Source organism: Wyeomyia smithii, chromosome 3 (genome assembly GCF_029784165.1).
Source record: "Wyeomyia smithii strain HCP4-BCI-WySm-NY-G18 chromosome 3, ASM2978416v1, whole genome shotgun sequence".
NCBI classification, from domain to species: domain Eukaryota; kingdom Metazoa; phylum Arthropoda; class Insecta; order Diptera; family Culicidae; genus Wyeomyia; species Wyeomyia smithii.
The window spans coordinates 269,316,319-269,548,284 of NC_073696.1; the positions used below are offsets into that span (position 1 = coordinate 269,316,319).

A 231,966-nucleotide genomic window follows, 5' to 3' on the forward strand; every position below is an offset into this window, starting at 1 on the left:
CAATAGGGTCTTATGGGGCAACTAGACCTTCCATTTGACACTGATTTTATGAAAATCGGTACAGCCATCTCGAGAAACATGAGTGAGATTAAACAGTCTTCAGAACACGTTTCTTTTCATAAGGGTTTTTCAGGTAGTCCGTTCTTTTGAGACCAACTTTGTTCAAATCGGCTGTGTAGTTTCTGAGATATTGTTGTTTTGTGATTTTCACATTTTTAAACATAACCTCTAAACTAAAAATCCGATTACAATGAAATTCAATAGGGTCTTATGGGGCAACAAGACCTTTCATTTGCAATTAATTTCATGAAAATCGGTCCAGCCATCTCTGAGAAAAGTGAGTGAGAATAAAAATCTGCACATACACACACACATACAGAAAATGCTCAGCTCGTCGAGCTGAGTCGAGTGATATATGCCATTCGGCCCCTTTGAGCACTTTTATACTTTCGGTTTTGCAAGTGATTGCTATACCTTTCTAGGAGAAAGGCAAAACGCAATTTGCTTAGAGAAGTACACATTATGAGTGGTTTTTGGACAGTACAACAATTTTGAAATAGGTAAACCTATTTTTATTCGAAGTTATTTGAAATTTCGATTCTTAAATTATATAGTTTGTTTCTGGAATCAACCCTACCTCAATAAGGCACATCAGCAATCCTCGCATGCGTTCCCCTCCCTAGGCAACCTAAACCGAGATCAAAATCTCTCTTTCTCATCACCCAAAGGCGCCCGGTTGCTCATTCTCTGAGTGATCGAAGCGCACCGTGCTGCTGCTGCTCCACAGCAGTTGGAGCATCAGACTGGAGCCTCCGGTGCGGAGCTCTGCTGAAGTAAGCTGGCGGTAGCGCACAGGTCCGGCTGTCAGTTAGTCATCGACTACGACCAGTGACAGGTGTGCAGTTCGATTGTCCTCGAAGCTTTGTTTCTTCACCGGTAGGCTATCAATATTCCTTTCGCGGCAATACTGTGGTCTGTTTGTTTTTTTTTTTGTTTCTGCTGTAAACGTGCGCCGGACGCTGGCGCGGCTTACAGCGAAACTCGAAACCAGTTCAAGCGCGATCGCGCGGTGGCAGTTTCACTTCCCCAAATCGGCTGTTGGGCCATGTGTGAAGAGTTGTTCCTACTCCGTTGTTGTAGCGGCTAGCACGCGTGTCTTCGAGTGGAGCGGAGCGGAGATTGTTGTTGCATTCCAATTTGACTGCGTCGAGGCGGATTTGTTTTTTTTTGTTTCTCCTACACAACCGCATGTCACCATCGAAGTCGAATTTTGTGTAAGGGAGAAACCCAAATATTTCGAGAAGTTTGCCGCGTATTGGAGAAGTGAAAGAATCGCAAACTCGTATCACCACCGACGGCGGTGTGTTCGACATACGGGATGAGATATTGAGGTGTTAAGTTAGCTTTGGGAAAGTGCTGTTTAGGTGCCACCTAGCCGAGATATTGCGAATGTTGGAAAAGAATTTCTTTTTTTTGTGTGTGCTGCACTGCCTTTACGTCTAAGGAAAGCGAGCCGAGCTGAAGTGGTTCACCTTAGAGCTAGCGACCGAGTGCGAGTGATATCAGAAAAAATAGCAAAACATTCAAGACCGAGCAATAGGGAAGATAGCGAATTTGAATTTGAACTTTGGGCAGAAAAACGTGTAGCTGTAGAATCCTCTCGAAGAGAGGGAGACTCAGCGAGATTGGATTTCAATTCAATTACGTTAATTGCTATTGAGATTCAATCAATTGGATGCCTAACAAAGTTCAATTTTGAATTTTGCTTCCTTTGTAACCAAGCTGGCGACTTGTGCGACGACCGAATGGGAAGAAGTGAAGCGAAAGGTACTACAATTGATCGCAAATTTAATTTGTTGCCGGTGATTAAAATTTCACCCGTTCGCCAGCCAGCATCCAGACTCCTGCTAGCTCGTAGTAGCTTCTAATCAATTCAGCTGCTCCCGGTAAGTTGGTTCTTCGGATACCTTTGTACGGTTCCTGTTGCGGGACTGAGTGGTTGCTGTTGTGCGGATATGGTTGTGAACATTTGAGAAACCAGCCGGTCACGTTTAAGTGCTGCAGCATTGTAATCTCTTGCTGGTCGACGTGTACGATAGAAGGGCTGCTAATTTAATTTAATCCTGGAATGCCAACTAACATTGGTACAATTGAATTGGGCCGACTAATTCCGTACTAGAAAGTAGTAAGCTGTGGTGAAGTGTTTTCCTTTTCTACATTGGAGGAATATTTAGTGGAGAGGGATTTTACGCAAACTTGGCCAGGGGGTTCAGTGAGCGATTTCAAGCATCGAACTCCCAGTTTACTTGCATCCTGAAAGGCCCTATGAATTGGCGTAAAATCCTTCAATAATTTTTAATAAATGAGTTCGTCAGTTATTGCTCACTGGCTTACGTCACTGGAGTTCAAAGTTTCAAAAACAGTTAAATTCGTCTGTTAGTTGTAATTTTTTCCATCAAATTGCGCATTCACTTCCTGATTATATCTTTTTAATATCTTTTAATATCCTTTTTCCTGCTTCTCAATTGCGAGTAAATTTGTTCTTCATCCGTGTATTGAATACATGGAATATCGTACAATATAAATGTCGCTTGTGATTGTTCATCGCGAGAGTAGCTGACAACAGAATATAGGTGTGATTGAGAAAAAGAGGGTATATTTTATTTGTACCACTGGGAATATCATTCCTCCGGCAACACGAATGACCCAGTTGGGATGGCTCCAACCATTGTTGTTTCCGGATCATCTCTTTGTAATTGTGTCGATGCCAATTTTATTTCCTGCCTCCTCCTTCCCGCTTCGATGGTTCAACCGAAAGTCGACGGAAGAATGCTCAATGCAGCATATTTTATGTCCGATGTTTAATTTTTAATTGGTTGCCATGAACAGCGATACTGATCGGGGTAACACAATTCCAGCGTTCTTCACTCTGAATGCCTTCATGCATCAACCGTAAATCTTGTTCCGTCGAACATGTTATTAGCTGCTCGAGAATTTCTGAAGATACTCTTTCTGTGAAAATCCTATCAACCCAAATTTCTTCCATCGATTTGCGATTTTTTTTCGCCTCTTCTTGCACTGTATTATTGCCGATTGCGAAAGCGAAGGAGAACCGTTTTTCGCAGAATCGAGCACAATGAGCTGCAATCGAGCGCTGATTGAGAATGCGATTTATACTACGAACTGGAACATACATATTTTGTGCTATTTTGAAGCTTTCGTGCTACCTTGTGCTAGATGGCGCATGCATGAACTACGACCGGTTTGAACGTTCTTTTTCAGGGTTCCAATTGAAAATGTTAATAACGTTAAAAATTAACATTACAAATGTCACAAGTATTAAAAATGTCTAAATTGTCAAAAATTCAAAGAAGATTTAGCTAGAGTAGGAAATTTCATTGGTTTGAGCTATTAGAGGACCTCCCACCAGGGTTGATATTTGTTGACACTCTTGAGTGAAAGTGAAAAAAATAGCATACATAAACGTTATTTTTCACAATCCTTTCAGAATTCTCCCTTCCCGCTTTTTGCATGGAAGTGAACTGTCAAAACACCTCATTCTATTTCATGCGATGAAAGCAAGACAACAAAATCAGTTTATCAGTTAACGAAGATTGACAAGACTTCGGTCAGTGCCAGTGAAAAAATGTTTCGGTGAGGTTCATTTTGGCTGAGTGGACTGTTTGTTTTTCTTTTTCGCTTTGAAGTGAAGATCATTTGGTTGGATTTGTCGTCAAATTTTATTCCGTAACCGTGAACGATGCGCGCGATCTATTTCATCTGAGTATAACAGCACGTTACTAGGACGAAAATCTAGTGTATCTGAAAGAATGCTGCGATCATTGGAAGTGAAAATTGAAAATGATTGGCTGTAGTTTTCGAAGAATTTTGCTGGGGAAAATGACTTTTATCAGCACTGCCTCCCACCCATTAACAAAAGTTCCAGCTTAGGAGGAAGATTTTTTTCACGAGATAAGAAAGCGATCAGCAACTCGCCAAATTCGGAAATTATTCCCCTAGATTGATCCAGCGCAAACTCCCATTTCCGCGGAAAAGCAATGCAAGTTAATAGACGCAATAACCGTTTCCAATAAGTCCACGTCGAATGGTCACGCGAACGATATCAAAAAAAGAAAATCTTCTTAGGTTTTCATTTAGCTGTGCCCTCTTATTTCGCTCTATCACAACCACAACCAATCGACAGTTCAGAGACGATTTGCAATGAATTGAGGTTTTTTTCTTATTTCCCACCCACAGCCAACGCGCGTCCAAACAAACCGTCGAAAAGTCATGTCAGCCTGTTTATCTTCGCCGCTTTTTTTTTGTTTATGTTCATTCCGATCGACCGCCCCATAATCCCGCTTTTCCGTTCTCAATCGACGAGTTTGCAATTGTCGTTTTGGCCGTCGTTACTGTTGTGTTGTGTTGTTATTATTGTTTCCCTCGTCACCGGCGCTATCGGAAAATGGTTTACCGTGTCTCTATTCCATAAGCTGTCTCTCTCTTTAGTCTCTTCAGCTGAATAAAAGCAGCTTAACGAGCTATCGATGTTCCGTTCCGTGTGGAAGGCATCCCGAAGGCAGCGCACCGTCGGGAATAAAAGGATTCCAAACGACCAACCAAGTAGAGAAGAGGACCCGCCGCCGTTCGGTCTGGCACACGATCGGATGACGTGCGTCCAGCCGGAAGAAATAAAAGCGGCAATCGCCTCGAATGCTTTATCGTAAAGTGGATGATGACGTTATGCAGTGGATGGGATGATGCCTTCCGAATCCTGTTCGTTTCAAAGCGGTGAACCGGTCAGAAATGATGTGAAGTTTTTATTTTATTTTTTTCTTGTTTCCTATTTGTTCCGTTCGTGCTCGCTTGTGTGTGCCTGAAAAGGTGGGCAGTGACGGAAGTGAGCTCCACGATACGACGGATGCTGCATGATGGGGGAGATTACTTGGCAGTTTGCCGATGGGTTTGATTTTGCCTATTATTGTGCTACGGAAAATGGCTATCTGAAATGGAGATCTTAATTTGCGTGAAATGGCTTAGTTGGCTGTTGGCTTTTCTTCTATGTTAGGAACATACCTGCTTAGAATGGTTTAAGGTGTGTTAAACGCAAAAGTCACATTTTCGGGTTCGCCGCTTATCAGCAACGTCACAATCTCCAGTTATTAAAATAAAATCAAAGTAATGCAGTATTGCCATTAACTTGGTGCACATAGCGAAAGCAATATCGTTCAATTCATCCGTCCCATCGTTACAGGACACCGTGCAGCGAATTTTCAATTTCGCAGCTGATCAGTTCGTCGAAATACTTCTACGAATTGGCCAGATTAATCCCGCGAACGAAAAATGACTCATTTTCGATTCCATTTTAATTTCGTTCGATAAATATTCCGCACCAGTGCGGCCAATTTTTCTCTATAGGTGCACTCCCGATCCCATCAAAATGCCGCAATGTAACTGAGGTGTTACCGGTTGGAAATTAAATCCGCTTCCGGATTATCGGGCTTATCGTTGTCGTATTTGTGATGCGCTGTTCCACAGCGACCCCAAATGGACTGCAAATTCAGTGTCAACAATGCTCTTTTGGCCCCGTTTTCCGCTGCGTAAATCCAAATGCTTCATATTTATAACACCTCCTCCTCCTCCAATGGCGGTAGAGCAGAGGTCAACACGCAAGCTTTACTCCAAATGCATTAGTTCCAGTTTCTCTCTAGACACCAACTTGTGCCGGTCGGTAGCAGGGTAGTGCATAGACCTGTTATTCGATTGTGCTACCGCCAGTTCACTCGTAAGGGTGCAGCAAACTCTTAATTTGAAAGAAAAAAAGTTAAACCACGCTACGATTATGACTGCTAATCTGATGCTTAGAGATTGGAAGATTTCTGTAAAAGTTTCTTTCAATTGATTGTAAAAACCTGCTCTCGAACATAACACGGACTAAAACATTTCGCAATATGATTTTGAAACATAAGTGACACCCTACTCAGTCTATGTGTTGATGTATTTAAGTGTAGTCAGTTCTGTATACATTCTAAAGCCGATCGAGTCTCTCGGTCTCGATGTAGGGAAAACCTTCGATATAAACAGCCTTGTCAATGCTGCGAAGTTTCATTAGGAATTTATAATGCTTTTTTGCTTGATCCAACCGATTAGTTGCAACGGTTTTGTTTGTTTTTTAGTTGCGGTTATGATGTAGAAGTGCAGAAAATTTATTAAAATTTATAGCTTTCATAACAATCAACGTACAAATGTTCTTCACGATTACAGAAAATTGTGATTTTTCATGTTTAGATACTACATACAATATTTCCGCTTGCAGTAATGATAGTAATATTCTATAGATCCAAGGTAAAACTGGCCTTCGAATATATCCTGCGTTATTTTTTCCCAGCACTGCATGTGCGTACAAGTTACTAAGATTATGTTTTGCATAATTAAATCATTTTATTCAGTTTGTTGTTATTTGTTGCGATAGGAAGGAATACGTTGGTCTGAAACTTGTTCTTATAATAATCCTTACGATGAGACAATGTGAATAAGTTGATTTATAAGATAATATACAAGTAGGGAAACTGCTCCATTATTCATCTCATTAAGCCGATATTCATGAAGAATGCACGGATTAAACACCAAATTTTTACGGAATCAATGAACAAATAAACAAAATACGCTTACGTTCTCTTATGGAACCGTTAAGCCTTGTCTATTTAGCAAACTTCGCTAGATTCATCCTGAATTTTGTAAAACAAACCATTTGTCACAACGCTTCCATATCCATCTTAAAACTTGAGCCACTGCTCAATTATCCATCTCATGACGCCCCCATATTCATCACACTGTTAATCATGAATGAATCACATTATCATGAATGAACGTAGCCACAGCCCGTCGTAGTAGGATATCCGCTGTAGTTGGTAACCTACACGCAAAACTTTTCCTTATTACTTTAGAAGCAATAGCGCAAAATTGCCTTTTAGGTAACAAATCCATTACTTAAAAGACTATAAAGTTCTTCCCCAGTCAAGTAACAACACATACTGTCATATATTTAGCACGTGTAACGGGAGTACGACTATCTAATAATGGTCGTTTCAACCACATGCAAATTTTTTTCTGTCGAAAAATGCCTCAAGTCAAAAAAAAAAAAATCACACACGCATTTCCCCGTCATAGAGTATGCAAACGTTGATGATTTCAAAGACTTGAAATGCGCCTTAAAATTACATCACGATCTGTAAACTGCGTTAGAGAAAAACAAAAACATTCGCTTTCTTGCAAGCTATCTACTGCACATAATCATTGGCTCATGAAAACTCATTTGGACCTGTTTAAAAATACAAAACTTGTGCCCATCCAGAACAATATTCGCAACTTCAGCAACTCTGGTCAGACAGTATTACATATTTCCATTTCATGTAAACACTGGGGGACGAAACGAAAGTGTTTCTAAGTAGACTTTTGAGGTTGAGATTCAGATTATGTGTGGATGAAGGGTGGCCGTCATAATTTTTATTACTTTTTGTGTATAATGCGCAGTCATAAGACACAAAAAGTAATAAAAAATTGCCCTAAAGTAATAAAATGTTCCCCGTTTGCGTTGGATTTAGGTAACCACTGCAGTGCTGTCGATTTATGTCAATTATGTCGGAATAATTTAACATTTTCAGTATGATTTTTTCGTATTAACAGAAACTGATTTGTCAGCTTTTAATTTTCTTAAACGCAGTTAAAACGGATTAAAATACATACAGTTAAAATTTAAGACTTGAAAAATTTTTCTCATATATTTCTGCTAATTTAAGCTTGTTTTTGGAAATTTGAGGTGAACATTTCATAGATAAAAGTATTCTTAGTGTAGTGAGTGATTCTGTTTAGTGATTAAAACATAAAGTGGTCCGCAAGTGATGAAAAAAACTTGGTTTGCTGCTGAACGAGTCCCGTTGTAGCCGTATAGAGCAACGCGCGGATTTTGTTTTCTGAGGTAGGTGATTGAATTAAATGAGTTTTCGAGAGCAAATGCCCGACTGTAATATCAAATTGTCAAATCAAATTGTTTCAATTGTGTTCTCATGTTGTATGAGATGAATATATGGGCTGAGATGAATAATGGAGCAGTTCCCCAATACAAGAAATAACAGACTTGATACAAATAAAAAAAAATAAAAAACTTGTTCTACATTCAAATTCATTAAGGCAAACAATGTGTGCAGCAGGGGAAGTGAAAATAAGCGAACTGGAAATACGATACTGACTTATTCTATTGCTCATCCCTAACTACACACACTGCTGGGCAAGCGTTATTCATACGACTGAAAGGAATGTCTCATCACACACAGAGTAGTCAGCTGACGCTTGACGGCTTGTTCTACATTATCATAAAATTAAAACTAACATGACATAAATAAAACAAAACACAAAATATGTTCAAAATTCGTGAAATTTACAAAAACTGACACGATGAAGGTCAGATTGACTTGTTGAAAGTTGACACAAATCAATAAAATTCGACCTGCTCAACATTGACACTACCGAGAAAACTTGAAAAAAGTTAAAGGGTATGTGCCTAAGTGCACAAACGTAGGCTTGACGTTGGACTATGGTCTCATGCGCTTTTATAGGCGATCAATATTTGCCACCACCCGCTTTCTGCTGCTCCAGAAAGAGCCGTCCGTTTTGCCGGTCAAAAAACGACCAATAATCGCCATTACTCGCTTTCTGCTGCTCCAGGAAGAACCGTCCGCTTTGTCTTTCGAATACGGAATGGGTGCATTGGAATAACGAGCATTCTTACATAGCTGCTGGATTCGCTTGCTTGCTTGATTTCATTTTGAAGCTGAAAAATGTAATCCTTACAACACTAAATGAAGGCTCGACTAATTGCTTTTGAAGTGAAACAGCAGCTAAACTAACAGAGCTAGATGCTTGATGTCAAAGAACAACTTGTAGAATGGATTTCAAATTTTAATTTAGTAAACAACAAAATCCATGTTTATCGAACATTTCAGAGAGAAAATTGCTGTCTAGTTCTCAAATAACATTTGATTTCACATTTGTTCCTTTCTAAGTGCTTCTCATTTTCTCTAGTTGGACTTTTTTAAGACGAAATTTTCTCTCCAACAAAATCAACAGGAATGAGCTAGCTATCACACTTCTTGTGATAGACCTCGTTCAAGGCAAACATAACCGAAAACTGATAAACTGAATAACTCTGCAGTAGATTTTTTTTCTATCAAATAGGGTTTTCTATCACCCCTTAAAGTATTTTAAGTTAGCTACCAAACACCCTGTATAAATACGACATCACTGAACAGGAATGAAACAAACACATATTAACTAATTTCAACAGTCAGCCCAAATTTCAACAGTCAGTATTCGAAGATATTAACTCTTCAATTGAATATTTATTTGTCTTCAAAAAGACAACTTGTTGTTCTATTTAACATCGGATATAATGCTGATCGCATTTATGCTATCTCCGATAGTTGGAATAAAGCATTCTTCTGAAACACTGTTTTCACACTGAAAGATTGACGGCCCTCATACGTTTGTGTGTTGTCAAAATATAGCAACTTTTCAATGCAGGAAATGCAGGAACCCACTACCAACTGATGTTACTGCTAAGTAAGGACTGTCGTAATTGCTGTCCAGCACAAATATGACTAGTTTATGCTGAAGCAAGCTCTCATTCCATCTCAAGTGTACACACCTTATGTGGTCGTTCTCAAATTTGGCTTAAATTTGTGGTATGGTTGATTTAAGGTCATTATGCAAAAATCCCAATTTTGGTGCCGATCTCGCCTGTGAGACTCTCCCCTTTTTTGGAAAAAATGAAATTTTTCGGCGAAAATTCTTGTTTTCTTTCAATAGCTTCAAAAGCATGATGTCTAGAAATAAATTGATACATTGATTTTGAAGAAAATTAGTTGACGACTCCAAAAAATTTTTTTTTTTGAACGACAGTGTTGCCAGATATATTATTTTTACATTTGAAAAATGAAATTCCATTTTTGGGCAAATTGAACAATCCCATCGTGTAACTGAGGAAATTTGACATAAAAACACTTATCATCCCAAGGTATTAAGAGAAAAACTCAAGTTATAGCATTTATTGTTATCATTCCGCCAATATCTCTGAAACTGGCTTGATTATGGCCATTATGAATAATGCAATTTTGAGAAAATTATTGAAGAAATCCAAAAAAATAACAGGCAGTGTTGCCAGATAAGTTATTTTACAGTTTTACAGATTAAATTGAAATTTTCATCCACTATACACTATGATCGCTTTTTACGCGGCTATTTTACGCGGATTCCGGAGTTCAGGCGGTTTTTTACGCGGATTCCGGAATTAACGCGTTTTTTCACACGGACTCCGGAATTTACGCGGTTTTTTTACGCGGGAGATACGTGCCGCGGCTTTAGTGTATTTTGATTTCAAATTCGACAATTGCATCGTGTTGCTGAGAAAATTTAACCCGAAAAACACGTCAAATAGAGGTATTATGAGAAAAGCTTAAGTTACAGCATTCTTAAGAAACTTTTAAATTGCAAAATTTAAAAAAGTAATATAGGGTAATCGTTCCATTGTTCATCTCAACAGCTAGGTGCACCTATATTCATCTTATTTCTCTCATTTGTCCAATTTACCGTCAAATTTCTAAAAATTTTGAAAGAAAAACTATTTGCTTCTCGATTTTGTCAATTGGTTGAAAATTTGGTGAAATTTGACGATAAATTGCTCGAAAAGGCGTGATAAGATGAATATAGGTACTGAGATTAATATAGGAGCGATTACCCTTCTTTTCGGATATCGCAATATAAGAACGGATTCAATATGATGAACCTGCTTTTTCATGAGCTTGATTTTGGTATGCCGGCCGAGTGGCACTTTTTGCCACATCACACGGCAAAGGACCCAGTGATGGACTAAGAGGAACGTTCAGAAGATTGGCGACAAATTTGGCAAGTCTTCAAGGTACATCCATTCAGTAACCAAAAGAGCTCTATGACTGGGCGCTGAAGAACTGTAACCTGAATGTTAAATTTGTGACTGCTGCCGAGTGCGTGGAGGAAAAGATGTTTTTACAAAGTAGGTTCAACGAAGCAGCATCGATCCGAGGTATCTGATTTATGCATGCTGCAATTCCTTCTGGTATCGACTCTATAATTATGAAAACAGTTTCCTGTCTATCAGAGAAGTTCATCTACAAAGTGTTATTGAAGCAGCGTACACAAAAGAAAAAACAAAATACTGAGAAACCATCACGCAAGTGTCGTAGCGCCAACAAATAAATATGCTTTTCTTATTTTTATGTGAACTTCAAAAATAAGAATTCAATTTTATAATTCTTAAGATTCTTATAAATGCTGTAATCCCAGTTTTTCTAATAATACCTTTACGTAATAGGTGTTTTTCGGGTAAAATTTTCTCAGCAACACGATGCAATTGTCAAATGTGAAATCAAAATATAATTATGAATCAAAAAAAGCAATTTAATTTTTCAACTGTAAAAATAACATATCTGACAGCAATGCCGGTCAAAATTATTATTTTTCTGGAATCCTCAACTAATTTTCTACCAAATTCATGTATCAATTTATTCTTAGACGTCATGTTTTGGAAGTTATAGTTGAAACAGACCAAGACTTTTTGACGAAAATTTCCGAAATTGGACGTATTTTCCACTTTTTTCCTTTTTAGATTTTCATTCTACACCCCTATGTAGCCGATCTTCTGAAAGACGTAGTTCTACGTCAAAAGGAATTTTTCGGTGCTAACTAACATTGAGTTGACACGAAAACTAACAAAATCGATGCAAAGTTGATATATGAGTGAATAAAAACAAAATGTTCTTTGTATGGAATAAATTATCATGAGATAAAATAAATTTGACAGATATTGGTGCTCATTACGGGAGTCACTTCACGGTGAAATCAGAGTGAAGTGAATGAAGTCCTATTACGGGACTCACGTATGCGAGAAAAATGTCGCAAAGTGACATCTGCCGTAGAATCTGGGTTATTCTGAGTGTCATATGAGTGAAGTGAAAACGGAAAAAGCGACGTTTCGCGTGGAATTATTTCACGACCATTTTGAACGGTGGAATGATTTCACGAATATAGGGAAGTTTAAAAATAGCGGTAATATGTATGGCATTTATTTTCCAGGAAAAGGCAAATGTTTTTTTTTTCATGAAAAAAAAAAATCGGCTTTCTGGGACTTACAAATTTTTGAGCTGCGGCTAATGGAACGTAAGGGAAAAATTGACCTTCGAATTCAGTTTAGCGGTAGGGCTCAAAAGTTTCCTCTTGTCGAAAAATGTCCTCTTACAAAATTTCAGCTCAATCGACTTTCCGGGACTTAGAAATTTTTGAGCTGGGAAACTCGCTCATTTCATTTGTCTTATTCTCATTTTCACTTCACTGCCAATCTCACTCCACGGAGGTGATTTTTGTCACCTCACTTGAGGTGGAATCGAGAACAGGTCTCAAAAAATGAAAGTGAAATATATTTCACCGTGAAGTGACTCCCGTAATAAGCACCATTGACAGAAAAATTGATAACAATTGAAAGATGTCGACAAAATTTAAACCAAATTGGAAACAGATAAAAACAATAATAAAAAATGAAAAAAAGAAAAACGTCAGAACTTTACGAAAAATAAAATAACTTTCCATGAGCTTAACACGAAAAAGAAGTTCAACACAACATACAAAATTAACAAATATGACAAAATTCATACAAATTAAAAAAAACTATGACATCAAAATAAATACATAAAATTGATGAAAGATTGGATAAAAAATGACAAGAATTGACAGAACTAGAATAAACTGATAAATGATTACTCGACCACACAAAAACACCCGAATAACAAAAATATTAAAAAGTCAGTTGGAATTGAACCTCAGAGAAGATAGGATCGTTGTTATGGGGCCGTTCCTTAACCACGTGGTCATAAAGAGGGGGACGGGGGGGTTTGTCAAAAGACCACGGAAGACCACGCACGGTGGGTTAACGAAATGACCACGTGGTCTTATTTGCTCAACTTATAATTTATGGTTGCCACCAAGTCAAGAATTAAGCTTTTGCATTTTAAAAATATAGAATGTACTGGAAGTTTAATAATAAAAATGTTAAAAATTTAAGCGAAATTTTGGCACTTGACAAATAAAAAGACCACGTGGTTAAAGTCGCAAGGGGGGGGGGGTTGATCAAAAGACCACGAAAGACCACGGGGAGGTACGGGGGTATAAAAAGTTATCAAAATATGACCACGTGGTTTAGGAACGGCCCCTATCTACTTTGCTGTTAAGTTGTCTGACTGTACAAAAGCAACCAGACGCGCATTTTCTATGTCCGCTTCAACGATCTTTTCTGCTATTATAATTAGCTACACAGGTTGTGTTCGGCGCGAGTTCTTTTGTTCGACTCTCTGCTGTTCGGTGCTGTGCTGTGGATAATTTTCAGCAGTGTTAAGTGCCGTTTGTACAACGTTTGCAGCATGGATTAGCAGTTGCTGGAACAATAGGCTGCAGAACAGCACAAGCATCAACCTCAGAGGGGTTATTAAAGGTTTTTTTTCTACAGTTTTGATTCTCTTGTCCAATACAGACGAAGAAGAAACCGACTCCTACGATTCCGGAGATGGGTTAAGCTATACCCGGCTTCTGGGTCGTATACTTCCGGCCCAAAGTAAAGGAGATCTGGCATGGTTTTCAGCCATTACCGAGATCACAAAAGTTCGCCCGATAAATTGCGTGTTTTAGTGTCAAGCCTCAAGCAAACAAACGGGATTGCTGTTTGTAAGCTTTTTACGCTGGAGTACCTCGTGTACATTTCAGCTCACGCAGTCGAGATTAACGGTGTGGTCAGTGATTCGACTCTGACCGTCGAGAACCTGTTGAAGACTGGAACAGGCCGTTTCAAGAATTCCAGTCTTCAATCGGTAAAGATACTGAATTGCAAGCATTTGCATTCAGTATCGCTCGACAAGGGTGTAGAAACTTACACCCAATTAGACTCTTTTCGCGGAATTGGTGTTCTTGGACATTAAGGGAGCTTTTGATTCCGGCTCTATTGATATCCTTCCGGGTGAACTTCACCAATAAGGATTTTGTCCAGTTTAGAACAACACAAATTTCTCACAGCAATGGTATGAAATTGGAACAAATTTTATGTAAAATTGATATTAATTTATTTATTCAAATTCATCTCTCGCTATAAGATGGTAATGCTGCAAAATATGTGGACTTTTTTCAATTTTATGTAATGTTTTTGTTATTTTTGAATGAGCTTCATAGAAAAATTGACAACAATCATAGCGAGTGACGATATGAATACGAGAAAAAAACAAATATTTTTAAAAAAATTTACATATATAACTCAGAAATAATACAGGGTAAAATCTAAACATACCAAAATTGATAAAAAGTCAATTCAGAACTCATACAAAATTGACAAAATATAAACATACATTTGTGGACTAAAAAAGTAAGATGAATAAGAGTTTAGGTTGGAACATGTATCGAGGAAGCTTGACGAAGAATTGCATTTTTACATAGAAATAAGAACTTTTGAGATGAATCTTAATTCTAGTTTTTCTTTAAAACAGTTATGCAACACTAAAACAGTTTCCTGCCAGCAAGAGAGAAAGTGAAGAAAAATCGAGAAAGCTTGACGAAGAATTGCATTTTTACCTAGAAATACGGACTTTCGAGATGAATTTTAATTTTAGTTTTTCATTGAGTACAGTTGTACAACACTAAAACAGTTTCCTGCCAGCCAGAGAGAAAGTGAAGAAGAATCTTTTCAATACATTATGAGTGAGTTATGGATTGAAATAAAATATCGTTCAACTTTTTTTATGTTCGTTTATTCGGCTTTGGCTACACAAATGAGAGGAACCGAAAGGTGCGTAAAATATATCCGAAACCAATCGAACTATAATAGCGTAAATTTCGCGCAGAGTTGAACGTGCGCGAAATGTCGACTGGCGCAAACCGGTTTGCGAAGACTTTCTAGCGCAAATTATTCGGTTTTTGATGGATGGTAAATTGTACTAATTTAGAGGCGACTTTTTTGGCAATTTTATTTCGAGTTTGGCGATACGCCTGATGAAATTCAGTAGATAATGGAAGTTTCTGTTCATACATACATCCTACATGGCCTTCGGGTTTATTTTCAACAATATATTGTGTAGCATGGTGATTAGTTAGTACGTTGCCTTTTGCTGATTTACATGAATCTACTTTCATAGGACAAAACCAAATTTTCTACTTGCGCTACTCAGCTGTGAAATTCATTCGAGCCTTTTGCCGTGATTTTAAATAGTATATGTAGCATTCCTTGCAGAAATTCCTTGCCACCCACAAACGTGTGTGTATGTGCGTGGGTGTAGTTTGGTAAGCTCACATAACAATAGTCCGACTATTCAACCGAATGTGGGTTGAAAATTCCTGTGATAACGTGTTGGGTGGGTGTACGCAACGCACCATTTTCGGATGCTCTGCTAGGGGCTTCAACTTTATTTTAGATTCCCCCAGCTGAACTTTCAAGTTATACTGCACTGTGTGCTAGTAGTGTCGCAGTTCCCGACTGGTTGAGGAAGTTACCTAATCTTCAGCTGCTGATGTGGCTGTTTGAACTTAATTAAGGCAGCACGTCGCTTTCAGTGACTCACCCTACATTTAGAGCATTTCTGATCCTGTAAGTTGTTTGAGGATTAGATTTGGATTTTCAATTTTCCAAACCATGTTTAGCGCTTCGCGCCCAGGGGCAAATAAGTTACGTTACATAAATAGAGCGCAAAAACTCGTACATTTTCATCCCACTTGAGCTTTCTTTGCCATTCATGAGATGCACGGTAGTTGAGCCTGTTTTTCACACTGTTGAACTTCCCTGAGTTAAACCCTTGCCCGTGCATCCCCTGCCACTAGTTTATGCTATCATCTTGTCAGGCTAATACAGGAAGCCCTTAAGTGGAATATTTTATACTCGCTTTTACCTGTCAACGTCGACATCATCATCATCATTATCATCATCATCACCATCATCACTTGTCTGGCATCGGAAAAGACCGGTGCACGGAAAGGCATTAGTGTAACCTTTTTTTTAGAAGCGCTACAAGCGAAGCCAAGCGGAACGGCGGTGACGGCGGTGGTTGCGGGGAAGGGTTCTTTCCTTTAAGGTGATAATTAGGAAGAAAGCTAGTGTCACCTAATCGGGACGTATTTAGTGATCGCTGAAGTGGTTAGCGGTGACGAGTTGTGTCGACTAAAATGAAATGCGACCTTTTTTTCCTAAACGTGAAGTAAAATATACTTGCCGGTTTGCTGGAAAGGTTCATTAGTATTTAATTTAGTTTCGGATTCCCGGTTGCGGAGAGTTTTTTTTTTATTTAGAAAAAGAGGTATTGTTGAATGATTATTTTTAGCGAGAAAATTAGTAGGGAAATAATAATACGACTGGAAGAAAAACAACGTTATATACTGATAGTAAAGACGTGCTTAGTTTTCTCCTCAGTCTTTGGTATGCTCGAGCCACGAAAAAAGGGAGGCATGATTTTTTTTTGTCAGAACAGAGTTGCCATATTCGCACTCTCGTGAAATACTGATAATTAGAATTTATTTTTTCGATTTACTATTTTCTAATTTATTCATTTTTAATTTGTTTGGTCTAGTATAACTTGCTTATTTGTTATGACTTTCTTAACTTTAAGTTTTCACGTTCTCTTTTTTTCAGTTTTCAAAATTTATTTTGCAATATTTACTGCTTTTTTGGTATTTAGTTTTCATGCCGCGTTTTTTGTTTGTTTATTTCAATGTTTTCTTTGATTTTTTGATTTCCCGGTTCGATAAGTTTTTTGCGCTCTCTAGTTTTTCAGTTTCCTGTAATTTATATAATCTCAGTTCCAAAAGAACGAAAATCTCAGACTTATGATATTCCAGGTTCTGAGTTTATTAGTTTAATTTTTTTTTTGTTTCTCAGTTTTTTCGACTCTCTGATCCTAGCCATCAAAATTAAAATGCAATATTCTTTTTCTCCCTCTTTATATTTTTAATTAACATTGTCCCATAGAGCTTTTGATCTTCTTCTTTTTTATTATTTGTCGAAATCGATTTTTCTAGAAAACAAATGTCTTAGAAGCGAAAAAAACTTGATTATCTCTTTCGAAAAAAAATCGACTTCCTGAGAAACTCACCCAGCTCATAAACTTTCCGACTCCCAGAAAGTCGATTTGAAAAAAATTTTTAGACACATTACCAAATCTCGAAGATTCATGCATTTTTAAAACATTTGGTCCAACAAAAAATTTTCAGATATTGAAAATTTCACGCAAAAAGTGAAACTTTGGCGGCTTTGAGGCACGACTTTCGAAAGTCGAATTTCAATTACAAGTTAATCTTTCCGACCTTAGCCAGAGATTTTCAATACATACCGTACATGCGGAGAAAACAATTGGCTGGCCATTCTTTCACGGGAAACAAGGTGTCTAGTATCAACATTCTATTCCGGCGAATGCCCATGCAATGAAAGGTTGCATCGAATGTATGACTGTCCGTGGAAATGAAACTTTTTGACAATATTTGATCCTGGGAACTCAGAAAGTTTCGCATGGAAACTTTTTTCTAGTAATCGAAACTTTTGCGACCTACTGCTGAACGAAATTTGAAAAGTCGATTTTCATTGGCATCCTACTGTTTATGTCATGCGATAAATAACAATTCGAATGTCGTTCTCAAATTGACAATTGACTGAATTACGCAACGGTTCATTTAAACAGCCCGTGCAATGCACGGTAAGAAGCGCCGTCAGGACAGCAGGAAAACAATTAATCCTCTACGCTGTTTCTCCTAGTTTTTCTCTTCAATGTTCTTCCCCAAGAAGGGAATCTTGGCTACGCCACGGCTGAGTTTTCGCGTTTTGCGTATTTTAGTTTTAGTTTATTTAGTTTTCCATTTTTTTTCAGTTTCATAATTTTTTTGTTCTCTCAGTTTTCTATTTTACTGAATCGGTTATTTCTTTGTTCTCTGTGTTTGAAACCGTTTTCAGTTTACTTTCTTTTACCTTTCAATTCCCTCGTCTGTTTCCAATTTGGGTAGCTCAGTTTCGTGCCTATTCAAGTTTTCCTTGTTCTTCGGCTGTCTTAGCTTTCTGTATTTTTTATTTATCAGAGCTTTCAGTTTTCTCAGTTTAAAGTTTTTTGCATGTTTAATTTTCTTAGTAAACTGTTTGTTTTCTGATATTTGAAGTTATTTATTTTTTATTTGATAAGTAAGCTTTTTTTGGTGCTTCAAATGCTTAGTGTACTAATCTCTTTCTTTTTGTTTATTTTCTATTCGCTCGAATTTTGCAGTATCAAACAATCTCAGTTTCCTCAATTTTTTTTTATCCATTGTAGTCTCGGTTATCTGCATTTTAATGTTCTAATCTGTCTCTAGTTAGTTATTTTGTTCTTTGTGTTTTATTTTGAAATATTTCATTTTTTGAGATTTTTCTAATTGGTTTTTTTCAGTTCATTTTGTTTTCTGTTTTATACTATTTTTTTTTTTTTCAAAAATTGCTCTATTTATAATTGAAAAAAGTCAGCTCCCAGCAAGCTCAGAAGTGTGTCAAAAGGCCGAAGAGTAAGTGCGGGAAAACTTCATTTAAGTCTCTAAAGACTTTACGCACTAGGTAAGCGCTCCAGGAATTAACCGGAACGCATAAAAAGCTATAATCTTGCTTTCTGTTGTTTCTCCGAGAATTGGAGGCAGGGGTTGGCCTAAACAAAAGTTTGAGTACGAAAGTTTACTTGATGCTCTGTTGGTGGAACTCAAATTGACGGCAATTAAACTTGTCGTCTGTCTCATTACCTGAAACAAAACTCACCTTTCCAAGAAGCAAATCTACGGATAATTTCTGATTCATACGACATTCACTTGACCCTCACTCGAAAGTTCCGGCTTTGTGTCGTCCGATGATGGAACGGAACACTTTCGAACGTCCAACAGTGCAATGCACAATGCATACTAACTCAGTCCGAGGTTAATCGGAATGTAAAACGTTAAAGGTGCATTGCTGTGCTGTGCATCCGACGGGAATGGCGAGCTGTAAACAGCAATGTGGGAGGGAATCAAATCACCTCAAAGGGAGTTCTGCAAACTCAATCGACGCAACGTATTTATGACACACCAAACGTTTTCTTACGTCCGGGAATCGGAGGCAGGAGTTACCAAGCCGATTAGTACGAGACAGTCGTCTTCGGTGCTATTACTTGCTTTGCACGGTCTCAAAATGGTGTGAATCATTTGATCATAAATTTATTTCTACGCTCCGGTCTGTGCACGGCAGTTAGGAAAATGGTGCGAAAGATGAGGCGATATTGAAAGTTGTTGCTGGAATTGATTTTTTTCCTTTCTTTCCTTATTTATAATGTTGATTTATGGTAATATCTGCGATGAAACTGTTTGCTGGTTCCGTCCGTCGTTTGCATTTTCCTTTTTCCCAACGTTTCCTATCTGCTGGAACGGAACGGAATGAAATGAGATAACTTTGAGTTGTGTTGCGTAAGGTATGGGATAACTTTGTTATCAAGTTGCCCGCATGGTGGGATACTGTCATAGCTCTTATACATTTCTCATTTAATATTGAAGCGAGATTCAGGCAAGCATAGCCATCCTTTATGGCTCGAAACCTACAAACAGAGGGCTACCGTCACTGACTGTAAGAAACTAACATTTCAGCATCTATCTCTGTGGCATGACAAATTTTCCCTGGAAATATCCCAATTTCCATCTCACTGCCTCCGTCAACGCGGGCTGATGAATGTTCCGAACCGTTCGGAAGCACTCTAACCGGATAGCCGGAGCCGATTTGTCATCGTAAATCACGTGGCGTGGCGGGTAAGGCGTACCTCAACTTTCACTCGTTCGTCTGGGGGTCTAGTCTGGCAGGCAAAACTTCGACCTGACAGCTTACAGTCTGCTAAACATTCACACCAACTCTGACGCAGCACGTGAGCAACAGGCAGTTTAGTTTGAGAAGTTTGAAGTCTGAACCTCACACGGATGCACACACTCGCATTAATGGGAAACACAATCATCGGCTTACGCCTTTGGAACTGACCATTGAAAGTACCTTTACTGGGGAGAGTTTGTTTGTTTGTTTATTTTGAAACATCTCCGGAGCGCAGTCGGCAAGAGGCAAATGTGTGAGTTTTTCTTCTGTTTGCTCGTCTCGTACGAGTTTCACTCTCGATACGTTGAGTATTTGTGTTGTTCTTAGCAATTGTGAAGATAACACAATCCATCGATCATCACTAGTTGATGATGTGATTTTTCTATAGTGGATGCAGTAGTCCTCCACTCGACTGGAGTATCTGTTTTTGAGTTAAAGTTACAAATTTCAGAGTAATTTTATAAGAAGTAGGAAAGACTCAACTCTTCGGAATATGGAAAAAGAACAAAGTTCAAAGTCTTCAAACTAGTAGACGGAAGTTGACATGACGTGATTTGATGCTTTATTTTTTGGCAGATTACTGAGGGATTAAATTCATGCCAATGATTCAAAATTTTATCCAAAATTACTGTTTATCAGATTATGCAAATAGCAAATGCTTCTGTTTAACATAAACTGTGCGGTTCTATAGGAGAAAATGAGCGGCAGTTCTTGCCACCGCTGGCTAACTGAATAATTCACGCGGAGAGCACGAATTTTAACGAAAGAATTCCCTCCAAGCTTCTGTTTGCTTGCGCGTGAAAGCGTCGGCAGAAAAAAAAAACACACCTCAGGACATTCTCTCTGGTCTGGGTTCGGTCCATTTACGACGCGGCTGGTTTTATTATTACTTGAAAGGTCCACCAATTCGTTGGTACCCACAACTCATCAGCCTGCACGTTCCAGCATGTCGTTTGTCCTTTCATCCCGACTGGCAATAGAATAGCGAAAAGCACTAAAGACAGGCCATAGTAAATACCGGAAACGTTCGAGTCAACGGCTGAGGCCGGCAGAAACCCGATGGAAAATGGCATTTCTAAACGAATGGGCGGAAAATAAACACTTTGTGAGCTCTTGGGGGCAAGAATATACAACTTAGCGTTGCCATTCCGTGTTCGATTTCTGGCACGTTTCCAGTGGACATTCACTTTCTGGCTTTATTCGTGACACTTGGCCCATAATAATCCTATCCCGGAGTGTTTTATGTACTGTTACTCGTCGTATGCTTGGACCAGAGTGTCTTTCCAGTTTCGTTTCCACTTCGGCTGTTCTATTAAGGACCATCTTATATTTACGTTGTACACGGTTCCTCCATCTAGAACCAGCTCGAAGCGGACGCACGGTTTCCTTGCGGAACTTCTTCCTATGGTTGTACCCGGGAGTATATTATTATTATTATTATTGCCATTCCGGAAATCGATGTTTGCTCTGGTTTTAGCATCTTCACTGGCACACTCAGCGATTTGTGATTTCCGTTTTTGCTGCTGGGCCGGGAATTCCATCGTGTTTGCTTCTGGTTCCGCGCTCGAGTTGCCGGCAATTTTCTGTTTTTTTTTATCATTATTATTTATTATTTATTTCATTTCTCTGTTTTGATTGCATTATTTGCAAACATGGAAACAGGAAGATCGTGAGTGCGAATATAGTGTAAGCGGAAAATGGATTTTTTTCGATTCCAAAGAAATTTTTCTTTTCTCGCTGTCTTCTGGTACGGGAAAATTTCCGGGTTTCGCTGTGCAGAGCACGTAGCTCGGGACGGGATGCAGTAAACAAGTTGGGTGAATGTTTTCCGGAGAATGTAATGTAATTTAATGATAAATTATTCGACGAGCGCAAGCAATATGATACGTAATATGATTTCTTTGGATAAAAAAAAAATTCATATTCGATAGATAAGATGCTAATGCTTTCGCATAACATGCATAAAAATACAACTATTTTTAATTCATTTTCAAATTGTTGTTGCAAATGTTTGCAGCAGCGTATTAAGATATACATAATGCTTTTCAAACAGCTTTTGAATCAATTTAGAATTATTTTGCAACCATTTCAGAATCCTTTTGGAATTGTTTTAGAAAATTATTAGAATCATTCATGAATTATTTTTGAATCATTTTAAATGTGTTTACGAATCACTTTAGAGTCATTTCGAAATAAGTTTCATTTTAGAATCATTTAAGTAACTTATTAGAATCATTTCAGAAACGTTTCTGATTTTTTTCAGAACCATTTTTGAATAATTTTGGAATCATTTTAGACACATTTTGGAATAGTTTTGAACTATTTTTAAATCGAAATAATTTGGAATCCTACTACAATTATCTTAGCATCATTTTAAAGTAGTTCTTGAATCACTTACAAATCTTTTTAGAATAATTAACGGAATCATTGAGGATCTTTTTAGAATCATTGAAGAAACTTCTCTGGAATCATTTTAGATTTATTTTAGAATCGCTTTAAAATCGTTTTTCAATTATCATTTGCAAATCATTTTAAAATATTTTTGAATTAGAATTTTTAGAATTTTCATTCGGAATAATTTAGGAGTCTTGCTTCAAGATCATTTTAAAGTAATTTTTGAATCATTTGAAAACCTTTTTTAAAAACTTTTTTTTTAAACGAAACTTTTTAAATCTTTTCGGATTCTGTTGAGAATCTTCTTAGAATTGTTCTAGAATAATTTTGAGATCATTTCAGAATCCGTTTATAACAAATTTAGAATCATTCTAGGATCACTTTAGGACCATGAGCAATTCTCGATGAAACCGTGACACGAGGTCTTTCAAAATCAGAAAAAACCGGTTTCAAATTTGACACCACCATTGGAAAGCTGATAAAATTGCGTCAACATTTATTCATAAAATTAGATGAGCAACGAGTTGCCACTCATATCACTTTTCGTTCGAAGTCGAGCTTTGCACAGTTTAACGCATGACGCACAATTTCAGGATCATCTTAGAATCATTTTAAAATAATTATTGGATTATTTGTAAAATCTTTTTGAAAATCATTGAAGAAACTTTCTAGAATCATTTTTTATTGCTTCAGGATCATTTGAGAATCATTTTAGAACCATTCTACAACCATTTTTAAGCATTTTAGAATCTTTAGAGAATCATTGAAAAATCTTTTTAGAATCTTTTTAGAATCATTTTAGAGTCTGTTTGGAAATATTTCGGAATCATTTTAAATCGTTTTAGAACCAATGTGAAATCATTTAAGGATAATTTTCGAATCATTTCAGAATCGGTTAAGAATTATTTTAGAATCATGTTTGAACCATTTTGAAATCATTTCTGGAGCATTTTATAAATTTTGAAGGATACTTAAAGCCATTTTGGAACTTTACAATCGATTGGTCGAGCCGTCATGCAAGCTGCGCCCCTCTATTTCTGGTGCTAGTAGGGTTGCTGAAGAGAGGGGTTCGGATAAGTTTCTCACAACGTGACGGACCCACCGCAGCCTATTGACTTTCGCCTGGTGTGACACAGGGTTCTTTCCAAGTAACGCGTGCAGCTCAGGATTAATGCTTCTTAGCCATTCTCCGACGTCTTTCTGTACTTCACCGTATATAGTCCGCAGGAGCTTCCGTTCGAAAACTCCGAGGGCGTTTGAGTCCCTCGAGAAGTGCTATAGTCTCGATTTCGTAGAGGACTATCGGTGTACAGAATCAACTTCGTGCGTATAGGCACGATTTTCAGCCTACAACACCAAAGGCGCAACCCAGGCTAGGAATTAGCCTCTTAGCGTCCCAAAACCATTTGATTGTGCAGCATTTAAAATTTTTCTGCCACTCGTGTACGTCTTCTTAGTGTTTGTTCTTCGATTGCGACTAGTACAATAGCTGAAAACATATGTTTCGTTTTATCTTTCTAAGTTGGTGTATACGAGGCTCCTTTTTATCTAAAAGTTTCTCACTAAAGCCTGTTACAAAAAGCAGCAAACGGAAATTTTAATTTCATTTCTAGTCCTAAGATAGTACCATACGGACGGTAAGATCTAACTGCAGCAAAGAAGAAAAAGGCAAAATCACGTTTTCTCGACGAGAAATGACGGCGAGAAATTAAACAATATTGCGACACACCAATGGTACTTCTTAGCACCCCAAAATCATTTGATATTCAAGTAGTTAAAAATTTTCTGCCATTCGCCAAAACATTGCGGATATTTGTAAAACTTAATTTGATCCACTGTGCTATAAAGGGAAATTTAATTTTTATCTATTTATTGCATGTTTTATGGTTTACCTTTTACGTGTTTTCAAAAGTCTTAATACTTAATAAACCCAACTAAATTCAATGAGAATAGAAAGTGATTGAAACCAATCACGGGTGCAGTATTTTCTTATTATTATGAAGCGAACAGCTCCCAACAGTAAATAGTACCCTGTTTCTTGACAATAAAGTCACGATTACTTTTGAACTCATGTGTCGATTAGTACTCGATACGATTTAGTACTCATTTCTACTACTTCAACTGAAAATATGTGGTCGTCCGGTTGCTCTTAGTTTTTTACAAAGGTCATGCCTGTATGACGGTACTTCCTACACAGACGGTAGACGCAAAATTTAGTGCTGAGGAAGGTGATCTACAATCAACAGTGCGTGGTCCACCGGTTTCCTCTGTTGTTTCTTCGGCAGAAGGAAGAGTGTGAGATATTTGAAGCTCCCGTGAATCAACAAGGCTCAACATTTTGAATAGTACAATAGTTAGCATGATATAATCACATGTTTCTGATTTAAAGGATGCATAGCTAATTTGTTAATCGATTGCTTTAAGAATGAAGGAAATTCTTTGGAACTGACTGAGTTATGAGCATTTGAAGGTGACGCTTCCGATGTTTTCGTTTTTTTTATTTGCACCCCTATGTTGCCGTAAGACGTAATTCTACGTCAAAAACGGCTCGGCTTAAGCCAAGGCTTTGAAATGCCCCGGTCGGAAATGGCGATGTACAACATAACCTTTTTTTTCAAACTTGTGCTTGAACTTGTATTCTTTGGTCATCCACCGACACCGTGTTTTAACCGTCTCAATCTGCTCCTCCGTGTACTCCGGCGACCTCGTTTTCTTCCTGTAGACGATTCCTTCCATCTTGAGGGTCCGATGGATCAATACGTGGGAGCAGCCATATTTCCGACCGGCGTCACGCAGGCTGGTTGCGTCCTTGTTGTCAAACAGCTTCTTTAACGATGTCTTCCTCTGCTTCCGACTTCTGACCTTCCGCTCTACGTTCAGGGAACCCAGAATACGATATACCGTACTGACAGGTACATTTTCTTCCTTAAAATGTGTCACCGTGAACTTTTTTCCTTGCTGGAAATGCGTTTCGTAGAACCGTACAATGCGTTCGCGGAGCACGTGCTGTTTCAACGCCATCTTTGCTTTGACTAAATTCAAACTAGCAAAACCATACACGCCTACTGTTTCTAGGGAGCCCAAAGAGCAATTTTCTTGGAGAAAGAAAATTTTACGCTCTGTATTTGAGTTACTGAAAGGTATTGAAAAAATTCTCATTTTTTATTTAACACCCGTTACATTAAAATATAATTTACACTGGGTATAATATCGTGTAAAAACCTGGTAAAAATACCGCTGTTTTAAAAGGTCGTCGTAAATAATACCGCGTTATTTGGAAAAAAGCGTCCTATCAAAACCGTGTTATTTGGAAAACTGTAGTAAAAAACAACCACGTAATTTGATTAAACCTGAGTGTACGTTGTCAACTTGTTCCTATGTTTTAACGTAGAATTACGTCTTACGGCAACATATATAGGGGTACGAAATGAAAAACTGAAAACATGAATTGACTGTAAAATAGTGCGTCAACAAAAATAGGGAAAATTGTTGTTCTGTGTTATTGTAAAACGCTCAATCGACCAATCAGAACTGAAAAGGCCTTCTTTCATCCAATGCTTAAGTCTACAAACCAGCGGCGTAGCCATATTTTACCGATGAAAAAATGTAAGTATGTAATGATAGTAGTTCATGAAAGTGTCGGAGTCGATTATTTTTAACCAAATGTCGCAGAAATGCAAAAGCTCGATATCTAGTGTTGTCTCGAAAATCAATTTTTTTTGGAAAAAAATCGACTTTTTGGGAAAGGCTTAGCCTCGAAAACTTTCTGACCTTTACCAGGGACTTGTGATACATGAGACTCGAACGTGCGGAGAAAATGACGACCAGCCGGAATTAAGTCTGTTATTTTAATTTTTAATACCAAAAATACCTATCGTACTAAACAGAAACAAGCCTTTTTTCCGATTCTTTCGCCATACCATTTTTAACTTTTTAATTATTGGCTTTGTCCCTGTCACTTATAGCTACTAATAATGGATAACTTTTCGCTTCTTTTTTCTCCCATGGGAAACAAGGTGTTTAGTATCACCACTTTATTGCGGCGAAGGAATATAGGGGTAAATATACTATTTCAGACTATGCAACGGAAGGTCTTCCTGCCTGCGGAATGAAAAATTGTGACTACAGCTGCTACTGGAAAGTGGCTGTTGCACAAGTTGCACAAGCTTGAGAACTTTTTTCGAGAAATATTTAAGACCTACCGCTGAACAAAAATCGGAAAGTCGGTTTCTTTTTGCATTTTACTCTTCATGTCATGCTATAAACAACAATACGAATGTTGCTGTCAAATTGACCATTGACTAAACTAAGCAACGGTTTACTTAAACAGCACGGGCGTTGCACGGTAAGCGGTATCATTAAATATAGAAGGAAAACATGGCATCTTTTAGGTTGTTCTTATCTATTCTATCTCTTCAATAGCCTCTCGCACTCATATCCCTATTACAAGGAAACCCGCATTGTGACGTGGGCGCGGTAAACTACTTTTGTCTTGTCCTGTTTGCTCTATGACAGTCATTGATTTGGGTTACTCTTCATTAAACTGCATCTCTCAACAGTATTCTCAAAATCCACTTTTTTGAGTAAGAGGAGGATATCCTCGATACGTGATACAAACGATTTGACTTTTGATGTTATTGTTTTACTCGTGGAGTAAAAGACACTTTAACTCTCAGTAGTCACGTATGAAAGCTAGTATGCAGAAATTTTGTTTTCATTGTATAAACGATTATAACAGCAAGAGAGAGGTTGACTTGCATCCGGCAGAGCAACAGTTGATTCTAGACCAGCAAGGCTGAGCAGGCGATTATTTCGATCGCAGCGTTCCACAGCAGACGAACCAACCGGCAGACCGCAGCACTGCGTAGTATTGCTGAACATGTCTAGATTTATTAGTGCTTTTAGCCATTAAGCCTACTGCTAATAGCTGTGAGTGTGATGGTAGCGTGTGTGTATTATCGTTACTATCGTTGCTTGCTTACAGTGTGTGCGGAGCGGGGAATAACAAGTGAATTAGAATCATCCCGTATCATCGGTAAATGACGATCCAAAATCAATGCTTCTCTTCAAGGTTACCAATCAATTAATAAAAAAGAGAGTTGAACGATTATCACTGAAATTCGTATTCGGCTGTCGTATTTCTACGTTAACTTACGGTCGTGTCTTATAAACAACTTCTTCAACTTTCTTGAAAAAAATCACCTTTTTTCCCTAAAGTACCAACAACTATTATTGTTTAGCTAATATTGTGTAGTTTTCGTGGGAAAGAAAGCAGGATTTTAAAAAGTCAGTTTCTTATAGTTTTGAATTATTCCAGAATAATTTTAGAAAAACTTTAGGATCATATGAAAGTCTTTTTTGAATCAGCACAGAATCTTTCAAAAATACGTGATTAATTGTTTCAGGAGTATTATAAAATTATGGTAGAATCATTGTAGAATAATTTCGGAACAATTTCAGATTCATTTTAAAACTATTTTGGAGCAATCTGAAGTCGTTTAGGTTTTAGACTCTTTTCGTAATCATTTTAAAATCGTTCAGGAATCGCTTATAAAACATTTTGAAATCATTTTAGAACAATATTAAAATCATTTTAGTTTAATTCATAAATTTTGTAAATTTTTTCTAGAACCAGTCTAGGGTTTAACTCGAAAAAGTTTAGGATTTTTGTAATTACGGTTTATAATCTCTTTAGCTATTTTAAAATCTCTTCAGAAAACATTTTGAAAATTAGATAGTAGACAACTTTTAAGAGAATGTTCGAACCGATTCAAAACTTTTGAACCTTTGCACAGATTCGAATGACACCCCCTCATTTGTGTTGATGATACTTCACAGCCAATTTACAGATTTCAGCATATTGTTCCAAATACCGCATGAAACATCTCTCGGTCTGAGCTCTGCTGTTCTTCGGCGCAACAACATTTAAACCGACTCATTTTCCGCCAATAAAAAAAGAAGACAGCCGAAAAGTACCACTGGCTGGCAGCTGCTCCCGACAGTGTCACCATGATTCCTGGGAACCGCTTCCAGCTGCCGGCAGAGGATCACATTAACTTCCGGCAGCTGGCTGTCACATAAATTCCAGATGTGCAAAGCGATCTCGGTTACAACGGTTTCTGTCTGTGCTTGCCTCCCCCCCGGACGACCGAACTCTGCTGCTGTCGTGATGTGCAGTAAGGCGAACCGAAAGAAACATGATTTCAGCGGAATCCAGCCCGTAACAACGACAAACCAGTTTTGCTGTGAGCAGAAATATTCGAATAAACAACACTTCCCGTTCCTGCAACTGACAGCAGGGTTGGATGCTTCCGACCGTTCGTTTCGGTTGCGACACAAAAAGCAGTGTAAGAAAGCAGACACCGAAAATGTGATATGCTTACAGTAAAAAAAAATCAGCTCCCTCTTCCTGTGTGGGTTTTCCGGGAAAAGGTGTGGGAGAAAACCACATCCTATTTTCATGTGTATGATGATAGTTACGGGATCGCTCCTGTGAACGTAATTTTAGGTAAAATAAATTGGCTTCAGCACCGAAGAAGATTTCAGTATATCGTCCTCCCAGCTTAGTCTATCTTTGGTTGGATGGTTCTTCTTTATATTCCGGTGGAGACGGCAAAGCCGTTAATTATGGTTTATAACAATGTTATCCTGCAGTTGCGAGCAAAGCGCCGGATCAGCTATTATGTGCCGGTTATGTGTACATGTGCTATCGCTGCTGGTGGCATCGAAGCCGAAGCTGAGCTGGTCCAGTTTCTACCGAAAATAAGCTCCGGCGCCGGCTTCCCATCAGGCATGGCGTAAATATTTTATGCAGATTTCACACAAAAACTAACTCCGCCCGGAAGAGAAAGTTCTCTCGGCAAACGATGCCAAAGTTTGTATCATGCGAATCGTACGTGAATATTGTATGATCTTTTTGCCCACAACTGCGATATTAGGTTCGGCTGGAGTACGGACCACTTGGTAATTTGGTTAACACACTAGAATATGTTCTTTATTTATTTCTTACTTTTGTACTGAGTTGAGTTTCGGAAAAACTAAAGTGAAACAATGGTCTGAACAGGCAACACAAACATACGAACATCTGTGACATTGAAATTCTGTATTTGAGTGGCTGCCCAGTATGGATCCAACCAAATTGTGGAGATTTTATGGTGGCAAGTTTTCCACATTTGCGTTGATGACACCATCAGATGTCAGGTTTTCCAAATGACACAAAAGATAGAGCATTATGTTGGTACGCTGAACGCTTGGGTTTCAATAATCTGACAGAATTAACTTAATTGTGGCCGGGTTTGTTTTGCACATTTTTATCAGTTTTTCGCCAACAAAGCATATTCTTCTCACCGCGCCGGTAATTGTGGAACAAAGTGCCGCAGGTAGCAGCTGTATAAACGCCCCGTGAATTAACACAGTGCTTTCTTCACCAAGCAGAGCAAGGAAAAAAAAGATGGCAAATGCGGTCCGGGAGAGAAGCGCCAACTTTTAATTAATGTAAATTAACTGTCGAAAAGTTTCCTCCTGGCACCTTTGCAGCATTTAGAAGAGAGCTGCATTCTGCTGTACCTGCTTGCCTGTAGTGCAACTATGGTATCACTTTTTCTACCGGTGCGAAGCTGAAGTAAAAGTTTTAATTTGAGCTTCCTGCTTTTACTGCTTATGGTTGCAGCTTTTTGCTGGGAAAAATCCAATCTGGGAAAAGATGCATTTCCCATTACTAGTGATTCCACACGAAAGCACACACGAGCTATTGGTCTCTGGCATTAGCCGATAGGATTGGTGATGCGGAAAATCGAATAAAAACTTTACCATCTTTCCCACCACCACCCGACCAACAGATGCAGTGGACCCAGATCAAACGAACGAAAATCTCGTTATCATTTGTTATGATAGGATTTATCCTGCTGCTGGTTGAAAATCGTATGGAGCATGCTTCACAGTCGGGCAAACATATTTTTACTTTTATCCTGTAGGATGATTTTAATTGCTTGATTGGACAGCTTGTTTAATTTTACTAATTTACAGTAAATGTTTTGTTACAATTATAATATGAATATTAATACTGGGTACAATACATTGTATAACAAAATTCATGAATTAATTACGCCATTTCGGTGAAAACCGACCGTTTTAATACTGCGTTAGAATATCACTTTTTTACGCCCGCGCTTGTCAAACTTCCAACCTAAACAGCATAATAAATTCTATTTTATCATCCATTAGAACTTTTAAAATTAAGTCCCGAAGTTGGCGAATACTTTCCCACGATATGGCTCACTTGTAGCGCGTGTTTCACCCAGAACTCTTCGGTGTTTTTTTTTCTCTCATTTCACTGTAAGCCATTCTGACAGCGAATTTTGCCGAAACGCTCGTTCGAAATTAATTACAGTTTGAGTTTATTTTTTAAGCCTGATGGCTGCAAACAAAGAGGGAAAGATACACGATCGTATTATTTTGCTTTATCCCCGCAATTTAGTGTCAAACTTTTACCAAGTGGGGAAGGGTCATAATAAAATGGAGCATCTTTAGTAGAAACTGTTAAACTTTCACGCATTGCACCAACTCAAAAATTGTTTCGAAGGTAGGAACACGGATTTGAACAAGCGACACTTTGGGATTGGGATTTTTTTCCAACTGTAAAATGGAAAATAACTCTGTTTGAAAACAAATAACTCCGGTGCGCACAGACAAACAATTCTAGCTGTTCCAAAACAATTTTTCATTTCGGAAGAATAGTGGCAATGCTGCTTGCTCGAATGGAACGGAATACATTCCCGTCCCCTCTCATCACTTGGCACTGGAGTGCGGAAGTCAAATGTTGCGGATTACAGCCGTCCTTTAAATATTTGTTTCCCGCAATTTTCCCAGCAGCGCGCGAACGTTTCGAGCGGTAATGGAAGATAAAATTGGTTCTTCCCGCCTGCCGTCGCGCGAAACGAATGACGAGTACCGCATCAACGGGAGGGCGACGATAAAAAGGCGACAGTTTCACAGTCAATTTACGATGGAAATGATATTGAAATGTAACGCAGACTCCGTAGTTTGGGTGCTTGGAGAGAAGTTTGGCAGCAGACGAAGGAGGTAAACTGAACGAAAATGTTATTGAATTTAGATGGGTAACTTTGCTCTGATTGTTGCTTCGATTATTAGCTTTGGTACGTTAAACAATTGAATTTTAAATACGTATCGGATTGAAACTGTTTGATATTCCATTTACCTCAAATAGCAGCATCACTTAGCATGAAGTGACCCTCGGATTCTATTTTATCAAACGCTCACCATCGTGGGACGACGAAGGGCTCTGTAAAACCCAAATTCATCTCAAACAGTGCCACGATTGTATCACACGATTGCACCATTATGATGCATTCCCCTGTGGTGGCCACGAACATGATTTCACCATTAATCGTCGGTGAGTCCTCGACTTGCGGGAAACTTTTGCAGTGCAGAGCAGAGTAATCGAAAGTATCTTTCTCCGGTGCTCTCTGCTTTAACGGCACGAGAAGCACGTCGCCCCGCTTCACGCATCCCACATTCCTGCCTGTAGCGCACGGACCCACGATGCGATGAGTTACTGCCGTTACGTGATCGAGTAAACTATCGCAAATCAGTTTGACCACCACCCAGCGGACCTCGTTGCCCAAATGTAACGGTGGCAACAAATTGCTGCTATTAAAAGTGACTACATCTTGTTTTGATTAGCTGATAAGCGATGGAAATTTCTTTGTGCGTGCGCGCGCAAAGCCGCTACACTATTAGCGCGGATGTTTTCCTCAATCAGCAAGCTTTCATCGCAAGCGGTTCCGGCAATCTTGGCCATTCGTCATCTGTTGCGAGAGTTTGCGTAGCATGGGAGGGGTGGTTTCTTTTAATATTTTCAAGATAAAAATAGCGACACAAAAAAAAAATGCGTTTATGCAAAGGAAAGTTTGGATGTGAGAATCGGTTATATTTGGCAAACCCCTTCTAAAAAATCTAACGCAGGCTCTGGGTGTCCGCTTTCAGACCGAGCGTTCGGCCTGGAGCCGCTCCACCCCACCAGGAGGCTAATTCACCTCAATTTACCTTGTTGAAATTTACGCCACTGCATTTGATCGTGTTCATACTGACTCGTAATTTGCCTGCTGCGCGAGGGAACAAAGAAAATCAGACGCATTTGGTTTCGCGCATTTGTACCACACAATGTTGCCTGCGGTGAGAAGATCACTATCGAAAAGAAAGTCGTCGGTCGCTGCGCTGGTCGGATTTCGAACAATATGATTCGCAAAATGCACTCAGAGCCAGCCACAAGCCGCTGCGGTCTGGGCTGGTGAACAACCTGTCAATCCTTCTGTCAGGTGGAAATAAAGTGGGTGTATAGTCCGATTCGAATCGCATCTCACTTTGTATTCGACTTGTGCGCTCGCCTTCACTTTGCGGGTACGTAGGTACTTTGACATACTTCTTGGCGAGCGAGCGAGCGAGCGATTGATCGAACCGACCGCAGACAGATTGAATCGTCACTCGAGGACAGGAGCACACTTCAATTATAATGCACTACAAAATCGCTGCCGCAAATTGGGTCGATCATCATCTGCATCTGCACTGGTTTCGATTTAACTCGAATCACATTATCCAATCAAATTTTTGACGCAAATGCCGTCAATTGGATGAGAGGAGCTTGGGGTATATCTTTTGAGGTAATCAGATCGCATTTTTCTAAACTTGAATTTGTTATTTTAAACTGAATTGTTATTTTATAACTGCTTCAATCACAGCCCTAGAGGAGTGAATTTTTGTGTCTCTAATGAGCCAATGCAGAAGCGACGAACCTCACGAGCACTTACTGTGCGGCATTTTGAAGCATTTATGCATACATTAGGGGCTCCAAAATTCACAGAAATGGGTAAAAAGCTATAATCTTTTTAGAGCAACTAGTTTGACTAGATACATAAATCGATCGGATCAAACCGATGTAGTTGTATGACGTGGGACCATCATCATCATATTTTACCAAGTTATCAATAAGTTTATGACTGATGGTTTTGGTTTTCGAACAATTTTAATTTCACATTGCAGCTGATAAGCGAAATGTAAAATTTGAAGGGAATTCTGCTTTGAAAATTCAAATGTCGAAGTCTCCACCAGTCGTAATGCATGCTATAACATGTTCATGAATGTGAGACCACTAACACTTACACTGAATTCTTTTTTTACGCGATTTGTTTTTACGTGATTTTATTTCACACGATTTTTATACATGTAGCGGAAGATTTTATCAGAACGACGCGATCTTTTTTTACACGATTTGTTCAGAACTACGCGAATTTTTTTGCGAGATTCTCTTTTTGTCTACCGAAGTCGTAGTTTATACTATGACAATTTCATGAATCGCTTTTTAAAGAGTGTTTTTTGTGTTCTTACTGCATTTTTGATGTTGTTTTTTTATTCCACCCTGGAAAACTTTAGGAGTTTCCGTCTTCTATAATTATATTAATTTTAATTTATGCCTTTTTCGCTTCAGTACCATTTTTCTTTAATTCCAAAAGTTTGAATAATAAAGTAACAAGTATAAGAAATGGATTTATGACCTATTAACAACTTAAAAAGCGCAATGGGCGGAGCCAACATAAAAAAAAATATTTTGCTTAAATGAATTGTTCACACAGCTTATTATGATCCAACCAATTTAGACTATTTTCAAGGTACAACGCTTTTCATGTCACATTTTTACCATTAATATTACATGTAATCATAAATAATATATATTTATCGAAAAGGTTTATCTGTCCAGTTTACAAAAATAACAATTTATAGCAAATCTGACGTAAATTCATTTGAATATATCGTTCAAATCGTAAAAAAAAATCATGATCGGACCAGGGTGAATCATAATCGGACCAAAAAATGTATCATAATCGGACCAGTGTGCTTCTGAGATTTCAAGCGATTTTCCGCTTCGCGTGCTGGGCTTTACATGCACGGTGTTTGGTTTGGGCTTGATAAATTAAATATTTTTTCGTGATTCTAAAATAATTTTCAAATATTTTTCAAATTATCGCGAAAACGTTATAAATTATATTTGAGCTTCCAATACGGCAAATTTGTCTATTCAATTTGTGGGTGTTTTTTCGGTTGCAGTTTCGTTTTACCGATAGCTCACTCCACCAGCACAATTTTGAGAAACAATGTATGACTAACTCGTAGTCCCCAAGTAGTACTACAAATTTCCGAATATTGCTATGCTCTAACTTTTATGCCTGAAGTGCGAGATTAGCCGAATGGTACTTGTTACGAGAGTTACCTCACGGTGAAATATATTTCACTCTCACGCTCACTTCATTTTTTGAGACCTATTTCCGATTCCATCTAAAGGGAAGTGACAAAATTAGCCCCGTGAAGTGAGATTGACAGTGAAGTGAAAATGAGAGTGTGACAAGTAAAATGAGTTTCCCAGCACAAAAATTTCGAAGTCCCAGAATGTCGAGTTTTTCTGATTATTTTTTCCGACCAGATCTCGGCGTTTTACGCAAGTCTAAGATATTTGGTATCAACAAAAATTTCCATATCGACAATTGCATGAACTGTGCTATTCGTCATCAGTCGAAAAAGTGAGACTCAAAACGGTCAATTTGAGACACTACTTCCTCAAGTTCGATTGAGTTGAAATTTTGTATGAGAACATTTTTCGGAGAGACGAATCTTTTGAGCCCTATTGCTAAACGAAATTCAAAGATTAGTTTTTTGCCTTACGTTTTCTTTTCAGCAGCTCAAAAATTAGTTAATTTTAAGGAGAGTCTTGTTACTGAAAAATAAATTCGATATACATATTATCATTAGATCACAAATCAATCAATTTTCAAACCTTTCTCACCTTCGTGAAATCATTTACCGTTCAAAATAATCGTAGAAAAAATCCACGCAAAACGTCACATATTATTTTTCATATATTTTAATAACACTCTCTCGTAAACTGTTCGAAAATTCGCGGGGAAAAGTGCTTCCTAAATAAGGATGACACTGAGTTATATTTTCCCTATTTGAAGCATAGTGGACTATTTATAGTGAAGTTTTATTCAATTTTGATTTAATTTGCGAACCTTACGTCGTTCCTGAGAGGTTTTATTCTATAAAAAATAAGCTTCACCATTTTTATTCTGTTCCAATGAAATAAACGTGAAATCCTTAATTGGGTATATCAAGCATAAGCAAAGCGAATTTATACATTTTTTCGATTTTACACACATTTTACCATATTTAAACACATTTTACACACATTTTACCTATTTCAAACACGTTTGTACTTTCAACATTTTCAACTCATTTGTTGCTCAGCAAAACCTTTATTTAGCTCAGTAATATTGTTGAGTAACAAACTTTTTCCACTAAATTTTATTATATGTACCACATAGAATGACAAGTGAGCTCACATTCCCTATGAAGTTTGCATTGAAAAACAAAAAAAAAGGGACAAAAATTGTCGGTTTTCAGAGATTTACGTTCACACACACTGACGAAACTACCCATGCAGCATCAATCATAATAACCCATGACTTCAGCAGGAAAAAATTGACAGCTCTATCAGTCGAACTCTAACCGTGCTGGTGGAAACAGTGAAGCTACTACGTTCAGAAGTATGCGCGTTTGAAGAACGATACTCCACCGTGCCTTTGTGTACGCCGGATACGTCCATTCCGGCATCTGCAACATCTTGGCACTATTGAACTACAATCAGAGCATCGAAAAAAAGCCCGGTTCTGGTGGGCCGACGATCCTGAGCGACAAGAAGGAGCAAGGGATGCTAAGGAGGAAGACCGGGGAAAGCTGGCTACATCGCTGCGTGCGCTTGGCCGGGAGGTTGGTGTAACCGGTCAATCAGTGCAAAAGTACCTAGCGAACATGGACGCACATGTTAAAAAGGCGGAGTCCCATCCACTGGTGTCGGAGGTGCAGGTAATGACGCAGCGACAGTGGCTGAATAAGATGGTCAAGTCGATTTTCCTGGCGAATTGGGACGTGGTGGTTGTGATGGACGACGAGACCTATTTTCACCTGAATGGTAACGACTGGCGGGGCACTGGAAAATTTATAATACAAAGTGCCTGCCGGAAGTTGTGTCATTTAACAAAAAATAATTTAGGGCGAAAACGTGGTGTTCTGGCCGGATCTGTTGTCGGCCCATTACTCGAAGCGATCGTTGGGGGAGAATAGAGGATAATATAATGTGTAAATATACATAGTACCCAGTTTACATACACGGATCCAAATGACGCTTAGCTTAAAGGTCCTTAGAATAAATAATGAAATAATTGCTTCAATTACACTGGTCAACACAGCCACCCACCAACCCAAAACCACCAACATTTTTTAAGAGACTTAAATGTGTTTTCTAGTAAACATAACGTTGAAGAGACGAACCCAGCGAGCAATTATTAGTTTTAGTAATGGCTAGGGGCACAAAATTTCACAGGAATGGTTAGAAAGCTATAATCTTTTTAGGGCAGCTGTTTAGAATTTTAGGGCTGCACTTTTTTGCTTTTGTCGACCAGTGCTATTTGCTAAAACAATTTTTTTGTATTTAATGAAAAATAAACAAATACAGTCATACCTCGATATAAGGCAACCTCGATTTAACGTAACGCGATATAACGTAACTTTTTTTAATTTCCCAAAATTAAAGTACAACAATTATTTTTGGGGTGTATAATGTTCCGAATAAATGTTTTACGTATGTTTTGAAACCAATAAGTATAGTAAAATGGGGAAAAATTGACATTTAGTTTTTCAATGTTTTGTGACTGGTATTAGGGTGTCCCAAAAAAATCGATGTTGAAAAAGTCAAGGGGCTCAGCCCTTAATTGAAAGATAATGTTATTTATAGCATTTTTGTAGAACATTTCGACTTTATAAAATGTCGTTTTCATGTTGCCCAAACGTGATTTATGAAAAAATGGCTTTTTTAAGCTACAAAACGACCCTTTTGCACTTTTTTCAAATCTGTTCGATTCCTTCATTTTTCCATACATTTTTTTTATTTTTGTGGTGTTGTTATTGAATATTTTGCATGGTTTGGTTCAGCATCGCATTCAATTATTTGACTCACAGAGTCCATTGAACATCATAAAAAAGTAAATTTTTCTCATAATTTTTAGATAAAACCCTTTAAAACACATATAAAAAATTTTTTTGATCAAGAACTGAAAATTTAACTACTAAGCGGGATTCAAGACGAAAATTTACATGACAAAGATCCTTGATATCTTATCGGGGGGCTGAGATATTGGTGATTTGACATGTGATGGAAAACTATGCATTTTGTCAAAAATGCAACTAAAGCTCAATATCTTCATTGCACATTGTTTTTGTTTTGCCGTTTGTGCGTATTATTTCCTAAATAGTGACTCAAATGTTGATTATAGCCATAAGGTATATTTGGAGAAGTTTCAGGATATTCAAAAATGCATCTTTTAATGTAGAAAGATGGGTGATCAATCCACCAATGAGTGAGATGAAAAATTTACTTTTTAATCAGAATAAGATAGACGCAAGGTGTCTTCGACAAAGTATTAGGTTATCTCAAAACAGGAAACTTTACCGAAGACACCATGTTTCTATCTCTTACATATTACGAGCAACATTGAATTTCAAATAGAAGGCAATAAAAATCACAATTTTCGTTCTAACTTTTTCCGCATATTTTTCCTAATTTTTAAACCTTCTTCTAAGTTATCTGCCATCCAAATACGCATTCAATTTCTGAACATTGTTATTTTCTATCTCTTAAAATAAAATAGTTATTTAATATATTTGTTAAAATGCATAGTTTTCCATCATATATAAAAATGCTCCCCGATAAGATATCAAGTATCTTTTTTCATGTAAACTTTCGTCGTAAATCCCACTTTACAATGAAAATTTCAGTTCTTGATCAACATTTTTTTTTATTTGTGTTTTGAAGGGTTTTATCTAAAAATTATTAGAAAAAATATTTTTTCTGTGATGTTTATTGGGATCTGGGAGTCAAAAAACTAAATGCAATGCTGAACTGTACCATGCAAAAAATTCAAAAACAATCCCAAAAAAATAAAAAAATATATGAAAAAAATTAGGAATCGAATAGAATTGAAAAAAGTGCAAAAGAGTGGGTTTGTAGCTTGAAAAAGCCTTTTTTTCATAAATCACGTTTGGGCAACCTGAAAACGACATTTTATAAAGTCGAAATGTTCTACAAAAAGCTATAAATTACATTATCTTTCAATTTAGGGCTGAGCACCTTGACTTTTTCAACATCGATTTTTTTTTGGGACACACTACTGGTTTTGTTTGTCTACGAAAATTGTCTTGAAGGGACATAAGACAGGTTTATATATACTTTTAGGTAAAGGGATATTTGTGCACTTTTGAGTAACCATAAAGAATTTTGCATCAATAAAAAAATATTTTTTTTCGTGCTTCGATACAACGTTACTCGATATAACGTAACGAAAATAGAAATAAAGTTGCCTTATATCGAGGTATGACTGTATTTCTAGAGAAACATTTCAAAATGTCCTATCGGACATTGATGCTAATCAGAGAAAAATGAATTTGAAGTTTTGTAAATCTTTTATAACTACCAATTCTAACAGAAACAAAATTTTATTACGTATTTGATCTTCATAGTAGTGAAACGCACTTCCAGTGCGTTTTTTAACGTTTTTAAGCTTTTTTCATGTTTTATTGATGTTTTTGTCACATAGGACCAATCTCATAGGTCTTGTAGTTAGAATTGGTAACACATTGAACCTTTGATTCAATGGCTACAAAGGCTTGACAAGAACCAATTTATTTTTATGATCAACGATAATCCGATAGGATTGTCATAGAATATTCGAATTCTAGATACATTTCTATAAAAATATTATCAATATTTTTTCCTGGAGGTTTATTTTTTTAACGAGCATTATTCTTGGATCAAATTCTTTTGTATATCAAAATAGGAGTCCATTAGCCACATGATGGCAGGTGGTGAGGGTTTAGTCGTCTGTGAAATGACCGTAGAAGATGAAGTAGGGGTCAAGAAGGAAAATGATAAGTGAAAGCTCATACAAGAGGATTAGAGATGTATAAATATCTGAAATAGTTAAATGATTAAAAAACCAAAGAAACGGTAACAAAACGGTGAATGTTCTATTTGTTTATTAATATAAAATATCGCGAGGGATCAGTGCGTAGTTTCCAATGCCAAATTTCCATCTAAAATCAAATTAAAAATAATAATGTAGTATCTAGTATCTAACAATAAACAAGAATAAACTAGATTTACCAAATTCGTCTAGGCGTTGCGTAATTCGCTATACTCGTGACTATATGAACAATCACAAAAACCAATCTTATGGAGGCAAGAAGCGGAACAGTTATATGTCCCTATACCGTCGTGCGGAACACCTCCATTAGTAGGACGGTAGTGACATGGCCGAAGTTGATACTGAGCCTCGAATGACGACGTTTTATTTATCGATTCCTTCTCAGTTTTCGCGACAAAATTGTTGGAGTAGATCTTACGCGTCAGGCTTGCTTAGAAATACTCGATGGGTCGCAACTTTGGGACGTTGGGTGGGTTCGCCAACTTGGGCACCACATCGATATTCAGCCGCTCCATCTCCTCCAACAAGCGCTTCGAGTAGTGTGTCGATGCTAGATTCGGCCACAACACCGCGTCTTCGGCCTTATGGTATTTCTTCATGTACGACGCAACTTCCGGCAGGCACTTCGTACTATAAATTTCCCCGTTCACAGCAAGTCCGGAGCGAAATAAGAGCAGCTTTGACATCCCCTTCTCGCTGATTGTCAGCTACAGCAGCACCTTTTTGGAGAACTTGGTCTGTGAAATAAACTTCACCTCGGTGCACACTTCCTTCGTGGAGGAAGTACAATACGAAGTGCCCTGCCAGTTGTTTTCATCCAGGGTGAGAGGTCTTGTCGTACATCACCACCGCCACGTCGTGATTTGCTGGGAAAACTGATTTGCCCATCTTATTCAGGCGTTGCTGCTGCGTCATTGCCTGCAGCTCCGCAACTAGTGGACGGGACTGCTGCTTTCTGACATGTATGTTCATCTTCGCCAGGCATTTTTCACTGTTTGGCCGGCAGTAGGGGAGAACCGTACAAGACGCACCAGTTGGGTAAGATGGCCCATGCTATTAATTCCCCAAAATACTTACACATGTGGCTTTTTATGACGAAATTCTTCGCTTTTCTCATAAAAACCCAGCTTCTCTACAGTTCTCATATAAAGACGTGTGCCATAATGACTAAAATACTCAAAAAACTGTGCAATTGGCTGTGGCTCTGTCCAACATGTAATTATTCATGAATTTTATTTAAGCTTTTATGAAACTGACTTGTAAATAATACGAAAAACTATGGTTCCCCTAACCTTTACACTTTTGGCGTTTATAATACTATGAGTATTTCAAATTATTTCACTAACTTTCGTCAACTTTTACCTAAAAACAATCAAAATTAAAATTGGGGCAGAATGCACTATGAAGAGCTTGCAGGAGATTGCTTGACAACTTAGAGCATGTTCCTTTATTTTTTATTTTACTTTCGAGACTTCAAGCGCTTCTTACTTCGCGTGCTGATTTCTGCTAGTGGCATATTAGCCAACTGCTTTGGAGCATACTGACCTTTGTTGTGGTGCGTTTTGGTCACGAGCTTGTTTGGCGGCAATGGTAATTTTTACCAAAAAAGACATTGAAATCAAGTATTTTATAATAAACTTCGTCATAAACATAAAATAAATATGTACTACAATCATCCTACATGTGCAATGTCGCTTTGAAATGATTTGAAGCGCTGTAAATGGCGCAAATGCTTAACTGGTGCGTTTTGTACAATCCTCCCCTACCGACCTCCCGGCCAAGCGCACACAGCGATGTACCCACTTTTCCATCGGTTTTCCTCTTCAGCATCCTTTGGAGCTTCTTGTCGCTCAGGGACCGGGCTTTCTTTCAATGCTCTGATTGTTGTCCAATAGTGCCAAGATGTCGTAGATGCCGGAACGTATCCGGCGTCCACGAACTGCTGCACGATGTCTTCTTTCGACGCGACGGGGTGCCGTTCTTCGAACGACCACACTTCTAAACGGAGTAGCTTCGTTGTTTTCACCATCACGGTTCAAATTTTTCGAGTTCGACTGATAGAGCTGTCAAATTTTTTCTGTTGACTCATGGGTTAATATAATTTATGCTGCATGCGTAGTTTCGTCAGTGCGTGTAAAGGTAAATCCATGAAAAATGGGCAATTTTTGTCCATTTTTTTAAGGCAAACGTTATGTATTTCTAAAGCAGGTATTAGACGAAGCAAATATTTGCTATTTGCCTCTCTCCTAGAAAGGTATAGCAATCACTGGAAAAACCAAAGGTATAAAAGTGGTCCCAATGGCCGAATGTCATATACCACTCGACTTCTTTCGACGAACTGAGCATTTTCTGTATGTATGTATGTATGTGTGTATGTGTGTGTGTGTGTGTGTGTGTGTGTGTGTGTGTGTGTGTGTGTGTGTGTGTGTGTGTGTGTGTGTGTGTGTGTGTGTGTGTGTATGTATGTGCAACTTTTTTTTCTCACTCACTTTTCTTAGAGATGGCTGGACCGATTTTCATAAAATTAATTGCAAATGAAAGGTCTAGTTGCGCCATAGGTTGCTATTGAATTTCATTGTAATCGGATTTTTAGTTTAGAGGTTATGTATCAAAATGTAAAAATCACGAAACATCAATATCTCAGAAACCATACAACCGATTTCAATAAAACTGGTTTCAAATGATAGGGCTGTCTCCAGAACTCTTAACTTTTGAACTTCGTTATGATTGAACATATGGTTCAAAAGTTATGTGAAAAAAAGTTATCCTGTGGTTGTTTAAACTTACTCATTTTTCTCAGTGATGGCTGAACCGATTTTGCAACTGTGTTCGTTGTTCATGAAAATGTGAAATCACATAATGAAAGTTAACATATTGACTTTCTCCTAACGATCACTGGCTAATTAAAAGGTAGAAAAGTGATCCAAATGGCCGAATGTCATATACTACTCGACTCAGTTCGACGAATCGAGCATTTTCTGCATATAAGCATGTATAGGTGTATATGTTTGTGTGTGGGTGTGTACGTGTGTATGTGCACCTTTTTTCGCACTCACTATTCTCAGAGATGGTCTGACCGAACAGATTTCAATGAAATTAATTGCAAATGAAGGTCTAGTTACCCTATAAGATCCTATTGAATTTTATTGTAATCTGATTTCTAGTTTAGAGGTTTTGTATCAAAGTGTAAAAATCACGAAACATCAATATCTCAGAAACCACACATCTAATTTGATTAAAATTAGTTTCAAATGAACGGGCTACCATAAAAACCCCTAACTTTTGAATTTTATGAAGATTGAACATGTGGTTCAGGAGTTATGGAAAGAAACGTGTTCTGGAGACTATTTAATCTCACTCATGTTTCTCAGAGATGGCTGGCCCGATTTTTATAAAATTAGTGTCATATGAAAGGTCTTGTTGCCCCATAAGACCCTAATGATTTTTTTTTTCAAACGGATTATTACTTTGCCTGTTATGTTTAAAAATGTGAAATCCAGCTATGAAAAGAAACATATTCCAAGACAACTTACTTGGACTCACTCATATTTCTCAGAGATGGTTGACCCGATTTCCACAGAATTAGTATCAAATGAAAGGTCTACCTACCTCATAACTCCCTATTGAATTTTGCAGTAATCGGACTGTAACTTCGTCTGTAATGTATCGAAATGTGAAAATCACGAAACTTCATTATCTTAGAAACTACAAAACCGATTTGAACAATATTGATATCAGATGAACGGGCTCGTTAAGGGTTAACTGATGAATTATGATTGAACACGTGGTTTCAAAGTTTGGCTGCCCCATACGTTACCTTTTCATTTGATTGTAATCAAGCTTAAGCAAGCGTTATGTTTTAATTTGTAAAGCAACGAAAGTCTATTATCTCAAGTACTGTACTACACGACTTATTTGAACATAACTAGTGTCATACAAATGAGTCATCTCTCAAACTTACAAATAACAAACTTCATAACAATTTGATATGCTGTTTAAAAGTTTTGAAAAGAACAGAAATTCAAAGACTATTCAACACTTTACCTGCTTCGATCAATATATATGGCCTCAACATGATTTAAATGTGGTATCGTACTATCTGAACGTTCCCGGCATCGCTCGTGATCAAATTGTTCGAAATTAAGAGTCATTGCTTTTATTTCGCTATTTTTTAAGTACTAACATTACGTCAAATTTCATATTTTATACTTTAATTACAACATCAATATTTTAGAACCCAAAGATTGGATAAACATTTATTGGATTTAAGCATTCATGTAAATCTATTCTTACAAATAATAAGTTTGAATGAGAAAGGCTGAGTCTGACCGCTAGGTGGATTAATTTAGGTTTTTTAATACAGATTTTATTTTGTGCAAATAAAAATCGTACCAAAAATAGCAAATGTTTGCGTCGTCCAATACCTGTTTAAGACACTGGGTGTCAAAAAAATCGATATCGAGCATTTCTTAAACTTGTGCTTTTTTCATCGATCAAGGTTGTGAAACTTTAACCGCTTTGAAAAACGACTTCCCGAAGTCTGATTGAGCTGAAATTTCGCATGAGGACTTCTTTTGAAAGTGAATCAAATATATCCTCTCGCTAACAGGAATTCTCAACTTTGTTTGAAGAATATACTTTTGATTTTCAAACAAATTTTTAGACCAGCAATGCTTTATGCTGTACCGATCAGGTCAAGTTGCTGTGTAACAAGGAAGAAAACGCTTCAAAGGATTCAGAATGAAATTCTGAAAACGATTTTTTTAAACGTTCTTTATGGTTTGATACACTCGCATTACATAGACTTACTGGTGTTGAGACATTACAAGCTATGTTAAATTATATTATGACCAATTTTCGACCAAAATCGTTGCAATCCTCAATTGCTACAATAAGCTTACTTTATAGCCAATAAGTGTTGAGAAGTCACCATTTGTGATTGGCCACGAAAACTCATTATTTACTAATATCTATCATAAATACTTAAGCTACTAACAAACCCCCATAAAAAAACCTTTGAACTCCATTTGAAATGGAAATCATCTCGAATCTATTGGAAATGTATCTGGCTCAGTTAAAATGTGTCGTGCCGTGCCAAATATACTATTATTGATTAAAAATCAATTGGGAAGGATCAGGAAAGATGCTATTACTTTTGTTGTTATAAATTGTTTTTCACTGTACATAAATAAAGTGACTTTAATTTGCGCGAAATTTCACCGTCATATTTTACATAAAATTAGTATTCATCGCGTACACCAGTGGGAACGTACCTTGCAATTTTCAAATTCAAATTCCCACGAAATCGAAAATGCTTCAACCTTTCCCCCCATGGCGAATTCAACCGAATCAGTCAATGTTCTTTGTACTTAATAATCTGCCATTTTCATTTCTCTTTCCGTTTTTTTTCTTTCTTCCAGGCGAAGAATTATATTCAAATTTAGCGCAGACTGCGGGACCTTTCACCGGCGTCGCCTCGGCGCATTGTTCGATATCGCGTGAGCTGGATGTTGATACCAGTGGAAATTGATTCGCACCCTAGAGTTGAACCATAATTCACCGAAGTGTATCTATTTATTCAAATATCTGTGTGTGTTTCTGAACGTGTTTGTGTTCATTTGTTTGTTATAGGTTGAGAAAAGAAATTGTGTCCCATTGGTGGAAGAAAAGTGAACTGGTGAATATTTAAATTCAGTATTTGTGTGTGTGTTTTTTTTGTTGGCTTCGCACGCACCATCCATCCAACTGAGAAGAAAGTGAAAACAAACTTGGGACGGCCGGTAGCACAGGTGTGGAGACGCCCTCCAGTGGCAACGATTTACCGGGCGAGGAAAGTTTAAACAACAAGTGAAATTCCAACCTTCATCATGAATCGGCTGCGAGTGTTCAACTTTATGCTGTTTGCATTCTGCTTTTTATGTAAGTCAAATAATCGCAATTATTGCACAAGTATTCCTCTACTACACCCCTGCTAAAAGCTATGTTCTTTCACTGTTGATTGTGTAGTATTTTTAGTGGCTCTCCCTCTTTATTGCTCTCTCACTCACCACGTAATCGTATTTTAATTGTTTTACTAACATTCACTTTCATTACTACATATTTCCCACCCACCCACCAATGCACCCCGGGTTTCACCAATTGCCCTCGCTGTTGGTTTATGGGTTCAGCTTAATCTCTCTCTCTCAGTGTGTGTGATTGACTGTGTGCGTTTTTTTTCATTTTTGCAGTTTAGTTGCACGTGCACGTATGGAAATTATACTAAATGGAATGAAAAATGCCGTAATTTTCATCATGGCTCATCGGGTTTTTCCTCCATTTGTGGCGGGGTGGAATTGGCATTTGAAAGTTTGTATCATTCAAACATCTTAGCACAACAACAAAAAAAAACCGCTCTACTCGGGTGAATGAATGAGCCTGGAGGCTGGGTTTACCATGGTACCTTCGCCGCACCCAACGGATGAGTTTCCATGAATTTTATGAATATGAAGTGGCAGCGTGGTTTCTAAGTTCAACCTAGGGAATATTTTTCTCGAGTGCTGCTGTTAGTTCTTTTCTAAGAATGCGTAAATGTGTAACTGACGAGCTTACTCCGGATGTGTTTTAACGAGACTAATTAGAGCGTTTTTTTTTTCATTTCTATTCTATTTAATAGAATAAAAGTTGCTTATTCGTTTCAGAAACAAGGTAGCTTATAAAGGAAATGTAAAGCTTGTAGTCGTCATCCACTATTGTGAGTCCTTTTTAAGTTCCCATTCGCTTAAAAGTAAATGAAAGAATTGGCATACTAATTAAATTGCTAGAATATCTGCTAAAAGGAAAACATCTTTGAGAATTCGAGCCCTTATGTCCGAAATTGAATTGAATATAAAGAGTTGTTTTTTTTTACTCTTCGCAACACTCATAACCGTTTCATTCCTCCGGTAGTGCTGAACAAGTGCAATCTACCGAAGACGTTTACGATCGCATAAATTCTGTCAAGCTCCTTTCGCAAAGCTTATAAGCCATCATCCACTTCCGTCTCTAATGCACCGACCCAGCCACCTTTTTTCAATGATATCACGAAAGCGTGTGTCCACCTCGGACAATCAATCAAACACATACACGGGAGGAAATCCACTTCGGTTGAAGGTCCGCAGCACCACAACAGTCGCCGTAAGACAGGGTACACGCAAACACCAGCTTTCCGTGGCTTTGCGCCTTTTGATTGATGCGAGATGGGTCGTAAATCAAATAAAATGACCCGAAATAAAATACGACACAGCATTCAATGTCATCGAATGGCATGACAAAAATAAAGCGAGAGAAACTGAAAGTGTCAATTACGGCAACATCCGAGCGGTCGTTTGGAGGATACATTTCCCTCCGGTCGCCGGGTGGCCCATTCCCAGGTGTGGAGGGAAGACGGGGGCTTTGATTCAATTTCATGAATTACTCACTTTGCCGGTGCGAGTCAACCTGAGGGGCGATCTTTCGATGGTGTAGGAATAACAACTCGTGAGTGTGAACCGTTGTTACCAATTCTCTATGGGAGCAATCAAAACTTTTTAATACCCTGGTCTATTAATGGCAAGAGTGTCTGTCTATGAAACTGTGCGCGACTTAAGGAGTTGTAAAAGTTCATGCCAATCTATCTAAATTGAGTTTAGCAAATTGTCTGCAGCGTTAGAAATACAGTAGAGATTCAATGATATTTAAAAAAAAAAGTGTGCTGAGATTGAATCATTTATGGGTCATTCTATGTCAAGTGGTCGAGGAAATGCATCGACCATCTCCGATATCGACCAAAACTTGTGAGTCGATGTATTTTGGGCCGGAACTTATAAGTACAAAGTGTTATACCGATTGGTGGACCCCTCGGCCAATGGGACTGCCTCCACTTTTTGCCAATTTAGCAAAACACCTTTTTTAATTTGTGAATGTCTCAGGACCCTGAAGAGCTACAGGTGATATTGAAATATCATTTTGAAGTTGATTCGATTTTGATTTTGACCACGCCAATGTGTTCAGCAGACGATTTCACATAGGAATCACTTATCAGCAAAAAACAAAACGTAGCGTTCCAGAGCTACAGCATTTTCAAAATTGCAAGATTTTGGATTTTGTCTATGCACGAAACTGCTTCTACATAAATTGCTGCTATCTTAATGGTATCCTAGCAGGCGTTTGTGTAATCGAAGAGATGTACCTTAGAGGAGCATCCGTTAATGATGTAACGCAAAAAATCCCGTTCTAGAATCATTTTAACGAAAGATTACAGGAGAGTCACGAAAGATTAGAGGAGAGAAATCGGAGATGGTCGATGGATTTCCTCGGACACTTGACATGGAATGACCCTTATATGAAACTGAATATTTAGAGTGAAAAAAAAAAAAAACTGAATATTTCGTGCAGTCGTTTCGATTCGAACACTTTCATTTTCACTTGATTCTGTTATCAGCAATCACGATGAACATTTTCGCTTTCAAATGGGTTTGATTACAAGTTACTTTTCCGTTGACAACTGGTCTATAAAAGCGAGAAAAATTGTCCTGCAGCTCAAACTGGAAAACAATAAAAGCCATTCCTGTGAATTTTAATGCTCTTAGCCTTTCAGTATTTGGATTCAAATCTCGAAATAAGTTGTATATTGTAGAGATAGAGGGAATTGAAGTAACAGATAGTGAAGCCGTTACTTTGGGTTATCATTGTTATTTTTTAAAGGCAAGATTAATGTTTGCACAACGGCTTGTGTAAAAAAGGGATTGATGATTGAAAATAGTTTTAGAGTCAGAACGGTTTGATTAATTGATGTGATATCTTCAAAATTGTAAATAGTAGTTCTATTCTAAAGAATATGTATTTGAAAATATGTTTTAAACAAAAAAAAAAAACACAAATTAAATATTTTAAAATCTATTTTGTGTTCAAAGTTTAGTTTATATGGCCTAAATAAGTCGCGCTTCAAAATGTTGTAACTTTCCTCCTGTTGCTCGGAACTTTATCAAAATTTAAAAAAATGATCTCAATGAGATGTATTTAATAATATTTTATTGCTGACGCTTTCATATTTCTCAGTTTTGGTGCATCTCAAGAGTTTTTAAATCATTCTATCTAAAATCGATTGTAAATTACATTTCGATATTTTTTACGAATTTATCAACCCTGATTTGTGCTTGATTCGGATCAGCGCTTTCACATTTTTTTCCAGAATGCTGGTTATTATTGCTTGAAGAGAATCATCTTGGTGTCGATTCGATATATGTTTGAAGAAAATAGCCTAAAGAAATCCAGAAAAATGGATGGATTGCCAAATGGATTATGGATTGCCAAATGGATTATTCTTGTATTTTTGCATTTCCGGCTAATGCAGCCATTTTTATTTAAATTTTATAATTTCATCGTGTTATTGAAAAAAATTACAACTATCACCCCAAGGTGATATGAGTCAGTCTCGAGATATACCATTTTTACAAAATCATCTTTGAATTTTGCCGCTTTATATTTTTTTCTCTCAATTTTTTCCAAACAATATTTTCATAGGGCATAAAAATAACTAATTTAATTTATTGAACAGAAGAAAATTTGGCAAAGGAAAAGGAGGATAATTTGGATTTCTTGCCAACAAGAAAAATCTTAAAAATAATTTGTTTTGTTGTGTAGATATTTTCCAAAACATATAATTAACCATGATATGGAGAAATTAAAAACTGGTTTCGTAAAAATGGTATATCTCGAGATTGGCTCATTTTACCAGAGGGTGATAGTTGTTTCTAACGTGAAATTTTCCAAGGTACACAGTGATGTTATTTAATTTAAAATAAAAATGGCTGCATTCGCCAAAAAATGTAAATTTAGTTTTGAAATACTAAAAAAGGATCTATCTGGGAACACTTACGATCGAATTTTTTTTCTGGACTTCTTGGTTCATTTTCTTTTTTACAATCATCTAATAGTATTTTTCAGACATCCTACGTCTATGACTTAAAAGAGAAAAGGAATTTTGAACAAAAAATGCGTTATTTCGCAGCAAAGAAGAGGGTCCCGGGGGTATTCCAATCGACATTAAAATGGGATTTTTTTAAAATGAACCTTAATGAATAATTTCTTCAAACTTGATGCAAATCCGTGATGGTCATGTGGACACTTCGTGTGGAACGACCCTACTACATATTCTTGCACAAAAAGGCCAATAGAAGAAAAAAAAATTCTTTATGCCAAGGCTTCGAGTTCGTGTCGGGTATGGGTTTAAAAAATTCTTAACTGGTCGGGTTCGGGTCGGGTACGGGTAATTCGATTTTCGTGCATTATGAGAATTTAATTATGGGGCCATCCACATACCACGTGGACAGATTTTTAACGACTTTGACCCCCCCCCTCCCCCTCCGTGAACAACTGCCCATATAAATTCTAAAAAAATTGTATGGACCGTAAACATTAGCCAACCCCCCCCCCCCCCAAAGCTGTCCACGTGATATGTGGATGGCCCCTATTAACTTTTCAAGCCTAGGTGTTTTAGTATAGTTCTGGTCTGGGAGGGAGAAACGGATACGAAGCTGTGGGAAAGTCAAATGAATCAGAATATGTAGCAGGTATTGTAACAACTTGAAGGTATCGCCTTACTTGATAAAATATTCAACGCAAGCATTTTTTTGTATTCAGTGAGGTTACCCAAAATATTTTGGTTTATTTTTACGTAAAATAATAAATTTCATAAACTAGGAGGACTGGGTGCACTGCTGAGCGAAACGGTGTTTTTTTTTTAATTGTGCGTGTTTAAAATATTAAAAACTTATTTTTGATGAGTTACAGAGCGGGTTAACGAGAATAATTGTGTTAAAAGTGAAGATTAGTGATGTAGTTTACTCAGCAAGTTGAAGTACTTGCCAAAGCTTTGCAATAAAGTGTAGAAAATACTATTTTATCCAGGTGCAAGGCAGCAAGACGCAATGGCGGCGGTAACGACAGATAAGTAAAACTGTATCTTACACAGTACAGAGAGGTGCTAGTTTTCTTCCCTACCAAAGGAGATTTTATAATCCATCGTTTACTTATATATTGTATAGTATTTTATATGTATTATTATAATTTTATCGACCTCGCGAAACCCATAAATGCTAAGGTGAGCCCAATTCTTTCCAACGTGACGGATGCTAGCGTTTTCCAATAAGATCCACCACTGTGAATTTTCCAATAAGATCATATTCATTATCTCACTCTCACGCGATGGCTATTCAAAAATGAGAAGACTGTATTATTTAGGTGACGACGGTGAAAGAGATCCTAGTGCAGTCTCTCCTTTTCCCACGTGGGCATGGACAACATAGCAACGAAGTTTGCTTCTTTTAACATTAGTGTGGCCTAGATCAGTTATTCAGGAATACCAGCAGCGATTCCAGATCTGCTGATTTTTTTTATTTCACTTTTACGAAATACCAACCCACATGAATAAGTTTAACTCGGTCGATAAATATCGCAATTGATCTAATTATTACGTGATGTATTCTTTTCAAAGTCCGCGTATGTCGAAAGACGTCTTCTGTTTTGAGAGGAAGGGGGATTTTAATCAGGAAAATATTGAAATGATTCTGGTGGTGGATGGATTTCACCTAACCTGAATCTTATGCTTTATTATTCGATTTTTCTAGCTTTTGAATAATCGTTTTAAATACTATTTCTTAATTATGACTAGTTTGGCGTTTTGTCCGCAAATTTGAGACTACGTTTTGGCAAATATGTGTACCTGCATTTTTTTTTTTAATTTTTGGGGCTCTTGATGCACGGAACTTTGCCAATTTTTGTATTCAATAGGCGACTCTTGCGTAGACAAATAAAATTAATCGACCTAAAACGCCGCGTCCCTACGCGTCCACATTGGTAGGAAGGAATAGAGCGGTCGTGCATGAATTGGTCTCAAATCAGGAAATCGCTTCTTAAGAACAAACGAACGTCGTTAGTCGATCTGTTAAGCAGAAAGCCAGATGTCTGGGTGACCGAGTATCTAGAGACTACGCGTCGATACCTTCCATGAGTTCGTGTTTTATTCAGATAGATTATCAACGCGATATAGTTGTCGGTATAATCTCACCGAGAAAACGAAAGTGGCGAGACGTTAACGTGGATAGAACTTTTGTAGCATTCGTAACATTGTGTAGTCGGCTGAGATAAATCAATGGGATATTCTTTTCGGTACTTACTAAATGATTTGCTAAGGAAATATTCGAATATTTTAGTCTGTCTTGATTTAGTCGCAGGTACGGATTCCTCGCATGCTTTTTTTTACCGTGGTATATCAAACAGAATGAGTTCGGATCGCGTAATAATTTTCGCGGAGGTTATTTTGTACTTATAGGCGCGATATTTGTTATTATGAACCCGGTACTCGTACTCAGCGCATCGTTTACCAAAACGAAACCTGCTGCAAACCCTACCCTTTTCTCCAACATCCCAGTGATTTCTCGTGGAAGTGCAGAGGTGTTCTCGGCTTCCAATAAAGCGAGTATCACGTCAACATATTCCTATACACATTCCTCCTTTGACCTGCATTCGGATGCGGCCGGCGCTGGTATTGCCTAATATAAAGATTAAGGTCACCAGTTTTTACACATCGAGGATGAATGATAGTCCCAAGCATCATCCGTTGGTTCTCTGTGTAATAACAGCTGATCTGGCAATAACGGAGTAGCAACCGCGGGCGGTCAATCATGCTCATGCTCATGCTCAAATAATAAATTTCATAAACTTTCAGTAATAATCCTGCCAGCGTATTTCGATTATTAAACTTGCGCGTTCTGGATTTACGGTGCAAGCCGGCTTTCTTTTGAAATTTGAGGAGTTGCTTAACCAACTTCTGTTTTATGTAGCGACAATTTTGTAGTTGCACCGGCAACGTCATCACTGTGGAAGGATGATTGCATTTTACTTGACCGTGGACTTATTCGAAAAATACTTATGATGATAACATCCATACACACAATAAAATTAATAATATTTTCTGAAACATAATTTTACTGTCCTTTGGCAAGCTACGAGATTTGAATGTTTGCCGATCTTTTAAGGCATTTTTGTGGTTAAAACGTGTAATATGTGGAATACCTCCTCCGTAATTAATACTCGGGTATCAAAAAACTGTCGTTTGGTAACAATTTCGAACTATATACTTCATCACGGTTGAATGTTGATTTTCGTTTCACAAAACAGTGAGGTATAAAATTGTAAAATTATTGCAACTCTGCGCAAGTCTGCGAAATCGTGTCAAATAAATGTGTGAACAAAAAAAAGTCTGTGTAAATATATATAAACTTAAAATCTGAAGAAACTGAAAAATCTGTGTTTTACAGACAAATTTGCACATTTAGTATTCCTGATGTTACTAAAAACTTAGGGATGCCGCATGTACAGAAATATTTGTGTTATACCGAATTTTAGATTCCAGGTTGCTACGATGTGCACATAGAATTCGTCGTTTATTTTAAACTCTACCAGACATGCATTTCTCATCATTCTCCGTGTTGTTCTAGTAGGGTAAATTAACATATATAGTGGATCCCGATCAGTCAAAAATATCAGGATTATAACCAATCTTGATATTTTGTTACGCACTATTTTGCATCAACTTGCGTTCTGAACTTGGTCTCTATACTAGTTAAAATATCAAAATTTCTATCAAAATTACTTACTGATTATAACAAATTATAGCAAGTTTTGTAAGGTTTTTGGCAGAAAAGGATCAGAATTAGTTAAAATGTACACTATTTTGTCAATTGAATAACAAGTTCTGTTATATATGCTTTAGAAAAACACACTTTTGAACATTCAAGTGTATGAAAACAGAATTTGATATAATTCTGTACTTTTTATTATTCTGGCATATCAAGAATATTGCAGGCTTTGTTATTTCTATCAATTTCAGATATATTTGTGATACCCGTTTGTTATAATCGTTTGATCGGGATCCCTTCCCTATAGTGGACCACCCGCCAGATTCGAGTGATTTTCAGAAAACTTCCATCTGGAAACATCTTGTCCAGCCAGTCTGCATCACAAACACAAATTAATAAAATAAAGGGGTCCACTAAAGGTTAATTTATCCTGATCTTCTAGTTGTTTCGATCTGGTTCATTATAAAGTTATTATGAATCTTTCAAAAAAATTCTATTGAATTTTTATTGATATCTCGAAAACAAAATAAAAATTTTTAGCATGCATATATACATCATACGTATACATACAAAATAAATAATTGAAATCCTTGATCGATTTTAATATGAAGTAACTATCACGAAAAATTGAACCCAAATTCTCCGTACACAATTATGCATAGATATTTTGCTGCGTGATAAATATGGTCAATTTTTTCAACATCAGATGAGCGGACGTTCTCAGTGACAAGTGCTACGCTGGATTCAAGGAGAACCAATATGTCGCCTGGAACTCTGGGTTCATTAACATTCGTTCACATGAACAATCGGTTCTAGCCTAACTCCGGCCATCATCTCGAGAAACCACATACGACAATCAGTGCATAAAATGTGCGAGGTAACCAGGTATTTTGAAAAAAAAAAAAAAATAAATAAATAAAAAAAATCCAGGGCGGGTCGGGTACGGGTCGGGTACCGGCAATTTCGGGGTGTTTTTCTTTCGGGTACGGGTTGGGTACGGGTAGTTGAAAAAAAAATTTTCGGGTTCGGGTCGGGTACGGGTATTCTAAACAAACCCGACTTCGAGTTCGGGTCGGGTACGGGCTTGAAAATTCTCGATTAGTCGTGTACAGGTCGGGTACGGGTAACAAATTTCCCATACTCGACCATCTCTACTACTCACATGGTACGGTAAACAATATTTAAAATCATAGCATTCTCAGCCAATTTTATCGTCTACAGTTCTTACTTCTGTAATTCAAATGCCTCCGTGCTAATGGGTAGTTTGACTGTAATGCCCGTAAATCCAGGTAGGTTGAAAATGACTCGTCTGGCGGTAACAAACAAGCGGTGGTGAACTCAGGTAGCATTGCTTCTTAGAGTTTATTTTTCAATATTAACTGCCTGGAGCCCGTTACAGCAGATAACCTTTTTGCGACAGTCGGGTTATAATAAAATTAAGTTATACTAAAAATTAATACCAATTTGTTAAAGAAAAAAACAACTTATTATACTTTGGGTAGCTCAAAAAATGCATGGTCTTTGCCGTGCCAGCATTTGCGAAACCTGTCATGAAACCCGCAACCATAATTCAAACAATAATTGATGTGTCACAATTTTATCTTCACGCGCACTACGGTCGAACCGAACCATACGCTTTAGACGGTCTGCTAAACCCTCATCGAATACAGCTGAGCATACTAAACGTCCTACAAACTACACTCATTGAGTTTAGTACATATACATAAGCACCGGTTACCGGTCGGTCCGTTCAAGGTAAGCCCCACTAGGATTCGGTACATTGGTTTCCTCTCTTTTTACTACTAGTGTACCACCCGAAGCAGCACGAGTACAATACAAACCCTGAGGCCTAGAGTCTCAGCCATTTTACTAAGCCAAGTCATTCACTGGATTACCTAACAGGAAATTTCATCTACGCTAAGATTCCAAACATAATCTAATTTTGGCATTTTTCAACTTGCATGAGATAACCTAAAAAAACGGCCACCCATCAGAGGGACCCTCAAGATGAAATTTGCTGATTCACCTGTGCACCTTAAGTACATGAACTTGAACGAATGACTTTACTGGCTTCAGGCTATTATACATACACTTTCCTACACGCAGCCAACCCCGCTGGGGTCAGTATGCTTTTTCGTCCACCTACCGGAGCCGAGTGGCAGTGGGGAGCAAAAAAAAAACAAAAAGTTGATACGCTCTTAATTGGATCTCGACAGTCTTGACAAGACTGGCTAGCACGGTCTATTATCTGTGTAGATAGCGTACATACTTTACAAGATGTTGTTACGAATAACTGCTATTAGGTAGCCTCCGGTGGAAACTGACCTCAGACGCAGAGGCTTAGGCTTCCGACGCACGACGACCGCTGCCGGTCAGCGTATGTGAGCGTAAGCGTTTTGTCGGTTTGCTTCTGTTTTGAAGCTCACCGCTGTTTCGCTTTATCATGTGGCGTATTCACGGAAACCAGCGCTTGGCTGCGAACTGAGGATGGTGGATTCGTAGTAGGTGTTGTTAAAGTGTAATTATGCATTGTGTAATGTAAGATATGGGACTGACTGAACTTGACCCTGGCGTGGTTCAGGAACGATGCGTGTTGCACGTTTGTACGTACGATATTGCACACGCACAAAAAAATGCACTTTGCTCGGCAGAGCCGACCGATTGACGCTAATTACGTAGTGGTGAGCAAAAGGTTGAGTAATTCAGTATAAATCACTCAATGAGTGTGGATACGCACACCACTTGAAGCGTTAGATCGTCACGACGAACAGCTATTATTTAATCACCAAACCATATCATTTCTCTATTATTTTGAGAGCGATACCTTATTCTACGAACCTATGAAAATATCACAGAACTAATCAATTAAGCTTTCACTGAATTTCGGTTTCATCGAACGTCACTAATTGGTGCAGTTCGGAAGTGCTTTCAAAATTCACAGAAAATCCGGCATTTAGTCGAATTCACAGAATAAAGCAGTAAAACGAACTAATGAACACTCAAATCGAAAGTAAGTGCGTAGGCTACGGAAGGGGGTTGAAGGGACGCGAATTGTGGTTGATTGAATTTTGCTCAACTTGTTGAGTTACATCTCAACTTTTCGCTTATTGTTTGCAAGTTTAGTGAACTTTTCAACTATCGATCGAGATACGAAATCCGTTCAGCGCTAGGAGGTTATATGTGTTATTGAATATTAATGATAATAATTGTTACCGTGATTGGGCGAATCATTTGATATTCCAAAACCTCTAGTCAGTGGTTGGGATGTTTTCGTAATCATTGATAATTCCAACTAGTCTTGGCTTAACTCCATCCCAATATTTCTGAGATTTACTGAGGTTAAATACCCGTTTTGGCTTTATGAGCAAGAGAACCTGGTGGCGCCCGTGCGTTGATTAACAGTTGTTTATTATTAGGATTTTAGCTGCGGTCGTCTCTCTCTTCGGGTATATATGAATGATTAAATAGCAGCGGAAAAGATAGGTTAATACAACCCAATGAATAACTCTTTAGTAATAATCTCATTTCGCTTTAAGGATAGATTACCAGTACCAATTTTACCAAAGACTGACTTCACTAAAACATTACGATTTAACTTTTGAAGTTGTATAGTTTCCATAGGTTAAATCATAACCCCATGCTTATTGAAAACCCATCAGTTGACATGGCAACGATAAACGCAAAACCGAATTCCGCTATCTACAAAACGACAAACTGTGTCTAGCTGTTCACATTTCCCCAAACACTTGCATGTAGCATTGGCCAAAAATTGCAGAAGTATCGATACTCGAGTATCGATAATTTTTTCTTGGTTGTATCGATACCTAGGTTGATATCGAGGGCGGAGCATCGATACCAGCTTTATCGATACTCTGCCTGCTACTTGAATTAGGTCTATGGAAAGCTACCATTTTTTCTTGATCTCTAATGCAGGAAATCAGACACCTGGCATGTTTTTTGAAAAATGTAAGCAACTAATCGGAAGACCGACAAAACTGCTTAAAATCTGAAAAAAAATGGTCTGTGATTTGAGAAAATTGCGTTCGCGCTGGCAAAAGTCTGCAAAAAGTTTCACAGATGTTGAGAAAGTCTGCGCAAATATAAAGAAACTCTGACAAAAACCTGCAGAAACTCTGGAAAAAATATAATTATCGGCGAATTAATAAAAATCTGCACACCGACTCTAAAAATCTGCGTTTTGGAGACAAATCTGCATATTTTGTACCCCTGCGGTTAATAGACCACGGTGGGACAGAATTATATGTCACACACACAAATCAATGCAATAGCATAAGCGCGTCTGCGGCCTTATTTGAAATATAGGGTAGCACGAAAAATCTGGCTTCTTATTCTTTATTGTCTGCCTTTTTGCAAAAACTCACTTCCGATTTTGTTCTGCACAGACAGTATCATCAAATGCGGCAAAATTTTTCTCGCAAGAGGCATGAAAAACCGCCTTGGAAATGAGCGGGTATATTCAATCCTGTTGGTATCTTTTACAAAAAGAGCACAAATCAAATTTCTGCACTGTTTGTAGAAGACTTCAACGCGATGGATCGTATCCGCACACTTCTACAAGTATTTTTCGTTGGACAATTTATAGCAATCAACAATATTTTCCGATTTTATAGTTTCCCTTCAGCATCGAAAAAATATCGACGCGAAAGTATCGATCCAGCTTGATACTAAAGTCGCCTGCATCGATAAAAAATCGCGATATTTAGACCCAAAGGTATCGATACCGTAAGTATCGATACGATATCGGCCAATGCTACTTGCATGCCACCCTCGCGTCCAGTCAGTGCCCTTCCAGTGCGCGGGTTTCATTTACCAAGTAGCTGCTATCAGCAGGGCTCCCGGTTTTCCGTCCGCATCTCGTTACAGAGCAGCGTGTGCAGTGAAGCATCAAAACGAGCAGCTATTAAAACAATTTGCACGCAAGCAGTCACATTCAGACCGATTGTTTACAAACCGGCACAAACAATCGACACTAATGAAACCGAATGAGCAAATGGGCGAAACGAAACGAAACGTAACGAAAACCACAGATCTATCGGTGCGTTCCAAACTAATTCTGCCTTTCCGCCCGGCGGTTTAGTAACGATGTGAACGTTCAAAGATGGGACCTTGGATTAAACTTTCATTGCCTCGACGGCACGGCACGGCCAGTGACGGGTAAGGCAGCAAGGTGCTTCAACAAACAACGGCGGATCACATGTCACCCGCTCGAAGCCGGGGATCGGCTTCTGAATTGAACCCTCCCGATGCATTGTGTCGCTCAATAGAGCGAACCTCACTTGGCTTGGCGTCAAGAACGCAGCCCCACTTTGGTTTGGAAGCTCATTCAAATTCGTGTCGTCCTGTCGAATGGTGCCACAACTCTGTAGTCTGTTTACTTCTTCCCGGGGAAAGTGTTCATCGGTGTGAAAATATTTGAGCACAGATTTCCCGGAAAACCTTTCACCGCACTGCACTCATGAGTTGTTTGAGTATCATAAATTATTTCACAATGCACTTCGGGTTGCGAAAGAGAAGGGAGAGGGGGTATCCAATGCTGGGAATACTCACTGTTTGTTGTTTACCAAGCTCTTATCGGGGTGTGCACTCTCTTTAAATTAATGGTTGAATTAATTGAGTGTGCATATTGAATCTGCCGACCGAGCCTGGATATGGTATTGAATTGAATATGTACACACCAATTTAATGGCACCATCCATCAACTACTGTCGAGATTAAACTCGAGTCCTTATTAGATGCTGCAGTTGCTGGCAGCCAGTAACGGATGCAGTTTCTAGAAACCAGAACTGAGCAATGAGCATATTGATGATTTCAAGCACCTCATCGGTGCGGTGGAAGTTCATGCAGTCCTCCTCTTCATTGTTGAAAAGTGATACCGGATCGTATGTTGACTGGCATACGAGCCGTAAGGATAGCACCATTTCTTATGCAAGCAAAATGCAGTTTAACACTTATCACCCTTTTCGCACCCAGAGGGTGAGAATGCATTATTCCGTCCCATAAATCAAGTACGCTTTTCAGGAAATTAAACCAACGCACCACCAACGTGAGTGAATGCACGAGGAGGACATCTGAGGTACGACCAACCGCAAAAAGTAACTTTTGTCACCTACTTACTGGTGATGATGTGTTAATGATGTCAGTAATGGCGTCGTTCAGTTATCGGAGCCGCGACTTTATGGCTTTCCGTTGCAGCTTGTGAATGTAAGTCCTGACGTTGCAACTAATTGAAACTAGCTGATGAAGTCGTTCTACATCAGGATATTAATATTAAGCGAACTTAGGTCTGGAGTAGTTTGATGTTATTGAATATTAACGATCAATGATTGAGAACATAATTTTCACCGTAATACGCTTTGTGGATAATTTGAGTCTTTACAACGAATAAACAAACGATTTACCTAATCGTTTTCTGAAATTTGATCATTTTTAACCTTACAAATAAAACAGCAACAAAATGTGACTGCTTGGTAGTCAGAAATTATCTTGAAATGTCAAAATGAGATGTCATTACACTTTTCGTTAATACTACCTCCATTCGAGACATAACCCTTGTCTCAATTTGATGTCTGTGCTAGAAAAAAAACTAAGATAATTCTATTTTTCTCATGTGACCGCTTGAAATTTACCAATCTATCAATAGTAAATGTCCACAAGTCTGTAACCCAATAATAATACATAGCTTTTTACCCGTTTTTGCGAATTGCCTCTGAGCGCATTGAAGGTACGTCGAAAGGCCGCAGAGAACCTAACTGCTCGCCAGGTTTGTCGTTTCTTCATTGAATACCAATATATATTTTCTGCAACGGGTTTGAGAATACGATCGATGTGTTTTTATGTTAACCCTTTTGAAAAAAATTAATAAAAAGGAATTGTGTATCATACTTCGTGAAGTCATTTGATTGTGAAGTATAGACCGTTCCGATAATTATAAATACACTTACGATCAACCGTCATTTCAAATAACGTGCAGTATTCAACCAAACGTTGGCTGCATCCTGTTGTCATTTGCTGTCATTTTTTCTAACATTTAGTGCAAAATTTTGAAAATGCGTGGCCTTTCTCCCGAGCAAAGAAAGCGAATTGTGCACAAATGGGGCACCGTGAGTGGTCTCTCTATAAGAAAATTAGCCAGAGAAGAAGGTATAAGTGTCGGAGCAGTTCAAACCGCATTGCGGAAGTACTGTGAAGAGTGCACATTTACTGATGCCCCAAGACGTGGTAGAAAACCCGGGCCTGTTGATCCCACAATGGACAAAAAGGTTAAGGAATACTACAAGCGGCATCCTTCAGTATCAGTACGAGATGTTGCGAGAAAGCTTGGAACCTCGGCGAGTAACGTTATGCGTGCCAAGGGAAGAATGGGTCTGCAGACCCGTCGGAAGCAGAAGCAGCCAAAACGAAATCCAAAACAAGCTGAATCTGTGAGAACGAGAGCTCGGAAGCTTTATGACAAACTTCTGACCAAAAAATGGGGTGTGTTATCATGAATGACGAAACCTACATAAAACTGGAATATAAGACTCTGCCAGGACCGCAATTTTATACATCACCGAAGGGAAAGGATGTCCCTGGACCAGTGAAAGCCATTTACACCGAAAAATTCGGCAAGAAGGTAATGGTTTGGCAGGCCATTTGTGAATGTGGGGAAATATCTCGTCCATTTATTACGAATGACACAATGAATGGTAAAATTTACGTGAAAGAGTGTTTGCAGAAAAGGTTGTTACCCATGGTTAAGCAGCATGACAATCCTCCAATCTTTTGGCCCGATCTTGCTTCTTGCCATTACACTAAGGATGCTCTAGGGTGGTATAAAACAAATAATGTCACATGTGTCCCAAAGGAGATGAATCCTCCAAACTGCCCTGAAATTCGCCATATTGAAACATTTTGGGCTTTGACCAAGGCAGAGCTGAGGAAATATGTCAAACCAGCGGACAATGTTGAAAAATTTAAAAAAGATTGGCTTAAAGTGGTAAAAATGGTCGAAGAACACACTGTGCAAAAGCTTATGAGTAGTGTTAAGAGAAAAGTTAGAGAACTCGCGTATCCTACGAAAAATAATCCCAACTTGAATTGAAACTGGAAAGAAAACACTTATTATCTATATTTCAGAATAAAATGACCCGAAAAATCCTGTATTTTTTGTTTTATTCAAGAAAGAAGATGTATTTATAATTTTCGGAACAGTCTATAGTTAAAGATTCGCGTTATGTTATTATGTTGTCTATCTGCCAGCTGTTATGGACAACTTAGTAGCTGATAAAATTCTGGATATTGTAGAGAATGCTACCGAGATAACAACAGAACGAGAAAGTAAAGAGCACCCCGTTTCTTCAGAGTAAACGCACGATTACTATAATACTCAGAAGTGGAAAACTCATTGTTACTACTTTAAATGAGAATATGTGGTCGTCCTTAACAGGACGGTTGAATTTAGTTTTCACAAAACTAGGAACATGTCTGCATGTCGACGGTACTTCCTATACAGAAGGGAGATCCAAAATACAACTCTGTGGAAGGTGCTGTTTACTCTGTTAGCCTGCTGAAGCTCTATTTGCTGCTAGTCGATTCAGTTCCCAGTAAATCATCCTCTTGCAACAGTATTCGGATATATCGCTGCCGTTGCTGACATTGCTACCCGCTGCTGCTATCAGTTGCTACTAAGTTGGGACCGTTCTTTCCACCACCCATTAGTAAAATGATTGGTTTGAGCAGAAGTAAGCTCATATGTAGCCCAAACAATGCGTTCCCGGCTAATTGGGTATAATATTCTGTCGACGGTGTTAGGGAAAGCAAGCATTAAGCGACCAATCAGAGGTCGAAATCTGCATTTCAACAAGGCTTGACCGTTTTTAATAGGGGAACATCCATAAATGACTTAGCTTTTTTGAGGGTTTTTTTGACACCCCCCTCCCCCATCGTAGCATTTTGTCACAAAATCAGGACCTCCCTCTAGATAATTACGTAGCTTTACAATAACCCCTCCCCCCCACATGATATTTTTTTTTGCAAATTTTATTATCAAAAACATACTTTGTGTCATAAATGAACAACAAAAGACAAGGAAGTAATAAAAACAACCCAAAACATACAAAACAGTGATGAAAAAGAACAATTAGAAAAAATCCAAATTTTTTCTTAATTTCATATATGCTACGTAGCTTGGCTTGACCCCCCATTCCCCCTCAGCGCCTTTCGTCACAAAACTGCAAACCCCCTCCTCCCCCCTCGAATGCTATGTCATTTATGAATGTTCCCTAGTACAATAGTTCGAATAATCAAGTTACAATTTTCTGACTTTGGGCGAGATGATTTTTCAATCGATTGCTGCAATCATAAAGGAATTCGGTTGGAAACAGGCTGAGCTTTAAATATTTGAGAGTACACTAAGGTCGCTTTTTACGCGTTTTTTTACAAGGCTTGTAGGCTTACAGATAATTTTCGTGACGCGATGTTATCGGTTTTCCAATTTGTACCCCTATATATGTTGCCGTAATTCTACGTCAAAAATAATTAAAAAAAAAAAACAAAAGGTGTCGATCATCACAGATTATTTCTAAGACTTTTCTTAAAAAATCAAAATGTGCACTCTGAAGGAAAAAAATATAATAAAAACTTTTTCATGCTCCTGAATCCCCATGAGTCTCATTCACGCATGGTAATGACAAAAAATGAAGAAAAGTTATCAAGAGATAACTTCTTAATTGTATGAACTTTTATTTAAAAAAGTTTGAAATTATTTTTGAGATTATGGATTTTTTAAGTACTTTTTGTTTCCAAAATGAATTTTTTCAGTCTATGGTTGCAAATTTCATTCTTTCAATATTTTGAATCTGAAGTTCAGATAATTGCCTAGAAGTCATCCATTGATCACTTTTCTCTGTCTTTCGTCAAACATTCAGATATCTCGATTATTAAGAGAAAGTTCAGCCCTTTTCAAATGTTAGTCACGATAAATTTTTGATAAATAAGTATGCAAAGTTGTTTGGTTTATACTCACAAAATCTCATTGAATTCTGAAGCAGTTGGCGCGAAATGCATCGATAACGGAAGGGTTTTCAAATTCTGATGTCTGTGTTAGAAAAAAAAAACACAATAAATCTAGTTTTCCCATGACTGCTTGAAACTTAGCCCTTAAATTCATTGGAAAACACACCTTTTTCTATCATTTATACACAAGCGCCTGGTGTGAAAATTAATTCCAAAACTTGATGTCACGGATTTTGTGCTGTCAAACGTCGAAACTATTTCCTGCGCTAAGTGCCTATTGATGATAAAATTTTTTGTTAGCATCTAAACGGTTTGTTAGATCCGTATAGTGTGCTCGGCAAAATTGTAGATAATAATTTTGTTCCTTCGAAAAAAATATATACTGCGAAAAATCTTTAAGAAAATTGTTTTGAAAAATTTCAATTTATTTTTTTTTCTCTTTACTTGTTAGCTTTTTTCCGCACGCTTAGCCCTGGGGCTAAAAGCGGTCTTGATCAACTAGATTAGTTGAGAGCATTCGTTATCGATATTGTTTTTGGCACTTTTTTATATGTAGGATAAGTACAACGATACACCGTGCCCCAGTGCTGAGTCGAGAAAATTTCCAGCTCGAAAAGATCCTCGACTCGATCGGAAATCGAACCCGATATCACAACCGTGTGGAAGAGCTAGCCGACCGACATCGCTAACCACAGAGCCACGGGGACCACGGTTAGCTTATAATGTGTATTTTTCATAGCAAAAATTGAGATTCATAAAAAGTGATTTATTTTTGAGATATCTGATTTATTATTATATTCTTGTGTTTGTTCTAGAAAAAATCTTTTTTGTTTCACGGTGTATATTTTTTCTGGAAGGACAGAATAACCACTTATACTTTTGTGCCACAAGAAAGCAACCTTGGTCCATTGCTTTTCTTGTTATTTTTCAATGATATTTGAATTGCTTTGCCGCTAGGATGCAGGCTGATTTATGCCGACTAAAAATGGTAAAATGTTGCTGTAAATGAGTTTAGTGTAATGCTAGACTCATTTCATGACCACCACGCACATATCATTAATAAAGCGAATGAAAACCTGAGATTTATTATGCGCCGGTGAGTTCAGAAGCCTTATCCTTGAGAGCCTAATATGTCTCGCTTGTGCGATTTGTTCTGGAATCATCTGTTGTTGTTTGGAGGCCGTACGCAAAAATTTGGAACAACAGGATTTAATCTGCGCAGTCGAGGTGCATACATTTCATAGTTGCTCCTCTGTAATGGATCTGAGTTAGTGTAGTTGCACAAAAAATCATGTAGATGGCTGTTTGGGATTAATTTATCATCTTCTATGTACAACAGGTAAGTAGTTCCTGCTAAATGTAGATCGATAACGGCGCCGGTTACATTTTTACGGTTCTTACGGTAATAGAAGGTTGTTAGTGCAACAGAGCAATTCCACAAAAAAACGGGCAACCAATTGAATCGACCATTTTTGATTTGGCTGAAACTTTGCATAGACGTTTTTATAGGCAAAATATAAACTACAATCTGCAACTTTGCTGAAGACACTATGCCAATCAAATAAGCCGTTTTGACTGTGAAAATATTTTTGATTACCCAGTGCTCTATTGGAAATTAAATATATTTACAGCCAAAACGATTTGTATGATTGGAACAGTGTCTTCAGAAAAGTTGAAGATATCTATTTTATCCTTCCAAAAAAAAAAAAAAAAAAAAATGGCCCAGAAAAAAATTAAAAACAAACTTTTTTTTTCAAAATATAACTTTTTTTTTCTTGATTTCTCCAACATCGGATTGCACTGTTTAGGTAATCTCTTGTAAGTTTCATATAAAAAAATTAGATTTTTGAAAATGAGCTTTTTTAGATAATTAATTTTTAATATTTCTTGTAACTTGTTTTCAAAAAATAGATAACTTTTTTAAGAGTGTATATTTTTTTCGGAAAGACAAAATTATTATCTATAACTTTGCGGAAGACGTCACAACCATCAAATAAACCGTTTTGACGCTAAATATATTTGTAATCATCAATACCTTCACAAAATAGCAACATTGAATAGCTTCTCAAAAACGAGTCGTGTTCCAAAACATTAAACCAATAGCACAAATGGTGCAAAGTGCATCTATGCAAAGTTTCAGCCAAATTTAAAAATGACAATTTAAAAAAATATTAAAACTGGGACATTTTTTGTGGAACCGCTTAACAGTCGTTGTTGTCCAAGAACGAGTTTACCCCTGCATCTCTACGACTGTGACGGATAGGATGATTTGTGTTATTATGTCACCGTGGTAAATGACGGAATCGAACAATGTTACGCCCGAAGTTAACTCATAACGAAAACGAACGATGAGTGCCATTCTCGTCGAACACCGCGATCCAGTATTTAAATATTTATCTACTACCAATCCCGAATACCTATGAGCGAGCAACGCACTTCGGCAGACTCCTAAAGTTTAGTTCAGACTAGCAAAAAACATATCTAAAAGCCAGAAAAATTCGACAATTGAAATGATCCCATGTTGCGTTCTAAATGGTGAATAGAGAACAAAAAATAAATAATTACTATTTCAAAAGTTAAAAGAGCAGAATAAATGGAACGTTTCTGTAGGGCAGCGAAAGTCTAAAGAGAAAACCAAATTAAGATCAGGTTAGCAAAGTGACGCTTTTATAGGCCAGATAAAGTATAAACCAATTATTTTCAACTAACTTTAGACTGGGGACATACCGCAGAAAACAACAATTTTCAATACTTTAGCTTTATTGGCATTTTGTGAATCGTTTTTCATATTGATTTTTCAAAAGTCCAAGGTTTGGCATTTTTATTGTGATTCATATCCTGGCCAATGTTGACGCAAATCGTGTTTCAAAATTTATCGATATAAATCAACTTGACCAAATAACTAATTTGAGACAATTAGAATCATTAGTCCAAACAACTTCCTTCCAAATAAGATTAAAATCTAGCATTCACTAGAACATCGAAATAGCCGCCAGTAATGGATTACTTCCCACTAAACCCAGCGAACAGAATTCCACCATCAACCTTGACCACGGCCTGCAAGCCGTTCAACCTCACTTGTCATAAAGAATGCGCGCCCGGCCGCTCGATGGATTGTAACTTTTAAACCATCAACCGAACCCGGTCGAAATACTCGGCGAAATCGATCGACTACAATCGGGTGTTTAATTTTTCAACACATTTCCGCTGCTGCAGTAGTGCTCTGCTGGACTACCTTGAGGTCCTCATCAACTTCAACGCCATCAATAGTGGCGATCTCAGCATTTGGATTCCGGCTGACAAACAAACAATTGAAAGAAAAAAAAACAACCAATGCGCTCAGGTCAATTGCTTTCGGTCGGATCGGGTGTCAAGAACAGCTGGCGAATCAAAGCGTGCAAGAACAACCTTGCCGACCGGTTTGATTCACTTCATCGAAGCCCAATTAGGAAGCAAAGACTGGATTTATAATCAATTTAAACCGATCTAATTAGATGTTATGGTTTAAATTGAATTCAGATTTCCAAACGGTCACAATCATTTAGCAGCCATGCTTCTTAGATAGCGGAACTTTGTCTGAGCGTCGTCTTCCCACTTTCCCATGTCTTCGAGCTCATAAATAGTGTCTCAATTGTTTAGTGACGAGCCGCTCTTTCCCCTTTAGAAAAATTCATGCAATAGCGGTTCGAGACCTCGTTAGCCGTAATAGTTATAATGCTGACTCGCTGTTGTACCATTACTTCACCTATTATATAGTTTATACTACACTCTATCCGGTTCCAGCAAGATTACCGGTTCTGCTGGCTGGAAAAGACCACAAACACTTTAATACGTATGTGTGTGCCGCAATAAGCGACCCGATTGAAGATTAGGTAATTATACGTCTCTTGCATCAATGGCTCTGCAAGTGCGCCATTCACTGTTCCCGAGAGAGCGCGATATTGAGAGAGGGGTTGAAATAACCGTTTCTGCAAAACTGCCCCAACTGCATCGGTCGTCGGACCAGGCTACTCACCTGAGTGCTGCGCTTCCCGCTAAGGCGCACCTTAGCTTAGATGGTAACCAGCAACGGTACAAAGGCCTGCTATCGGGTCACACCGATGAAACATCGGATGCCGGTTCAATGAACCGATGCAAATCTGAACACGAGAGACACTCTTCGGCACCTGCACACACCTGAGGAGCTGCAGGCGGCGGCGGCTCTACGCACGAATGATTTGCTTCGGTGAAATGATTGCTTGCAAATATATGGAGCATAGGTGGGTTTCGGTTTTCATCCGCTTAGCCAAGGAGACAACCAAAAAAAAAAAACAGCGGCTACCTTTGCACAAAACAGAAAAAAACGGAAAGCGAAAGCTCGTTTGGTTCAACAATTTGACCTTGATGATGGGGATTCAGTCGATTTGATTAGCATTCGAATAAACGGCCTAATGATTATTTCTGTGCATGCGAAACGTCGGCGCTGCGCTGGCTGGTAAAGGTTGCGTTTCGAAACAATCTACTTTCGATGGGGCGATAAGCTTACGACTTTATGGTGCACTCCGCAGGCTCAATTGTCCGTGACTGAAGTTTGGAAATACTTGTTTCTTGTTATTGTTAAGCTTTAGCTCTTTCATATTATGAATAGTTTTAAATCCATTGATTATGAATGTTTTTTGTGTTACTCGAGGTTTAATTTTTTCATAATTAACTGCAAAAAAATTTTTTTTTTGAGTCAGCGAATAGACGATACACCTTTGTTTAAATTTTGAAACAATTCGGAAAAATTGTTTGACAAATAGTGCGTATAGTAGAAATTTATGAGATTAATTATTTTTCAGTTTCCCAACAAATTTACTTTTCACATTTAAGGTTCCAGCAAAAGTCTGCCATCACATGGATATCCAATCTTCCTTGGTATCTATATTTCTTCACTTTGGTGTTCTGACGGAACCTTTCTCTTTAAATTTTCGGTCAGTTCTCCAAATTTTTTGGACCATAGTTCTGTCGCTGATTTTGTTACTATCGAGATTTGAATTTGCCTTCAGATTTTTTTAATTTGATGTCAATGGTAAGATTTTCAACAAATATTTTGTTCATCCTCAATGATTTTTTATTTGTTTCCGCAATGATTTTGAATTTGGTTTTCTATGAACATACTGATACAAGTTGCAAGAATAATCATTTATACTATTGATTTTTTCCAAAAATGCTTGAGTTATTATTATTTTCTATTCAATTAGAGTTAGTTTTACTCTGGATGGACCACGGCCCCAAGTGGACCATCGGTCAAATTAACTCAATTTATGCGAAAACTCGAGGGGTTTCCAAAAACTTTCCATTGGAAAACATCTTATCCAATTCACAAAAAAAACAACAGTTGATATCACAAGTTTTTCGCCAGGGTGGTCCACTGAAGGAATTGGTCCATCCAAGGGAGTTTCATCCTAATTCTTTTTCTTCATCATCTTTGCAAATCTACGCTGATAATTTGGTTTTCTATGAACATACTGATACAAGTTGCAAGAATAATCATTTATACTATTGATTTTTTCCAAAAATGCTTGAGTTATTATTATTTTCTATTCAATTAGAGTTAGTTTTACTCTGGATGGACCACGGCCCCAAGTGGACCATCGGTCAAATTAACTCAATTTATGCGAAAACTCGAGGGGTTTCCAAAAACTTTCCATTGGAAAACATCTTATCCAATTCACAAAAAAAAACAACAGTTGATATCACAAGTTTTTCGCCAGGGTGGTCCACTGAAGGAATTGGTCCATCCAAGGGAGTTTCATCCTAATTCTTTTTCTTCATCATCTTTGCAAATCTACGCTGATAATATACTTTGCACCCGTTTTTAATAAATATGCACATATAGTATGTTAAAAAGGACAACCGTGTTAATGATCTTTTTAAAGTTGGCTCAAAGCTTGGGGGTACATATAAGGTCACTATGCAAAAATCCCCGCTGTGTTGCCGATTGGACCTCTCGATTTGACCAAACGAGTTGCCAGTCGCTTGTATATCTATAAAAACCTAAATTAATCCACCTAGCGGTCAGACTCAGCCTTTCTCATTCAAACTTATTCTTTATAAAAATAGATTTACATGAATGCTTAAATCCAATAAAGGTACATTCACTCTTTGGGTTCTAAAATATTGATGTTGTAATTGAAGTATAAAATATGAAATTTGACGTAATGTTAGTGCTTAAGAAATAGCGAAATAAAAGAAATGACTCTCAATTTCGAACAATTTAATCACGAGCGATGACACTAGTTATGTTCAAATAAGTCGTGCAATACTTGAGATAATAGACTTTCGTTGTTTTACAAATTAAAACATAACGGTTGCTTAAGTTTGATTACAATCAAATGAGAAGGGCATGGCAGCCAAACTTTGAAACCACGCGTTCAATCATAATTCATCAGTTAACCCTTAACTAGCCCGTTCATCTGATATCAATATTGTTCAAATCGGTTGTGTAGTTTCTAAGATAATGAAGTTTCGTGATTTTCACATTTCGATACATTACAGACGAAGTTACAGTCCGATTACAGCAAAATTCAATAGGGTGTTATGAGTCAGCTAGACCTTTCATTTGATACTAATTCTGTGGAAATCGGTTCAGCCATCTCTGAGAAAAGTGAGTGAGTCCAAGTAGTCTTCGAATATGTTTCTTTTCATAGCAGGATTTCACATTTTTAAACATTACAGGCAAAGTAATAATCCGATTGCAAAATAAATCGATAAGGTCTTATGGGGCAAAAAGACCTTCCATTTTACCATTGATTTTATGAAAATCGGTCCAGCCATCTCTGAGAAACATGAGTGAGATTAAATAGTCTCCAGAACACGTTTCTTTCCATAACTTCTGAACCACATGTTCAATCTCCATAAAATGCAAAAGTTAAGGGTTGTTTAGGTAGCCCGTTCATTTGAAACCAATTTTGTACAAATCGGTTGTATAGTTTCTGAGATGTTTCGTGATTTTTACATTTTGATACATAACCTCTAAACTAGAAATCAGATTACAATAAAATTCAATAGGGTCTTATAGGGCAACTAGACCTTTCATTTGCAATTAATTTCATTTAAATCAGTTCAGCCATCTCTGAGAAAATCGAGTGAGATTGGGAAAGCGTTACACACACACATGCAGAAAATGCTCAGTTCGTCGAACTGAGTCGAGTGATTAACGACATTCGGCCCTTTTGAGCACTTTTATACCTTTAGTTTTTGCAGTGACTGCTATACCTTTCTAGGAGAAAGGCAAAAAGTGAAATGATAGAAATGACTTTTAATTTCAACTTCAATCCCGAGCAATGTTGAGGCCTTATATTTTGATCGTAGCTATAGTTTTAAACAGTCTGCGGGTGACGTTTCTTTCTATTTATAACTTTCAAACACATGTTAAAACTTTATGAAATTTTGTTTAAGGGTTTGAAAGCCCATTAATTTGAATACAACAATGTTCATAGCTTCTGAGATATAAGAGCGTTTTTCACATTCTGACGCAGCGCCAAAACTAAAAGTTTGATTACAATGAAATTCAATAGCAACCCTAACAATGTTGCGCGCGTAGTTCGTTTATTACGAAAACGTACAACGAGTAACTTTCTTGCGATTCTCTGCTTACAATGCGCGAAAAAGCATCTACCACTCGTAGCATCTAGCTGTTTGTCTTCTACCGAAACCCGAGTTTCTTCGCACGCACGTCAGCGGTTCTCTCGAAAATATATACATCGCGTTGCCGTTGATCACGATATTTATCAGCCGAAGGAAATCTTCGGCTAAACTGTCACAGTAAACAAATATCAAATATTCATATGAGCTGAACTCTCTCAGTCCAGAAACGCGTTCACACCGAAGCATTATGTACAACCGCTCTTTCATGTCGATTCTTGTGGACAATGCGAGTGTTACCTATCAAATAGAAAAATTGGCAAAGTTTCATGCATTCAAAGCCTCAATAATTAAAAAAAATACAACTATACACATTGGCCAAAATATCTTCTTAAGTTTATTGACAAAATGCCGAACTAGTCATAATTAGGACAGTATATAAAACCTCTGCTGAAAAATTAATAAAATCGTAAAAGTGTAGTATAAGATTTCAGCTATGATCAACGCTTTGCTGCTAACTTTCACAAACCACACCATTAGTCTTTGAGTGGAAACATCTCTTGCTAAAAAAAAAACCTGGCTTGACCGCGTACTACCGTAGACCGTACTACCGTGAAGTCGCTACACTCATTCCGCAAACTCTTATATAAGCAAACCTCACCCGAGTTGAAGACGCGTTCATATCAATACATTAGACAACTTTAGTTGTCATGTACTATACTAACTATAGTTACTGTCACTCCTAACACTAATAGTTTCAAAATTATTTAAATAAAAAATTTTTATATGTAGCAACTATCGTTCAAAAGCTAAGTCAATCATAAAGAAGAGTACAACATCGAGCAACATTGCTGCAAAAACCTGCAATAACCTGCAATAGATCCCCGCCTGAAATCCGAAAAAAAATGCATCCGGGATCCAAAAAATATATCGCTCACGCAGACAAACGTCTGCAAAAACTCGCACACACTCCGAGAAAATGCGCGCGAACACGAGAAAGTCCGCAAACATCTGCGAATCAACAAACATCTGCACACGGACTCGTGTCAGTGAAAGTCTGAATTTCAAACTGCCAATCACACAACTGCAAAGAGAAACGAAAACAAAAGGAATCATCAGCTCCCGACATTCCTCCAACCGCGCCCCTCAAACCTCAAACCGACGCCACACTGAAAAGGACGCGAGCTGCGTCCTTTCTCACATGAGAAATAAAATCAACAATGAAAACTGGCGCGCGTCAAAACACATCCCGAACTGTTTCGACGCAGCTCACGCCGCATCGTCTCCCGAACAGCATCGGTCTCAGCTCAGCACACACTCAATCGAAACAGTTCCAGAGTTGTGAGCATAATAAGAAAAGAAATTTTGAGTAATCAGGGCAAACCAGTAGAGATGGTAGGGTTTCTGGTTTTTAAACCCGAAACCCGAACCCGACCCGTACCTGCCGGGTTCGGGTTTGAGAGTTTTTGAAAGTGTCGGGTTCGGGTTCAAAAATTATTGAAGGTGTCGGGTACGGGTCGGGTTCGTGTTACGTGGAAAAAAAAATTTCGGGTGCGGGTTTGAAAATGTTGGGTTTAGGACCGAAAACCCGAAACCCGACTAAATCAAATGAGCATTTCTATAAGATAATGATGCCTAATTTCAAACAACTGTAAAAATCACTAACATTTCAATACCATTCGAGTCTCAAAGCTTCAGAGCAGCCTCGAATTGGTACAAAAAATCGACACAAAAAAAATCTCGGCTTCGGGTTTCACAGTTTCGGGATCGGGTTTCACAAAAATAAAATTTTCGGGTTCGGGTCGGGATGGGGTTTGATTGAAAAAAAAGTTTCGGGTTCGGGACGGGTTCGAGTTTAACCAAAAAAAAAACGGGTACGGGTTTGAAAAAAAAAGCCAAACCCGACCATCTCTACAAACCAGACCTTTTCTTGATAATGCTGTAACGTGAGCTTTGTTTATAATACCTCTGAGTTCTGAGAGTATTTCGTGTAAAATTTTTTTCGACAACCTAATAAAATAGTCGAAATTGTAATCAAAATACACTGAAGTCGCTTTTTAAGCGGGGGATTAGGGTTTGAAATATTCCCGGAAATTAGTTTCCCGGGAAACGGGAATGAAAAATTTCATTTCCCGGGAATTCTCGGGAACCGGGAATGAAAGAAAATTCTTAGCAAAAATGAGATATAAAAATTATTAATAAAAGGTATCAAAAAATCGTTTACAATTTCGTTATCAATTCGCATGAAACCGAATTGACAAACAAAACTTGTTCAAGTTCACATAAGAAATTCACGATCGATTTTCGTTGCAAATATTTGTAGAAGAGTAGGTTTCAGGGTTTTTATGTCGTAAAACAATCGTTTCAGATCCACTGACAATTTTCCGTTAAACCCAAATAATGTAATTTCCTACTGTAAAGTTTTGTTTAAGTCCGCTGAATCACCCTGTTGTTTTATTTCTATAATACTTCTAAATCACCAATTCCATCCTTGCTACATTTCATTAGAAACTGGAGTTTCCAATACTTTCAGTTTGTTGAAGAGTAAGCTGAGTGTTGCGCAGGCATTAAACGAGCCACATATTCGCTATATTCGGTATTGCATTTTTTGAGCATAATATTTCTTAGGATATTATGTATATGCTATAGTATTGCACTATAATCAATATTTGCTCAAAACTCTGTTTGCCTAAACAATAGCAAAGCCTATTCGCTCATATTTTACCGAATATATTTGCTATACCATCACACGATGCAATTTTTTTCATAAAATAAGCTGTGTAACAATAAAGTTTTAATTGGCTTAACAACATTTCAAACCCTTTTCATTTACCTGCCAAATTTTTCATTGACTTAATAAGACAGGAAATGTTTTTGACAAATAATTGAAGCAAATAATTTGATATTACACGGCCAGCGAATACTGACCGTCATTCCAAGCAAATATTTGCTCCCTATAATGCCCACTTCAAAGGTGCTATACACTGCTATTGCACAATTGTATGGGAAACTATATCGGAACTCGGGATTCCCGGGATCCCGGAAACCAATATTTCTGTTCCCGGGATCCGATTGCAAACCCTACGGGGGATACGTGCCGCGTAAAAAAATCCCACGTAAATTCCGGAATCCACGACAAAAACCCGCGTGAATTCCGGAATCCGAGTGAAGAAATTTTGGAATCCGCGTAAAAAAAACAAAATACCGCGTAAATTTTGGAATCCACGTAAAAAAGGGGGAAAATTCCAGAATCCGCGTAGAAAAACCGCGTAAATTCCGCAATCTGCGCGAAAAACCGTGTAAACTCCGGCATCCGCGACAAAATAACCGCGTAAAAAATCGTGAAATAGCGAAAAAGCGGCCTCAGTGTATGTTTAATTGCCGAATAATGCGTTTAAGTTTTCAAAACGTAAAAATAATATAGCTGGCAACACTTCCGCTCAAAATTCGTATTTTTCTGGATTCTTTGACCAGTTTTCTCAAAAATGTAACCTGCATTAGGCATACTCAAATTACATAACGCATAAAGGAAGCAGGGAGGGGGGAATAGTTGAGACAATTACGTACCTAACTGTGACATTTCATAACAACCAATGATTTGGGGTGGGGCGAAGGTTGTTCATCGTTACGTAATTTCAGGGGGAGGGGTCATATTAAACGTTACTCACTGTTATATAGAGAAAAAGGGGGTGAACGACGCCGAATAATATAAAAAAAAACTAGAAAAGAAAATTGTTCAAAACCAGAGAAAATTTGACTTTATTCCTTCAAACTGCTGTAATTAGAGTGATAAAGGTTTTTTAGGTAAAATTTCTCAGGAAAGAGATAAAATTATGAAGTTAGAAACCAAAGAGCACTCATTTTCAAAAAATGCAATATAATTTTTCAAGCGTAGCGTAAGCATGGCATATTTCGTAGATTGCAGACGGATGACTATCACTTCCACTTAGATTGCTTGTCACTTGAAGTTAACATGTTTTGGATTCTTTTACCAATTTTCTGCAAACAAAAATACTAAAGATACTTCAATATTAGATTTTTTGCGTTTATAGCTATAATTAATATCACGACGAAAAAGGTAGTTTAATCAAAAAGGGGATGGTCCCACGGAGTAAGGGGTGGTCTAATCGAATACACAGTTACCCAAACTTTAAGTCAAGTAAATGAGAAGTTCATTGACATGAGGTGTGCATACTTAAGATGGAATGACTCCGATTAAACCATACCCCGATATAACGTTACTTCAAGACAACGTATCTTTATACAACGTGAAAGTATTTGAATATTTTTTTTTTTTTTTACACAGTTTTGCAGAAACAAGTAGTCGCCAACTGAACTTCAAAATGACTTTAGGCGTCAATTCCTAGTTCCTTGGTGTCGGTTTCAGAAATACCAATATGCTTGGTATGCTCTTCAATATGTGAGAAGAGCAGAGTGAATATTCACCGTTTCACCGTCTTGGCCAGCATGAGAGCTGCATGTAGCATTTTTTTGCACTACACTTTTCTTTCTGTTCTGTGCTGTGTCTCTGTTGCCTGCAGAAAGACTAAAACACTTGTTGCTCACACAAGGGCAAACATGTAGACTTTTTTTCAGTTTCTAGATGCAAAGCAAACCACGCAATCTACTTTTCTACCTAGATGTTCCAGTTGTTCGATATGTGCTTCAAAGACACACAGTAAAAGCCCTGTTGTTTAGTTATTGTTATTGTAATGTCCTTTCGTGTGAGAACGCTCAAATTAGTTTATTATCTCACTGATTCCACAGCGGTGTTTTTTGCGAGCTCCTCAGATACACACGATTTGTTGCTCTCTTCAAACAAGTGCGTCGCTTTGCCCACCAGTGTGAGAGCAGTTGTTTTCGCTTTGAAAGATAATCTCCTAAACGCTAGTGTTTCTCTGAGGAGAAAATCAAGTCTGGACGCCGGTAAACCACTTTTCCTTTCTATTGATTTAATCAAAATAACAAAAAACGTTCATTGGTCTGAGGTAAATATATATGGCAGAATACTTTTATAGGCCATCAATTAATTGTTGTTCCGATTAGTACACTTCGAATGGTCTTTTAATGATATTTACTATAATTTTCTCCTAGTTGTTTTCAGATCGGTGTCTGTTGTGCGCTTATTTGCAACATGGTAGTGATCAAAGTCCATATTATTTACACCATTTTAGTTTTCTTGTGTTTTTTGAGAGCACTGGTAATGTGAAGAAGTTTCTAAGGTTTGTCTCAAAAGTGATGGAAAATCAAATGGGACTGTTATGCATTTATGAGCAGCGAATGTGTGAAGTAGTATTTGCAATCAGGTGGGAAGAGAAAAAAAGGAATGTCAACCGTGTTCGTTGCTGGTGGACTGGAGACTGTCTATCCTCTGGATCTTCACAAAGGTTACAGGAAGGAGATTTTTGTTAGCAGGGAAAGGTACGTTGGATCTGGATTCACCTTGATAAGTGATGCGTGACGGTTTAAGCTCTGTTCAGCTAGCTCAGTAGAAAAGCACAATTAGCTGATTTATGTTTGGTGCCAGTTTAGACCAACAGGCAGTAAGAATGCTGCTGGGGCCATGCACAATTGTGTGTGATATCTGAAGGCCAGCATGAAATTGCTAATATTTCCTTTATTTATTATTCGTTTATTTATTTCAACAAATCTAAAACACTATGATTGCTAATCTTTAACATGGAAAAATAATGAACATGAGGTCGATAGTCCTGAAAACAAAAACTCTAACTGTTATTAGATTCATAATGATTGCTCGATAAGGTGCATAACCTAATTCTGTTGAATTTATTATCTAGCATCTAGTATCACTACATTCTCCCTACATGTCATTGACAGCGCGATTTGCAACAGCAGAAGTTAGATCGTCAAAATCGATATCAGTGCTTGAAATGATGATGATTAATAATAGATGCAGTCGAAGTCAACATAATAACCAATATCAGGCAATAAATCAGCCATCCTTTTTTGAGACGATGCTGATTGGAATCAAACTCAGGACTGGTTGTATTCATCAACCAAAATGGTCAGATAAGTTCTACTTCTGTATTCTCAACAAGATTTCCTAAAAATCACTCGAGAAGTCATCATTAAAAATTTGTTTCAAAATTGTTTTAAAATGGATAAAGCAAGTCGATTATTTTCATTTTTAAAAACATTCTCCACTAAATAGAATGTAAAAAATACTGTTCTCTTTTCGTTGAGTCAGCTTAAAGCTTGATCAAAGATTTTGTTCCAAGCACGAGTGAAGAGAAAACAAACAATAGCTGTGGAACGGTGTTGCCAGAACTCTGGATTGCATCAATTTAAGTTTTTTTCCTTTGGAGTAATTCAATTTTTTCGGAACTGTGGAAATTTTAGTTGAAATAAATATTTCACGGATAGCTTTCTTATTTCAAAATATTTTGTAAGACAGAAAAGTAAAAATAAAAAAGCAATTCAAATAATAAGCTTTAAAACAAAAGTCTTTTGTTACAATTTTTACGCGGATTTCAGAATTTACGCTCATTTTGGAACTCCTTATTACGCGCTACGCATCTTCCGCTTAAAAATACTTTAATGTATTTCAAAACTCTGAATCCATGACGATTTTTTGGTTACTTCGTGGCATACGAAGACGTGTGTTTCGTGTTTTCGTAATGTTCAGCATTTTCTGATTAGTACTCGAGCTTATGCGTGATTTTTCGAAAGGACAGCAAAATTATTTTGTTCTGCATTTTGTTAAGTGGATAACGTTTCTAAAGTTGGAGACGATACTTTCGGTATCTATATAAGGATTTGTGAAAAGTGGGATTATTTTGAATCAACAACACATTTGATGAATCGCCTTCGGAAATAAATTGCCTAGACATAATAGCAACAAATAATAATTATATAGCACTACTTTCCCACGAGTCTTCTTTTACCAAACGTAATCGACCGGAGCAAAGCAGTTAGCTGGTGAAACCTCATTAAATCCAAAAATGGCCGACTTCGAGTCACCACTTCGAATTTTCGAAAGCACATGACTCGGAAATAATTAATGCGTTCCCTGTGAAAATGCTATTTTATGTTTGCTGTGGTGAAGCAAACATAAAATAGAATTTTCATAGGGAACGCAATGAGTATTTCCGAGTCTTGTGCTTTTGAAAATTCGAAAGGGTGACTCGAAGTCGGCCATTTTTGGATTCAATGCGGTTTCACCTTAATGATACCCACTCTGATCGTTCAGCAAGAAGAATAAAACATGGCAATGAACTTTCGTTGAGCCCTAACTCCTGATTTGAGATCGATTTAAACCAATAGAAGATTATATTACACGATGTGAATCCGATTTAAACCAACAGCCAATAGAATGCTAATAGGGCCACGCGCAATTAAGTGCTGTTTACTGGAAAGAAATATAAAACCAATTCTAATTTCGTTTTCGAAACCGGGTAAAACCAACAAACATTAAGAATGTTGTTGGGGTCACGCACAAGTGTGTGTGTGTGTGTGGTTTTATGCATTACGAAGTGAGTTTTAACCCCAGAAATGGCTTGAATTGGGGAAATTGCGAGAAAGACTAGAAAGTTGTGGATCTTATGTGTTACCCTGGTAAGATAAGTACTATTGGGAGCAATTTTCGCTTCAAAAATCAGTACAAAAAGGCAGTGTCATACAGAACAGGTAATTCTGCTGGACGAAATATGTAAAACTAACGTTATTCGAAAAACGGCGCTTGAACCAGAATAGTTTTGTTGCAAAACAAACAAAAATTTCATCAAAACCATATGTGGTCGTTTTGGATTCCAGCAACTTCAGGGCGATTTTCAGCATTTGATTTGAAAATTCATAACTCAGGTTTAGGAGCGGACGACCAAATGATAAAGGTCAACTTATTTTAATTACAAAAAACTAGAGAATCGCGTTATGCTTTTTTACCATTTTATTAATCTTTCGGAACTGGCTCATTTCGGTCCTTTTTTTTGTTCGGTTAAATCTCATGTGATTAAATATTTATGACCGAGAGGAAAAAAAAGGTGGATGCAGGGTCTTGTGAGATTTGCACCTGCCAGGGTAGACACTAGTCAATTCGTGTGATTTCTCTATAAGACAGCAAGCTTTCTGATTCGTTATGCCAAGTTTCGTTTTGATGCTACTCAAATATTTTAGATTTATGGAGCTGAGATGATTTTTGGTGAAAAATAAAACAATAAATTCACAATTTGCAAGTTAATTTATTGGTTCCCAACAATATCATACTATTTTTAGCAAACACGCTAATAGAAGTGAAGGTCTGTTTCCAGTCTTTCACCATTGACCGTTTTTCAGCTCTCTCTTATTTCACCTTTTATTTATGCCCCTGGTTTTACCCTGCCAGTAAGTTTGCAAAAAATATGAGTAATTTTTTTCAGCAAAAGAAATCAATAAATTTTATTTACAAAAATTAAAACTAATTTATTGGTTTCACAAAAATGGCACTGGCTGGGATTGCTCTTCCGTCCATTATTATTTCCGCTAGTTGAGATACGCGTTTGCAGTAGTTTCCTATAACCCAAAAATATAAAACCCAATCTATTCCGGGTCCGGTCAGTAGCAAAGCTTTGTGTGTGTGTTCCGCACAGGCCGTCCGCACTAATGAAACACGAAACCGAAAGCAACAACAATCGAAATCCACCCGATTCACCTGCTTCACACGCGCAACCTGTGCCGACATGACGAACGGCTGGCCGCTAGTTTTTTTGTTTTGTTTTATTCGTTGCAGGCCATTTGTCTATATCCCTTCCATGCGGAATCAAATGAATTTAGTAAAGGCAATTTGAAAATCGGGCGCAGTTTTATTTATTGTTATTGATGCTTTCGGTTTCGAATTAAGGCTCTTCCGATTGTTCGCCCGTGCGTCGATCGATCGATGGATCAGGCTGGTGGAATTCGAGCAATACCTTTCAATGCGATTCCCTGCTGCCTCCTGCCGTCTCGTCAGAAGGCATGAAATTTAGCGATGAAAATACTCCATCGAGGCATCGACCGAACCCGATGAGGTAAAAGCATGCGGCAATCGGGTGGAGAATTTAAAAGAGAAAAGCATAAACGTGAAGTGGCCTCAAGCTAGGTGTGCGGTTGCAGGTTCAAAACCTCGACCCTGTGTGCTGTAGAGCTATCCGCTTCGGTTCGTTTACGCGGACTACGGAGCAGTGATGGAGACGGGGCGGTGTTGGGTAAAGAAGAAGGGTTCGAAAATTTTGCTTTTGTTTCGCCGGGCGACCTTTGCCGGTGCCGCTGGCGAACGTGAACTCCAGGAAGTGGCTGCCTCAGCTTAGTTTTATGTGTATTGGGGGGAGCTCTCGCGTGAGCAAGGTTATCGAGGAGCAGAAAGTGAATTACGAAATTGAAAATCAAACAAACAAACATGGCATAATTGTCTACGAGCCGCATCACGCTTCTCAGGCGGATGTGATTAATCGGATGGGGGGAAACTATGGCCTTCGAATCGAGTTGTGGTGTAATTTATTTATCGGCAGCCTTTAGTCTTTTTATGCACGATTACTTGTCATTAACAAATTATAGCTATATCAACCGATAGAATTTTTTAACGTATCATCGGACACGATTATAATCGTGTATTATGTGCCATCAATTTTCCATGCAGCATTTACGTTGTAACCGAGAACCAATGCATTAATTTCTTCCACTTCAGCAACTCTCGAAAGTGATCAACAACTCGCCGCATCGGCAGCTGGATCCCGACGACGGAAAAGAGGAAGAATGAATCTGTCAAGTACAATCAGCCTCGATGGTTAGCACAAGTATTTACTTCCCACTTACACAAGCTCAGAGAAAAAATAACAACAACCAACAGTGGTGATAAAAGCCAATTCACTCGCTGGTGCTGCTGTCCGAGTAAATAAATCATCCTCGTTTTTCGCATTGTCAATTTATTTAGCATCGATTTTTTTCGCGTTCACTTTCTCCATTTGCCTATAGCCTTCCCTCCTCGTCTGTTATCTGGTCATCATCGGGCAGCGACGTTCCACCAGAGCCGCTCAAGCTGTTGCTGTCCGGCGAAAGTGTCAAATTGTTATTTATATTCATTTTATTCATATTTAAATATTCCACCGATTTGCATAGGACTGTGCGGTACTATTTTTTTTTTCTATCCCTCTCAGTGGCGGCAGTTGTTGTTTTCCGCCGTCAGTGGTAGCGAAACCCACTCAGAAAACCGGGCCCCTTGTTGTGTGCCTCCGTGAATGAAGTTTTCCTGCCCATTCACGCCCAGTCCAGTTATTAATATTTATTCTATCGACTTGGTTTTGTTTATGGAACGTACTTCTATAATGGTATACTACGGCGAGGAGTATTTATGGGAACAGTTTTTCTATCCATTCTCCGGAATCGAAGCGAAGCAAGGACATCGTGTTTCGAAACTGTAAAACTACGTTCAAATGGTGGCGAATGCTTTGTACGCATTCGTAAAATTGTTGTATGGCGTCGAGCTGTCGACTGTTGATAATTGGATTTGTCTAATTTATAGTGTTATACGTACTATATCAATGTGCCATTTTAACTATTTCGCAATTTTACAAGTACTTCATAACCTAGCTTGCCAGAGTAAACTCAAAATCTCTTTTATAGGATATTCTTTATATATAACGATTTTCTCAGCAAAAAAAAAAAAATTACTGACACCTTTCGTCCTTTTATCCGAAATAAAAAAATGGATGAACTTTAAGATATTAATCCATTACCATCATTTAATTCCAAAATTCATAGCAGACCTAAAATTCAGGTCGATATACGAATTTGCTATCAAATATCATCCGCGGTTCGCAATAAATATTCCATGGAAAAGAACATTTTGTGAAATTACATGATGAATAAACTTTGGATAGAAAAATTAAAACAATTGAATAAATAAGAATATAAAATTATAATAAAACCACAATTCAAGATTGAGAATCAAAAAACTAGAACTCAAGAATAGCTTGAAGAAATCGAAAATCCAACACGAAAATTCAAAACCTAAGTCAATAAATCAGAAACCACGGATCGAGATTTAACTTCGCAAAAGTCGTTTATACACAATTCGATGTTGATTTCGTTTTATTTTTTGTAAATATCGACTACTGCAAAATTGGAGATCGAAAAATACAGAAGAAAATTAAGATAAATTAAAATTTAAAAAAATGTGAAAATTATAATATAAAATAATACAAAACAAATACGGAATAGAAATCGTGAAAATAAGTTTAAACAAAAAAATTAAATTCATCACTTTAAATCATTCAAAATATGGTAAAAAATAAACTATAGAAATCCAAAACTTTATCGAAATCCAAGTCAAAGAACCTAAATCTATTCAACATCATAAACCAACAATCATAAACCTGAAAATAAAAACCTAAAGACGTGTCGAGCTGTAGTTTTTCAAGAAGCAAAAACCGATGTTCATTAAATGTTGACAGTTCAACTTTGGTTATCATGGCGTTCACCCTTTTTCTTACATTGTCGATAAACTAAAAATTTGAGTCATAAAACCTAATCGGAAAGAGAAAGCAATATAAATAAAAATCCAATAGAATATGATTTATAATCAGAGCAAAAAATGGGAAAATGATAAGAGATTTAAGAGCAGTGTAAAGGGAAGATGGAAATCCAAAATTGTAAAAACATTGCAATGTAAAAAGTAAATTAGGAAGGAATTAGTTACAAATCAACAATTAAAGCAGAACAAAAATCAAAAATATGCGAAACAATAGAACATTAAATAAAAAAATGTAGCTAAATAAAAAATACCTTGGTATTAACAAAGATAAATGAATAAAAATTGCAGATAACAATAAAAATTCAATCCAATACTTCAGAAAAATTGACTAAAGAAATCAAAACCTCGAATTATCCAAAGAACCCGCATCTAAATATTAAGAAAAACAACAATCAAATTCAGATATTCGAACAATAAAATTATAAGAAATCGAAAGATTAAGAAATTTCATAACTAAAGTAAAAACTAAAATTTGGAGTGAACTTCAAAGAATAAAAATAACACATTTATGATTAGATTAGGAACGAAAAAAGTGAAGTGTTTATTCGACTTCATACCTGCCACCAGTCAACGTCAGTACGAACAAAGTTTTGTTGTTACCCAGCCGCACAGATGCTATATGTAATACGCAACAGTGTCTAATTGTGCGGCTTCTTTTTGACACGAGAAGGACTGAATTATGTTTTTTTTTTCAAGTCACAACACGATTCAACATGTTATCTGATAGCGAGGCTGAGTGTTGACTTTTTCTCATTCGTATCACGGTCGTAAAACTTTTGCGTCTTACGGAACTGGGGAAATATTAAAATAAGCAAAAAACCGGGGTCACTTACAACACCTAAAATAAATGTAGCTAATGGGAAGCGAACATGTAATTGGTTAACAGTTACATACTGTTGTAAAGTTGCCAACACCTCAAAAATTTTATTCTAGAGCCGTATTGATTTCGTATTAATTCCAATTACATTTTTCGGCAAAATGAAAGATCACTAGGGACTGGGGACACCAAAATTCACAGGAATGGTTGAATAGCTACAATCTTTCATTTCTTCCGGTTTGAGCTTTTGGAGTGCATCTGTGTTGACCAGTGTATTTTTCATTATATAGAAGCTAAAATGTTGTGATTGGAAGTGAGAAACGAATGTTATTTCTCTCATTTTCGCATATGAAAATCCACTTTGTTTGACAAAGTTGTTGCACATGTGGAAACAATAATATCAAAGACACCATCAGAGCCTCATTTTCAATTGACAATTATCAGGTTATAGTGACGCTTTAACCCATCGCTTTCAATTGAAAAGCTTTCGTACCATTCTCAAGCACTTCGTGAGTCACATGAAAACAACTCGAAAGCTTTTGGTTTGATTTTGACAGCTGAAGGGATAGAAAATGAAACAAATGCGTTTCAATTGAAAATGGAGATTATCATCGTCACTCTCACATTACGATTCTCAATTGAAAATGACGATGAGCGCTAACGTAGACAGGGGGCTTCCAAAAAGTACTTCGCGCAAATGTATAGAAGAAGGAGAAAATAAAATCGTGGTGATATGAAACGGAGGACACCAACACCAGTTCCACAATCCGAAATGGTAACCCAGCGTCAGTGATCTACAGCAAAAAAAAAAAACTTTCGAAATATCGATCGGTACTTGCGTGACGTATTTATAAGATGCCATTGCCGTTTTAACTGCCGGCTTGCGGTATTAGAAAACTATCATCAAACGACGCGATGCGGTGCTAGTTTCAATTGAGACGCTGATGGAAAGGAAAGAATTTTTCTCTCCGTCACTCTCTCCGTCAAATGAAATAGTCATCAGTTTCATTTGAGGAAGAGAGAGAAGTGATTCAATGACAGAAGCCGGAAGGAATCAAGTGAAAATGAAAATGTTCGAATCGAAATGACAGCGCGGAATATTCAGTTTCTTTGTTTTGTTTCGAAAATGTAGAGCCCTGGACACCATACTTCTATCTGCTATTTGAATGGACTTTTGTGGATTTTTATATGCAAAAATAGATTTTTTTATGGAAAAATCAGAAAAATTAAATTCGTTTCTCATTCTGAGCTGCAGCAATTACAAAATTTCAACTTCTATAAAATTGACAATAACACTGCTTGACAAAAAAGAAAATATAAAATACTCTAAAGCTCAAAACAGTTGCCCTAGAATGATTATAGCGTTTTTACCATTCCTGTGAATTTTGGTAAGATCTCCCAGCTGGTATCAAGTTACGCTGCCTAACAAGCCAGTCGTTGTAGGTACGAGTCTCGGCTCGGGAGAAACTGTTAGTGTCAGTAGGATCGTAGCTCTAGCCCCGCAATTGTCCTGACAAGTCTGTGTGTTATAAAGGTCTTTCTTGTGAATGCAGAAGTGTGTCAAAAGGCTCGGCGTGCTTGTTAAGTCTCTCTAATTAAGGTCTTTGAAAAATTTATCTCTGCTAGGGGAATCAAGATTCACATGAATAGTTAAAATGGTTAAAAGTTTACCAGTGTAATAAATGGTACAACTTCGCTGAAGCTACCGAACTGTTTATGTAGAAATAATTTCGATCACGTTTTTGCAACATTAGAAACAGTAAGCACTGCTTTTCCAATTTATTTTTAGTTCATATTTCCTCTGGTTTGCAAATGAAATAACTCACTTAGTATTATACACAAAGTTTGAGGAAAACTTCACCTTTCGATCAAGTCATTGGCGTTTAAAATCCGTTTAGTGTTGGTGAAATATTATTCGTTATAAGAGGGCACATTTTTATTACACTTTTCCACATCATGACATCCTACTAAAGTAGGACGTAGTCCTATGTCAGATACAGCAATTTTTAAAATCAGAAATTAAAACTCTGTAAATAAAAAATATAAAAAATCCAAATCGATAATCGGTTTTACGAATTCCGATGTTTGCTGAATGCTGACAAACAGGGTAACGACCCCAGAGTTCGTCCACTTTATCCGAGTACCCAAAATTCGGCCACCTTTTTTTTGTTCGCCATACAGGATTTTTACGCGGTTTTTTTATACGCGGAATTTTTTACGAGGTTTTTTTGCGGGGATTTTTGAATTACCGCGGTTTTTTTTACGCGGATTTTTGAATTAACGCGTTTTTTTTTACGCGATACCGCGCTAATTCAAAAAAAAAAAAATTGCGAATTTTCGAATCAACGTGGGTTTGGAACCAGAAACGTATAAGTGTTTATCTAGTAAAAGACTTTTACGAGGTACGTATCCCCCATGTAAAAAAAACCTGACTGTATAGTGTCAACTCTTGGAACCGTGTTTAAACATAAAAACCTAAATTAATCCACCTTAGCGGTCAGACTCAGCCTTTCTCATTCAAACTTATTATTTGTAAAAATAGATTCACATGAATGCTTAAATCCAAAAAGGTATATTCACTCTTTGGGTTCTAAAATATTGATGTTGTAATTAAAGTATAAAATATGAAATTTGACGTAATGTTAGTGCTTCATAAATAGCGAAATATAAGAAATGACTCTTAATTTTGAACAATTCAATCACGAGCGATATCGGGAACGTTCAAATGGTACGATACCACATTTAAATCATGTTGAGGCCATATATATTGATCTAAGCAGCGATAGTGTTGAATAGTCTTTGAATTTCTTCCCTTTACAAAACTTTTGAACAGTGTATAACATTTTTATGAAGTTTGTTATTAGTAAGTTTGAGAGATGACTCGTTTGTATGACACTAGTTATGTTCAAATAAGTCGTGTAATACTTGAGATAATAGACTTTCGTTGTTTTACAAATTAAAACATTACGGTTGCTTAAGTTTGATTAGAATCAAATGAAAAGGGAACGTATGGGGGAGCCAAACTTTGAAACCACGTGTTCAATCATAATTCATCAGTATATCCCTCACTAGCCCGTTCATCTGATATCAATATTGTTCAAATCGGTTGTGTAGTTTCTAAGATAATGAAGTTTCGTGATTTCCACATTTCAATACATTACAGACGAAGTTACAGTCCGATTACAGTGAAATTCAATAGGTTGTTATGAGGCAGCTAGACCTTTCATTTGACACTAATTTTGTAGAAATCGGTTCAACCATTTCTGAGAAAAGTGAGTGAGTTTATGTAGTCTTCGGAATATGTTCCATTTCATAGCTGGATTTCACATTTTTAAACATAACAGGAAAAGTAATAATCCGTTCGCAAAAAAAATCATTAGGATCTTATGGGGCAACAAGACTTTCCATATGACACTGATGAGATTAAACAGTCTCCAGAACACGTTTCTTTCCATAACTTCTGAACCATATGTTCAATCTTCATAAAATTCAAAAGTGGAGGATTATCTGAGATTGAAAATTTATTATTATTTGGTATAATCCAATAACAAACCCTGTAAATAATTAGTTCATTAGTGGGTGGGCGAATTGTAGGGTTCTTACACTATACTTTTCCTATGATGTCGTTTGTTTTTTGTCCTTAAATGGTATCGAGGAACTCAAAATTGAAAGTCGAACAACACAAAACATGTAATGAAAATCCTTAAAAAAGTAACAATTGAAAACTAGCGAGAAATTGAAAAAGACATTAAAGAGAAAATGAAAAAAGTACGATCTTTTATCAAACAATCCGTAATTGCAAATTACACCGTCACCGGGTTTGCTCACGAGTAAACTTCATTTAAAGGGGGACTCTGCTCTGAAAGGTTCAAAAATGATGAATTTTCGTGATTTTTTTCTGATGTTTGGAGTAAAAGAAAGTGTTTTGGGTATTTTGGCTATTGATTAAGGTACATTCGAAGACGTATTTTGCAAGTCCCACAAGGTCGATTTTTCCGAATTTCTGACGTAGGACTGCATTCTGTAAAATTCGAAATGAAACTGGCAAATGTTGCGTCAGATTTCAAACGATAATAACAGCATAACCACATGATGGATAACAAAAAACCAATATGTTGTGGGATAGATAAAATGTTGAACAATTTTGTAATACGCTAATTATCATTATAATTTCATTGATAAGCGGAAAATATTGATAAAAAGATTCAAGAACAATTTTATGCGAACAATGAGCCAATCACATGCGAGTATTTCTAGCACAGACGATGTGAATAGACACTAACCATTCCCTGTGATATTCTCTGTATCAATATCCAAAAAAAATTGACAGAGTCTCCCCGTTTTAATAGGTCAATTTATGTTTGCTTCCATGAACCTAGACTAATTTGATGTCTCGAGGGTAAGGGTTTTTCGAAAAGTTTGAAACAACCCCTTCTCCTGAACAATTTCTAAACCTGCTGATAGAGCATAATAGAAACTGAACAGTGTTGGCAAATGAAACAAACTTGGGAAGCAAAAAACAAAAATGAATCTTTTTAAACTTTAACTGCGTTGTAAACGTTAAATGTTGTTTGCACAAAAAAAAAACAAATCAAGTTCTTTCGAGTGTAATTAAATATATTTCTGAAATAAAGAAGGGAAGGCAGAGTAATTCACTGAACAAACGAATTTATTTTGCCTGTAATTACAGTAATTATAGTATTCAGTCTCACGTCACTATTTTTTACATTTCATTGGGCTGTATACCTTGTAGTATTGTTTCCGAGATAACACCAGATCTCGATGCATTTCTAAGACATTTGGCATGAAAAATTCGATATCGAAAATTTTAGAAACACTGCTATGAACCTGTGCTTTTTTTCATCGATATTTTTCGTGAAACTTTGACCGCATTGAATTACGTGTTCCCGAAGGTCCGATTGAGCTAAAATTTTGCATGGAGGTTTTTTTTCGAAAAGATGAAACTTTCGAGCACTATTTCCAAGCGATATGCGAAGGTCAATTTCTTTTCATGCAACTTATTGCCTTCTATTAACCATTGCTGCAGAAATCGGTTATACAATGAAGAACATTTTTTTCGCCTTCAATATTCTTTATTTACTGTATCATTCTTCAACTCTGATTTTATAACATTCCTAACAATTGTTTGCATTTGGACCTTTTGAAGATTAAACTTCTGCATGCTAGCTTTTATACTTGATTACTGAGAGTTAAACTTTCGGTAAGCGTGCTAAATAAGCAAAGCAAAAAATGGCAAGGGAAGTAAAACATTCCCGAGAAATGAACACTAAGAGAAGCTAAAACGTTGTTACACACGCTTTTGTTACAGAAAAACATATCAACTTCTTCAATTATGACTCAGGGCATTTAAAAATGCTTTGGTATTTCTCAGACAAGTTTGTTCCATTCAGCATCATTTTGGATTGCCATTTACCGATGACACGGGATGATTCTTCGTGCCGCACATACTACAAGCAAGCAAACAAGACATAACGATCATACACCTACGCTACCGGCACACTCACAGTTATTGGCAGTGACCAAATGACAAAATTACTAATATGTCCGGACATGTTCAGCGATGCCAAGCAGTGCTACAGTCTGACGGATGATCCGTTTGTTATGGAACGCCGCGATCGAATGAGTCGCCTGCTCATCCTTGCTGTGCTAAAATCAGTTCTTGCTCTTGCGGCTACGAGTCGAGCCAGTTTCCAGTAAGAGTCAAACGTCGTCTTGCCGCAGCGCGTAGTTAGCCCGCGCAAACCCACGTAAAAAAATTTCATTTGCTAAAGGTTTTCAATCATTTCTGCTAAATACTTTCAAATAAAAAATCAATCAGTTGTATTAGGTAAATCCATCGAAAACTCTAAATAAGCGATTTGAAAATGAAAAAATAAAAATAAAAATAAAAATAAATAAATAAATAGAATAAATTCCGAAATTCGCTTGAAAACTTCATTTGCTAAAAGTTTTAAATTTCTTTTAAATACTTTCGAAAAAGAATCAATAGTAGAGTTATTTCCACCTGTGAATCGAGCTGAATATCAAGAAAAAATATAAAAAGGTTAGGCTAAAGCAGCGAATACTCAGAAGTTGGATAAGGTAAACTTATCGTGTAAAAACAAGTTTTCAGTAAAATCTGTTGAAAAATTCCGAGCTCCGCGTGAAAAACAAAAACGTAAAAGAAGACGCGTAAAAACCGCGTGAAAAAGACCTTTTTGTAAATTGGTTTTAAAAGGATACGCTACAAAATTAGACCGATAAGGACAGTAAGCGAGGCCATATTTTTTTCGGCTCTCAATAACGAGTCGAGATTATTAAAATTTACCGACTACCGAAAATCGGAGTCAGTGGCCTCAATTTGAGAGCGCTGCAATTGAAAAACCCTTTACAATGAAGAATAAATATCTGCCTGCTAGCCCTTACACGTGACTCTTTAAATCACAATTTGCTATTTGGTTGACGCATAGCTAATTTTTCCAATTTTCCAGTCGATTATACTGACTGAGTATTAAACATTTGAAAGTGAAAAATTTTCATGAGCACGGTTACAAAAGTAATTTACCTTTTCGTTACAGTCGTAAGAGATGCAGAGGTAAACACGGTCTCTGGCAACAACGAGAGCAACACTTCCTTTTTTTTCAACCGACCGAAAGGACGTAGCCGGTGCCGTTATCGATCTTCACAAAAAGCAGAAGCTTTTGAATTGTTGTACATTACAGAGGGTAAATTAATCCCAAATAGCCATCTATTTGTGGTTCTTTGTGCAACTTCACTAGCTCTGAACCATCACGGAGGAGCAAGTATGAATTTACGGTCATCAAACTCAATATTTATTATTCAAACAATAATGACGAAAACAATGCTGCTGGCTGATGGTGATTGACAGTTTATTTCATAAATATGATTACCATAAATTACTCAACAAGAATTGTACATTTTTGCAACGGTTATAAGTTATATTTATTATATTTTATATTCGATATTCACTAAATAATCGTGACCGGATAGTATCGCAAAATTGAATTCCCAAATATACAAATTAATAGAAGAGTAAGAGCCGGAGAATGCTTGTGAATTTTTGGTCCATTTACTAAGATTCATTCCGACTTTTTTCTTACATTTCAAAATTGTTAGATGATATTTTATTATTCTAAGCTATCCCATGATAAACGTTTATTAGCTGTCTTTGTAATACAGCGAATGTAATTGTAGGCAAATGAAAAAAAAATTGTCAAGCAAAAAACAAATTTTTTGCTGAAACTTGTTGATAATTTTGTTCAACATATCTTTTTATGTTTGCCAATTAATGAACTTTCGTAAGGGCTCCCATATTATTTTGAAAGTAAGATCCATATTATAAATTTGATTTTATCGAAGTTTGATAAGACAAAACCATTCATTATGATAACGTAAGTATTATTGAATTTGGTTTTTGAGGATATAGAGTTAATTCTGACTTTGACGCATTGCGAGAATTTTTTGGTGCTTCTTCAACAAGAACGATAAGCTTGTGTTTAATATAAACGATATTTTTTCGAGTGTTGTTGAATCTATTTCTAAAGCTGAAAATAAAAGTACGTAAGTCACCGAGCAAACACATTGATTCTGTCTGCGGACTCTGTATAATTTAGAACAAAAAATCCCTCAATTACAGTATTTAGTCCCACGTCACCATTTCATACAACCCTAGGGCTGTATACCTTGTAGTATTTTAATCTGCCAATTGTATTTTTCGTCAACTTTTTTGTTTGATTGTATGTTTACTTGTTTTTGCTTCTTTATTGTTCAAATACAAAAAGAAATATTTAAACATAGCCCTCTTTCCTCGACTTCACTCTAATTCGATTCTCGTTTAGCCTGACATTGTGATAACATTTTTTTCTTAGTTTTTTATGTGTTCAACGACTATATCTTAAAAGTCTCTTGGATTTTTACCTAATCCTATATTTGTTAATTCAAGTCTGTTTTCAATTTAAACTGAAGCTTTTCGTTTTCTTCATTCAAAAAGTAGCAATAACAATACGAGTGTTGGTACTCCAAAATTGATAAAAAGCAAAGGAAAACTGAACAATTTTGTTATTGTAATTTAACTTTGTTCAGAGATAAATCCGTCGTTTATCAAATTTGAACTTTGAAAACACTGTAAAGGATTCCATCCGTCACGAATGAAAACATAAACCACTTTTTACTGTTATAAAAAGTTCACCCAAATGAATTTACAACCGTATAACCGCATTATGTTATCTGCAAATGTTATTAACCCCGCAAATAAGCCTCCGAAGGGGCATGACTTACATAACCCCCACATGGAACGTTTCGTACACACAAAAGTTTACGATCTCTCGGATGACCCCCGCTGCCCCGTGGATCATAACTCATCTCGTGAAGTCTTCAATTAGGGTCAGTTTCCCCCCCGCCTGCGTGGAATGTTTTCCCTTTCGCCGGCGTTTCATTGAAGCTTTCGAAAAGTTGGTTCGCTCAAAAAGCCCACAAGAGAAAAAAAGAAAAGAAAAAAACGCATGCTTACACGCTTAATTTAATAGAAATAACGTCGTTCGTCAATCTTGCTTCATCGTCGTCTTTTGCGTACAACCCAGCGGCGGCGGCGGCGGCGAACGACCAAACATTTGCAATTGCGCAAAGTCAATTGCGGCGAGGACCGGCGACATGAACTGAGGCATTATAATATGTGTTAACCGGCGGAACGTTGGGTTGTCAAGACGCGAAATAAACGAGAATTGTTCAATCCGTGTACCGAGCGCGATTTATTTGCCCTCCCTGTTTGCGGTGGATGCAATTGCGGAGTTGCAATTAAGTTGCACAGAGTTTAGCACGCTGTAACGCAGCTACTGCGGCTACTGTTCATCTCCGTGTGATCTCTCTGTGTTTGACACTTGTTTCTACCAATTGGTTTACACGCTCACTCTAGGCTACTCAGCGGCTGAGTTGAATTTTAATCTTTTTTTTCAGTTGTTCAAAGACGTCAAAAAATGAGTAGAATTAAATTGACCATGGCGGCAAATTTCCTCAAAATTGAGTAACCGGTGCTTGCGTGTTGTTTTTGTTATTTTTTTGCAATTAAAAGCAAACAGCAAACCAAGCAAACCGTCCGAAAAAAGGAAGAAATAGAAATGTTTGAAATTAGTTGTTATCGGTAGGTAATTCATAATTTAAAATAATTGACTGCAACTAATGCTAATTTTTCTTTTTCACCTGGCCTCGTTGGTTGGATATACGGCGAATAAATTCAAAGATCTCCCGTGTCCCGGTGAACAAAGGTAAATTTCTTGAAATAAGCCTTTTTTAAATAAAATTCATTAAAAAGGCAAAATATAATAATATCGAGTCAATAATGATAATTTTTCCGAAACTCCCTCATTGAAGATTTAAGTACTCATTTTTGATTCGAAAATGAGTAACTTTCACGCATCGCGCATCAGGTATAATATGGGTAATATTTACTCAATTTTTATAACATTCGGTTGTTCTCAAAAATGAGTAAAACAATTTCTACACAATTTTGAGTACATACGGTTTTAGCGAAACTGATTAGGTTTTGACTCAGTTTTGGGCTATCCAGAGTGAGCGTGTAGTGCTTGTGCTTTGGCAAAAGGCTAATACGGGTTTTAAGTAGAGTCTATAAATCGCATCGACCCAAGGCTGGTGATTATTCATGAAGATTATCCGTCGTGGCTTGTGTAGCAACCTTTAATGACTTTATCAAACCGATCATGTTAGAACAAGAAATTTTTATGGTTCAACTTGACTTTTACACGATATATAAAACCAAATTTTATTAGATTAATAGTCAGGAGTAATGAATAGTATGATGAAATGAAACAAGACTCAACCTTGTCTGACGAATGATTTTATTTTTATCATTATTTTACTACACTACTCTAGCAAAAATCCTGTGCTTTGTGGATTATTGTTAGGTCTCGATAAAAATATTAAAAATTCAGGCACTAAACTGTCAGCAGACAAAGCTTCTCGCTGATCCATTATGCGAAGCTGTGATTGATAGGAAAGTGGTACGATTTGATTGCAAAAAAAAAATAAATAAAATCCCCGTAGCGTATCAGTTTTGTGATTGACGGCTTTTGTTATGGGCCAATTTATTCGCCAATTCAGCCACGCACCTCCTAAGGGGGAAAAAGACGAGCCGAAAGCTTGGTACCAATCCGTTTATCTTCGAAATCCTTCGTGGTTGTGGTTGATGTATACAAACATAACAAGAAGGGTTTGAGCTTTGGATTTGACACGCTTGTGGAAAGGAAAAAAATCATACTGCAGCTTCCTTTGAAGTCACTGCTGCCCGTCAATATCCAGTATTGACGGGGGGTCTCGGTAGGTTTGCGAGTGAGACCTTAAACGAGCTGCGATCGCATCGGTAAAAGTTGTTTCCCCTCTGGGTAGTGTGGTTGTGCTGAATGGGGGAGGTTGACTTTTTTGCATGGTATCAACGCCAGTTGTAGACTCATTCATGTCTGTGGTCGGCGCTAAAAATCGCCAACAGGTAATGAACAAACAATGGATGAACAGGAATGAAAAAGAGACGATCGAAATCGCACAGTAGGCGTGTTTTTTGTATGTCTCATTTTACCCGCAGGGTTTTTGATCAACCCGGACAACGCTGTGCAATAAGCAGGGAACAAAATTAACAGAAGGCCATGAGAAGTGAATTCCCGGTTGTAAGTGGCCTTCCTTTCTCATTTTATTTTGATTCGGTACATTCACTTGACGAAAATCCGCTGATTCGAAATGAAAGTACAGGAGTAACGCCTCAATCTTCAGGGCGAAGGCTGAACTGGCCAATGTAACTATAATTTTAATAAACAAAATTACACAATCCTTGTACCACATTTTGAGTAAGCGTCAGTGTAGCGTCGCTCTTCAGTGGTTATTTATTGAATTGCGTTAACCTATTCTCCAAATGCAGCAAACAAATAATATATCAAATTCCAGGAACACTTCCACATCATCACATGCACGCCGTGTTTCAAATTTAGATTGAAAAATTGATAAATCGAATTCTATCTAACTTTGGGATTTGGTGTTTATTCGTTTGTGTATGTACATGTGTGTATTTGTGTTACCTACCAGCAAATAACACAGACTGATATTGATGGCAGTGATTTTCGCTAATTCAGCACGCGTCGGTCTCGGATTTCAGTGAAAACTGTTCAATGGTTGCTACGATACACTGCGTGGGAATCATCAGGATGACTTTTTGTGCAATGAGATAAACTAATTACTATGGTAACTCAATGGCAATTCGATGAAATCACTGTGCTAAAATTGTATTATCAGCGTTTCCTGCATCAAGCTTCATTAAAATTACATTTTAATTTAAGTTGTGACACTTGGATAAGAGGAGCTGACCAAATTTTTAACCCTAAAGTGAAAAGTTTTGGGATTCCTCAGAAAGATGGAGTGGCATGACAATAAACTTCAGGTGGCCAGGGACTCTTATATAGTTTTAACAAAGTTGTGGTGTTCTCGATAAACGGGATTGTCGAACAGTGAAAAGTGTTTTGCTCTTGCAACTAAGTAGAAAATACATCTTGCAACTAAGTAGAAAATACACGATGTCCATCAAATATTTTCTTCACTTGTGCTCAGATGATCGGTAAGAAACAAAAAAAAAAATAGGTTCTTGTTGAATTCATGAATAAGTTTACGATTCCGAATTTACGAATTACGAATTTTTCTCTCGATCTCAGAAGCCATATTGAAACTCAAGATGATGACTTCAGGTTTTTGGGAAACAGTCTGCAATTGCCAAATACATTTTTTTCAAGATATCTTCAGAACCGAGATAATTCCCAGAAACTCCGGACGCCATTTCGAAGTCCACGGTGGCTGATTGAGTTGTAAAATATAAAAAATGATTCTCAAATTCTTTTTTGTAACAAATTTGTTACTAAACACTTGCATAACAGACCCCTCCGGAGCAAAAAAAATATATACCTCTATATTTTCCTGCCATTCCGCGAATGCTCAACGGAATTTGATCCAACCTTTTTCAAAAGAACAAAAATTTTTCATAATTGGGACTGAAGGATGGAGAATTTCGAAATTTTCCGTTGTTTCTGAATTATTGTGGGGAACCGTGGGGTTAGTACCCTTATAGGGAACCCTCGTAAATCTAGTCGAATTTGCAATGGTTCCGAACCCTAGCTTGCAACAAGACTGTTTAATGTTCACTTCAAGTGTTTTTTTTACTTGTCAATTTAAAAGCAACATCGAAAAGTTCTCCTTCTTGTAACAAATTGGTTACCTAAGTAGTGATATAAATTCATCTCTATTCAAGTAATAAGACGTAACGTCATATATTTCGAACATTTGACTTTTTTTATTTTAAGGTAAGACAGGATTTGAATCCACTTTAGGAATCGCTCGCTGATTGGTTGAAATTGCAAATCCCGAGTCGGCTAGCTATCCCACACACGGTTTTGATGTTGGGTTAAATTCCTGGTCAGGTCGAGGATCTTTTTGAGCAGGAAATTTTCTCGACTCAGTACTGGGGCACGGTGTATCGTTGTACTTATCCTACAACATACAAAATGTGCCAAAAACAATATTGATAACGAATTCTCTCAACTAATCAATCTTAGTTGATCGAGACCGCTACTAGCCCTCCAAGCTAGCGTGCGATATTGTTTTGTTTGTGGTTAAAATGTTATAATCATTTCAGGGCAACAATTTTGAGCCTTAGGGCAACATTTTTTGCTTTTGTCGATCAGCATAATCTATAATCTTGAGATGAGAAATGTACAGCTTGCGGGTGGAGTTGTTTATAATTAAAAATAAGCATTTAATTCCAATCCATACCTACGAAAAATACAACAGGAATCACTACGGCGGGAGATGAAAAAGAGTAAAAAGACAGTTGTCTTGCCTTAGGTTCTTCCATCTCCATATCATCCACCTTTTGTTCCTTCGATTCATATGGAATAGAGAAAAAATATGATAAAAGCTGCCAGGTTTATTTTGACGTTTTCTTCAGCCTTCCTCATGGGGGTGTAAATTGGAAATCTATTAACGGAAAGGGAACGAAATTTGTCCCTTTTCAATGCTTATTAGTCGGATTGTTTTCAACCGAGTTTCTTCATTCTTGCTGCAGATTGGAAAATTATCCACATATCCACCCAAATGCAGAAAAATGTTGTTTGATTACGCGAATTGTTGTACTATTGAGAAACGGTGAGCTTTCTTTTCGTTTCTAATTACGTCGTTTGCTGGCGTACCCTAAAAAGGTCGACAGCCGAAGTAAACCTAGTTAGCCGCGGAGCGGTTTGCGGCAGTAGCAGCAGGGGGTTTGCGCCCGTATTTGCTGGCTTTCTGGATTTGCTTTCGGCAGGTAAATCGGGGGGACTCTACCCTGGAAGGTCGAAAAAAATTAATGTTTATGATTTTTTTCGGATGTTTAGAGTAAAGTGAAGTGTCCGGGTATATTTTTTAGCTGGGAATCTTCCTTATCTCAAAATTTTAGAAGAAAGAAGTCCCAGAAAGTCGATTTATTTCAAATTTTTTCCTACTTCTAAGCGAAACTCGATGGTCAATATTTTACCATTTACTATTTCAAGCACGCAGAGTCCCAGAATGTCGAATTTTTCGTGCTTTTTTCATCAATAACACTGTGCTACAGCGATTTAGAACTTCTGAAGTGACCTAGTGTAGGTTGTAGGTCTTGTTGAGTATAGCATTCGCTCATACTAGAAATTTTTCAAACACCCCCAAAATCTGAAGTTATGGTCAAAATACGGTTTTTGGACCTCAGCGCATATAATATTTTTTAACTCAGTCATTTATCAACCGATTTTTAATATTTAAGCAGTTTTAGAAAGAAGACAAAGAGAGTTTCAAAATATATACAAGTTTGTTCTGATATCAATAAAACATGTTAAGTTATTTGAGTTTATATCTAATTTTTTTGACTTTTTCACGCAATTTTACAATTTAATTTTAAATTTGTCGTCTATTTTTGTAAAAAACATACCACAAATACACTATAATTTTAAAAGTATATTCAATTCCGAATCAATGAAAGAAGTTTTGTGGAAATCGGTTGATATTTGGCTAAGACATATATTTTTTAAGAAAACCAGAAGTTTTGGCTTCTGTCGCACAATTATTTCACAGAGCTACAAATGATGAAAAAATCCAAAAAACCATATTTTGACCATAGCTTCAGATTTTGGGGGTGTTTGAAAAATTTCTAGTATGAGCGAATGTTACACTCAACAAGCCCTACAACCTACACTAGGTCACTTCAGAAGTTCTTGCATTTTTTTTCATTTGTAGCACAGCCCAAGTAACAATTCTATAGCTACTTGGTTTTCTAACGGTTTTATTAAAGCAATGAATATTACCTACGGTTTTATAGCGGTAAAACCCGTTGCCAAAAGAAGCAGGTAGTAATGAACACTGATAGCTGTCAATGAAACTCTAATAAAACTTACAATATAACCGGCAAGAGTCAATGCGATTTTGCTTTATAATTGGTTTTATTATTGCTATCTACTGCTCCATAAAACCACTCCAGCTTGCTGTCATATAACATAGAAACCAGTTTTATTGCGGTCATTCGAAATCTAAAAAACTGCTTGTTGGCTATGAAAAATCGCTCATAAAATTGTAATAGGCGCCCAGTTTCAATCTGGCAAACTTGTCAACAAATATATTCAGACAATGAGATACATACAGGTGAGGTTTGTAAACATTGATGACGTAGAACTTCCAAAACCTGATGAAGTAACATGACAAACTCAGTATTTCTGTATTGTTCGCTAGTTTGTTTTCAATTCAATATAACTAGGTATGTATCGTTGCATTTTTCGTGCACCTCTCTATTTATATTGAAGTTAGTTGATTTCTCTTAATCGTCGGTGTGATATCAGGTAAACGATAAATATCAAAATACATCAACCAATATCGAATAATATTACCGAACTATTTTTCATAAAAATAAAGTTATCTAGCTCCTGAGCATTTATCATATTTTTCTCTTGTAATACAGGCATTCAACTTTTGCCGCACCTTACAACATATATATCATTGAACAAGACTTATTGCGGCTACGATTGATACCAACTAATTACTAACCGCGCCATATTGATATTTTTGAAACTTTTATTGACCTTGGAACGAAAATCCTGCTCATCGTCCGACTAACAAATAAATCGAACATACAAAGTTGATTTCGATCTACCTCTGTATTGAAGAATATGGTTAGATTTATTTTCTCAAAAACTGAGCTGAAACAATCCGATTCATTTTTGCTAATAATGAAATCATTTTTGTAAACTCATACTATTTTGATGGCGCATAAATTTTAGGCGCCTACGTTTTCAAAATGCACGACAAAATTTCATGCGCAAATGCTTGAGAGCTACAAAACCTACGAAAAATCCCTCTTTATTCCTTATCTTTTTACAATATCGCCATAAAATAAAATAGACTGCACGATGATAACCAACACAGGTGAAACATTTTTGCCGCGACGAGAGATTTGCTTATTTACTGAAGAAAAAAGTGGCGTGATGTTCTGGTGTGTGTGCAGGAACAGCACAACAAACTAACTTATTACGGTTGCTGTCAAGCAATGAAAAATTGATTTGGACTTATTATGGCAAGTAGAAGTGCGCCATAATGCAACCAAACTTATTGCGCTCTTAAAGAGGTAATGCCAGCTGCTTATAGTATGCGGTGCTTTTTCCATGCGGTTTGATAGCAGTTTTATTGCTATTCTTATAATTGCTTCAATAAGCTTGGCAAGGGTGGGCCACCTGGCTGTAAAGCAAACTTATAGCGGTTATCAGGAGGTTCTGATAGTATTTTTAGTTTTAACAGTAGTTTTGCGGAATTGGTCATGAAAAACGCTAAAAGAATGCAATACGACTTAAATTGTTACTTGGGAGTGTAATTTGTGTGATACTTTGACCGCTTTGAGGTAAGTATTTCCAGAGTCCAAGCAAAGAAGCACAAAAAAACAGTGGGGTGAGCTATCAAACATATTGCATATTTATCACTGATACCAGTAAAGGAGACTGGAATGAATCTAAACGTTCATTACGAATGCAGTGAATTCTTACTAACACACACATTATAGCTCTTGGTTGTATATTCTTTTACAAGAACAGAAACAAGTGCGTAGCCGTCAGTCATTATGCTTCGTAGAGTCTATTACCTTCAGTGTCTAATACGTGATTATAAGACACAAAAAGTAATAAAATTTAGTTCAAAAGTATCAAAATCTTCGTTCATTTTAGGTGCAGTTTCACTATTTCTTTTTTATTCTTAGCACAATGAGAATTGGCGGAAATAGCCCCAATATTCATTTCATAGCTATTATTTATCCAATTAACCGTCAAATTTTACTATTTTTCCAAAGTAATGCATTCGACCAGTCGACTGAATTGAGAAAAAGAATTAAAATTACTAATACTTTAAAAAATATTGGAAATTGACTGTTAATTAGACAAATAAGAGCAATGAGATGAATATAGGCGCTGAGATGAATATAGGAGCAGTTTCTCTACGTGAGTTTTCGACTTTTAGCGACCGGTAAATTCAATTATTTTGTGAATCGCGCCTGTATTCATCTCATCGCTCTTATTTGTTCAGTTTACCCTTAAATAATACATTTTTTTTGTAAAACTTCCGAGCACTCGGTTAAATTGAGAGGTAAAATTGAATAGATAAGAGCAATGAGGCGAATATAGGTGTTGAGATGAATATAGCAAAGATTGCCCTGCATCTCGTAAATTCTTGTGCACGTCTGCAATATTTGGAAGGAGTAAGAGACAAAGAAGAGAGAGGTCTTCTATCTGAGAGTCAGGGATCGGGTGCTACTCGTTTTTTGCGAGCAAAACACATGTTGTCGGAAGACTGCACATCAATTTCCAAAGAGACGAACAAGAGCAGTTCGGATGTCACAGCACAGCACACTTCATTTGTCTTGTAGTTAACGGAGATGTCTCTCACTCTTAACCTTCATTGCATCCTTTAAAAAAAACATACACACCTTATTCGATTTTTGAAACAGGATTAATTGGTACCCATAGCTTCAGGTATGAAAGCACTCAATGAAAAAAAATATGTTTGGGGCAAAATTAAGTTGTTTCTTGTCCAAAATAAATTCGAATGTTGTATGTGTGGAAATCCACACACCAGGGTAAACAACGTGAGTTTTTAAATTTCTTATCAACCAAAAATATTTTTTCTTGGAGAAAATGTATTTTGTGTAAGATTGATTAGGAATTGTCAAGAAATTTCATCAAAATCGATCGAGAAGTTTCCGAAAAAAAATCAAACCAAAATTCATTTGTGTGGTTTTCCACACAAGGGTTCAATGAAGGTAAAGTGCAATGAATGTGTTTGAAACTTACTGTGAAGGTTGCATAAAAACTGTGTAGGATAGCAGGAAGACGCGAACGGACAAAATTTTCACACAACTCACATAAGACAGTATCCATATAGAAGAGCGTTTTATCTGTACAAATATGAATAGCATCCGATTCCTGATGCCAGAAGCACAAAATCGTTCCAGAAGAGATTTATTATAAAACGTTCGCAAACCAACAGAAGCGTTTTATTTCGCAATCTGATCTGATAGAATCTGAGTAAAGATGTAGAAATATGTATCCAATTGCTTCAACGCGTTTATTTTTGGAACCGCGTTGAGTTTAAACACTACCTCTTCTTTTCCTTTAAAATAGTTAAACCATTTTTTCCTTTAAAATAGTTAAACAATTTTTTACATTTATTAAAACATGTAAAGGCTGTTTCTAGCAGGTTTTACTCTCAGCTTCCAAGCGAAACCATTGGAATTGCTCTGAAAGGGTATACATTTAAGGCTAGAGCAACTTTAGGGAATAGTATTAAGGATACTTAAAAATGGAACAACTCTGAGTAGATTAACATTGGGGCATTTGTATAGAAGATTTTTTTTTATCTTTTGTTATATTTCTTGAGGAATCCTAAAAAAATCAAACGATTGTCTATTGGGTTTCAAATCCTTCAAAGCGACAAAAATGGTTTGTATCATAATTTTCGCAAGGTTATTGTTATGTAAAGCACAGTTTGTAGTTACTTCTTGAGTGATCTTTCAATTATCTTTAATTTGGTGCCAATAGATCAAAAACCGATTGAACGGCTGAAAGTTACAAATTTTTGAAAAATTAAAAAGTTTCTTACAATGTGATTTTTGCGCAGCCCTATGACAGGAAGTGTCACCCTAGTGGCCAAAACAAAAAAGTACGGGTTCAAAATGTTTCGATAAAGAACGAACAATTGAGGATAGAACTTTTGTGTATGGAATTGCTGTATGTATAAGTAATAAACATTTTTTTTTCTTGATTATGCTATTAGCGAAGAATTTATTGGACGAAAAAAATGCAAGCGTCTTGACTAATGTATTATTTGATACATGTTTCACATTTCGTAGATTTGCTACAAACTCGAAAATATTAGAGATTTTTATTTTACTGTCGATTTCTCTTACTATCTCTAAAGATACCAGTCGTAATCGACAGAAGAGAGGCAAAAACTAGCCAGTGAACGAAAACGTGTTCGATGAAAAATCACGTTTTTGACTGATTTTTGTACCTTCCCAGCTGACGTGTATGCAAGAAGAAACGTGTTTCAGAAATAGCTTTTAAAACCCACTTAGGGAAAGCAAAGCAAAGACAGGTTGAGCTTGAGGTGAATAACAATCAGTGCTCTGTGTCACATTGGGGTACCTTCCCAAATTACAAAGTCGTAAACACAAGTGGCAACTGAACAGAGGTGCCATGTTCACGGCAATAAAAATGAATTTAAAGTTTTCAAAATGCCCAAATCGGTAAACTAACCGATTTTTTTTTTTCAGTGGTTTGACTGATTTGAGTCCTTTTGGTGCTAGATGTGTTCGTTAGGATTTGGAGGGTAGATTTTTATTCAAAGACATACTTAAAATTAAATGATAATTTCCAAAAGTACGTTGAAAAAAAAAAAAAACAAAACAAAACTTATGGAAACGCCTAGTACATTGCAGTATTTTGGAGGTAACCAATTGAAGAATATTATGCGTAGTGTACAAAAACAATCTTGAAAAATACATTTGGGTTATCTCAGCAATGGATGTATTGATTTGATTTTCTTGGCTGCAATTGGAAGGGCTTGAAAGCCATTTGGTCATCATCGGACATTTGTTTGATCCGATGGTTCATGCAAAAGTTAGAAAACAAAACGTGTTTACATGATATAAGACCAATTAAAGATGCTATGATAGCAATTGAACAAAAAAAATCCTAACATCGGTTTGACCAAATAAAGCAAATGTTCGTAAGAATATTCTGAAATCTATGCTAAGCAAAGTAAGCAAAGCCTTGGTGCTACATTCCGATTCCTTCATTATACACAGACTTCGCAGTCAAATGGTTAGTGTAAAGGACAATTGTAGGGTTAGCGCTACGATCCTACTAACACTAACAGTTTCTCCCGAGCCGAGATTCGAACCCACGACGACTGGCTTGCTAGACTATCTCGGGAGATCCATTCTAAATTTATTTCAATATACATTCCGCACACATACACACCTCATTCGATTTTTGAAACAGGATTAATTGGTACCCATAGCTTCAGGTATGAAAGCACTCAATGAAAAAAAATATGTTTGGGGCAAAATTAAGTTGTTTCTTGTCCAAAATAAATTCGAATGTTGTATGTGTGGAAATCCACACACCAGGGTAAACAACGTAAGTTTTGAAATATCTCATCAACCAAAAATATTTTCCCTTGGAGAAAATGTATTTTGTGTAAGATTGATGGTTTAGGAATTGTCAAGAAATTTCATCAAAATCGATCGAGAAGTTTCCGAAAAAAAATCAAACCAAAATTCATTTGTGTGGTTTTCCACACAAGGGTTCAATGAAGGTAAAGTGCAATGAATGTGTTTGAAACTTACTGTGAAGGTTGCATAAAATCTGTGTAGGACAGCAGGAAGACGCGAACGGACAAAATTTTCACACAACCCACATAAGACAGTATCCATATAGAAGAGCGTTTTATCTGTACAAATATGAATAGCATCCGATTCCTGATGCCAGAAGCACAAAATCGTTCCAGAAGAGATTTATTATAAAACGTTCGCAAACCAACAGAAGCGTTTTATTTCGCAATCTGATCTGATAGAATCTGAGTAAAGATGTAAAAATATGTATCCAATTGCTTCAACGCGTTTATTTTTGGAACCGCGTTGAGTTTAAACACTACCTCTTCTTTTCCTTTAAAATAGTTAAACCATTTTTTCCTTTAAAATAGTTAAACAATTTTTTACATTTATTAAAACATGTAAAGGCTGTTTCTAGCAGGTTTTACTCTCAGCTTCCAAGCGAAACCATTGGAATTGCTCTGAAAGGGTATACATTTAAGGCTAGAGCAACTTTAGGGAATAGTATTAAGGATACTTAAAAATGGAACAACTCTGAGTAGATTAACATTGGGGCATTTGTGTAGAAGATTTTTTTGACGTGGGACTACGTCTTTGTTTACTATACTGGGATGCATTCTGTAAAATCGGAAATGAAACTAGCAAATGTTGCGTCAGATTTCAAACGTTAACAACAGCATAACCACATGAGGGATAACAATAACCAATATGTTGTTGGATAGATAAAATGTATAACAATTTTGTAATATGCTAGTTATCACTCTAATTTCATTGCTAAGCGGTAAAATTGATAAAAAGTTTCAATGACAAATTTACGCGAGTAATAAACCAATTACATGCGAGCATTCCTAGCACAGACGACGTGAATGGACACCAACCATTCCCAATGGTATTCACTGTATCAATATCGAAAAAAAGTGACAGAGTCTCCACGTCCCAATAGGTCAATTTATTTTTGCTCCTATGAGCTTAGACTAATATGATGTCTCGAAGGTAAAAGTTTTCCGAAAAGTTTGAAACAACACCCATCCTTGAACAATTTCTAAACCTGCGTGTTAGGTTCTGAAGAACCTAATAAAAACTGATGTCTTGAAAGAAAACATGCCGGTAAAAGCAACAGTACCAGTGGAAAAAAAAAACCGCAGGTCTCTCGTCGTCTATGATTGCAGCGGTGCTCTTCTATTCGTACATTTCAGCGGTGCACTTCTATTCGTACTGCAGCGGTACTGTTCGTACTGCAGCGGTACTATTCGTATTGCAGTGGTACACTTCGCGGAAAAATTGCAATGCTGCTGTTGATGGTGATTGAAAATTTATCTCATAAATATGATTACCATAAATTACTCAACAAGAATTGTAGATTTTTGCAAAGGATATATATTTAATTTTATCTTCGATATTCACTAAATAATCGAGACCGGATAGTATCAAAAGAGTAAATTCCTAAAGATATACATTTATAGAAGCGTAAGAGCCAGCGAATGCTTGTGAATTTTTTGTTTATTTACTAAGATTCATTCAGAATCTATTTTTACATTTCAAAATTGTTAGATGATATATTATTATTCTAAGCTTTACCATAACGAGCGTATATCAGCTGTCTTCGTCATACAGCGAATATAGTTGTAGGCAAATGAAAAGGATTGTCAAGCAAAAAACAAAAATGGAATTGTTGATTGCTAAGATTTTTGCTGGAACTTATTAAAAATTTTGTTTAAAATATCTTTTTATGTTTGCCAATTAATGAACCTTTGTTAGGGCTTCCTTATTATTTTGAAAGTAAGATCTATATTATAGCTTTGATTTAATCAGAGTTAAATAAGTAATATTGGATTTGGTTTTTGATATATATATATATATATATATATATATATATATATATATATATATATATATATATATATATATATATATATATATATATATATATATATATATATATATATATCTATATATATATATATATATATATATATATATATATATATATATATATATATATATATATATATATATATATATATATATATATATAATTTCAATTTAAGGAGTAAATGTAGTAATGAAGATAGAAAATTAAACTAACTGAAAATATGATTGTAGAAACTACGAAAAATATAGTTCAGCAGGTGGGACTCGAACCCACAACTTCCAATCTCCGGTCAGATGTGTTCCCGTTACACCACCGCAGAACGTTAAAGACGTAGTTCTAGAATCGAGTTTTGTATCGCTTATCCAATTCTCGCACTTCGTACATTTACTCAGTAGAGACTATTATTTATAGCTGGCTATTGTTTCAACACCCTCAGTGGAAGTTGGAATGACTTCTCAGTGTGAGAGATAGAAACGTGCCAGTAAGTTGCCAGTAACGGGAACACATCTGACCGGAGATTGGAAGTTGTGGGTTCGAGTCCCACCTGCTGAACTATATTTTTCGTAGTTTCTACAATCATATTTTCAGTTAGTTTAATTTTCTATCTTCATTACTACATTTACTCCTTAAATTGAAATTAAAAAATAGCATGACTTTGCTTAGAGTCGAAAAAAGAAAAGTAAAAATGTTTGTGACGCAAGTCGATGTTGCTGCTGGTAGAGATGGCAACTTACTGGCACGTTTCTATCTCTCACACTGAGAAGTCATTCCAACTTCCACTGAGGGTGTTGAAACAATAGCTAGCTATAAATAATAGTCTCTACTGAGTAAATGTACGAAGTGCGAGAATTGGATAAGCGATACAAAACTCGATTCTAGAACTACGTCTTTAACGTTCTGCGGTGGTGTAACGGGAGCACATCTGACCGGAGATTGGAAGTTGTGGGTTCGAGTCCCACCTGCTGAACTATATTTTTCGTAGTTTCTACAATCATGTTTTCAGTTAGTTTAATTTTCTATCTTCATTACTACATTTACTCCTTAAATTGAAATTAAAAAATAGCATGACTTTGCTTAGAGTCGAAAAAAGAAAAGTATATATATATATATATATATATATATATATATATATATATATATATATATATATATATATATATATATATATATATATATATATATATATATATATATATATATATATATATATATATATATATATATATATATATATATATATATATATATATATATATATATATATATATTTGGATATAAAGTTAATTTTGACTGCGTGCGTCAAATTACGAGAAATTCTTGGTGCTTCTTCAACAAGCACGCTATGCTTGTGCCTTGGCAAATACATGTTGTTTGCACACACAAAAAATACTACAGGCATAATATCGCCAAATATAAACGATATTTTTCGAGTTTTGTTGAATATATTTCAAAAATTGATTTCCAGAGGAGGCTGAAAATAAAAATACCTACAGCCGCTGAGCAAACACATTGATTCTGTCTGCAGACTCTGTATATTTTGTAACAAAAAATCCCCTAATTACAGTATTTAGTCCCACGTCACCATTTCATACAACCCTAGGGCTGTATACCTTGTAGTATCTTATCAGCCACTGAGATACTATCAATAAGGAACCAGTCACCCTGTAATGCTCATTATATAGAAGCTATACACAGCAAATACACGCTTTTTTTGCTCCTATGATACTGAAAATTCCTGGAGTTAGTCTCTATTGAAACATTTTAGAACCGTATTTTTTTGGCTCCTAAGGGTGACTGTCGTAGAGTTGCCTAAAAAATCTTTTTTTTTAATATATGATTTTCAAAACATTCTAACTTTTGAGCCGTCTAACCGATTCACAATCTATTGGCACCAAATTAAAGATAATTGAAAGATCACTCAAGAAGTAACTACAAACTGTGCTTTACATAACAATAACCTTGCGAAAATTATGATACAAACCATTTTTGTCGCTTTGAAGGATTTGAAACCCAATAGACTATCGTTTGATTTTTTTAGGATTCCTCAGGAAATATAACAAAAAGAATTATTCTTTTACGGAGGACTTTTTTTTTTAAATTTTGGAGCTAGAATATTTTTAATCTACTGTCTACCATAATCACCATGCGTCTCCACTGAGAAAAGCCACTGTAATGCAGTTGCAGGGCAATCCCATATCGGACTTGTATTACCGAAAATGAAACTGTTACAAATCCTGTGCGCACGGTCACACAACTGTGCAGAATTATTTCTAAAAGGGGATTAATTTTATTAAGTACGATTCACTGATCTTCACTGATCTTCTATCTCGCTTATTCTTATGCTATGTAAGCGGAAACTCTAGTGACCTGACCTCACCTGGGTCTCCCATGCGTCGCTGAGCGGGCCGCGTGATCTTACTAACTGACCTACTTTTTAATATTTGTTATTTTATCTGGACAACAGACCATTTGTTTTTGAAGTAGAATACTTCTCTCAGGAAGTTCGGCTACATAGGGATGTAAAATGAAAATCTAAAACCGAAAAAAGTGAAAAATATGTCCAATTTCAAATGCTAATAAATCGGTTAGTATTTGATGGATTTGCTTCGTTCTTGCAGCAATAGATTGGAAAATCTTCTAAGATTCTTCCCAAATGCAGATAATTGTAATTTTATTATTCAAACTATTGTACTATTGAAAATAGTCAAGCCTTGTCAAAACGAAAAATTCGGCCTCTGATTGGTCGTTATATGATTGCTTCCCAAGCACGGTCGACAGAATCATAGACCTTGTGCAATTTGGCCTATATAAGAGCCCGTTTCACTCGAAGCCGTTCATTATAATTCTAGACTGCAACAGAAGCAGTCCTCCCTCAGCTGCAGCAGTAGATACAGCAGCAGTAGCAGTGCAGCGGATAACGGCCACAGCTGTGGTATGACAACGGATAGCGGAGCGCGTCTCAGCATCGATAGCAGGACCAGGTGATGCAGGGCAGCGGATACCTATGGCAAAGGAAGCGTCCACTACTGTGACAACGGGGATAGTGCAGCGGTTGACGTTGGTCTCAGCATCAATATAAGCAGGGCCAGCTGATGCAGTGTGGCATTTTAGTGAAATGCTGTCTCTGAGCGATAGCAGGCACACTAGCAAATGCATCCAGCGGAAAGAACGTTCTGGAAAGCTTTTCAGTGTTTATTTTCCCCCAAGAAATACGTTATTTGCACTGCCAGTGATAACGCAAAGATGTGATCAGCATCTTTTTTTTGTTCACACAACATTTATTTGACACGGCACAATAAATCAATCATTGAATTAAACAACAAATTGTTCTTTTCAGGATGAAATAAAAACCTAATTGAAAAGTTAATATTTTCTCTTAAATCAATTTTCTTTTTCAAGAAATTTGGAACAGATATATATTTGGCTTCATCTACGTGTCTCAGAACGTACTGAATTATCTTTCCCTTCTGTCATGAGCACAATATCCGAAAAGATTTCATTATCAGCATAAAAATTAATTTTTCGCATAATCAAAATTCAAAAGTTATCAAGTCCAACTCATTACAAGCAACTATATTATTAAGAATGGTCAATCCTTGTTGAAGCGCGAAATTTGACTGATCTGATAAGTCGTTAATATGATTGCTTCCCAAGCACGGTCGACAGAATCATAGACCTTGCCATTTTAAATTTGCTATTTGTCTGTATAAGAGTAAGGAAGGGAATTATTGACTGAAATGGCTATCCATAGTTATCGATGATTTCCTACTACTATCGATAGGTTTTTCATCCCTATATAAGAGCCTGTTGCAGTCGAAGCCGCTCATAATAGTTCTAGACAGCGACAACAGCAGTCTTCCCTTAGCAGCAGCAGTAGCAGTGCAGTGGATACCAGGCGGATAGCGGTCATTTTAAATTTGCTATTTGTCTGTATAAGAGTAAGGATGAGAATTATCGACTGAAATGGCTATCCATAATTATCGATGATTTCCTACTACTATCGATAGGTTTTTCATCCCTATATAAGAGCCTGTTTCTGTCGAAGCCGCTCATAATAGTTTTTGACAGCGACAACAGCAGTCTTCCCTTAGCAGCAGCAGAAGCAGTGCAGTGGATACCAGGCGGATAGCGGCCACAGCTGTGGCATGGCAATGGATAGTGCACTAGTTGCAGTGGATCTCAGCATCGATAGCAGCTGGGCCAGCTGATGCAGGGACAGCGGATACCCCAATAGCAGCGTATAGCGGCCAAAACATTAGCATGGCTACGGATAGCGTAGCAGTTGCAGCGGGTTTAGCATTGATAGCAGCTGATGCAGTGAGGCACTTTAGTGAAATGCAGTCTCTGTTCGATAGCGGGCACTAGTAAATGCATTCAATGGAAAGTTAACTCATTTTGACAACACATGAGCCGTCTAGTTTTGAGTGTTAAATCAGCTTTTCACTATTTATTTTATCACATAGAATACTTTATTCGCACTGTCAGTGATAACGCTAAGATGTGATCGGTATCTTATCCGATATTGAATTGAACAACAAATTAAAAAATGACTGACACGCAAGCAGACGGGTTTTCTTTCTTGTAAAAGTATTCTACTTCATCCTTGCGGTCGTGGCTTTGCACACAACCCTCCTGTGATTTTTTTCTTCAAAAGTACAATTTAAAACTTTTCTTCGAAAGGCTTAGAGTTTACCTTCAATTTGATGTCAAAAGATCAAAAAAAGGCAAATCGTAGCAAGCTGCGACCGCGAGTGAATGTAAAAAGATTTCGCTTGTGATTTTTTTGTGTCAATTCGCAATTTTTTTGCAGTTTCTCGTGCTAAAGTGCCTAAGAACTTGAAAAAATTAAAATCCCCGTTTTATTCGCTGTTATGCGTGGATCTTTTTCGTTTATCACTGTTTTCGGACTGTCCATCTGCAGAGAAAAAGTGTAGTTTTATGAATATTGTTATGCAGTTTGAAATAAAAGCTGCAAACTGGAGCCAAGTGAGGAAAGACGTGACCTGGAACTTGCAATCATAAATGTGTGAAGGTTAATGTACATTGTGCCAGACATGATCCAGTAAAATTATATGATGATTTCTGGAAGCAGCCATTTCATCCGGTGGCGGAGCGCTTCTTCGAAAGTGCTCACAATCACCAAGGAAACGGTGTGATTGTTTGTGTGCGTGTGGTGAAAAAAAGTAACGGAATGCTTTGTGCGCTGAATGCTGACTCGATGTATAAGATAAGTGCATTGTGTTTATATTTACAAAAACATTTATTTTATAATTTCGCTCAGTGGTTGAGTGATTCTTTTTCGAAACTTTAGTAGATTTGTTTTATATCTTCCTTGAAATATTAAATATAAGCTAGTTTTATGGAATCTTTTCTGATATTTTCAAGATTTAAATAACTTAAACTTTCACATAATTTTGTGGGTATTTCGTCAAGCTTCATTTCCAGATTTTCCTAGCTTTTGAACAATTATTGATTTTTGATTGACTATTTCCAAGTTTTGTAAATCGTGATTACATGAAAGCTCAACTGTATAACTAAGTGTGTATGTTTCACTTTTTCGATTTTTCTAGCTTTTGGGCAGATGGTTTATATACTATGTTCCAACTATGACTAGTTCGGCATTTTGTTAATAAACTCAATACTATATACTGGACGATTTGGATATCTGCGTTTTTAAATAATTAAGGCTTTGTATGCATGAAACTTTACCAATTTTTCTATTTAATAGGTAACTCGCATCGAAATGTCGTATCCCCGAGCGTCTGCGTCGGTAGAAGGGAAATTAGCGGTCGTGCGTAATGCTTCGGTGTAAGCCGGGTTTCCGGCTCAGGAGAGTTTTGCTCATATGAACGAATGCGGCGAATATTCGAAATGAAGTGATTTCGCGGGGTATACCTACCCAGATACTTGTTCATGTCTCACAGTGACCATTTAGCATAAAATTTCGTTCGCATAGCAGCATAGCATAGCATATTTGATCGCCCGTGTGTTGCCCGCGATTGACCAGAATCAGCTGAAATTGCACAAAGAACCGTCAAAATGGTGCCTAGGAGTAGCAAGCCATTCTCAGTGTACAAATTCTGGTGATCTTTCTTTTCACTGGTCAATAACAAAGCTGGCCACGCCCAATGCAGATCAATAGAGGAAGGGATATCGGGAGTGTTAGTTTAATACTTGTTGCTACTAGAGACCGAGGAATCCTCTGCATCATCCACAAGTATCAAGGGAAGGAATTAGTGTTAGTGGAAAGAAATTGATCTGGATCCATCGAGGTTGATGGTGCGATCTTCTCTACACAAATTCGCGCACGATATGGTTACTTCTCGGTCTCTGGGCAGCCGGCCTTCAGGAGACGATATAAATAGAACCGCGCCACGATCTAGTTATCTTCGGCAACCTATTAATCGTTAACAGTCTGTATCACACCAAACTTTGCGTTTAATGCCGTGAACTTAATTCAAATTTACCTAAAAACGAATGGATTTCGTAAAACGCAACAACCGCACGCCGAACGCAAACTACGCAAACTACTGGTCTCAGCTCAAATAACCGATAGAGCGCTGTATTGAGATAGTCACACTGAGCGCAGTCAAAATACCGCACACGAAACTGAACTGCCTTCTCCGAAAACAAATAAGAGCGTGCCGACCACTGGTATGACGAAAAAGCCAAAACACCCGCTTTATTAAAAAAAAAAAGGAAAATAAGGGAACCGGCAAAACAGGAATAGATTTGGCATCCATGCAGGGTTTGTCTTTGTCGTGAATAATTACAATATTTATCGAACGAACGAAACCTATTCTGAATCGTAACGTGCTAAAAAAGAACCGACGGGCGTACAGTCTCCGAAATAATGATTTGGTACATCCCGGAAATCACAATACACCGATAATCCTTAGATGAGCAAAGCTCACCAAGGCCGAAGACACGTTTACACCGGAGCATTATGTAGGACCGCTTTATTCCCTCTCACCGACGCATACGCAAGAGGACACGGTGCTTCGCCCCGATAATCTTTTGTTTTGTATTTAAGTTAAGATACCTACTGAGTATAAAAACTGGCAAAGTTTCATGCACTCATAGCTCAAAAATTTAAAAAAATGCAATATGCATATCGAACAAGACTGAATTCTAAGTTGATTGATAAAATGCCAAAGCAATCGCAATCAAAATTTAGTTACTGAACCAACAAGATTTTCACATAATTAATAAAAATTGTCTATGTGTTTCAATATTTGTTCAAAAGCTAGAAAAATCATCAAACAAGGGTATAAAACTGGGCCAAATGTTTGTAACCGTTCGGTCAGGCCGCGATAAGTTTATGAATTATATTCTAATGCTACCAGTTTCATGTTGAGCATAAAATTTCGTTCGGTCGATAAATATCGTGACTAACGAAAACGCGATGGGGCTTATTACGGGAGTCACTTCACGGTGAGATGACAACCGTAATAGGCACGGTGACAGTGATTCCTATTTGATGCACGCGTCATTTTTTACCGTGAGATTTGTTCACTTCGTTCTCACCGTGAGGTGACATTCGTAATAAGCCCCGATATATACCTTCCAAAAAATCACGTCAGCCGACGTGTACTCGGGATTGACAAATAACTGGTTGCCACAAGTAGCAAAGGCTACTCCGCGCGCGTCATACGTAGAGAATCGCGGTGTTTGGCAAGAAAGATACTCATGGTTTGTTTCCGTAATAAGCGCACAACATTTTTATATTCCGTTTTTCAGGTGTGTTTTTCGCGGGATCGTTTTCTTTTTAGAGCAGACGAAGTGAATACGCGAGACGTCGTTAGTCGATCTGTTAGATAGAAAATATCCGGTTGACCGAACCCCTAGAGACTGCGCGATTATACCTTTCATGAAGCCGTATTATCTTCAGATAGATCACCAACGCGCAATAGCTTTCGGTATAAAGAGGATCACCTTACGAGGAGATATCCAATTATTTGAAGTTGTCTCAATTCGGTCAAAGATCCAGTATCCATGCGTACGATTTATTGATTCGAATTGCATTAGGAAAATCGTGGCGGATGTAATGGCGCGACAGTTGTTCTAAAGAACCCGACGCTCGAAATCAGCGCATCGTTTACCAAAACGAACCCTGATGTATACCTTGCCCTTTCTCCAACATCCCAGTGATTTCTCGTGGAAGTGCAGAGGTGTTCTCGGCTTCCATAAAGTGAGTATCACGTCAACATTTTCCTATACAAACTCCTTCTTTGACCTGCATTCGGATGCGGCCGGCGCTGGTATTGTCTAATAAACAGATTAAGGTCACTAGTTTTTACACATTGAGGATGCATGTTGGTCCCAAGCATCATCTATTGGTTCTCTGTGTAATTACTGCTGATCTGGCAATAACGGAGTAGCAACCGCGGGCGGTTAATCATGCTCATGCTCATGCTCAATTTGATGTCAAAAGATCAAAAACCGATTGAACGGCTGAAAGTTACAAATTTTTGAAAAATCAAAAAGTTTCTTACAATGTGATTTTTGCGCAGCCCTATGACAGGTAGTGTCACCCTAGTGGCCAAAACAAAAAAGTACGGGTTCATAATGTTTCGATAAAGAACGAACAATTGAGGATAGAACTTTTGTGTATGGAATTGCTGTATGTATAAGTAATAAACATTTTTTTTTGATTATGCTATTAGCGAAGAATTTATTGGACGAAAAAAATGCAAGCGTCTTGACTAATGTATTATTTGATACATGTTTCACATTTCGTAGATTTGCTACAAACTCGAAAATATTAGAGATTTTTATTTTACTGTCATGTAATCGACAGAAGAGAGGCAAAAACTAGCCAGTGAACGAAAACGTGTTCGATGAAAAATCACGTTTTTGACTGATTTTTGTACCTTCCCAGCTGACGTGTATGCAAGAAGAAACGTGTTTCAGAAATAGCTTTTAAAACCCACTTAGGGAAAGCAAAGCAAAGACAGGTGGAGCTTGAGGTGAATAACAATCAGTGCTCTGTGTCACATTGGGGTACCTTCCCAAATTACAAAGTCGTAAACACAAGTGGCAACTGAACAGAGGTGCCATGTTCACGGCAATAAAAATGAATTTAAAGTTTTCAAAATGCCCACGAGAAAAAAAAGCTGTTAGTCAGATGATACTATCAAATTTTACGAACATATAAAACCTTGAGAGGATGAGTATTTACTGCACTCAAAGTCAATTTGAAGATTTTTTCGAATTGTACGAACAGTAGCGGTTTTCTTATAAATTAGTTCACCTAAATCCTTCGGTGAAAATTTTAACAGCAGTTATTTCACTGGACCACCCATCCACCCACTGAGCTGAGGCACGAGCGTCGCTCGGAAATGGGTCATCGCGATGTTTTTCGCTCGCGCCAAATTAGTCGAGTCTACATACCAGAGCCGAGACTTCCCCCTTCCAACCCTCTAGCACCATCGAAGCGAGAAAACATTATTAGCAAAATGAGTTGATTGAGCGTTTGCAATTACAAGAAGACACCCGGGTAGAGAGAGTGAGAAACAAAAAAAAAAAAAATAAAGAAACCGTTTGCCACCAATTGGTTGTTGTTATTGCTGACTGCTGTGCTTCTTTATTTGCGGCTAGAGAGCCGCTGGCTGTCTGTCTACCTGGGGTGGGTTGGGAAAGCAACAAAAAACAAGAAAAAGCGCGATGATTGAACGAGTGAATGGTTGTTCATACATATGTAGGATCTAAATAAGTGTAACAACGTACAGGTTGAACTGCACGTCGTCGCCACCCGTGAAGAAAATTGGGTGGGAGTTTTTTGTTTGCTGTCGTTCTTTTCTTCTTTTGACTCTATTCTACGCTGTGCTTACTTTTATACGCTTAGCTCTATGCTTTACTCTTCTTTTCCGTATCTTTTTTTTTGCTATTCAATAGTTGTTGATGCTTGCGACTAATTATACAGTGGTTTTGCGAGTGATTTGTTGTTTGCTTCTTTTGACACAATAGATTGTTTTATTCATCCTTCCACATTGCCACGGTCAACCGGTAAACGGGAAAAAAGCTGCTTTTAGGAGACGGACAACGGAACAGATTTGTCATTTCAATAAGGGTAGGGAGTGCATATTTCGCGATCACGCTTGAGTTTGGGTGTGCTTGTCATTGGAGTGATTGTTACTGGATCACACAATTCTGTGGTCTCTCTCGAGTACACTTCTCACCAAACATAATTGTTGTTTACATCACGGTGGCAGTGGGTTTTGTCTGGTGTTAAATGCAGAGCTGGTGGCACCAATTGGATTTACACTTGGTATGGTTTATTACATTTTGTGGTGGCTAACAAGCGCACTTTCCATTGGTGCACAATAAAACAGTTATCAGAGCACAGATTGGCAGGTGCCGAGTATGTGGACCAATCGACGCACTACGGGTGATCAATTTCGAAGAACAGTGGAGATTTGGTTATGTATGATGATCATCAGCAGGGCAATTTGCTTGAATTGTACGAAGTTAGGGTTTTTCGTTTGCAATCGTAATTCCGTTGTTGTTTATGCAATGAGACTGAGTGCAAAAAATTGCTTTACTTGCATCAATCAATTATTCTCTTTTTTTGATGAAACTCGTGCAGAAATTTATTGAAGTATGTTTATTTTATAAAAGTCGAATGGTTTTGAGCAACAGATCAATGATAAACAACACAGGGCGACAATAGCGAAAAACAAGTTCAAAATGGAAAAGTAGGGTAATCGCTCCATTATTCATCTCAACAGCTTGGTGCTCCTATATTCATCTTATTTTTCTCATTTGTCCAAATACCGTCAAATTTCTACAAATTTTTGAAAGTAAATCTATTTGCTTCTCGATTTTCTCAAGTGGCTGAGAGTTTTACGTTGAAAATATGGTTAAGTTTGACGATAAATTGATCAAAAAGGCGTGATGAGATGAATATAGGTACTGAGATGAATATAGGAGCGGTTACCCTATGAAAGGTTATAGCTTTTTAACATTTGTGGTAATTTTGGTGTGTCAAAAGGTAGCAAAGTAATTGCTCGCCGGGTTCGTTGCTTCCACGTTTGCTTAAAATTAAAATAAGCCTCTGAATGTTTTATTTACTTCCTCTTGGATAGGAGAACGAAAATTCACGGGAACGGTTGAAAAGCTATAATCTTTCTTTTTTTATTACAAATTGGGGTTAAGAGGATTTTTTTTGGCTTTGTCAATCATTTGTCAACACAGGTTTGACCTAGAGTGTAAACTGAAAATAAATAGAAGATAACATCTTTTTACCCGTTATTGACAGTTGGATGTGCGTGAAATTTTCAAAGACTCAAATGGAGTTTTTCTGTAAGTAAACATGGAGCGAGAAATTATTTTGTGGCCTTTTGACGAAATTTGGAGCTCGTTAATTTTGGTGCCTAAATTAATAAAAATGGTTAATTATTTATTAAGTAATTAAAAAAAATAGATCAAAATAATGGTCGCAGTGGTCCAAATTTTACAAAAATAAAAATAATAATAATAATAAAAATGGTAGATTTGCCTTAGATAACAACTATGATTTGAATAAATTCAGTACTGTTTCTGGTCTATTATCAGAACGTTCGAGATCTATGCATGCAAACCAGTAATATCTTCCTCGAGCTTACTTTCCAAGTTCAATCTAACGATTTACAGTTAAGATAGTGATTTATTTTCACGGGAGGCAATAATTCCCTGGCTTGTTCACAAATGTCAAAAATATCAAAAATGTCAGAAATGTCAATAGATATTCTCAAAAATGTTGAAAATGTCAAAAATGTCAAAATCGTCAAAAATGTAAAAAAATGTCAAGTCAAATGTCAAAAATGTTAAAAATGTCACAAATGTCAAAAATGTCAAAAATATCAAAAATGTCAAAAATATCAACTATGTAAACTATGTCAAAAATGTCAAAAATGTGAAAATTGTCAAAAATGTGAAAAATGTAAAAAATGTCAAAAATGCCAACTATGTAAACTATGTCAAAAATGTCTAAAATGTCAAAAGTGTCATAACTGTCGAAAATATCAGAAATTTTCAAAAATGTCAAAACTATAAAAAAAAACAAAATTTTCAAAAATGTCAATAAATGCCAAAAATGTCACAGATATCAAAAATGTCAAAAGTTTCAAAAGTGTCAAAAATGTCAAAAGTGTCAAAAATGTCAAAAGTGTCAAAAATATTAAAAATTTCAAGAATATAAAAACTATAAAAAAAAACCAGATATTTCATAAATGTAAAAAATGCCAAAAATGTCTTAGATGTCAAAAATGTCAAAAAACTGGGAAAAATGTGGAAAATGTAAGAAATGTCCACTATGTAAACTATGTCAAAAATGTCAGAAATGTCCAGAATATCAAAAATTTTAAAGATATCGAAATTATCAAAAATGCCAAAAATGTCATAATTGTTAAAAATTACAAAAATGTGAGAGATGTGAAAAATGTAAAAGAAAATTGAAAATGTAAAATATGTAAAATATGTCAAAAATGTCAAAAGTTTGACGTGAGAAATGTCAAAAATGTTAAAACGTCAGAAATTATCAAAAATGTTAAAATGTCAAAGTTGTCAAAAATGTATAAAAAGTAATAAAATATAGAAATGTAAATAAATTAGAAAATGTCAAAAGTCAAAAAGTCCAAAAAAAAATGTCCAACACGTCAACAATGCCAGACATGTCACAAATAACAAAAATATCATAGTTTATTTTATTTATTAATTTATTATCTTATTCTTTTCAATTATTTATTTTTTTCAATTATTTTTATATTTTATTTCAATTATTTTATATATTTCTCAAAATATTTACATTAATTTTAAATTCTTCTTGTTTTTTTTATGTCTTTTATTCTTTTCAATTCATTTTTTTAATTCGTTATATTCTGTTTGTTCGTGTGTTTTATTTTTTATTGTGCTTTATTTCTTTCTTGTTTCCTTTTTTCACTCATTTTTCGAATCTATTAAAAAACGTCTAATGTTTACGTATTGCAAAAATAACTATTTTCGATCTCTTCTTTGCACACATCTTTGAGATTTTCCGTGTGAGTTGCAACGCTTTATCAGACAGCCCCTTTTCTTTACCTCAAGCGTTGCATATTTTATGGACGTTCCCTTGCAACATTTCTGATAAGTCAAAATATGAAAAATGGGACTATCAGAAATGGACGATATTTCTATTTGTTTATTTAGCTTCTTTTTATTTATGATAACAAGAAACTTGAATCAAAAATAAGGTATCAAATCAAACAAATAAGAGATCAAAGCGAGTACAAAAATAAAATAAATGCTGACACTCTTTGTAAGGCCTTGATAGCGATCTGCTTAAGAAGTGAATACACAAAAAAATTATATATAGAAACCAAGGCAGAAAAAAAGTCAATTTTTGTTGCACTGTGTAATTGGCTCGCGGAATATTGTAATCTGTAGAGATTTCAATGCTTAAACGAGAAACCCCATTATACGAGAAAGAAAAATGCCACATACTCAGCACCTCCAGTAACACTGCTTGCGGGAAAAAGTATCGTTTGTTCAGGGTCTTGCACCAATCGCACCATTATCAATCACCTATCAACCCTCTAACACTGCCGGGTCCGGTTTCTGAAAAAAAGGAGAGGCCTAACAATCGAGTAAGAAAATCGATCAAGTAATTACCAGCTGCCACCGTGATAATTAAACAAGTTCCTTTTTTTTCTTTCTTTCTCTTTTTTCCCCCCCTCTAGGCACAATTCGGCAGTTGGAGAGTACCTGTGTGCTAGATTCCGACTTTGGATTCATACTAAACTGTGCCTTCAAAAAGTCCGGCCTGTTTCGAGTGCGGAATCTCGGGGGCGTGAAGGCGACCTTCGGGTTAGGTAATGAACGTTGCACTAGTTAGTAGTGAGTGAGTGCAAAAACTGAATGAAAGCGCGATTGAATGCATGCGACGATAAAGCACTCCCACGGTGCAAAAATCCCCATAGCTCCGTTACCGTACGACCGTGGTAAGCTCTTTTCGTCATGAACCGTGAACTCTCCCATCATCATACATGGTAACTTGGTAAGATAGAATGACATACATGTGGAGAATTTTTAAACTGCGTTTCAAACAGTATCACATGAGTTCAGGGTGAATGGGAAAATCTGCATGTTGAATTGAAACTATTAAACAATAGTGTAGTCATGAACCTGTCTGTTAAGGGTTTTGTGTGAAAGATGTGAAACAGTTTATATCACTTTTCAGGATCTTCAATCATAATTGCATCATTAGAATTAGCTGATGTTTTATCAAAAACAATGCATTGCCTAATGTATAGTGAAAATCGAAACTTAATAAGCATCCGAACACGTATAAGCCAACAGAATTAGTCGTTTTATTACCGAACCCGAATTCACCAATTGGGCTTATTGGGTTGGATTTTACGCCACTTGCGTTGAACCAAATGCTACCGTTCTGGATTCATTTCGTACTCGAATTATTGTGTGCCGTATCGATAATTTTCATTGATTAAAATTTTGTGGGTGGTGGTGCAGAAATCACCGGAAAGCTTCACTTCCGAACGAGAGAAAACCAATATTCGAGTATCATCCGGGAAACATCGAACTGCAAATATTAGATTTTGTTAGCTCAGTATATTTACAAAACTAGCCGCAATAAAACATTGATCCGATTGGTTTATTTGGACAGGTCAACGACATGTGTACTTTCCAGCACCACATCGATAATAATTAATTATTATCTGTCAATCGAACGGGAAATTAAATCCTTCAATTTAAAGTCATCTGATGGAAACCTATTACCATTACCGATAGACCATTATTTCCACCATCAACGGCAGGCCAGTGAGTTTGTAATTATCATCTTCAATCGCGTTTTTCTATCTTCATCTTAATTACCTACAAGCACAAATGTGTTTTACCCATTTTTTTTTTGTTCACATGTATCTGCCAGACGTAATGATACTGTTATGTCTGCCCTGCGCAGTAATTTTAACTACGGCAACGAGAGCGTGCATAAAATTGAATGACCCTTCTAATGTCTTTTTGTGTACCATTTTGGCGATAGCTTTTCCCTGGCCTTCCAGCTTGTTTTCATATTCTCAAGGTGTCCTCGTGGTTAACCTTTCCGGTCTCTGTTTTTTCACCGTTAACTTTAACAGAGAGCTGATGATTTCCGGCAGAGAATATTTTTATCTTTTTATTTGCCTAATTTTACGAAATAGGTGCCGGTGTCACGTTTCAGGTATATCAGGCACCGCCTGATGAACCGTTCATTTTACGGGAAAATTGAAATCCCACAGAAAATAATTGTATTTTAAAGGGATAACATCGTTGTAAGCGTAATTTGATATGCTACCAATAAAACAAATGATGCCTTTTTGTCCAATTAAATTTCACTCTTACCCGAGCGAGGGTGAGTGAAATAAGAGAGATTCAAGAACCAAAAGGTTACAGCCAGAATTGATTGAAGACCGAGCTTCCGAGCTACTTTCTCTAGACACGGAATAGAAAAATAATTGCTAAATTCCACCCAGTCATAATGGAATTTTTCCTGAAAAATCTAATTTAACAAGTTGAGCTAAACTCAATTTGAAAGACTCCATTTAGCCGAATTAGATGTTCATTACCATGACAATCAAAATTATTTTCGGTGCTTAAGTTGTTGACAGAAAGTAAACCGACAGAATAATTAGTGTCTCTGTTATTAAAAAAACAATGTCGTACAAATTGGTGAGCGAGTGACAACTTGCCTTACAGTAGTTCCGCCTTGGTGTTTAATTGTATGAATTTTCGGTTAAATATTCCATTCATTTTGTCTTTTCTCACCTTGTCTCATAAAGAATTCATCTTGGTTTCAATTTGATGAGAAGCATTTAATTATTCATTTTAAAGCTCAAATTGCATCACTAAGTGAGTATATTTTTGTCTTGCCCAAAAACAAATAGTATGATAATGGTATTTGTAGTACGCCATACTGATTTATTGTTGATTTATTGAACGGTTTTATGATGCCGTGGTAAATATATATTTTTAAACTACTCGGTAAATGAACCGGTATAAAAATTTAAAAAGTGTTTAACGACTGCATGTCGATGAATTAATTATACAGAACACATTTGATACGAATGTAGAGCACTTTCTTAAATTCTTATTAACTGTATCAGAATCCATTCACAGATCTCAGAGCAAAATCTGGATCAACCATAACGAAAGCATGAAGCCACTGAAACACCTTGATAACTTTTTTATTTATGCCTTGTTGGTTTTAATGATGTAGCCTTGCTGAAGTCAATTGGATGTAGCTTATCTCAGAAGTAATGACCAAGATTTAGCCAAAAACAACTACTCCATGCGAACATTTAGGATTTTTTTTCAACTTCGATCTTAATCGGCTGGAGAATTTCTGAGGAGCTCGGGAGAGGCCAGAATAGATTTAAAATTTTCGAATTATGTTTAAACTCCTTGATAGATCTGAAGCAAGATGAGGTAGAATAATTTAAATGGTGCCCAAATTACTGGAAAATTCCGCGAAAGCATTTCCAAACAGACCTAACATATTTGAAAGAATATTTGAAAAATCAGAAAACATAGAAAATATAATGCCAAAGCTTATTAAAACACTCGGAACTGAAAACAAAAGTAAATATATTTTTTTCACCATCCAAAGGACGAAAACATGCTAGAAATATTTTGGAAGCTCTTGAATGGCCATTTATTTCGGCCTCGCAGTCTCAAAACGGCCATTTTCTATAAATCCGACGTTTCGGCCGTTGATTGCGGTCTTCATTAGAGGTCAAAAGACTGGATCTAAGTATTATTATTGATTTATATATTAACATTATTCTGCAGCTTTTTGACGCAACTCTGAGGCGGCTAGAGGCGCCAGATTCGTCAGGAATGGTTAAAAAGCTATTATCTTTCATTTGATTCCAGTTTGAGGGTTTTTTTTACCTTTGTCGACCAGTGTATATAACATTGAAGAACACAGATTTTGGCCTTGAGTTCAAACTGGAAAATAAAAGGTTACAGGTTTTTAACCATTCCCGTGAATTTCTGAGCCCCAGGCAGAAATAACTTTCAGAGACATAAAATGAGTTTTCCTGTTAGAGAACGTATGAGCGACGAACCCGACGAGCAATTTTTGTTGCTTTTTGAGGCACTTCTGCTTTTACTAGGGGCTTCAAAATTCACAGGAATGGTTAAAAAGATATAGTTAATCTTAAATTTTATCCAGTTTGAGCATTGCAGCAACATTATTGTTTGAAAAGCACCTCCCCACCGTTAAAAGAACAAACGAGCAGTTGAAAGCCACGACTGCAAGGTTGACGTAGACTAGATAAAGCTATTTGTTACAGTACTTGCATTGTTGCATCGCAAGTGATAAATGCAAGCTTCTCCTTCTCAATAATTCTTTGAATAACAGACGCTAAAATTACGATAGACTGTCTTATATCAATATGTTTATGCCCATATCTTTCATCAAACACTAATAAATAATTCACAAGAAATAACGTGATGGCTCTGTAAAGATTCGAAATGACATCTGAGGTCGATTTACGGTCTTTATCTCACCTTCGGAAGTACTCATATCAGACTCCAATTTCTATTCTCAAATTTTCGGCTGTTTTAGTAACCACCTTGGATTTCAAAATAGCGTATAAAATCATTTTCAGGTCTCTGGGTATCATTCTGGTTCCGGATATACTAGATGGTGTTGAACTGAGTTATAAGCATTTAAGATTGGAAAATTTTCGTGATGCTCGATTTTTCGGTATTTTAATTTGAATTGAATTAAGACGAAACTATGCGTCCAAAATGATTACAATAATTTCAAAGAAGCCCATCACTGCTAGCTAAAATACCATCAGAAGAGTAGAGGCATGTTTGGGCCAAAGAAAAAAGCTTACCAAAACAGAAAATAAATCGCTTGTAGTGTACGTCAAAATATGGGAAATTTGATTTAAAACTCTCGAGGCAGGTTGGGTTATAGTAGAGATATGAGTGCGGGAGAGTATTAAAGATAGAGAATAGGAGAGAACAACGTAAAAGATGAAGTGTTTTCTTGCTATCTTTAGCGATCCTGCTTACCGTACGCCGCGCGTGCTGTTAGAATAAACCAGCGGTTCTCAGCCTGGGGTACGCGTACCCCTAGGGGTACGCGACAGCCTTCAGGGGGTACGCGAAATAAAAATCAGTAATGGCGGACGAATCAATTTTTCGTTATATGAGCCGAAACAGAATGGCCACTCTGTTCCGAAACGATTCGAGGATTCCAGTGAATAAATATATGAGGTCAGAGTGGTTTATGTACATTGATAAGATAAAATTACCGGTTTCGCAAAGAAACTGTTGATTTTATGATTCCCTTGTTAAAACACTTCATAACCTTTATATTAAAACATTTCGTTTGAAATAATTCCGTTAAACAAAATTTTATTCAGAGATTTTTCAAAATTTGCTTCTCCTGAAAAATTTGCTTGATGGCACATAGACCACTCTGTTCCGCAACAGCTCATATTACTTAATTTGTTTTTCAATCTTGCTCTTAAAACATGGCTGTAGCAAATAAACAAACCATAGTTTAATTTAAAACCTGAACTAGACTACATAACGTGATCTACCACTACTCTCATCCTCTCTGCGAAAACTAACCAAGCCAGAGGTTACAATCGATTTGGAAAGTGTTGCCAAGGGGTAGGCGGTTAAAAAAAGGTTGAGAACCGCTGAAATAAATCATTGGTCTGTTCGAGAACAACATTGTTGTTTATCGCATGACAGAAATAGTAGGGTGTAAATCGAAATCGACTTCTCAAATTTCGTTTAGCGTTAGGTATCAAGAGTTTCGTCTTCTCGACAACAGTAGCTATGAAAATTCCAGTTCAATCTCCTTTCCAGAACCAGGCATAGTCACAAAATTCCATTCCCACAGACAGGTAGACATTCGAAGCAGCCTCCTATTGCGTAGTGTGAAAAAGGATGTCTTTTCGAGATTTCTTCGCCATGATGAACTGCTGATACTAGACACCTTATTTCCCGTGGGAGAAACAACGGCGACCGTATGGTAGCATTATAAGTAGGTGACAAAAAAAGAGTAGGGATAAGATTTGCTTTCTTGGTATTTATAGGTGACAGAAACAAAGCCAAGAACCTTGAACTCTCCCCCTCTCCTAGTTACATCACTGTGGCACTCTATCGGTTAATTAGAAAAATATGACACTGTGGTCATGGTTGCCCGGATAACATGATAAATATCAGCTTTGTACCGCCGCCAAAAAAAGCGAAAGAAGTTATGGTAATGTTGGATTGACAAATTGCAATATCGGTCACGGGTTCCTGTCAATTTTGATATTTCTGATTTTTTTTTACGTCGATGAATCAAGAATTTTCTGCTTATATTTTTAAATTTTTATATTTTTTTGTCCTTATTATATTCAATATTATTTTTAACTTTACAATGCAACAACAACGCTTAACAACTGATTTCAAGTGCCTCCAAAATTACACGAAATTGACTCTAAATACCACTAAAGATGAAGAAATAATTTCATCTTTAAATAGGCTCAGAATTAGCAACAAGAATTCGATTCCAGATGTATCTCAGAAACACTGAGAAAACCACAGTAACGACTTTGACACTTCAATAGTCTTCGGAATAAAAGTAAACCATCCGTCTAATTAATAATGCACTGAAAACCCACTGCGTGCTCACTTTGTATACCACGGAACGTTATCCAATTTCAGTCAAAAAATGGCGTATTTTGCTTGAAGTGAAAGTTTGAGAAAATTCAAAGGTTTCGTATAAATGAAAATAAAAAAGGAAATATACAACGCTAATTTTCCAACACTTTCCACTTTTATTAGACTTTTAGGACGATTTGCATTTGTAATCAGACGAGAGCCGTGGTGGCTCGTGCTGTATGTTGCTCGGTTTCGGGCTGTAGTTCGTCAGTTCCCCAGGCATCTCATCACCCGCAAGTCTCCTTCGATCTGATCGAACCATCGTGCACGCTGCGCCCCTCTATTTCTGGTGCCGGTAGGGTTGCTGAAGAGAAGTGATTTCACTGGGTTGTAGTCCGGCATCCTTACGACGTGACCGGCCCACCGCAACCTAGGGGCCGTTCTTAAACCACGTGGTCATGTTTTGATTACTTTTTATACCCCCCGTACCCCTTCGTGGTTTTTCGTACTCTTCTGGTTAATTCACTTAAATTTTTAGTACATTCTATATTTCTAAAATGCTATAGCTTCATTCATGACTTGGTGGCAACAATAAATTATAAGTCATTAAAAAAGACCACGTGGTCATTTCGTTCACCCCCCCACCCCCGTGCGTGGTCTTTCGTGGTCTTTTGACAACCCCCCCCCCGTCCATTTCTTTATGACCACGTGGTTTAGGAACGGCCCCCTATCGACTTTCGCCAGGTGTGCAATAGAATTCTCTCCAAGCAGCGCGTGCAGTTCATGGTTCATGCGCCGTCGCCATTCATCGTCGTCCGTCTGTACTCCACCGTAGATAGTCCGCAGCACCTTTCGTTCGAACTCCAAGAGCGTTAAGGTCCTCTGCGAGGAGCGCTGTTGTCTCGATCCCGTAGAGGACTACCGGTCTTATCAGGGTATTGTACAGCGTCAACTTCGTGCGTCGTCGCACTCGATTCGATCGAAGTGTTTTCCGAAGTGAAAAGTAGGCACGATTTCCTGCCTGGATGCGTCTCTGGATCTCTTTGCTGGTGTTATTGTCGGCGGTCACCAGTGACCCCAAATACACGAACTCATCGACCACCTCAAGCTCATCACCGACCACAGAGACTTTTTCAATCAGTTGCTACAAGAACGAAGAAAATCCACTGAAAACTAATCGATTTATTAGCATTTGAAATTGGACGTATTTTGCACTTTTCCCGGTTTTAGATTTTCATTTTACACACCTATGTAGCCGAACTTCCTGACGGACGTAGTTCTACGTCGAAAAAAAAAAAACCACAAGGGTTGTATGCAAAGCCACAACCGTAAGTTTGACGTAGAACTACATAAGGTTGTTTGTTACATTACTTGTAATAAATATGCCTAAAATTGTGTGCCAAAGGGAAGTTTAAGGCCAAACGGTATTGAAGCCAAAAATGGCCGACTTCCAACAACCGCTTTCCATTTTCAAACGCACAAGACTCGGTAACAGTTAATGCGTCACCTGTGAAAACATTATTTTATGTTTGCTGCGACGAAGCAGAAGAGCAGGTGAGTAAAGTCAAATTTATAACTGTTCCAAAGTTTGAAGGTGTAAATTAATTCAAGAGAAAATATGAACTCTTCAATTAGGCATTAATTTTATCTTGAAAAAAAAATTTGCGTTTTGACAAGGCTGACTTGAATTTTCAATAGTACAATAGTTTGAATAAGAAAATTACAATTTTCTGCTTATGGGAGGAATCTTAGAAGAATTCCCAATCGATTGCTGCAAGAACGAAGAAAATCCATCGAAAACTAACCGATTTATTTATTAGCATTTGAAATTGGACATATTTTTCACTTTTTCCGCTTTTAGATTTTCATTTTACATCCCTATGTTACCGAGTGTATAGCCGAACTTCCTGAGAGACGTAGTTCTACTTCGAAAAAAAAAAAAATTCAAATTCACCAACCTATTTTACAGTATTGAATATCACCGCACCAATTACAGGAATACAGGAATTTTGCCCGAAATAAAATTTTATTCAAGCAAACCTAGATCCTAGATTTTTACAAAACCACCCTTTTCAGGGAAATGGAAATGCAGTTGTGATTTTTCAAATAAAAACCTAAATTAATCCACCTAGCGGTCAGACTCAGCCTTTCTCATTCAAACTTATTATTTGTAAAAATAGATTTACATGAATGCTTAAATCCAAAAAGGTATATTCACTCTTTGGGTTCAAAAATATTGATGTTGTAATTAAAGTATAAAATATGAAATTTGACGTAATGTTAGTGCTTCTGAAATAGCGAAATATAAGAAATGACTCTTAATTTCGAACAATTTAATCACGAGCGATACCGGGAACGTTCAGATAATACGATACCACATTTGAATCATGTTGAGGCCATATATATTGATCAAATTAGCTATAGTGTTGAATAGTCTTTGAATTTCTTTTCTTTACAAAACTTTTGAACAGTATATAAAATTTTTATTAAGTTTGTTATTTATAAGTTTGAGAGATGACTCGTTCGTATGACACTAGTTATGTTCAAATAAGTCGTGTAATACTTGAGATAATAGATTTTCGTTGTTTTACAAATTTAAACATAACGGTTGCTTAAGTTTGATTACAATCAAATGAAAAGGGAACGTATGGAGGAGCCAAACTTTGAAACCAAGTGTTCAGTCATAATTCATCAGTTAACCCTTAACTATCCCGTTCATTCGATATCAATATTGTTCAAATCTGTTGTGTAGTTTCTAAGATAATGAAGTTTAGTGATTTTCACATTTCGATACATTACAGACGAAGTTACATTCCGATTACAGCAAAATTCAACAGGGTGTTATGAGGCAGCTAGACCTTTCGTTTGATACTGATTCTGTGGAAATCGTGTCAACCATCTCTGAGAAAAGTGAGTGAGCCCAAGTAGTCATCAGAATATGTTTCCTTTCATAGCTGGATTCCACATTTTTAAACATAACAGGAAAAGTAATGATCCGTTCGCAAAAAAAAATCATTAGGGTCGTATGGGGCAACAAGACTTTCCATATGACACTGACTTTATGAAAATTGGTCCGGCTATCTCTGAGAAACATGAGTGAGATTAAACAGTCTCCAGAACACGTTTCTTTCTGTAATTTCTGAACCATATGTTCAATCTTCATAAAATTCAAAAGTTGAGGGTTTTTAGGTAGACCGTTCATTTGAAACCAATTTTGTTCAAATCGGCTGTGTAGTTTCTGAGATATTGATGTTTCGTGATTTTTACATTTTGATACATAACCTCTAAACTAGAAATCAGATTACAACAAAATTCAATAGGGTCTTATAGGGCAACTAGATCTTTCATTTGCAATTGATTTCATTGAAATCGATTCAGCCATCTCTGAGAAAATCGAGTGAGATTGGGAGAGCGTTACACACACATGAAAAAAATGCTCAGCTCGTCAATTTGAGTCGAGTGGTATACGAAATTCGGCCCTTTTGAGCACTTTTATACCTTTAGTTTTTGCAGTGATTGTTATACCTTTCTAGGAGAAAGGCAAAAAGTGAAATGATAGAAATGACTTTTAATTCCAACTTAAATCCTGAGCAAGGCCGCAACATTGAAATAGTACAATATTAAATTTAAATGATGTTGAGGCCACATATTTTGATCGTAGCTATTGTTTTAAACAGTCTGCGGGTTTAGTTTCTTTCTATAACTTTCAAACCACATGTTTAAACATTATGAAATTCATTGTTTAAGGGTTTGAAAGCCCATTTATTTGAATTCAACTATGTTCATAGCTTCTAAGATATAAGAGCGTTTTTCACATTCTGACGCAGCGCCAAAACTAAAAGTTTGATTACAATGAAATTCAATAGCAACCTAAGCGGCAAATGGACCCTTCATTTGACACCAAGATAGAAAGAATCGGTCAGACCATCTCTGAGAAAAATGAGTGCGAAAGAAAAGTGCACATATACACGTACACACCCACACACAAACATATACACCTATACATGCATATATGCAGAAAATGCTCGATTCGTCGAACTGAGTTGAGTAGTATATGACATTCGGCCATTTCAATCATTTTTCTACCTTTTAATTAGCCAGTGATCGTTAGGAGAAAGTCATTATGTTTACTTTCATTATGTGATTTCACATTTTTATGAACAACGGACACAGTTACAATCCGATTGCAATGAAAATCTATAGCAACCTATAGGGCAACTAGACCTTTAATTTGACACTAATTTTGTGAAAATCGGTTCAGCCATCACTGAGAAAAATGACTGAGTTTAAACAACCTCAGGATAACTTTTCTTTACATAACTTTTGAACCATATGTTCAATCATAACGAAATTTAAAAGTTAAGGGTTCTGGGGACAGCCCAATCATTTGAAACCAGTTTTATTGAAATCGGTTGTGTGGTTTCTGAGATATTGATGTTTCGTGATTTTTACATTTTGATACATAACCTCTAAACTAAAAATCCGATTACAATGAAATTCAATAGCAACCTATGGCGCAACTAAGCCTTTCATTTGCAATTAATTTTATGAAAATCTTTCCAGCCATCTCTGAGAAAAGTGAGTGAGAGAAAAAAGTTGCACATACACACACACACACATACACACATACATACATACAGAAAATGCTCAGTTCGTCGAAAGAAGTCGAGTGGTATATGACATTCGGCCATTGGGACCACTTTTATACCTTCGGTTTTTCCAGTGATTGCTATACCTTTCTAGGAGAAAGGCAAAAAGGGGTTTTGCAAAAAATAATCTTTTTCTGAAAACTGGTTGGACAATTTGAGCATTGCTCAAATCCATGTGTAACAACTTTTCCTCAGGCTTTTTAGGAGCTGATTAATTTTTTAGTTCGATTATTTTACAACTTTCGAAACTGCTAATGCTGTAGAAACTTAAACAGCTTCCTGAATGGTGCTGTAACTTACTGACCAAGGCAACACAGACCCCCATGCTGGAAAATAATCCGATAGGCATATGATTAGCATTCCTTGATAAAGGCTATTATTGCAGGGTACGGGCTAATGCTTTACAACACGGTAACGCCCATGCCCTAGCCATTGAACCGGATGGACCCACCTTTAGTTATGTGCACCGGAGATGAAATATGGTAATATGGGAGGGTAGAATTATACGCTTTCGCTGTCCTGTTTGGGTTCGTGTCCATACGGTCCGGCTTTCCTTCCCGATCATGATAGTGGAACGTAAAATTAGATATGGTATTAAATTATGAGTTTTACCATTTAAAGAATTTTCAACGCATGATAATAAGAGATCTGGTGCTAGTGTTTTTCTATTCTCGGGATGCTCGGTAATGCTGTTTTCGATTCACATTGGTGCTAAGCAGTTTATCACAATTGGCTTTATGGCGAATTAATTCAATCTTCCGAATCGATGAGGTGTGAATTGTACATCTTGCAGGATTCAAGATCTATTATGATTGATTGCCATCCTTGATGCAATGCTTTGGCTGATATGTGGCTGTTTGCACTGGACCGTAATTAAATTGCATTCAGTATGCATGCTTGCATATTGTTGATAGGATTAGATTAGAAATTCATCACACATGCATGAAGCTTAAGCTTCACCATCACAGTCATGTCAACAAAATGTATGCCTTTCCAATGCAAGTAGAAATTTCCAAATTAACAATAATGGAATAATCAAGTACACTACAACCTTTATTTCAACTGTTGCTGTCATAAAAATTACTCACATTATTTTTCTGGATTTTTGTCATTTTGACACTTTGACATCTAGACATTGAGTTGTCAAGAATTGTTATATTGTTGTTTTAGTTTAGTAGAAGGGAAAGAAAAAGTTCCATGTGTATTCTGAATATCCTTCCGAGCGTGTGCGTCTTGTTTACTTGGCATCTTTTTACTTATATTTTTCACCCGGGTTTGCAGGTTTGAGCGTAGGTGATGATCAGGGTCTACCTGAAGCACTGGGGCAGGACGATGGTAATTAAATGAACTCGTTATGCATGCTTGCATATCGATGTCAAGAATCGATTACAAACTCATCACGCATGCATGAGGCTGAAGCTTCACCATCACTAATCCTTTAGTGAAGTCAAGTCAACAAAATACATGCCTTTCTGATGCTAGTTTACGAAACATGGACTTGGTTACAGTTGTACTTTCTATTTATGAAATTCCATATAAGCAGCCCATAGTTCTTAAGTGGTTTTTAAATTTTATCTCTAATCATTAATCTTATTATTTGCCATAAAATTCACGAAGAAAAAAATTCACCAGAATCTGAAATGGAATTTGACGAAAGACATAAATGGACAAAAACAACAGCGAACAGTTTGAAATTTTGATTTTGATTCTAATAAAATAACTAAAAGTAGATATTAATGATGATAATTTTCTGTTCAGTTTGAGTTTCATTTATAAAAGAGAATATAGAATTAATGCGGTTCAGGGTAGAAATATTCCACATTGAATAAGTGAAATTGGAATCGCAAATATTCAACGTATCGTTAAAATATGGATCCTAGCATCTATACAAATTCTCTAGGGCTTCTTCATCAGGATTTTGATATTATTGTCAGCAATCTAAGCTATCATCGAATCCTTATAGCATTAAAAGATTCAGCTCAATTAAAAGTAATACGTACGGCACGAATAATCGATGATCTCAATTCCCAGTCGTTTCAGTTCAGCAAAAAGGGGGGGATAAAACTTTTGTGTGTGTATTTATATTAAACATCCTTCCGATCCGAGCGTGTGCGTCTTATTTACTTTGCATCTTTCTGCTCTTATCTTCCACTCCGAACTCTGCAGGTCTGAGCGTGGGCGATGAACTGGGTCTAGCCGAGTCGCTGGGAAACGTCGAGGGCAGCAAGAGGCGTGCACTGAACGTCCGGACCAATGTCAACAACATCGGAGTGCTGCCCGCATCGAAAATGCCGGTAAGTGCGCGTGGGAACTGCGAGATACGCTTTTTGTCGTTTAGAGTTAATTTATCTTGAGACGCGGAATTCTATTGGTACTTCAGTGAAGTTTTTTTTTGGTTTTGTTAATACATATTTAGAAAACTCTTTGACAACACAAAGGAAAGAAAAATCCACTGGTGGGACGCCAGGGTAATAACTTTCCTTCCTTCCCAAACCAATTTATTTAGGATGCGAAAGCCAATCTAGCCCATCTTTTGGGTTGTGATGCCTACTGGTACCTATAAAAAAGGTTCTGCCTTTTGTTTGTTTGACCATTCCCCATTTCATAAATCTTTCAGCATATTTATCTTCTTGAGCAACCGGTGATTTGCGAATCTGACGATCTGATTTAAGTGGACCAGTAAATCAATCAGTTGAAGAATGTATAATTTACATTTACAGCAGATGTTGTAGGGTAAGGAAAATGACAACGTGAATCTCATCAGAAGTTTGCGCCTTCTTCTCTGAGTTACAGTCCATTAAATTTTTTTAGCATCCTGAAACTCATACAATACAAATGACGAGAATATGTTGACCCCGTGGTTCGATGGTTAGCGATGTCGGTCGGCTAGCTCTCCCACACGGTTGTGATATCGGGTTCGATTCCCGATGGAGTCGAGGATCTTTTCGAGCTGGAAATTTTCTCGACTCAGCACTGGGGCACGGTGTATCGTTGTACTTATCCTACACATACAAAATGTGCCAAAAACAATATCGATAACGAATTCTCTCAACTAATCTAGTTGATCGAGACCGCTATTAGCCCCTAGGCTAAGCGTGCGATATTGTTTTGAGAATATGTTGACGTAACGTTTCAAAACAAACACCTAACTTTGGCACAAATCATTCAGATTTGAAGTAATTAACTCATCCACAGACTGCTGAAGTAACTTGTTTTTAGATTCATTCCCCCGAACGGTGGCAGTAAATTTCTGTGTCACATCAATATTATGCAAATGACGCATAATAGCAAACTTATCATTACATAAGAGCATCGAAATATCGAGTCTGTCTCAGCACTCAAAGGAAGCCCACAAAGTCTAGAGGGATAGTAAAGCTTAACGAGTAACCCCGGCTCTACATCGCAGGCCCGGCCCGGAGTTTGTTGTGGGGATTAAATCAGCGAGTTGGGGATTCGCACAAAGCGACCATTTAGTTGAGGTGTCCTTAGCAGCATTGGTGTAGCGAGCGGCAAAAGTCAGCCATATCCAGAGCCGGATTTACGATTGTGGGGGCCCGGGGCCCAGTTTACAGTGGGGGCCCCAGAATAAAACAAACCCGTTTTTTTATCGTACGAGTTAAAAACACTTATTTGTCACTGGAAAGTTACCAAAAATTTGCTAGAATTTTTTCTTACGAGTTTTTTTTTTTTTGCAGAGTACTTATTGATTGAATAATCAACATTCAGCTCCTTCAGAATATTGTACTCTCAACTTAACAATGCTAAGTTTGACAGCCTTTCACTCTTCATAGTCGTACGCAACCTATTTCCAATCAGTTTCATCTTCGATAAAGACCTTTCTCCAGTTGCGTTCGAGATCATTAGGCTCAAATAAATAAATGTATGCAACTGCTCGAAATCCGGAATTTTTTTTCTTGATATCTGTAAAATAAAAACCTACCGCAATTCGAAAAAAATGCGATCCGCAAGCAAAAATTTGCACACAATTTGAGAAAGACTGCGCAAATATAAGGCTACGCTGGCAATAATCTACAGAAACTAGGAAAAACTACACACTTCTGCAGGTCAAAAAAATCTGCACACGGACTCTGAAAGTCTGCATTTTGCAACGCAAATCTAGTATCCCTGATTCGGACAGGTAAACTTATTTTCGGAATCAACAGCAATGTATTAAAAATACTACAAGGTATACAGCCCTAGGGTTGTATGAAATGGTGACGTGGGACTAAACTTTGTAATTAGGGGATTTTTTGTTACAAAATATACAGAGTCTGCAGACAGAATCAATGTGTTTATTTTCAGCCTCCCCTGGAAATCAATTTTTGGAATATATTCAGCAACACTCGAAGAAATATCATTTATATTTGGCGATATTATGCCTTTAGTATTTTTTTTGCAAAAAAATATGTATTTAACAAGACACAAGCATATCGTGCTTGTTGAAGAAGCACCAAGAATTTCTCATAATGCGACAAAGTCAGAATTATCTCTATATCCTAAAAAACCAAATCCAATAATGCTTACGTTATCATAATGAATGGTTTTGTCTTATTTAACTCTAACTAAATCAAATCTATAGTATGGATATTACCTTCAAAATAATATGGAAGCCCTTACAAAGGTTCATTAATTGGAAAACATAAGAAAATATTTTGAACAAAATTCCTAACAAGTTCCAGCAAAAAATCGTAGAAATCCACAATTACATTTTTATTTTTTGCTTGACAATTTTTTCATTTGCCTGCAACTACATTCGCTGTATTACGAAGACAGGAAATATACATTTATCATGGTAAAGCTTAGAATAATAATATATCATCTAACAATTTTGGAATGTAAAAAGAGATTCTGTACGAATCTTACTGAATAAACTAAAAAATCACAAGCATTCGCAGGTTCTTACTCTTCTATAAATGTATATATTTAGGAATTTACTCTTTCGATACTATCCGGTCACGATTATTTAGTGAATATCGAAGATAAAATTTAAAAAATATCCGTTGCAAAAATTTACAATTCTTGTTGAGTAATTCATGGCAATCATATTTATGAAATAAACTTTCAATCACCATCAACAGCAGCATTGTAGTTTTTCCTCAATTGCATACGAATAGAAATGTACGAACAAAAGTGTACCACTGCAATTCGAATAGTACTGCTGCAGTACGAATAGAAGAGTACCAATGCAATCATAGACGACGAGAGACCTGCGGTTCTATACTCCACTGGTACTGTTGCTTTTACTGGCATGTTTTCTTTCAAGACATCAGTTTTTATTAGGTTCTACAGTACCTAACACGCAGGTTTAGAGATTGTTCAAGGATGGGTATTGTTTCAAACTTTTAGGAAAACTTTTACCTTCGAGACATCATATTTGTCTAAGCTCATGGAAGCAAAAATAAATTGACCTATTGGGACGGGGAGACTCTGTCAATTTTTATTTCGAAATTGATACAGGGAATATCACAGGGAACGGATGGTGTCCATTCACGTCGTCTGTGCTAGGAATGCTCGCATGTATTTGGTGCATTATTCGCGTGAATTTGTTATTGAAATTATTATCACTTTTACCGCTTAGCAATGAAACTAGAGTGATAATTAACACATTACAAAATTGTTATACATTTTATCTATCCAACAACATATTGGTTATTGTTATCCATCATGTGGTTATGCTGTTATTAGCGTTTGACATCTGACGCAACATTTGCCCGTTTCATTTCCAATTTTACAGAATGCATCCCAGTATAGTAAACAAAGACGTGTCCCACGTCAAAACTTGTGGATTATTTTCTTTCCTGTTTGATCTCCCATGCGCGCTGGTTCGATTCAAATGGTGTGTTAATGTGTGTCATTCCAAGAGAATCGAAGGTGAAATCTAATGGATGTAGTTGTGATATTGGCGCTCGCGAAAAAATAACACTGAAGGAAAGTTTCAGATTGAAATGGTCTGTTCAAATTTTCTTACTGTAAATTGAACTTTTGATTGAATCTCATTTTTGATAGAGAAAAGAACTTTTTCTCGTTTTGTGGGGGCCCGGGGCCCGGGCCCCCCCTTAAATTTGGCTCTGGCCATATCAAAAAGCGACATTTCCAGAGAAATTCGTCAGAACCCTGTCGGAAAGGGTCTGTTTCGGTGCTGGAGGGATAACAAATAAGTGTGTGCGTGTGTTCGTGGTTATGTGCACATACGTTTTTCGTATTTGTCTCATTATCGCTGCTGTTTCATCAGCAAAATCAGTGTGCTGACAAAAGCTCTTGTGGTGATGTGGTTAGAATTTTTCGCTGTGACATTTGCGGTTTCTAGAGGAAAACAATCCTTAATTTATTATCATTATTATTTGTCCTTTATTTTATTAGAAGATAGAATTCAGAGAAGTAAACTTTGATCTTTGAGTTTTTCGGTAGGGCTCCAAATTTCAGCTCAATCGGACTTCAAAAGTGAAGACATTTGAGTTAGATTTCACACCAAAAAACGAGGTTGTTTAAAATGATTTAAACACATGTGATCAATCTTTGCTCAGCCATTATTACACATTCCGAAAACTGAAAACACAGAAACCTCATTTTGGTTCTCTTCAATTGGCGACGGATTTTCCACTGCAAGCTGGGTAATTATCACTCAATTAAATGTATTATCGCTGCGCATTCAAAAGAAAATCATGTCAGTTAACTGCAGCAGCGCTGCAAAAGTACCAATAGAGATTGGTCACAAAGCCACAATTTACCTCTCAGACATTCTTATACCACTTTGTCCCAGTTGACGTTTAACGACAAGCAAAATTAAACAACTCAACCGGCAGCGGTAAACAGAAATCTAAGAATTTCACTTTCTCATTAGCATAATCACGCATCACATAACATCTCGCATCATCATCGAATCGCCATCCAATATTTTTTCGGAGCGCATTCACTCCCCTCATTGAAAGAGCGTGGATGCTGCCAGCGAAATAACAAACGATCAGTCAAGCGCGAAAGGTGACAGCGTGCAGTGTTTGGGTTTGAGTCATACAATTAGCTAAGCCATCTGAGGGGTAGGTCAGATGCAAACGAAAGTGAAACCAATCTCTGTGTGTGTCACTATACCTGCTCTCTGTCGTTTATTTGCTCACCATCTGTTTCGTGCCGGTTTTTAGCAGAAACTGGAACGACGGAAAGAGCTATAACTTTCAGTTTAGCTTTCGATTGGATTTTTGATTTCTTATAGAAAAGTCGTTATCACTTCCAGAGATGCTACTTTTGAATACAAATGTAGTTAATTTAGGTTATATGGTTTATTTCGTTAAGCTCGAAACAATGTTTTTTGGCATTAATAAATTATAAATTGCTTTATTCATAGACTTTCCAAACAGTATCACAATAAATATAATTATTTTTTAAGACATTTATTCCATTCAAACTGGTTGAAGACAAATTAAAATTGATTGGCACACTGTATATTGTTTACGTGTAAACGCTAACAAAGCACTACGCTTCTGAAAAAAAAAAAAAAAAAACAAATCGAAATTAAAACATAACATTCGAGTCATCACATTCACATGAGCTCAAGGCTTTCAAGCATCATAGAAAAACAACTCCTTCAAGCAATATTGTTTCTCAATATTTTCTTTTAATTTTGGAAGATGGAAGCAGATCTCGCATGATGTTGTTCTAGTATCGTGGTAATTTTTATTTCAATCTGTCTCTCAGGTTGTTATCACGTGAATTTCTAATGATGGAAAAAACTTTTTTTTAAGAGCATATTGGTATACCAGCTAAGTTCTTCGAATATATAAGATATTTATATCCTCTCGTCAACAAAAATTCTAAACATTGCCTAGAGAACAAACTCTGGAATTTTTAGATAAGAAATACTTTATGCTGTACCGATCGGGTCAAGCTGACATGTAACAAGGGAGGAAAAGCTTCAAAGAGTTTTGACAAAATTCTGAAAATTATTTACACACAAAATTGCTAGCTGATAATCTGATAAAAAGACTTTATTTCAATCAAAATCCATCAAAAATAGTCTTGGTTCGAGGTTCGAAACCCAACGATTTGTACGAATGGCCCATCGATTCGGACTTAGATTAGAGAAAAACGAAAAATTAAAATTGCCCTTATTTTATTAAAATGCGTCAAAAGGCCGCAGAGTAATCACTCGTCGGGTTTGTCGCTTTTACGTTTGCTTACCAGAAAAGTCATTCATGTTTCTGAAAAATTTATCTTTCCTAGAGACACCATACTACGGAATAATCTTCAATTTTTTTCATTTTGAGCCCTAGGGCAAAGCTTGTGTTTGTTATCGAAAAAATATGCTAAAATGTGCTTTAACTTTGTAAGGAAAAGTCCTGGAGATGTGTGGCCTTCGACAAAAACATGTGTTTTGTAGGCCCAAATGCTTCTTTAAAAGAACGTTTTCTTGTAAAATGTAACTAACAAAAGTTAAGTACAGAAAACTAACTTTTAAGTAACTTTTATAGAAAATACTCTGTAACTCTGTAACCAATGAAGATAGGAATTTTATTTGTTCAGCAAAGTTTCATATTTTTGCATGTTATGAAACTTTGCCGAATAAACCATTCCTCTATCTCTTAACACAAGAAAGTTAGCATTTTGGTTATATGAAAATCTACTGTAACATATGCTCGCCGTACTCTAATATGGGTGGATTGGGACAAATGGAACCTACAAGAGTTTATAGTACTTCAGCTTAACTTCAAGAAAAAGTATTGACATCATGATTCCACTTGCCGCTTTTTAACCTATGCGTTTTTAAAACTATTGAAAAATTAAGCTAAAATATGATATTACTTTGTAAGGAAAAGTTCTGGAGATGTATAGCCTTTGGCAAAAATGCGTGATTTGTATACCCCAATAATTTCTTTTGAACAACACTTTCGTGTAAAATGCAACTAATAAAAGTTAAGTACAAAAAACTAACTTTTAGGTAAGGTCCATGTAATATACTTTATAAATTTGTACCGAAAAAAGATAGGATTTTCATTTGTTCAACAAAGTCCCATTTTTTTGGAATCTTCTACAACTTTTTTGAATAAACTTTTCTTCTATCTCTTAACACAAAAAAGTTTTTTTTTTATTTTTAGTATAGTAAACTTTTCATACTTTTTGACGATTTGCAATTATGCCGGTCATTCATACAAACAATTTGTTCCGAAGACACTATTAAGCTAGGATGAAGATGGAAAGCGCTATGGAATTAAGTTCCACTTTTTGCCTTATTGGACCACTGTGCAGTGTTATGTAGGGGAGAACTACTTTGGAATGAGGTGGTTATTCAGTGGACCACTCTGACGAAAAACTGTTTATTCTTTTGATAAAGGGTAAATTAACCCATCTAGCTTTCTACGCGCCATAATTGCGGACGCTATAATGCAAAGTTCGTAATAAATTACCGACCCGACAACTCTGCTCACGTTAGTTTGAAGTCTTCATGTATTTAGTCAAAAGAGGAATATATCTGGCAACATTTGTGTTGCCAATTCTTCAGAAATCGCAAGACTGACGTAAGCAGAGAGGTTCGCATATTACGAACGCCCATTATAGCGACCGCTATTATGGTGGGTGAAAAGCTGGATATTGGACCACCAGTCAGAATAACTCAATTTATGCGAAAACTCGAGAAATTTTCAGGAAACTTCCATCGGGAAACATCCTATCTAGCCGACCTGCATCAGAATCACGAGAAACATTAATGTTTTTTCGATTGGTTAATCTGACGGGTGTTCCACTATAGGTTAATAAAGTAAAAGGGGTTCACTATGGGTTAATTTACCCCAAATCGGAATTCTGGTCCACTATAGGTTGAGTTACGCTAGTTTTGCGCGATATTCGGAAATAGATTTTTGATGATTTTAGTCCTGGATGTGGCCAGCTTGCATTTATAAGTACCATTTTGACCACAGTAGTAGTTTTTCGAAATCGATTGGGGGTCGTGTAAAAATTAATCAAAATTCAGTCAATTATATTTAAAGTAGGGGAAGTTAACCTATGGTACCCCTTGAGGAATTGTCAGAAAACTTCAATCGGGAAACATCTTATCCAGCCAATCTGCATCACAAACATTTATAAATTTAGATTTATGTTAAGAGGACTTGGTTAAACCTGAATGGAGGTCCATTAAAGGATAGTAAAGCAAAATGGTCCACTATAGGTTAATTTTTCCTAAATTTAAGGACTTTCGTTTTTCAACATGTTGATAGCGGCACTTTCATTAGAAACCAATCCCGGCACAGACAGCAGAAATTTATTAGAGCCAACTGAAATCTACACACAAATTACCTGCAATTTTCAAACAACACATGTTGTTTTCACAATCGATCGTTTTTATAGGATAAATTAACCTATAGTGCAGTGGTTCCTGCAGGTTTATCCAGTAAAATATCTTTCCAGCTATCTCTGTGTAGGCAAATTCTCAACTCTTTTATGAATTTGGAACAAGACGTGAAGCAAATTAGGCTAGCAGGACGACAAGAGAAAAACGCAGCCTCGTCTTGGAGCCGCGAAGCTCACTGTGCTTCGCAAAGGGGGCCGTGAAACACTCTGTGTTTAGTAAAAGGGGTCGCGGAGCCAAAAAAGTTGGGAATCACTGTGGAACTCTTTTCTTTAGCGAACCACTCGCCAACTTCCATTGGGAAACATCTAATATAGCAAATCAGCATCAGAATTACAAGGAAAGATTTCAAATTCCGATTTATGTTAAGAGAAATTGAGTTTTTCTGAAGAGTGGTCCACCTCAAGAGAGGGGTCCACTATAGGTTAATTTAACTTACGTACCAAAAGCGCCCTCTCATTTGGAAATAGGATAAATTAACCTAGACCCCAATCAATCTGGATTACAAACAATATCAAACCTCGATTCATGTTAAGAGAAATGAAGTTAATCTGACGGGTGGTTCACTACAGGTTAATAAAATAAAGGGGTCCACTATAGATTAATTCACCCCAACTCAATTTACGCGAAAACTCGAAGGACTTTTAGAAAGCTTCTACCGGAATATATCCTATCCAGCCAATCTGCATCAGGATCACGAGAAACATTTATAAATTCCGATTTATGTGAACAGAAATTCAGTTAATCTGACGAGTGGTCCACTATAAATTAATTTACCCTAATCTGCATCAGAACAGCCAGAAATACCACGTCCTGCACAATGGTGCGAGATCAAAATCACGCACTTTTTTCACCTACTATCCAAATATCGGTTTTATTGATATACTATTTTCAAAAAATATGTTTTGCTCTCAAAATACTGATTTTACTGACAGACTATTTTCAGAAGATATTTACTCTATAAAAAGCATCAAAGCATGACAATAAAATTTTGTTCGGAACTCCGCCGCTTTCAGTATTGCACTTTAAAGAAATGGTGTCTTCCGGAAAGTTGTAGATAATATTATCTCAAAAATCTTTGTCAAGGGCATTTTTCTTATAAATCTACTTGTTTTGGAGATATGGAACTTTTTGTCTTAACTTGTCCCTAAAATTAGATTTTTTCAAATATCTTAACTACTGTAGTATTTAAAAGGCAACAATTTTCAGTAAATTTTCATTTGTGTATCATCCAATAACATAACTTTGTAGAAGACACAAGCAGAGAAACATATCAAGTTCTGATTCAGATTTGAGGCATGTCATGGAAAATGAATAGAACAAAATATTTTTTTATGTTAAGCGGTGTTTGACCAATAAATAGTTAATGGGTTCAATGATGGCAATTTCGGTCACGGGTTTCTTTAAAACACGTTTTATTATGTCAAAGCCAACGTTTCAAGGATATATTTCCTCGTCCTCAGAATCCTTGAAACGTTGGCTTTGACATAATAAAACGTGTTTTAAAGAAACCCGTGACCGAAATTGCCATCATTGAACCCATTAAAATATTTTTTTAGCATATCATTTCCATTTTTGCTAAAATTTTGTTCAGTTGTTTTTTTCAAATGAAGAGGCCATTTCATGATACCAGTTTTAATCTGACCGGTGGTCCACTAAAGGTTAAACCTTACTTGATAATCGCCTTGATAAGGATGCTACTCCAGCCTGTATCTGCGTAGAATGCCTTAGATGGACCACTTTCTTTAAAGGACCACCTGCAAGATTTACTTAGTTATTCTTGAGATAAATCGAAATGAAGGGTAGAATTACTTTGGGTGGACCACTCTTTTCAGTGGCAACTTTGACAAAAAACTATTTATTTTCTTGATATAAATATAACTTACAAATGTTTCCCGTGATTCTCATGCGGGTTAGGGTAGAACTACCTTAGTTGCAAAACGTCCATTAGTGGAGCTGGGGGAGCAGGATAAGATGTTTGGAAGTTTTTCGGAAATCCCTGGAGTTTTCGCATAAATTATAGGATCATTTTCGCCCAAGGTAGTTTTACCCTTTAGATGATCGGGAAACGGGAAGTTTTCTGGAAATTCCTCGAGCAGCTAAAAAGAATCAGTGCAAAATTAGCAAAAAACAATAAACTTCATTAAGGATAGTGTAATAAATACACTGTTCATACATTCGTAATTTTGTGTGATTCTCATGCTACTAACAAAATTCGAAAAACTCTGGTAATACATTTTGAAGACAAAAGGTTCATGTACCGCTTGGAAACAAAACCGAATTTTATGATAATTGTTTGCAATAATTCTGTTGCAAAAACAATTGAGTGAGTACTTTTATCCCTCACTACTCTAATTAAGTTTTATATTCAGTTTTGAAAGTCGTGTGTTTTCATCAATTATTTTCATTTTTATATTGCGTCTTTAATGACCGGACCTCTCGCAGACTATTTTCAATGATTTGTTGGTGATTCTCTAACCCAATGGTTCGGTTTATTAATCTCTTTTTCCGAAACTGATAATGCTCGTATTGTATTACATTGAATAAATGAAAGCCACTCTTCCTAGGGAATATTTCACGTGTATAGTATAGGAGAGCGAAGTTGAAAACGGTTGAAAAGTGTCCACGGCTCATACGAAATATTCAAAATTAATATGGATGATTGACCCTGGAGAGGTCCAAAATAGGCCAGAATATGGTCTATGGATGGCCCTTTATAGTTCACACTAATTTGCAGTATTGTGCAATTGTTTAGAACTGAAGACCCTTTCTATTTTTATGGAATGGGATGTAAATTTGGCACAGCTAATAAAATACAACGAACATGTTAAAAAGCAATAAACCGATCTCGAGGATTGTCGTGATAAAGAGACATCAACTTATTTCAATTCATTGAGATAATGACGCAAACCTCCGGTGGTTAATAATCTTTTACTTCGGATGGAAAGATGAAATGTCCGATTTGACATATACTTGACATTATTTGGGCTTTGCGAAAAGAAGCATACATCTACTATCGGATGATTTAGGATGCGTTCCATTTAGATTTTATCTGGGTTTGGGTAGCTGGATTGATTGTACCTTTTTTCGACCTTTCACCTTTTGACTTTCAGTTTCACATAGGTTTCGAACCTTTCGCAGGTAACACGCACACGATTTTGATTGCCATTCCATCTTATACTGAAAGGATTGCAGCTTAAAAGTGGACCCAATTTTTCACGGAATGATTGATGGGATTTATATCTGATGAACTAGAAAGGTCACATTTGCCTCGTTTACTTGTACGAGGTCGTGAATTCTATCACCCTTTAACATCTGCCTAAACCGTAACGAAAGTGGTACTTTGGATCTGTATAATGTTTCTATCGCCCACAATCTGTCATTTGAGACATAAAACTGCCGCAAGGCAAATAACTTTTCACCCAAAAAGGGAACCAGAGTGCCACGATAGTGGGAGAGTTGATTTTGCAAGCTTATTTTTCTTTCAAAATTCCGAAACTTTGTGAACTTAACGTTTCTGACCTAGCGTATTCGACCGGAAAATAAGCTTCTAACAGTTTATTGGACAAAATCATGTTTCTCCTTCATCTTTTTCAAGCTGTTAAAAGTAGCACCCGGTTGCTATCTCTCCGAAAACTTTTTAATCCCAGCAGCACAAAATACTTTAACCGTTCGTCTTTGTGTGCAATAGCATTTCATTCCAAACTTATATTTGTTCAAGACCGAACCTTACAGCAACTTTGCGAATTAAGCAAATATTTCTGGGAAAGCGAAACGAGCTTGTAGACTTCATTAATGGTTGTAATCTTGTATTTCATTATTCATGGTTTGAACGGAAAATTGGCTGTGTAATGTCTGTAAGCTTATTTCATTCTCCGTTCCTACAAAGTAAACACCGGTTTTTTGAATAGTGGATTTAATTAACACCCTTTTATCCGATTAGGTTTTGTTCACCAGTTTGTTCATCGCGATTTAGTAGACTTTAATTATTATATTTGCGCTTTGCGTTTTTCTTCAAACGATCAGCAGCGTACAAATCGCAACTGTGATAGTTTAATATAAATAATTGTCTGTTTGTCTGTTGCACCATTGTTTTTTTTTATCAAAAAAAGGTTTTCTGATAAAGATTATAGTTTGCAATATTGCTTTAATGCATTCATGTGTATTTTTTATCAATCCTTACCACCAGGCCAGTTACTTTAGAAGAAAAAAAACATTTATCACATAGTATTAATGGATGGTACTTTTCTTTGCTGCTAAGTGAATTTTTTTATTGAAATTTAAACTCAATTAAATGTGAAAATTTTAGCAATAAAAATCATCTCAAAACAAGTGAAAAATAAAGTGAAGAAATACTAACACGATGTATTTATATTTACAAAACATGTTTTTTAGGAAGATTATCCTTGTCTGGTAAATTTTTCAATAGGAAACTTTGTTCAAACAGTTTCGAATAAAAATACCACGAAAAAGGATACTAACTAATGAACCATTGAAAAAAGTTGGACAAAGAATTAATGTATGAGGTTCAAGGTTATTTCTTCGAGGAAGATTCCATCACGCAAACGATACGCAGGAGAAAGCTTTCTTCGGTAGAAGGGCACGATTTCGTGAGAACCAGATACGTGGAATTACACATTACATCCATCCTTATTATTGGGTTACGTTAAAATTCGTTTCGCGTGGTTGCTCTTTACTGGCTGCTGTAACGAGATGCTAATCAGAATGAAAAACCAAAATATTTAACTCAATATTCTCTGCAAATTTAATGTCGGAGTCTGTGATGTGACTAAATTAATTAATTTCAACCGACAGAGAAACAAGAAACATAACATAAAATAGATGTATCTGAAATGTTTCCTGAAAGAGCCTTGAAATGTTTCATGAGGAAAAAAGTTGACAGATTGTTCAAAACTAAAGTGAAAGAAACATAGAGTTGCGTGTTCTATTAATATATCATCATGTTCAATAGTACAAAAATATCTGTTCGATCAATTTAAACCCCTCCGTGTACAGCATTCCATCAACAGATTAGACACAATTTAGACAATTTCAAATAAGAAAAATAACAGAAGGTTTAAATGGAGATTAACGGGATTTGAAATCGCTCCGGGCAGCCCGCTTCGCCATTACACTAATTGACAAGTCTTCTGAAACAGCGGCAGTGCTTTTTCAGCCTCTAGCAGAACTGTGTCTCTCTCTCCCTTTCTCAACTCAGACTGATCTCAAACAGAAATCCACAGCGCTTCCCTGCTTTTTGTATTCTAGATGAAACGGGAAAGAATAACGGGTCTCCACTCTATACCAGCATCCGTGTTTTTGCACAAACGAAAATTCCAACACACCAAGAGGGCATCTGCAATCCATTTGCCAAGTACCTTTCAAAAGGTTCGTTTTTTTCCTAAGAACCAGATAATGCCGTTCGCCACGATTTCTAAAGAGTGTTTTCACTGATGAGATTTTGCTGAAGTATTGATGCTTAGCAACAGGCATGGAGTCTAACTCTTACGGCCATTTTCTTCCATGCGATACAACATTCACTGTTGCATTATTAAACTTTATGTGACCATTGCGAAGCAAATCCAACCCCTAAGGGAACCGTGCTAGACTCAAAGTAGTATTTCAGAATAAAATAATCCTCATGAATGCAGAGCTGCTTACACCCCAGTATCGGAGCAACTGTATGCTTCCAACAAAAGCACTCAGTCCATATTGAGCCACAAACCATTAAAACAAACTTTCCAAAAAGAAAAAAAAAAAAAGGATTCTTTCCTCCCCGAACTGACTCCAAAACGCCAACTTTCAATGTGAATTCGAAAACTTTATCCTGCGGAACGAAAACCGTTCTCGGTAGAAATGTACAGCCATTTCAGTCTTTATTTGTATTATATAGCACTGGCAGGAGTCACACTGGTAGAAATGGCAGAATTTCCATTTCCAGCATTCTTTGCCCAGAATTCTCCCACGCCTATCCGCCCATCCTCTATTTACCCGCCGGCGGTAGCGGTAGCGGCGTTAAAAGTTGATCCTCCACACAGCCATAAATAGTAAGGATTATGCTTCATGATTTAAAGTCTGCCAGCCAGTGCTCGTTCCGTTTCCTTCCGTGCGCGCCATAGTGGCCTCGTAAAGATTTCAATATCCTGCGGCATGCAAAAAGCTGCTGCGGCGCTCTCTACGAGCTGCGTCGGGAAAAGTGCACACGTACCGGCACGAAGAGAAGGAGAAGCACCCAAGAGGAGGAGTCCCGTCAGGCCATGCCGGAAGCTATACGAGTTAAAGACAAACAATTGAATAAACAAGATGCGCAGCTCTTTTGCTGCTAGGCCCCGCAGGCTTTGCCTGGGGGACAGGCTGCTGTGCTGTGTGCCGGAGATTATACAAGAAGGAAGGAAGCGCAATTATTGTCTCTAAATCATCGTCTGTCGACGGTGTGCCGGGCTTGCAGTGTGCGTCCTCTAGGGGTGGCTTGTTGAGCTTTAAATGGGTAGAATATTTGGGATACTTTTCGCTGTGGTAATTTGAAGAATGTTGGGAAGTACAGATCAGTTGATTACTGGATTATTAAAATGAATAGGTTTCGTCCATCAGCTGACACGATTTTTCCCCAGCTGCATATTGTAACAACCCGGAAGATAAACCTTTTCTTGCGGATAAAAGTTATAAACGTCTCGTTTGTTTCCCGTGTTGCCTTTCTCGTAGAAAGGTGTAGCAATCGCTGGGAAATGCACAGTTTTAGTGGAGGTCCATTTGAAATGCATGTGTTTCGAATGTAACCTTGTTCATTTTTTGCAACTCCTAATTCTACCAATCAACTGTTTACAGCTCATCGACCTACAGTTATTTTTAAACCAGAAAAAAATGAAATTCCGAATCGTATAGAAATTGTTGAGAAATTGAGATTGTTGTATGGAAATTGTTCACCGGGTTTGTGGCTTTAACGTTATTTACAGGTGGGTGGGTAGGTTTGGGAATACACTCGACTGGAGTTAAATTTCAGTAATAATTCTCATTCAACTATATTTTTCATTGATGAATGGGTAACCTTGAAAAAAAAGCGTTGTTTGATTGACTTGAAATCACTCGAAAATGATATTGAAGATGGGTAGAATACAGCTGTAGTAGAGTATCACTCCACCATTGAATTAAAGGGCAAAAAATCATTTATATCTGGTTGTTCTTAAAAGGACAGTTGCTTATAGTTATCATAAAGCTGCCAATTAATCGAAATGTGCCCTTCTTTCCGGTTTCTCCGGAAGCAGAACAGCTTCGATATTCGACAGAAGACTTTTCTGTGCAATAGCGCGCTATAAAAACTTTTTCAATTTCTCGTCATTGTGGAAAGCTTTATCCTTTAACGGTACGATTTGTTACACAGGGGAGGCGGAGTAACAAAAAATCTCTGGAGAGACTCTTCAAAAACGAACATTTTTTTAAGCAAATTCTTCTACAGCGTTACGTAATTTTTATGGGGAGTTGGTAACGGCGTTACGTTTCGTTACATATGGGGGATGTGGGTCAACAAATTGGGTTTTTTGCGTTACGTAATTTATGGATGTCACCTTATTTTCTTATCTTGTACAGATTAAACCGCCAGTTTCATGCTTGTGTCGTAGCGGAAAAACCAAATGAATATTCATTAGAAGAAAAACTGTCAGAAATTAAAAAAAAACTAGAATGATCTCACGTCATATGCGTCAAATGGGGATTCACAATGTCCAGAAAGTCAGATGTCTTGCCGTGTGCCCTATTATGATAACGCCAACGGTATTTTTCAGCGCCTCGAAATCATTTTTTCGAAGTTGTAAAACATTATTTCAACATTATCACTGTAAGTAACGTTTTGTCGAGTGAAAAATAATGACTACTTCAACTGAATAATTTTGAGACGCAGAAAAGTGTTATTGATGTGTCACAATAGTGACGCCGGTAAGTTTATTTTTTTTTGCGGATGAAGACTCTAGTTCTCTTATTATTTCTTCACAAACTGCAAGCAAGCCAGCAGCACATACCTGATAGAAGGAGATCTAACAGGACACCTGAGAATACTGAAAGATTTCCAAATAAATATCTAATAAAAAGTAAGGAGGATTGGCTGGAGAGGAAACCAAATTTCGAAATTCCTTACAGCACAGTAGAGATAGAACGAGAAAGTTGGCAACAAGGTGGACCCACAATTCGGGATGGTTCACTTTGTTTCTACACAGACGGTTCTAAAATGAATGGTTCTGCGGGTGCGGGATTCACAGGGCCAGAAATTAATAAATTTTTTCGCAGGGGACAATGGCCAACAGTATTCCAGGCGGAAATATACGCGATTATAGAATGCGCGAATACGTGTCTGGAAAGAAATGATCGACACGCAAATATATGCATTTTCTGTGATAGTCAGGCAGCACTTAAAGCCCTGAATTCTCCTTTTTGCCACTCTAAACTAGTGTGGGAATGCATCCTGTCGCTCCGAAAGTTAGCTATGAAAAACCAGGTGAACTTATACTGGGTTCCTGGTCATTGTGGAATCGAAGGAAACGAGAGGGCCAACTTACTAGCCAGACACGGGTCATCTAATAACTTTGTTGGCCCAGAACTTTTCTGTGGAGTCTTCCCGAGCGCTCTAAAAGCTGAACTCGGTGAATGGGAAAGAGCGACCATCAAAGCAAACTGGCATGTCATAAGCGGATTACGACAATCGAAAAGATTCATAGAGCCAAATCTCGAGAAGAGCCTCGTGCTGCTCAGATTAAATAAGAAAGACTTGAGGACATTCACAGGTCTTATTACAGGGCACTGTCCGAGTAAGTATCATCTCAAGAAGATAGGCAAACTTGATGATGATAAATGTCGCCTGTGTGGCATCGAAAGCGAAACTTCAGAACATCTACTCTGCGAATGCCGAGTATTAATACAACGCAGATTGCGTATCTTTGGTAAGGGACACATAGAACCTACCGAAATTTGGAGGGAAAGTCCTGGTGTGGTTATAAACTTCATACGAAGTGCGTTGCCCAACTGGGATAAATGTGCAATGTAGCAAGGATATCAAGGGCGGCAAGCTGGAGTGCCGCAACTACCGCGGTATCTCGCTTATCAATGCCGCCTACAAAATACTCTCACAGATCCTGTTCCGTCGTTTATCACCTTTAACCAGGAGGTTCGTGGGTCAGTAGGTACCAAGCGGGTTTCATGGGAGCCCGTGCCACCACGGACCAGATCTTCTCAATCCGACAGATCTTACAGAAATGTCGCGAGTACAACGTGCCCACACATCACATCTTCATTGACTTCACGGCGGCTTATGATAAAGTCGATCGAGAACAGCTAAGGCAGATCATGCACGACAACGGATTTCCGGATAAACTGACTCGATTGATCAGAGCCACCATGGCGCAAGTGATTTACTACGTGCGTGTTTCGGGGACACTCTCAAGTCCCTTTGAATCGCGCAGAGGGTTGAGACAAGGTGATGGACTTTCCTGTTTGCTGTTTAACATCGCCCTTGAGGGTGTGATCCGGAGGGCGGGCATCGACACGAGGGGCACTATTTTCACAAGGTCTGTTCAGCTTCTGGGCTTCGCGGATGATTTCGACACCATATCACGTAACTTTGCGACGGCGGAGGACACTTACGCCCGACTGAAAGCCGAAGCTGGACGGATCGGGCTGCGGATAAATGCGTCGAAAACAAAATACATGCGAGCGAGAGGCTCCGAGGAGAACAACATCAGCCTCCCAATTCAAGTCTCTGTGGACGGTGATGAGCTTGAGGTGGTCGATGAGTTCGTGTATTTGGGGTCACTGGTGACCGCCGACAATAACACCAGCAAAGAGATCCAGAGACGCATCCAGGCAGGAAATCGTGCCTACTTTTCACTTCGGAAGACACTTCGATCGAATCGGGTGCGACGACGCACGAAGTTGACGCTGTACAAAACCCTGTTGGTCCTCTACGGGATCGAGACAACAACGCTTCTCGCGGAGGACCTTAACACTCTTGGAGTTTTTGAACGGAAGGTGCTACGGACTATCTACGGTGGAGTACAGACGGACGACGGAGAATGGCGACGGCGCATGAACCACGAACTGCACGCGCTGCTTGGAGAGAATCCCATTGCACACCTGGCAAAAGTTAATAGGTTGCGGTGGGCCGGCCATGTCGTAAGGATGCCGGACGGCAACCCTGTGAAATCACTTCTCTTCAGCAACCCTACCGGCACCCGAAATAGAGGGGGTTTGCAGCGTGCACGATGGCTCGACCAGATCGAAGGATACTTGCGGGTGATGAGACGCCTGGGGAACTGGCGAAACACAGCCCAAAACCGAGCAACATGGCGACAAATTCTTGATACAGCACGAGCCACCACGGCTCTCGTCTGATTGGTAAAGTAAGTAAGCAAGGACATCAACTCGCCAAATAGTGATGTACCTGCTCGTACGCACTTAGAGTAAGGTGAAGCATACCACAATAGATCAAACAATGGTCGCAGTGGTTCAGTCTTCTACAAGGGAAAAAAAGCACATACCTGATCGGAATTTCGAACATGACTTGACATATTCAACAATGCTAAAGACATGCCTGTATGACGGTGCTACTCACACAAACAGGAGATTCAAAATCTAGCGCTGTGAAAGGTGAGCAATTCCACAAAAAACGGGCAATTAATTTGATCGACCATTTTTAATTTGGCTTAAACTTTTCATAGATGTTTCTATAAGCAAAGGGTGTCATTTTGTGCTATTGGTTTAATTTTTTGGAACACAACTAATTTTTGAGAAGCTATTGAAAAATGCTATTTTGAGAAGGTGTTGATGATTACAAATATTTTTAGAGCCAAAACGGTTCGTTCGATCGATGTGAGGTCTTCGGCAAAGTTGTAGATAATAGTGATGTCTTTTCGAAAAAATATACCCTTTGAAAAAAAATTACATAGTTGAAAAAAAAATTTAAAATTATAATCTAGAAACGTTCATTATTCTAAAATCTGATTTTTTATGAAAACTAATCATGGGGAAATCAGGAAAAAAAGTTATGATGTTTTGAAAAAAAAATTATTGTATTTTTCACAGGGTACATTTTGGTTTCGTTGGTTTTGTGCAACAGTGGCACAATTCAAAATTTATAATTTTCGAAATTCTCAGGAAAGCTCTTAATTTTAAGATTTTTTATTCTGCTTGAAAATGCACACATTATGAGCACGATGTACAAGTCAAAAGCTTATTTTTACTACCTATGTAAATAAATAATAATTATAAAGAAATTTCGATTTCAGCTGCAAAGGCACTTCTTCCATTATCTTGGATTTATTATAAATTTCAAAATGAGATTTTGTAGGATGAAACTCAAAAGTATTTGGCATCGTTTGCCAAGAAAAATTCAAAAGTGCCCAATTTCAATTTGTGCCAATGTTGCACGAATCCGACGATGCATTTGAAATCGCCGCCTGGTTGATCCATTTTCCTGTAAATCACTCTTTTGCAGCAGTGATCGGAAAGATGATGGAGACTAAATTTGTGCATGTTAGCTTTTTAACGTGATTAATGAAAGTTATACTTCCAGTGTACGTGGCATTGGCCGCACGAGCGAGGAAAACAACAACAACAACAACAGATCTTAAACTTGAGGTCATCAAACCGCACATTTTGACATTTTCAATGTACTATTGCTCAATAGCTGCAGCTTCGTATAGATCGATAACAGCACCGGCTATGTCCTTACGGTCGGAGATCTTGAAAGGAAGAGTTGTGTCACCGTGGTAAGTGACGAAATCGAACAATGTTGCGCGCGAAGTTGGCTCATAAGGAAGACGAACGATGAATATTTGCTTGTCAAGTACCGCGAATCTATGCGAGCGGCATGAGTGAAAATCATCCACCACGTGAAGCGTCCTAGTGTTCAAATGTTTGTATATTACAAACCCCGAGTAGGGGAGCTTTTTGTTCGGGTTCGGGCTCTCCTCATCAACCCTTCCTTCACGTTGAATTACACAAAACCTGGACTAATATCTCTTAACAAAAATTAGTCCCTTTACAATAAAACTGGTCAGAGGAACATTCAGTTGAAATCCCCTCAAGGAATTATATTTGTCGAATCTATTAGCCGGAGGAAATGAAGCTCGGAGAAGTAAGCGTAAAAAGGAAGGACATACACACAAGCACGAATTATAATAATCATATCACTTACGCTTATTGTATTGCTAATAACTAAAGTGCGGAATACAGCAAACACCCGGGCGATATCACAAAAGATCCATACAGGAAAAGAAAAAAAATCCCGAGTACCTTCGAAAAAACGAACTTCGGTAGCCGCATCGCGAAGCATCCTAAGTATTTGAGTATTTGTCTATAGCCAATCCCGAGCAGCTCAGAGAATGCTTTTCGGCATAGCGTAGTCATTAGATTAACAATTGTGGTAGAAAAATGGACAAAAATTGCCGATTTTTCATGGGTTTATCTTTAATCGCACTGACGAAACTACCTATGCATCATCAATCACAGTAACCCAGGAGTTAACAAAAAAAAAATGACAGCTCTATCGGTCAAACTCACCATCTTGGCACTATTGGACAACGATCAGAGCATCGAAAGAAAGCCCGGTTCCGGACGGCCAACAACCCTGAATAACAAGAAGCTTCAAAGGATGCTGAAGAGAAAGACCGAGGGAAAAGTGGCTAAATCGCTGCGTGCACTTGGCCGAGAGACTGGTGCATGCGGTAAAACAGTGAAAAAGTGTCTGGAGAACATGGACATACATGTCAGGAAGCGGCAGTCCCGCCGGCTGGTCTCGGAGCTTCAAGCAATGATGAAGCGACAGCGGTTGAATAAGATGGTCAAGTCGATTTTCCCGGCGAATCGCGACGTGGCAGTGATGATGGACGACGAGACCTATCTCACCCTGGATGGCAACGATTAGCAGGGCAATTCGTATTTTACCTTCCCCACGAAAGAAGTGAGCACCGAGGTGATGTTTATTTCACAGACCAAGTTCCCTATGAAGGTGTGGCTGTGGCTGACAATCAGCGAGAAAGGGATGTCGAAGTAGCTCTTCTTTCGCTCCGGGCTAGCCGTGAACGAGGGGATTTATAGTACGAAGTGCCTGTCAGAAGTTGCGTCGTGCATCAAGAAATACCATAAGGGCGAAGACACGGTGTTCCTGTCAGATTTGGCGTCGGCCCACTACTCGAAGCGATCGTTGGAGGAGATGGAGCGGCTGAATATCGATGTGGTACCGAAGTCGGCGAATCCGCCCAACGTCCCCCAGCTGCGTTCCATCGAGAATTTCTGGGCAAACTTGAAGCGCAAGATCTATTCCAACAATTTTGTCGCGAAAACGGAGGAGGAATTACTAAAAAAACGAAGAGAGTGCCTAAAAACATGCCTACACGCATGTTTTTGTCCGCCATAGCGAATGTTCCGGTTAACTGCCGGAAGGCCGCACGCAACCCGATCTGTCAAAAATATCAGAATTGTAACAAATCTTGATATTTTGTTACGAACTTTTTGTATCAACTTGTGTTCTAAACTTGGTCTCGTTAATAGTTAAAACATCAAAATTTCTATCAAAATTACTTACTGATTATTACAAATTATAACAAGTTTTGTAAGGTTTTTGGCAGAAAAAGATCAGAATTAGTTAGAGTGTACAAAATTTTGCTAATTGAATAACAAATTTTGTTATAAATATGCTTTAAAAAAACACATTTCTGAACATTCATGTGTATGATAACAGAATTTGATATAATTTTGTACTTTTCATCATTCTGGCATATCAAGAATATTACAGGCTTTGTTATTTCTATCAAGTTTAGATATTTTTGTGTTACTCATTTGTTATAATCGTTTGATCGGGAAGGGAGTAGAATTTTTTTTTGCAAATAAGATAATACAATTACCATTGATGGGAAATTTATTCAACTCAATTGTCTGTCTTAGTTTTTTTTCGTCACCATCTGAAAAAAAGTCCAATTTTTTACCACAAACGTTATGCACGATATTCAGCGATCGAACGAATGCTTCTACGATTTGCGACATGCTTATATATTAAAGCAAAGAGCGAACAGTCTCCGGCCAAATGGTCACCACGAGTCATGAACGAGATGTCGAGATGTGGCCAGTTCCGGCATCTACAACATCTTGATACTATTGAACAACAATCAGAACATCAAAAGAAAGCCCGGTTCCGGACGGCCGAGGACCCTGAGCGATAAACAGGAAAACCGAGGGAAAAGTGACTACATCGCTGCGTGCGCTTGGCCGGGAGGTCGGTGCAACCGGCCAAACAAATAGTACCTGACGAACATGGACATACATGTCAGTTAGCGGCAGTCCCGTCCATTAGTCTCGGTGCTGCAGGCAATGACGCAGCAGCAGCGCCTGAATAAGATGGTCAAGTCGATTTTCCTGGCAAATCGCGACGTGGTAGTGGTGATGGACGACGAGACCTGTCTTACTATGGATGGCAACGACTGGCAGGGCATTTCGTATTTTACTTCCCCCACGAAGGAAGTGAGCACCGAAGTGAAGCTCATTTCATTATTTCGAACGCGGATCTTGTCGCAATAAACTCATACTCCCCTACCGGAGGCAGTCCGCTTCACATACCAGACAACTCGATACCACACACAAAAACAAACAAACACGGAATGCGCCTGAAAAGACACGACTTTCAGACTGCAAATCAAACGATTGCAAAGAAAAAAAAAGCAGAATTAGAAGTAAGCTCTCTATTATTTTCAGTCTGCGCCTCTCGAGTGTCAATACGCATTGTAAGCGGTCGAGCGAGAGAATTTCAAAGTCGGCCTCTACGAAGTTGCAGTCACAAACAGGGATGCCATATATGTAGATTTATCAGTAAAATATGCCGTGTTGATTCAAACTTCGAACACTACAGATTAAAAATTGAATTATTATAACTAGTTTATTCTGAAGTACGATTGCTATATATCATTTCGTTTCTTGGAGTATCCTTTACCCATTGATGAATAACTCTTTACTGTTGGACCACTTCCAGGGAACCAGCAGGTGTTGAAAAAAGTGACAGTCAGTATCCAAATGGTTTGCCTAGCTATGTCTTAGCGATAGCATGGAAGCGTACGGAGTTTCAATCAAAGCTGAGTTCTGAACTCCCGTTATTTTCATACACAAAACACGTTCAAGTTTATATAAATAGCACTCAATTACAACAAAAATGAAATAACATTGAACCTTTAAGATCGCCGAGAAAATTCCTTTTTTGTTAATTTTCCGTTTCATAAGGTTGCATCATAGCTTAAATGTGCGAAATTAGATGCAGTAGTGTAGATTTTTGAAGAAAACTATCATACAGATATTAGAACATACATGTACATACAAATAACAGATTTTTGCAAAAACATACCAATTCTTACAGATTTTTCACTAAATCTTATATTGATATATTGTTATATTTGTGGACCCCTTGAGCTACAAGTAGTCAAACGGTTTTGTAAAAAAGTTGTATTTTGAGCAATTCTTGATCTTTTTTGTTGATTTATTACTCTTGAATTTGTCAATAAACCCTCTATAAGCAGCTCATTGTTTTAAGGAAGAGTTTTAAGCTATTTGAAGTAGAAAAAAATTACCGTCATCTTAGATGTCGCCGCCATATTAGATGTTATCAGAAAAACATGTTTTGAACAACTTTGCAACCACCGAAAAAATGCTTCAAGATACATTTATGAATCAAGTGAGCAAGGAGCCTACCTTGCCATTTAGAGCACTTTTCGAAATCGAGTCTTTTTTATCTTGATCTTTTTTTGACAATTTATTGCATGACACGCGGTAATATCAAAGCAACGGAATATGCTGGGCTGTGGTGTGGGTATGATGTGAACAAGTGCACCCACGCACCGTTATTTCTGGATGGCCTTTAATCAATGTGTCTGAATTTCGCTTGGTAGCAATCGTCCATCGTGTTTCGTCGAAGAGAATTTTTCTCATTTTTTCAATAATTTTGATAAGTTAGACATAAAAATATCCTTTTTGAGAGACCCGGTGTTACTGGTGGAACGGTTTTAGCGAGAATTACTCATTGATCGAAATATGCATTCACCCAATGCAAACGGGGAATATTTTATTACTTTTGGGCAATTTTTTATTACTTATTGTGTCTTATGACTGCGCATTATACACAAAAAGTAACAAACAAAAAGTAATAAAAATTATGACGGCCACACGCTTGTATGTGTTTCTGCAGGAGAACATTTAGCCAAGCACCGCAATGCATGTGATGGCAAGACTTCACTCGCTGCATTTGTATTGATGCAACGATCTGGTTCATTTTTGTCTCCCTTCATCCACACATAATCTGAATCTCAACCGTCAACCTCAAATGTCCAATTAGAAACACTTTCGTTTCGTCCCCCAGTGTTTACTTGAAATGGAAATATGTAATACTGTCTGACCAGAGTTGCCGAAGTTGCGAATATTGTTCTGGATGGGCACGAGTTTTGTATATTCAAACAGGTCCAAATGAGTTTCCATGAACCAATGATTATGTGCTGTAAATAGCTTGCAAGAAAGCGAATGTTTTTATTTTTCTCTAACGCAGTTTACAGATCGTGATGTCATTTTAAGGCGCATTTCAAGTCTTTGAAATCATCAACGTTTGCATACTCTATGACGGGGAAAATGTTGCTTGGCAGCTCTTGTCATATTTTTTCGCTACTCCGTATGCATACAACGAGCGAACTAATACACGCCCACCGGATGAATTGGAGATTGAAAAAACTTGTAACATGTGCAATTTATGCGACGGTGTGTGATTTTTTTTGACTTGAGGTGGAAAGGGAGCATTTTTCGGCAGAAAAAACGTTGCATGTGGTTGAAACGACCATTATTAGATAGTCGTACTCTCATAACACGTGCTAAATATATGACAGTATGTGTTGTTACTTGACTGGGGAAGAATTTTATTGCTTTTTTAGTAATGGATTTGTTACTTAAAAGGTAATTTTGCGCTATTGCTTCAAAAGTAATAAGGAAAAGTTTTGCGTGTTGCATATGCCTGTTGTAAGACGTACCTCTACGTCAAAATTATAATTGAACGCGATACTTTATTTCGAAAAACGAATTGGTTTTCTATTTTTTTTAGTAATTTTGAACCATGGCAAAACTTTCGGTAGAAATCCAGAATAAAGAAATGTATATTTTTTTTTTCAAAGAACGTCAAGTTTAAATTAATTAACTAGCCTTTACGTTTACGTTTTGCATAGACATTTGAATTGAAACTGAAAATTTCTCAGTTTCAATTTTTAAAAGAATAACACTAATCAACTAAGGCCAGGAAAAATTTTACCCTAGAGCACAAACTATAAAAAATGAATGATTGTAGCATTTCGAATATTGCTGTGAATTTTGGTGCCCCTAGCAAGATCAGAAATGCGTCAACAGAGTTTTTGCTCGACGGGTTCGTCGCTTCTACGCTTGCTTACGGGAAAGCTTCATTTGCAGACTTTAGGCACTACCGACTTGGTCAGGAGCACCGACTATAACCGCGACTATAATTTAAGTTAAATAAGCCTTAAAAGGTATTATCTGCACAGCTCATTCTACCAATCAATGCTCCATAAAGTTCAATTCAATTTTTTAAAATAATATACTTCATATGATAAAAACCAGCACTCACCGCTAGATGAATTAGTTCATGTTTTCTGCTTCCTCTACCGTAAACTGGTGTTTCTCGATAAAATTGTAGCTTGTTTGCAATTTCCATTTATATGATACTTGGCTTGGCACCCAGCCGGTGGTAAGCATCTGTCAAAAGAGTTTTTATTTTCTGTGCTGCGGCGCTTAGATTTGCGTGTGCCGTACACAATCTGTGCCAAGCGATGCTGGAGGAGATACTTCTGCTGCTGGGACCACGTACGGAGCATCAAATGCAAACGAGCTCCACTCCACTCAAACGTGCCCTGGCGAAAAAGAAAAGCGTCCTGACTGCCGAGTGCACAGTTGGATCTTTTCCTCTTACTGTCTCTCCCCCGGTAGTATGATTCCGTCCGCCAATATTCGTTTGTGCTTTATGCGAATCACGGGAAATGCATTCTCTGTCGCTGGCAGGATGACCTGGTTGGGGAATGCTCAATCCAGATGGTTTAAGAAATCATTCTCTTTGTCCAATCAGCAAGTTTTGGTATGACTTTTGCATTGTCCGTGGCTCAAGAGAATTATAAACCTAACCTAATATAGTTCCACAAATGTTTGACATGGCTTTTATCTTTATCCTTTTGTTGCAGGCTTCCTACCCGCCTCCAATCCAGCAAAGCCGTCCACAGGCACTGACGGTCCGGCCAGCGCTAAAGCTTTCCCCAAATACAATTGCAGCTCCCCAGCGGCCAACAACCGGTACGCCACTGTACGTGTCTCCGGCAACGAATTTAATGACGAAAGCGACTTCCTTACCACTGGGTGTACCCGCTTTCAAACCTCTCCCTAAAACCGACCCGGAACCGGTGAGATATAATCCTCCCATGCTGCCAGCTAGCTTCTCCCTTAAAACTCCTCAAACGCCCGACATTTCCTTCCAGAATCAGCTCATGAATCAGACCTCTTCCTTCCACCGTCCGTCCCGAATCACCGTTGCCGCCCCGAACCAACACGTTATCTATAAGGATGCTTCGATCCAGGTGCAGCAGGTTCCGGCCTTCCACGCAATGCCCGATTCTGTGTCCCGCATTTCCACCGGCCCGGTCATCCAAATAGATAACAAGCTGTCGGAGCCTGCGATAAAGAATTCCATCGTAACGATTCCACCACGGCATGACGTTGTCAAAGGTTCGACCATTGTCGATGGTGTCGATTTGATGGGACACACCGTGGAAGAGCTGGCCGCTGCCGCTAACGTCAGTGTGGAAGTCATTCGGGAAGCAATCCGCGTTCGCAAGCAGGAAATTATCGCCCAACAGCAGCAGCAAAAGCAGCAGGCCCACATCGTGCAAGCGCAAATCCTCGCCGCCCAACAGGCAACCTCAACATCGACATCGACCACGACAACGTCCACTACTCCCCGGCCACGACGCTATCCGACGCGATCTGGGCATAAGGTATGTGAACAACGGTTGAATAACAATGCGCCTCCTTCAGTTAGGAATTTCAAAGGAGGCGCGTAGTTTGTTTATTGTGTTTCTACTGATTACATTTTTTTCGCAGGTTATGAACGCGCCCAAGGAATACTACCCGGTAGGTTACGACAAGAACTTTGACGATAACTTCACCTCCAAGGTGGACCTGCCATACACGACGTTCAACTGCGGTGAGCAGAAGCATTTCCCCGGTTTGTACGGCGATGAAGATCTTGGCTGTATGGTGAGTACCTACCAAATTTATATTTGAGTTCGACAAATTGTAAAATCATCAAGTGTAAATTAGTTTTCATTGCACTGTATATTACATTCTGACTAATCTTGCACAAAGCCGAGCACAGCTCGCATAATCAAACTTAACAGGTAGCAAGTTCAGCTGATAGGTAAAACCTGCTATCAAAAATTCATTACCCACAACCCTACACACAGTGAAAGCAGCATTATCTGCTTCCCAGGTCTGTGGAAGAAGGTAACCGGTCAGCATCCGGAACACGGAATTGCAAAATTGCAAGCCTTTCTCCAATTGGCAGTCAGTTCGGCTGGAATGCTACCTTTTTGCTTCTCGCTCGTTCGGTCGACTTAGATACGGCAGTAGACAACCGCTGCACCGTGCATCAGTCATTCTGAATGGAAATTGGTTTGTCCGCATTCCACTCCCGGTACATGCACTATCTAATGAAACAACATTCGAACGAAACCTCACATCAAAAACGGTTCCGGCAGATCGTCCAGCGGCACTGTTTGAGCATTCTGCAAACACACGGTCAAGACTGACGCACAGTTGCTCGACCAATGGCCACGTGTTAAGCGACAGCTAGCCTGTGGCCAGCGGATCTCGTGTGTCCTCCTGGAAGCCACTCGACTGTGAAAGCATAACATCGGTCGCCTCCATTTAGCCAAACCCGGTGCGCTGCGGTTTGGTTCGGTGTGGTCACATGAATAGCTGATTCGAGCTGAAATACACTGGCTCAGCGATGGTCATTCCGGGTGGATTGTTCCGACGTCAAAGCGAACGTTTTGCTTGCCCCTAGTTTCAACGGGTGGAGCGGCAATTCGATTCTTTCACCGCCCGGTAGGACGATAGCAATCGAATGTTCGCCATATGATGAAAGACAAAATTTAAGCCCAGTTGCAAAACTGTGTTGCCCATGAAGGTGGGTGGAAATTTTTGCTGTGAAGTACAAAAGGACAATTGAAAGAAGATCGGCAGAGACACAAGCATTAAATGATGCAAAGTGCTTTTGTCTCGAGCAACTGTTTGCTTGTTATTTATGAAAAAGATGAATAAAGTGCTGCCTTCTAGAATAAGGTTGTTCAACTAACTCATCAAATGCGAAAACTTCAAGTAAATCATCAATTTTTTTATCGTTGTTCGTATACACAAAAGGATTTTTGATTTTTTCTGATTTTAAGCAAAGCTCCCAGATGCAATTGGTTTAGATCCTTTAAATTTTTGATGTTGTTCAACGTGATAAAGAACTGCACCACGAATGAGCGTTTTCCTACGAGACGAATTCTGCAAAATTAAACCGGTAAATTTGTTAATCATAATCGGTAAACTAAAAATTTCACCCATGTATTCTGCATTTTTGCCTTTCTCCTAGAAAGGTATAGCAATCACTGGAAAAACCGAAGGTATAAAAGTGGTCCCAATGGCCGAGTGTCATATACCACTCGACTACTTTCGACGAACTGAGCATTTTCTGTATGTATGTATGTATGTGTGTATGTGTGTGTATGTGTGTGCGTGTGTGTATGTATGTGCAACTTTTTTTTCTCACTCACTTTTCTCAGAGATGGCTGGACCGATTTTCATAAAATTAAATGCAAATGAAAGGTCTAGTTGCGCCATAGGTTGCTATTAAATTTCATTGTAATCGGATTTTTAGTTTAGAGGTTATGTATCAAAATGTAAAAATCACGAAACATCAATATCTCAGAAACCGCATAACCGATTTCAATAAAATTGGTTTCAAATGATTGGGCTGTCCCCAGAACCCTTAACTTTTGAATTTCGTTATGATTGAACATATGGTTTAAAAGTTATGTAAAGAAAAGTTATCCTGAGGTTGTTTAAACTCACTCATTTTTCTCAGTGATGGCTGAACCGATTTTCACAAAATTAGTGTCAAATGAAAGGTCTAGTTGCCCCATAGGTTGCTATTGAATTTCACTGCAATCGGATTGTAACTTTGTCCGTTGTTAATAAAAATGTGAAATCACATAATGAAAGTAAATATATTGACTTTCTCCTAACGATCACTGGCTAATTAAAAGGTAGAAAAATGATTGAAATGGCCGAATGTCATATACTACTCTACTCAGTTCGACGAATCGAGCATTTTCTGCATATATGCATGTATAGGTGTTTGTGTTTGTGTGGGTGTGTACGTGTGTATGTGCACCTTTCTTTCGCATTCACTTTTCTCGGAGATGGTCTGACCGATTCTTTCTATCTTGGTGTCAAATTAAGGGTCTATTTGCAGCTTAGGTTGCTATTAAATTTCATTGTAATCAAACTTTTAGTTTTGGCGCTGCGTCAGAATGTGAAAAACGCTCTTAGAAGCTATGAACATAGTTGAATTCAAACAAATGGGCTTTCAAACCCTTTAACAATGAATTTCATAATGTTTAAACATGTGGTTTGAAAGTTATAGAAAGAAACGAAACCCGCAGACTGTTTAAAACTATAGCTACGATCAAAATATGTGGCCTCAACATCACTCAAATTTGATATTGTACTATTTCAATGTTTGCGGCCTTGCTCGGGATTGAAGTTGAAATTAAAAGTCATTTCTATCATTTCACTTTTTGCCTTTCTCCTAGAAAGGTATAGCAATCACTGCAAAAACTAAAGGTATAAAAGTGCTCAAAAGGGCCGAATGTCGTATACCCAGTGTTATGAAAATGACTGCAAGACAATGACAGCAAATTTTCAACTGATCCGGCTCTCATTGTATTGCACAGCTCTCACTGCTCCCCACACGTTCGGTGAACAGTTCGACAGCAACTGACGACAGTATACATGCAACTCCATACGGACTGTTATTTTTCATCTATATATGTGTGTTGGTATTTCCAAGCTGTCGTAATCGACAGCCTACAATCTTCCGACATCCTTCAACACGAATCCGAGCGGGATGTCAGGTGATTATGATCACGACAGTAAGGCCGATGAAAGAATGAAAGAGAGATGGTGTGAAGCACGTTTTTTCTTACGTGGGAAATAATATCAACAATGGAAACGGTTTGCTTTGTATTCAATATGCCACCGGCCTGTGAAAAAGGAGAAACGAAAAAATGCAAGTCGACGACAGCCGCAGCCGATCAGCAGGCTGTCAACAGGAACAGGACATCCTCAAAATGAGCAAACTAGGCTGTCATGTCCGAACAAAATACATGCAAATCGTACGCAACACAACACCGTTTATTTCCCTTATTAAGCTGTAGCTGTATGTGAGCTCTCATGAATAGCGCATGCATGAGGCTGTTAGAGTGAAGAGAGGGAAAAGTCGTCAGTCGCTCTCCAGTCATTCTCCTAAGCTTGCGTATACCACTCGACTCAGCTCGACGAGCTGAGCATTTTCTGCATGTGTGTGTGAAACGCTCTCCCAATCTCACTCGATTTTCTCAGAGATGGCTGAATCGATGTCAATGAAATCAATTGCAAATGAAAGGTCTAGTTGCCCTTTAAGACCCTATTGAATTTTATTGTAATCTGATTTCTAGTTTAGAGGTTATGTATCAAAATGTAAAAATCACGAAACATCAATATCTCAGAAACTACACAACCGATTTGAACAAAATTGGTTTCAAATTAATTGAATTTTATGAAGATTGAACATATGGTTCAGAAGTTATGGAAAGAAACGTGTTCTGGAGACTGTTTAATCTCATCAGTGTCATATGGAAAGTCTTGTTGCCCCATAAGACCCTAATGATTTTTTTTGCGAACGGATTATTACTTTTCCTGTTATGTTTAAAAATGTGAAATCCAGCTATGAAATGGAACATATTCCGAAGACTACATAAACTCACTCACTTTTCTCAGAGATGGTTGAACCGATTTCTACAAAATTAGTGTCAAATGAAAGGTCTAGCTGCCTCATAACACCCTATTGAATTTCACTGTAATCGGACTGTAACTTTGTCTGTAATGTATTGAAATGTGAAAATCACGAAACTTCATTATCTTAGAAACTACACAATCGATCTGAACAATATTGATATCAGATGAACGGGCTAGTGAGGGATATATTGATGAATTATGATTGAACACGTGGTTTCAAAGTTTGGCTCCCCCATACGTTCCCTTTTCATTGTAATCAAACTTAAGCAACCGTTATGTTTTAATTTGTAAAAGAACGAAAGTCTATTATCTCAAGTATTACACGACTTATTTGAACATAACTAGTGTCATACAAACGAGTCATCTCTCAAACTTACAAATAACAAACTTCATAAAAATTTGATACACTGTTCAAAAGTTTTGTAAAGGAAAGAAATTCAAAGACTATTCAACACTATAGCTGCTTTGATCAATATATATGGCCTCAACATGATTTAAATGTGGTATAGTACTATTTGAACGTTCCCGATATCGCTCGTGATTAAATTGTTCAAAATTAAGAGTCATTTCTTATATTTCACTATTTCTGAAGCACTAACATTACGTCAAATTTCATATTTTATACTTTAATTACAACATCAATATTTTAGAACCCAAAGAGTGAATATACCTTTTTGGATTTAAGCATTCATGTGAATCTTTTTTTACAAATAATAAGTTTGAATGAGAAAGGCTGAGTCTGACCGCTAGGTGGATTAATTTAGGTTTTTACTATTCACGTTATCGCTTCACTTGACTTTCGCTTTTTCGTTCCACATGACGGTGTTTTTTTTTGTATGAGAAAAAATGCGTCATTGAGTTAACTACACAAAATATAACGCAAAACACCGACTCAAAGTTGGTATTTCTCTGTTGAATCATCCAAAAGTCAAATGTTGCAAATGTTACCAAAATACGAAACTGAAGAAAAAATGACTCCAGGTGATTGCGCCTCCGGATAATGAAGTCCGACCTGTATTTGGGCATAATCGGCTGTTTTGCAGAAACCGGAGGTCGTAATCTTGGCTTACAAAATGGTATGTGGAGTTTATTTGTGACCTCTGGGCATCATTTTGGTTCCGAAAATACCCACCCCTTCTTGCTGAAAACTGCTGAATACCACCCAAATTCATTAATTTTCGGGTATTTTCCAGAAACCAGAAGTCATCATTTTGAAATTCAAAATGGTATCTGGGATCAATTCTTGGTTTCTGTGTATCATCCCGATTACAAAAACAATTATATTAGATGGTATTGTTTATCTGAAACAAAAGGTCGATATGATGGATTCCAAAATGGCACGTGAAGTTGATTTCTGGTCTCTGGGCATCATTTTGGTTCCGTGAATACCCATATTGGGTGGCATTTGGCCATCTTGGGTTGTTTTCCAGAAACCAAAACTCGCCATCTAAGAATTACATTCATAAAGTTAATGATTAAATCCACGCAAAAATGTAGTGATGGGTTTGCTTAAGTCTAACAGAGCTACAGTCTCGTTGAACGTCAGGCTACGCCTCAGAAGCGTGACGTCTTCGCAGATTCCTTTCCTTAGCATACATGCTCAAATCCGCGAGAATAGCAGGCGAATCAATTTTTTTACCGACACGAAACAACAACAGCAGATTTAAGCATCGAACGTACCAGGGCGCAGTAGAATGATTTCAAATACCATTTTGATTCAAACTTCGAACAGTCTCAAACTTCGAACACTTCAGAATAAAAATCACATTATTAAAGTTGAAGTAATCAATATGTTAAACCTTTACCATCGATGAGAAAATTAAATTTTCGTTGATTTTTTAATGGAAGAAGTTACATCATAGCTCAAGTGTTCGAAATTTGATGCAGTACGGTACACTGTATATCTGAAACCTTTGGCAATTCTGAAGATGAATCCCAGCTGCCTGTTGACTCTTGAGATGACATTCTCGTAGTGTGTCCGGAATGCAAGCTGGCTATCTAAAATTACGCCAAGATCTCTAACTTGGTACACGCTGGAGTGATTGCTAAGGCAAGCTTTTATGGAAAGCTGATTGGTTGTAGCTTTCTACGCACAGTGTAAGGAGATTTTGGTAGGTACAATCACCGAAGGCATTATATCGAGGCAAGTTGTAGCTATACACATTTTCACATCGTCCGCAAAGAGGAGCCGTGTACCTCGCGGTAATATAGCATTACACCGTTTATAGTGAATGAAACCAAGAGAGGGCCCAGATCGCTACCTTGCGGCACTCCAGCAGAAGTAGTGAATGGCTCAGAATGCAACGACCCAATACAAACAAATACAACTCTGTCAGTCAGGTATTATAGAAACCGTCTCACAAGCATGGCAGAGAGCTCCAGTTTATCCAGCTTTCGGAGAACAATGTCATAATTTACAGGCCCGGCTCGATTGGGCGGCTACACAACAAAGAGAACTGGGACATATTGGTTGCGATGTCACAGGAAATCTAATTTTTACACGATTTAAACTGCACTGTTTTGACTACTATCTCGAAAACTTTGGAACAAGCACATAATGACGTGATTCCTCGATAGTTGGGTATATCACATTTGACTCTTTTCAATCGGTGACAAACAATTCTTGTTGCAGGGAAAGATTAAACAGCTTGAAAAGAGGCACCACAAGTACGCAATTATTCAACATTGATGCTCGAAGCTGTGTTAGGAGACAAGTCACCAAAAAACATCGAAACTGGTAGTCCATGTTCCTTACGTTTGGATCGAACAAAAACCAGAACTTTCTTGGATGTCAATATAAATTTCTTTGAGTTCGCTCAATGTAACGGGAATAGAGGAATCAATTGTTCAGTTTGTACCAGTTACTAGCAAGTCTAATCTGGTTTATTACTAGGGACGTGAGTCTGTTAGCCCAAGCAGGTTTCATCGGTGATCGTTGAAGTGGGACGTAAGTCTCGATTACTGTTCGTATCTCTGTAACATGTCAACAATATAAAATTCCGTTGCGTTGACTGCCAGTCAATTACTGATAACGCTTCTTTCAGCACAGCGTAATCAACCCGCCGAAAAAAAAATCCGCGACATTCTGATGCTATTTTCAAGGCAAAAGGCACATTCTCGGTCAACGTCACGTCCAGAGCAGGATCGCCGGCCTCCATCACAGAGCAGTTTTGAAGTGCCGGCTTGATCGCAAGTACTAGGCCAAGAGTTCTAGGGCGAGAATTCTCAACCGTATTATCATGGAAACAGAATGCGTCAGCTGCGGTTCAACGTGATCTGCTAGTATCAACGACAAGTCCACTCCCTTCCGATGGTACCAAGTTCAGTTCTCGATGGTTGTAATCCTCAAATAAAAGAGCAGTGTTGTGTGGATTCAAGCGGGCTAGAACGGAGCTAATAGAGTCAAAACGTTTTTGAATAGCTTCAAGATAATTTCGCCGATTATGTGGCGAATACAGCAAAACTATTGAGACTCCACCATCACAAGACTGTAATCCACTGCGAATCCGTTCGAAAAAATGTAAATAGGCCCCCCAAAATGCTGAGGAGATAGAATGCTTTCGTCCAGCCATGTTTCCGTAACAACGATAACGTCGTACTCGGAGTCTGACAGCCGGACCGAACTACATTTTTATATATATACTAGTTGAACATTCCCGGCGATGCTCGGGATCAAAGGTTTCAAAGATAGATTTTTTTTTATATTTCATTGCTGCATTAGCTCAACTCACTTCATAAATATAATTTACATCTTATACTTCCATCATCACTTTAAGTAGGGTGTCGAACGTCGTCGTCAGTGGTTTTCTTCGGACCTTTTTTGCATAAGATTGCGCCAGTAAAACTACCGAAGAAAACCACTGACGAAGACGTTCGATACCGTACTTCAATATTCTGAGAACGCGCAGAACGGAAATACCCATATTGGATTGTTTTTTGTGATTTTGGGCTGATTTACAGAAACTGGAAGTCACCATTTTGGATTTCAAAATGACGTATGGAGTTCCACTTTCGAAAGTATTGAAATTGTTGGCCAAATATCACTTTAGAAGTCATAAATTTGCATGTTTCATGTAGTTTTGTGAATAATATATCAAATTTAGTAATCAGATACTTGTTATTTTTCTTCAAATGTCTTTTCTGAACGTTAACAAACATTTTAATGAAAAAAAAAAAAATGTGTCATCGCTGTAAAATGACGTATGGAGGTCCACTTTCGGAAGTATTGTGTTGGCCATATATCACTTTAGGTTATTTTCCTGAAACCGCCATTTTTTAATCCACAAAACTTTGTAGAAAATAAGAAAATAAAAGATTTTAAATGCTTAAGCTGCCTCTTAATCGATATTCAAACAAATGAATCGTAACCTTTCCTGCAGCTAGATGTGAGTTCTAGTTTGGATTAACGCAAAAAAAAGTAAAACAGTAAGATTAAGAGCTGAATGACCTTCTGGTTAAAAGCTCTCTAATAAAAATCAAATTCAAATTCAAAAGTACAAAAGTGAATCGAATGCCGTGAAATGTAACTATTCACAAAACTACGAAAACATCAGAAATGTAAAATGTTCATGCTCGAGATATGGGTTATTCTGCAAAAAAAAATTGTAGATGAAAGAACAACGAACATTTTATTGCAAAAAAAAACAAATCATTGAATTTTGATTCAGAGGCAAATTGCGCATAAAAAGTCAAAGTGTCGCATGTAATCGTATTAAAACGTATAAATTTAAAAAAAATATTTTTCGGTGATTTTCTGTATTCTGTATGCTGTATATGGCCTTCGTGGCTCTGTGGTTAGCGATGTCGATTGGCTCCCACACGGTTGTGATATCGGGTTCGATCCCCGATCAGGTCGAGAATTTTTTCGAACTGCAATTTTTCTCGACTCAGCTCTGGGGCACGGTGTATCGTTGTTCTTATCCTACAACATGCAAAATGTGCTAAAACAATATCGAAAACGAATTTTCTCAACTAATCTGATTGATCGAGAGCGCTATTAGAAGGCTGCAATATTGTTGTGCTGTATACAGAAAATCATCTTCAAACATACATTTTATATTTTAACATAAACAAACATTTTAATGAAAAAAGAATCACATGTCATCGCTTTAAATTTTGATTTAGAGGCAAATCCAGCATAAAAAGTCATAATTTTGCATGTTTCACGCAGTTTTGTGAATAATATCTCAAGTTTTAGTAATCATATACATTTTATTTTTCCTCAAATGTCTTTCCTGAACGTTAACAAACATTATAGTGAAAAAAAATTATATGTCATCGCTTTGAATTTTGATTTAGAGGCGAATTTAGCACAGAAAGCCATAATTTTGCGTGTTTTCGGTAGTTTCGTGAATAATATCTCAAGTTTTAGTAATCAGATACTAATTATTTTTCCTTACATATCTTTCCTGAACGTTGACAAACATTTTAATGAAAAAAGAATCACATGTCATCGCTTTGAAATTAGATTTAAAGGCGAATTCAGCATAAAAAGTCATAATTTTGCTTGTTTTACGTAGTTTTGTGAATAAAATCTCAAGTTTTAGTAAACAGATACTTGTTACTTTCCTTCAAATGTCTTTCCTAAACGTTTACAAACATTTTAATGTAAAAAAAATCACATGTCATCGCTTGAAATTTTGATTTAGAGGCGAATTCAGCATAAAAATTCATAAAGTTGCATGTTTCACGTAGTTTTGTGAATAATATCTCAAGTTTTAGTAATCATATACTATTTATTTTTCCTCAAATGTCTTTCCTAAACATTAACAAACGTTTTAATGAAAAAAGAATCACATGTCATGGCTTTAAATTTTGTTTTAGAGGCAAATTCAGCATAAAAAGTCAAAATTTTGCATGTTTTACGTAGTTTTGTGAATAAAATCTCAAGTTTTAGTAAACAGATACTTGTTACTTTCCTTCAAATGTCTTTTCTCAACGTTTACAAACATTTTAATGTGAAAAAAATCACATGTCATCGCTTGAAATTTTGATTTAGAGGCAAATTCAGCATATTTTTGCTTGTTTTACGTAGTTTTGTGAATAATATCTCAAGTTTTAGTAATCAGATACTAATTATTTTTCCTCGAATGTCTTCCCTGAACATTAACAAACATTTTAGTGAAAAAAGAATCATATGTCATCGCTTAGAATTTTGATTTAGAGGCAAATTTAGCACAGAAAGTCATAATTTTGCATGTTTTACGTAGTTTTGTGAATAATATCTCAAGTTTTAGTAATTAGATAACTATTTTTTATAACTAATGTCTTTCCTGAACATCAGCGAACATTTTCATGTTAAAAAACCTACATGTCACCGCTTATTATTTTTGATTTAGAACGATTCAAAATGATGATGATTACTGTACACCACAGAGACTGAGGGAATATTATCAAAAAGATCAAGCGTTACGGAATTCCATTTTTATATAGTAGATAGATAAACTGGGAAAGAATTTTGTTGCAAATCCAAGTAACAATCCAAATGCATGTTTCATGCTAGTTTTATTGAAATATTCGTGAATCTATCAAGTTTTATCATGGTTTTTTTTTAGTATGTGTGGTTTTATTTGACAAACTGTTATCAAGAATGAATAAAGCACACATGAAAAATCATTCATTAAACTCCTTCATCATTATATGTAATTCATCTCATGAGCGGTTTCAGTGACGTCGTGTGGGCTTTTCCAGCCGGTGCGGGAGTATCTGGTTGCACTCTTATAGCCCCCCCCCCCCATCAGTCTCTTTTCAGATTTTCTTTATGAGTGTTTTACTCAGGTCGACAAAAGTAAAAAAAGAGTTGTCCAGATGCTTAAATAGATGCTTCAAAAAGATCACAGCTTTTCAACTAACCCTGTGAATTTTCATGCCCCTAGTTTACCTTGGACGCGTGGTTGATTTGGTATTTTACACCTCTGGTTGCGAAATCTCCGTTGATGAGAGTATTGCCCCGATGCTACCCGTTGATGTACACCATGCCCCCCTGACAATTTCTACTACTAACTTGTGTAATGCGATTGCCTGTTCTAGTGACACACCCGTGAGGCGGGAATTAAACTAAAGACTGGAACGCGCAAAAATTGGTCAACAAAAAAATCGTTTCTTTTAGTCAAAATTCATAATACAAAAATCTTTTTATTTTTCTTTTGGTAGTTCAACTCATATATTTAAGGAAAAAATGTTCGTTTTATTATTTTGGTTTGCCAAATCCAAACTGCCGTGCCTTACGCTTAATCTATTTCATTAAATTTTGCACAGTGGTCTTATCGACCATATTCGTCGCCTAACGCAAGCTAGATTTATTCTGCTGCTCGTTTTCGATGGATTTATTAGTGTTTTTTTATATACCGTTTGACCAAGTCTCAATACTGTTCGATATGGCGGAGCTCTGGGCTATCAGAAGGATTGTGGTTTTTGGGTACCACAACCACGTTGTTCGTATCATACCACTCGATCGCCTTTTTCCCATAGTAGTAGGTTGCCAAGTCCGACCAGAACAGCACAGGTCTGTTATGTTGCTCTAGGGATGGAGGCAGCCGGTTCTCCAGGCACTGCTGGACATAGATCTCTTGTTTGATGGTTTCGTAGTGATGGAAATGCCTCTTTTTAGACCACACGTGTATATGGCCAGTCAGACGAGGTATTTTTTCGGGAACTTCGATAGTTTGATGGTTTTGAAAATTTAGGCCACCTTTTCTTTATCTGTTATGGTATAAAATTCCTGTCCCGGAAGCTGCTTGAAATTAACCTTCACATAAGTTTCGTCACCCACAGTCGAACTTTGTAAGCAGATTACAGTTTTCCGGACCACCGCTTTGCCTAGGTGTTTTGTTCAAAATCTGGGTTCGTCACCTTCCACGTCTTAACCGTCGACAACCCGGCTCGTTTCTTGGCCCGCTGCACATTATTATGGGAGACAATGAGCTTGCCAGTGACGTATCTGATGGCGAGGTTAGGATTCCGCTTATATTTCGCTGCCATCTTCTTTATCGTCGCTGCCACATCCGAATTACAATTGCCGCCGCTTCGAGGCTTCCTGGCGGTCGACAGACGCTCCTAGAACACTTTTAAAACATATGTTACGGTCGATTTGGCCACATCCGGCAATTCTTCCAACTTGGCATGCGAGAACGTCGGATTCTCTTGCTGCGCGAGTAAAATTATGACACGCTGTTTCTCTTGCTTGGACGCCATTTTGAAAACTGGAGAGCAACCGGTGAAAACTCATTTTGGCAACCGTTGTATATACACTCAACTTCCAAATGCAACATTTCAAGGTTTTTTTGATGCATTTTTAACCGAAATACACCAATTTGAAGTCGACCAATTTTTGCGCGTTCCAGTCTTTACAGAAGAATCGATTTTGAAGCTTTTAATGCTTTTATTTCAAACATTGACTGGCCAGCACTGTTGAACAGTAATGATGTGGACTTGATGGCTGCAAACTTCTGCTCAGTTGTTGGTTCATGGCTTAGAGAAAATTTACCATTTGTGAAACAGCCTTCCACTCCAGCTTGGAGTAATCACAGCTTAAGAGTTTTAAAGCGTAAACGAAACGCATGCCTGCGCAGGCTTTGCCGTTTGCGGTCTAACGAATCTAAGCACAATTTTAAACGCTCAAGTGAAGAATATCGGCGGTTTAACTCTAGTCACAGAACAGATATGCAACTTCGAACAAAACTCTGCAGCAAATCGGTGCCCAAGCTTTCGCATTCATTTTTTGCTGTTCCATCCTACATTGGTTTTACAGTGCATCGTTCGAACAGTTCGCTCCAATAGTTTGAACATGCACCAAAAAAAATATTTTTCTTTGCTTCAATGACCAGGCAAAAGGGCGATCTTGAATAGTTGAATCTATCAAAATCAAGCTAAGACAGGACCGTATTCAAGAGATCTTTAAAGCGGAAATTCAGTACAATTCTTTCAACCATTCAAACATTGTTTAACAAATTTTCTTGGATTGTACATTTCACGACTGTTGGAACTATTTTATCCTGTTAGTTGATTTACTTGAATATTTTCGTTGGACTTGGAAACTAAATTTTTCGACCAACGACAATATTTTTTCTCGTACCGTTTTTTATACCTAACATTGCATCAGACGCGCTATACACAGCACTGCTTACGACATTAGGTACAATGTAAAAAAATGATTGTCGTTAGTCAAGATATTCAGGTTTCAACTCGGGCAACAATGAAATTCATTAGAAATATATTTACATAAAAACCGTTGCACGTATGCGGGTGGTACTGTACGTTTATCATGAAAAGGCACCCTCGCTATACCAGTACCGGGGAGAACAAAGGATTCTCTCGATGAAAAAGCGGCGAGAGCTCATACAGTCCTTTTGCTGAATGAATGGAATATAAGCGTAATGAAATTTCGAGTGTAAAATGCATTCTCTCCACCGCTAGATGTCGATACTCTAAATAAAGAGATTTTGTCTCGTTTTTGGTTCTTCAGTTAAACAGATGTGCTCTAGTCTTTACAAATCATATGTTCTGGGAGTTCAAACATCCTTGCGCAGAAATCCGAAAAAATTGGAATTTCGTTAATTCAAAACGGAAAAGTCGCTCAACTCCTTCGGACGTCTATTTGGAGGAAATGGTATCCTGCTCGGACTCTGATTCTTGTGAGCTTTTTGCGAAGTTTTTCTCCTCAGTATTTGCCGCGGATTGTGCCTCAAATGACGATGCTCGGCGTGCTGCGGCTAATGGGCCAGCCGACCTTGTTGATCTTGACATTTCTGAAGTCACGCATGACATGATTACTACCGCCGCCAAGAAACTTAAATGTTCGTACACTGTTGGTCCCGACGGAATACTGGCCGTTCCTATGAGCCGTTGTATTGATATTCTGGCTGCTCCACTTTGCACAATTTTCACCCAATCTTTGGCTCAAGCGAAGTTTCCTGAGGTATGGAAGCACTCCTGTATGTTTCCGATTTTTAAAAGTGGTGATCGACGAAATGTCAAAAACTACCGTGGAATAACTAATCTGTCAGCTGCGTCTAAATAGTTCGAGATCATTGTAAGCTCTATTGTATTGAATTGCACACGCAACTACATTTCTTCGGACCAGCATGGTTTTGTTCCTGGGCGATCTGTAACAATTAATCTGATGGATTTCACGTCGAATTGCATTTCTGAACTCGAACGAAACGTACAGGTTGACGTTATTTACACTGACCTCAAAGCTGCCTTCGACCGAATTGATCATCGAATACTGCTGAACAAAATTTCCCGTCTTGGTGCTTCATCACGGTTCGTTAAATGGCTTGAATCATTCCTGTGCAATAGAACTTTGCAAGTTAAGCTTGGATCAGGTGTATCGTCTGCGTTCACGAACAAGTCTGGCGTACCACAGGGTAGTAACCTAGGACCGCTTCTTTTCATTATTTTCTTCAATTACGTTGCTGATGCACTTGGGATTGGTTGCAGATTAGTTTACGCCGATGATTTAAAAATTTACTTGACGATTCGCACAATCGAGGATTGTTATCGTCTACAATCACTTCTAAATACCTTTGTGACGTGGTGTAAACTAAACTCGCTAATTCTAAGTACTGCAAAATGTGAAGTGATAACCTTTCACTTTTTGATTATGCTGTCGACGGAGAAGTGCTGAGCAGAGTAGATTACGTCAACGACCTTGGAGTTATACTTGACAGAAAGCTGACCTTCGATAATCACCGTGCTGCAATTGTTTCGAAAGCAAGTCGGCAATTAGGATTCATCGCAAAAATTGGACGTGAATTCAAGGATCCCCATTGTCTGAAAGCTTTATACTGCTCACTTGTACGACCCCTACTAGAAAACGTAAGTGTGGTTGGAGTCCGCACCAGCTTTCATGGAACCTGCGCCTCGAGCGTATACAGAGACGTTTCATCGGATTGGCCCTGAAAGGACTACCTTGGCGTGATCCTACGAATCTGCCAGCCTACCCGGATCGTTGCCGCCTGCTTGGATTTGACACTCTAGAGCACCGCCGCAAAGTACAACAGGCTGTCAATGATGAATTTCCGTGCATCTCAACGTATGCTGAGGCCCTCTTCGATGCTTTTGAACCAATTCCATCGCACGAACTATGGTTAACCTGTTGCCTTTTGTGTGAGAACATTCACGAGTGTCGAGCATTTTTTTGATTTTGGTGTGCCTAGTCATATTTTTAAACGTAGATTAACTAACTCTAGTTACTTTTAATGATTTTTTTCATTAAGACTGTATGTCAGATGATGCACTTAGAAATAAACAAATAAACATAGTTTATACAAAAAATTAGAAACATTTTAAAAATGTACTGCTATAGAGTACGATTGGAAAATTTACCCTTTTCAGATGCATTGTCATTATTCTATCAAGAATTTACACTTCGAGCTTTTATTTCAAGCAAAATTATTAATAACTTCATCAAAATCGATCACCGTTGTAAGTTAGTTTTTAATAGTCAAGATTGATGAGTTATTCAGGCTCACCTTTTTTGAGCTTTAGGGTAATATTTTTGTGCTTTTGTCGCCCAGTGTTGTTTTTAATTCATTCTGCATCTCTCTAAAGCAGCGGTTCTCAACCTTTTTTTATCCGCGTGCCTCTTGGCAATATTTTTCATATCGATTGTACCCCCTGGCTCGGAATGTTCTTGCAGAGTAGGAGAGAGTAGTGGTAGATCATGTTGTGGTATTCTAGTTCAGCTTTCAAATGGAAGTATGGTTCGTTCGATTGCCACAGTCATGTTTTAAGAGCAAGATCGTACATCAAATGAAGTATTTTAAAGAAAAATTGCTCCATCCGCCATCACTGTTTTTTTCTTTCGCGTACCCCCTAGAGGCTTTCGAGTACCCCCAGGGGTACGCGTAGCCCAGGTTGAGAACCGCTGCTCTAAAGCATGTACTCGGATGTGGTCCGAACTCTCTGCCCTTCCCAGTCGACGAACTTTTATGCCACATCATAACATTTTTACCAAAACGAGGCATTAAAAATCCTCAATAGTGAAATAAAAAAAAATGCATACAGATTCAACTTTTTCATTCAACGCTCAGGGCGGTCACATTCATTTTGGAGAGGGATTAGATCGAAGGGTTTTGATTTATTATTTGCTCTATGTGAATAAAAAACAAGTTCCGTTTGTAACAAATAAGCTAAAACAAGGGAAGGTGAATCTTTTGAAATTTGATGTAGATTTTTCGTGGTTCCGAGTATCTCCTGAAGGTGATTATTAATTCATATCGATAAAAAAATTTCAAGAGAATCTTGGAAAATATTCTTGATTTCCTTATCTAGCAAAGCCTCCTTTATTCTATTAAAGATTTATGGATGTTTTGTCGTTGTTTGGGAGAATAACAAGATTTGTGCTCGCATTTGAGGAACAAGCGATCAAAACTTCTTCAAGTGTATCGTAAAGCTGATATTGTTGTTTTGGAGTGTATGTCCTTTCTCCTGACAAATAGGTCCAAATTCCTACGAATAATACGTCTTAATTTCAAACAAATCATTTCCTTGAGAAAAGTAGGTGAAATTATGCCGTTACACGGCCCCCCTTCAAAAATATTGAATATTGGAAGGGGAAGAATAAAAAGCTCAAACCGTTTTGTTCATTTTATTGGTTTTCCGACAGCATAAATGCTTTATTTAGCAACAAACAAGTCCAGTGACAGCGAGAGTGTCGTCAAAAGGCAAGCGAAATAAATAATAATAATAATTAAGTATTATTTTTCAACATTTATTTGAGTGCAAGCTACAAATGTTATAACTTGCACACAAACTTTGATCAAAGATATTTCTTTTTTTCGTCTCGGTGTTATTTATTTTTTGCCACCCTCTTTGCTAACTTTGATAACCTTGGACATAAAAAGAATTCGAAATTTGTATCAGCCTTATTATGAATAAAAATGTTATCGACGGAAAAGTTTTTTCTGTCTCGTTTTCTGTACCTTTAGCTTTTATAAATAACTCATGGTAAATGATTGAAAACGATACATTTTTCCAGAAATATCTCGAAAAAATATATTGTTGCTACCCAATATATTTTTTCGAGACAGTGTATTTGAATATATTTCAACCAATTTAGTTTTGTTTACCTTCTATTTTTCTCAATGTTTAGTATTTTGTTGTTGACTATTAGAGGTTCTAGCGGAATTGAACAATTCTCGACTGCAGAGGAGTTTTTTTTGTTAGGGAATTAGAATTACGTTGCCCATTTTTGTGAACTTTTGCAATACCTATATCCCACTCAATTGCTATACGTGATCAAATACCTGCACCGACACGCCCCCAGTCAGGTAAAATATGGCTTATGAAGCCAATCACCTCCCATGATTCAAAAACCACTGCCAAGAAACCTTGATCTGCGTTTGAATAATGTACCACAACTATACAGCAGATGTTCCGATGTCTCGGTTTCTTTATTACAAAGACGACAGATGCTGAGCCCGGCCACAACAATATCGCACGCTTAGCCTTGGGGCTAATAGCTGTCTCGATCAACTAGATTAGTTGAGAGAATTCGTTATCGATATTGTTTTTGGCACATTTTGTATGTGTAGGATAAGTACAACGATACACCGTGCCCCAGTGCTGAGTCGAGAAAATTTCCAGCTCGAAAAGATCCTCGACTCGATCGGGAATCGAACCCGATATCACAACCGTGTGGGAGAGCTAGCCGACCGACATCGCCAACCACAGAGCCACGGGGAGCCCGGCCAATGTTCTTTAAATAATATCTACTCAGCCAGTGCCCCGTTACTTAGCCAACGTATGTACTTTTGTTGAGCTCTAAGAGCTTTCTTGAATTATTTTCGTTTGATGTTATAAATCTTTTAGATTGGGAACACTTTGTGACATCCAACCAATTGGTTATCACCTTGTGTTCCTCCCAGCGTTTAAGCTCCATTTTCACTGCACAGTTTGATATACCGCAGAAAGGTTCTGGGCCGATAAACTATGAGTTAGATCCTTATTTTACAAGTTCGTCGGCCCTTTCATTCCCACCAATGCCACAATGTCCTGACACCCAATACAAACTTACTGAGATTGTTTGAAACAGCTGTCGCAATGCGAGAATACATTTCCAGACAATCTTGGATGTACATTTATAAACATCAAGTGCTTTCAACGCTACTTGACTGTCAGAGAAAATACAAATATTCGCGTGTTTGTATTTTCTAGTCAGACAAAAATTCGCACATTCAATGATTGCAAAAATCTCTGCTCGAAACGGAAACGGTCCTATTGCCACTGGAATATTATTCCAGGGCCGAATATTACTGCACCAGTTTTTGTACCTATTTTCGAGCCATTTGTGAAAAATATCGTGGAGCCGGGATGGACATCAGGAACTCCCAGTCTGTTCGCAATATTTCGCATACCTTGTAGGGAATATCATAGTTATCCTGAGGTGTCATCCAGTCTCCGTTCATACACATCACTGGCCCTCTTTTGAAAATTTTCGGTATAGTCAGGTAACCCACAAGATCAGCACGTTGAGGAGTTCAAACTACAAGACCCGCAAGCTGAGGAGTTCAACAAGTACTTAGTTTCACCGCGTAAAGGCTCCACTATTGCACTAGAGTTAATATCTTTTGATCTTTGTTGGCTTTTGATGAGTCCCACCCATGCGCGTTGAAAACGGCCACCACTGCGGATAACGTGACAAAAATCCATGGACTTGCATTGACAGACCGACGATATCCTGGCTGAAATTTAGGGCATGACAAAGTTATTGGCATGATGGGTGCTGTGTTTACTCACTCCGTACAATAAGCGAAACTTTGGGACCACTTCAGAACACTGTCTGACGCTGCAATCCGAAGGAGTTTTGCCGTCTACAATCGAAACAGTGGACTTTACTCACTGGAATTGCTCCAAAGAAGACGCTGACTGTGTCATTGACCGTAAAAGTGATGGCTACCGTTTTCTGGGATTCACACGGTGTAATTTACATTGATTACCTGGAGAAGAGCAAAACGATTACAGAACTCTACTAGCTGATTTAATGTATTTTTGGATGTTCTGTTAGGTTGATTATTATCTGTTTTGACAATTAATGCTCTAGCCGAAGAACCACTTTACAGTGAAATGGTTCTCTCGGCAATGATATTATGTGCATAATTAATGTATTTGTTTCTAAAAAATCTTTTTTGGTCTAAATTTACTTGTAGAGCCTTGATAAAGAATATATATTATTCGAAACGTCGGTGTAAGAGAAAAATGACTGAGAAGAAATAAGAGAAGAAAGACTGCGAAGCCGAAAGAAACTCCTCTTAAAAAAGTAAGAGAATAGTTATAATTGGCGCCGTTGAATATTAATTGTATTTGTTCCGCGTCAAATAAATGGAATGTGAAGAAGAAAAAACTGCTGCTTAATCCCCCGTATACTCCATATTTAGTCTCGTGCAAATTCGTATTGTTTTCAAACTTCAAAAAGTCACTCGTCGGGTTAGAATTTGGGTCGAATCAAGAGGTTATCATCACCACGGGGGCTTACTTTGCAATGTTTTTAGATTAGTTAAAGAAGTTGGAATATCGCTGGATTAAGTATATCGAGGTAAAAGGAGACTATGTAGAGAAATAAATCGCCACTTTTCTAAAAATTTTCGTTTTTATTTTTGGTTAAGTACTTATCAGACCACCCTCGTACTTCATTAAAATTCTGAACGCATTTCCAAAACTTCCCTAGAATAAACATTGCATTTTCTTTTATTGCTCAGTATACTTTCTGATTTCTGAGTGTTCAATCTCAGATTAGGACACTTTTTGGTTTTCTGAATGCTCTGTTTTCGTTCAGTTTGTGATTGTTAACATCGTGTTGCATTATTTTCCATAATTTTTCATTGTTAATACTCTGTTTAACTGTGTTCTAGGACATTTTTGCCTTTCTCCTAGAAAGGTATAGCAATCACTTGCAAAACCAAAAGTATAAAAGTGCTCCAAAGGGCCGAATGGCATATATCACTCGACTCAGCTCGATGAGCTGAGCATTTTCTGTATGTGTGTGTGTGTGTGTGTGTGTGTGTGTGTGTGTGTGTGTGTGTGTGTGTGTATGTGCAGATTTTTATTCTCACTCACTTTTCTCAGAGATGGCTGGACCGATTTTCATGAAATTAATTGCAAATGAAAGGTCTTTTTGTCCCATAAGACTCTATTAAAGTTCATTGTAATCGGATGCTTCAAAATGTAAAAACCATGAAACATCATTATCTCGAAAACTACACAACCGATTTGAACAAAATTGATTTGAAATGAACGGGCTACCTGAAAACCCTTAACTTTTGAATTTCATACAGATTGAACTTGTGGTTCAAAAGTTACGACAAGAAACGTGTTTTGAAGACTACTTAATCTCACTCATGTTTCTCAGAGATGGCTGAACCGATTTTCATAAAATCAGTGTCAAATGGAAGGTCTAGTTGCCTCATAAGACCCTTTTGATTTGTTTTGCAATCGGACTATTACTTTGCCAGTTATGTTTAAAAATGTGAAATCCAGCTATGAAAAGGAACATATTCCATAGACTACTTGAACTCACTCACTTTTCTCAGAGATGGCTGACCCGAATTCCACAAAATTAGAGTCAATTCATAAGTCTAGCTGCCTCGTAACACCCTATTGAATTTTACTGTAATCGTACTGTAACTTCGTATGTATAGTACCAAAATGTGAAAATCACGAAACTTCATTATCTCAAAAACTACACAACCGATTTGATGAATATTATTATCAGATGAGCGGGCTATTGAAAGGTTAACTGATGAATTATGATTGAACACGAGGTTTCAAAGTTTGGCTGCCCTATACGTTCCCATTTCATTTGATTATAATTGAACTTAAGCCACCGTTATGTATTAAATTGTTAATAAAACAATGAAAGTCTATTATTTCACATGACTTATTTGAACATAGCTAGTGTCATACGAACGAGTCATCTCTCAAACTTACAAATAACAAACTTCATAACAATTTGATATGTGGCTCAAAAGTTATGGAAAGAAAAGAAATTCAAAGACTATTTAAAACTATACCTGCTTTGATTGATATATTTATGTGGCCTCAACATAATTTAAATGTGGTTTTGTACTATTTGAACGTTCCAAAGTCATTGATTCCTTGCGATGTGTTCAAATGCACGACGAATCGGCCATAGGATATGTTCAAAGTCAAAAGACAAATCGTTTGGTTCATCGGTTTTATTGGTTTTATCGAAATGACTACATCCTCGACTTTTGGCTTCTGTCCATCGCCCTTATTCTGAATATATTCATATTGGGTGGTATTCGGTCATTTTCAGCAAATTTTCTGGCATCAATCTAACACCGGAAATACCCATATTGGGAGGTATTTAGTTATTTTGGTTGTTTTCCAGAAACTAACAGTGGTCGTCTTTGAGTTCAAAATGGTGTCAAGGGTCAATGTTTGGTTTCTATGCATCATCTCGATTACGGAAATATCCATGTTGGTCATTTTCGACTGTTTCCTAGAAGTTGCCATTTAGCGATTCAAAATGGTGCCTGAGGTCAATTGTTAGCTCATTGCATCATTCTGGTTCCAGAGATACTCATATTGGATGGTATTTGTTTATTTTAGTCGCCATCTTGGATTTCAAAATGGTATTTAATATAATTTCTGGCCTCTGAGCGTCATTCTGGTTGAAAAAACACCCATATTGGGTGTAATTTGATCATTTTCGATTTCAGCTGCTGTGTATCATTCTAGATCCGGAGATACTCATGTTAGTCGGAAATCGGCCATTTTTAGCTGTTTTCCAGAAACCACAAGTTGCCATCCTACAATTCATAATGGTGTCTGAAGTCGATTTGTGGCTCCAGTGCATCATTACGACTCCGAAAATACCCAAATTGGGTGGTATTTGGTCGTTTGCCGCTGGTTTTCCGTAGCCGGAAGTCGCCATATTAGAATTCAAAATGGTATCTGTTGTCGAATTCAGCTCCTGTGTATCTTTCTTGTGGTCCCCGTGGCTCTGTGGTTAGCGATGTCGAGGATCTTTTTGAGGTGGAAATTTTCTCGACTCAGCACTGGGGCACGGTGTATCGTTGTACTTATCCTACACATGCAAAATGTGCCAAAAACAATATCCAAAATGTTGCCTGAGGTCGATTATGGAACATATTTGTTACCACTAAAAACATTCACCTGCCAAATATGGTTCCATTTAGTTGATTAGTTCGCGAGATGTGCAGAAATTTGTGCAGAAACATGTGCTTCCATAAGAGGGAGGGGCGTCGAACCATTATGGACATATTTAATACCCTTTAAATCATCCACATGCCAAATTCGGTTTCATTTGCTTGGTTTGTTCTTGAGTTGTGCAGAAATGTATGTTTCATTTGTATTGGACCCCTCCTTTCCAGAAGAGGTAGGGGTCTCAACTATCATAGGAACCTTTATCGGGACCGAAAACCCCTACATACAAATTTTCACGTCGATCGGTTCGGTAGTTTTCGAGCCGATATGGACCAAACAGACAGACAGACCGGACAACATTTTTATATGTATAGATTACAACATCAATATTTTAGAACCTAGAGAGTGACATACATTTATTGGATTGAAGCGATCATGTAAATCTATTTTTACAAATAAAAGTTTGAATGAGAAAGGCTGGATCTGACCGCTAGGTGGATTATTTTGGGTTTTTATGTTTAGCCCCTTTATTTTCGTTTCTAGATTTGGAACTACTAGCTAACGTTGAACCATTTTATGGCACCTATAAAGCAATATAAATATACTCAAGAGACAAGAAATATCTTAGCATTTTTGACGTAGAACTACGTTTTTCTTTAGCCTACCACAATGGGATGTAAATAGGAAAACTATTAACGAAAAGGGGACGAAATATGTCCCTTTTTAAATGCTTATAAATCGGTTTGTTTTCAACCGATTTCCTTCATTTTTGCAGTAATTGTTTGGAAAATAAAACACGCATCCACCCAAATGTAGAAAACTGTTGATTGATTATACAAACTATTGTACTATTGATAATTGTCAAGCCTTGTTTAAACGAAAATTACGTCCTCTGATTGGTCGTTATATGATTGCTTCCCAAGCACGGTCGACAGAATCATATACCTTGCAATTGAAAACATGCTGTTTGGCCTATATAAGAGCCTGTTTCAGCCGAAGCCGCTCATAATAATCATTCTTCGTCTCACGCTTGGTGTGTACAGACGTGTTTGTTACAACAACTGAAAGTTTTAGTTTACCTATCGCATTCGTTTATTTTACCTATTGCATTCGTTATACAACAGTACGTTGTCGTGTCCCAACGAAATGGGAAAAACGGGTTCCAGTAAGGAGCAAAACAATAAGCGTCCTCGTGACCCTGCTGAAAAGGATGATGGAATCGCCAAGAAGATACTAGCTGCTAACAAGTTTGCATCGCTGGCTGACCAAACTACCGAGAAAACGGAAAAGAAGGAGAAAATGCCGCCTTTTTACGTAAAAGGTTTCCCGCCTGGACTAAGGCAACACTTCAATGAACTTATCAGCAAAGGGCTGGTAGCTACCCTGAGGCTATGCACGGACGGCTACAAAATCGTCGTTCCATCCACCCCACATTACAAGGCAGTAGAGGCTTACCTGAAGCAAACAAAAGCGGAGTATTTTACTCACGATATTGCAGCTACAAAACCATTCAAAGTTGTACTGCGTGGTTTACTGGAATTGGAACTAGACGAGTTAAAAACGGAGCTTGTCGCTTGCGGCCTAGAAGTGGAAGCAGTATACAAAATGATAAGACACAACAAAGCCATCAAGTATCGTGATCAGTTATACCTGATCCACCTGACCAGGGGTTCAACTACACTGAGCACAGTAAAAACAATCACCGCCCTATTCAACATCATCGTGCAATGGGAGCGATACAAACCGATTCATCGCGATGTCACGCAGTGTTCCAATTGCTTGAACTATGGACATGGCACAAAGAATTGCCACATCAAGAGTCGCTGCATGAAATGTGCAGGTCCGCATCGAACAGTGGATTGTCTTGTTGAGGAAGCCGAACAAATCAAGTGTCTCAACTGTGACAAAGAGCATGCTACGAACAGCTGTTCCTGTCCAAAACGAGCAGAATTTATCAAAATTCGAAGTGAAATTGCCAATCGCCAGCGACCGTCGAATAGAAAAAGTGTACAACCTAGCGTTACACCAACCCCGCCAGCGACTTCAAGTACGCTGCCGTTTCCACCTCCTCCAACTGGTGGTGTTCCTAGCCGGGACCCCCCCCCCCGGATTTTTGAGTTATGCACAGGCTGCCAGCATGCCCCCAGCAAGTAGCAATTTGTACTCGATGGAACAGCTAGCTACGCTGTTTCTTAAACTCGATCAGCAAACAAAGGCCTGTCGCACCAACCAGGAACAGATTGCGGTCATGATGACTTTTTACTACCGTCATGGATCCATTCTTTCGAATCCTTAACTAGAATGCCCGCTCTGTGGCCAACAAGAAGTTAGAACTTCTACATTTTCTGAACACACACCACATCGATGTCGCTGCAATAACCGAAACACATTTGAAGCCGAACATAAACTTCTGCCTGCCGGAACACTCGGTAGTCAGACTAGACCGCACAACCTCAGCTGGGGGCGGGGTTGCAATCGCCATAAGGAGAGGACTACCATACAAATCACTACCGAGTTTCAACACAACCTTTGTCGAAGCTGTAGGAATCGAAATTACCACCACTGATGGACCACTCACATTTATTGCGGTCTATTGTCCGAAGCAGTCTCGACGGACAAATGGAACCACGGTGAAATTGAAGAACGACATCCAAAAGCTGTCTAGAAGAGGAGGCAATTTCGTCATCACAGGTGATCTCAATGCTCGCCACTCCGCTTGGGGTGACTCCAGGTGCAACTCAAATGGTAACATCATCGTAGAAGATTCCGAAGCTGGATATTACTATCCCGCTCATCCGGATTTGCCAACTTACATCTCTCCTGGTGGTGTAGGCTCTAAGCTTGACATTTTTCTGACCAACATCACCGATCGATTTTCGATTCCGAAAACCATAACAGAGCTCTCCTCGGATCATCTTCCGGTCATCGCTGAGATTGGTGCTAACGTAGAGCGGCGCCAAGTTCAACAAAGAAGAAATTACCATCGTGCAAATTGGGTTCAGCTGCAGCGGTATGTTAAAAACCATCTTGATGCGGACATCACTTTGAACAGCACTGGAGACATCGATCGTACTCTACAGTCCATGATAGACGTCATCCAGGAAGCAGAGTGCCGCTACATCCCATCTGTTCCAGTGACACGTAAGTTTGCGCAAATTGACGATAACACCAAGCGCATAATTTCCATGCGAAACTCGCTGAGAAGGCAATATCAACGTACCCGCAACCCTAGGCACCGATTCTACGCTAGACAGCTGACAAAAATCGTTCAAGAACGTCTGGAGAAAGTGAAAAACAGACAGTTTGCAACCGAATTACGTAATTTGCCCAACTGCTCACGGCCGTTTTGGCGTGTGGCTAAAGTGTTGAAGAACAAACCAAAACCCATTCCGTCATTTAGAGTGAATAGTGAAACTTTGCTAACTTCCCGCGAAAAGGCTTGTGCTATCTCTCAGCATTTTGCCGCTTCCCACAATCTTGGTCGTGATATTGTGAGTGGAATCGAACCAGCTGTCAGTGAATCGATAGTAATTCTGGCCCGCACACCGAATATCTTACCACCTGATCAGCGGATAACAGTGGACGAGGTACAAAACAACATTAAATTCTCTCGGAACATGAAGGCTCCCGGATTTGACGGAGTGTTCAACCTTGTGCTCAAAAACCTTGGACCAACAGCCTTGTCTGTGGTGGAAAAAGTGTTCAACCGATGCCTTGAATTGGCGTACTTTCCAACAAAGTGGAAACTGGCGAAAGTGATTCCCATTTTGAAACCAGGAAAGGATCCCACATGCCCCAAAAGCTACCGTCCCATCAGTCTGCTTTCTGCCCTCAGCAAGGTATTCGAACGATGCATCTACAGCCGTATTCTGTGCCACGCAGAAGTGAACAACATATTCCTGGACGAACAGTTCGGTTTTCGCAGAGGCCATTCAACAACATATCAACTGCAGAGAGTAACAAAACTCATCAATCGGAACAAGGAGCTATCTAAAACAACTGCCATGGCCTGCCTGGACATAGAAAAAGCATTCGACGACGTGTGGCACGACGGGCTTATCTACAAGCTACAGCGCTACAACTATCCCGTTTATCTAGTGAAGATTGTGCAAAACTATCTTACGCTGCGCAAATCTCAGGTCTGTGTGCTGGGTGGCCTGTCTGACCCATACGACGTAGGAGCTGGTGTTCCACAGGGCAGCATCCTTGGTCCTGTTCTGTACAACTTATTCACATCAGATATTCCTGAACTACCCAATGGAGGCATCCTGTCGCTGTTTGCTGATGATACCGCCATTATGTGCGAGGGCAGACAGATCAACCAAATAGTTAAAAAGCTGCAAACTGGGCTTAACGTCTTTGTGAATTACCTCACCTCATGTAAAATTTGTGTGAATGCAGCAAAAACCCAGACCATAGTCTTCCCACATCGGAATAGTCAACGTTTGGTGCCGACAACAAAGATTCGGTTGAACAATGTGGATATTCCCTGGTCGTCAAATGTTCGCTACCTTGGTTTGACCTATGATCATAAGCTACTTTATCGCCCCCACATTGAACAAACAGTAACGAAAAGCTTAGTGCTAATGAAGAAGTTGTACCCGCTAATCAACCGAAAATCGAAATTATCCGTCGTGAATAAATTGACGGTATACAAACAGGTCATCCTGCCGATGCTTCTATACGCCTCGTCGATCTGGAGAACCTGCGCGAGAACCCACCTGCAAAAGATTCAACGGATCCAGAACAAGTTCCTGAAAATGATCTTGAACGTGCCCTTCGGAACCCGAACATCAGAAGTGCATCAAATAGCTGGTAACGATATGACCGAAAACATAATCTCTGCACACGCTGAAAACACTAAAAACAATGCACTTAACTCTAGTGCGGTGCTCATTCGTGAGCTTTATTTATAAGTAGCTAGGTATATTTATTTAATAATTAAAACTCTAATGCCGAGCATTAAAATGTAAATCATGTACGTAGAAGAGAAAAAGTAGTAACACTTATAGTACATTAAAAACATCAGAATTGAAAGTTGATAAAATTGAATCCCTCACAATGTTCAAAAAACAAATGTATAATGAAAATACCGTAAGAAAAATAAAGAATATTGAATCCAAAAAAAAAAGCCGCTCATAATAGTTCTGGACAGCGACAAGTTGTCAACAGCAGTCGTCCTTCCTTAGCAGCAGCACTAGCCCTGTGGTTGGTCAACACGTCTCAGGAAACAAATATCGAATGCGAATTGTGGAATAATTCGTCTTAAGAATATTAGAGAATTAGACAACTGAACTGAAGGGCGTGGCCTATTACGTAGCACCCTTCGGCTATAAAAGAGTGTTTCTGGGAAAACTAGCTACATTCATTAGTCGGAAGATGAGCTGGATGGACCCTCCACAACGTTGACAGCAGTAGCAGCAGATATCGGCACTCAGCAGTAACAGACCATAGCAGCGGGTCGCGCCTGTGGCTGCCTTCAAATTAAGCACTTGCCCTGTGGTTTGTCACCATATCTCAGGAGCAGCGCGGTTCTTCTCGCTTCTCAGCGTGTGTCGTCAGATTGCCGTTATTGCCCCACTACTGAGGCAGCATAAAGGTTGCCATCAGCAAATCCAATTTTGAGCAGCAAAATGCTTTTCTCAAGGCAAATAAACAAATATTTGAAGGTTAATAATTTTTTGACAACTCAAGCGAGCAATTTGTGCTGGATAGTAGCAATTTAAATCTGTAGCAGCCGTCTAATTTACAGAATGTGAAACTGCTTTTACAGCTCGTGTTTTTAGTGTCTTTATTACCCCACTGTTGAGGTAGCACAAAGCAAGCATTAGTAGACTTTGACTCATTATTGAAACACCTACAACAATGCATTTGTTAATAGTGTGCGTAGTTCTACGTCAGTTATGCGGTCGTGTCTTGGATACAACCTCCTACTACCATATCCATTCTTACAAAAGTTCACATCTTTTCCCCTAACAAAAAAAATCTAAATCCAAAGTAAAAAGTCACAAAAACCAATTGAAAGCAACGCAAAAATCGCTTAGAAAATATAAATATTATCTTTAGGACTTTTCAATTGACGACGACGCCATTTTCGCTTGAATTTGTTGTCTGCTGTATGTATTCTTATATCATTGTAACCTGATGGCGTTGATTTTACGATGAAACGTGAACAGCTCGGTAATGAAGTGAAGAGCTTTTTTCTACCAAGATTTTCCAGTTGAATCGTTACTATACTGTATACATTTGTAATCAATTTTGGTTCAAAGTACCCTGATGAGTCATTCAAACATTTGATCTCAAAACGTTAATCATAATTCAAGAGAGAGTATTCTATAAGTATTGTCAATTCGATGCAGAAAAAGATTTTCAATGATATAGTAATCACTGAATTCTCCTTATTCGTTCCATTTTAGGTCTTCCACGTGTGCGCCCTCACCGACGACGGACTGATCATGAAGTCGTTCCTCTGCCCGGAGAGCACCCTGTTCGATCAGACCATCCTGAAGTGCAACTGGTGGTTCTACGTGGACTGCAAGAGCAGTAAGACGCTGTACGACTCGAACCTGCCGGTGTCCAAGAGCTACCAACTGATGAAGGCCCTCTCCTTCTTCTCGGCGAATTACAAAAATCCCACGTCTGTGGAATCGGTCGATTTGGAAGCACTGAAGAACAGCGTAGCTGGTAACAGCACCACCACCACTACTACTACTACGGCTCCGGCGGCTAGCGGTCGGTCCTCTGGTAGGGTCACCACGAAGGCACCCGCCTCGACGGCGAAGGTGGAAATACATGGAAAATCTTCCTCCTCCGTGCAGTCGACGGTGAAAATCAACTAGACGGTAGCGTGTAGTATTTTTCCCCGTGGGGAAGACAAAAAAGGTTGAAAGGGATGCTATTGGTGTTTTTTTTTTCTGTGCTCACCAAGTTTCTAGGGTTGTTTGAATTTTTTTGCTTTTGTTTGTTGGTTTGATTTTAACCATTTCAAACCTATCAGTCTGGTAAAATGGTTCTAAAGAGAGATAGCGAGAAAGAGAGAAAAATATTTATTTTATTGCCCTTGGTTGTAGTTCAATTTTTTTTCTTCCTCACCAACGAACTAAGCCAACAGTTAGTTTGTAACACAATTTACAATATAGCAAAAAAAGTAGAAGAAAGTGTTTTGCATTAGGGACAAACGAACAAGTCATAAAATAGTTGCTAAATTATATTTTTTTAATGTTAGGGAAGCTGAACGGAACCGGACTTTTTTCGTTCAAACTATGAGAAGCCATAGTTCTTCTACTGTTATTTTATGATTTAAAAGTAAATCTGATAACGTTTGTTGCTAGCGTCCGTTTCCGGAGATTTCCTGCGTCGCTGGGGTTTTCACGTCAATTCGCCGTGAAACGTTGCTTACTATCAAAGCAAATCTAAGAGAATGCTGTCAACGTCATAGACGAGTTTGCGTGAAATTCCTCTACTGCTGGTGAGGTGCATTTTTCGTATTCGCCCGACTGGTATACTATCCGCACAGCACAACGGTGAAATAAAGCATCAACAGGCAGCGCAAGAAATCTCTCCCCAGTGAAAGTAGCCAATAAAAGCATACAACTAACTAGAAAACAGAGATTATTACAAGAATACTTTAATGTTGTAGTACGATTATCTTGCAAAAAATAGGTGAAGCTTCTCGACTAGCAGAATAGACGAAAAAAAAAACAAAAAAATAAACAAAGACGAAGAAGATTGTGTCAAATCTACACACATCAAAGCTGCCAAAATGTTACTGATTGCAACTGCTATTACTAGTAGGTATCGTTATCTACCTTGTACTTATTTGTTAGATCGGTTTAAGATTATTTATTTGTACACTTTTAAGCGTTAGGCACCGAAAGCGGCACACTGCAGTCCGGGTTGCAGTGTGGCTTCGGTTCTTGAAAGACTTTTACACAAATAAACTGCCCTTATTTTTGTTAGTGTGATTTGTTAACTCAGAATATACTTCCTCTCCGGGTGGGTATGTTGAAGGTAAATAGATTTATTTGTTTGTAGTTTGTAGCGACTTAGTTTAAATGGTTAGGAAAACATTTAAAAAAACCTCGGGTAAATGGAAGCTGTTTTATAGCCGAATCGATTGTTTTAAGTATGAATCAGAGTAAGCAAAGTAACTATACGAAGGTAATAATCACAGACACACCTAAAAATTGCTCATTTGTTTTTCGACTGAAATCGCATACGATGTGGTAGCAAACTGCAAATTCAAGTTCAAGCTAAAAGTATAACTGTCTAGCACGGAACGCGGTATCAACTCAACACCGCAGCCTCGGAACACAAGCAGACGAATGTCAGAAAAGAAGTTAAAGACAGAAATAAACGAAGAACATTCTAACGACAAAACGTGTTTTCTTATCATTCACCCTGCGATCCTGCGCTAGAGGCGTTTCACATTGAACCAGGACGATGCCACCGGTCACCGGCCACCCGTTGTCCGAATCTTGTTTTGGCGCCTTTTTTGTTTTAATAATTCATTCAGCAAAACGACTGTCTTCCGATAAGCCACTCTAATACCTGTGCATTCAGTCGTAAACTGGAATTCTGCGCGTTTTACTGAATATCACCTGATTCCTGAATTAATGTGTTGCCGACTTGATGTGTTTACTACTTATTGATAAACCCGTCAAAATTACCGAAGGAGTCTCAGGTACGAATATTCAACATGGATTCGAGATTCTTCGCGAAGCTCTCCTCTTTCAGATCGGTGAGTTATTCAGGCCAATCTTTCAATCGTGCGGCGTGTCTGATAGAGGGTGAGCAAGCGAGAGTGAGCCGACGAACAACAAAAACAAAATAAACCGGGAAATGTGTTTGACCTCTTCTTCTGCTTGAGTTTCATTATCAACCGAAACGGAACCGGGACGTTGCGAAATATTTAGGTTGAAAAGGTGACTGCCTGATGTTGGCCGGAGACGGAGCGCGCTATCGATGCGCGCTGACGTTGCCTTTAGTTTACCCACACTTGAACCGTTCGTTGTCTGTCTGGTCAGTGCTTCTTGTTTGGTTTTTTAATGAGGTTAAGCGCCCAATATAGAACAGCTGCGGTGAGTGGACTTATAGTTTAATTTAGATTACGGAAGCTGTGCTAAAGTTCGTTGGAATATTGACAAATGGGTGCTGCATTTTCGAATATTCTGTTTTGTTCAAACAGAAAAATATATATTTCGAAAAATTCAATTGACATTGACATTCGATCCAGCGAAGTCGATACTTGTGGATTGCATCTTTTCCAGTTGGGTTTATGTTTTTTCGCGCTAACACACTCTAGTGAAAAACGCAAAATTCAGAGAAACGTTGGATCCCCTAGCTCTAGCTGCTATGGCAAACCTTCGGCTTCACACTTAACCTTTTGCCAAACTAATTTGATATTTCAGGATCCAAAAAGGACAAAACTTTTGTTTTTAGATTATTGATGAGTTTCTGGTGATAGTCTGCGATTCATTCCTCTGAGAAAAGTTGACGATAGCATGTTTTCTTTTGTTGTTTCAGAAATAGCCATAAGGGTGACTTTATCTCGTTTTTTTACTCAGTTAGTTTATACGGATCAGATAATGATGAGTAACTTATGCATTCAGCATTCCATGGCACTAAGCAACACTTTTTAAAGCCGTTGACGAGTGTGGTACCAACATGCTTCATCAAATAAATAGATATTTCTATAAGTGAAGTAGAATCTGGCTTTGTGGCATTGTTGTATCCTATGCTGGCTTTATAAATTGTACATCTAATGGCTGAATAAAGTGTGTTGCATTTGGCGACGAACAAATCAAAACGATTTGATGCGAACGATTTGAACATCACCGCTTCATAAGTCGATAGTTATCAACAAAAATAAATTTTCACAGTCATAGATAAAATCCAACCAGTATCCATACGCCCTATGCCCTATCGTTGTGTTCCAAAACGAAAATTTCCTTCTACAGTCGCTTTCAAAAATAAAAGCACTAAATCAAAAGATGAGGGATTCGGATGCGAATATATTTGCTTTACCGAGGCGCTTAGCATATTGTCTGACGCTACATTTATCCGCTCAAAATGGGGTTTACATTCGAAAAGATTCGTTGTACTCACGTTGAACTGTTTTACAGCATAACGTAGAGACGTCCCTGCTCTAATCGCATCCAAAGCATGTTTGATAGTTTGAGATCTACGATCCGAAGCCGTCAGATTTGCTATATATTATCCTAAAATAGAAACTATTGTTTAAAATTCGAAATATGAATGATTTTCTTTAATTAAATTTTCAAAATTAAGCATGAATCACTATATTTATGTTTTGTTTTAGCGTATACCCACCTTACTGAGTCCGAAAATAAAAAATAATAGAAAAAAAAAACGAATCAAAACTGTTAAAACAGCTGAATCGAAATAACACCATACTTTGACACCAACCGCTAAAAGAGAGAGAGAAAGTCTAAACGAGTAATCACTGGCTGTTAATTTTTCGACGCCTACTGATTTCCTGTGAGAGGTGCCACAACAGTGCAATGAAATGTTATAAACGGAAAAAAGAGTATTATGTCGAATTTGTTTCTACGGCAGTTTATACCGTCCCGGACTACATTTTGCAGCTGAAAAAAAAAAAAACACCCCGAGCAGTTGCAATGGTGTGCGTAATACCAGAGGAAGCTGTCACTTTGTTTTGTTTTGGTCATTACTCATTATCGCCATTGTCTTTTTGTCGCGTTTGGCTACTGTACGGATTCGGACGATGATAATTCCAAAAGCTTAAAAATTTCCCCCATTTCGCAATTGTTTTGACAAAATAAAATCCAACCTGATGTTTGACACGCGAAGAACGATAATCGAAGCAAACCGATTTTGACACATTTTCTTTTTGATTTTGACACATGAATGTGTTGGTGTCTCCAAAACTGCACTCTGTTTCTTTCGCGGACTGTCCGGGACAGAAAAAGGTTAGTCCGAGATAGTCCGAAAAATGAAAAAAAAAAAAAAAAAACAGCTATAGAATAAAGTGTAGTCCGCGGGGTAGCTACACCGAAAAAACGAAAACGACATTAGAATGTACGAAATGGTATAAACATGCTTCTTAAGGTGAATCGGGACCGAATCCAAGCATGGGAGGAGCGATGGCTTCCTCCTGCATACTAATGCGTTTCGAGAGTGCCTCAATAAATATCATAAATTATACGACTAACCTGCAATTGTTTATTGTCGAAATGCTAACCCAGCACCGGAGCACCTAGTTCAATAAATTTGCACATTTGGTTTTAGCGTAAAACTCTTAAAACGTTCTAATCTTGCTTTTTTCACGCCGCTGTTTTTCTCTCCCGGTTTTGTTTATATTCTCACGCCTTTAGCCACTAGAATGTTTTCCACGAATACCGGCACGTACGAGTCGCGTAATTACTCAAACTACGTATACTTTTCTCTTTACACTTACGATCATCGAAATCGTATCTAATTTTCACAAAAACTCGACCGAAATGGGCTAAAACTTGCCTTTAAAGTGTAGCACGTCGCGAAATTACCGTTTTTGCTTTTTTCTATTTTCAACTCGTTTGCACCTGTCAAACTGTGCGCCCGTGTTGGCAGCGAAGTCAGCACACTGCGCGAGCATTTAGAGCATATAGTTTGAAATGTGATGTGTGAAGTAGTAGTGTTTTTATTTGTGAAGTTTGATTTTAGTAGTTTTTAGATCATCATGCCGCGTTTAACTAAACTAAGTAGAGCAGTGGTTGTTCGCGAGAACGCAAAAAAAAAATGAAGAGAAATCTTGTTGATCCCTTGGCATGGTCATATGAAAATCCGTGGAGCAACCAGTTAGATAAATCGAAAAAACAAAAACTTACAAGTTCCGACGATTGTGAAACCTCATCATCTATTAACGTTCCTGTACATATACCAAACGATGTGGTATATTCTGATCAGTCTGCCGAATGTAAAAGTGAGATAAATCTGGCAACCATGTACTGTTTTACCGTGTTGCACCAATACAACCACATATGAGTGTAAAGATGTAGTGGTGTCAACAATGATGCAATGATGCTTGGATTCCGTCCCATTTCACCTTAATAACACTACTCTTAATAATTTGATTATTATTCTGATGTGTTCGAATGTTGAGACTGTTCGAAGTTCAAACAGTCCCACGGTACTTTCGAGGATTTCTGTTTTAATCGGCCGCTGCTGGCATCAACGATGGAGTTCCTCGTTGGATATCCAGCCGGCAGGCCACCTTGTTCGAATGATTTATCGCTGGTAACGGTTATTGAAAATCTATGGTTTTTGCGTTGGTTCAAGTTTCGCCGGCGTAGATACAGTAAATAAAAAAATAACGTCAATAAGGCTTGTATCTGCAATAATCCACACACCTTTAAGTCAGTGCAACTCTTGCAATATTCAAGCTATGGGTGATTCTTTTCACTCAAACATCGCTCACTTTGATTTGTTTTGACATATCGTAAACAGTGCTAAATATGTCGACGATCAAATGAATCTTGTACAGCCGTGGCGAAAATCCTCACCTTTCGATACGTGAACTCGCAAGAAAAGCCTAATTTGCCCGAAACCACAATCCAAGATGAGCTGAAGAGGTTTTTTGAACGAATGAACGTGTGTCGAAAAAACCAAGAAGGGAGAATAAATAATAGAACAGCAAGGCGAAGAAGATTTAGGAGATGATTCCGAACTTCGCAATGCGAACTGTGGCTCAAAAAGTGCGTGGATACGTTCAAAAATCAAAAAAGTGTTTCGGTTTGAAGTCCTACAACGTTAAAAAAGTACTTAAGTGCGACGATAAGCAAAATTTGACGCCAAACACAGGACCTGGAAAATTGCGATTTTTCGACAAAATTTTTATGTGTTGTAAAGGACGATGCAACATACGTCTTTGGACACTTCAAATAACTTTCGAGATTGACTTATTACAATGCAAAGGCTAGAAATGATACTAAAGAGTATTTCAGGCAGGCTTCAAAACGGTTAGCATTTTCATTTGATCTCGCTTCCTTAACGTGTGTCACAGTAGGCTTTCGCTCGTTGATGTAAAACAACCGTTGCCTCTCAAACAAAGAAAAGGATGGTCATTCAACGTGCGTAATTCTCATTTCTAGAAAAAAGTCAAAATACGTTTGAGAAAAAAAAGTAGGAGGGTGGTATTCAAGACACGACCGCATGACGTTGACTACCGTATTCTTAAAAAAAAAAAATATTCCATTGAAGCAAATAGTAGAGGGAATTGCAACGCTTCTTTTACAAAACTTCTGTAACAAAATTTCGAGGCTCCAAAAGATACCAGTTTCCGATTATTCTCGTTCAGAATTCCAGCCATTTTAGTATTTTGCAGTAGCCATTTATTACTAACAGCCACCAGCATAACGGGTAAAACCGGCACGAGATAACCGGTACTATTTTGTCTTTCCTCCTTTCAGCTGCTAACACCTAGCGCTGTCGTGAAATTAACAACAACATAAACATGCATTTTTGCAAGGTTTTTTTCCGTTAGCAACAGCAATTGTAAAACATAAAATTCAACTAACCGCTTCTATTATAAAACTGCGAGGCACCAAAAGGTGCCAGTTGCCGATTTCTTGTTTACTGGTTTCCGTCCAGAATTCCAGCCATTTTAGTATTTTGCAGTAGCCACCAGCATCACGGGTCAAACCGGCACGAGATGACCGGTACTATTTTGTTTTTCCTCCTTTTAGCTGCTAACACCGAGCGTCCGTATGTACCCGGTACGGTTTAGTAATGAAACTGATGGGGTGAAATGTTCGAACGATACGTTTTATACCAAGGCTTCGTCAGATAATTAGAAAGAGGGATGGGCTACATAGATGATGGAATGGTAGAGACAAATGTTTCTTGAAAGCTGCGCCGGCCGCTGTCATAATATTAACACCAACACAAACATGCATTTCTGCAAGGTTTTTTCCGCTAGCAGCAGCATTTGGTAAAACAGAAAATTCAATTAGCCGCTTCTGTACCAAAATTTCGAGGCACCAAAAGGTGCCAGTTGCCGATTTCTTGTTTACTGGTTTCCGTCCAGAATTCCAGCCATTTTAGTATTTTGCAGTAGCCACCAGCATCACGGGTCAAACCGGCACGAGATGACCGGTACTATTTTGTTTTTCCTCCTTTTAGCTGCTAACACCGAGCGTCCGTATGTACCCGGTACGTTTTAATAATGAAACTGATGGGGTGAAATGTTCGAACGATACGTTTTATACCAAGGCTTCGTCAGATAATTAGAAAGAGGGATGGGCTACATAGATGATGGAATGGCAGAGACAAATGTTTCTTGAAAGCTGCGCCGGCCGCTGTCATAATCTAACACCAACACAAACATGCATTTTTGCAAGGTTTTTTCCGCTAGCAGCAGCATTTGGTAAAACAGAAAATTCAATTTGCCGCTTCTGTAACAAAATTTCGAGGCACCAAAAGGTGCCAGTTGCCGATTTCTTGTTTACTGGTTTCCGTCCAGAATTCCAGCCATTTTAGTATTTTGCAGTAGCCACCAGCATCACGGGTCAAACCGGCACGAGATGACCGGTACTATTTTGTTTTTCCTCCTTTTAGCTGCTAACACCGAGCGTCCGTATGTACCCGGTACGTTTTAATAATGAAACTGATGGGGTGAAATGTTCGAACGATACGTTTTATACCAAGGCTTCGTCAGATAATTAGAAAGAGGGATGGGCTACATAGATGATGGAATGGTAGAGACAAATGTTTCTTGAAAGCTGCGCCGGCCGCTGTCATAATATTAACACCAACACAAACATGCATTTCTGCAAGGTTTTTTCCGCTAGCAGCAGCATTTGGTAAAACAGAAAATTCAATTAGCCGCTTCTGTACCAAAATTTCGAGGCACCAAAAGGTGCCAGTTGCCGATTATAGTTTCCTGGTTAGTCCGTCCAGAATTCCAGCCATTTAAGTGTTTTGCAGTAGCCATTTACTACTAAAGCCACCAGCATTACGGGTGAAACCGGCACGAGATGACCGGTACTATTTTGTATTTCCTCCTTTCAGCTGCTATCACCTAGCGTCCGCATGTCACTGGTGCGGTTTTGGAATCAGAATGATGGGGCGCCGGCCGCTGTCGTAAAATTAACACCACCAAAAAGATGCATATTTGCAAGGTTTTTTCCGCTAGCAGCAGCATAAACATCGGAAACAGAAAGTGACAACAACAATAACAACAAAGTCAGATCGATTGTATCCGTTAGTGTCGACTGTGCTTGGGAAGAGAGGTAGTGATTGGCTGCGCGGTATGATTTAGACAATCGATATTAATTACCAATTTTTCAATAGTGTATCTCAAACAATAGTTTGTTTTTGTTACATAAATTTAACCGTAAAAGAATTTCTGATCGATTGATGCGGAAACCTCGAAAACCTGATTATAGATGACTGCAAAATAAGCGCTCAAAACCTGACCACTTTTCTCTGGTTTTCCCTGGTTGAATTACTAGATTTTCAAATTCAGGGGCCTAACATCGATATAGACGTTAGTCAACGTCAAAACGTCGTGTTGGCGGTACTTGTTTGACATGTTTGTTCAAGTATGTATTAGGACCAGGGGGGATTTACTGCTGTCAAATTTTATATATGTGTGCGTTATCGCAGATCAACTCTGGTCCATGAAGCTTGTTGGTCCATGACGTTTGATAAATAATCTGTGTGTCGATAAAACTTCATCACTTTTCACCAAATACAGGTTACTGTCACAAAATTTCACATTCATTAATGAAAGTTTTTCGCGATTTCTCGAGTTCTGCCAAAAAAAACGTTCCAATTACATTAAATTTTAGTTCGACCAAAACGACAAAAACCAAAACAAACAGACGTTTTGTTGCCTTATATGTTGGTCACGGTTACACGATATTTGACAAATAGACTTCCCTTGATTAGGACAGCGAGCCTTGGAAGCGTCAGAGAAGGAAGAAGAAGACGATTATCGCAGTGAGAAGTGGTTTTACCGTGATCATTTCGAAGCTTCGTTTCAGGACAAGAAAGATGATTAAATTGTCCAAGAAATATATATTGTTTGGCAAGCAGTTTGTACCTGTGGCAGAAAAAGCTTATCTTTCATCATTTTAGGCACAATCAACAAGGAAATTTACCAGAAAGAGTGACTAAAAAACGATTGTAGCCATTCTTAAAAACCCTTTATGTTATTCCTTTGTTTTAGCCTAATTCGACATGATGTCATTATGCTAATACCGGAATGGAGTGGTACAAAAATGTACCTACCAAAACCGCTACTTTCCCCAACTCTCCACAGCTGTGCCCAATCGAAAGATATTGGGCTCTGGTGAGGGGGAAACTTTTCGACAAGAAACAGGATGTCAAAGATAACGAAGATACTCACCGAATCTGGACCAGAGCTGCTAGCAAGATTACCGAGGAGATCGTACAAAACCTAATGGATGAAGTGAAGCGCAAAGTACGAGATTTTTTCCTCAATGGAGAATATTGGTGCTCTGAATCATTGAATTCATGACTGTTTATTTCCCTAGTTATGAAATAAACAGTCATGAAAGAAGAACAGTGCTTTGTGAGTGTTTTATTGATTTGCGGATACCAGCATTATCTAGGTTTTGTATGTACAATGGTCTGGTTTAAGCATCAAATGTTTCATAGACCTAAAATCATTGCTGTTCATCCTGATCCGTGTGGCTATACCAGTTTCGATACTTACAACCGGCGTTCTCGTGCAAGGTGTTGCTCAGTGACGTTTCGTTAGATCCTATCTTATTGTTACTTCAATATTCGATGAACAGCTTTCCGTTTTCATTCATTTCTCCTGGGCCATGTCGTCTCATGATACGCTCAAAGTCCACATTGTTTGAGCCTATATTCGCGTTGAAGTCGCCTAGATGAATCTGAATGTCGTCATTCGGGACTTTCTCTATCCCGTTTTCTAAAACCTGCAACGATGATTATCCCAATCTAACAGGGCTGCGTGAGCTTCTGGCTTAGTATGAATCCAACCTCGCGTTCCCGGGGAGCGTACTTGCCTTAGAAGATGTCCTGTGTTCACGGACTGTGAACGGACTTCGCTTTGCCCCAGAATGTCCTACTACAGTCTACTAGCTTCCCTCAGTTAGCTCAACAACTTGCCCTACTGGGCAACAGTCAGTTTATTAGATGTGCCAATTAATGTTCGTGTTTTCACGCTTAGGGACATTACCAATAAACAAGATCGATTTCTCATTTCATTTGCCGCAATATTTTTGTTTATCAGGTATAGTAAATCGGTGGCCTAAGGTCTTTATGCCACAGTTGGGGCTATCAATCTGGATGTGCGTTTTAAAGTCAGCTGCTCACTCCGAGTCAGACGGTGTTCTGAGCCGCTCCTTACATAGTGAAGAGAGGCCCATGTGTTCAGCAGTTACTTAACATTATCCAATGTCGCGTGGAGGCGAACTACGGTGCAACTCCTTACGCTTCCGTTTTTTCATACATTCTATGGATCTTTTCATAGAAACATAAGTTCCACTGGGGTTACCTTATCTTAACAATCAGACGAGAGCCGTGGTAGCTCGTGCTGTGTCAAAAAGTTGTCGCCATACTGCTCGGTGTTGGACTGTGTTTCGCTAGTTTGCCCGGTGTCCCATCATCCTTCTGATGCAGGTAGGGATGCTGAAGAGAAGCGATTTCACAGGGTCGGTTGTCGTCCATCGTCCTCACGACGAGACTGGTCCACTGCAGCGCGTTCAGTTCATTCGTCTACACTTCGAAAACTGCAAGGGCGTTCAAGTCCTCCGCGAAAAACGCCAGGTCTAATCAGGTTTTTGTACAGCGTGAACTTGAGTGAAAAGTAGGCACAGTTTCCAGCCTGGATGCAGGTGTTATTGTCGGTGGTTACTAGTGACCCCTGAAATACAAATTCGTCGACCACAGTCCGCAGTTCGTCTGGCTTCGGCTTTCAGTAGGGTGGAGCTTTCCTCCGCCATCGCAAAGTTACGTGTCATGATGCCAAAGTCATCCGCTGGCCTGCGATCTGAACCGACCTTGTGAAAATCGGGCCCCTCCGGATCACAGCCTCTAGCGGGTATGTTGAACAGTAAAACAGGAAAGTCCGTTCCCTTGTCTTAATTCTTTGCGCAATTTGAAGGTGACTCGAGAGTATCTCCAAAATACGCTCATAGCATTTCACTTGCACCATGGTGGCCTTGGTCAATTGCATGATCTGCCATAGCTGTTGCCGTAGTTGTTCTCGATCGACATAGCCGCCCTGAAGTCAATGAGGATGTATGGGCACGTTGCGTTTTGTTCCTGTTGGGTACTTTTTCCTCTACGACCAATTATTTGATCTATTGTGGCGGGCCCCTTTTGATGTAAGCCTTATCAGGGTGTCGTAGGGGAACTGTTCCATTTATCATCTCATTAAGCTGATATTCACAAAGAATGCACGGATTGAACAGCAAATTTTCACGCTCACATGCTCTTATGGAATCGTTCAGTATTGTATATTTAGTTAACTTAGCTAGATTTATCCTGAATTTTGTAAAACAAACCATTTTTCAAAACGCTTCCATATCCATCTCGAAACTTGAATCACTGCTCAATTATTCATCTCACGACACCCCTATTTCATCACACTGTTAATCATGAATGAATCACATTGTCATAAATGAACGTAGGCGCAGCCCGTCGTAGTAGGTTACCTAGATATCCGATGTAGTTGTTTACGTGTAAAGTTGGTAACCTAGGTAACTGCAGTGCTGTAGATTTTTGTCAATTATGTCGGAAGAATTCAACATTTTCAGTATAATTTTTTCGTACCAACAGAATCTGATTTGGCAACTTTTGATTTTCTTCACTGATTTTCTTCACTGCAACAAATGAAACTACATACAGTTGAAATTTAGGTATGTAGAAATTCATCTCATATATTTTTGCTAATTCAAGCTTGATTTTGAAAATTTGAGGTGAACATTTCTAAGATTAAAGTATTCTTAGTGTAGTGAGTGATTTTGTTTAGTGATTAAAATAGAAAGTTGTCCGCTAGTGATGAAAAAAAACTTCGGTTGGCTGCTGAACGAGTCCCGTTGTAGTCGTGTAGAACAATGCGCGGATTTAGGTGATAGGTGATTGAATTAAATCAGTTTTCGAGTGCGTATGCCCGACTGTAATATCAAACTTAGAGCTTTTAAGTGAGTTTTTGAGGATTCTACTTTATGAGAAATCTACAGTGAACTAAAAAAAACCATGCCTCGGATTAGCAGATTGGTTTAGTTAGAAAATATGCGTTTTTTCCTATTTTCAATTGTTTTTTCATGTTGTATGAGATGGAGCAGTTTCCCTATTACTATTAGATTGAGTGGTTTCCACTTGCCGAATATAGGCATCGTCCCAATAAGGTATTATTGAACATATAAAGTTCACTGCCTTAGTAGGAGAAATAATTCAAGCATCTGTTGGTTGTAAGAAGCATCTTTAAAAAAAATGTTTCCTCTTTTGAAGGAGTACTTAGCAGTAATAAATGTTCCGAGGTTTTTTTCTAAGTTACAGAATCGACAGGCATAATCTTGCAATTAACCTAGTTGTTGAAAGTAATATTTACTTGAGCAGTGGCCCGTCACAAGGCCACTAAAGTTACAAAGTCTTTGTTTGAGATATTGAGTAGACGCAATTGCAGCTGCGTACAGTGCTTTTTACGGACTACGTAACCAGCTAAGGTCCCGTAGTTTGCAAACTTGTACATTACTAGCGCTGTATAGGACGCTGATATTTCCGGTGGCCCTTTACGAACATACGAAATGGACGCTGAAGGAAGCTGATCGACGAGTGCTCGGAGTTTTTGAACGTAAAGTTCTGCGAACGATACTTGGCGGTAAGCTGGGCAGGTTTCAGTGGGCTGGACTGGTGTACGAGGAGACTGGAAAACACGACAGAAGAAGCTGAACATCTCTAATTCGTTCGGTACGGTGCTCCCACAGACCGTTATTATCAAAAAAGGGCGTTAAAATGGCCGATATTCTTAGGAAACACACTGGACCAGTTATTGGTTATAGTCTCCCAGATTTCAATGGTACTTTGTATAGTGGTTAGATATAGATATTTTGCCAACCTATAAGAAATTTCCGTAAACGAAAAAAGTCTAAGCTTTGAAAAAAAGCGTAACTTCTTTATTTCAATATAAATTATATTAGTGATAGGTCGCTCAACCGAAAAAAGGATCTATCTATTTACCGTTTATTGTTTATGTGTATGTTAAGTTATACACATAAACAATAAATGGTAAATAGATAGATCCTTTTCAACTCAGTTTTTCGGTTGCAGAATTAGACCGCTTGTATCGAAGATAAGGTTGAAATGAAACCATTAGCCAAACATATAACATTAAACTACACCACTGTGATACCGCCAAATTATTTACACGGGAATTCACCTCGAATTTGAGAATAAACGTTTACAAATTAACGTAATGGTCGAGTTTGGTATTAAAGAGTTTACAAAGAGTAAATTCATCCTTGCTGCACCCCTGCCTGTCCACTCGTATGAAATAGACAAAATCTGTTACTTCAAGAACTCTTTGTAACGAAATTAATAATCAAATTATTAATTAATAAATGATGACATTTCTCATACTCCCCTCCTACTATTACTTTACTAATGTCGTAAAATTTCGCCTCATACCCAAAAACCTTTGTATATAAAATTTGCACAACTATCGTGGAGGACGTTTTTAAGTTAACAGAATACAAATCCTTCCCCTTCCTCTTGCCCACGCTAATGAGACAGAGCAATACCAACATATTTATTACAGTTCTTAGGGTAAACAGGTATAATACGCACCCCCTAAGAAACATCGTCAATATTGTAGCTATGTTTATCACAAACAACAAATCTTTCATGCAGTTGGATACACTATTTAGTTGGTAATGCACTGCTATTATTTTGTTTTGTAATTACTGTTACACAAAATCGCCATAATTTTATTAAAAAATATAACTCATTTGCAAGCTTTCCAATCTACCGGGGCAAAACGCCCCAGATGCAGATGCAGGGGCGTTTTATACATATTTACCCTACTCGAAAGCCCCTATGTGCAAATTTTCACAGTTGTCGGTTCAGTAGTGTCTGAGTCCTTGGGAATTATGCAGACATATGGACAGGTAAACAATAATGTCTACTATGATTCAAATTTTTCAACGCCAACCTTCGACATTCCTGTCAATTTTCAACGCCTACTACAGTTTTACACATAGATTTTTCTTCAATAATCACAACATAGCTTGAAATAAACTTTTGACACCTGGACGACCTTTTCCAAGCTTAGGCTTGTTTGTTGGTTATGCAAATTGTTTATAGGAGGGCAAAATATCTATACCTACAAAGTACCATTGAAATCTGAGAGACTAAAACCAACAACTGGTCCAGTGTGTATGAATTTACTAATAATATTGGCCATTTCAACATAAAGAGGATATAACATCCAGTCATCCAGTCTTCTTTAGTCAATAGTGCTTTGATCTTGCAGTTTTTGAGAATACTCAGGAGTCCCCTAAGGTCATCAGCATAATGCTTTCGAAGGTGTAGTTCGAACTGTTCCCGTGATGGAAATTGTAAGTCTTTACCACTTTTTTAGTTTTTTTCTGAGCATATGGCACGTTGTATTTGTCACATTTCTGTCAAATTTGTAGGATTTTTTTTCTTCATCTAGAAATTTGTAGGATTGAAAAGATTTAGTCTGTGGTGGCGCTGGCTCCCATGAAATCCGCTTAGTACTGGGCCACGAATCTACTGGTTAAAGGTGATAGACAACGGAACAGGACCTTCAAGATGTCGGTGGCATGTGTGATGCCGCGGTAGTTGTGGTACTCCAGTTTTTCGCCTTTTGTCTAGATAATACAGCTGTAAGAATGTTGGAAGATGTTCCTAGTTGCTCCATTTCATTGTAAGTCATTAAAATAAATACGTTCAGGAAGTCAAAAAGATGAAAAAAATCAGTCAACCGTCAAAACAATTAAAACGTCACAAGAAAATAAAAAAAATAAAACCTTCACTGATTTCAAGGAGAGAACGATGACCCGATGAACAGAGTGTAACAACTTGGTATAGAGAATGATCTAATCCAGCGCAATTGCCCCCCAAGTATAATCAATTCATTGGCGAAGAAAATATGCTGTAACAGATAAGGATGTCAAAACGCATCCATCAAGTGCTAAAAACTTGATGTGCTGACGCATTGCGTGCATCTTACTAAGGCTAATGACATACTGAGGCGTCAAATGAAGCGGAGCAAAAAGCGTCGCAAAAGCGTCTGAGCTGCTTCTTCGAACGTCTATATGAAACGCTCAAACCAGTCATACTGGAGCGGCAAAGACGCGTCGGTAGAGGCGGCGAAACAGAACGAGTAGTGTTTTGACGCGCGTATACGTACGTAGTATACCATATTCAGACTAAATCTTTAATCGCCGGGTGCTTTATATTTACTTTGTTTTGGTTTGGTAATTGAAAAAAGCAAATAAAATACATTTTTGTTTAGAAAATGTTAAAATGTTTAGGAAATGTTAGTGCAATAATACCATGTTCAGACTAAACCTGATATCGCCAGGTGCTTTATATTTGCTTTTGGTCTTAAGTTTTAAAAAATAATAAGGATAGAAAATACTATCGGGAAAATTTTTTAGGTCGTCGGGAAAATAACACTGATATTTTTGATTGATATTGTTGGGTTTTGAATCGAATGGCCAGAAATCTATCATGCTGAACTTCTTTGGTCGCGAAAATGCAAGCCGCTGGGTAACTAGCTGTGCTCACATGGGTTATTCAAATCCTAACAGATATATAATATAAACTAGTTGAACGTTGCTCAGGGTCAACGGGATTAAAATTTAGAATAATTTCTTATATTTTTTGCTACGTCTGTAGCGCAACTCACTTCAGAAATAATATTTCATTTCTTAAAAAAATCCCCATTTTTTCTAAAAATGTAATTTACCGTGCTTGAAGAAGCAAAAAAATCTTCATTGGACGAATTCCTATTTCCTTCAAACAAAACCGCTGCTGGAATCTAGGAATATGACAACACAACGCTCTTGCGACGCTCGCTCCAGTATGTCATAGTAAGCTTCACCTAACGCTTCTGTTTATTCTGCTTCTCATACGCTCAACGCTTCGCTTCATTTTACGCCTCAGTATGTCATTGGTCTAAGTTGCACTACTTGATAACATTATCCGATAGATAGAGAGCAATAAAATGTTCTCAATTTTACTTTTCGAATGACGTCCTGTGTCTTAATTCGTTGACATTATGTGTGAAAAACCTCTCGGTAGCAAGGAAAACTTTTCATCTTTAAAATCAAAACCCCGTGGACTTTTAAGAAAGCTTTTACAGTTCTAAAGAACTGAAACAGTTTTAGAAAGAAATTGATAACAGGTTATTTTGTAGCTAATTTTCGGTTGGCCTGTGTCGATATAGATAGACTAAACAAAAATAGAACATGCCAAATTCGATGCTCACCAGCTAGGCGTGGCAAAATTTCTCTGCAAATTTCACCATTGTTTGCATGTCGTTATTATCACCTGTTGATAAGAATGATTGTTTACAGTTTTGACTGCGCCGGAGCTGCATCAATCCGCGGGATACGCGCTAAGCGCCGGATGTTGTTCTTTCATCCAAACACGAGCACTGTGGCACTGTGGAAATCCCTCAAATTAGACGTGCCCCGTCTCGCACGGAAGCGAATTTCTGCTCTAGCGTGTACATTTCTGCTCGTGCCAAACGCATCCCCCCAATCGAAATGTCGATCTGCTTTGAAAAACATCCAATTTTTGAACAACGCAAAATGTTAATTGACTGGCGACGGCGATCCTATGCTCAGTGTTTACTGTTATGACATCGGCAGAATCATTTGCGATTTCGACGTGGATCCCCAAATAACAGCAATCAGACTAGTTTAATTGGAATAGCGATATCAGTTTCCAGTGGCGAGCATGGATTTGCCATTCATCATCATGCTTACGGTTTTTGGTTGATGTTGTTGTTGTCAATGGTAATGAAACACAGAGCAAGTAATGCTGCACCGAGCGAACCATGGCGAGAGTGTTATGACCTTTGATGTCCCTAATCTTGATAAAATGTAGTAAACAACCTCGAATATTTCGATCGTGAACATTGACCATGAAATAAAATCGGCTGCCGTCTCGTGCGTGAAGCGCACAGGTTTGTAGTTAAATAATAATTACCGTAGTACGATTTGGAGTTCCCAGAGCAGCTCGACATCATTAGAGGAAAAGAGCTTTTATCCTCCCACGAAAGATCTGCGGAGGGAAATAGAACTTTATGTTAGGTTGAATGGAATAATGTTTGATAACGAATGTGTCTCAGTTTTTGATCACAAAAACCACTCCAGAAAAAATGGTAGATTTTGGATTGATTAGAGCATATTTTTTACGTGTAGTGAATTACATACCACCGGTTGTCTGCGCAGATAACTGCGGGAATTTACCGGTTAAAAACTCTTCACACGATTGAGGTTGCGGTCATTCGTTAGAAAACGAAAACAAAAGCACCAACAGAAAACAGCTGGAGTCGGCGGAGGGCACAATCAGTTTACTAATTAATTCGTTGAATCATTACAGCACATTAGGAGATAGACTTTCGACCCTTCTCTGCATGCTTGTCATTCTCTTCAGTATGTGAAAGGAGAGGAGAAAAAATTCACCGCGCACTTCCCTTCCAGTATGTGCCTGCGTGTAGCAAATGCTTTCACCACACTGCTTCTTTCTCACTCCAAAGTGTCTCAACCAGCTTACAGAGAGATAAACACACTTCCAGCTCACCCCACATCTGATAGAAACAAGAGGGGTGAATTACTCTACAGAGAAAACGCAGAAGTGCACAACAGTGTCCACTGGCGAGTAGTCCGGAAGCTGAAAAAACCTACCGGGCAAAAATGTAGTCCTCGTGTAGCTACGAACGAATTCCACCAGAGTAAATTCGACCGGCACGAGCAACGCAGTCTATTTTTTTTTCTCCCAATCTCTTTTCCTCTTCTGCCATGCTCAAGAAACCAGCTGTGAAACGCACCGCAGATAGCTCTGCAGTGTAATTATTGTGCGTGATGTCCACACATGTGAGAAAGTACACCATAGTTCATTGTCTCGCAAGAGAGAGATTTCAGATTTCACCGCAGTGCGTTCAGATAGCTCACGCTCAACAGATAAAAATCGTTTGTCGCTCTCTTCTAGCATGAGCGTATTGATTTGCTCTTTAGTGTGACGGCAGTTGTCTCCGCAGTGCAAGATGTTCTCCTGCACTCTAGAGGTTTACTGAGGAGAAAAGACAAGCATTGGGTTGTGCTTTTAATAAAAACACTGAGTAATATGTTACCTTCGCCAGACAGCGCGTGTACAACATGGCGTGTGTCGTAAACAAGCAAACATCCGAACAAGTCTTTTTTTGCTTTCTTTGTGCTTCAGTTGATTGTTTCATAAATTTTCTAGAAACTGAATGAGAATCCATATCAATGTTTTTTTTTCAACGCTTCAGTACGATGTTGTTGTTATTGACTGAACAACAATTCTTCTCCGAGACTGCGAAAGGATTACTTTGTTGTTAGAAGGCTTGATAACTTTTTTGATGGGTTCAACCAGAGTTTGCTTCCGATTCCTCTCGCTGCGATTGTAGGCGTTATCGTAGTTTCAGTTCTGAACGTGTAGACAAAAAAAAAATCAGTTTGTGTTTTGTTGCAAAAAAAAAAACAAAAATATTAGAGGTGATAGAGGACAAAAATATTGCGAAATTCAGCCAGCATTATATAATATGATACTTCCAGAACCTGAATAAAGGGTGCCCCACATCAACTTGCATCACGGGAAGAACGCTGTAGAAAATTACCCATTGGGCAAAGTCTCGAATTGATTTTGCGCAAGCACCCGGAACATCGTCGACGATTCGTGAAGTCAATGGTGAGTCGTGTGAACAAGCGTTACTACAAAACTCTGAGCCTCGAATGGAAGGAGAAATGCGGTTAGAACGGATGTTCTTAGAGATAAGGAACACAGGCGTGTTGTGATACCGTTCCAGTAGAATCCCAATGCTTCTGACAGGGATGTGGCTAAGATATTGAACCCGTCGGACTGGGAGAAATTGCGTACTCACAAAGTGCAGGAGGCTCCAAATCGTGGGAAAATCGTGGGAAATGGGAAAATCACGAGCCCGGCAGCTGTACATCCAGATGACTTATCATGGATGTTGAGACTGTTCTTCAACGCCCAGCAGAAACTTTCAAATTTTGCCAAGAAATATCGGATTTGTAATTGATTCGCTCATGTGGTTCGAAATAGAATACGAAAAGAATGCAGTAAGGTGCGAGCGTTATTGTTGAAGTTAAATGTAATAAATATGCTAAGAACTTGCTAATGTGTTATATTTTATTGCCCGAAAGTTTGAAAAAGACCAGTCAACTTTTCTACGGCGTTTTTTTGTGGTGCAATTTTATTTTTCTCATTTTGTTCAAAGAAAACGACCGCTGAAGCGCATCGAGAGGTAAAAAAAGTTTACGAAAATGCTGCTTCGAGTGAAGGAAAGTCAAAAACCATCGAAGACGCTGAATTAGAGAAATTACTCGGTTTGGATCCATGCTAAACGCAGGAACAGCTTGCTTAGCCAAGAACAAGAATAGCCAATCTCGAGATATAAAATTTTTACGAAAAATTAATTACGAAATATAAAACTATTTTCGTAAAAATGCTATATCTCGAGATTGGCTCATATTGCCACGGGGTGATAAGTGTTTCTTACGTAAAATTTTCCGAGAAATACGATGAAATCATCAAATTCAAAATAAAATTAGCTGCATTTGCCGATAAATGCAAATTCAGTTTAGAAAAACAAAAATAATCTATACTGCAACACTTCCGGTCAAAAAAATTTTTTTTTCTGGATTCCTTAGTTTATTTTCTCCAAATTTCACCTATCACTATTTCTCAGGTGTCTCACTTCTATAAATTATAAAATAAATTAATTACGAAATTTACAACTATTTTCGTAAAAATAGTATATCTCGAGATTGGCGCATATTACCTCGGTATGATAGTTTTTTCTCATGTGAAATTTTCCAAGGAACACGATGAAATTATCAAATTCAAAATAAAAATGACTGCATTTGCCTAAAAATGTAAATTTCGTTTTCAAATACAAAAATAATTTATCTGGCAACACTTCTGGTCAAAAGTTATATTTTTTCTGGATTCCTTGGTTTATTTTCTTCAAAAATCGTTTATCAGTATTTTTCCGACATCTTACGTCTATGAATTGTAAAGGTACGTTTAGACTATTAGACATGTCGGTTTGATTTTGACCACTGCAGAAATCGAAAGTCTGCTCGATTTACCGTTCGACATACTTTGTCGAACCTGTTTGAATGGCGGTGTTCACACTGCTTGCACAAGTCGGAAGGAAGAACTGCCAAATGAATGTCAAATGAAATCCTTTCTCAATTTCAATATTTGCCAGCACACAAAAAACGAGAATGATGTTCGTTATGGAGAGCCAAAACAAACAACTGAAAAAAAAAATTAAAGGTTGCTATGTTCTTGGAGTCGAAGCAAAAATAGGAACGTTCCTATTCCATCCGACATATCGAACGGCATGTTGAATAACAATATCGAAAAGGTGTAAACGTAAACCAACATTGAATTCGATATATTTTCGAGCAATCAGCTCGAATCAGATGAAAAAATCAGATAGTCTAAACATACCTTAAGAAAAGAAAAAAGAGATTTTGAACAAAAAATACGTGACTTTGCAATAAACAGGGGGGTCCCACAGAGCGGGAGGTATTCCAATCGACACCAAATTTGGGATTTTTACAAAGTGACAGTAGATGATTCATTCTCCCAACTTTGAGAAAAATCTGTGATGGTCGTGTCCAATTTGTGCTTTTTCGTGGTCACTTCGTATGGAATGACCCTTATACATATTACGAGCATGTTTGAAGACGTAGGTACTGTCAAGCAGTCCTTGAGAAGTTATTAAACGTTCATGTAGAAGACATGAAGATCTTTTTCAAGCAACTATTCCTTGTTCATTAACGTTTGTTTGAGTTCGTCTTTATCTATCCAAGTCGAAGTCCGACGTTATCCTAGAGGTTATGAACAATTCACAGGAACGCATTCCGCAGCTGACCGGACCGAATTTCGAAAATTGATGTTTCCAGGGCGAGCTTCATTTAGATGCAGTCGAAGTTTCATCTGCGCTGACAGAGCCAGCTTACAGACAGGTCAAGTCCATTCTCATTGAATTCACAACAGACGAAATTCTTGCATTCATTCGGCAGAAGTAAACGACACCTGAAATGTGGAAGGCTCTAAAAGAAACCTTTGTGAAAAAACCGTTCCATGCCAAACGTTACTAAGAAAGCAATTTCGAAGAAACGCGTTCATGGTAAATAATGACCAGAAAAAATCATGTCTAAAATCATCTCGTAAAGGATGCAAATCAACTGCGGTTCATGCGGAAGCTGACTGATCCTTTCATCATCGATATGGCCAAGAAAACCATGACACTGGTCGGAAAGTATGCTGGAGAAAACGAAAGTATGTCGAACAACGGAGTTAAAATTACCATTCAGAATGTAATACTGCTGCCATATCTTCGGAAAAGCTTGCTCTCGGTCAACATGGCTCCCCATGGTTACCAGCTTAGGGACTAATTGGAGAGCAAAACCGTTGTTGTACGGCATAGGCATGCCTATTCACCTTGGTAGTTCCCATCTTCCAAAATCCAAAGAGGTTTCTGATCCTGAACTACCATCTGAAGCCCCCATTGCAGAACCTTCTGAAAAGTTTCTCACTGAGAATCGGAGAAAGCAACCTCGTGAGAAACAAACCCCGGGGCGCTCCCTTTGCAACAAACAAGTGAAGATTGTCCGGAGTCAGCGCAAGGCACAGCGAACGGGAGCGGTAAGATAAGTTGCTTGAATTTCAAACCGAATTCAGAGCAACATCTGCTGCTATATCTTTTGATTTTCAGATCCATCATCACCCAAATGAAAGCGGAGCCCTAGCGTAGTTGGAAACGTCTCCACCAATCACACTGGTGGCCTAGGCTCAAATTCCAACGTCGACATAGGTGTCTATGGTTGAGTGGGTGGCCCATTCCAGTTTGTTTATTTCTGGGTGGACTCATCACTGCGACCAGAGATCTTTTGTGATATTGCCCAGGTGTTTTCTGTACTCCGCACTTCATATTATTAGCAGTAACACTATTGAAGTAAGTTGTACGCTTATCATTCATATCAGTGCTTGTGTGTAATTATTACCTTTCCGTTTCAAGCTTACTGCTCTACTATACCGAGTCTCTGTCCATTCCAACAATATCGCCTAGTTACAATTCCCGGGCGAGAACTTTCATATGTTACTCACACTAGTTATATTATAATAGGGACTTATTTTTGTTAGAAGGAGAGTCAACAGGGGTACTGTAGAATCCAGATTGAAGGAAGGGTACGTGGTGGGGAGCCTGAGAATATACCCATGCTTAAAGTCCTTTGACAACAACAAATGGCCTCATTCTACTAAGATTCGAACCCACGACCACCCGCTTACCAAAGCGGACTCTGTAACCAAGCGGCTACGGAGCTCCCATTCCAGATACAATCAACCCAACTGGTCTAGCTTCAATACTAGCCGACACCGGGAGATTTTCTGGGATTACTTCTTCCATCTCATGAGAAAGTAAAACCGTTGACGTCGGTCCGTTAAACAACGAGTCGTAAGTTAGGGTCCTGAGACTCCTATTTGGGCGTCGGTGATAGGCACAACAGTGGCGATAAGCGGAAAATAAATATATCATTTAATGATAAAATCGAGGGAGAAACGACAAGGATCACTGACTGTCGGTTGTCCGTGATAAAGTGCAATCCATGGAGAACAACCACGTGTAGCACTTGGTGAAGCATCCAGCAGAAGTAAAGCAGAAACACAGAAAAGTTGTACGGTACATTTCGACAATGGCGAAAGAAGGCCCTATCTTTTCCTTTTGCAATGATATGTGAGTTAAGGTGCCGCCACACGGGCGCTAATTCCCTTAGTTTCTAAGTCATAGTTGATTGTAAACTGCATTTTTTTCATCATAACACGGGATTGTACTGCCGTTCTACGCATAGTTGTCCCATGTTACTTTTGGTCAATTTTCGTTTTTCATCACCAATGAGTCTGAAAAACTTCCAAAAATAACATTGTTTGTTCCGAAAGTCTTGATAAACCATACCAAATCTGTTTGTCCCATCGATGATTTTCTAGACATATTCGTCCCACTAGATTTTTCCTATTCTAATCGATCCCACTAATCACTAATTCCCATATTTACAACTTGGGGTGTGCTACAGAGCAATAAAAATTTCTCCTTACAATGTTTGGCTACATTATGGGTGTCAGAAATTCGGTACTGAAAATCACTTTGCTTGATTATTTAAATGCGGTACGTTCATATCTTTGTTCGGAATAGTTAAACCTTGTGTGTTGGTTGTTATCTGAATGCCTTTCTCTTTCGAGCATAAGAAGATAAACGCGTGGGATTCATACTAATTTAAAGTTATAAGAACTGTCTTTTGTGTGTAGCCAAAATGGTGAAAGCCTAACAACGTTCAAATATGGGAAATCTGAAAAACCAATTTCTCTTTGTAGTTGTAAGTCATCTGATACTTATTCAATTAACTAAACTTTCATCTCGACTATTATCACCTGCTTATAAAGATAATACGATTAGCGTGATCATTTTCGTGAAAGATTAAACAGCCTCGTATCCCCAAAACGAACTTTGTATTGGGAAACATCGAATGCAAGTGGTGAGACTGATATGCGTAGAAATCACCTATTGGAAGGCAAATTTCTCGGCATTATAGTCCCAGTGGGTATTTTTATGGAAAAGAGTGTTAAACCGCAAAAAAACTCAACTAGATTTATTGAAAACAGTCTATTGCAAGGTGAAACTGCTTAAAACCCCATGACTGCATTTGTCACATTGACGCAATGCGTGAAAGCATTGTAAAACTTTAACATCGTTTTTCTCGTTTGCATAATTTGGAACATGGGACAAATGTGCGTAGAATGGCAGTGTACTGTCAAAAGCTATAACATAGAGACCCTGAACTACTCCGTCATGCCTAGTCAGCCTATACACCAGAGAGACGCCGAGACACTCACCGTTAAGGCAATTGTTAACATCAAAACGGGCGAGTTGTATCATTTTGCATTGCCGTTATCCGTTTTGATGTTGACAGTTGCCTTAACGGTGAGTGTCTTGTCATTTCTCTAATGTATAGGTTCGCTAGTCATGCCCGAATAGTTCATAGCCTACTATTCAGTGATGAAAAAATGCTTTTTACAATCAACTAAGACTTAGAAACTAAGAGAATTAGCGTCCGTGTGGCGGCACCTTTAGAGTAATTCTATTGAGGAATTCAAGAGCTAGAACTGCTTTGGTAAGCGAAGCTTTGACGAAAAACGAACGAACGACGTTATCACGAGAAGAGCTTCCAGTAGGTATTGCTATCCATTTCAGATTTTTTTTTGAAATTGAAAAAAATTGTAACTGCACTTCTAAAAAATCAGTTCCTCGAATCGAAATTGATTTTTTTAACTCTAGTGTTTCATTTTCACGGTTGCTATGTTTGAATTGATAGATGAACCGATCCGAACATCTTCCGTTTCGTTCTTGTTGGATATTATATTTATTTTGAGACATCCAATAACGATGAACATTTTTGTTTACATCGTATATCAGATAATAAAACCGTTTGTCATGGTAATATGTATCAACTACCGGGCGAAAAAGCTAAGTTGCAATGTTGTAAAACTCATTTGATAATCTCAACCATTGGTACCTGTAGATGAAGCTTGAATTCATCAAAAACGTGAAATTAGGGGTTGTTTACATATGGCACATGGGTTCTATTCACATGTTTGGCGAGATTTGGCGTTTTTGGTCACATTTGGAATTTCGATTTTGCCAGTGATTGCAGTGAGGCAATACATATTCTGGGTCCTTAAATTTAAGGCAAAACATGGCCTAGTCTAGTTGGCTCGATATGAAAAGAGCAGTTAATAACGATAATAATTATAACAATCTTTGTAAATTTGGTTTAAAAATGAGGATAAATGTTTGCTTTAAACCAGGCTTTAGAGAATTGCAGATGATCACCTTCACTCTCTAAAAATATGAGTTTGTTCCTCTTATGCATTTCCAGAAGGCCGATTCTATAAGAAAGGATTTTTAATTTCGAATGTTTATAAAAATATTTTCCAGTAACTTGCCTTCAAAAACAACTCTGATTCCTGCAAAGTTTCAGTTTCTTTATCTTGCCCAATCTTGTAAAATCCAAACCATTGAGATTCGATTGGTTGAACGATCCGATCCTTTGTAAACTTCACCATAATAAATTTGTTCAGTTGTAAATTTTTTATATAGGTTTGGTTTATTGTTCTTTCGTTATTGATATCGGCTAAAAATGTACAAGCCTCTTTATAAGCTTGCTCATTAAGAGGATTATGCCAATAAGTTGCTTGAACTAGAGATTCCTGAACCCAGTGAACATAGACAGCATGATTAAGTAATTGCCGAAACTTCTCGCACGCATAATTTTTTGCTTAATGAAGGGCAGTCCGGTAATCCAAATATACCCTGGTGTTGGCTACCAAGTTTAATCAGATTGTTCAATTTGGGTGTAGCACATCGTTGGGCAACAGCTCGGCTGCAATTGAATAGATGAAAAATGCAATAAAAAATAATCGAAAGTTTTACTCACAGAAATTGTCCTCCTTGTGAGAACCCAATGGCATTATATCCATAGATTAGAGCAGGATCGTTGTTCAGCTGTTGACAAACCTCTTTAACCCAAAATGCAATAAATTAGCTTCATCAACAACTATCCCAAGTAACCAAAAGTTCGGATAAAAGTAGATTTCACAGCCTAATCAGCCAAACTAATGATCATGAATAGAATTCTATTCAGCTCGTTTTCTAAGTAACTAACCGAACTTTCAAGTTCGCATTTGATGAATAAACTTCGAGTAGCATGCAAAGCAGCTTCTAAACCGAACTAGAAAGTTCACATTTAGTTCGGTTAGGGCGCTGCATAGAACGCTATTCAGCTTGGAAACAAAACTTCAAAAAATTCAAAATATTTTTTTTTTAATTTCTTGTTTCCCTAACCTCACCTAACGTATCATTATTAATGTTGATATTATCCCATGATAAGCATATGTACTGGAGAAATTCTAGATCAGAAGAATAATGCCTGGTTTATTTATTATTAAATTTTAAGATATTTTTGCAACTTACCACTCACCACACAAGCTTCGAACTCAAGTCCTCCCCCTTTGAAGCCTAGATCCATACCACTGCTCCGTTTCCGCTATATGACGCCAGCATCGGTTTTACTCGATGTGTCGATTTCTCGTCATTACCTACATGGTCATTGCTAGGAACACACCGGGTCTCTCTTTCAGCTTGGAAGTTCAGATAAAGTACACGCGGAACTTCATGTGAACTCGGAAGTTCAGAAAAGGCTGACGCGGAACTTTTTTCGAACTTTCAAGTTCAGCAAAAGTACACGCGCAGCGCGATGTGAACTTACGTCTGACAGTTCTCTAGTTTGTTTTGATTTCGCTGCAGTTCGCTTGTAATGTGATTGAAAAAGGTTGTGAACGTTGTTGTGAACAAAAAGGTTGTGTACGCATTATTTTCGTTCCAAAAGTGAATTGAAAATTATTCTGGTAAGCACTATATACAAAATATGATAAATGTTGAAAATCGATTAAAACTTTTTCGGTCAATAGATATGCCGTTTGCCGTAGTCGAAACGACCAACGCTTTGGGACGTTGAGAACTCTCAGTGGTGCCTGAAAAATGGATACGGACCTCCAAAACCGGCAGCATCATGCTGTGGCCTAACGTTAAGAGAACCCAGGATTTGAACAAAATGCTCAGGGATGAGAGTATCTCGCCCAAAAAAGTGTGGCTCAAGCATAAATGTACGGTGAAGCGAAGTAACCTAGCGTCTTATGATGTGGCGATGGGATTGTCGGCTGAATTGTCTGGTGAATCCTCGTCAGACATTCAGTGTGTAACCCAACGGAAGAAAAAGGCTAGTAGCAAGGGACTAAATAGCTTCCAAAACTTGTTGGTACTAGACAACGGCAGTGGACAACACATGCCTTCGTCTCCACCGTCTCAAAATCCAGATTCTTTTTCTTCTCTGCTACAACTATCACCCAGAACAAAACAACCACCAGCAGCACCCTTACAAGTAGAACCGACAGAATCAAAAAACCACCAGGACTTCAGGAGGCATCAATGAGCCACCCGAAGAATGCGTATATGTGACTTACGAAGCTATGCCGGACCCGAATGTGCTGACAGCTCCACAACACAGGCATTATTGAGAGAATTTTTCAGCCAAATGAATCATCGGTTGGATCTTTTGAAGAAGCGGACAGCAGACATCGCTACGCAGAACGAATACATTCTTGATGCCTTACGCAACCTAAACTCCAGGACAGCGACTTTTGAAGAACCTCCAGCATTCTACTTCAATCCTATTGAACGAGAGGAAGAACTTACTGATCTGGAGCTTCAGTTGGCGGATAACAACTACAGATCGAAGATGGTAAGAGATAACTACCAGTATCGTTGTTTGCGGTTGTTTGCAATCTGCCACCGCGTTTATTCATTGTTTTATTTAAGTAGGGTAGCGAGCGGCTACGGTAGTGGTTTTTTTAGGCAAGCTTCTGCATAAAATTGCTGCAGAAAACCTGCCGAAGAAAACGACTACCGTAGCCGTTCGCTACCCCAGTTTGTTCATGTTTATGATCATGGCCTGTCTTGAAAACTTCCTAACAAAAACAGTTATGTTGATAGCAAAACAGTCAAGTAATAGTTACAGTTGGACAGAGCTTTCCACCATAAACAACGATATTTCTCTTAATCTAAACCATTATAAAATAAACAAAACAAAAAATCTGTACCTTCATTGTATTTTATCCGATAGGTTAAATGGTTGCGAGTGAATTGTACCGGCGACTGTGCGGAAAATCGCATGTTCGGCGTTCTTGACATGCTGATCAGCAAAAAAATGCAAACGCAATGCACCTGGACTGGAGCCAGCCGTTTAGGACCAAAACTGGCAATCATGCCAAATCGTAACATTTTGCAGCTGTTCCGAGAGACAGGAAGTGACGATTTGGAAGTAGTCACCCAACAGAAGTTGGCCAGCTTTTTCATGAAAAAGCTGAAGAACTCCCTCAAACGTCTGGTCGCTACAGGGGAACGCAGAGGAACCAGACATGTTAGAAGAAAAACGACTAACAATCAAGTGGTGGATCGAGAATCAGTTCTTGCGCCAAACGATGCTATTTCAGGCCAGCAAGGAAAACTTGATAAACCAGACAACCAAGTTTTGGAGATAGAATCAGCTCCGGGGCCAAACGATGCTGCAACAAGCGGGCTGCAAGTATGGGCTGATAAATCGGCCCAGCGTTGCAGTGAGTCCGAGATTGAAACAAGTGCCGGTTCGGTCGTCGATTCATCAGATGCCTTAGACCATACTGACTTGGTATCTGAATTTGCTGAATAATAATAATTGCTTATTTATTTGATTATATTTGTTTTTTAAAATACAGACAAATTTAAGTTTTGCAAACTCCTTTAATTAAGTATTGTATGAATTAATGGGACGAACACGTAACTATCATTCCACTCCATTGCAACTAATTTGCATTTAATTTCTTGGCAGTTAATCTTCGAATTTGTCTTAGATAAACTATTCTTAAGACTTATATAAATATTTAAAAACGATGAATCAAATGGATAGGTAAAGAAATCTTGTTTCGAAGACACAATTTTTCCATAAATTTCCAGCTGAGAGGATTCCAAAACATGATCGAAGCGTAAGTTTTCATTTACATCTACTACATTTCTTCGGCAGGCTCTGACAGAAGGATAGCTTCGCTGTTGTTTCTTGGCTCTCTCAGAGGTGTAATATTCTGTAGAATTAATTTCGGATAACCTATTCACGACCTGTTCAAGGCTTTTCCATCCGCTTCGAAGAAGGTGTTTTATTTGCTGTAAAGCATTTTTAAACGGATATGCTGAAAATGTTTTCAACGGTCCAAAACGCTCAACTTCATCTACAATATGTAGCAGATTGTGTACGTTGCTAGTCAAATACTGTTCTCCATAGAGTTCCATGAACTCAATGACAAATTCCTTCAACATCTTTCTAGCAACATGCCAGTTGGATTTGTAAATATTTGAAGATAGCATAGTAACCGAGCAAAAGAATAGTAGAAAGTGTTTATAGGCATCGGATGGTAGAAAGTCTTTAAGTGTCACAATACTTGCGTAATGTAAAAAACTACTAAACTCTGAGCCTTTCCAATACGACAAGTATTCCATTCCACGTAGTTTACGATGGATTTCAGAGGGCAATCGAATACCAGCTAATATCTTTGAAATTTCATCAGTTTGTTGCGAAGATAATTTTGTTGCATAACCTAATGTTCCATCTCTCCACCCAAGTAGTAAACGTTTCATGACGCCAAGATCAATTAGGTGCAACCGATCTTTAACGACAATGTCTTCAATTAGATTTAGGTTCGGTAGTTTTACCAAAGGTGTGGTGGCTTTTTGATGGTGGTTGTAAGCATTTTGCCTAAACTTTTCATCTGTCCGTTTAGCACTATTTGTAGACGTAAAAACAACAGTCCGTGAATCATGTGAGTACTCCCCTTCACCCTCACACTTCAGACAACCATTTTTGGAATTAACATTAGCAACACCTGGAGTAATATTATTTTAAAGTTTATTTCAACTATCGAAAAACATTCAACGAGAATATACCTTTGAGAAACGCGCGGGCGGGACTATTACAGATGAAACATTTTAACGTAACGATAATCTTGTAAGTGTTGATTGAAAAGCCATTATTCAGCACATCAATCAGTTCTTCGATTGGTTGTTTTAGAAATTCATCAAGGCTGGTTGGTTTGGTTTTACCATAAAATATAGCAATTGGCATCGGTGCAACTTCAGGCATTTCAACAATATTAAACAAGATAGGCCAAAATTGTAGTTTACTGCTTTTGAAAATCGGAATCCCATCAATGTTAATGCGAATTGAAATATTTAATGACCGATCTGTGAATCTGTGAATGAAAAATTTGAAGGCTTGTTAAATAAAGCAAAAAAAAAGGATCTTACCGAAAAAAATCGCCAAAACACCGTTTTATACCTCTAAACCAATACTGTCCACCAGCAGTTTCAATAATTTCGGAAGTTGCTTGACGAGATGTTTTCATTAAAGTTCTTGCTGAGCGAGGCAATCTTTTTCCATCAGTTTTTCTTCTTATCATTTCCATAATGAGATTTATAGATTCATGAGACTGGTTAGTTCTGAGAGCCCAATATCTGCAGCATTCACTCAAATCCATGCGATCCAGTACATCACAGTTCTTTTTATTTTCGAATGATGAGTTTAAATCATCGCATGATTCATCATCACGTATATCTTCTTCTACCAGAAATTCACGGCTTGCATCCGGTTCAAATTTTCTTTTGACCTGCACATTTCTGGGTATCTGAGTGCATGATTGATTTTCTGTAAGGTAATAATATGTTTACATAGCGAAAGAATTTAAGCACCCTTATATTACCTATTGGAGTTATAGCTTTGTTATCTTTTTCCCATTTCGACAAAAGTTTTTTCCGATGATAATAAAACAATCCACTTTTTTTTATTGTTTTTGAAAAACCTATTTTTTTTGTTCACACAACATTTATTTGACACGGCACAATACAAATTAATGTTTTACGGAGCCAATTAAATCTAACGCCTTATGGTCTAGAATATCTTATAATCTAAAGGCAAGCTCTTTACCCTCGCTGCCGACTACGAGCTGAAACTAAATCTAATACTAGAACTAACATGTTTTTTTTTGTTTCGTTGTTAAATTGGCACTTTGATGCTCTTCAAGTAGCTATAAACATGTAGCATGTATGGCAAGTTTCGCTGAGCGAGAATATCACGAACTGGCACATAGGGCTGTATTCCTCGGGCCCTGAGGGTATCCAAAAGTAGAGATCTGGCGCCGCAGAATTCAGCACACACCCAAACCACGTGTTCAATGTCTTGATACCCCAATCCACAAACGCAATGATTACTGCTCGCCAGCCCAATACGCAAGAGATGTGCATCTAGCCCGTAGTGGTTGGACATAATCCGAGACATCATGCGAATGAAATCTCGTCCTACATCCAACCCCCGAAACCAAGGTTTGGTGGAAACCTTGGGGATGATGCTGTGTAGCCACCTCCCCAGTTCTCCCTTATCCCACGAGGCCTGCCAGTTGATAAGTGTATTCTGACGTGGAAATTTTAAAAATTCATTGTAGGCAATTGGTCTGTTGTAAATATCACCGTTTGTTGCGCCCACCTTAGCCAAAGTGTCCGCTTTCTCATTGCCCGGACGGAAAGGAACAATGAGAAGGGACCCACGCTAAGGTAATCTGAGAAGATTTTTCGGATAAAGCACTCAGATGTTCCCGTATTTTCCCCAGGAAATACGGAGAGTGCCTTACATCCTTCATCGATCGGAGAGCCTCAATAGAACTGAGACTGTCCGTAAAGATGAAGTAATGGTCCGTGGGCATTGTTTCAATAATCCCTAAGGTATACTGAATTGCAGCCAATTCTGCGACGTAAACAGAAGCAGGATTATCGAGTTTGTAGGAGGCGGTAAAATTATTGTTGAAGATACCGAGCCAGTGGACCCGTTGAGAAGTGATCCATCAGTATAAAGCGCATTGTCGCAGTTGATGTTTTCATATTTGTTATGAAATATTTTAGGGATCTGCTGCACGCGTAAATGATCCGGGATTCCACGAGTTTCTTCCATCATGGATGTATCGAAAAACACAGTAGAAACAAAAGTATCTAATAAGTTGACACGATTGGAGGTGTATGAGGAAGGATTTATACTCTGAGACATGTGATTGAAATACACAGTCATAAAACGGGTTTGAGAATTAAGCTCAACTAGCCTATCGAAATTTTCAATTACCAAGGGGTTCAAGACCTCACATTTGATGAGAATACGAGTAGTCAGATCCCAAAAGCGGTCTTTTAATGGGAGAACGCCCGCCAAAACTTCCAAACTCATCGTATGGGTCGAATGCATGCAACCTAAGGCAATACGCAAACAACGATACTGCAATCGTTCCAGCTTGATTAAATGGGTGTTTGCAGCGGAGCGGAAGCAGAAACACCCATACTCAAGCACCGACAATATCGTTGTTTGGTAAAGCCTTATGAGGTCTCCTGGGTGGGCGCCCCACCATGATCCAGTAATTGTCCGGAGAAAATTCACTCTTTGTTGACATTTTTTCATCAAATACCGAACGTGACATCCCCAGGTGCCTTTCGAATCGAACCAAACACCAAGATATTTAGATACCAAAACCTGAGAAATCGTTTCACCCATTAACTGTAAGTGGAGCTGAGCAGGCTCACGCTTCCTAGAAAAAACTACTGTCTCAGTCTTCTCCGGAGAGAATTCGATACCTAGCTGTAAAGCCCAAGCAGACAAATTGTCCAAGGTATCTTGCAAAGGTCCATGCAAATCGGCAGCTTTGGCTCCTGTAACAGAGACCACGCTGTCGTCTGCAAATTGTCTTATCGTGCATAAATTTGCCAGACATGCGTCAATGTCATTCACATAAAAATTGTGAAGAAGGGGGCTTAAGCATGAGCCCTGGGGAAGACCCATGTAGCTAATACGAAAAGTTGCCAAATCGCCATGCGTAAGATGCATATGCTTTTCGGACAACAAATTATGCAAAAAATTGTTCAAAATTGGTGAAAATCCTTGTCGGTGAAGTTTGCCCGAAAGAATTTCAATAGAAACGGAATCAAAAGCCCCCTTAATGTCCAAGAACACAGATGCCATTTGTTCTTTGCGAGCATAGGCTAGCTGAATATCTGTTGAAAGCAACGCAAGACAGTCATTCGTTCCTTTGGCACGGCGGAAGCCAAATTGAGTATCTGATAGTAGACCGTTTGATTCGATCCAATGGTCTAAACGACGGAGTATCATTTTCTCCATCAATTCCCGGATACAGGATAGCATTGCAATCGGCCTATAAGAGTTGTGATCAGAAGCTGGTTTTCCCGGTTTATGGATGGCGATCACCTTCACTTGCCTCCAATCCTGCGGTACAATGTTTTGCTCCAGGAACTTATTGAACAAGTTCAACAAGCGCCTCTTGGCATTGCCGGGTAGATTCTTCAACAAGTAGAATTTGATTTAACCCAGGCGCGTTATTGTTACAGGACAGGAGGGCAACTGAAAATTCTGCCATCGTAAGAGGTGATTCTATCGCGTCGTGGCCCGGAGACGCATCGCGAACAATATTCTGCTCAGGAACAGAGTCCGGACATACTTTCCTGGCAAAATCAAATATCCACCGACTTGAAGACTCCTCGCTTTCGTTGACCGTTATACGATTTCGCATTCTTCGGGCTGTGTTCCAAAGAGTGCTCATCGATGTCTCCCTCGACGTTTCGTTTACGAACCGGCGCCAATATCTAAGCTCCAAATACCGCTTAAAGTCGTTGGGTTGACCTTTCACCCAAAAGAAGGCCTTAAACGCGTCGGATTTTTCCGTGTAGACATCGGAGCACTCTTTGTCCCACCACGGAGTGAGAGGCCGTTCTTTGATCGTCACGCCGGGATATTTCTTCGTTTGGGCTTGCAACGCGGCGTCGAGAATCAAGCCCGCGAGGAGGTTGTATTCTTCAAGTGGTGGGTGATGTTGAATCGACTCGACAGCTTCTGATATCATTTCCTCGTATAATTTCCAATCGATATTCCGTGTGAGGTCATACGGAATATCAACTGATCGCGTGCGAGTTGAACCATTATCAATTGAAATTTGAATAGGCAAATGATCGCTACTGTGGGGATCAAGGACTACCTTCCATATGCAATCCAACCGTAGCGATGTTGAACATAAAGATAAATCTAAAGCACTGGGGCGCGCTGGAGGTTTCGGAACGCGTGTCATATCCCCTTTGTTTAATATTGTCATGGCGAAGTCGTCGCAGAGGTTGTAGATCAAAGAGGAACGGTTATCATTAGAAGGGGAACCCCAAGCCACGCCGTGAGAGTTAAAATCTCCCAAAATCAAACGTGGCGAGGGAAGAAGTTCTATTAAATCAAAGAGCAGCCGTTGCCCAACTTGTGCTCTGGGAGGAATATATATTAAGGCAATACAAAGCTCTTTACCTTGTATTGTCATTTGACATGCGACAGCTTCGACGCCTGGGACCATGGGGAGGTTAATACGATAGAAGGAATAGCACTTCTTAATCCCTAGAAGTACTCCTCCGTAAGGGGTGTCTCGGTTGAGGCGAATTCTATTAAAATCATGGAAGCTAAGATCTACATTTGAAGTGAGCCAAGTTTCACAGAGGGAAAATGCATCGCATTTATGCTTATTAATCAAAACTTTAAATGAATCAATTCAGGGGATGATACTTCTACAATTCCACTGTAAAATAGAAATAGAATCCTTCATCTCAGCCGATGAATTAGCTATCGAAGGATACGATCGCTGCAAGGAGGGGCCATTTAGCAGTCAACTGCTTCAAAAACGTTTAAACTGTTGGTAGAAATGCCAGCAGAAGACTTTTAAGAGGATCAGTTATGTTGAAATTTTCAAAAATCCAGTCCACAATATCTGAAAACTTCAGCAGTCCAGATTCTAGCTGAATCTTGGACGAAGAAGAAGGAACAGTTGGGTTTTTTGATGTTCCTGGAAGTGCCGGAAACTCCTTACTTGAATTCAGTTTTGCCAATCCCGGAGGAGTTTGCTTCGGATTTTCTACAGCACTTTTTTGTTTCTTAGTATCAGTCACTTCAGATGGCGACCTTCTCTGTCCTTTCCTAGGTAGCCTAGGAGAAGAAATGTTTTTCCTCTTCCTAGATTTCCCGGGTTCAACAAAAGAAGATTCCCCAACTGAATCGTCAGAATCAGACTCATCGGATGGCAAGACCTCGAAGAGATTCGGGGAAACCAGTTTGGTGGCAGCGGCCTCTTGACCGCTTGATCTTGTCTTGGCGCTGTTTGTACGCGGGACATGCAGACAGCTCATGCGGAGTCTGCCCACAATTAAGGCACTTTTCAGCACCCTTATTACAGGCGTCATCCGCATGTTGCTCTCCGCACTTGCCACAACGTGCTTTATTGCCACAGTGGTAGGCCGTATGGCCCAACTGTTTGCACTTGAGGCAATTCATTACCCGCGGCACAAACAAGCGCACCGGCAGACGCACCTTGTCCACGAGCACATAGCTCGGCAGAGCAGACCCGGCGAAAGTCACGCGAAAAGAGTCTGAAGGGGTGTAAGTTTTTACACCCTTGTCGAGCGATACTGAATGTAATTGCTTACATTCAAGTATCTTGGCAGGTTCAAGGCTAGAATCCTTGAAAAGGCCTTTTCCAGCCTTCAACAGGTCCTCGACAGTCAGACTCGATTCGCTGACCACACCGTCAATCTCAACTACGCGAGCTGGAATGTACACGTGGTACTCCCGCGTGAAGAGCTCACAAGCAGCAATCTCGTTTGCTTGCTTGAGGTCGGACACCAAAACACGCAGCTTATTCGGGCGTACTTTGGTTATTTCAGTCACGGCTGTAAACCGTGCCAGATCTTTACATATTTGCATTGTGTTCAATGCTTTCACTTTCGGCTGGAAAAATACAGCCCCAATACCAACTTTGCCCTCCGGATACGGCTTAAGCCGATGGGTAGCTTCCTGCGGGGTTCCATTCTTAAACCTTGGAACTTTGTATCCGGGAGGGCTAGGCGGTAGAACGAGCGGGTTTTCATCCCCGCGTTCGTCGTCCATGTTGGACGCGTAAGCCACACACGCAAAATGCCAATCAACAAATAATATTGTAGAAAAAAAATCACAGGAGGGTTGCATGCAAAGCCACGACCGCAAGATTGAAGTAGAATACTTTTACAAGAAAAATAATCCGGCTGCTTGCTCAATCATTTTGAAATCGGATTTGTTTCGTATTTACCGCTTGTTAAGCACAGTATCAACAAATTGTAATAAACATCACACTGCTGTGCATTTGCAACAGCATTAAACCTCAGTTGCAGTTTATTAATAACCATTCATTATGCTCTTCCAAAAACATTTAGTAGCCTTGAAAAAGGCCGATTGCTGTAATTGCAATTTTCATTCAATTATTGCATAAATGCTTCATGATCAGATATATCCGCTGCAACTGCTACGCTATCCGTAGCCATGTCACAGTTGTGGCCGCTATACGCTACCATTGGTATCCGCTGCCCTAGCTGCCATCGATGCTGAGATCCGCTGCAACTAGTGCGCTATCCATTGCTATGCCACAGCTGTGGCCGCTATCCGCTATCGCTGGTATCCACTGCATTGCTACTGCTGCTACTAAGGAATGACTGTGTTGTTGCTGTTTAGAACTATAATAAGTGGCTTCGGCTGAAACAGGCTCTTATATAGGCCAAATAGCATATTTTTAATTGCAAGGTATATGATTCTGTCTACCGTGCTTGGGAAACAATCATATAACGACCAATCAGAGGTCGAATTTTTCGTTTTGACAAGGCTTGACTATTTTCAACAGTACAATTGTTTGAATAATAAAATTACAATTATCTACATTTGGGAAGAATCTTAGAAGATTTTCCAATCTATTGCTGCAAGAACGAAGGAAATCTACCGAATACTAACCGATTTATTAGCATTTGAAATTGGACATATTTTTCACTTTTTACGGTTTTAGATTTTCATTTCACATCCCTATGTAGCCGAACTTCCTGAGAGAAGTATTCTACTTCAAAACCAAGAAAAAAAAAACTACTTAACTTCTGCAGCCGCTCTCCACCGCAATCAGCGCACGGGCGATGCCAATCTCCAGTCCTTCACACAAGAGTCCGCTAGCAAAAGCTGCAGCCGCTCCAGCCACACAGCAGCACCAGTACAGCCAAACAGCAGTACGCCGGGTACTGGATCTCTCGCAGTAACGACACAACGTACAGTCTGTGGCGTACGGTAGCAATAGGCGATGATGCGTTCCTTTGTCTTCAATAGACGACGGCAACGAGCAGCAGTGCACACGCAATACAATGCACGGTGACCTTGAAGGCGATTAACTGGTCGGCACTATCGGGATCGAAATGAAATTGCGACCGAACACGACGAGAGCACAACTCGGAATGCGAAAAGCTCTTTTTTGTCACTAGTCCTGAAGCACGAGTTTAAATTTCACACCTGAAAACTTCATTTGCGTCAAAGCCGAGCAAAGTATCAGTCAGAACTAAACACGAACTTTAAAGTGGAAATGAAGTATGACATAGACTTCTCCTGAACTTTCATGCTGATTAAAAGTACGGATAAAATGCTAACCGAACTTCAATTCTGGTGGTGTGAACTTTATGTGAACTTCAAAGTTCCAATTGAGAGAAGCACGCAGCTTCCCATGAACTTTAGTGTTGATTAAAGGTACGGATAAAATTCTAACCGAACTTCAATTCTAGTGGTTTTGAAGTTCACGTGTGAACTTTGTGTGAACTTTAAGGATCCAATGAAGAAGAGCAAGCAGCTTCTCATGAACTTCAAAGTTGCTTTCTAGTACTGACGGTACTTTATTTAGAATGAAGTTCGGTTTGTAAGTAATGGGTCCTGTTGTTCAGCAAGAAAGTTCCGCGGAACTAAATCCGAACTTCATGTGAACTTCTAAGTTCGTTTGTTAAGTGAAATTCGTACTTTTGGTTGCTTGGGATATTACTTTATTTTATTGTTTGCTTGAACATATAGTTCAGGGAATTCGGAGTAAATGTTGTTGAATACTTCGACCGTGTATCTACTGGAAAAATACACAACTTGAATGACAAAACAATTGATAGAAGGATACTACAAATTCCTTGGTGATACATGCATAAACGTTTGTTAAAAAGCCTTGAAATTATTTTATTATTATTATTTAAAACTAATTTATTAGTTTTTGCAGCAAACCATTACTTTGCGAAAAAATTGTGTTCTGAAACATTCCAGCGTAAAGTTTTTCATTATGTTCGTCTGCGGTTTTTACTGAGTGGTTTTTACAAATTTACGGTACGGTACTCAATGTTAGTTTTCGTAATGAGTAGGCTTCGCGCGCAATATCGTTCAATTTCATCACTTAACACGAGATATCAACACAAAATTTCCTTTCCGCCGCAGTCGTGGAAATGCAGAGATAAACTCGATGAAACCTTTTAGCCGGAGATTACTCGCTTGTTGCTTTTATAAATCTGTCGTATGTTGGAATAAGTTTCGTTTAGTCGAAAAATATCGCGATTAATCTAAAGACTCAGCAATAGATATCTTTCAATGAATCACATCTGCCGAAGTGCGTTTGCTTTATCGAAGGCATTCGAGATTGATATTAGAAAATTATTTAAATTCTTAGATGTTTCGGGTGACGGATGTAAAGCAAGATACTCATTGTTCGTCTTTGTTAACCACCCTAACCACACTAACACAACCCTTCCTTTCCGTCGCAGTCGTGGGGATGCAGAGGTAAACTCGGTCTCCGACAACAACGACTGTTACACTTCCTTCCTTACCCTAACGATCGTAAGAACGTGGCCGGCGCCGTTATCGATCCATACGAAGCGGTAGCTACTGAATTGTTGTACACTGAAGATGGCAAACAAATCCCAAGTAGCCAAACACGTGGTTCCTTGTGCAACTTCACCAGCTCAGATCGACCACGGAGAAGCAACTACGAAATGTGCGGTCGTCAAGCTCAAGCTTAAAATGAAGGGTCCATAAAAAAGTAAAAATATCCAGTTAACGAAAGGTTCACCAATTTGATCAACCAAATGCAGTTTCTTCACTTATTAAACATGGGCTTCTAAAAAAAGCCATAAACTGAATAGTTTTCAATACCATCATGTAAATAGTGGGCTGGTTTAAGCGGGAATTGCCTATATTTTACCAACTTTCCGCTTTCTACGTCAGTTATTATGTTATAAACGACCATCCTCAATAAGTGTATGGTCGAATTCCATTTATAAATTTTTATCATATTTTGCAACTGTCCATCTTGGCAATTTTATTGAGAAAAAGCGCGAAAAGTTAACCCATTATGGCTCGGACCAAGAACCAGATATTTCTCGAGCGCGATTTTCACGATACAAGTTTATATTGTTCTAATCAAGAAAAAAAACGAAATTTTTTTTTCGATTTTCCACAACCGAGTTTTTCACTGTTCGTTTTACCGAACAGTGGGTCAATACGTGATAAAAAAATATTATGAAGTATCCTGAAAAATATGATTTTATTGAAATTTTTTCTTTATGTGGCACAAAAGCTTCAAAACATCCAGAATATACATGAACATTACATTTTTCACAAATGAATATGAATATTTTGTGGAATTGAAGATGGGTATCCAAAAAACCTTACCAACGGTTTTGTTTAATCCAAAGTCAATATGGGATCTAATGCAGGAGTTTTTGTTGTTATTTTTTAATATTTGGTATTCAGACTGATAAAAACCACCTTGAGTAGACGTTTGGACTTTCTCTTAACTCAAAGCGACCAGTAAACTGAACGATTGATTAAAACTCATTCATAATTCTCTAATCGACCTGTACGTATCATGCTCCAAATCTCGCTTCTAATTACGCACCCATGTTTGTTGATATTTTGCTCTACAAATGTGACAACGTGATGCACAATAAGTAGTGCAAGTTCGCAGCGCTGTCTTTCTTCTTTTTCTTTCGCCTTGATAAGATGCGCGTTGTAGAGCACGTCGTATTTGCGCGCATGCTGAATGAACTGCGCTGGTGCAAGCATTGATACACGTACACTCGCACACATACACATGGCCAGTCCATAGCATCACGCATCGCATCACCATCGACGTCAGAATAGGCGGCTCTAGAGTTCGCGCTACTAAGCTTACCACCAAGCGATTGCGCGTTCGCCAATGCCGCGATGCTTTTCTTTTACTTAACGGTTCGTAGCCCGCTTCAGTTTCGGCCGGTCAGCGGTCGCGTGCACTACTAAATTAGTGGATTTGCTCTCTTGGTCGGACAATAGAATCAAGTCGGGTGGTTGTAGTTTGGTGAAACCTTTCCTAAATTGTGTTTTCTTCTTCTACCACTGAAATTAAGTAGTGTGACCCTCTGCTGCAGACCTAACATATCGTTTTTAGTTTAACCATAGTTTTCGGTGTGTATTGACAAATTGACAGTAAGTGTATATCTAGTTTTGTTTTTTTTGGCATTGTACTGGCAGTGTATTCGTTTAAGAGGTATAATTGTATCCACAGTGTCGTGCGGCTATTAGTAGAACCGCTGGCACTGTCTCGAGAGTTGAATGACTTTGATTGAGGTGGTTGCAACAGGTGTGCGTTCATCCGAGGTGACGAGCGGTGCTTTAGACAGAGTGATGGGGGGCGGTATAGGGAGAGTAAAAAGCACAAGCAACTAAATTGATGGCGGTTCAATAGCAAAGCTAAAACAAGATTACCCCAATGTGGTTCATGAACTTGCGAATGAGATGCAAAGACATAAAATTAAAAACCGAAAAGTGGTTTTCAGCTCGGTCGACATCACATCGGCGGGCGGTGCGTTGACGGGCGGTTTACCTATTGGCACGTGAAGTTACGTGCCATTTCGCACAGCCAGCGCTTCAGACGTTCATCCACAAACCGCAAAAGGTGTGCTGCACACAATTAGAAAAGAGACGCAGCAGCGCGATTGGAATTCGAAGGACATTAGGTTCAGGTTTAATGGTCAACTTCGCTGACCTAGAAGAGCTGATCCTATGAATCTGCGAGAGGGTCGTTGGTGGTTGAAATCTACCAAGCGGCTCCTTCAGCACGAGTGTTGATGAAATGAAAATCTGAGCTTTATTTAGAGACTGTGTACTAATGGTTTTTGTCAATTTAAAATCCAAGGTTTTAAAAATTAACATAATTTTGTTTTTATTGATTGCTACAACGGTAAATACGTGTTTCTTTCATGCTCTCCAATATTTTTGGAAGAAAGCTTTGTTTACAAAGATCAAACACTATTTTTAGTCGTACAAATATTTTAGTTTCGAATTTATCATTTACACAATAGCGAATATGTCATTAGGATTAATTGATGCGTAGATTTTTTTTCCTTGTTGGGGACATTATACCACTGCGACCAGTACTTAGATCTATTGTGGTGTGTCCTCTTTTGCTTTACGCCTTTTCTTGTATAGACGACTATTTCCCAAGGTTCTAGAAGTCCCTTATCAAAAAATTTGCGCCGTTTGGTGAATATTGCTGGGCATTCACACAGCAAATGATGAGCACTTTCACTCTCTGTGCGACAGAAACGACAATTGTCTTCCTATTAGCTTGAGATGATATTTACTCGGACAGTGACCAGTGATCAGTCCAGTATAAGTACTAAGATCCTTCTTTGAAAGGTTCAACAATTTTTGTGCAGTCGAAGCGTTGGGCTTGATGTATCGTTTTGCGTGACGAGCTATCGTAGTGCTATCCCAGTTCAGCAGCACCTGACCTTTTTCCCACAGAATGGTTTAGGACCGATAAGTGTCGTGGCTGATCCAGCTCTTGCTAGTTCATCCGCCTTTTCATTTCCTTCGATGCCACAGTGTCCAGGAACCCAGTGAAGGTCTACCTTGTTACGTGTAGCTAGTTGCTGAAGCATTTTAATACATACACAAACTAATTTGGAAGTGCAAGTAACAGATTTCAAAGCATTTAAGGCTGCTTGACTATCAGAAAAAATGCATATATTAGCATTTCGATATTTCCTTTTTAAGCAGATCGAAGCACATTCCAAAATAGCATAGATTTCAGCTTGGAAAACAGTAGGCCATTTGCCCATCGCCACTGAACAACTTACTCCAGGGCCTGATATACCAGCCCCTACTTGATTTCCCATTTTCGAGCCGTCAGTGTAAACAATTATGGAGTCATCTCGGGTTTTGGGCCCTCCACATTCCCATTCATTACGACTTGGTTCGAAAACATTAAATAAATGGTTGAAATCATACCTTTTTTCCATCAAATCTTCATTTTTTAATATTAGAGGATTTATATGAAACTCTTTTAAAATGCTTAGGTGACCATTTAGATCTCCTTCAAAAAGATCTTTTGTGTGGCAGAGTCTAATTGCACTTTTAACCGCATCTAGTTGAATAATTTGGGATAAGGGCAAAAGATTGAGAAGAGCATCCAGGGCTTTGGAAGGAGTGGTGCTCATTGCCCCTGTAATAGCAGTAGTAGCAAGCCTTTGCAGTTTTTCGAACTAGAGTTGAGTTGTTTTTTCCTTGGTTTTTGGCCACCATATCAATGCTGCATATGTTATTCTCGGTTTTACTATAGCCGAGTATATCCAATGATTATTCTAGGCTTAAGCCCCCATTTTTTCCCCAATGTCCTTTTGCAAGCCCAAAAAGCACAGGTAGCCTTGTTAAGGACTTGTGTTACGTGTGCATTCCAGAGAAGCTTACTATCCAGGATAACTCCAAGATATTTAACTTCCATGGAGACTATCTACAGAACACTGTTTAAATAAACACTGTTGAGAATCGTTTTTCTTCTTTTTGTAAATGGTACAAGTGTAGTCTTGGAAGGATTTATGTTTAGTCCTTCTATTCTACACCACGAGAACGTATAGTTTAAAGCTAATTGCATTCGTTTTGAGATAATATCATCGAACTTACCACGGACTATGATAACCACGTCATCTGCAAAACCGATCACTTCAAACCCCAGTGACTCTAAGTTTTCCAAAAGATCGTTTACTACTAAGGACCATAATAGTGGGGAAAGAACTCCCCCTTGTGGACAGCCTTTAACAGCTCCTACTTTGAGCGACGAATAAAAATGATGCGTAGATTGTACTACTATAGATCAAACATAAGGGTTTGAGACAGTCAACTTCTACCAATATTTGATATTGGTGGAAGGTGATTGTTTCAGGAATCCTAATGCGTGATCGATAGTAGAAGAATCTACGCATCAACTAATCATAATGACAATGCATATTAGCCATCGTGTAAATGATTTAATCTCATTTCTCATCAAATGGGTTTCTTTTGTCTGGGGAGATTCACGAAATGAGCAAACGGTGTTCTACTAGATCAAAGATTCAGGAAATGAAACAATTTCGTGCCTGTTTTTAAAGTTTAGGGAGGAGACATTCCTTTGTTGCACATGTTTTAGTAACTAGCCATCGAAGGGAGAGTTTGGAATGTTCCAATTATCCTATAGAATAAGCACAAATAAAAAACTTACTTTTATATCACAACAAAGAAAAAAAAACCAATATTAGTGTAGGTTTCTGCAATTAGGCGGAATTTAACAGGGGTTTTTACAGTAAAATTTGCTGTGAGAACATACTCTCGAAGTTTTATAGTTAGGCACTCGCTATTCTGGAAGTGTATTAGTGTTCGATATTATTCTATTTTTTTAGTTTCTTCCATATTTTGAAATCAAATCTATTAAACTTCATAACATTCATGCACTCAGAGAAAATCTGCTGAATAATCACGATTCAATTTTGGCACTGTTTGATTTTGGCACGTGTGTCAAAAACGACTGGTTTTCTTATTCATATTTTTATGTTTTATCGTTTTTCCTTTTACAAATTTAAGTTCGACAACCGCCAAAAGAAAGGTATTATGGTCCTTAATGTTGCCGAGGAGGATGCCCGGAGTCGGTCAATTGGTTCCGGATACATGGCTGGAACAAGTTCTAGTAAAATAATGGCCATGATCAAAGCAATGCTGAGAACCGTACCATGCCGTTAATAACTACGGTGATCATATAAAGTGTCTAGTTAGCCATTGGCTACATGCGGACCTATCCCGGTTGTGTTCCGGATTTTTGAACCAAAATCCATCAAACGACACTTATAACGACTTGTAATCCAAAAACTAATCCATTGGTGGCCATATCTAGAGTTTAAGTCTTCGTAGGCCACAAAAAAGTAAAATCGAACGGGGACTTTTATCGCTTTGCGGTACGACTTCCCAAAGTCCGATTAAAATGAAATTTTACATGAAGACTTTATTCGAGAGTCTCAGACAATGAAACGAATGATTCGAATTCGAATCCAAGATTCGAGTGTAAAATTTTCCCAAGCATTACATTGGTACC

General features: G+C 38.1%; 1 protein-coding gene and 2 pseudogenes across 5 annotated transcripts; 2 read left to right on the forward strand and 1 right to left on the reverse strand.

The window, feature by feature from the left end:
• Positions 1–808: 808 nt before the first annotated feature.
• On the forward strand, positions 809–189,114 carry LOC129732516 (uncharacterized). 5 transcript variants are annotated; one of them, XM_055693465.1, is made up of 8 exons: positions 809–936; positions 45,070–45,357; positions 118,527–118,658; positions 131,277–131,404; positions 157,689–157,904; positions 157,980–158,495; positions 158,602–158,757; positions 187,152–189,114. In XM_055693465.1, exons 2-8 carry the CDS (start codon positions 45,306–45,308, stop codon positions 187,572–187,574), a joined length of 1,623 nt encoding a protein of 540 aa, XP_055549440.1. In that variant the 5' UTR covers positions 809–936; positions 45,070–45,305; the 3' UTR covers positions 187,575–189,114. The 5 variants fall into 5 exon arrangements, with proteins under 5 accessions (XP_055549440.1, XP_055549437.1, XP_055549441.1 ...); XM_055693463.1 differs by adding an exon at positions 1,783–1,946 and having other exon boundaries at positions 842–936; positions 44,859–45,357; positions 157,689–158,495; XM_055693462.1 differs by having other exon boundaries at positions 157,689–158,495.
• Positions 189,115–212,843: 23,729 nt separating this feature from the next.
• Positions 212,844–214,097, reverse strand: LOC129729286 (palmitoyl-protein thioesterase 1-like; annotated as a pseudogene).
• Positions 214,098–214,541: 444 nt separating this feature from the next.
• On the forward strand, positions 214,542–216,335 carry LOC129729287 (uncharacterized; annotated as a pseudogene).
• The last annotated feature ends 15,631 nt before the right edge of the window (positions 216,336–231,966 follow it).

Bases quoted from the DNA above. Each gene is read 5' to 3' on its own strand.
- LOC129732516 (XM_055693462.1), top strand. From the start codon at position 45,306: ATGAATCGGCTGCGAGTGTTCAACTTTATGCTGTTTGCATTCTGCTTT. The intron at 118,659-131,276 runs GTAATGAACGTT...CGAACTCTGCAG, and splicing joins GAAGGCGACCTTCGGGTTAG to GTCTGAGCGTGGGCGATGAA. The intron at 158,758-187,151 runs GTGAGTACCTAC...GTTCCATTTTAG, and splicing joins ATGAAGATCTTGGCTGTATG to GTCTTCCACGTGTGCGCCCT.